Below are 288,358 nucleotides of genomic sequence, written 5' to 3' on the forward strand. Positions count from 1 at the left end.
CAATGGCAATGCGAATTTGGGTGCTGTTTTGCTGCTACAGATGACAGACGGTGGCTTTTTCGCTCAATGGGCGATTTGATGCTTTCACATTTTAAAAAATTCCAGAACACCTAAGCATTTCTTATAAGTTCTGAATGCAAAAGCATTAATGTCAAATTAATGCTAATGGAACTCTAAACGGCCCTTAGAGTTTTGTGCTGCGAGTAATGTACCATAGCGGTACACTCTGCCTGAGCCAGCAAGCAGCAGCCTGTGGCGCCAATGCGGCATGCCACTGACGCCCTGTGTGACAAGAGGCTGAGGAAGCAGCAGCAGCAACAAAGGCCGGCAGGTGCACGCAGCTGCCGAGCCCAGTCAGGGTGAGAGAGGGAGAGATACGGACCACGCACCGGCTTCCGAGAGCAAGGGTGACGTGTCGCGGCAGTGCCCTCTCACCTCGCGCAACACCTGGCGTGCTAGTGCTGCAGCTGCTGTTTCCTTTCACCAGCTCTGCTCCATCGAGGTGCGCTCATGACGTGGCGTGGTCGCGACGTGGCGTGGTCGCGACGTGGCGTCGCAGCCAATGGAAATTTGTCGAGGCTGTTAGATATGGAGCTGTTTCCTGCGATTACTTCGAGTTCCCCAGACAACATCGGATTGCAGCACAGCTAATTGAGGAATGCAGAAGCAGGAAAGCGCATTCCAGAGGAGCGGCCGAGCAAACAAGTTTAAGGCAACAAGTTCACGTGCCAACAAGTTCGTGCGCCGCCGGGATTAGCAGGTGGGCATCCAACAATGGAGCATGAGCAGCCCTCCCCTTCTCCTCGTTAGAAGTGCATTGCCAGTCTGCGAGGCAAGACCACAGAGAGCCGCCAGGTGTGACACCGCGACACGGGCGCCTACCATTGACTGAAAGTGGCGTCATCGGAGCGGACTCTCCCATTGGTCAAACATGACGTGACTTACAGTGCTCGAAGGGTTTATAAGAAGCCTTCCAGAGAGACCTGAGGATTCTGGAGCATTCCCTGATTCCCTGATTCACCTCTCTCGAACTTCTTGCTGCGGGCCGCAGCGTCCGAGTTGCTGCCGGCCCGTAATGACTGTACGACTGTTAATTGACGCTCACCTCCCTGTACATAATGTAAAATAAACCCTCCCAAGTTTTGTGGTTTTCATCCCGAAGTCCGTCCTCCAACCCCTACATCTGGTTGGCAGCGGTAGGATCGCCTCCGAATGCATCAGCTGGTGGCAGCGCTACGGATAAACCTTCGTCGAGAGCGATCCTAAGGAACCGGGAAGAGCGAAGAAGAGAGAGCCTTCGTCGAAAGAGGTCCGAAGAAACTGGGAGTAGCGAAGAAGGAGCGAGCCTTCGACCCAGGGAGTCCGGAGGAACCGGGAACAGCGGACGAATGAACCGGATGGCAGGGTGCTGTAACCGTAAGTGAGCGCGTGGTTTTTTTCCTTATGATTCGCCAGACTCAAAGGTTGTGTGTTCAATTTTGATAGTTCTGGGAATCGGGAATTGGTTGCATTGTGTGTTTGCACAAATTAATTAAGGAAAACAGTTTTAACCACCTGTCGGGGCAGCTGTCATGGATCTTAGAAGGTTGACGAGGTTAGACTTGTTGTTGGTGTGCGACGATTTGGGAGTTGAGGCGGACGAACGGATGAAAACGCCAGCTATCATAAAGGCGATTCAAGATAGTGGCAATGATGAAAAAAGCATCGAGCTTGCTTGGGAGGTGATACAGGAGCCACGGGAGCGTGTGCGTCGTGTACGTTTGCGAGAGCGTCGTGAACTTAGGAGTAAGCAGAAGCGTGAAGAACGCGAGAATGAACGGAAGCATGAGCTTCAAGAACTTACTCTTAGGTGTGAGCTTCACGATCGTGAGAATCAACGTAAGCTTGAGCGTGAGCAAAAGTATGAGAGAGAGAAGGCAGCACTGATCAAAGAGATACAGTATTGTGATCAGTTATTGGCACAGAGACAACGGCTGTCTGAGAATTCTGTAGGTAGTACAGAGCGAAAGAATGAGCAAGTGTCTAGCGGATTTTCGCCAGAAGCCGACGAAAAGAGTAGTGCCTGTGAGATTAGCTGCAGATTCATAAGTGAAGGGAAAAGGCTAGCTGCTAACGATGCCTTAGTGGCAACAGAGGCCGTTAAAGGCCGCAAGGAGAGCGACGAGGTGCTGTGCCAACAGATGACTGTAGAGACAGCTAGGCCAGCTGCGAACAAATTGGCACAGTTACCGAGCGTGTGCGTCGCTGGTAATGTTAGCGAGGTTGCTAGCGAAGAAAAGGGTACTTCTGACCCGACAGAAGCGAGCACCCATGTCAGGCCAGAGGTGCGTGCAGAAGTGAAGTGCGAGCTGGACGATGCAGTTGAGAATAGTTCTCGGGGTGGCGAGCTCCGTAGCTCACGAGAGAACAACTGCATTGTTCAGGGATCGGTGCGGCTCTCCGCCAGTCTAGATAGCCTAGAGAGGGATGGTTCAGTTAATAATCATTCTAATAATCATTCGGACTGTGCGCGTGAGACAGCGATCGATACCGACGGGCTGTGTGCCGATGCACAGCGTGCGCTGGGCAATGTAGTAGAGGGTAGTTCGCAAGAGTGCGAGTTGTCTAACTCGAGTAAAGCCTGCTGCATTGTTCCAGAGTCGGTTGGGCTGTCCGCCAGTCGAGGCAAGGTGAGAGTAGATTTAAATGTAAATCACTCAGACTGTGCGGGTAAGAGACCGATCCGGGCCGACGAAATGTGTACCGGCCAGCACGAGGCACGAGAAGGCGACATAAAAGTGAGTGCGAAGAGAAAGCTCCGTAAAAAGAAGCGCGGTAAAGACCGAAAGACGGTAATTTATGTAGCGCCGCCAAAGATGGCAAGAAACCCAAAAGGGCAGGGCGCGAGGAAAAAGATGCGGTCGTCAAGGACGATGTTGACGCATCCAGAACGTTCGAGCCACCGGTCAAAGGGGGACCGCGAAGCATGTTCTGCGCGGACGCGGACAAAGGGCACGAGGCAGTTAAACTCCTCGTCGTTCCGTAGTTCTTTTCACAGCTCAGCGTGCAGTTCGAAGAAACGCAAGGTGGCAGGACGAGACCAGGTGGGGAGTAGCGACGCGGTCAATCGAGTTTGTGTTGAAAGTGGGGCGCGAGGACACAAATTGGCAGGAGACCGTAACGTCTTGGGGGAGCTGATAGTTAGTCAGCCCTTTTGTTGTCTCTCGGCAGCCAGAGTAGCTTTCAAGCCACGACCACCGCGAGGACGGCTCAGAGTATGAGTCAGACATAAGCGTTTGGAAAGGGAGGCGAAGAGCCCTTCCGTAGAAATGGAGTGTCTTGTTTTTTTATTTTGAGCTTCGGAAAATTTTTCGCGATTTGAGACTAGGATTTCTTTCAATGTGTAAGGTTTGAGCTTTGTTTGTGTTTTCGTTTGAGAAGCTCCGTGATTTGAAAGATGAGGTTTATGTAAACATGTAGTCTCGCGAGATGCTCATTAATAAGTAGATAGGTTTTTTTTTGTGTGTGTGTGAGTAACCTGAGGGTCAAGGTTACTGTTAAAAGGCCTATGGTAAAGTGCGTGTGTTATTTAACCTTCTTTCTTTTTAAGTGTTTTTGAATTTTGCAAGGTTAAGCGCGTAGGTTTTCAGTAAGTGCGTGATTTGCACGGAGAAGCGTTTTTAGTTCCATTAGCGCGTGTCCTGTGTGGACGGAAGGAAGCAGACTTTATGACTGGGTTGCTCGTGTGTTGAGGGCAGCCGTATTCCGACTTCTATTATAAGTACGCGTGGAACGAGTTATTAAAAGACGCATCATTTTAAGGGTTCTGCGGAGTGTATAAGTCCCGCAAGTTAATTGTTCATTTACGTCACGTGTCCTGTAGGACTTTCAGGGAAGAAACGTGAGTAAGCGTAAATGAAAAGTTTGCCTACAACGCAAGTACGCGTTTTGTTTAGTGACCACAAGGCTAGTGCGCTTGTGATTACGTACTTGTGAGGTTGACCAGATTGTTCAGTGGCACCAATACGTGCGATAAGTACGCCACTGCGATAGATTGGAAACATGCTGTTCGTGTAGTTAGGCCACTTAAGTTATGGTCGGCTGTTTTCATTTGTTGTTTGCATCGTCAACGACCCTTTTGTTTTGCAACAACAATAATAGTCTGGTCTTGTGGGCAATCGGGGAGAAATGGATAGCTGTTTGGAAGGGTGGTTGGAACTGTTTTGTCAAAATTGGGGAAATAAAAGATCAGGGTTGATTTTGACTCAGTAATAGCCTGGCGAGTCAGGGGTGAAGAGCCTGCGCTTACGCGTGGTGCAGCGCTGTGTTGTTTGGTTTGTTTGACGTATGTTCTCCAGGGCCCAGGATCCCGAGGGTTGTCAAACGAGGCTCGACCCCAGTACCCTGCAGCTTCTTTCAGCGTTCCTCATGGCCAGCGAATTGAGTTCACCGGCCATTCAGAACAACCGGGGCGAGGACGAGCTGTTAGATATGGAGCTGTTTCCTGCGATTACTTCGAGTTCCCCAGACCACATCGGATTGCAGCACAGCTAATTGAGGAATGCAGAAGCAGGAAAGCGCATTCCAGAGGAGCGGCCGAGCAAACAAGTTTAAGGCAACAAGTTCACGTGCCAACAAGTTCGTGCGCCGCCGGGATTAGCAGGTGGGCATCCGACAATGGAGCATGAGCAGCCCTCCCCTTCTCCTCGTTAGAAGTGCATTGCCAGTCTGCGAGGCAAGACCACAGAGAGCCGCCAGGTGTGACACCGCGACACGGGCGCCTACCATTGGCTGAAAGTGGCGTCATCGGAGCGGACTCTCCCATTGGTCAAACATGACGTGACTTACAGTGCTCGAAGGGTTTATAAGAAGCCTTCCAGAGAGACCTGAGGATTCTGGAGCATTCCCTGATTCCCTGATTCACCTCTCTCGAACTTCTTGCCGCGGGCCGCAGCGTCCGAGTTGCTGCCGGCCCGTAATGACTGTACGACTGTTAATTGACGCTCACCTCCCTGTACGTAATGTAAAATAAACCCTCCCAAGTTTTGGGTTTTTCATCCACGAAGTCCGTCCCCCAACCCCTACAAGGCGTGCTCGTGACAAGGCGCTGAAGCCAATGGGAATTTAGGTGCTGTTTTGCTGCTACAGACTATAGATGCCAGCTTTTTCGCTCAATGGGCCTCTTGACGCTTTCACATCAAGCAGTGACTTCATCCAAGCTGGCATCCATTTTAGCTAATATGCTGGAAAAAGCAATAACACTAACATTATCAAGTAGACAGCAAAATTCTGTTACTGCAGTGTGAAAACATTTTAAGTGTCATAATTATAACCATCGACATGCACATGGTGTCTGCACCACTGCCTGCAGTAACATTGAGAATTTCACCAAAACAGTTGCTGCTACACTCTCTTGAATTCACCTAGTAATGATATTATAATGATCTGTATCCTAATGATGCATACCCGCCGTGGTTGCTCAGTGGCTATAGTGTTGGGCTGCTGAGCACGAGGTCGCGGGATCGAATCCCGGCCATGGCGGCTGCATTCCAATGGGGGCGAAATGCGAAAACACCTGTGTACTTAGACTTAGGTGCACGTTAAAGAACCCCAGGTGGTCGAAATTTCCGGAGTCCCCCACCCCACTATGGCGTGCCTCATAATCAGAAAGTGGTTCTGACACGTAAAACCCCATAATTTAATTTTTTTAATGACGCATATATAATGAAGTGTATTCTAATTCCGTACTGATTTGGTCTGACTACAAGAACTACTACAGCCATTCTTGGCATTGCGTTGCTGTTATTGGATTCTAATTCCTGTATAACATTTTTTGAAAAACTTTTTCCATGTATTCACTTTCCACCTGCTATGGTCTCATACAAGACTGGCAATATTGTAAATAATAGTAATAACAATAGTAATAATAATAATCGTATACCGCACCATAATATTGCAGACGTAACCAGGAACAGCAGGCACCTGTGGCGACATCATAGTTAAGTCTCATTCTCTAGAAAGATTTCTGTATCGTACTGCTTGTTAAAAAAATATTAATGAAATATACAGTACTAGCCTCATGAATATAGCACTCCTGACAGGTTTACAGCATACAAGTAGCGTACAGTGGTCATTGCAACAGTTCTGCATGCTTTTTTTTTTTTGAGGATATGCAATTACCAGCACTCCTGTTCCTGTTCTGTGCCTTTTGATACTGCAGCCCAGTAGGCCTCATTACACAGAAGTCATTGATACAGAAAACTGACATTCTGTTAAAAGCCAAGAAGCCCTAACGCAGTTACAGTAGTTGGAGCTATTGCAGCTCTAATGTGGGAGCTCGTACAGCAATGCCATGCCCGATGATGGCCACGTTATAATGTGTTTGATTAGTGTTTCATCCACAACCCCTCGGTCTATGTATTATTGTTTTTACACATCCTAATAGAAATGGTTCAAACAGCCACTGTAGTCAACTTTATTTTGAAACAAAAAAAGTCTTTTATGTGAGAGATATTTTGCAAGGATCCTCATCTGCCAAAATTTCTCTTCATCGCATTTTACTTCTGTCAAGGAATGTCAGGCTGTGGGTCTAGCATGTGCTCCACAAGTGATAAAGGAAAATTCTGCCAACGCCCGTGTCCAGCTGCCTTGTTTACTTCATATTCTTTTTTTTTTTTACTTGTTTACCTCACAATGCAGAAGTAGTACCAATGAACTACTACCATGTTGCAGAGTGGCGTTTACAGCACTCTTTGCCTTGCCAGATTGACTGAAGGGAAACTGTTGTCCATGCTGCGCCGAGTGGTACCGTGCAATTCCCCAAATCAAGTGTATACCAAGGAAAGAGGCAAGGATTTGCATCAGCGATACTTCTGTGCGTCTATTTGGAAGCGAGATGCGTTTTTTTTTTATGTTTTGTTGTTACAAACCTGTGCACGTGCACACATTAATATACGTTTTTTCTGGTCTTCTAGGGAAACTGCAATAAATCAGTTGCGAATGCAGCATCCGTGGTGTCCGTTCTTGTGTTCATTTTATTTGCACTAGAATGGATTCATCGAGCACCGATCAACTAGCCCAAGGACAACGTATCCCGCTTTGAGCTTTATACCAGGAAGAGTCTGGCACCCCTGAAATTTCAATAACCCGATCCCAAACGCTCGAACTACAGCAGGAACCTGCACTGCAGTACAGGCAAAGCAGCCAGGTGAATAACACAATGTTGTTTACTGCATACGTGTCTGGCACAACTATGATTCCGCTAGGCTGAAATGCTCTAATGTGATACCTCAAGTGCATCGGCATGTATGAAAACAAGTGTCGCACACCATTAGAGCTTCAAATGAGTTTATTTTAATGCGACTAGCACCAAATGCCCTTTCACAGCCTTGAGTAAGGAGGTTGTCTTGAGCATTCATTTAATATCAGTGAAACACGAAAATCTGGCCTGCCAAAGTCTAGAGGAAATATGTGCAGTCCCTTTATTCTAAACTAACAACACTCATTAGGGCCAGCTATATATGTATGTACACACAAGCATGCATGGCACATGGCTTAATGCAATAGAATGTGGCAATTCAAATGTGGGTAAAACAAGTTTGCTTGGTATTTGCCAGCAGTGTTTCCTGCATTTACAAGGGCGTGCTGAAAAGTTTCTGGCTTTGCACAGAAAGAATAGAGTCAAAGTTTCGAAAGTACACATATATTCAACATATTCCCCCCCTCTGGCTGATGCACTTGTTATATCGTTGCTTCAGCTCTTCTAACCCATTTAAGAAAAAACCTTGTGATAGGTCATCAAACACGCTCTCTGCAGCATGTTTGAAATCAACAATGTCATCAAAATGGTGACCCTTCAGTAGTTTCTTCAAATTGGGAAACAGTAAGAAGGCACCAAGTCACGTGAATAGGGGGATGGTGGAGCAATTGGAAATGCAGGGTTTTCAGTTTGGCAGGCATAACTTTGGACATGCGTGAAGGTGCATTGCCGTGCAACAAAAAGGTTCCTTTTGGTCAACTTTCTCCAGTGGATCGTCTTTACTGCCTCCTTCAACTGCTCCAGGAGGCTGGCGTAGTACCCTCTAGTTATACTAAAGCCCCGAGGCAGGTAGTCCACCAAAAGAATACCGTCTTTGTCCCAGAAAATTGACAGCATGACTTTTTTGACCGATTTCTGGGTGCGGAACTTTGTCATTCACGAGGACCCACTGTGACGCTATTCCTTTGGCTGTTCCTTGGTTCCTGGGTCATAAATGGGGAGCCAGGTTTCATCCTCGGTCACTGACCTATCCAAAAAATCCTTTGTATCATCAAAATGGGCCAAAACAGAGCTGGATGCCTCAACTCTTGCCTCTTTCTGTTCACTGTTCAAAGATTTTGGCACCCACTTCGCTGAAAGCTTGCACATGTGTAGGATATTGGTAGTAATGAAACCAACACACTCCCTGCAGGTGTCAAGTAACAAGGCTATCTTTTTGGCGGATATCCACCTATCCTCAAGAATCAGCTTATGGACATTATCGCTTGTCGCCGGTTATGTCGAGGTTGGGGGGTGCCCACTGCGGGGTTCGTCTTCAATGGTAAAATGCCCAGTCTTGAGATGAGAAACCCAGGTTTTTTACAGTGCTGTAAGAAGGACATTTCTCCCCTCATATTTCTGACATCTCAGTGTGAATGTCCTTTGCAGACTTTCTCAGAAAAAAAAACAAAGTTTATGATGCCCCATAACTCCACGGATGTGAAATTAGCTACTGCCACTGCCATCTCAGGTTCTATCTGAAATTAAAGTAGTCATGAAAATCGGACACATCTCATATTTTCACTATTGCTTAACAAGATATCAAGCTTTTATATGATACTAAGTTTATGTTTTAATTCTACATGCAAGTTGGCAAAGCCAGGAACTTTACAGCATCCCCTCATACAGGACTGATCCCACAAGTGCAGCTGAGAAAAAGGTTCAACTTCAATTCATGCTGCAACAGCCTACCTTTTTTCTCCTTAGTTCACAAGACACTACGCCACAAGAAAGAAAGGCGCCATCCAGCAAAAGTATATATATAAATATATATAGCATAAAATCACAAGATCCAGCACATGAACAGCTTAAAGAATAGAAGCATGTAGGAAAAATAACAGGACTTTACTGATGTTTCGGCTGGGGTCTGGCCTTTATCAAGAGATATACTTATATATAGTGCAAAACTACTGTATGGTCAATAGAAATGCAAACAAATTTTTTTAGGGGTTTATTGTGATTCATGATGGGACTCCCTTCTATGTATTGTACATTCTGTAACTATGTTGAAAATCAAAAAAATTCAAATTCTAAAATCATGTTAAGCAAGCTTTTTTTCAGCTGCTTGTTTTGCAAAGACAATCGCACATCAGTATGTTTTCAAACAATATGTTGTCTTTCAATTTACGCATTGTCACTTCTAAGCGCAGCTTGCAGCTAAGATGGGTGTATGTTTGTAGCGTGAATGAAATCCCATTAATTCAGTGTATAGTGACATTTAATACCCTTTTGATTCTTTTGGAAAGATTCAAACAGGCTGCCCATACATCTATGGTACAGGAAGCTCATTAAATTCCAAGATTTCAAATGTCTATTAGATGCACAAATGCACCTTATTCTTTAACCACATCTGGTGCATCTATGCGCTTATTAAGATAATGCTAACCTGTTACAAGGGCATTGTGATCTTGCAAGAACCTTCACGCACTTCAAAGCATGTACACAAACTGCTGTTAGAGACAATCTCGTATCAATGAATACTTCAATGCATATCTTGAAGGCACTGTTTATCGAATATGTGTACATATAGGATGACTAACAATATAATGTCAGGGATATTTTGTCTGAAAAAGAAATTACTGCAATGACGCATCTTTATGCCAAATACGGCAACCGCAGAAATGACACACCTGCCCAATTGTAAAACTTGTGTGTGAGCCTGTTCTGGCAGTCATCTCTGCATACCGCTTGTGAGCAGTGCAACTCGGAGAGAAACTGGGGATTTTTCTATCATGTAAGGAAGTCATTTTTAATTTATTTGAATGATCTGGCATTGTAAAGTAGTAATTCGTTCTTCATTAGAATCCACAAACAAGTCTAAGTAAAAGTAGACCTCAAAAATAGCACTGGATTGGGCAGCCTGGTGCACTCCTCCTCATAATATCGAACATAAGGTCCCCTGATAAGCTTCAAGGTCATGCCATTCCCCAGTCCCCCTTCATCTCTACACTTTCTCCTACAGGGAACGCCAATAGTGCCCCCAAAAAGTTCCAACCCTTTCAATACACATACAAAAACAAACAGATTCTAGTTTTCGCCACACTACATTTATTATCAATGCTCATTTTTCTCTGTTCTGTGGTAAAATGCAGTGTGTAGGAAGGAAGATATTGTGTTAAGTTCATAAGCTTAGTTAACTAGACACCACCAGATTTTTTTTCAAGCAGATACAAAAAGACGGCCTATCAAAGATAGTGCTGTTTTGCTTCTGCAGGTGAATTTCTGGGAGAAGCTTAAGTTAGCAGCTTGAGAAATTGCAATGTCCTGGTGGCTAAATCTTACTTTAAATTCCTATTAAATTTTAAATGCATTTTAAGTTAACTTTAAATTCCTTTTACTTTAAATTCATTTTAGGACAAATGTTGAAATTGCAAATTAAAGCCAAGCAGGAGTGAAGTCCTTCCTGCTTTGAAGAAATTGGTAAAAGTAGCATCGCTTACAAAGATATCTGTCCCCAAAATCTCTAAAAAAAATTTTAGCATGCAATTTCTTACCAAAATCTGTTTGAATAATAAAAAAAACAGTATTGCACATGTTGCATTTTTACATTGGTTGATCAGTATAGTGGTTAATGGGGTTTGACATACCTAAAATAACAATGGGGTTATGAGGGACACCATAGTGGAAGGGTTGAGATTAATGTTTTACCACATTGCAGAGTTCTACGAGTGTTTTTACATTCCGGAATCGGAATGCACTTGCCATGGCTGAGGTTCGAACCTGTGACCTAATACGCATCAGGGGGAAGCCACAGCCATTGTAACAGACATTAGAGTTTCCTACAAAAGTCACCAGAAGTAGTCCTGGCGCTACTGTCATGGGAGCTGCAAGCGTGGCGGCTCAGCCAGCATGGTTAGCACACATGGACTTGCCCTAAACTTTGTTCTTCTAGCTTCAAATTTGAGACTTTGGAAACTGATCACTTTCAACAAAGTACTGCAGTATAAATACAAAATTTCACAATAATTACACATGTGCGTAGAGTCCGAGTGCCTGCCGCGCTAACAGAAACAGGATTTCCTTGAAATTTATGCAATGAAGGTGCAGATAAAACGCAGTAAATAGAGCCATAGGAACATATGAAGGCACAAGCATAAAGACTAGACAGATCTGTGTACTAATCATTCCCATGGTAGCTGACAATCGTAGCACCAGAGTTGCATCCAGCAATTTCGGTAAGAATCTTTGGTGCACATGGAAACAGGTAATTTTTAATCTGAGAATTACAACAAGCAACGTATTCATATAAATGCAGCAATTTGAGTGTCAGGCAATGTAAATTAATATTACATGCCTTGCGAGTGCTGAATTAGTGGAAGTTAACCACATGGCCACAATGCACCCACTCTCCTTTCCCAACTTGGCATGTTAAGTGCCATACATTAAGCTATAGAATACGCCATTGCAAACTGTGGCTGTGTCTTAATTACATCTGGCAAACAGCATCAACCGACATAACACCCTTATTAAAATGGCCGTACAAATCAAGACATGTGCATTACAGTATCAGCTTCACCAAATCGGCAGCCAGCAATTGAATTCTGTATTGGTGAACACACCTACCCACAATGGTTGTGTTAAATAAAACAGTGCTCATCCATAACCTATACTAACCTAAAGAAAATGTGCTCAGAAAGTTCTGTGCATGCGTGTAAAGTATACTGTCACACCATGACCAAATATAAGAATCTGACATTTGAAAAACAGCAAGAGTTTTTTTTAGGCAAAGATGAAAAATGATACTAACCACTGCACACATTCCAGTACATATTTTATTTACATACCTACATAGACCAGCAAACTTTTCCATGAATCTACCAAACCTTCGTTAAAAGGACACTGAAACACTTTTTGAACGTAGCAAGGAAACGTTGGCAACCTGCAGAAGAGGCTCCTTTGAACATGCCAAATATTATTGCACGGCATGCAGCAGGGAATTGACAATATCGTGTCAACAAGAGTGAAAAATCACTTGCCCTTGCTTCCGCAATGTCGTCGCGCAGCAGCATCGCAAGCAGCTGGACTCGTGAACAGCTATTGGCTGATTTTGTGATCGCAAGAATATTATCATTAATACTACGATTGCAAATTTCAAGTTAAATAAATGAAACATATATGTGCCTACGGCCTCAAAAGGACAGAAGAATAATTTCATCTTTGCACTGTTGGTCTACACACGGCGTCTGCAAAGCATGGCCTCCGAGATAGCAGTGGCGTGCGTAGTCTATCGCAGCCACCGCAGGGTGTCATGACGAGCACTCTACTCGCCGAGGCATTCAACTTCTAGGCGGGGCTTTGCGCTCTTGGCTTCTCCCCTGTGTAGCCTCCAGTACTAGCAGAGAGTGGAGATGAAAAGAAAAAGAAAGCTGCGCATCGGTGCAATAACCTCGGTTATACTCGAAGGATCCTAAAAATTTGGGGGGCATGAGATTCACAAGATGGCGCCCTTTAATACCATTCTAAGATCATTCCATGACTAGTTGGGAAAGTGTTTCAGGGCCCCGGGCTCTATTTTGTAAGGATCCTTCTACTCTGATGCTATTTTGTCATCATTCGTCCGGCTGAGCGGCCAATTTTGGCAATAGCAATGTTGTCGTTTTGATTCAGGAAATGACAAAGGTCACAAACAGTACAAAAGGAATCATTACAAGATACAACCTCTGGCCTAATTCTGAGATGCATCACAAAATTTCATAAAACAAGTGATAATAAGAATGCACGTAAAATGTGAACAAAAATAGTCACTACAAAGTTTCGTTTAACTTAGTTGGACTTGAGTTTCTTTACACTGATACTGTGTGGGACGGCTACAGAATCTGAGTAAGGTTGTGCAGACTTCTTGGAAGTAGAGAAAGCCAGCTCTCTCCCTTCTCTCACCACAATAATACTGACCAAGGAAAATTCGTAGGTCAAGTGTGAAACATGACAAACATCACCACCAGATTTCAGCTGTGCTTGTGAGTTGTCAAGGTTGGGATGAAGTGTCCCAGAGTCTGTTGTAAGACCTTAGGTAATATATCTAACTAGGCGGAAACACTGAAAGCATGCACAAGTATATGATGCACTGTTGTACATATTAATATGCTGTACACCTGACCTAAAAAATCCTACATTCCAAGACGACGGCAGCATAGCAGTGCAGGAAACTTCTACCTGCCCAGAGGAAAAGTGCCTGTGTGAGAATGACAATGTATAGTGACGCACCATTGCACACACTCATTGCAATGCAGCCAAAATTGGCTGGTAGCTCTGTTGCACCTTGACCCGCAGAGACAGTCTTACTGGTTTAGGCAGCTTTTCGTTCAATGCAAAGCTTCCATACCACAGCTGCCATCCATGCCAGACCATAATTGGCACACGCACCCAGTTGACGGATGCAGACCAGGTAGGTGGCTCCTCAATCAATAATATGTCGCTTCAACATGTGCAGAGTCCAGGATGCACATAAATGACGATGCCAGCTGTTTCATATCGCAGGCACAGTGCATTCTTGCAGAAAACGAGTGGATGTATGGCAGGCAACAGCTATAGCCTCTGTTCAGCAACCAGGCATGCACGCAGTTTTGTTCACAGAAGGAATGTCTGCAACACAGTACTATGAGCACAATAAATTCCTTTGCTGTGCCTTGTACATGCTCTGCAATGTGAAAGAGCTCATTCTGGAAGGCATCTGGCAGCTGCAGGCAACGACTTAACATTTATGGTGCTCTAGGTGACACTCCACATGTCAAGGAAACATGCAACAGGTTTTGTTCATCGAAAAGAATGCGTGCGGCCCTCTAACGATATGGTTTGCCGCAGTGTCCATCTCTCTCAGTGGGCGTGGTCTATTCTAGCCTTGTCTTAGATGTACTTGGCACGTGTGTAGCAGACGCTGCAGCATTTGTGGAGCAGGAGCTACCATTGCGGCAGGGTGCTGGCTGCTCGTTTGCAGCACTAATGGCTGCCATAGTGCGGCAGTCGACAACTGACAGTGCTATCCCAAGTTGTGCTGCGTAGTACGAGAGCATAATGACATGCTGGATGTAGCTAGGCGGAGCACTCAGGTAGAAGAGGTTGAGTGCAATGAGCAGGTCGGAGGCAGCAAAGAGGATGCCGCCAAAGCAAGAGCACAGCTTGGTCCAAGTCCAGAGGTCATCGAAGAATCGCACCCGCGAGACGCCACGCCACACCATGACCATGAGCACAAAGCCGTACAGGGGCACAGCGAAGAGGTACACACCTGCACAAGAAAACGGCCACAGCGGTGTGTCATTTGTTAGAACATGCACACACTAGGTGCTCATTTGTGGATTATCACTTTAATTTGAATGTTTTAGCATTGGAACTGACTGCAGCAAATGAAATTTGTGGATGGGTGAATTTCAACTACACCAGTACAGTTCTCAACTGCACTGGCACGAAGAAAGGAGCAAGGCAGCTTCCAGGAAAATTTTGTCAAGTTAATCAATCATGTCTCCTTTCCAGATGATTACCACTGTGAAGAAAAACTGACACCTTTATTTCCACTAATCACAGTACCGTATGATGAGGTTAATTTCGACATCAGGGATACGTGGTGGGAATAATACAGCCAATCTGCATCATTTCATTGAAGCTGCAGCATGCTAGTTACAAATAGTTGTTTTTAGCTGAAATTGCAGCTATGCTGCACCAAAATGCACATGTTTAAGATCTAGCAAGAGCCACGGCCAAACACCAGACAGGACAGTTATCACTTAGACAGCATAAAGTTGCACCTTAAGCACAGCATGAACAATCAGCTGTCACAACTCTCACAGTCATTACACAATCGACACCCCATAGGTGTTCTGCAGACACCACCCCACATGCTTCTACATCTGAATAATAATAATAACAGTAAAAATACAATAAAAAAACTGCATAAATGCTGGTATGTCTTTGATAATAGACAGGAACATATTACACAGTGCTGTTATGGCAACCCACTGGTCATTGATAAAAATAAAAAGTATTTTGATGCAAACCACACAAAACACAGAATGGTTAACTAGTGTTTTAGCTAGAAATGGCAGAACTTGTAAGCATTTGCGCCATACATGACTTCAACAAGCTTGTCAATGTAAAGGACTGCTTGGAATATGAAAATTTTGCAGCGGTTGTTTACTAAATTTCCCACACAGACTGCTACTACAGTTACATTGGTGAAATGAAAGCGGTCAATTCTCAAGACGACGGAAAAGGCACAAGCGATAAGAACAACAATCTGTACAATACACGGGCACAACATGTATGCCAGTTAGTGCAACAGTGTCGTCAACTGGGACAAAGCATCAGTGATTGCCAGAGAAAGAAACGTGATGAAGATGTTATATTACCTGAACCTTTAGTGATACAGTTGGCATCCAGTACCATGCACCAGCTGGATTGTACCTTTCCCCAAATTCACTCCTGATCATTACATCCCATGCTGTGTACATAAATTGACAGAAATCTCATGTCTGTGCACTGTGAAACTGCATGGTTTTATTTTCCCAACGTCAATTAACTTTTTAGATAGGTAATAATCAGAAGCATTTTTTTTTTCGTTTCTTTTTTTCAGATATCCTTACAATATATTGGCTCAGCTTGCAACGCCCTGTTACATAACTCCTAAAATGGCTACACTGCGATAGCCACTGTGGTAACCATCATACAGCGGCAATGAGCAAGAAAGACCTGATTACCACTGCCACATTTATAAAAATTTGTCTTCTGTCAGTGCAATTATGTTTTCGCAATTGTTAAATCCCTGTCAGTGATGGTATAGTAGCATTGCTATTCCCGATTTTTAATTTCTTGTTTTTCTTTAGCACACAAAATTGCAATTCATTTAACCCTTACAAATAGATTGACCCTTGAAGTGCCATCAATCTGTGTGATATGTTCAGTTCCACATTAAGATTTTAAACATTACTACTCATGGCAATTATGATGCGAGCTCAAATTTTGCGATTCACACACTTCCAGCCGGGCAATAGTTATCGTGAAGTACTGATTGCTGTTCCAGTTGGCTTTGTTTTGCATTGTGTGAGGGAGCTTCTTTTTTGGGGAAATTATGAACTGTTATTCCAACGCACTCTTTGGCAAATTTGGAGGGCTGTCACGGTGCAGCATTATTCGATTTGGTGAAGCACCGATCAATGGGCACCAAAAGGTCGTAGGAATAGGAACCGACGAGCAAGACGGTTATTGCCGGCCATTTGGGCCAGCGGCCAAAAGAAGTCGAAGGCAGGTTGAGAGATTATTGTCTTTTTGTCGTCGGTGCGACTGTAACGTCCCGACCACTTTATGTAGGAACCCCTATGTGCTCTCTGCCCTGCGTGGGCATTGAGAAGCTTGCTAAGAAGGCAAGGGTGCGAATACTCCGAAATGTGTGTTGTCTCGGTGCAATCCTGTGCCCACGAATAGCTGACAGTGTAGGTGTGCCGAGAGCACCATATGGCCGGCTGCCCTCATTTCTCCTGTGTTTCTGAACAAACAATTGAGGTGCGCCATGGACTCAAGGGTGTGCATGTCTGGTGCGATACAAATGTGCGACCTCTAACAGCAGATGGGAATCACCTGTTCCCTCGCCCCTAATTAAAAGGGGTGCAGCCAAGACTTTGGGAGGAGCCGGGATACAATTGAGTGAACTTGATTGGATCGCCACCAATATATGCCGTTCCCCAACACAGGGAACTAGGGAAAGGAGAAGTTATTTAAATGCAGGTTTTAGACCAAGCTAAGCAGTCTAGAAGCTGAGCCTACAATCTGCAGTCATCAACCTCTATTTGCCAGTAGCCGCTGCGAAGGTCCATCGATGAGAAGTATCAGGCATGTCGAAGGCGGTCCAAGGAATCGTCGATGTGGGGAAGAGGATAAACATACTTCTTCGTAATGTTAAACTTGCGATAGTCAACACAAAAATGCATTGTACTGTCTTTCTTTTTCACCAGAGTCACAGGTGATGCCCATGGACTGGTGGAGGGCTGTATGATGTCATTGGCAAGCATTTGTTAGACTTGATTTTGGCTGGCGTCTTGCTCTTTACAAGAAACACGGTAGGCACGTTGGTGCACAGGCCTTGCATTGGGATTTGTAATAATTCTCTGTTTCGTAATAGGCGTTTGGTTGACCTTTGATGTTGAAGTGAAACAGTTTGCAAAATACTGTAAAAAGGCTTTGAATGCTAGTTTGTTGTTCACCTGATAATTTAGAATTCACATCAATTTTGCTGTTGGCTGGTACGTCACAGTTAGAATCTCCACCATTGTGTCCTACAGTTAAACAATCAGGAGAGTCACTGACTGGCTCCAAATAGGCGATGGCAGTTTGTGTGGTGAAGTTCTGGTATTTACAACTGAAAATGGTCGCTAAAATCTGAGCAGTCCATGACGACAGCTGCAAGATGCCGCGGGCTACCGCAAACCTGTTGAGCCAACAAGACTGACAGAGTGCCTTCAGCGATTCCGAGATGGGGAAAATCATCATCTGTTTCTACGGTGACCAACGTGGTACTCCATGGTGGTAAAGTAGCGCAGTCACTTGAAACGCGTAACACCGTGGACTGTGGGTGATAGTCATCCGAATGAGTTGGGTGTTCGCAGGAGAAAGTGACAAGCAACTTCCGAAGGTTTATGATTGCACCATACTCCCGAAGAAAGCCCATGCCGAGTGTGACCTGCCTAGAGCACTCTGCCAGTGTAATAAATGAACCGACAAATTGGCCTCACGAATTTGTGCCCTCGAAGTGCATTTGCCGATCGGCGTGAAAAGATGGCCGCCAGCTGTACGGAGCTTAGGGCCTGGTCACGGTGTCGTCACGTTGCGAAGTGCAGTAGCCAGTTGTCCGCTCATAACAGAATAATCGGCACCAGTATCCACAAGAGCGGTTACCAGGTGGTTATCTACAGAAAAGAGTATGTCAGTTGAAACAGGTTCACGATTTTCGAAGCAAAGTGCTGAAGGTACGCAGTCGTCGTTGTCGTCATCGTTATCGTCATCATCATCAGGGTGTCACAGTGGAGGATTTTTCGAAATGCATTGGACAGTGTCCCCACCCCCGGAGGTCGCTGTTCTTAGTTTCCCCGACTTGGGCTCGTGGGCCAGTTGCCCACAGAAACAGAGAAGATAGTGTCGCAGCTAGGTGACGCCGATCGTCGAGGTGGTGGTGATCGTGACTGGTGCCTCTGCGGAGACGGAGATCGGGTCGTTGGCAGGGACTGTTCAAACGGTGGCAACTGCGCATACGGCAATGAATGTTGACTGGCCAGATATTACTGGATTTCTCTCTGGCACTCTAGAGTCCCTCACGTGGACTACGAGCGCCGGGGTGATAGCCCTAGAGTCCTATTCTTCGGTAGTAGCAGGCACGGTACAAGTGGCCCGCTTCGCCACAGTGGAAGCAGAGTGGCTGATAGTCAGGTGTGCGCCACACGTTTAACTTTTGCGTATTGATTCGGGGGCTCGTGGACTCGTACATATTTGTATGTGAAGCTTGACCCTGGAAGTGGCACAGCGGTCCTTCAGAAGAAGGTGGATTACGGTGGTTCACGGTCTGCGCAGGTAGCCTCACTGCTTGCGCATTGTGCATAAGTCAGTATGGGGGCGGCTTCAGGTCTGGTTTGCACGAATCGCTGTGCCACCCGGCGGAGTTCTTCGCAGACAATATCTGTGAGAGATGTTACGGTCGGCTTAAAGTGTACTCCCTGTAGTCAATCGAGCTCCTCATGCACTATGCACAAGCTCTCAAAGCACAACAGCATCAAAGGACAACGAGAGAGATGCTGATCCCAGGCTGATTTGGCGATCGTAGGCCGAGGAGTGTTGCTGAAGAGCTCGCTCCGTTGTTGTCACCTCACTGAGGAACTCAGCTACTGTAGCTGGAGGCCTTCGCATCAGTCCAGCAAACAGCTGCTCTTTAACTGCATGCATCAGCAGGCGGACCTTCTTCGCTTCTGTCATGCCAGGGTCAGCACACTTGAAAAGCCGCGACATGTCCTCTACGAACATGGCTACGCTTTCATTTGGCTTTTTAACCCTACTCTGAAGGGCTTGCTCTGCTCACTCTTTTCTTGCGGGACCGCTATATGTATGGCGTATCTGCCGTTAAAATTCTTGCCAGGTGCAGATGGATGGCTCGTGGTTAGCGAACCATGTTCAGGCAGAGTCCTCTAGGGCAAAGTACACATTCCATAATTTTTTCTGTTCATCCCAATAATTGACGTCGGCCACATGACCGAAGTCATCGGGCCAGTCTTCCACATCCTCAAAAGGCTCACCATGGAATGGTCGCGGCCAGTGTGGCGTGTGGCGAACCAGCGACGCAGGCGGCTGTCCCGCACCGTGTCTCCTGTGTCTGGCTTGCGGATGTGGTCGACATCCTCGGCAGACCTTGCAGGCTGTATTCCGGAGGCAGTCTTTGAAGCCATCGGCTTTTGTGTAGGTTATCCGCTTCCAGTTCCTGGGGGTCAGAGTACATAGACGGGTACCCGGCACCTCCACCAGTTTGTCACAGACAAAACCACAAAAGACTTCGGTCGACACTATAGATCTTTTATTAAGCTGTCCTGGCCCCTTCGTCATTGTCTTCTTTAGGGGGCAACCCAACATGCCTAGCATGTTGCACCAAATTGCACCGAGTGGCTGTCAGTTGTGTCAAGGTCGTGGCAGTATTATAGTGGAAGGCTGCAGATTATTTTGACCACGTCCACGCAAGGCACTGTGAACAAGAACGAGTCTATCAAAATGCAGACTCTGGAAATGGGAGTCATACCCACAATCTTGAGTTCATCAGCAGCAGCTTAACCTACAATATTTCTCTCAAGGTTATGTGATATCATTCACAGATATGTTTTGGTTTCCACAGCTGAATAGTACCACCATCTTGAGAATGCCAGCATGTAACCATACATACTCTTGCTATTACATGGTTAAACACAGATAGGGCACTGGTGCAGTGTCAAATCAACCTGTGCAACTAGTATCTTGCTCTTTGAAATTTTACTGCAGCATCACACTAGAATATAATAATGTGACACCTAAATACCTTACATAAGATTGCCTAAAGCTATGCATATGTTGCTTAACTTTACTGTTCAAGATATTTCACGGAACAGATGTTTGCAAAGTCACATACCTATTGTAGCACTTAACCACTACTATATCAAAGAGCAATTAAATGGTTTAAGAGGTTAACATTGTCTAAAATTCAACGATAGCCATTTAATTGTTTCTTTTGCACCATCTAACAAAAGGCCAACATTGTTATGACAAAAGGCTTATCACTATGGTGGCTATACCAGGAAAGTCACATACAGTTTTCCACTGAGCAAAACAAGTTTGTGTCACAAGAGGGTTGAGAGACGGGCATGTTTGTGTGCTCTGCTGTATCGCAAAACTACGCTTGCACATGTTCGCTCATGTGTTTGCAATATGGCACCTATAGGTGTAGAGAAATGCCAGTAGGTAAAGCAACAATCTTCTCTCGTCCGCCCCTCATGGCCACATGGGGCACTCGTGGCCATCACCTGGGCTTAGATAGATAGACCTGTTTGTCACCCTGACTCAATACTTCCTTATCTTGTGTGGCCTTCTGCACACCGCAGTGTGATCATAGCCCTTGTCACAAGAGATACTGATATAATGCACATGTAAATGTACAAGCACACAAAATTGCCAAAGTGCAAGTTTCACATATTTGGAAAACTTCTACTCGTGCCGTCTTCTAGCTGCAACATAAAGATGATTAAAATATGATCAGCATTCGCTATAATGATCAAAATTGCATTTTTTAGAATTTAATTTGTCCTCCAGTACAACCAGTCTGCAGGAGTACATTTACCTAGGCCATGCAGTCAAACGGGATCTTTCTTGTGAGAATAAGTTTACAGACGAATAAAAATGGGTTAAAGTGCATACAGCTGGCACTCTCAATTAGTCATGAATGGCAGAGAGCCAACAACCTTGAAGATTCTACAGTAAGTGCATTCTACCAGTGCTAATTACAAAACTATGGAAATGGAATTGGAGAACAATGAAACTGAAGATGAAGCTAAAAAACCATGCAATGAGTGATAACACAGAAAATTATAGCTGCAATGTTATGATAAAGGAAAATGGGTGTGTGGATTTTAGAGCACACAGGGATAGCTGATATTCTAGCTGTGATTAAGATAAAGAAGTGAAGTTGCACAGGTCATGTAAATGTACAGGACAAATAATCAGTGGTCTATTATAGTAATACAAATGGAATGCCACACCTTGTGTGCAGTGTATGAAATTGAGCATACAGGATGCACAGTTGCCCCTATGGTTGGCTGACTGATCTTACTGGACCAATGTGCATATAGGACCAATAGACCGTTTAAACAAATATGGACCAATACACTTGCACAACTGAACTGCCTCTAGAACCACAACACCTGTAGGACCAATACACATATTGGTGTCAATAATCTGATATGCTATTGGTTTTTCTATGGGAAATGTTGCTATCGAATGGATACCAAGGAAAATGCAGTGGAGAACAGAAAATGATTGGACATTGTGATGAGAAAAGTTGCAGGGGCAGGATGTAGCTGGCTGACACATGAAAAAGGTAAATTGAGATCACAGGAGATCCTGAAGCATTTGAAATAGGCTGCGTGATGAAGATGATGGTGTACCATAGTCTAATACACTGGCTACTAAAAAACTGCCTGCAGGCACTAATGTAAGTCTTTCATTCTGACCAGGGCAGCTTGTTTTAATGCGACAGCATTAAGGAGCTCTTGTCGCAGAAAAGCCGGTGTCGTCGGCGTCGGCGGCGTTGGCCGTGAGCGAAAAATCTCGGGAGGCAATTCATAAATAAAAACAACTTGCAAGATGGCTTGGGTGGCAATCGAACCAGAGTCTCCGGAGTGTGAGACGGAGACGCTAAAACTCAGCATGGTGCAAATCGGGACAAAAGCGCCTCTAGTGAATGCGGTGTTGCCTTAGAAACATGCCGTAGAAAGGTATACTGCAGTGTACATCGGTAATTATGAGCATGTAAATTACAGAAGTCACAGTTAAACGAGTAGCGAAGTACGTTTCCGCTACATTTCTTATGCTCTTGGCACACACGCAGAGCCATCTTGCGGCAAACAAGAAAGACCCCCTCGTCGCAATGTACGGCGCTGCCCCGACAGGTGGCGCGTCACTCGCCCGCTTCTCCCCTTCATCTCGTCAAGAGCATGCCGAGCGAATGAGTGGGTGGTGCGAACGGGGTGCGATAACGCTATCACGTTCCACTCTTGAAGCGAAGCTTAAGCGCCCTCCATTTTTTTTTTATTATTGCCCGCCGTGAGGACAGTAACGGAGACGGGGCATAGCAACTATACTTTGGAATCTGATGCACTGCTCCCATCATACCATATTGTATGGTATGCTTATTTAGCTTGAGTGGCACAATAAGGTAATTGGGGAAATTATGTTTTAATGTGCATTTCCAGTCCCTATTGGTCCAACAGGAAATAAACAGGCAACCAACAAATCACACTTACTGGACCCTTTTGTTAACACTGATGCCAACTATTGTTCTGTGGGCAACAAACTAGCTATTGGTCCGGTAGCTCAATAGCGTTGGTGGGGAATGCCGTTCAGTGTTTTCGAGCAGCCGATGAAGCAGGCAAAATTTACTTTTGGAGCATGTACTCCGGTGTTTGGAGCAAGTGCAAGATTTCCATGAAAGCGCACACCAAGAAATAACATTTAGTTCAGTGTTTTCTTAAGTTTACATAATCATTTGCTCATAAAAACTAGGAACAACACGAGTGATCCACCACTGCACATATCAGCAGCGGCAAGCTTAGTACACTAAATTAAATGACACATGCTGCCGGCTGCTGTGTGTGAAACCGCGCAATTGTTAAGCATTAAAGGAACGCTAAAGAGAAATAATAAATCACTTTAGTCTGATAAAATCTTTCAAAAGATATTCTTGTTTTTTAGCAAGACCTAGAGGTCGTGTTTATTCTGACCAAGGCCCTTGGTTCTGTTGAGATTGGACATAAAGGTACACACACTTCCATTTTATACAGGTCTACTTATGCACATTGTTCGCACATTTTGTAACGGACTTTCTTGCACGTTGTACGCATAGACCATTCACATGAAATTATGGATCCGACAAACTTTAAATGCAATACACAGTAATACATACACTCAAATCACGAAACGCAGCTATTTTTTCCGACCAGGATAACAATTCAAGAAACATATTTACTTATAGCAAATGTAATGATTTAGAAGAAAATTTTTGTATAATGTTTAAACTGAGGTGCATAAAAATTAATTTCCTCCTCAACAATATAGCCAGGGTATCTGCATGACAGTTTTGGTATTGACGTGCATAATTTGCTCAGGTGAATGGTGTTGTTTTGCATTATTTGCGTTGTTTGCATCTCGCTGGCTGTAATGCCATGAACAGATGCGGACAATGAATGTAGAAGCAGTGCACCTTATATTGTATTGCGTGGTAACTTCCAAACTTACATACCACCGAATGTATGTCATGGTGCAACAGTGGCGTAATTTACGTAGAAAATACTTTTTGGGACAAGTAATGAATTTCGGTCGGTGCAGACTGGCACGATTGGTGCAGCATTCTCACTGGCAAAAACTAGCTGTCACCTATGGGACCCTACTGGCATGAATAATTGTCAATTGGCCCTCAGATCTTTCAAATGAGATCTTTGGGTGTCGCCACAGTGCATTTTGGCAATCTGGGAATATTGTAATCTGTGTTCCTCCCTGAATCAAAAGGCACTGCAGAGGTGACAGCAAATGTGCTTCATACTCCTGCACAACATTTTACAGACGAGGTGCTCTATCCCTCCACTGGAAAGGTCTATAAGCGATAGCAGCTGTCACCTAAAAGACCCTATTGGTGTCAATACAAATTAATTGGTCATATAGGTGACAAAAGCTGCCACCTACTGGTACTAATACAAATTATATTAGTCCTATAAACAAAAAGTAGATGTCCCCCATTGGGCCAGATTGGTACGAATAGCATTCAAATAAAACCAAGCTCCAATAAGATAGAACTCATGGCGCTGCTGTGTTGGACAAATAGAAAATTCCATTGGTATTTTTGCTAGGGATATGCCTCACGCAGAGATAGGGTGCCTTGATGCCCTTATGGAAGAGTGCATTGAGGTTTCACATGCAGACTCATGCGAACACTGCTCTTCACACTCATGGGAAAGGCTGACTGTACAGTGCTTTAACCCATTGGCTATCAAATAATATGCATGCGCAATGAACGCGCAAGTTTATTTCTTTGTCCATGGTCCATCACATGCTAATGTTTACAACATAGATTACTAGCTCGCCCTTTGTTTGTCCTGCAGTGGAGTTAGGCTGACAGCGATGTTGGCACCAGGAGCTTGAATGCGGTGAACCCATGCCAGATGTACTTACCATTAAGGTTTGGTAGCAACAAAGTGCCAGCAGCAGCAACGCAGGCAAGGCAGACAGCACCGGCCCACGGGTTGAGCGGATGCGTGCCAAAGGCCGCAATATAGAACAGATGTGCTGCTCCAAAGGCACCCATTCCTGGGAGGAACCCCCACGGCCAGACAAGCAGCGCGTCGCCAAGGCACGAGAGGCCAAGGCCAAAGAGCACACGGCGTGAGTAGCAGTGGCGTGCATCGCCCAGTGAGATGCCATGCAGAACAACGAACACCATGAGGAAGGCGACTGGAAGGCACTTGAGCAGGCAGCCCAGCCAGGATGGCTGCCACGAAATGGCCACCACGAAGTAAAGGGCAACTGTCTTCAGGAATGGCACCAGCTTGGGACCCACACATTTCACCTGCAATGCATGGTGACTGCAGTCAATTGAGTGCATCTGGTAAAAGATGTGTTCTGCATTTCAATGCAATTAGCATTCATGGGCTACTTCATGCAGTTTTTGTTCTGTAACCGTTTGGGTATATAACTGTCTTCCCTGAGCCTTTCAATAAAAAAGAAAACCTTGAAACCTTCTCCCATGATAGGAAGAATTGATCCCACATTACAGGAGTTTCTCAAGCACAGCAGCCCAATACGCTTTAATGAGCTGCACCATGATTGCATTAAGTATGTGCCCGTCTCGCATGAACCTCTTTCACGCAAACTTGGATGATTAGGTATGTACCTCTGAGCATGCGGCCAGTGAGGGAACAATTAGCTTTCACACGTATCGGCGCGCCATGCATCTCCGAGGTCACTCTCGGGCTCCTGTAGGAGTTGAGGACGGACTTCGGGATGAAAAAACTTGGGAGGTTTATTTTACATTATTTACAGTGAGGTGAGAGTCAAGTAACAGTCGTACAGTCATTACGGGCCGGCAGCAACTCAGACGCTGCGGCCCGTCGCAAGAAGTTCGAGAGAGGTGAATCCGGGAATGCTCTAGGAATTTTCTTGCTGCTCCCGGTCTCTCTTTTAAGCCCTTCGATGTCTGGAAGACGCGTCATGTTCGGCCAATGGGAGAGTCCGCTCAGATGACGCCATTTTCGGCCAATGGTAGGCGCCCGTGCGGTGGTGTCACACCCGGCGGCTCCCTGCGGTCTTGCCTTGCTGACTTGCAATGCGCTCTTCAAAGGCAGACGGGGGCGACGCTTGGGCCCAAATTGTCCGAGGGCCCCCTACTCCCGGCGGTATGGCCTCGCTGGCTTGCAAATGCCCTCTTCAAAGGCGGCCGGGGCGACGCTGCCAGGCCTTCCCGGTACATCACAGCCGTCTGGCTTCGGGACTCACGTTACCTGGAACAGTGCCGGGCTATCCCCTCGCTTTCTGGAAGAGTCAAGCAGTGAATAGCTCCACCGGCTGTGGGGCCCGCCAACTTGTTTGCACGTGTCGTGCCTCAGGAATGTGGCATCCGTGCTCCTCCATTCCTTACTTAGCAGTGGTGCGATTCGATGTGGTCTGGGGAACTCGAAGGGGTCTCAGAAAAAGGTCCCGTATCTAACACTCCTCAACAGCGCCACTACATGCCACAGCGTGTCCAGAGGGAAGCACAAGAGAGGATCTCGGCTGCGGTACACACCTCACAGATGACGTGTTTCTCACCGTTCGAACTATAGAGGCTAGAAGGTAGTTCGAACGCACCTGCATGCGTGCATCTCGGAGGTCACGCAACAGACGTTGCGGTGGTGCCGCTATGTGGCGCAGCATGTCCAGAGAGAAGTGCAAGAGAAACACCCCACTGCAATATGCGCCTCATGACGTGTTTCGGCAGTGGCAATACGTTGTGTCAATACGCATGTTGCCTTAATGCTGTCGTTACCGTTGACATCCATCGCGCGAGATGGGTTATGCGGGGCCCCCGGAGATGGCGTGATAAAAATTGTCGCAGAAGGAGCAGAAAAAAAAATTAATTAAATAAATTATGCAAATTTTTTAATATTCACTTTGGGACGAAGTGTGTTTCGTTGTGTTGTAGAGGGGGTTCAGAAATGACCAACTCAATTTTGGGGAGCAATGTACATGATGCGTGGTGACTTTTTTACACATTTAAAGAAATAAACTTAAAGAATAAACTTAAATAAACTTCAAACTACAACTTCAAAAAAATACGAAGTCCAGCTAAAGTGATAGATTAATGCTCAAGAATCTCTGAGGCATCAATATTATCGTGAACTAGGTATATGCAGGACATGATTACAGACTCCCCTGGGACATTGAAGCGCTTGCCCAATGACGAAAGCACTCCCAAGTTAAATTCTGTCACTAGTACTCAACTATACTCATTACTATAAGATGAAATAAAATTCTACTTGTCCAGTTTCATTTGATGTTTAGAAACAAACAACTCATTGAAATTTCCGTTGACAACGACGTGGGCGGTCGAAAGGTTTCATTCTCGCTTGACTCTGCGCTGCCCGCGCTTTCACGTTTCAATAATTTCCCGATCGTGTAGTGCTGCACTAGTTTTGCTGACTCGCAAGACTCGCTTAAACTGCTAGTATAGCAGAGAATAGTACACATCTGGTACACATCTGGTAAATCGGGTACATGAGCTCGGGCTGCTGGTTACCGAGGCATTCTTTACCTTAGCGAATTAAATTTTTTAGCCCACACATTCGCTCAATTATTATGCGATATTTTTATTAAAGCTGCAGCCGACAATTCTGTGGCACTACAGATCTGATACATTGGGTACATGAGCCCGGGCTGCTGCGTACCGAAGCATTCTTTACCTTAGCGAATTAAATTTTTTAGCCCACACATTCGCTCAATTATTATGCGAGATGTTAATAAAGCTGCAGCCGACAATTCTGCGGCAGTACACATATCTGGTACATCGGGTACATGAGCTCGGGCTGCTGGTTACGGGAGCATCCCTTACCATTTATGTCCAGTCAAGCTGGCGGAAAGTGGTGAGTCTTCAGACATATATGACCCCCCCCCCCCCCCCCCCCAACCGGCACCTCGCACCTACGGCCACCCAGCCTCTAACCCCTCCCCCCCCCCTCCCGTTACTATGCCACTGCTTCGCAGCTATTCCTTCCTCTCGTTTCTATGTCACACTTATTATCCGTCTCTCAAGGCCAACTGATCACATTGATAAGAAAAGCCCCTTGATAACTGGGCCGAAGCGCTGCTCTGACCACACACGAAGCGCGAAGAGCAATGCAATAGGCCTGGAATGTTCCAAATCCCGGTTCTGCTCGCATCACATCGAAAGAGTGTGCGTGGAGCTATATTTCACGCCAGGAACTTGCTACGGATCAGAGCCAAATTAAAGTGATGGTTTTATTTTTCATGAAAGTGTATATGCGCTGCAAAAACAGGTTCGTGGCAAAAAATAAAAGCGAAATAAACAGACCAGCTAGAGATCCCACGTTTAGAAAAAAGGCAAAACTGATGTGTTCAAGAAAGTAAATGTACCACTTCTAAATGATCCGAATTGGGAATCGGGACGTCTGTACAAAAAACAACAGAAAAAGAAAACATGATTTCAGTGGCCTTTATCTGTGAATTCGTAAGCGCCACTGAACACCAGCTGCTGCCTAGAGGGCGTGTGTTCGAATAGGTGTCCTTTTGCAGCTAGGTAGTACTGAGTACTGAGTCCGCTTTATCCAACCTTCAGTGGCATTTTTGATGAGTGACGCTGGAATTCGACAGCAGACATCGATCATCCTTGCCTTGACCTCATTTGACATCGTCGTCTCAATCATGTAAAAACAATCTTTCACATAACCCCAAAGAAAGAAATCAAGCGGAGGGAGGTCAGGTGACCTAGCTGGACAATTTACAGTCCCGTGCCTTCCAATCTATCATGCATGAAAAGTTGCATCCAGCCAGTTTCATGCTCGGCTGCGGCTGTGTGCTGGAGCTCCATCTTGCTGATACCAGAGAAGACGTGACAGCGGGACTTCACTGAAAAACTCATCAGCAACTCCTTCAAGGATTTCGTCCATGTAACGTTGTCCAGTCAGTGTGTGATCGAAAAAGATGAGACCAATTATAGCACCAGCGCAAATTCCGCACCACACACTGAACGACCACACGTACTGGTGCTATGTGCACTTTACCCAGTATGGGTTGGAGTCACTCGAATAGTGTGCATTATTCGAGTTTACCTGGGTGTTTCTGCAAAAACTGACTTCATCTGTTCACATGATGTTGCTGAAGAAGTTCGGTGGCTCATCGGCTTTTGTGAGTGCCCAATTCAGGATATCTAGACATACTGCAGGTCCCCGTCATCCAAGCATTGGTGCAGGTTAAGGTAGTACGGGTGAAAGACCCAAGTCATTTAGAATCCTCCAAACTGATTACTTAAAAATTGGTACCTGGCCGGCCACATCCCGCATGCTAGCATGAGAGTTTGAGACCATAAATGCTAGAACATTCGTGCGTAGGCTAGAACTCAAAGATGGAGTCATCCGCCACTGTATCTGGAAGCTACCCATTTGTCTCAGGTTTTCATAATTTCTGATGATTGTCGATGCGTTCGGTCTACTGCCACATTTCCATGACTGATATATATTTGCGGCCTTCCTTTGTTGCCATTTGCAGTTCCCAAGGCAAGGACAACCTTTGCCAATATCGCAAAGATTATTGGCACTGGGACTGGGACGAAACAAAACACACCTTTAAACATTTGCACTGACGCTGTCAATTCACTTTTGTGATGATAGGTTCTGTGGCAAAAAAAAAAAGTAACCATCCATGCACTTTACCTACGCTAAGACAACAGCTATCCCAGCTTGTTTCCAACTAACACCAAACGCGACATGTTACTTCGGCCGAGGCGCGACAGATAAGACACTAACTCAATCACAACGTTTTTCTTTATTTCCTTTATTTCGTTCTGGCTAACTCGGAGAGAGCCTGTTCGAAGGTGCTGCCTTATGATGCGGGTGGGAGGGCAGTCACATGGTATTTTTCATATTTCGCGTGGTTTATTTATCACACGGAAAAAAATTAGTACGCAATTAGTATGTCGCTGAAAATAGCGCAGTTAGATGTCCCTTGGCTGTGCCTACATATGCCTCGTTGACACTTTGATAATTACGACAGTACGTCTCGAGTCTCTTACGTCTCGTACGTCTCTCAGATATTTAATTACAATTACTTGATTAAACTTCAGTAACGAAAATAATACTGGCGGCTGCTCCACTCTACTGGAAACAATATGCAATAGGCTTTCTTCAAGTTGATTGATTGATTGATTGATTGATTGATTGATTGATTCTTTATTGGTTTATCACATATAGATGTGATGGGAGGTGAAGGGAAGAGCCATTTAAGGATAGCTTGAGGGAGTCCTTCGCCCCCATAATAGCAAGGACAACAGCAGAGGCACACACATTTCGTTCACATGGTCGTACACTTTCACAAAACCATCATATTAAGCACAACATTGTCATACACTTTGACAAAACCATAAAATTAAACACATCATTAGTTACTGTCCTACGTAGGGCATCATGCGTTTACATCACTTTACCTCAGTGTCGAATGCCAGCACAACATTTCATAACAACGTACGCATTGTAATAGCTGCATTAAAACAATACAATTAAATACAAATCATAAACAGCTCTAGAGGTCAATGTTAGGCTAGAACGAATGTGTACAAGTCAGATAATTTTACTTCGCGAATATCGATTTTTTTTAAAATGGAACTCATTTAATAGATGTGGAAGCTTGTTTTGAAGCATTTGCCGACCATAGCCAGTGTGACAATATGGAACATTCCATATATCCGTTGTTCTCGTGTTATATGATACTTCCTTCGGATGGAAATTTACTAAACCCATGAAGAAAGAATTATGACAGTCACAGTTAAGGCGATATTCACACAACAATTTGTACTCATATGTGTCTTGTGCTCTAATTTCAAGTTTTTTAAAGAGCTCCACGGTAGAATGCCGGAGTGGCAACATTAGCAATTATTCTCAAAACTGGTTTTTGCATTACTAAAAGCCGTGAGAAATTCGACTGTGTAGTAGTCCCCCCGACCAAATGACAATAGTTTAGATACGAAGCGAAGAGGGCATTATAGATCAACAATTTTATTGACTTCGAAATTAAGTAGCGATTTCGGTTCAGAACTCCCGTTATCGCACCTAACTTTTGTAATATCGCATTGATATGCTCATCCCACTGCAGCGATTCTGAAAAATGCACATCACATACTTTAATAGAGCTAACTAGTACTATCTCTGAGCAGCAAAAAACTAGGTTACCTACTAGTGAAACCTGCCTACTATAGAATGAAACATCCCAGCCTTAGTTGTTTTTTTGTATTTATCTTTAATTGGTTATTAGCTGCCCACGTGCTTAATTCCTCTAAAATGACATTACCTTTATGAAAAAGATCGGCATCCGATGAAGCTGAAACAAATATGCTAGTGTTGTCAGCATAAATTATAAGTTTACCTTCTCAAGATACATGGACTATGTCATTTATATATAAATTAAAGATCAAAGGCCCGAGAATGCTACCCTGCGGTACTCCTGAGGTTATTTGCTTTCTGTTGGATTTCATTCAACACAAACTGACGTCTTTCCGAAAGATAACTTTTCATAGCATCAGGGGAAGCCCACGTATGCCAGTAACTTTATCTGTCAAATAAAATTTTATGATTTATGTAATCAAAGGCTTGCGTAAAATCAACAAAAACACCAAGAACAAATTGTTTTTGTTCAAATTTCTCCACTATATATTCTTTCTGGACCAGAAGAGCTAGTTCTGTTTATCAATTTTTTTATAAATCCGTACTGGCATTTCGTTATCACGTGCTTGTTACAGAAAGGATATATAGTCGATTATAGATTATTCTCTCGAAACCTTTAGAAAATACAGGCAGTGTCAACACTGGTCTATAATTCGAGACGTCTTTTTTGTCTCCTTTCTTATATAAAGCCACTACACGAGCCACTTGCATTTTGGATGGAAAAACACCCGTTGAAATATATCTTGTGTGTGTGTGTGTGTGTGTGTGTGTGTGTGTGTGTGTGTGTGTGTGTGTGTGTGTGTGTGTGTGTGTGTGTGTGTGTGTGTGTGTGTGTGTGTGTGTGTGCGTGCGCGTGCGTGCGTGCGTGTGTGTGTGTGTGCGCGTGTGTGCGTTTGTGTGTGTGCTCAAGAAAACAGTGCAAACTTCATGTTCTACTGTTGCTTCTAAAAAGAATGTATTTACATTATGAGGATCAAGAGCTGTGTAGAATGCATGTGTCCAGTGTCAAAATCTTGCTGCACGAAGTAGTTGCTACACACGTTGGCCATATGGTCACCATTGAGTGTTCCCCCACCGTGTAAGACTTCTGTCACCAGTTCCTTCCTGTCGCTCCGTCCTATAACTGACATTTGGACCAGGTGGCATGCTCATAGCTTAATTAAGGCTTTACTGACGGGGAGGAGTCGTACCAATCTGCCAACGTTTTCTCATGTGCAAGTGGACACAGAGATACGCCCACATGTTTGTCATCCTGCGTACCATACATGTATCCGTCCTGTTCCCCGACACATCGGTTTTCGAATATATCATGGCCGCAGTCGGCTGGCCTGCAACTTCCACAGCTTTTGGTAGCTAAAGAACAAAGAAAACATACGAAGTCGTTTACGCGCTGAGAAGCTTGTTTCTGCTCATGCATATTGCCTAAGCCGGCTGTTGGCAAGCTGTAGACAAAACCAGCCGGCAAATGCTCCAGCGAGTGAAGCGCGCTTTCCCGCGAAGCCACCTCGGTCGCCTGGTGCAGCCTACTCGCAGCAGAGGAGAGCGGCGCGCTGTAGCAGACGACGCGGAGCACCTCCCATAGGACGACCCTGTGCGCCTGCGCCGCTTCGCTTCGATGCGCGGCCGCGCCGAACGCAGCGGCGCTCCGCGGAGCGATGCCACGCTGAGCCGTGTTCACCCTGAGTGTGGACGACCCTGTGCCCGAGCCAGCAAGCAGCAGCAGCCGCGGTGGATTGCAGCTGCTGCATGTCGACACGGTCTAGTGCTTTGGGGGCACGTTAAATAGCCCCTGGGGGACAAAATTAATCCGGAGTCCCTCACTATGGCGTGCCTTATAATCAAATCGTGGTTTTGGGACGTTGAACCCCAAAATTCAATTCAGGAATTACACTTTGGCCACCCTGCTTATCGAGGTCGTAGCCGTCGGGTCTCGCTAATATCGACTATTTTTGAACCCTAAAATAGCCTATAGTAGGATACAAATAACTTAAAAAAAAACAGCATTTGGCAAACAAAGCACACGGAACGCGCGAGTTGATGCTCTGCCAGCCAATCACAGAAGCGGACAAAATCGTCGTCATGCAACCATTTCACCATGGCGTCGTACTTTATACCTCCGGAGCGTTTGCTGTTTTTGAAGAGTCTGAATTTTTATCGGTGGAAGCGATGAGGTGTGCAACAGACATGGACAAAGTGTATGGAGTCTGAGCATTTCACTCTTCAAAAGCCCGGGGTACTGTTAATTTCACTGCTGACCCCGTTTTACTCATCAAACTCCACTGCCAACTGAAGTGGAACTTGGCAATAATAGTCGCAGCAAAGCAAGCGTTTTATTTCAGTTCAATAAAGGATTAGGCTTTCACTGTTCGACTATAATAGACGAGTGAAAATGTACAAAATTACGCGCTTATAATCTTATTTTCGTGGTTACCGCTTTATTTAGGTAACAGTGGCTGGTGGTTATGAGGGCTGGGCAGGGCTTCACTGCAGACTTGACACTTGAAACCACGTGAAACTTAAGGATTGACCACACGCACGCTTGCCAGCACGCGCCCACTCCTGGCCCCTCCTGGTTAGACGCCTTGGCCGACTTCGCTTCGAATCGAGCTATTAATAGCGCTTCAAAATGCGCAAGCTCGATGTATCCGTCGGTCAAGCTGGTGCAGGACAAAGCGGATCCGCCCCACGTAGCACGACCAGACAGGGGCGTATGAGCGCGATCACGCGTTCAAGCCCTGTCGTGCACAAAGCATGCGCACTGCACGTTGCTGCGGTCCGCTATTGGCCTCGAGCTCCACCACTGGAAAAGCTGGCGCCACCGTCGGCGTGACGTGCTAGGAGGGATCACGTGGACATAGCGGCCGCGTCGGCTGCTTCGGGCGCGCCGAAGCGAGCTGAAAACGAGCTTAAATTCCCTAGTACGCTGCGGTTTTCATTTAGTGGCGAAATTTTCCCGCTTCGAGTGTCTCCTTTACAACGCTTGAAAGCACTACAATAGGTAGTGGCTGCCTTTGAAGGCGCGCGACATGGTAGGCTACTGCTCGGTGCCGCAGGGCCGGACGTACGTAACGGAGGCCGGTGTCAGCCTTATTCGCACGTAGCCGCAGGACAAGCTGGGTGAAGCTTGGCTCGCGAAACATAAAACCGGTAAACAGTCATCGGCTACAACTCGGGTATGCAGCAAGCCAAGACGCGAGGAAGATTTCTGCTACGGCGCCCGGTTCGCGACGTTCTGAAAACGCGCACTGAGACGCTCGCGCGAGTCCGCTGCCCGACTAATGTCATGACGGTTTAGCCTATGAACTTGTGATATTATAGATACTGGCAAGTTCAGTGGAGTGGAAAGGCAGCGGTAAGAAGCACATTTAAAGAAAGCATGGCATATGGTCATGTTTGTGTTATGAATTAATGCACTGGATTACAAAAAAGGAGCAGCGGGAAATTGCGCACCGAGAACGCCGATAAACATACAGTGCGACGCAACTCAAGAAATAGCATTGAAAGGTCAAAGAATTTAGAAGAAAAAAAAGATTGAATCGTCGCGACGGCACATCACAGTCCCGTAGGCGTCAAGTCTCTACAATGAAATTATTTTTGAACAGCTTTGATAGCGCCCACGCAACAATGGTTGCTTGTATACTGTCAAATGTTCATATTCTGCGGCCTTAAGCTCATGGCACGGTGCGAAAACGCGCGCGCGGAGAAAGCGAAACAGTGCGCGGACAAGCATGCAGACGCGCAGTCGGTCGCGGCGAATCTGCGCGATCGCTGCATTGAGGCTTCATTCTATTACGCTCCATTTAGTTATACAAACACTATAAGAACATATTTCACATAGTTTGCTCTCAGCGTTTACCTACCTTTCACGCAAGAAGCCGGTTCGGGAGACTCCATCGCGGCGACCGCGCGCTGTGGCGTTCACTGTACGTATTCGGTAAAGAGATCGCGGCTGTAAACGATTGTGTGCTTTCAGTTTGCCAAAGATTATTATTTAGACAGTAAGAAACTTCTCTCGTTTCGGAAGTACTTACAGAAATGTCCGGGAGAGCTCGCGCGTGGTGTTTTCAGTGAGCGCTGACAGCAAAACCTATGAGGAGCGCGCCACGTGATCCCTCATACTACGCCAGCGAGGCGCTTCCGATAGAGGGCGACTCCGTAACTCCTCGCCGCCAATACGTAGCGTGGATACCGCGACGAGCCTGCTGGCTGAGCGCGCTGCGGCTCGCCGAGGACAACTGCGTTTGGCTCGGGTGCCTACGTTTGGCGCGTAGCAGGCGTCGAAATCGGCTTCTAGGTGAACATCTAAGATCAAACTTGAACTGCGCGCCACATTGACGTTCAGTAGGCGGAGCGTTGTGGGCACGCCCTGCTCCGCCAATAGCCTTCGCCGTGCAAATTAAACGGTCTTTTGGGAGAAATGGGGAGGGCTACGGAGCCAAAGAGGAAGGCGTGGGGAGGCCCCGCAGGTGGGTGCATCCGCTTGGCAAACTGCTCCGCCAGCGAGCGGAGGCGCGCGTCTTTCCTCGCCGCTGGAGCCCAGCCACGCACACGGGCACGCTGAATCGCAATTGAGTACCATCCGGATTAACTTTCTCAACACGCTAGAAAATAATCACTCCAACATGTTCAGCAATCACGATCGAGTTTGTTTAGCTGACAGAGCTTGAGGACGAGCGACCGGGAGTGAGCAGATTCGTACATAGCCGGTAGTCGAGTGGCCGCGTGACAGGGGAATTAAACTTAGCTAGTCCCCTTAACACTGGAAGTATATAATTTAAGCAGTTACATTGTACGCTCATTCCCTCCTTGGCGCACCTTTCAACAGCACATAAAAGGTTACCCTAGAAGGAAAAGAAAAAAAGAAACTGCGCAAAGAATAACATCGAACAGAATCAGCCGGATTTGTTGCTGCTGACGCGAGCTGAAATGCTCACGAATTGAAAAGTAGCCAGGAAAACGTATGTGCACGTGTGGAAGTTAGTCACGTACGCGGAAGTCATTTACCTGGAAAAGTCACTGAAATTCGACTGTAGAAGTCATGTCGCGCCCATCGCAGAGTAAACACGAATGAGCAGATGGAGAGAGCACTAGCCCAACAATGATGCCGGGAGCCAAATGCCAGCTCCGCGGAAATGGCAAAGCAGCTATATAGCTATGCTGACCATGCTTTGGCGAGCAGTTTAACGAGGTACAGCATTTCACAAAAGGGGCACAAGTGTATGGTCTGTGCAATCCGTAACTAAATGTTCACTATAGAGACATCGCAGAGCGTGGGGACAGCCATAGGTGTAGGGCGCAGAACATTGATATCTGGAATAGTTTTCCACACTGCAATGACAATGACAATGCTGTCCCCTGGCGCTTGCGTTTACCCGAATACCAGACTTGCGAAACGCTATTGCGGTAGCAATCCGCCAATGTAAAGTGGCGGCCGCAAACGCGCAAATCCTGGCGCCGATCAGATGGCGGCAGTACGATGCGCCGCAGCCAGTCCGCTCATCTGCTGCCTTGCAAGGGGAAACCATGTCACAACTTTATCTACTGCCAGTCGCTACGTCTGCAGCCCACAACGCAACAAAGTCGAATCATGATGCTCGCGAAAAGGCTGAGAACGACTCTGACCATGGAGCTCTCATGAAGCGCGTTGTAACAGAAGCAGACAACGCTTGCATTGTGCCGGAAGCGCTCAAGTGTTCTTGTGCATTCTCTTTCTGTTAATTTCTTTTTATAGAAACAAATTAACGAATATTCCAACTATTACGAACAACATTTGTTTACCATAAAGTTGGAAAAATTATTGATGTCGCGCCCTGGGCAGCCAATCGGATACCTCGCCCTACTAACGTTGTTGGGGTAAATGACGTCAAATGGGTAAGGGCGGCCTAAAATTCAGCCGAGCGATGTGCTGCGATCGGCAGCGATGTACATTTTTAAAACCTTACAATAAGTTACACGCTTTACACGGAGCACTTCGATGCGTCAATTAATGATCAGAAGGACTTACTCTAACGACTCGGTACGTTTGTACAAAATCGTCAAAATCGTTTCAGTGTCCCTTTAAGTTGTATCCTACTATAGGTGACGCACTGAAAAAAAGAAAACAAAAACTGTACAAACGAATAAGATCGCACAGAATCATCCGAACTCCTTGCTGCTGAGGCAAGCTACAATGTTCACGAATTGAAAAGCAGCAGACATTAATAGAAAATGGGAGAAACAGCACCTAACAAGCGCGTTCTGATAACGCAACAGGCGACCGCATGCAAGAATGATAATACCCCTAAATTTTCCCAAAGTAGCGCCATTCTTAGATCTTTCCGCACACCCCGATCTCCCTGACGTTTCCTCCTCCACGCCTTCTGTCTCCCCATGCCTCCTCTGCTCCCCCATTGGCCAATCTGTGCCACGTGGAAGCAGGCGCCGCGCTTTTTTTTTTCAGCGCGCTCCGATCGCCATTGTTGGCCCTGCGCGACGAAAGTACGCGCAAACGGACCGATCGAGTGCGTTAGCGGAACAAATCGAGTGTATTAGGGACGAGAACTTAATTGTGCTGTCGTGCTGCTGCGCCTTCGGTTGCCGCAACCGACACAGCGACGGCAAAATACTTCTTTCTTTACCATCCGGCGAGCGCAACGCACAAAGAATAAATGTGTGGATACTCAGGATCGGGCCCGCTGACTTCCAGGAACTGGCAAGAAACGCACGGCTTTGTGAAGTGCCACGGTTCCTCGCAACCTCTTCTTTTGAGCCTAGTTCACGCCTGCCGCTTCGGAAAACGGTACGTGTTCATGCTGTGCGCTTGAGTTTAACTTTTTTTCGAATATGCTCTTTGTTTCGTGTAGTTTCGTCTTGCGGCGAAAGTGTAAGCATCTGCAGCTGGCCTATGAGATAAGAGCGACTTTATTCGTGCTATGTTTTGAGCTCCACCAGAAGTTAGCACATCCTCGACGCTTTTGCGAGGCTCACGATGACGTACGGTTGCAGTCGTTTAGCTTCGACTGTACGCCCGCACGTATTGTTTCGGTTTGTCGTGATTAACGGTTTTAACGTCCCGAAGCGACTAAAGCTATGAGGGAGGTCGTAGTGGATGGCTCCGTATAACTTTATTTAGGTCGTCTGGGTAGCTTAACGGGCACTTTGATCGTAGTTGTACGTGGGCCAGTAAATTCCTCGTTGGCGTTTCGTAATTCTCGCGTGGGCGCGGTAGCACTGCGCCAGAAGCTGGCGCCTCGGCGTGATTGTATTTCTTTATTAGATGTTGTTTACTAGTAACAGCGCGTCATTATTTCGTATTATTGACGGCGCCTCCAGGGCACCGAAGCCGCAGCGGGAACACTTGTAATGTCACCTGCTCTCCACAGGCCTCTGTTAGCCGTTACATGTGCCCTCCTGAAACAGTAATTGTAAAAAAAAAGAACAATCTATCGTCGCAATTACCAAAGCACCCCGCAACGAAAAAAGCGCTCGCGACTGCTGCAACATACCGCGCCCGTGCGAGGAGAATTACGGAACACCAACGAGAAGTATCTCCACAGGCCTCCTGCATTTCGCCTCTATCCCGGCTGCTGCCGGACGCGTCCTCAACTTTGGAGGCATGAGCAGCGGCTACTCGCACGTTTTGTGTGCAGGATTATAATGGTCGAGAACAGCCGCAAATGATAAGGTTTACCATTTTTACTGCTTAACGTTAACATTTTTATGCGTCCGATTAAGTAAACGGGTATCGCATGCGTGGTAGGCACTGTATGTGAACATACGAAACCACGTACACATACTTTCACGATGTCAAAACCTGAAACTGGTAATTACGCTCGTGTTTGAGCACACCGCGTGCATGCGTCGTGTTTCAGCAACACGAACTCTCAACGTGCGCGTGTTTTACGCCTTAAATAATGGTCCTTTTCGCTATTTTTTCCGCCATTCCAACACGACATTCTTGAGGCCAGTAACCGACTGACGAAGCAAGATTTCGATTAAAGAAACTGCTCCGCAGGGCTCGAACAAACCTTTCCGCGGATTTCCTCCGGTAGCGTATTAGCCGTCGTCTGCTACGGCAGAGCCAGCGTGGGCGGGGCCACCGTCGAGGCCGCGCCGAGCGGAGGAGGAGGGAAGTGGTTGGCGCTACTTCCGGAGATTGAGGGGTTTTAGAGAGTGAAGAGAGTGAGCGATTGCAGCGCCGCCGCTCCCGTTCGCCCCTGGCGGCGTCAAGTGGCCCTATGCATCGCTGCCACGGTGTAATACCCCTGACACGCAGCAAATCTAATATCATTTCCAACAAATGACATTTGTTGCAAGTAATGTCATTATCCCAGCGCGCTGTCACATGGCGAAAATTAATGCCATTTGAAAATGGTGAAAATGAAGATAGTAACGAAAAAAAACGTAAAAATTGCCTCCAACCCCCTTTTCTCCAATAATTATTTTCCAATATGCCAAATTCCACTGGAATATGTGATCGTCCCTTTCACACCGCAGTGTTCAATCACTAACTTATCGACATTTCCAAGGAAGTCGAGTCAAGCCAAGCCAAAGATAAGGCAAACGGCATGGCAAAAAGCACAATGGGCGCATCCGCTGCATCTGCTAAAGTGGAACGAGAATGGCAGTTGCATGTCATCGCCGTTCTGGTGTGCATGCGGGCGCCTAATATCCTCATTCTTGGAGCGTCCCACAGGAAAGCACGTGCATACGTTTACGTCAAGTCAATCGAAGTGGCCGCAGCCCATGCTCCGTTGCGAACCAACACCACTGCTGCAACGAAAGCTAAAGACGGCTGTCTAGTCACTGTATTGGGAGTAGCTTTCTGTAATTAACCACGTGATTGACTTCAATGTCGTTAAAGTAATAATTGGGTAATGAAATTGATAGAATAGTAGTTATTTTTGTTAAACAAATAAGGAGCATGTACTGTTTGCGAAACACCGGTACGCTCGTGGTGTCGAGAATACATATTCGGTTCCAAAACGAATGCGAATGAGTTTGGCGAACTCATTCGTTTGCAACTGTCATTTTCGACGAATGACATTACGTTTTACCATGTGACAGCAAACAAATGGCATTATCAGCGAATGTCATTCGTTGTAAATGACGTTGGATTTGCCGTGTGACAGGGGTACAAGTCGTTGCCTCCACACGCTGCACTCGATGCCAATGCGCTCGACACAAAAGAAATCGGGAATTATCTTTAATGAAGAGACGAGCAATTAGAGTGCAGGGTGTCATTTCAAGAACAGGTCATACCCGTAGTCAAGCAATATAAATACCTCGGCGTATACATAAACGAAGGAAAGACTTACTAAAGCACCCAATAATGAAACACAGAGCACAGGCCACAAGCACGAGGTAATATGCGTGGAATCTGGGAAGGTGTAATGGTACCAGTGCCAACATTCGTAAATGCCATTGCATGCTGTTAGGAATGGCCTGCCGAGGTGCCAAAATGCAAGGTTTCTCAGCCAGCTGCAGCAGCAGGGTTGACGTTTTCTGGGAAGCCACCGTCATCCTCTAGCCAAACGGCGCCACTAATGACTCGAACGTTTCCCTCACCTAGTGAACTAGAGAGCACGGAGTGTTTATAAGCAGCTGTTTGTCGGCAGCTAGAAGGCGCTCGTCAATGTGCTTGTGAGCCGTGTGCTCGTGCTCGAGAAGCGGTGTGTTTGGAGCTTCGTATTCGTATGCTGTATGCTTCATCTTGCGTGCTCCATTTGGGAGCCACGCTCGACTGTCGAATGTATCCCCAGTTTGAATGTAAATATCTGTAAATAAATCCTGCTCACCTAGTCCTGTGCTCCGAAGTTCCTCCCTACGACCTACAACCCTTACAACTGGTGGCAGCGGCGAGATCGTCCGAGAACTCTTACAACTGAATGGCAGCGGTGAGATCGGCCTACGGCTCGTAGACAGCAACGGCAGCTCACGGACTTTGGGACATGATGACCGACCGGTATCCCAATCAAGTTGGAGGCGACTTGGGATTGACCACCTCTTGCAACGGACTGGATACGGCGGAGAAGGACTGGTGATACGGTGCTCCAGTGGGTAAGCGTTTGGTTTTGGCTGTAAGATTTACCAGGCTTCAATTTCTCTGTGTTTGTAGATTTGGTTCGCTGTGGATCTTGTGGGGTTTCTGGCTCTCGCGGAGTTTTTCGGGCTCTCGCGGTGGTTGTGTGGAGCCATTGCGTTGTGTTGCCGGGGGCTCCGTGTCCCTCTCCTCTTTGCCTGGATGGGGTGGCAGCGGGTCATAAAACACTGTCACTCTGCTGTCATCCCGCCCACGGGAAGGTCAACAGGCTTTCCCTATTGGCCGACATTTTGGCGGGATTCGGGCCCTGCTTGCGTGCACTCCGGGTAAGCGCGCGCAAGACGGGCGCCCGAGGAGACCACATCGGGGCGTCTGAAGGTGCGTACGTGTTCCTCTCTGCCGGCGGCGGCACCGTTTGTCCGCCGCCGGCCGATGGTTACTTCGGCTCGTCGGGGTCCCGGCCTCGGCGGGCGCGCGCACTCTTCCGTCGTCTCGATGTCCTAAGGCAGCGTCTGCCGATCGTGCCCCCGTCTGTTCGTCTGTCGTTTCTTTCTATTTCCCTTTTCTCTGCTGTGGGGTGCGCGATGGCAGGCGCTGACCGAAGGATAGGCAACTTCTTACTGCTGGGGTTCTTTGTTCCTCGTTTCTTTGTTCTCTCCCTGTCGGGGTTTAGCGGCCACCGGCGACCATTCGGCCATTTTTTGTGTAATTAGATTCAGATTCGGACGTGATGTTAAAACGTGTGTCTTTATTGAGTCCAACCTTAATAAATGTTCTTTGCTACTTCTCGAGAGACTTGCCTAGGGTCTCCCTTGCTGCGCGCGCGGTCTCGCCTTCCCCTAAGCTGTGGGGCCGGCGGGGCGCGTACGCGCGCAGCTGCGCGTCGGCACACGGAGCGGGCCGGAGCAGGCGCGGACGCGCGGTGCCCTGCACACGTGGCGGCTCGGAGTGCTCGAACCCGCGGTGGTCGTCCGGCGCGCGCGGAATCGGAGCGTGCGCGCCGCGAGCGTAGCGGGTGAAGACCACAATCTTTTATCTGTATTCTGATTTGCGTGGGTATCGCAGCAAGTATTGTGTGACAGCAGAGCCAAAGCTTAAAATAGCAACCATGGTCCTATTGTGTTTGACGAGAGCTGACCTGTTGCGGTTGTGTGAAGAGCTCGAGGTAAACGCAGAGGAGGACTTGACGGAAGCAGTAATTCGTAAAACCATTTTGCAAAGTGGCAATGATTTGAAACTTATCGAAAAACTGGGCAAACGAAATCTAAGTAAAAAAACGGTAACAGGAGGCAATTAGGCAAGAACGGGATTAATTTAAGCAAAAACAGGAAAAAGCTAGGCAGAAACTGAAAGGGATTTCGCAGGAAGAAGGCCTAAGAGAAGTAACGAGGCAGTACGCTGCTGCATTGAACAAAGACATTCAAGGTTTAGAGCAGGAAATCGAACAAAGTCGACAGCGGCTTGAGAAATCTGTAGGCTGGACCCAGCGGAAGTGGGAGGAAGTAGATAGCAGATTTTAATCGAAAGCCCAGCGGAGCAGCACCTGCGAGATTAGTAGCACCTTCATAAGTGAACTCGAAGTGTTAGCAGCTAACGATGCCTTAGTGGCAGCAGAGGCCGTTAAAGGCCGTAGTGAGAGCGACGAGGTGCTGTGCCAACAGAGCACTGTATAGACAGCTAGGCCAGCTGTGAATGAGTTGGCACAGTCGCCGCGCGTGTGCGTCGCATGTAATGCTAACGAGGTCGTTAACGAAGTAGAGAGTACTGCTGACCCGACAGACACGAGCACCCATGTCGAGGCAGATCTGCGTGCCGAAGTGCAGTGCCAGCTGGACGATGCAGTTGAGGGCAGTTCGCAGGATTGCGAGCTCCGTAGCTCAAGGGAAGACCACTGCATTGTTCAGGGATCGGTGCAACTATCCGCCAGTCTAGGTAGCCACGAGAGCGATGATTTAGTTAGGAATCAGTCGGACTGTGCGGGTGAGACAGCGATCGAGACCGACGAGCTGTGTGCCGATGCACAGCGTGAGCTGGGCAATGTAGCAGAGGGCAGTTCGCAAGAGTGCGAGTTGCATAGCTCGAGTAAAGAATGCTGCATTGTTCAAGAGTCGGTTGAGCTGTCCGCCAGTCGAGGCAGAGAGTAGATTTAAATGAAAATCACTCAGACTTTGCGGGTAGGATGCCGATCCGGGCCGACGAGATGTGTACCGGCCAGCACGAGGCGCCAGAGGACGGCATGAAAGGGAATTCAAAGAGAAAGCGCCGTAGAAAGAAGCGCCGTAAAGAACCGGAATGCGGTGGCTAATGTAGCGCAGCCAAAGACGGCGACAGCCGCAAGAAGGCCGGGCGCGAGGAAAAGGTGCGGTCGTCGCTGACGATGTTGGCGCATCAAACGCGTTCGAGCCACCGGTCAAAAAGAGACCGATAAGCATGTTCTGCACGGACGCGGACAAAGGGCACGGGGCAGTTATGTTCCTCGTCGTTCCGTCGTTCTTTTCGGAGTGCAGCATGTAGTGCGAAGGAGCGCAAGGTGGCAGGACGAGACGAGGTGGTAGGGAGTCGTGACGCGGTCAGTCGAGTTCGTGATGAAAGCGTGGCGCCAGGACGCAAATTGGATGGAGACTATAACGCCTTGAAGGAGCTGATAGTGTTTCAGCACTTTTGTTGTTCCTCGGTAGCCAGAGTACCTTTCGAACCGCGACCACCTCGAGTACGGCTCAAAAGTATGAGTCAGACGTAAACGTTTGGAACGGGAGGCCAAGACAACTTCCGAAGAAGTGAAACATGTTCTTTAGATTTTATTTTTGAACATTTTGAAAATTTTCACGATGTCAGGCTAGAATTTTTTTCAGTAAGTAAGGTATGAGCTTTATGTTTTGTTTGAGAAGCTCCGAGATTTGAAAGATGCGTTTTAGGTAAAACTTGAGTTTCGCGAGGTGTTCATTAACGAGTAAATAGGCTTTCTTTTTTTTTGTGAGTGTGTGTGAGTAACTTGAAGGTCAAGGTTGTCGTTGAGAGGCCTATGGTAACGCGCGTGTGTATTAGTTAAACCTCTTTTTTTTATAAGTGTTTTTTGGCTTTTCTAAGGTTAAGCGCGTAGGTTTTCAGCATAAGTGGGTAATTTGCACTGAAAAGCGTTCTTAGTTCCATTAGCGCGTGTCCTGCGCGGAAGGAAGGAAGAAGAAGGTTTATGACTGGGTTGCTCGTGTGTGTTTAGGGCGGCCGTGTTCTGACTTCTCTATGGTACGCGTGCGTAGAACTAGTTATTTGAAGACACATTTTTTTAATGGCTCTGCGGAGTGCGTAAGTTACGCAAAGGTAGTTGTTCGTTTAAGGAACGTGTCCTGTATGGACTAGAGCAAAAAATGAAAGTAAGCGTGATGAAACGTTTGCGTAAGACGCAAGTACGTGTTCAGAATAGGTACCCAAAACTAGCGCGATTGTGATTACGTACCTGTGGAGTTGACCAGACTGTTCAGTGGCACCAGTACGTGCGATAAGTGCGCCACTGCGATGTAGTAAGAACAGGCTGTTCGTGAACTTAGGCTGCTTAAGTTATGTTCGAGTATTGGTGGTTGAGAGCCTTCGGTTTAGTTCTGCGTAAACCTTTATTCTTGTGCAGCGCGACGGTCAGGTTTGGTCGAACTCAGGGGGAACGTGAACGCTCGCTTTGGCGGCACGAAATTTTTGGGCAAGATTAGGGGTTCCCAGTTGAGCAGCTTACATGGAAATTTTGATAGGAAGCCTGGTGGGTTAACAGCTGATTCCGGGCGCTTGCATGCTGAGCGGTATGGTGTTGCCGGGATCGACTCTTCTGTGCCGGTTGTTGTGAGATGGTTGCAGCATTCCAAGTGCGCAGGGGTTGCAGAGAGCAAAGCCATATTCTTGCTCGCCAGCCATTCTCTTCCTGCCCAGCGGCTGTCAGCACTGACCAGTCGAGATTTTCCGGGCCTGTAGGAGCTGTTAGGAATGGCCTGCCGAGTTGCTGACATGCAAAGTTCCTCAGCCAGCTGCAGCAGCAGGGTTGGCATATTCTGGGAAGCCACTGTCATTCTCCAGTCGAACGGCGCCAAGTCTACTGTGTGCGGAGGACAATACGCCGCGTCAGCGACTCTCCGTCACGGGAAGGCCGAGATGAGTTCGACGAACCAGGCATGTTACTGAACCCGCCACCGCCGACCTGGTCTGCCGTGAGCGGGGGAGTTCCCGAAGGAATTTATCTGGCGGCAACGTCCCACGCGCCTTTCAGGACGCAAGACAATGGAGAACCGGCGGCCACGCTACAGGGGTCAGCTTGGGGAATAAGAGGCGCCTCCTTTCGTCAAGACGTAAGCCCCGTGTTCTGCGAAGCCCGTCTGGCCTCGGTGGGGGCAGTGAAAGCTGCGCGTACGTGTGTGTGTAAGTCTTCCTACTCAAAGGCGGCTCGGCTACGGTGACTCGAACGTTTCCCTCACCTAGGGACCTAGGGAGCACGGAGTGTTTATAAGCAGCTGTTTGTCGGCTGCTAGAAGGTGCTCGTCAGTGCGCTCGGGCTCGAGAAGCGGTGTGTTTGGAGCTTCGTGTTCGTACGCTGTATGCTTCGTCTTGCGTGCTCCATTTGGGAGCCACGCTCGACTGTCGAATGTATCCCCTGTTTGAATGTAAATATCTGTGAATAAATCCTGCTCACCTAGTCCCGTCCTCCGAAGTTCCTCCCTACGACCTACAACCCTCACGACTGGTGGCAGCGGCGAGATCGTCCGACAGCTCTTACAATGCTTATAATCGGATATCCTGTCGGAGTTAGAAGTTAAACCAAACATAGGTAGGCCGGTTAGCTTTGGGGGCCCACGGTAAAACCACAAATGAGGCAGTGCAGGGTGACTGAGGCCTCTTCTGAAGACAGAGAAACACAAAGCAAAATTTGTTTTGAAGAAAGACTCAGGAACGTGTATGAAAATAAATGGGTAGCTAAAGTACACAAGTATCACTACTTGAAAAGCGTGTACACAGAATGCAGGAAGAGGTCAAGAAAGTTGGCAACCAAGTACAGGGTGACTGAAGCTAAATAGACAACCAGTAGTGATCATAAAGTGAGAGAAACAGAGACAGTTAAGTGGATGCAAAGAATTGAGACAAAAAGTGCCATGGAGATTTACAAGAATGAGAAGAAATTAGTAGGAAAAACCTGTACGATAAAACAAATGGCAGTGCCTTGCTATTTGAGGCTCGAGCCGGTTGCCTAAGGACAATAACATGTCGAAGTAAATATTCGGAACTAGACGAGGCATATGTATGCTGCAGCAAAAATTCGGAGACTACTCAACACATCCTTATGGAATGCGAAGGGATTCATTCAATGAGAATCGCAAGTACATGCACCTTACAGAAGCGCTTCGGCTTAAAGTGGACGGAAGGCGTCAACCGGTCAGCAGTCGAGATAAGCAAGAGACGTTTAGAGTATTGTTGCGGGAAAAAAAAAGCAGGGAAAAGATTGATACGATCTGATCTCTTACAGTCAAAGTTAGCGATACGAGATGGATTGTGAAGGAGAAAAAAAGGCTAAGGAGATGTACACAAAAATGCTAGACAAAAAACATGCATAGCATACCTGATTAAATCAAGCAGGCTTGGTGACTATTTGTCACCGCCCCGTTTCAAAGGGGGTGCCATTAAATCATCATCAGGGAAGCAGCACTGGCCCTTTCTATGTAGTTCCCTGTAGCCGAATCGTAGCATCGAGGCATGCTGCGCGACCACCGCACGCGTGACACTCCTGTTCAACCGCTGGGGCGGAACGGGTGTAGGCGAGCGGGAGCTGTTCCGACTGTCTATTAAAGAAGGAGCGGAAACGCCGCGAACGGCATGTTTTGATTGCCGATAACTCCGCTTCTGCTGGGTGCATCGAAGTACTTTGGGGGGCAAAGTATTACTGAAATAGTCTATTTTAACTTCAAATGTATTTCTCGACTTCGATCGAAAGTAGTTGCGCGCCCCTTTACCAATACCAACTTGCCCGCTGACGCAGTGGTGCCTGTTCTGTTCTGTTCTGTTCGATGTTTCTATTATCTTTGAACTTACTGGAATTATTCATTTCATCCTCATCACGTGGCACTGACAGCATTATTCCAAAGTTTCTGAAGCGGGCATGCACACCTCTCCTCGCACACTTTTTCAGCAGCCGCCTGATCGACTGGGAATCTTGCCAAGCTGGGTTGAGCAATCGGGAAAGTGGTCCCAATACACAATTCCGGTAACTAACATACCGCTCTCAACTATCGACCCATTTTGCTAACAAGCATTCTTTGCAAACTCATGAAGTGTATATTGCATTCGCGCTTAGTTAATTTTTTAGAACCCGCTACAGTTTCGTTTTAGATGGACGTCCGTTGAGTGGCGGCACTTGCGCCACCCTGTCAAGGCGAAGAAAATAACGAAACACGGGGTCAATATTCAAGTGCGATTCGGTCGCGCTGTGGTACGCGTCGTCGGTTCCTGCAACCGTTGACGGCGACCGCAGAGTCGGTCCGCCTCTCGGAACTGCTCGGCCACACACGTAACAAGTGGCGGCGAGGGATCCAAGTTTCTCATCCAAGTTTCTCCAAGTGCGTCGTCCTTCCACGCCCACTTTTGCGCACGTGTTCGTCGATCGGCTATGAAGTCGACGCAGCAGAAGTTCGTCGTTCCAACGTTCGGCAACCTCGAAGCAATCGATGGAGGAGAGGGAGATGCGTAGCCCTGCTACGTTGGACGCCTTGAATCTTACTTCCTTTCCAATGTCATTGCAAGAGAAAGAAAAAGAAGTCAGTCTTCTTTAGTTGCTTGGGGCAGATTTAAGATTCATTTACTTCTCCAAGAGAAAAAGGCCCGGGACAAAAAGCTGCCCTGGAGCAGCTTGACGCGTGGTCCAGGGCCCATTCACAAAATGGCATCAGTGGAGGGAAAAAAATACAATTTCACATAGATCATGAATCAAGGAACCATACACAATGCAGAATCACAATTAAACTTAATCTAAGACAAAAGTGAAATTCAAATATACAATGCACTGAGAAGCAAAAGAAAGCATATAACAACGGCATAGCAGCAACAGGAGGTTTAAAACATAATTGCAATTCAACACTACGATATAGTAAATTAAGTTCCAACACAATACTAGCAGTATTTTTCTTTTTATATCATGGCAAAAAAATGTGACAAGAATACCCTAATTTGGGTTTGAGCCCACCACATGCTCAAAAAATTGCTGAACAAATGTTTTTTTTTAGGTTCATATTTTCTGTGTACCATTTGTTTGTGTTAAGGGTGTTCGGAAACAGGAAATGCAACATTTGGGAGCCATACATTGTGCGAAATCGGAGTAGATGCCATTTCTCTTTGAATGTGGTGCTTGTATGAGTGTGCGTTTGTGTCACCGATGAAAGTTGGATTATGAACTTAGCCCGAGGTAAGCTCAAGTTATTCAAAAAAAGGTGCGAAGTATGGTAAATGACATTAGATGATGGATGGGAGATATTCTATGTTTAATAAACAATGGTCCGGTATGAGCTAGGTAATCTGAGCCAGAAACTATGCGAATAGCTTTCATTTTGCAGAAGTAGTAGTTGGCTTAGATGCACGCGAGTCGCAGTTCCCCACAGAAAATGACAGTAGCTTATTTGAGAATGAAATAGTGAATGATATATTATTTGTTTAACTTTCACGGGAAACAAGTCGCGACCTCGTGAAAGAGCTCCTACAGATTTTGACAAGTTTAAAGAAAGATAAGGGAAGTGATCAGCCCATTCAAGATGTTAGTCAAATATTACGCCAAGGGATTTATATTTACTTACGATTTCTATAGCGTAGTCTCCAATAAGCAGTGGGGTTGATATCGTAACTTTCCCATTTATCGAACGAAAAATAACCGCCTTTGTTTTATTATAATTAATCTTTAAGCTGTTTACACATGACCATTTATGGAGGCTTTCAAATATGACGTTCGCTTCAAGCAGCACGCTCATTCGATGAGTTTCCGGATAAAAATAAACTAGTGTCGTCGGCATATGTTATAAATTTAGCTTTCTTGGAGATATGGACAAGATCATTTATATACACGTTAAAAAGGAACGGACCTAAGATACTGCCCTGCGGTACTCCGCATTTTATATATTCAAACTGGAGCTACAACCATCGACACGTACAGATTGCTGCCGTTTTTGAAGGTATGACCTTATCAGCTTAAGCGGATTGCCTCTTATACCGCATGCATAAAGTTAATCTAAAAGAATGTTATGCTTAACACAGTCAAATGCTTTGCTGAAATCAATAAACATGCCTAGTGTTGGAAGTTTATTTTCAATATTTTGCAAAATTAGTTCTTTTTGTTTAAGCAGCGCAGATTCTGTAGATAAGCCTTGTCTAAAACCAAATTGGGAATCTGTGAACAGACGATTATCATTAAAGTAAGTTTCCAAACACTTGAGCAAATTTTTTTCTACTGGTTTCGAGAAAATTGGCAGAATCGATATTCGTCGATAGTTGCCCATGTCTTGCGTCGTCCCAGATTTATGGATAACAATCACTTTGGCTAGCTTTAGTCTGTCTGAGAAAGCAGAAAGGGATATCGATAGGTTAAATATATACGATAAGTGAGGCGCAAGAAGGTCAGCTACAAATTTAATTCGTTTTACTGACAGACCCTCTGCGTCAAGGCTGAAGCTATTCTTCCAAGGCCATTAGCGTAGCAAGAACTCCGAATGGGTGGGTAGGGTAAAGAAAAAAAGGAGTCAGGTGTCTGTACAGAAATTAGGCAGGTATCATCTTTGTTGTAGTCTGTTTTAGGGAAATCAATAACGTGTTTATTTACGCTATCCGCTAGTTCAGTATCTATCTAGGTTACACCGTTTATTATAAGACCTCCTATAGAATGGGAGGGCTTGGGCATGTTAATGACTGCGTTTGTTGTTTTCCAAACTAATTTCGCATCACAGCGGCCGTCTTTTTCAAATATATTCTTATAAAATTCCTCACGCGCCTTACGCAACTCACTGTTTAATTTATTTCTGGACTGTTTGAAGGCAGTCAGGCAGGCCAAATCTCGGCTGGATAAAACAAAAGAAGACGTATGCTCTTCTGCGGGATATCGTTAAGCCCGTCCAGCCGCAAGACAAGACCTTGCAAGAAACTCTTTCCGCATTGGGTGACCACCCAAGCCATCTGCTGTTCGGTGTTTTTGGTTCGACACGTGCGTTCGCGCGGAGGGCGCCAGTAACTTCGTGGCGTCACTCAAAAGTACCCCGAAATATTGCAACTTCGGCACTGCGCTTAGCAATATGTTGAGGGACCGTATCGTGTGCGGCATCAACGACACAGCCGTGCAGACGAGGCTACTCGAGAAAGAAGACCTTACCTACGAAGACGCCGTGAAAACTTCGCTTGCCATGGAAGCTGCGGAGAAAGATGCCGGCGAGATAGGCAGTTCTAGCAGAAGTTCGCTTCCTACGCATAAGGTTGTGGCATCAAAAGGGGCGTGTTTCATGCTACTGCTGCGGAGAGCAACATCTCGTGACCGAGTGCAAGCACACATATACGTGCAACTACTCTCGGAAGCAGGGACACATTGCTCGACTGTGATAATCGATTAAAAAACACGCTTCATCGCGGAAGGGCATGTCCATAAAACTGCGCGGTTCCGCGCCTCCAGCTCGCAAAACTAAGTGAAACGCACCAAGACAACACTGTTGACAACGCACTTGCCGATGCGGCCAGTCGACACCGACGCGCCTTCGCCGCCCTTTACCATGACCGCCAGTGTTTGCGGCCAGCCGCTCCGTATGGCGCTGGACACTGGTGCGAGCGTTTCTGTCATAGCAAAAAAATAAATAAATAAATAAAAACGTCTGCAGGAGCTACTAACATCGGTGACTGTCACGTCGTCTGATGTGCTCCTACGAAGCTACTCAGGCGGGCTCACACAAGTACAAGACAAAGCAGATGTCGCAGTACAGTTCCGCGACAGAAAAGCTGTCCTACCTTTGTTCCTGACTGGGGAACGTTCACCAACACTGCTAGGTCACAACTGGATTCGAGAACTGTGCATTAAATTGTTGTGCGGGAAGCAGATGTTCATGCTGTTTCTGATGTTCAGGACGTTATTCAAGCATAATCTGAAGTATTTGAACAGAGCCTTCGAACTTTCAAGGGCCCAAAAGCCACAATCCGTGCTCCCAAAGATGCGGTACCCAAGTTTTTCAAGCCATGTCTCTTGCCATTTTCCCTGAAAGATGGAGTGTTACAAGAGCTTCAGCTCCTGCAGAGGAAGGGCATTCTGGAGCCAGTTGCCTCTTCAGCTTGGGCTGTGCCCATTGTTCCAGTGGCTAAGAAGGCTGGACACATAAGAATATATGGGCAGATTTCAAAGTTACTGTTGATCCAATGGAAAAGTACCCAATTCCGAGAATTGAGGACCTTTGCACTATGCTGTCAGGGGGTGAAAAGTTAACCAAACTGGATTTGAGGGATGTCTACCAGCTAACGGTTCTTGATGTAGACTCTAGGAAGTATATTGCTATTTCCACACATATAGGGCTATTTCAGAATACACGTCTTCCTTTTGGCGCTTCATCGGCACCAGCCTTGTTCCAAAAAGAAACGAAGAACCTTCTTCGAGGACTGCCGCATGTTACAGTTATAATATGCGGTCTTCCGAAAAGTCGGCCTCCAACTGAACTCCACGAAGTGCCAATTCGGGCGCCGTTAGATTACCGTGTTGGGACACCTCGTTGACGCATCCGGTGTCCAACCGGATCTGGAAGAAGTTCGCGCCGCACCAGTTTCCCCGTGCCACGTTCTGCTTCTGACGTGCGCTGCTTCGTCGGCCTGTGTTCTTACTTTCGTCATTTCGTCCAAAACTTCGCCGACGTTGCTCGGCTTTGACAGATCTTCTCAAGAAGAACACGCCATTCTCATGGGGCCCGGAGCAGGCTCACGCGTTCGCCGTTCTCATCGGGTTTCTGACCACTCCTCCCATACTTGCCCACTTTGATCCATCTGCATCGACGGAAGTCCACACTGACGCAAGCGGCCACGGCATCGGCGCTGTTCTCCCCCAAAAGCAGAATGGTACCGAGTGCGTGATAGCTTACGCCGGCCGCCTGCTGTCACCTGCCGAGAGAAATTACTCCATCACCGAGCGGGAGTGCTTGGCTTTAGTTTGGGCTGTCGCCAAGTTCCGGCCATATTTGTACGGCTGCACGTTTTCGGTTGTTACAGACCACCACGCCCTCTGCTGGCTGTCTTCCCTCCGGGACCCCACAGGACGGCTTGGTCACTGGGCTTTGCGGCTACAGGAATTTTCATTTGTTGTCAACTTTAAGTCTGGACGTCTGCACAAGGACGCCGACTGCCTCTCTCGTCACTCCGTGAATCCTCCCGATCCTGTTGCGCATTATCCGGTGACCTGCGTGATGGCTTTGACTGACATGACCGACATGCACGCTGAACAACAACACGACGCATCCTTACAGTCCATCATCGCCGGAGTGCAATCTGGCAGCACCGACGGCACGTGCAGCATGTTCGTGCTGCATGACGGCATCCTCTACCGCCGCAATGACAAGCCTGACGGCCCTGAGTTGCTCCGTGTCCTCCCTCGTCGTCTGCGATCCGTCGTTCTCGAACGACTTCACAATGCACCGACGGCGGGACACCTTGGAGTTTTGCGTACATACGACCGCGTACGACGCCGGTTCTGCTGGACGGGTCTCTACCGCTCTGTGCGTCGTTATGTCGCAACTTGCGAATTGTGTCAGCTGTTAGGATCGGCTTTCAGGCTATTTCATCCCGCAGCACGTGTTCCAATCCAACCGGGACGGGGCGCACTTCAGAGAACTGCGGATAACCGGCAGCCACGTGGCGCGGGGTCAGCCCAGGGGAGTTCTCGAGGGGAGGTAATTGGCGGAACCTCCCCATGAGCTTTTCGAGACACCAGACAATGTGCTACCCGGCCGCGCCACCCGGGACGGCTCTGAGTTCTACGAAGCCCCTCTGACGTCGGCTCCGGACCATTACACCTGTGTGTGTGTGCGGAACGTGTATGTGAGCCCTCCTCTTCCTCCAAAAGGGCGGGTCATCTTCAATGACGTCGAACTATGACGTCGAGTAGAGTACTTATAAGCAGCGATTGTCGGCTGCTAGAGTGTGCTCGTTGTCGTGCTAGAAATGTACTCGTGAGCTGCGTGCTCGTTGTCGTGCTTGAAATGTACTCGTGAGCTGCGTGCTCGTAAGCTGTTTGCTGTATGTTAGTCTTGCGGGCTCCATTTGGGAGTCACGCTAGACTGTCGATGTATGTCTTGTCTAAGATGTAAATAATGTAAATAATTCCTGCTCGCCTAGTCCTGTCGCCCCAAGGTCCTCCCTACGACTACGACCCCTCCAATCCTAATACAGCGCCGGAAGACACCTCCCCTGCCACCTGTCGGCCGACTCCATCCAAATGAAGTTCCCTCTGAACCTTTCTTTCGCGTAGGCCTTGACCTGCTTGGCCCTTTTCAGACGACGACCAGGGGGAATAAGTGGATCACCATCGCTACTGATTACGCGCACACTACGCGATAACAAAGGCGTTGCCAATTAGTTCCGCAACAGACGTCGCCGATTTTCTCCTTCACGACGTCATTCTCCAGCACGGTGCACCTGGACAGTTAGACTGCGGCCGCTCGTTCTTGTCTCGAGTTGTCGAAGACCTCCTCCGCTCTTTCGCCACTGAGCACAAGCTGTCCACCGCCTATACATCCACAAACGAACGGTCTTACAGAATGTTTCAACCGAACACTCACAGAGATGCTGTCGATGCACGTTTACAACGATCACCGAGACTGGGACGCCACGCTGGCCTACTGACATTCGCGTATAACTCGTCCCGACATGACACCGCAGGATATTCACCCTTTTATCTTTTGTATGCTTTGCCTTTTGCCCTTTGACACCTTTTACACTTTGCTCTTTGACACCATCCTACCTTCTGTGTCCCGTGTTGCCACTGAGTACGCTCGCGAAGTCATCGATCGCGCTCACATGGCGCGTCAAATCGCCCGATCTCGCTTATTAGGCTCGCAGCATCTGCATAAAGAGCGTTACGACCGGTGCCATCGCGATGTTCAGCTTCACCCGAGGTGCTTGGGTGCTGCTTTGGTCACCATGTCGTCAGGTCGGCCTCTCCCAGAAGCTTCTCTCTCGCTACACAGGGCCTTATGAAGTCATACGTCAAGTTAACGACGTCAATTACGAGATCGCGCCGTTACAGTTTCATCCATCCTCAAGTCCGCGCCTGTTGACGTCGTGCACGTTTCGCGGCTGAAGTCATACTTCGCTCGCAGTTCTTCGCCTACCATGCGCCGAGACGGCGCTTGACAACCCGGGGGTCCTGTTACGGAAGGATGAAAGAAGAGAGAGAGGAAGAAGATCGAGAGACGCCGGCTGGTGCGTGTTGTTACTAGTCAGCCATTTTAACCCCTGTTTGTATATACATTGTAAATACAGTCTTATACTCCCAACATCCCCGTAAAGATATGATGACATTCTTGTCACTGGCCTGAATGATTCAGAGCACTTCCGCAACCTCAATGCTGCTTTGTCTCGACTTCGTGACGGACTCAAGTTGAAGTTCGACAAGTGTCACCTTTTTGTGCCACAGGTGGAGTACCTAGGGCACATCATAAGCAGAGAAGGTCTATTACCAAGCATAAGCACGATATCTGCAGTGCTTCACGTACCTGCACCCCGTGACGTCAAGGAAATCCAAAGCTTTCTGGCGCTCGTGAACTTCTACAGGCGTTTTCTCCCAAACATTTCTGGACGTCACTCCGATCCAGAGAAACCGTTGTTTCAGTTCTGATGCATCTCCGTATGGGATCGGCGCAGTTTTGGCTCATCGAGAAGCTGATGGTCGAGAACTGCCCATTGCCTTTTCCATAAGAAGTTTGTCTCATGTAGATCAAAACTAGAGCCAAATTGACAAGAGGCATTAGCCCTCGTATTCGGTGTTGAAAAGTTCCACCTGTACTTTTGGAGAATTCCTTTCACTGCTAACGGATCATAAACTACTACTAGGATTGTTGAGTGCTCCCGTTCCTGTTCAAGCTCCACCACGACTAGTCAGATGGGCCCTGAAAAACATTTTGCTTACAAGTACAAGCTCGCGCACAAGGCTAGCCTGGGCTTAGGTCATGCTGATGCCCTCAGTAGATTGCTGCTGCCAACAGTGTTGATCTGCATACACCTGCTGAAGTTTTTATGCTTGAACAAGCATACCCAGGACCCTTGTCACCAGATTTTGTAGCACAAGCTACAAGAAATGATTCACTCCTGAGTCACGTAATTCTTGCTCTCCTGCGAGGAGAAGGGTTTCCTGTTGGACCAGAGGAAAATCCATTCACAGAGAGCAGTCAACTCAGCCTCCATGAAGGCTGCTTGCTGTGGGGTTCCAGCGTTACTATCCCAAAATCTCTGTAAGGCAAAGTCCTGACTAATTCTTCATGCTGGGTATCCTGGCATTGATAAAAACAAGTCGATTTTCAGATGTCTGGTGGCCGGGAATTGATGGTGACATCGCTAAGGGTGTAAAGGGTTGTGCTACATGCCAAGCTTATCAGTGTACACCTCATCGCATTCAGCACACACCCTGGCCATTTCAACAACGACCTTGGTCAAGACTTCACGTTGACTTTGGGGGCCCGTTCTTGGGACATACATTCCCTCATCATTGTTGACGCATATTCAAAATGGGTCGAAGTCTGTCCAGTGGGATCAAAGTCGGCGGATGCTGTCATCGCAGCATCGCAGATAGCATTTGCGCAGCTTGGCCTGCTGGATCTCATCGTGTCCGATAATGGACCCTCCTTTGCAAGTGGGCAATACTTGAAATTTTTGACAGGGGGTGGATACGTCGCATGCCTGTGCCGCCCTACCATCCAGCTTCAAACGGTGTGGCGTAGCGTGTCGCATAGACTGCCAAGAACAAGATCAGGAAGAGCGGCTGTGGATCCTTTCAAACCGAGATTTCAAGGTTCTTATTTCGTCAAAGAACCACACCACATGAAGTCACTGGCAGGCACCATGCGAAATGTTCACGGCAAGGATGTTCACGCCTTTGGATGTTCTTCGCCCAAATTTACACACTACAGTGCTGCTGAAACCACCTAAGCAGAAGCTGCATGCCGACAGGGGGTGCCGTTCTCCACTGCCGGATGCGGGAGGCAACGTACTTGCAAGGAACTTCCACCAAGGCCAACTGTGGGTACCTGCACGTGTCGCGAGCATCACCGGTAAGTCAACAGCTACAGTATGTCTCAGTGATGGCGCTTTCTGGAATAGGCACGGCGACCATCTACTTCCTCAACGCGCAGCAGTCTCCGCGTCAACTACTGGGTCACTGGAGCCTGAACCTACATCAGGTGTTGATAACCGTCCAACAAACTGTGTGCGATACTCATCCTGCTGCTTCTGCAAACTCGACGCCCGCCACGAATGTGACTGCTGGTACAGAAGAGACTGCTGTGAACTGTCCCAACTGAATGTGCAGCACGCCTCGGTTGCGAAGAAGCACCAGAAGCTGCAAGCCAGTACAGCGCTACTCCCCATATACTTTTGTTGAACGATCTAAGGGGGGAGCAGTGTTACAGTTTCGTTTTAGATGGCCGTCCTTTGCGTGGCGCCACTTGCGCCATGCTGTAAAGGCGGTCAAAATAAATAAATACGAGATAAATTTTCAAGTGCGATACCGAGTGTACGGTCATGCTGTAGTACACGTCGTTGGTTCGTGTTCCTTGGACATAAGCGTTCACGGCGACCGCAGACTGCAGCGCGACTGGACGCTCCAGGCACTTTGGCTGTATTAACTGTTTCTTTCACGCTCGGAAAAACGCTTTTATGTCGCCCGTATTAAGCAATAGAAAGCTGTATCGGGAGTTTTTCGTGTTGCTTTACAATTTTCTCATTGACACTTTTCATCCAATTATAATATTTTACAAGTTGATTAATTAATACAGGCTAAATATGTAATTAGGCGGAATGCAAAAAAAAATGCTCCGAGTATCTACAAGCGACGGCAAACAACATTACATTGGTTCTTTCCAGCTACGTGGGATTTGCATTTTCTTAAATCTTGGTGCATGATATATAGTTGGGACACACTGTATATACAGCGTTAAGTCTATGGTGAACCTCGTTCGCCTTGCACGCGTTAATGCTTGTACCGCAGTGTTGCTGCAAGTAGTGTTCCTGTATATGCTCCCGCAGGGAGCAGAGTTGCGCATACCTTTTCCGGCGCCGCTCGCACCGCTATTGGCCGAGAGCGAAAAATGACGTCAAATGATCCGCGTCGCTGCGAAGCCAACTTTACGGGCGCATCGCCGACTCATGCGAACTCGTCGTTTCCGTCATTGCCATCGTCATTGCCATCGCCATTGCAATCAGCGGACCGTCGATCGTGCGTTGAGAGGAGCAGCTGCGGGTTTCAGGTACCGTATTCGACGATGTGAAGTCAAGGACCTTGGTGAAGTGATACGAAACACATCGTACTGGCACTTCTATTCCAGTGTGACGGGGTGCAGCGCACCACACTGCACAAAGCGCACGGAAGTCAGCCATAGGAGTAAATGCTTCAGCCAAGCAAACTAGCTGGAGACACACTGATACTATAGTGAGAGTGTTGTTGCTAACAAGTCTGGGCTTCTTGACTTTGAATGTACCCTTCAGAGTTTAAAATTGAAATGAATAATATGTACCTCTCTCGTCAACCGCAATTTCTGAAGAGCTAGGACATCTTTGCAGAAAGCAGACAAATGAACAAGTTTAAAACGGGTGCTAAGTTGGCATATGCATAGTTAGCTCTCGAGCTGTGATAATTGTAATATATTCCTTCTCCGTGTGAAGTTTTGAGAACAGTCAAATTGATTCTAGTCAATTTATTGTCTTGAAGTGCACAGGCTTATTTATTTTGTTAACTAATTGCTGCCATAGAAGCTAAGCCGCAATTGTATGTGTGCTAGCTTGTGAGCATCACGTATCAGCCAGTGGAACAAAAACTTGTCGTTCATTTATACACGCTAGAAATCTACGTTGTGCTTTGGTGAATGCTGTTTCCTGTGGGCGGGAGTGGAGTGAATGCACTGTTGAATGACGTAAAATTTCCTTGCCTCTGATGTGATAGGTCACAAAGCTTTGTAACCTGGCTTTTTGGCCAAAACCTGCTTCAGTGATTTGATTGATTTGATACAGTGTCTTCAACTACTGGCTTTTCTCCGAGTGGTAAGAGATCAGGAAATATGTGTTGTCAGATTACAGTATGCACTGTGTGAATAATTACTCTGCAAGTTTGCCATCTTGATGTGATTAGTGCAATAAAAATAACCTGTTGTTACTCTTATTAGCTTGTTGCCTTTCCAGTTTCTTTGAATTCTGCCCCCAAGGTTCCAAGAACCAGCACACTTGGCCTGCTGCCAGCAGCCGTTCATGCATTCCCTTGTATGAAATAAATTTGATCTAGAAGCTCTTGTATGTTGAATATTTTTCTACTTGCAGATTTGCTGCTACTATATAGCTGATTAGTCTGCGGTATGAATGAATCGTAAAAGTAAGCTTTGCTTAAAATGTGCGCATGTGAACATTTGAAATGCGCTTAAATCTGTGTCTGCACCGCATGTATCGAAAACTTGCAGCTGTTGTGAACGATGGTTAGTGATAGATGACGCTGTGTTAACGGTCACTGACATAACTGCAGGCACGATAGCTCTCTTGGCGACGGTCATTAATCGGCTGGTTTCGGCAGCCAAAATGCGCTAAGTGTCCACCTTACGTGTGTGAAGTTTTAAACACTTTAAAACATTTCTTGCTTTCTGACAGTGATAAGACAACTTCATATGCATGCTGAAAACCATTGCACCGCGTTTTGTGGCAACGTACTGCGCGTTTGCGAGCAAACTTTGGAGCTGTTCGAGCCACGGGAATATTTTATTTTGGGGAATCGAAGGCGGTGCTACCCCCTATTTGTACGTTCATGTGTGTGTTTGTATATGCGTGTTTACATAGGTACATACAAAGTTTCGGTTGGTTGGAAGCCCACCCCCTCCGACTGCACGAATGACTCGTTCGAGTGTAGCCTGTATTAAGAAGTGCCCTTTGCTAAGCGCCTGCGAAAAATTGGCGCTTGTAGCTCGCGACCACTAGAGAAAAAGGCGGAACACTGCGCGGGATTTGGCTCCTGCGCGCACGAGGAGTGGCTTCGCTGCAGAGCTGGATCACGACGGTGGACCTATGCGCAACTCTGCTCCCTGTGGGAGCACATACAGGAACACTAGCTGCAAGCAGACGGGAGCGCCACTTGTTGGGAGCGCATGTCGATCGGTGGCTGTGCGGCTATGGTGTGACGTTGCGGGTGTCCGGCCGTCCGCTGGATGTGGCAGTCCATGCAGTCGACATGTGCGGGACATAAGGAAGAGGAGGAGGAATAAACTTTTATTGTACAACCAGCACTTTATGATGGCCGGGCCTAAGCCTCCCACGAAGGGACGTCGAGGGCTTGCCTCGCCGCCGCCTCGCGGGCGTGCTGGGTCGCCCAGGTTTGGTCGTCGAGGGCGGAGCTCCGCAGAGTCGCTAAATTAAGCGGGGCGCATCTGCCTTCCCACAGCACTGAGCCCGGTCAGTCAACTACGTCTGCAAGACGGCAGACGACGCCGAAACACGCCTGTGCGAGCCGAGTCGTCAGGCGGCGCGCTCCCTCGCGCGTTGTCGGAGCGCCCTCCCCCCAACGCTCAATCACACGTGACTCTGCATTGACCGCAGTGTGCGCTGTCGCAGGGCCCGTCGGTTCTGAGCTGGCGGGGAAGGCCGCGGCCCGGGTGCACACACAAAACGTCGGACTGGTTACGGAATAGCGCTGCATGTATCCGTCACGTGCAAAACGAAATTGTTTCAGTGAAAACAACCTATTGATTTGTATAGTGCCACCGATCGCTTGCGCGTCGTCGACGCTCACCGTTCTTTCGTTGTATAGTTTGATGGATGTCGTTGGCACGCTCCAAGGCCTTCACTAAAAATTCATTTGCGAACAAGAAAAAGGTTCACAGGGAGATCGAGGCTCGAAGTGGTTAACAGTGGTCGGACAAGGAATGTCGCTGAAGCCAAAGATTTCGATAAAGGGGGCTTCGTCCGGGCAGTAGCTGCTTCTTTCCGTTTGCGTATGTCTCACTCTCTCTGCCCAGTCCCGAAGGAAAGCGGTTGTTACCCTGACGAAGACATTGTCGAAGTGTTGGCTACGGAGACATTCCTTGCTCGACCACCGTTGAGATGATGCGCATTTGCGGCTATTTGTTCTTCAAGGTGAGGGTGGGGGCGAAGCGCGGAATGCTTGCAACAGCGAGAAAACGTTTCTGCGTCTCCTAAACCATACTGCTTCTATACTAAAGGCAGCACCGCTACCCTGAACGACTTGTACACACGAAACTGCTAGCGCTGACGCGCCTGCGTCAGCAACAACCACGCTGACCAGCAGATATTTCTGTGTGTGTGTATATATATATATATATATATATATATATATATATATATATATATATATATATATATATATATATATATAAACGAGAAGAAAGGGGGTTAACCGAGGGACCCGATAATTATTAGTCATATAATGAGAAGCCAACAAACACTGACAAAAAGTACAACATAGGGGAAATTGCATGTGCTTAATAAATGAAATAAAGTAATGATAAATTAATGGAAATTAAAGTGGATGAAAAAACAACTTGCCGCAGGTGGGAACCGAACCCACACGCGACAAGTTGTTTTTTCATCCACTTTAATTTCCATTAATTTATCATTACTTTATTTCATTTATTAAGCACATGCAATTTCCCCTATGTTGTACTTGGTGTCAGTGTTTGTTGGCTTCTCATTATATGACTATATATATATATATATATATATATATATATATATATATATATATATATATATATATATATATATATATATATATATATATATATATATATTGTTACAAGCACGGGGAAAAGGCGTTTATTTAGGCGTGCGAGAGCAGGAATGGCCGCTGCACAGTCTTCGTTCTCCTCTTCCCTTCTCTTCTTGATCCCCGCGTCCCCTTTACGCGCTTGGACGTCACATATACCTCTCCTTGCAGACAAAGCCCACTGGGCGAGTCAACTAGCTTGTCGTGGCGTGCATGATTTCAACAATGCGACATGCGCGACTTGTGTCCTAGCAGAACGTCTACCAGTGTTCGTGAGGCGCGCAAGACTATAGTTCACTGCGCTGACTTTGTCGATGACAGCATACGGTCCATCGTAGTTTCCCAGCAGCTTTTGGCACAAGCCGCGTTTCCTTGTAGGAGTCCAAAGCCAAACGAGATCACCAGGGTGATATGTAACAGGCCGATGTCGTGCGTCGTAGCGGGCTTTGCAGTTTTCTTGTGACGCCAAAGTCCGCAGTCGCGCAAGTCTCCGAGCCTCTTCAGCGAGGCATAGCGTATCGGCGACCGTAGGATTGTCGTGGTGGTAAAAAGGGAGGACAGTGTCGTGCGGCCGAGCATATAGAAGGAAGAAGGGGCTGTAGCCGGTTGTCTCGTGGTTGGCGGTGTTGTAGGCGTAAGTAATAAACGGTAGAACTTCATCCCAATTCTTGTGATCGGACGCAACATACATGGAAAGCATATTTGTGATTGGTCGATTAGTGCGCTCAGTGAGGCCGTTCGTTTGCGGATGATAAGGCGTCGAGTGCCTGAGGTGCGAGTTACATAAACGCACAAGCTCTTCCACGATACCCACCGTGAATTGACGTCCCCGGTCGCTTATGATAACACCAGGCGGTCCATGTCGCAGAACAATAGCGTGAAGTAAGAAGAGCGATACTTCGGTGGCGGTGGCTGATGGTATAGCCGCCGTCTCGCAATAGCGCGTGAAATAGTCGGCGCAGGCAATTGTCCAGCGGTTCCCCTTAGATGACATTGGAAAAGGGCCTAACAGATCAATTGCAACTTGCCGAAAGGGTGAGCTGGGAGGCGGCACAGGTTGAAGGAAACCAGATGGGGCAGTGGTTGGGCGTTTCCGACGTTTCCGACTAAGAGAACAGCTCTCAGGAGAAGAACGCAAACGACAATCACTTCAGAAACAAGTGTCAGTGTTAGAGGCGCGCTTCAATAGCACAATACCACAGCAGGAAATGCCGCGTCAATCTGAAGAAATAGCCAAAGCGAAAGCAGCGGCAGATATAAACTCCGTCTCCGCACAGTCTCCGACAACCCAAATCTCAAAAAACGCGCAGATAACGGCAGCGCAGATCCAGACAATGATCGCGGAAAACTTGAAAATATTTATGCATGAAATGATGGCATTAATTACCCAAAGGTTAACGGAATTTCAACAACAGTGCATGAAGGACTTCGAGAAACACAAGGGGTTCGTGGCGGAACAGCTTAGGGCAGTCTCGAAGGCTGTTCCCACCAAAAAACGCGCAATTGCGATAGGAGCGGGTTCGGCAAAAACTAAAATAAGCCACTGCGTAACAGAATCCGACGGCTCGGACACGGAAACGTCACGGGCTTAAAATAAGAGTGGGCAACATGGCTAATCACGCTAAGAAATCGCAACGAATACAAAATTCAGACCAATTAGAGATATGGCAATGGAACTGCCGCTCCTTCTCCAGGAAAGCGGCAGTGTTCCACCAGTTTATCAAAAACTCCGGAATCGCTCCGGACGTGATATGTCTGCAGGAGGTCGGGGCCAAGCCGGCCAAATTGCAGGGATACTACACTCTGAGCGATCCTCAAAATCCGAAGGTCGCCACGCTGGTGAGCAAGTCGATAAACGCTCAATTATTAACACTTCCGCCAACTGAGGGAGAGACTAATTCCATAGTTATCAGTGTGATGCCAAAGAAACGAAGTAAGGCACACACACTAATCACAAATCTGTACAGTCCTCCCAAAAGCAAAGGGAACGACCTACCCCACATTCTCTCAGCAACAAAAGATTTAGCGGGCACCAGGGATAAGGCGGTGATAGTGGGTGACTTTAATGCACCCCACATACTATGGGGATACGCGAAAACGTCGCCCAAAGGGTTCCTACTCGAGCGCACCGCAACGGCCTTGGGCTTACGGGCAATCAATCAGATCGGCAAACCGACGCGCACGGGTAACAGCGTCAGTAGAGACACGGCGCCCGACCGTGCCTTTACAATAAACATCAGAGACGCACAATGGGTTTCCTTTGATGAAAATTTGGGAAGCGATCACGACATAATCCGAGTAGCGCTCTCCACGCCCAACATACGGAGAACAATAGGAAAGACTAAATTAACTGACTGGCCTCGTTATAGAAAACTCCAGAGAGCTCTGGAGGAGTCGGATACAGCCCCGACCAACATGCGAGAATGGACCGAATTCCTTCGACGAGCACACGGGGACACCACTAAAGCCATTGAGCGTACAGCGGAGGTGCCGGTTATAGACTCTCACCTGGTCAGCCTATGGGAAGAGAGGCGGAAACTGGCCAAGAGGTGGAAAAGGCAACGTCTAAACAAACACCTGAGACAACGCATCACTCTCTTGGCAGAGCAAGCCCAAGGCCATGCCAACGAGCTCGCTAAAAACGAGTGGGCGACGTTCTGTGGAACCCTGTCAGGAACTCTGGGAACGAGCAGTACGTGGCGAATACTACGAAGCATGCTAGACCCGATGAGCACGCGTAATGAGAACAACAAGAAGCTCCAAATTATAGCAGACAACTTCGAGGGTACAGACCAAGATCTCGTCCACGCGCTTCAGAAAAAGTACATAGGACCCTCACCTGCCACGGAATCGTCGTACGCGAGGAGACAATACGCGGGGGAGGCGAACCCTAAATTAGACGAAGAAATAACGTACGCGGAAGTGTATGAGGCGGCACAATCCGCAGTAAAAGCTCGGCACCGGGCCCAGACTCGATCACAAATGCAATGATTCGAAACATGGATTCGGCAGCCCTAGCGAAAATCACAAAGATATTTAATAGCGAGTGCTGGGCCAAGGGAGACTTGCCCCAAGAGTGGAAATTGGCTAAAATAATCATGATCCCCAAACCAAAAAAGAATCCCTCGAGTGATACACTACGGCCGGTGTCGCTCACGTCCTGCCTAGGTAAGCCCTATGAAAGGGTTATCCATAGCAGATTGCAGCGATACCTGGAAGAGCGGAGCTGGTTCCCGGACTCCATGATAGGATTTCGCACGGGTTTATCTTGCCAGGACGCGTTCCTCCTACTTAGAGATGAAATTCTAACTAATATACCGTACGGCGACGAGAGACTAGTCCTAGCACTAGACCTTAAAGGCGCATTCGACAACGTCTCTCACGCCGCAATATTGGAAGAACTCGAACTCACGGGTTGTGGTGAGCGCACATACAATTACTTAAGAGCGTTTCTTTCCAACCGCGAGGCGAGCATCAGTATTGGCCAAATCACTTCGGATTTATTTAAAATGCCTGACAAAGGAACACCTCAAGCAGCTATATTATCTCCTCTTCTCTTCAACATTGCGATGTGTCGACTCGCGCGCGATCTGGATCGGATACCCGACCTAGGTTACACGCTCTACGCAGACGACATCGCGCTGTGGACGAGCAGAGGTTCACTAGGGGATAAGGAATATACGCTCCAAAGTGCAGTATTAGCGGTGGAGAAATTTTCTAGATGGAGTGGCCTGAAGTGCGCACCCGAAAAATCTGAGGTTATCCGGATACACGCGAAAGGCTACAAATCCAGAGGATCGATTAACATCGTGGTTGAGGGCCAATCCGTGCGAGAGGTACCCACGATGCGAGTCCTGGGTTTGTGGCTTCAGAGCGACGGGAGAGCACTACAGACACTCAAGACCCTCAAATCCACAGCCAACAACATAGCCCAAATGATACGTCGCGTGACGTATCGAAAAGCGGGAATGCGAGAAGACGATACCCTAAGGCTCGTACATGCCTTAGTGGTTAGTCGAATAACCTATAGCTTACCGTACCAAATCCTGAACAGGGAGGAGGAAAAGCAGGCTGACACAATAATCCGAACCGCTTTCAAAGCTGCTCTGGGCCTGCCTAAATGTACTTCAACGGAGCGCATGTTAGCTTTGGGAGTGCACAATACTTTCGACGAACTGAGGCAAGCCACCCTGATGCGACAGAGGGAGCGCCTCAGCTTCACAAAAACTGGTAGGGCAATATTGGCTAGACTCAATATCCCAGCATACCCCATTTATCTCACAGAGCAGGCCGTACCTCTCCCTCCTTCGATGAGATCCAAAATTACAGTAGCCCCAATTCCAAAGAATATGCATCCAGAGTACAACAAAGAAAGGCGCAAAGCACGTGCACAACACATTCAATCAGCCTACTCTAACAACCATAGGTACAACACGTACTACACGGACGCAGCTCTGTATGCAGAGACGACCGGGCAGCGCTACCAAAGGAGGTACGCCCTGGCAGTCGTGAACGCTGTCAGCCAACAGCAAATTACCGCGTCGGCCACGGCGGGATCCCCAACCTCGGCTGAAATATTAGCAGTGGCGATCGCACTCGCTCACGCGGAGCGTTCGCAAAGGGACTCGGTCGTGGTCACGGACTCCCAGGAGACATGTCGCATGTTTCTCAAGGGGCACGTGACTGCGGCTAGCCTCGCGATAATCCCGAAATCCTTCAACCACCATCATCGCCTACTCTGGTGCCCGGGCCACGCGGGGGTACAGGGGAACGAAAAGGCTAACGCGTTAGCTCGAGGGTTCACTAACCGAGCGACAGCGTCCTCTTCTAACCCCAACCACCCGCACTACCCATCACAAAATTCCACCAATTTAAATGCCAAAGACATCCTTGCTCATCAGCGTGGAGTCCGAAGAAAATACCCGCCGCCTCACCCACAACTTAACGGGGAAGAGGCCGCCGATTGGCGTAAAATACAGACCGGGGTGTTCCCCCATTTAAAATTGCTAAACGCCATGTATCCCACTCGTTATAGGGCCAACTGTCCTTGGTGCGGTGGCATACCTACCCTAATGCACATAACCTTGGAGTGCACTAAGCACCCTCATAGGCCAAACACCAATAGGACAATGGAGCAGTGGGAGGCACAGCTCGCCCGCTCCGATCTGGCAGGACAAAAGTCCTTAATTAGCCAGGTCAGGCAGGCGGCAGAGGCCAGTGGGGCCCTGGACTGAGAGGCTCCGACCACCCCTCCTTCAAATCTTTACAATCACAATAAAGTTTCTCTCTCTCTCTCTCCGACGTTGCCACTGTATGCAGCTGGCGACATACAACTCAACCGAATGTCGCATCCGGGGCCAGTAAAAGCGTTCTTGAATGCGATAAAGGGAGGGCACAGTGCCTAAGTGACCGGAGGTAGGGTCATCGTGCATAGCCTGAAGGATTGCTGGCCGGAGACGCTCCGGCACCACTAGAAGGAAGCGTGCACCCGTGCTTGAGTAGTTCCTTTTGTACAGGAGCCCGTCACGTAGACAGTAGCTGCTTGTTGCACTTGAATGGGCAGAAGTGAAGAGTGGCTCCAATTTCGTGTCTGTCCGTTGTTCTGCTTTGAACGCATCGGTATCTGGAAAAGCGGATGTCACAGAAGCGACGAGATGATCAAAATTGCCTGCGTCGCAGTCCGTCGAGGTAAGCGGCATACGGGAAAGGCAGTCTGCGTCAGCGTGTTTTCGGCCACGCTTGTAGGCAACAGTGAAGTTATATTCCTGCAACCTCAAAGCCCAGCGCGCAAGGCAACCACAAGGGTCGCGAAGGTTCACGAGCCAGCACAGGGATTGGTGGTCTGTGACGACTTATGGTCGTCCGTACAAGTACGAGCGAAATCACTGAACTTCAAAGATTACAGCGAGGCATTCTTGCTCTGTCACCGTGTAATTTCGTTCAGGTTTGCTTAATGAGCGACTTGCATAAGCAATCACGTGCTGACGGTCATCATAACGTTGGACCAAGACGGCACCCAGACAGACGCCACTAGCATCTGTGTGGATTTCTGTCGGCGCAGTAGGATTGAAGTGGCAAAGGATAGGTCGGGAGGTCAGCAGGAACTTCAACTGACGAAATGCAGACTCGCACTCGGGTGTCCACTCAAACCGTGCGTCTTTATGTAGCAGATTTGTCAGAGGATAAGCGACGTCAGCAAAACCAGGAATAAATCGGCGAAAGTAAGAGCAAAGACCCAGAAAACTACGAAGTTGCTTCACTGACTGCGGTGCACTGAATGCCTCAACAGCTGCCGTCTTGAGGGGATCAGGCCGGATACCGTCTTTGTCAACAAGATGACCCAGCACAAGGGTTTGACGGTCCCCAAAGTTACATTTCTTGGACTTCAGAACCAGGCCGGCGTTTTTGGTGCAGTCGAGGACAATATCCAGGTGCGTATTGTGCTCATTGAATGTGCGCCCGAATATAACAACGTCGTCAAGATAGCACATACAGGTGTTCCATTTTAACCTACGCAGAATGGTGTCCATGAACCTTTCAAAGGTTGCTGGAGCGTTGCACAACCCAAATGGCATCACATTGAATTCGAGTAACCCATCCGGGGTTATGAAGGCTGTTTTCTCCTTGTCTGCCGGGTGTATCGGGATTTGCCAATATCCTGAGCGCAGGTCCACTGAAGAAAAATAAGAGGCCGAATGAAGGCAATCAGTTGCATCATCAATCCGGGGCAGCGGGTAGACATCCTTCTTAGTCACGGCGTTTAATCTTCGATAATCGACGCAAAATCTCCAGTTACCGTCTTTCTTTCTGACGAGTATATGACCGGAGCTGCCCAAGGACTCGAGGACTCTTGTATTATTCCATTTTTCATCATGTCACTCACTCGTTCCCCGATTATCTTGCGCTCGTTAGGCGACACCCGATAAGGCTTCTGCCTGATCGGGCGCGCAGATCCCGTATCGATAGTATGGCGCGTTCGCGACTAGGGCATCGAGAACGCTTTGCACGGCTGCGCAAAGTCAGACACTGACAGATGCTTAAAAAGCGTATCCACCAAGGTATGGCGCTCCCTTGTGCTTTGTATAATCGCCAGGCCTTCCTTCGGATTGAGGGCGAGGAATACGGCCCTTACATGATGGGAACACGGGGTACCCCTCAGGGAGCGGTGTTATCACTGCTCCTGTTCAACATAGCTATGACGCTCCTCCCAAGCCAATTGGCCCGGGTGGAAGGCATTCAACACGCGTTATATGCAGATGACATTACAATTTGGACCACTGAAGGGAGCCTGGGGGACATGGAGGCCCGCCTTCAGCAGGCCGCTTCCATAGTCGATGCGTATGCTATGGACTGTGGGCTCCAATGTGCTCCAGCGAAATCAGAGCTTCTGCATGTCAGAGCGAACCCAAAGGATAGGACAGCAATTCACATCTCTCTGTCAAGAGGTCCTATTAGAGAGGTGGAGGAGCTCCGTATTCTGGGCCTTTTCATTCACCACAGACTCAGACCGGACTCCACTATTGTGAAACTCAAGAGAGTAGGCGAACAGGTAGGGCGTATGATCCGCCGCGTTTCCAACAAGCGGGGCGGTCTGCGGGGCAGGGACGCGCTTCGGCTCGTCTATGCCTTCGTGACTAGCCGGATCCTCTACGCCGTGCCATATCTCCGCACTACTTAGCAAGACGAGGCGCGAATAGACGCCATCATCCGCAAGGCAACTAAGCGAGCCCTGGATCTCCCGGTGGCTACCTCTAATGCCAAACTGAAGGCATTGGGGGTGCTAAACTCCTACCAGGACTTGCGGGAGGCCCACCTCGTGAACCAATACACGCGGCTCATTCAGACGGCCCCTGGGCGCCGCCTGCTAAACCGCTTACACATCCAACACGACTGCACTCCAGAGGAGACGGAGCGTATCCCAGTACTGTGGCGCCATATATGCTCTGGGTCTCCCCGCTCCCCCGTAACATGGACACTGACATGCACGAAAACAGACGACAAGCGCGGGCTCGGGCTCTTGAGAGACAACACGGCTCCCGACCCGGTGTATATTATGTAGACGTAGCAGGGCCGTCGCCCACGGGATTTTACACGGCCGCTGTTGCTCACCAGGAAATGCACGTCGATGGACTCTCTTTTCGAGCCCCGAATTCAATGCGAGCCGAGGAAGTAGCGATAGCGCTTGCTGCCGCCCACGCCAATTCGAGAATCATCATTACGGACTCCCGAAAAGCATGTGATCATTACTTGTCTGGGGAGATCTCCCCCTTAGCTGCTTGCATTCTAAGACGGACTGCCACTGATCCAACACCGAAAAGAATCATTTGGGCTCCTGGCCATCAGGGCGTACGAGGTAATGAGGCCGCTGACGCGGCTGCCCGAGCGCTTATTTACCGGGCTCCTCATCCCAGCTCTTCTGGCTCGGAGACTAACCAGCCGCTGCTGCGATTCAGGGAAATCATAACGCATTATAGCGACAACCACCGCCTTTTCCCGGCCCCTGCCAAGGGGGCTGAGTAAGACGGAGGAGCGAACTTTAAGGCGCCTGCGGACAGGTACTCTGCTCTGTCCTGCAATCTTAAAGCATTACGATCCTAACACGGATGGGCGATGCCCGCACTGTGGGGAGACCTGTGATATCTTCCACATGGTGTGGGCATGTACTCAAAATCCCCACCTCCCCCCTTCCCCTACCCCTTCCAGAGAGGCATGGGAGACTGCCCTCCTCAACTGCTCCTCGCTTGAGTCCCAAAGGGCTCTGGTGAAACGGGCGAGAGACGGGGCATTGTCATGCGATGTCCCGGACTAGGGACGCCGACCATGTAGCGGGGCCACTCTGTGGCTCCCAAACTCTCTTGCAGCCATTAAAAGTTTCCACCACCACCACCCTTGTGCTGAGCGACTTGTTTATCATAGACAGAAGCTGTTTGTCTAAGACGTGGCGAAGGTCAGCAGTTTCACACGGCGGGTCAGTTAGTACGGCTACGGACGAAGACGTGTATTCTGTAAAGTAGGCGAGTTTCAAGCCGTCTATATCTAGATTTATATCTAGAAACTGGTGTCGTCCTGAGAATTCCTTACAAGTGAAACCGCCTTGCGAAGTCCATTGCTAGAATTCGTAAATTGCAATATGGACCATAAGATAATTATATATATATATATATATATATATATATATATATATATATATATATATATATATATATATATAAACGAGAAGAAAGGGGGTTAACCGAGGGACCCGATAATTATTAGTCATATAATGAGAAGCCAACAAACACTGACACCAAGCCTTGGTATCAGTGTTTGTTGGCTTCTCATTATATGACTATATATATATATATATATATATATATATATATATATATATATATATATATATATATATATATATATTATGAAGTAGTGGAGGTATTATAAAGTGGTGGAGGTACGTCAAGATCTCGACGTCCTCTCGCGTTTCCGTCCTCCCTGGAGCTCCGTTCCGGTCGCCGCCTGCACCCAGCTACCTCTACAACAATGGACACTGCCAACCCCGGGCCTTCCGGCGCCTCTAACCCTACTACACAGACGGCCCCACCTGCGGCGCCCGCTTGGACTGTGACGAGCCCTCAGCGCGATCCCCGTCTTCGCGGGACTCCGCGGTGATGACGTAGACGATTGGATCGACCACTACGACCGCGTGAGTTTTTGCAACAAGTGGAACGACACCCAGAAATTGAGGCACGTCGCCTTCTACTTGACCGGTGTTGCAAAGACGTGGTATTTCAACCACGAATCCGACATCGCGGATTGGTCCACGTTTACCTCGAAGCTGCGGCAAATCTTCGCTTCCTCGTCTGGCCGTGCAGAAGTCGCCAAACAGAAGCTGGGAACGCGGCGCCAACTTCCCCAAGAGTCTTACACCTCATACATAGAGGATGTCTTGGCTCTGTGCCGCCGTGCGAATCCTAGCATGACGGAAGCCGAACGCGTTCGCCACATCTTAAAAGGCACTGGGCCTGTCGCGTTCAACGCCTTAATCGTGCAAAATCCGGCTTCTGTCCAAGACATCACTTCAACGTGTCAACGCCTCGACGAGCTGCAGTCTATTCGTCTTCCACATGACAGCAGCGATCCTCCGGTTCCCCATTCTCCAGATCTACGTGCTCTTATCCGCACCATCATCCGCGAAGAGCTTCAACTACAAGACCTCAGGCGTCCACCTGCTGCCTGCGCCCCAACCTCCGCCTTCGACTTGCGCGAGGTCGTAAAGCAAGAGTTGACAGCGATGACTACACCCACGACGCATCTTGCTCCGGTAGCGCGCTCCACACCTACCTACGCGGATGTTGTTTCGCTACCCACCCCTACCGTGCCTTCCGTGCCTACTGGCGTTTCCTATGACCATGTGGCTTCGATGGGAACCAGAGCACTTGCTGCGCCATCGTACCCTCAGTGGCGTCCACCTCGTCCAGTTTGTTTTTACTGCGGTATACGCGGCCATATATCACGCTTCTGCCGCCGGCGCCAGCAGGATGAAAGGCGAGGCTATGCTGAGCACGAAAGAGACCGCACTCGCCGATCAGACGACTACTATCCCGGACCGTACTCATCCCCGCAACAGCGTTCTCCGTCTCCACCAGCTGCTAGCTCCCAATCTGCCTCATAGTTCCCGTTCGGCCAGACGTCGTTCTCCATCCCCTTACCGGCGCTCTACATCACCGCTTCGCCCCACTTCCCATTTTGTCGACCAGCACTCGGAAAACTAACTGTTGCAGTTTTTGGAGGGGAAACTGCTTCTTATCGGTCTTCAAAAATTCCTCCTGTTCGCCCGGCCAACATGCTTTCTGTGACTGTCGAAGGTGTTCCCGCGTCAGCTCTCATCGATACCGGTGCCGCCGTTTCTGTTCTTCGGAGTGATCTGTGTTCCCGGCTCCGTAAAGTAAAAACGCCTTATCTTGGACCTATTTTGCGTGGTGCTAATAATGCGTTCATTCACCCTGACGGACAGTGTACTGCTCGTGTTCTCATCGACGGCATACGCCACCACATCGAGTTTATCATCCTTCCAACGTGTATCCATGAACTTATACTTGGTTGGGACTTCCTGCATTCTGCTTCAGCCGTCATTTCCTGTAGAGAGGAAGTTGTCCACATCACGGATACAGAGCTTGAACCTGTTGCGGACTCTTCACTTTCATGCGTGAACTTGACCATCGCTGCCGACTACGTCCTGCGTCCTGGTCACGAAGACGTTGTAGCCGTCACATCCAGTCAGATCGCCGACGGAGACGCCCTAGTCGCCCCTTCTTCCCGCTGTACTTCTCGCGGAATTCTCATTGCCACCTGTCTCGTCCGGTTTTCACGCGGCCGCGCCCTTCTGTCTGCTTGCAACACGACCCCAGATCCTGTGATGCTGCCCAAAGGGATGACTGTGGCAACCCTCGCCGACACTCAACCTATCTCTCTAGTCGCGCTTTGCCCTTCTTCATCGCCAGCCCCAGCCTCAGGTTTGGATGATCCTTTCCCTCCTCCAGCCGTTCTTGGTTCTGACCTAACAGCCGCACAGTCCGAAGCCCTAATGGTGGTCTTGGCAAAACACAAAGCCTGTTTCGACAGCTGTTCCCCTGTGTTGAGCCAAACTCCTGCGGCTACACACCGCATCGAAACCGATGGTTCCGCTATTATACGACGACGCCCCTATCGTGTATCGCCGTCCGAACGAAAGGTCATTGAACAACAGGTTGCTGACATGCTTGCGCGGAAGATAATACGACCTTCATCTAGCCCATGGGCGTCTCCCGTGGTCCTGGTAAAGAAAAAAGATGGCTCAGTTCGCTTTTGCGTGGATTATCGAGCGCTCAATAAGATCACACGCAAGGACGTATATCCAATACCTCGAATTGACGACGCTTTGGACACACTACAAGGGGCGGAGTATTTCTCCAGCCTTGATCTTCGATCAGGATATTGGCAAATTCCGATGAACGAGACTGACAAAGAAAAGACCGCATTCGCTACACCGGATGGCCTTTATGAATTCAACGTGATGCCTTTTGGCCTTTGTAATGCTCCCGCCACATTTGAGCGCATGATAGACAACGTCCTTCGTGGTCTAAAATGGAAGACATGCCTCTGTTATCTGGACGATATTGTCATCTTTTCGTCTGACTTCAGCCAACATCTTCATCGATTAGACGAAGTACGTTAATAGTGCTTACAATATATATATATATATATATATATATATATATATATATATATATATATATATATATATATATACGTACAACCAGTGAAGCGGTGAATCACAGATCCTGGCAGTGAAACTGGTGAAAGAATAGAAGCGCGTAGGAAAATTACTAGCATTTTACGTTTCGGCATGGGATTGGCTTTCATTCACTCCGGCCACATCGTTTACACATAGGGTGTTCACACCCTATGTGTGAACACCTCCAGAGCATGTCGAATAGGTGCCGCAGTTGACCTGCCGAGGAGGGGCCGAGCCCCTCTATATAATATGGAGAGGGGGGGCACCCAGTGGCGTAGCTAGGTCGTCTGGCACCCGGGGCCCATAGGTCTTCTTTCAACCCCCCCCCCCCCCCCCCCCCCGTGATGTGGTCGAGGAAGGCGAGGATATCGACAATTTCCGGGTTTCAGCTCCAGTACAGCCGCCTGGGATACCGCGTACGTTCCCCGTGTCCCCCTCTCCTTCGCTTTCTTTCCCAGAGATCGCGAATGCAGCAAATATACACGCCGTTTTTCCTGCTCCAAATAACACAGCGTGCTGCACTGATAACGTGTGATAAGCCTATGTGCACATCTGTCACACTGTAAGGCTTGGCAGCCAATACAAATGTGGCATCGTGGAAAATATGACTCACGTACAAGTAACAAAAATATCTTTATAATAAAGCTTTAATTACCAATTTTAGCGACAATATTGCATTTGAAAAATTGAAGCTTGACATTCATATCTTGCCCAACAACAACTTCACAAAAATCGTCGTAAGTACTATGGCACGCAGCCCTGAACGGAAACGAAAATTAAATTGTCAGTGACGCTGACATTCCCACCCTATTAGAAAACGCTACCTGCCTCCCCGCTGCGCGGGCGCCAATGCTATGACAATTACGAGTTCTCTTCATTCTGATCAATAAAGCCTTTATTTTTCATTTGCTGCTTTTTATTTATTTTATTTATTTATACAAGTACCTGCAGCGCCACAAGGGCATTATTGCAGGGGGGGACAATTTGAAGAAAAGTGAGCATGTGACAAAAACTTGATACAGCAGAGCACAGGTGGTAAAAGTAACAAAATACGTAACATAGATGAGTCATCTCGACGGCAAAACGGTCTTGTGAAATGCGGTGCAAATTTGCAAGACAAAAATGGAAAGGGTACACTATCGCATGAAGTGCAATGCCAGCCAAATGATATAAAGAAAACAGGATAATATACTACGACAGACTGCGTGACAATAAAGACAGAAACTCTGAACACGTTTTACATTCTCGACATTTTACATTCTCGCTATACGGACAAACGTGATTATCCGAGCTGCGGCACCACCGGGAGATTGGGAACAGAATAGAGCACGCTTCGCGTCGATTCTTGGCGTCACCATAAAAAAAAAGAAAGAAAAGGCCGCGATGAAGCCCGTGCCAGCGAAAGTTTGCACTACTGTTGGTTTGCACTCGCAAAGGAGAGGATTAAGGGATCAACGTCACTGGTCCACTATTTCATATTTCTTTCGCTGCTGCCATATACTGGGCGCCGCCCGCAGTGCCGAAGTACTGTAGGTTGTAGCACCCAACACGATTTTGTTTAAGAAGCTTTTGTTGAGTTAATAATATGACTTTGAGTCCTGAATTCTTGAATTGAAGTGCTTCCTCTATAAGTACTAATTACGGGATTATTAAGGATATGGTTATTACTTATCTGCCATATTTTTCGCGCTACCGAGTTCCTAGTAGTCACAAAAAGACAACTTCATAGAATCTCGATCGGGAAATATCCTTACAAAATTCACCTTTTCTTTAAATAAAATTCTGTGCAGCTGATACAGACACTGTACTTGTGACATGAAGTCACACAACAACAACAGTTTTCTGAAACTTTCGAAGGTAAGAAGGAGAGCGTGAAACATAACGGCAGGCTTCGCAGCGGCTTCTCGGAGCGAGCGGGAGAGGGGAAAGCGAGCCGGACATCGCGGCGGGTCCGCGACTACAGCCTGTCGAGTCATACGCCGCCAAACTCTTCGGCCGAACCGAGTCTGAAGACGATCCAGAGAATCCCATTCGCGACTTTTGACGGCCCCACTTATGCAACGTCGCTCTCAACGAACGCTTCGCCGTAAACGCGAGCGCCGGGCGCGCTGGTTGAACGCCCTCTTGCTGCTGTCTTTGTTCGTCTTCACTGCGCGTTCTGAACGGAAGAGCAACCCAAGAGCCCCAACGACTTACAACGCCTCACTGTATGTTTAGCGACTCCTGCTCCTAGCATGAACGCACAGCACGAGCGCACCCCACAGAAACGTTCCGCTAAAGCGAGTAGTTTAGGGACCATTTCCCGAATTACATTTCTCAGCCCGCACATTCGTGCAATTATTCCGTGGGGTGTTGATAGAGCTGCAGCCGACAATTTTGCGGCGCAACGCATCGGGTGCATGAGCTCGGGCTACAGGATACCGGAACATTCTTTGCAATTTGCGCCCAGTCAAGCCGGCGTAAAGAGGGGTGACTTCAGGCGTATACCACACCCCCCCACTGGCCCCTTGCACCCGGGGCCCAGGCCCCCCGCACCCCCCCATGTTGCTACGCCACTGCCCCCCCCCCCACCACCCCGCTGGGTCCTCCCTTGCTTGCGGAAGGTTCGCGCCATGACATTCTTATTTAATTCTGATTGTTCCTGTGAATCATATACCGTGTGACCCGGGTGACGTTAGTCAAGCTTATTGAACGACAAAAAGACATTGACGAGAAGCGGTGCACAATGCAGTGGTAAAACCTTCCGTGCTCAGTCGCGAGAGGTGTGACGACTGAGCACAGCAGGTTTTGTCACTGCATTTTCCACGGTTTTCCGTCAATTTCTTTCTTCTTTTCGTCCAGCAGCTTGGCTAACGTTAGCTGGGACACCCTATGCGTAAGCGGCCCGCACGGCAACTATACAAAAGCCCACTCTTCACCATTGACGCAGCCTGCGCCTTAACATTCTTCCGTCCTTGACGGTTGGCTGCGCGCCGAGTGTTAAACGAGCACTACTTTCTCGATGGCCCGGTGCTGCTGGTCGTTGTACAGCGTCACGGCAATGGTTTCTTTTTTCCGTATAGATTGATGCGCTTGTCCTGCGACCATTTAAAAACTAAATTCTGGGGTTTTACGAGCCGAAACCAGGATATGATTACGAGGCACGCCCGAGCGGGCACCACGGGTTATTGCTGACCACCTGGAGTTCATTTCCTCAACGCGAACCCACGTCGCGGTACACGGGCGTTCTTGCCTTTCGTTCTCGTCGAATCGCGGTCGGGAATAGAACCCGCGATCTCGTGCTTACATATAGCTGCTAAGTAATCGCGGCGTGTTATACAGTGTGCATTATGTGCATGTACTATTGCAGTCTGTGCAGTAAGATGGGGTGCCCGATGTTTCACAGCCTTTTATTGTTCCACATCCATAAAAGACACACTGGTGCTGCCTGTATATGAATGAATGAATGAACCAACGAATTAATTCCAAATTTTCTTTTCACCTGGAAGATCTCATATGAAGGGCAACAACAAAACCTTTATTATTCTCACCAACAATTCTATTATACTGGTTTAAGATTGGTGTGTCTAGGAAACCACGATCGTGCAAGCTCTTGCGTACAGTGTCCTGTGATATGGCATTACATTATTCGCTGTTTGTTCTTTGCTATGGTGGCGTCGTATTTACAGTACGTTAAAAAGTATGGTGAAATCTATCACGTGCAATTGTTCATCAAGTGGCAGCGAAAATTTGTTAGGGAAAGAGAACAAATTTGCACTGCCATTTGATGAAGATTTCCAGACAATAGATTTCGACACACTTTTCAACGTGCTATCAATACGACGTCTCTCGCCGTGCTTCACCGTATTGCAAAACGAGATTCAGTGAAGCCAGGTCTGTGTCCCATCGATTTTCAACGAGCTCCAAGTGTGGGCGCGCGCGCGCACGCACAACGGGTACACGCACATCCTTTGCAATGGTTTTTCTGCAAGCACCAAACGCAGCTTCAGAAGTATGTTGCAGTCATTATCAATGTGCATATTACCACTGGTTCTCGCCGCTTATCGGATTTGACAGGCCTGGTTTCAATGAATTGCAGTGTAAAGATGACAATAAATAGCATTAATTATCTATTTATTCATTTATTTATTAATTTACATACCCGCAAGCGCATAGGCATTGTAGAGCAGAGTAGAATACATGCGTACAGCAATAACAATTGAGATTACGTATTATAAGGTTACGCAATACTGCGACATTTGCGCTCAACATATGGCAAGATGGCCTATAATGAGAGAGAAAAAATACAGAAGCAAGCGACAGGAAAAGAAAGATTAATTAGAGTTCAGCTACAGATACAATAAAGAAGCAAGATTTCAGGCGACGTGCTATTAAGTGTCACACGGCGAAAAAGAGATGCAATAAAGTTGGGCCGAAAATTCCACAATAATATATTCGACTGACGCGATATGAGCGCGGGTTTTATTGTACTCCACGGTCGTCTTGGTGGGTGAGAGTTGCGAGCATAGCAGCTATCGAGAGAAGCGCGTCTTTGGAAGCACACGGGATTCGCGTTCGGAGATGAGCTGATCGAAACGGAGACGAGGAGAGCGGCAGTGGCTGGCCCCACAGGAGAGCTTCTTTATTTAAATTAGGCCAGTCTCGTGGATGCAGCAGCTGCTGGTTTTCCCCTACAAAAGGGTGACGTGCATGCATGCACGGCCGAAGTTCGCTGCTCGCATTTTTTTCCCCCCCGATCCGAACGTTCTGCATTCGCCCGCGGCTGCAGCTGACCGTGGGGGATCCGACGCGTGCCAGCAGGCATACGGAGCGCAGTGAGACTCCCCCAAGGGTGTTTTTTTTTTCCTTTTCCCCCAGCCCGACTTATCTGCAAGATCGCGGTTGCGAGGAGCGTCCCCGTCCAGCAACACTCCCCCCCCCCCCCCCCCCGCCCCGCGCCTTTCCTCGTACGATGCATCGCCGACGGTGACGCCAATAAATATCGCTCGCGTCACGGGCTTTTTTTACACGCGCTACGCACGGCCAGCTCGAAGGGCTCTCTTGGCACTCCGCGTTCAAGGAAGAACGGGTTGAAAGCGTTAATATGTTCCGTCTTCACTGCACGTGACTTGAAATAAAAAAAATAAAGCGATAGAGAAGTAGGTCCTATCGTTAGCATTCTATTTTACTGCTGCATATGCTTAATTAAGGGAAGAGACGACAGAAGAACACGTATGACAAGCGTTGAGTTTTAGATAATACTTTCCGGAGTCATTAGAAAATGTCCTTGAAGTCGTGTTGGCGTTGTAGGATTTCCACATTTGCCAACTCGTGAACGAACATTAACATTCGCGAATATTCCGCGGACACAGCACAATAACCATTTTTTGTGGGTACATACGCACATTATTAACGATAATTTACCTTTGCCACAAAACGCAAACTTGGTTTATATAGAAAACTTGTACAGGTTACCGAAAACAGAAAAAGGTAACCAATTACAGTGAGCAATTATTGCAACACGAATGTTAATGTACAATTACTAAAATGCATAACCCAATACTTTTACGTTATGCTGTCCTCCCGGTACGGAAAACGGAACGAGCCGGTCTCGCTCTTTCACTGCGTCCTCCGGAGCCCTCCACGCGCTGTTTGTCTTCAACTGCTCTCGAAGATTTACGTCGGCCGTGTTGATTGGTTCTTCACGCGAAGACAAGACGCTGTAGACATGTAAAAGGAGAATTCGTTTTTCTAGGCAACCACTGCACCAAATTTGACGAGGTTTGCTGAATTTAAAGGAAAAACTTAAAATCTAGTGACTGTTGGTTTCGAATTTTCGATTTAGGTCGTCAATTTTTTATAAAAATTTGGCAAAAATCGCAAATTTTCAGAAAACGAAACTATCAAGCTTACAACTCCGTAACTCAGCAAGAAAAAATGATATCGCAATTCTGTGAATTGTACCTGATAGCACATCTAAAGCGGACAAAATTGATATGTTACACATGAATATAAAAAAATTTAATTATAGGGAAATACAACTTTTGCAAAACCGTTGTAACCAACGCAACAGATTCACGTAAGATGTAAAATGACATATTGAATTTGTCCGCTTTGAATGATCTAATGGATGCCGTTTACAGAACCGCGATATCAGTTCTTGATGCAGAGCTATGAATTTGTAAACATTGTGCTTCTATTTTTTTCAAACGGTCAAATATTTAAAAATCGATTTAAGAAAATTGAAGCCCTAAATCGAAATTCCGCTTCCAACAGTCACTATAATTTAACTTTCTCTCTCAAATGCAACAAATTTCGTTAATATCGGTGCACGGGTTATCTCAGAAAAACGTTTTTGCGTTTTTACATGTACTGTTGTACATGTACATGTACAACAGTACATGTTGTACATGTACATGTACTGCGTTACATGTACTGCGTTTTACTGTTGGAAGCGGAATTTCGATTTAGGGCTTCAATTTTCTTAAATCGATTTTTAAATATTTGACCGTTTGAAAAAAATAGAAGCACAATGTTTACAAATTCATAGCTCTGCATCAAGAACTGATATCGCGGTTCTGTAAACGGCATCCATTAGATCATTCAAAGCGGACAAATTCAATATGTCATTTTACATCTTACGTGAATCTGTTGCGTTGGTTACAACGGTTTTGCAAAAGTTGTATTTCCCTATAATTAATTTTTTTTATATTCATGTGTAACATATCAATTTTGTCCGCTTTAGATGTACTATTAGATGCAATTCAGAGAATTGTGTTATCACTTTTAGTCGTCGAGTTACAGAGTTGTAAGCTTGATAGTTTCGTTTTCCGAAAATTTTTGATTTTTGCCAATTTTTAATAATACATTGACGGCTTAACTCGAAAATTCGAAACCAACAGTCACTAGATTTTAAGTTTGTCTTTTAAACGCAACAAGCCTCGTCAAATTTGGTGCAGTGGTTGCCGCGAAAAACGAATTCTCCTTTTACATGTATTTATATAGATAGGAGCACTCGAGCTAAAGCTTCCTCTTAAGCGCCGACGCCGGGAAGCGTCTGCTCCGTGGCGTCCGAAGTGGCCACAGCGGCGCCACTTCTCGTCGCCGGTGGGAACGTCACGCTGACGCCCCGTCGTAGGTGCGTTCAGCTCCTGCCAAATTTAAACGCTCGAAGCTGCGCCGCCTGTTACGGCTCGTCCCGTCAATGGGGTTGCATGCAATTGGTTACCGGAAAAAATCATTTACCTACTGTGCGCGTCATAGAGTAAAATGAAAATAATAATGTCATCGATCAATTACCACAGTACAAAAAAGTAATTGATTACTTGTAGCCCAATAACGTATAATTAGTCACGCACGAGTCTGGTTTATACGCAGCAAATTTGCAACACCACAAACTGACAAGAAACACAGTTTTTAGATTCTGCAGCTTCCAGTGCCGCTGCCGACATGTTCAGGAAATTGTCTAAATAAACTTGCTCGAAGCAGCCACTCGTCTCTGTCATTTCAAAATCATTCCGCGGGTATGGCCAGATATCAACGAGCGGAAGGTTTGAATTGAGATCCAGGTTTTATTGATGCGAAATATATATATTGACACGTGTACTTATCTTTATCGGGCGACCAAGTTTCGCCCCCTAACAAATGTTGTCGCACAGCGCGGGACGCGCCTACATGTATCCGAAGTTTCTGGAAATTTATCGATGCTTCTATCCGCAGTGTGTTGTCGCCGAACCTTGTGTTATCTGATTTATTCGCCTGTCGCGAATGGTGTAGAACTTTGTAGAAGGCACGCGGGTCCGAACGATTAGTCTGGAACATTCGACGACTGCTCTATAAAAGCCGACGCGCTTGACCCGCTGATCAGATTTTCGACGATCGCCGACCGTGTTCGCCGCTATAGTTGTGCTATAAGTGTAGCCTGTTTTGTGGGCACAGGTTCGCCCAATAAAAGCTAGTTTTGTCTATCACAGTATTGCTACTGTGTTCTTAACGTCACCACCACGTGACAATATATATATATATATATATATATATATATATATATATATATATATATATATATATATATATATATATATATATATATATATATATATATATATATATATATCATTCTGATGAAGGCCGGAGCCCGGCCGAATCGCCAATAAACCGCTTCACATGCGCGTCTACATCACTGTGAATATTTACCCGGACCAAGAACTGCTTTTCTTCTGGTATATGTATGTATGTATATATATATATATATATATATATATATATATATATATATATATATATATATATATATATATATATGTAGACGAGAGAAGAAGGGGAACCGAGGGGCTCAATTTTTTTTAATCGTGACCACTTAAAGACAACAGACAAGGAAAGCATAACGGGAATTGTTAGCACGGAAGTGTGGTTCAAATTGTTATGTCGAAAATAACGAAGGAAGGGAAAACGAAAGTGGACCAGACGATAACTCGTCGCCGGCGGGAGCCCACGACCTCCGCGCATTACGCGTGCGTTGCACTGGGTATAATATTGCACTAGGCTACAATTCGTACATTGCAATATGTGCCCTAAAGTGATCCATTAAAAAGTACTTTATTACTTTAATTAGTTGAATATGTGTTTCCACTTCTCATGCAAGTAACGTCCGCGCCTCTCCGAATAACCCCGTTCAAGGACTAGAATTCTGTTTGAAACTTAACATGATATATATATATATATATATATATATATATATATATATATATATATATATATATATGCGTAGTTGGGTAAACATCCTCTCGACGAGCATGTGTGGCCGCTGTGTCAATTCGCCCCCCATCGCACCACCACCGTTCACACTAATATGTAGCGTGCGGAAAATGCGATGCAATGCGTTGTCGTCGTATTGAAACGCGGCTACACTGCAAAAGCAACAGGCTTTCGTTCGCCCGATGCCGGCAGGCGCTGATGTTTCTACGTATGCCGGTTTTTGCTTAAGTGCTAAACGAAAACGTTATATACATGCTACAACTTCACCATTATTTCTTAATACAATGTATATGTGCAGCGTACATTAGTATTGAAAGACCTGCATTAGCCTTTACGAAAGGGCACAGTTCGGGGATAAATCGGGTCAACCCGATCTTGTAAATGTTGTTCGAGATGCAAAAACAAGGAATCATCGGGTAGACGAAGGACGGCCACTTCAGAACTTTACGAATGTGCGCGTCGTTGAGAGGCAGCAAATGATGAAGATGCGTGTAACACCGAGCTCAGCATGACACCTGACGAAAGTATGTAGTGATGAGTGTGCGTTTGTTTATTTTGCCGATAGCGGCAGAACAATACAGCTAACAAAAAGCGGCGCGCAAACTGCGTGCGCACGATTCTTGGACGCATCCTTGTAGGCGCTGCAAGTGGAATACGAGGGCTGCGGGTCCACTTCCCCGCTGCGGGCCACACAGGGGCGAAGTAAATGCGCAGAGACATTCGAGCTCTGACGCACGCACAATCCGTGTTGCCAATTAGTGAGACAATGGCGAATATGGCGCGCAGTCTTGCGAGGGCGCGAACGTAAACAATCGGCAAGACAACGCTATCCACTTATTTTGTCGTAATTTAGGAACGACGCAAAAAGCGGCTAAGGTTACTGTTTCTTTCGCCGTCTCGCTCACGGTGAACTCAATTATTATTATTTATTTTTTTTTGCAAGCGTTCCTTTTTTTTCTTCTTCTTTTCTGCGAATATGTGTGTAGCGGAGACACCTTGGGCAAGCGTGCGGCGAACTAAAAAAAAACGCGATATGATACGTACGAGAAAGAACATAAAAAACGCGTATCACATACAAAAGCGAATTCGGCAGCCCAATGGCTGCGGCAAGTCACTGCAAATAAGAAAATTGAACGCAAAAGGCCGCGATCGAGCAAAACCGAAAGAGCGCGCGGCAGTCGCACAGGGCCGTGTATGTAAATACTGGCTTTTCTATTGAATCTAGTATTTTTCATTCTTCATTCCTATACTGAAACTCGCGTCGCTTGCGGGCCGCTGCGCAGGAACTCCAATGATCACGCGAATGTGTGTTGATGTCTCCGAGCGACCACTGCGCCTCGGCGCTGGTGCAACGCCTTCTGCGCCTGCGAATCGCGCAGGTCGCGTGAACAGCTGAGAGCGAGCTACTGGTGCCGTAGTGGTCATTTGGCGCAACGCGTCAAGGCGACACATGTCATATTGAATGACCGCGATCTGAGCAATTATCTAGGCCAACGCAGGCGGTCAAAGCATTAGATTACAGATTGCAACCTTACCACAACTTTAGGACTGGTCCAGTAGTCGGAGAGCTCGTCATCGATGCCCTCGTCGGTAGACATCATCGCGCCGCCGTTGACCGGAAAAGTCTGTCCCGAAGAGAAACTGCGCTGGCGATCACGAGTTGTGTTGCGGCGCATGCAACAGCAGCGTTGGAGAGCCGAGCATCATCTGTTCGAGGAACAGTGACAACGGTCCTGCACAACTTAGCGTGCCTCCAGCTGCAGTATCGGGTATTTCATTCCCAGCTGAACAGCGGCACCCGCCGATGCGCGCTAGGCCCCATGACGATGTCTGCTGCTGCTCGTTGCGAAGTGCGCGCTACCGAGGTCGTTTAGGTTGAAGCTGGACAGCAAGCTCTTCCTGTTTCCCAAGACAGATGGCAGCACGTGTCAAGCACCGCTCCTTGCCATGGTTGGAGCAGAGTGTACTAGACTAGGGTCGAGTGCATAGAGTGTCCTGCAATAATTGTTGTATGAAATTCTATGGTTGAGTGGGCCTAACAGCGCTCTTTCACTGGGCGCCGCGTGTGCAAAAATTTTGCGAGGACGCTGCGAGTAAACTGAATTGGGCTGAACACGCTCTTCGCGGCACATTCAACGTAATTTCGCTGCGGGCCCTGAGACCGATTTCGCGCTTAAGCTCTTATAATGGTGCTTTATTTCCACTGTAAATGTTTATTAACACCGTTTTACTACGTATGTATATTTCAGGCATACGTTATACAACACGACGTCTTCAATTTAGCTGCCGTTGTCAAGTGCGTCGTCTGCTAGCGAGCGCGCGTTCGTTGCGCGGACGCTGGCGGACGCCCAGTTTTTCTTCCAAAAAGTCTGTGCGTTAAGATTTTTTATGGTTTTACTTGCATTGGTGCACCCGCGACTATTGTGGGTCGGTACTGATTGTAGTTCTAGTCAGGTGAACTGCTATTTTTAACATAGTTTTCTAAATGCAACACGTAATCTCAAAGGCCATGCTTTTCCATACTGCAAAGCAGACGACCGGGTGAGCGGGAGAGCGAAACGTAGCAAAGACCTGCTCCCACACAATCTTCTTCTCAAGCCGTCATGACATAAGAAAACCGAAATAAAAAAAACTGTAGAAAAACGTGTGCCTTTTTTTTTTTTTTGTGCCTCTGAGCGGCAAAAACAAATCTCGAAGGCTATGCTTTTGCGGGCTGATTGTGCCAAGCCCGAAACATGTCTTGGCCGCCACGTTTAAGATATAATTTATTTAGGCGCTCTGGTGGTTGCGACTTTTCTTAGAAAGTTTAATGTCAGAAAAATAGGACGAAAAAAGATTTCGTGCTTACCGCGGCTTTGTTCTTGTTTGAATTTCGCCTCAAAATCGCATTTTATGGCCCGGATCATTCAATGAAGAATTTTGCGCTGTTACTAATATAGTATTGGAAAAAAGATACTGCTAATTTGCTTAGCCTACCCCTCTCAATTGTATCATCGTGCAAATATTGAAACTCAATCTCGGAGGCCGTGCTTTACAGTTCTCCAAATGTAGGAAAAGACATAGCCGCCTTGTTTTAATCATTATTCACTGAGGGAGGCCCAGGCAGAGGACAACTTGCAGTTTTATTTACTGGTAAACCAGGCAAATAACTGTACTAAGAAGTGTTATAGCGAACAATCTGAAGCGTAAAATGCGACCTCGCGGCAAGGTTTGAGGATGGGCATAGCAGCGGTAAGCGCTCACCTTTTTTCTATGGTTTCAAAGCACGCTCTTACCAAAATTTTTGTGGCAAATTTTATGCGAGCGGTCGTGTCTACAGCATGGCGACGATTACGTGTTTTAATCAAGGATTTTCTTGTTTTCAATCACGCAACTAAGGGTACAAATTACAGATTTTGAAGGCTATGCTCTTGCCAGCGGCATGCGGGGAAAGCGATTGCGAGAGCCGAAAACACCGTTGGAAAACACATCATCCCGTGAGGTTTTGGACACCACCTATTATATTAGCTAAAAACACGTCATGGTCATCGTATTTTGAACATTAAAGGTAATAGAATTTCCTATAATGGCTTTTTGAACTACATGTCATAGGTGGTGTCCAAAACCGTAGGTCCATGACGTGTTTTAAGCTGTCGCAATCGCTTCCGCCGTAGGCAGGAAAAAAAAAAAAAAACATTACCTTTGAGATCTGTATTTAGTCTGTCAATCAGTTGTGGATTGAGTCAGCACCGCCCTTTTTGGTTTTTGAGGCTCTTGTAATGCACAAAAGCGTGGTCATTGAAATTATCTCGTTACCGGAAGGAAGCCGGCGATAAGGGTGCGTTTTGTACCCCACAGCAACCACAGCATCAGATTTAATCTGTTGTGGTACACACAAATGTACTCCTCTAACATCTAAAATAATGTGGTCAACATAAAGGTCAATATCATTATAAATAATTTTTACTTGTATGCTTTAGTCATCATAACTTGGAAACACAACGGTTTGTACTGTTTCACAAACGTGGTTAGAAACAAAAACTAAAACTGGCGCACAAACTTTATGCAATCAGTCCAATCCAAAGCAATCCAGCTTGCGGAGGGATATGAAACGTACGTCACAAAGTGCATTGTTTACAGGCGTGCGGTAATGTAGAGCTATTGCATGAGCATTTTAAACTACATATCGTGCTGTGTGTAGTGTTATTTGCGTCACTAGAAGTGATCTGTGAGTACAGGCTGTACTTTGGTGGCGTTTTCCTAGGGAACTATTTCGTTAGCGGTGGTCACTGAGAAAGTTGCGGACGGACCGGAGGACGCCGTCGGTTGAGCAGCCCTCGCTGGTGTCTCCGAACGTTTGTGTGGTGCCTGTCAGCTTCAATAGTGCCCGAGAAAGCTGTGCCAAATGCTTGATGCCGTCGTATGTGTCTCCTGAAGCCTGGCTCTGGGCGCTATCGGATACCTAATCACAGGACAGGTGAGTGTGACGGGTTCCTGCCCCCAGAACGGGCCACTCTATCATACGGATTGGGGGAACAGGTGATGGGTCGTCGATGGTTGCGTGCGCGCGTGCAATTTCCTTTTTATTTTTTTTTATTTCTTTCACGTTTTTCTTTACTCCTCCGCTGTTACCACCCGTTCAATGAGCGGGGAACTCTGCATCGAAGAGAGCTTGCGAAGAGCACCGAAACAGCCTCGTTTTCGACCGTGCTTGGGTCGTGGCGTTAACCGGTTTGTGTTTGACCATCGCGCACCGCTTGTCCGTTTGACGTCCGCTGCCCGTGGGTTCGGCAGGGATCGCAAAGAATACGGCGCGTAAACCAGTCAAGCGAGCGCTGGAAACCAGAGGCCGTGGTCTATCGGCCCTCAGACGTGCAGCGAAAGTGGCAGGGGACCATCTGCGGAGCAGCATTTCCTCTTCGATTCTTCGTGTCCGAAGGCTGCCAGGAAAAGGTTCTTTTTCGCTTGGGCATGCAGTGGCGCGCTTTGAAGTGAACGAGCGAGACAGAAAACGCGCCGCTGCATTCAGTCTTGGCAATTCATTCCGGAAATCTTGATCGAAAGAAACGTTCGCGCGAGAAGCTTTGATTGATGCTCGGACGCACCGACAACGCGGCTAGGCAAAATGGAACGATAACCCTGAGTAGTGGCTATCGTCGACGTCTTGTCATCGCGGTTCGTGGCGGAGCTGGGCCGCTGTGCTCTGTCAGGGAAAAATATGTGGAACGCACGAGGTGACAGTCGACGCTGATTGGGACCGCTTGACCTCGCGGGACAATGAGGCGTTCTGTATACGAACTCGATGCCGGCGATCGCGCGAGCGGTAGGCGGGCTGTGTCTGTTTTGCATCAACAGAAAATCAGTGCGTCGTTGCGATGCTGCCTGACGGCCACTGCAGTTGCCTCTAGTGTCCCAAGTGATTGTGCACTCATTTCTCAAAGCTCACTTTTCGCTGTTCACTCGACCTGCTGACTGCATTTCGTGCTGCTCCTTTCTTGCGAATTTCTGCAACGATGGCTAGCTTAACTTTTCGGCGGTGTGTGGATTTTCTGGGGACCTCTTTGCGTGTCCAGCTGCGTAGCTCAGTCGGGGAGGGCATTAAGTACGAGTGTACAAATTGGGAGTACAACTGTCTCGTAAATATAAAGGGCGAACGAGTGGCTCCCACGAGCGCCCCATATCTCGTTGGTAGGTATGTATGTACTACATACAACAACCACCGCTCAAGGCGGCCTCGGCGGTCGCTGGGCTCCTCTGCTGCCCGTGTGATGACTGCCGCCACAAGCAAAAATGCACATGAATGTTGACCATATGAGCGTACGTAAGCTCCACATTGCGTTGGCACACAATAACGGTGTTCGAGGTGTTGAGGCTCCCTGGTAAGCCAGGCGCATCGCATCGCTGGAACGCGTGCACCAACGAAAGCGGAATGCACCTCGCTGATGATCTCTCAATTTGTGGACCGTGCCATGTTATTCGACGCAACACGCGATTTTCTAGGCTGCGCAAGTATTTGCAGTTCAGCAAAAAGCGCCGCTTGTTGGTCTTTGCGTCGAGCAGGCGCAGACTCTCAGGTACCTTATGCCGCAACTCGTATACGACGACTTCAGTGTTAGCAAGAGGCGCAGACCTTGAAGACGACCACAGACGAGACGGAGGCCAGACGCAAACTCGCTACGAAGTTTTACATTGAAGGGACACGCACAAGAAGACGGGAGGTGCGCGCAATCGGGTTAAAGGACACAGCTCATCAGGTAGTCACGAGGACGCGACCATGTTGTATCATTTGTGGGCCTGTCATTTTGAGCCTGTTGGATAAAGGCTTAAAATTCTGCGATTAAGGCTATGGCGCTTGAAATGGCGAGACTCTTCTGTCACTTGCATTCATCGTGCACGCGGCTTTAGCGTGTCTGTGCTGGAAATGAAATATCATGATATTTAGGGCCTGCCTTGTACTGGTTGAAGCCTGCACTTCTTCAAGTGAGCAGGTACTTCTGCAAAGCGCATTTCTGTCACCTTTTAGACTGCGTATATTCATGCAATGCCTCCTTTACTATATGCCTGCCGCGTCGCTAGTCTTCCCATTGGAGCGGAGGTTCCCATAGTTCAGGGTAGTCGCAGAGAGACGGCGCTCGCAGCCGACCCACTTCCTGTTGCGGAGGAAATGACGATTACTAGGCTGGCGCGCGCTCGACCAATCGCTTGACGAGAGATTGTGGGTCCTGCCTCCGGGATCGCAACAGACGCCGTTGAAATCTCGGAGGCTGGGCTACATGATTTAGGTTTCCAGCGGCCACCGCAGCTAGCGCTCGCAGCCGACCCGGGTTAACCCGGGTGGGGAAGAGTAAAGAGGAGAGGGGCAGGGACCAGCTTCTCGGGTCACGCGGCAGGCATCTAGTAAAGGAGGCATTGATTCATGTGTCCGTGAGGTCGGCCTTGCAGTTCACACAGGTGGCACTGCTCTAGTAATCTCGCTCTAGACTGACCCTTGGCACCAGAGCGCGCAGCAGTGGGCTAGACTGTCACGTTTTTAACATTGGTAGGACCATAGAGTTTCTCACTAAATTACCTAGAGGGTAATCTGGCGCTGCTGCGCTGTGGTATGCATGGGAATGCCGGTATTGGTATTGGGACTTCGGATTGGCATCGCTCTAGAGATAGGACACCTTGAAGACGCTCCTGGCAAGCACCATTCCGTCTGTCACAACGATTCATTTTCTGCTAAAACAGCACGTAAAAAGCTGTTTGAGCTTTATTATTACACAAAAAAAACATGTTTTGTTGAACTATCAGAACTTGTTATTGCATGTACAATTATATGCAACATGAAAAGTATCAGCGGGTCGCTGAAGTTTGAGGACAGACGACGAGATTTGCGCTCGCTTTGGAACAGTTGGTCGTCTGTTCTTGCTTCCTTGCGGTTGGTTATGCATTGTAGGTGAGTAAACTTCATCCGACGATGTAATATGCGTGAGCGAAAACCTTTTATGAAGGTTTTACTTTAAGAACGCGTTATTTGTGTAGCCATATACACGTTTTATACGAAGCATTTTACAACACCAGCCATACAGTTTCTCACCATATTACCTAGAGGGAAGTCTGGCGCTGCTGCGCTGTGGTATGCATGGGAATACCGGTATATTGTGACTTCGGATTGGCATCGTTCTCGGAGAGCCAGGCAATCACCGTTCCGTCTGTCACAATGATTAATTTTCTACTAAAATGATTAATTTTAAATTAAATGATTGATTTTCTACTAAAACATCACGTAAAAAGCTGTTTTAGCTTTATTATTACGCAAAAACATGTTTTGTTTAACTATGAGAACTTGTTATTACATGTACAATTATATGATACGTACGAAGTATCAGCGGGCCGCTAAAGTTGAGGACAGACAAGATTCGCGCTCGCTTTGAAACAGTTTGTCGTCTGTTGCCTTTCTTCACTTGGTCATGAATTGTACGTGAGTAAAGGTGTAATGTGCATGAATGGAAACATTTTATGAAGATGTTACTGTAAGAACGCGTTATTTCCGTAGCCATATCCACGTTTTAGACGAAGCCTCTTACACCAGCCAACACAAGCCTCTCAGTACAGTGTTCTAGAACACTGTACCTCTCAGGCACATACCGTCGTTACGATGTCGGCACAGCACCCCTTTTAGGAAACTCCCATAGACGGTGGCGCCAGAGTTCCCTCTAGGTGTTGTAGTGAGAAACTCTATGGGTAAGACATTAGGCAATAAAATAACAATAGCTTGGTGGCGCAACCCACCGCCCCGTTCCAGAAGGGACGCTCATAACATCCATGTTGTCCTTGGTGCCAGTGTTTGTTGGCTTCTTATGATATGACATAAAAAACGGGCCCCTCGGTTAACCCGCTTTCTTCTCGGTTATCCATCCGTGTTGCCACTTTACGGGTAGGAGTACTGACATAAATTTTGTACGGGTTGTCAGGATTGGGGGCTCAATCCCATCGTCCGTGGTCCTTTGCCAAGATTGGAGTACGGCATGAATTCGAAGGTAGCTGGCCCATGCCGTCGTCCAACTTATTACGCTGAGATCGTTGATGAAATGAAGAACTGTTTCTCATCGAGAACGAGGAAAAGGGTTTATTTACAGAAATTAAATCAGTCTAACATGACTGCTTGAGAAAAAGAGTAACAGTCCAACATGACTGCATGAGAGAAGTGACTCAGTCTAACATGACTGCTCAAGAGAAGTGTCCTCAGCATTCGCACAACCACAGTTTTTATACACTCGATCCGCCGGTCATACGACGCGGCGACTGTTCGTTTACTCATCACCAACTCGCCGCTGCTCTGCAGATCAGTTTACGTACACAAAGGCAACCGCACTCTGAGGCCCGACGACGGCGTTGGCGGGGTGCCGTTCCGGGAACTATCGGCGCCGATCGAGGGTCGCTCGTTGTTCCGTGCCACGCCGAAGCGTGAGACGCACCAAAATACGTCGTCCCCACGGCAGCTTGTCCATGCGTGTCAAATCAGCTCCGCGTTGGGGAACTCCGGAATCATTGTTCACACACGCCGAACTAGTTCCGTCACAATGTCGATGGGGCGGGTGGAAGGCGGCGGATTCCAGCGCAAAGGCCGCTTCCTTGAACGCCTCCCAGCTGCAGCGACGGAGAGGGAGAGGTGCGCGTCGTGTCGCCCTGTCGTAACTGTGTGGCAATCTTGTTTCGCAGCTCGCCATTCTTGACAGGGTGCATACTTGCTCGTCGGAGTTGCTTTCATCCAATTGCCGAGCCTTCGTTGCCCCAAGCAGATTGTTTAATGCTTCTGAGCTTAAGCGATGTAGTTTTGTAATGATTAAGAATAAGGAGATGGAGAGAAAAGCTCTTTATTAGAATGCAAAGATTGTCGCAGCCTTCTGATAGCTCGGTTTTTTACCAGCGAATGGATCAGGTAAGTTAGGAGATCTTGAGCACGCATTTCACCCATTTCGTTTGCAGATATTTACGGACGACCTGTGTCCGCACGTTTTAGCAGTTATTGTTCATTTTGTGCATTATTTTTGCTTACCACCATAGGCTCTCATGAACCACGCATCCTGTTGTTTCCGGGATCGGCCACTCGCTATAGTGGATGATGCGAAATGAAACAGTCCGCATACAGAATAGTGCATAATTAGTCCAGAAGAATTGTCCCAACATTTATATGCTCTCCGCTCGTGGTCTCGGCCCGTGTGAGTAGCTCGGCAAGATGGCGGGGTCCACTGGTGGCACCTGTTACGGCTTGCCGTCTTCTTGGCTTTCCTTTGTCGCCACGGCATTGTGTGTGTGTGTGCAGTTTCGTGGCGAGAAATGCATTAGGAATACGACGGCTCGGTCCTTGCACGCGAAAAGCCGTCGGAGTTGTGCGCACGAGCGCGTCCCCCGGGTTCCAGTTGCCACCGCTTGCGACGATGTAAGGTGCGCAAAGTGAAAAAAAAAAGAAAAGAAAAGATTAGAATATATGCGTTTACCGCCGTGGGTCATTTTGCTTAGTATTGGTTCCGGGCGGCCTAGAATAGGAACACTATATGCTCACCACTCGTAGGGAACACGAAAGGACTTCCTGAAAATGTAGCAGTGATTTTCAGGGCACAAAGTGATGTGATAATGAGTGGTGGCTACCACTGCCCGATCAGTTCCGAACAGCCGTCGTTCGCTGTATCTGAGGTACGAACGTGGTCGGAGTTTGCTGCGGGAGCCACACTACTTCCACACCAGTTTTGGCCCGAAGTCGTCGCGCGCTGGCTGTTGCTAGCAGCTCGCTGTTCGTGCCTGCGGTGACGCACACCGGTGGCCGACGCGGCCCTTGCGCGGAAGTCCAGCCGGTCGGCAGCCGCGTGACGCTCCCTCCGCGCTGGCCGCTGCTGGTCAAGCGTCGACGAGGAAGTGCTTCGCGCCAGCAAAGACGCGGTCAGTTCGTCGACTTCTGGCGCTGGGGCGTTGCACGCTCCTTCCTTGGGAGGCTGCCCGCGGGAATGTCGGCCCGGGAAGCAGTGGGCACGGGTTCGAACCCATCTGCGCGTGCGTCGCGTTCGAAAGCGATGTCGCCGAAATAGCGCACAACATGAAGAGCCGCCGAAGTACCTGCGCTAAATGGCTTTTACGGCAACTTGATTGACTCGCTGTTGTCACCTTTGTCGTGGCTAGGACTACTTCGCGGCCGACTTCGCTATACCGCGAAGTCGGCCGGAGGCGACGGGCGCCCCCTTTGTTTGGTGTTTTTTCTTCAAACTTGCCGTCCGCGCTCTTAGCTGCCTTGGAGTCATACGTTGACGCCCCTTAGGACTTTATTAATTTATTATTATCTTTATTTTTTACGGTGATGCTGATTACTATTAGAGACGCGGCTGACCCAGCCTTACGGCAACGGCCATTATATATACTACCCGTCAACACCAGCAACCGCATTCTCCGTGTTTCCGTGAGGTTACACTCTTCAGGGCAGACTACTTTCGTACTTTTTTTTTTTTAGACCCGCCGTGGTTGCTCAGTGGCTATATATGGTGTTAGGCTGCTGAGCACGAGGTCGCGGGATCGAATCCCGTCCACGGCGGCCGCATTTCTATGGGTGCGATATGCGAAAACACCCGTGTGCTTAGATTTAGGTGCACGTTAAAGAACCCCAGGTGGTCGAAATTCCCGGAGTCCTCCACTACGGCGTGCCTCATAATCAGAAAGTGGTTTTGGCACGTAAAACCCCTTCGTTTTTTAAACTTTTTTCTGTTGTCAGCGGACTTACTTCCGCAAGGCATGTGCACAAAACGACAACCAAAGGCGTCAAATAAATGCACGCAACTCTGTTCGATGTGTGCGCACTGCGGCACTGGATTCGCGCACCCTCGTCGCCGTCTCGTTGGTGCCGCGCGTCTCCCGAGAGAGCCTCGTAGTGCGATCCAATGGCTACGTATAATTTATAATGCCGAGGATAATTATTTATTTCACGACAGTCGCGGTACGCTGCCGTAATACACCTTGCTAAAGGATAATCATTTGACGTCGCACTTTTGTTGCGACCTTCGCGGTGCGATCCATCTGCTTCACGTTAGCGACAGGACTTGAGAAAGACGGACGAATTCCAAGACATCAGATACTGGACGGCTATGGTGCGTGATGTCGTCATCATCACCAGCCTATATTTATGTCCACTGGCAGGACGAAGGCATCTCCCAGCGATCTTCCCCCGTCTTGCGCTAGCTGATTCCAACTTGCGCCTGCAAATTTCGAAATTTCATCACCCCACCTCATTTTCTGCCGCCCTTGACTGCGCTTCCCTTCCCCACACAGGGCGTTTCACGCAACTTAACCAAGGCTTTAAAAAAAAAAGAAGAACTGCTTAACCGCAGCTGAATGAAACCACGACTTATGGTTCGCCGTCATGTGAGGCTCTGTAGAATATTTTTGATATTCCACTTAATTAGTTAAGTAAGATGAATTATGCAAAATTTTTACTATTCACTTCAGGGCCAAGTGCGTTTCGTTGCGTTGTAGAAGGGATTCAGAAACGGCCGATCCAATTTTTTGTGGCACTGTACATGCTGCGTGGTGATTTCTTTCGGTGTTTAATGAAAGCCCGCGAAATATGAAAGGAAGATGGAGAACGCTTAAGCTTCGCCTTTAAGAGTGGAGCGCGATAGCATTCAAAGATCTCTGGCAGATTCTTACGCTTCCCGGCAACTGGAGCGTATGTAGCGGCAATGTTCAGCGGGAAACGCTGGCCGCGAACTTTATGCGTGGGCCGCGATGTGGCGGAGGCGAGCTCCAGCTGGAGGTATTGGCCTCGAGATCGAACAGAGTCGGCTCCTAGCGGCGAGGTGACGAAGCTCCTAAGTGTGGGCAGGCACTGGTGTGGGTGCCGGTGGCCCGTCGTCGCTGCAGCAGCAGTGTGCAGCGATCGTAGTTCGCGAAATCACGATGGATGTTGACGAGGACGGTTTGTTCGATGGTTAGTAACCTCTCAACCTGTTATTCTTTCATTTTTGTAACGGAAATTCGTAAAGTAAATCGCTGTACGTTTTTAGTGTACTGATGCGAAACGCATTTGCTTAACGCGACCACACCATGTGCGCTCGTCTCCTTTCAACTTGTTGTGAGGTTAACATGCGTTCTTTTTCCGTTTTACAGCACCCTTGCCTCTAAGCACAATTCTCAACCGTGTTAGGAACGGTGTCAGGTGTCTCGTCGAAGGCGACCAAGTCGTTGCGGCGGGCCACATCATTGAGTGTAGTGCCTTCGCTTCCACCTGTTGCTCTGACGGTCCTGTGCACGTTATCGCATTCGTGCTGCAGTCGTCCGCGCTTAGTAAAGACCCACACCGAGTCGACCTGAATTTGACCGACGAGACAAAAATAGCAGAATTGAACTGCACATGCCCTGCTGGGTAAAGTATTGCCTCAAGTTGTTCGGATGTAGTTGGGCGCGGCGCGTTTCGCGATTTGTTTACATTACATCACACTAAGCTGACTCGCTGATTTGCGATGTGTTTACGTTATGCGATAAATTTAGAGCACTTATGTTGCTTTATCAATTTTTGTTTTTAGCCAGGCCTACGAAATCGCGAGTTAGTTTCAGAGTGTTACTACCATTGCAAAATGTTTTCGAGTCGCTTTATAACCAGTTGCAACCGTTACACGAAGCTCAAATAAAGCATGCAACGTATAATATATGTTGTATCATAATCATTAGATCCCTTTAATTACTTTCGCATGCAGGCACTTGAATTTGCAGTGGTGCTTGAATGCAGTGCATCGGGCTTCAATTTTTTCCGCCCCCCTATAAAAGAGAGAAAAAATATATCAATGTGAGCAGTAGCAATAAATTCGCTCGCGCATGTTCGTTCATCGCTTAATGGGCCATCCGCTGTTGGCTCGCGAAACTACACTGTTTAATCTGTACGAGATCATGCGTACACACTTGCCGTGTTTCGGTGCTCGTATTTACACTTCTGAACACAGAGAACAGTTCCCGTGGCTGAGGAAAGACAACAGAAAACGTGACAACTAGTCACGCTCGGTGACGGTCGTTTAAACGGACTTGCAGCTGAGCGCGAACCTTGAATTCACTGCGCAGGCGGCGCATGAAGTTTTTAAAATAAATTGCATGCGTGGACACATGGTTAATTTACTTGCAAAAGTATATGAAAGCACAGGCAACTCATTACTGGCATCCCAGGCCACACCGACACGAACTTTCGCGGACTACAACGATCATCACACGCACAGCAACTACACAGCAACTACGCATGCAGCAAACATTAATGCCCAGATTGCCGATTAGGATTCCCAAACGTGACATCATATTGGACTACTCGCCATCCTTTTTCTTCAGCGAACGCTTGAACGCACCATCGTCGAAGTGCTTACTGCACACCATCGCATACTTGGAAGGCGCCTTGCCGTTCCGAAGCCTGACGAGCCATTCTCGGCGACGTGCCGCGTCAACGGGATAGTAGTGAAAGCTTATCCCTGGCTCTGTGCAATATGTGCTGCATTGCGGAACCGAACAAAATCTCACGATGGTAAATGAAGCGTTTTCTGCGGGCACGGAGCACAGAATCGCGAAATGAAAACAGTAGCTCCCTACACTTCCACACACCGCACGGGCGACGGTGCTGCCACCTATAGGTCGACCTCGCGGAGGAATCGGTCGCGCCGCTCCGTGGCACTCGAGATACTCACGCGCCAGCGCGCACACCGTGGCCGCTCTGTGAATGGTAGAAACGCTGGAAAATGGGTTTCTTTGAGTTTTCGCGTAACAGGATTATCCTTTCACGTGTAGTCAAATTACAATCCGACGCCATCATGCCTCTAGGTTGTATGTAAGTCGTACCTTGCGATTTTTCTACGTATATCTTGAGAAATAGCTTCCTTGAGCCAGATGGAGGGCCTGGGGATGAGTGGTTAGAAAATGTTTTTGCCGAAACGACGTCCGACGCTGAGCGCCGCCGATACACGATTTTCTGCGACCCGCAACGCTGTCGCGTTAAAGAAACCACGTGACGGCGTTGTTGCGCTATCGTATTGCAGCGCTCTCAACCATGCTTCGTGCGAAAGAGCCGTGCGTGCGGACCGTGGCGAAGTGTGGGGCCGCGGCTCTAGGCATCGGGTTCGCAGTGCGTCAGCATCTTTGGCGGTGCCACACGGCAAGGAAACGCCGTCATCCCTGATGAGCCATAGGCTCGACGCACGGTTGAGAGCGCTGCAGTACGATAGCGCACGAGCGCAATCACGTGGTTTCTCTTTTCATATTTCGCGGGCTGTCATTAAACGCCGAAAAAGAACGCCACACGGCATGTACGTTGCCACACAAAACTGGATAATTTGTTTCTGAACCCCCTCTGCAATGAAATTAAATGCACTTGGCTTTAAAGTGAGTACTAAATATTTTGCATAATTCATCTTCGTTAGTTAACTAATAAGCAGAATATAAAAAATACTTTAAGAAGTGCCACATGACGGCAAGCCACATGCCATTGGTTTCATTCGGCTGTGGCTAACCACTTCCTTTAAATTCTTGGTTCAAGTTGCCTGAAACACCCTGTATATAGAATGGCAATGCAAGCCATAAAATTAGAGCTGTGGAAAAGAGTGGGAAAGAACAATACACTGGGGAAACTACGGAATGGTTTCAGGCCAGGCAGATGCTAAGAGGATAATAATTTTTGTACTAACTCGGTGTGTAGAGATTTCAGTAGACCAGAAGAGACGTTTGCGCATAGCATTTTGAGATAATAAGGGTGCTTACTCCAACATTATACAGGGTATTAGTCTACTTAATTGATCTTATTTATTAACTAATTAACTGGAATATACAAAATACCTTAAAAAGTGCCACATGATGGCAAACTATATGCCATTGGTTTCATTCAGCTATTGTTAACCGCTTTTTTAAAGTCCTATGTTCAAGTTACATGAAACACCCTGTATAATCCTAATGATCCACCAGTTATCTGCCCTACTCATTATGTGGCCTGCCCAGCTGCAATTTCTTTCTCTTAATGTCAACTAGAATATTGGCTATCCCCATATGCTGTCTGATCCACACTGCTCTCTTCCTATCTGTTAATGTTATGCCTAGCATTTTTCGTTCCATTGCTCTTTGCACAGTTCTGAAATTGTTCTCGAGCTTCCTTGTCAACATCCAAGTTCCTGCCCCATATGTTATCACCCTAGAAGGCAATGATTGTACACCTTTCCTTTCAATGACTGATAAGCTCCCAGTCAGGATTTAGAAATGCCTGCCATATGCACTTAACCCATTTTTATTCTGTAAATTTCCTTTTCATGGTCAGGGTCCCCTGTGAGTAATTGACCTAGGTAAACGTAATCCTGTACAGACTGTAGTGGCTGACTGGCAATCCCGAATTCTTGTTCCCTTGCAAGACTACTGAACATTGTCTTTAGCATATTAATCTTCAATGCCACTCTTACGCTTTCTTGGTTAAGGTCCTCAATCGTCTGTTGCAATTCATCCCATGTGTGTCTGAATAGGAGGACATTGCCATCTGCAAACCGAAGATTGTTTAGATATTCGCCATTGATACTCACTCCTATGCCTTTCCAGTCTAATGGCTTGAATACGTCTTCTAAGCATGCAGTGAATAGCATTCGAAAGATTGTGTTTCCTTGGCTGAACCCTTTCATAATAGCTAATGTTATACTATTCTTGTGGAGATTCAAGGTAGCTGTGGAATCTTTGTAGATAATTTCCAAGACATTTCCTATACTCCTTCATTATGCGCAGTGTAAATACAGGTAAATGACAGTGCATTGCAGACAAGGAATGACTACAGAAGCGACGCACACATAGCAAGGCTCTGCGTGGGCCATTTCTGCAGTCATCCGTCGCCCACACCTTATGCAAAGCCAACTAACCCAAATTTCTGCTTGAGTCAGGCGTGCGGTAGCAAGAAATTCGACATTAAACCGCATGCCGCTACGCATGTGCCACGGACCATAGGCTGAGAGTAACACTGACATTGATACTTTCCTGTTTGTTATGCTTTCACGGCTTGTGCGCTCGGCAGAAACTTAATTAATTACTCTTGTAAGTCTTAAGCGCAAATGAAGACGGGACAACAAGCAGTGCAGACAAGTGCTTGTCTGTGTTTCTTGTTGTACCGTCTTTGCGCTTCAAGGGTCCCAGAGAACTGGAAGAATGTCAACATTATGCTAACCCACATGAAGGGACATGTTAAAGAATTGAAAAATTTTAGGTCCATTAGTTTGCTTTTCGTATTGTATAAAATATTTGCCAAGATAATTTCCAATAGAACAAGGGTAACAGTGGACTTCAGTGAACCAGGAGAACAGGCTGGCTTTAGGAAGGGATACTCTACAGTGGATCACGCCCATGTCATTAATCAGGTGTTGGAGAAATTCACAGAGTATAATCAGCCTCTCTATATGGCTTTCATAGATTACGAAAAGGCATTTGATTCAGTAGAGATACCAGCAGACATAGAGGCATTACTTAATCAAGGAGTACAGGAGCTTACGTAAATATCTTGGAAAATATCTACAGAGGCTCCGCAGCTACCTTAATTCTCCACAAGAAAAGTAGAAAGATGCCTATAAAGGGGCCAGACAAGAACACACCATCTCTCCAATGCTATTCATTGCATGCTTGGAAGAAATATTCAAGCTGTTAAATTGGGAACGCGTAAGAGGGACGATCAATGGTGAATATCCCAGCAACCTTCGGTTTGCAGATGACACTGTCCTGTTCAGCAACACTCGGGACGAGTTGCAACAAATTATTGAGGTCCTTAACAGAGAAAGTGTAAGAGTGGGGTCTAAGTTCAATATGCAGATGGCGAAGGTAATGCTCAATAACCTGGCAAGGGAACAAGAGTTCAGGATCGCCAGTCAGCCTCTAGAGTCTATGAAGAAGTATGTTTACCTAGGTCAATTACTCACAGAGGACCTTGATCATGAGAAGGAAATTTACAGAAGAATAAAAATGTGTTGGAGCACATACGACAGGCATTGTCAGATCTTGACTGTAAACTTACCATTATCTGTAAAAAGAAAGGTGTACAATCAATGCACTCTACAGGTGCTGACATAAAAGGCAGAAGCTTGGAAACTAACAAAGAAGCTCGAAAACAAGTTAAAGACTGCGCAAAGAGCAATCGAACGAAGAATGCTAGGTGCAACGTTAAGAGGCAGGAAGAGAGCGGGGTGGATCAATGAGCAAATGGGGATAGCCGACGTTCTAATTGACCTGACGAGAAAGAAATGGAGCTGGGCAGGCCATGTAATGCCTAGGTTAGATCACTGGTGGACCATTAGGGTTACAGAATAGATTCCAGGAGAAGGGGAGCGCACTTAAGGATGGTAGAAGACTACATGGGACGTTGAAATAAGGAAATTCGCAGGCGCTAGTTGAATCGGTTGGTGTAGGACATAGGTATTTGGAGATCACAGGGACAGGCCTTCATGCAGTAGACATAAAATAGGCTGATGATGCCAACTAGTCCAAACTGCCACGCTTCTAACTTAATTTGTCTGTTGTTTTACACACTAAAACAGCGATATGATTTTGAGGCATGCTGTATTGGGGCACTGCAGCGTGGATTTACTGAGTACATGCAAAATGAAATGTCTAGTATGAAATATGGTGTGCATGTCTTTTCTTTCGTTTTTATTACTGTTGTTTCTTTCTTTCTTCAGTGGTCACAAATATTCAAAATTTCTAACATTATTTGACTAGCCTATGGTCTTACATCTGTACTCAATTTGATAATTCACTATTCAAAGTTCTCTAGTGTATGTTTCTTTTCTAATGCAAGAGATAATTATACTTACGGAATTTTACTTGGAAAAAGACTGAAATGGTGCCTGATGCAGATGATTCTTTTGCAGGTGAGCCATGTTTGCTGCACAGGTGCACCAGTTTCTGATAAAGTGCATGAAGTTGCTAAACTATTTCTAGTCGCCTAATGATTATGCCTCGACTTTAAGCCGCTTACGAATTTACTGTCTTGGATTAGGTAAAACACTTTATTTGGAAACTCTCATTTAAAACTATGGGCAGTGCTGTGTTGTATTGCGCTTTGCTCCGTTTATGCACACAGCCCTGTGTATGCATGCGGTGACTTCCTGTACCTGCGTTTTATTACTGTCATTGCGGTGGTTCGCCAGTTACGATCATGTCAGTTGTTTCTCACAATTTCTTCACTTGACAGGACGTCCAGTTCTTAACTGCATTACATGCATCAAATGATGTATATAAGCTTTTTTTTGGTTTACCAAACAGTATGCACACAAAGTTTGTATTTCACTTTGGTTAGAAATGGAGAGATATTCGACAATAGTTTCAATATTTGAAGGTCGTTTTCTGTAATATTTCTATTCGATTTGGAAATTTTGCTATTCGACCGTGCCTGTTTTTAAAATAGCTGCGACTGGAAATTTAAAACAGTGTATCCCCATTACTACGAGAACATCGCTAGACAGTAAATTGTTAATTTGAGCAGAATGTAAATACAGGTTGTGTGAAGCTAGAAAGGTCATCTATGTGCTGGACAGTGACACTTACAGTGGCACTTGCATCCCTCGTGTCCCTGCAAATGGTTTGACGGACATTTAAATGGTGGCTGGTAGTGAGGACAACATATAGCACGTACAAAAGAGCAAACTGGTGGGTTAGTTGATACTGCATAACTTTGAGGTATAACGCAAACTGCGTGTTCTCGTCCCCTCTGCTGCCCGGTGTGCCCTTTTGCCCCTGTACCCTTATAGCATGTTTGCCGACAATGAGTTGCCCACGACGACGACGGGCCTTTTTCGGCAGCTCGAGAGCCATAAGTATGTTTGCGAGGAACTCTGGTGGGATAATATGGATAGCACCGATGACATTAAAGTAAAGCTATAGGTGTGTACGTTGGTGTTTTGAAATAGCGAATAAATTGCTCTCAATAAATGCAGGTAGGTAGCAGCACTCTTAGGTTTCGTATTATAGGAGAATTAGATTATCAGATTATTCATGGGACATCACAGATTGCCTCATCTATATACTGCCACAGGCCACAATTTATTGCTTAACGTTGAAATGTAGATGCTTGTTGGAACTGTACTATGAAAAAACCCAAAATGAAGGATCATGCAAACACACCACCTGCTTGTCTACGCTATATAAACTGCTAAATCTATGACGTGACATATCGACACTGCAAGAAGGAACGCCAGCTAACACTTCGGTATTCCTTTGGATGCACGGACGTCTCGTTCCACTGTAACGAACAAGGTGTTCGTATAGGTATACTGAAACTTGGGCGACGGTGTAGTGCACGGGATGGAGGACAGACTAGTGACATAACACGCCCACACAGTGATGTACGTGTGCGCCCACTGTTAGATACGCTTTGGGTGAGCTGTTTATAGCTTAGCCCTTCAGTATCAAGGAGCCGAACGTGCAACCGTACTCCGCTCTCGTCCACTTTCCTTTGGTGGAAAGCTTTTGTTCGCACCTCCTATCACACGGCGTGTTTGACTGGCCTACGCCGGTCCTTCTGGGTGCGACTGCCAGGCCGGAACAGTAGGGAGGCAGGTGACGCGACAAGCCTTCGCTCCAGTGTCGGGCGTGGCCGAGCTTACCTCGGGAAGTGACACGACCAGACTGACCGCGTTCGGGTTTGCGGTGCTTTTGCGCCAGCCGGAGGCGTTTATTATTTCCGCGTGTCCGAGCGCTGCGAGATGTTCGGGCGTGCACTGGCGGCACGTTCGCCGTAGCTCCACGCTGCCTGTTCGTGGGCCTGTTTCTGGAAAAAGCGCGCCGACAGCGTCTTTGTTTTTGCTCCTCCCTGCGCGGCCCTCCATTGTTGGCGGCGCACAATGGAGGCAGCAAATGAAGCGGCGTACGCCAGCCGCGCCGTAAGCGGAAAGAGTGCGGCGGCGCAGCGCCCAGCGGCGAGGGCGTCGGCCCCGGCCCTGCTCGTGACCGTGCGCGGGAGGTCAACGGGGCTATCTGGTCAGGTGCCCTCCGCCGCTGTTGTTGCGCTCGCTGTTCTCCCCAGCTGGTACGACGTCCAGCTCGCCAGCCGCGCCGGACCACTTGCCGATCGGTGTGCCAGCTCGCGCGTTTCTCCCGAGTCGGAAGCGGCGCCCTGCTCGCGCGTTGACCCGTGCCTCGAGCTCTGAGCGACAGCTCTCCTTCGGGTGGGATCCGAACCGTGGAAATACGGTCCGTGGAACTATTCGAGGACGGCGAAGAAGAAACCCGGAAGAAAGTGCCTCGGTTGTGTAAGCCCGAGATGGCTGCTTGATGACGAGAACGTACAGCGGCAAATATTTGCTACATGACGAGTAATGAGTCTGCCGAAGAAAAAACAAATTGTGCAGCAACCATTGACGATGACTGCCAACGCAAGCGAATAGCCAAACGCTTCTAGAAAGCGATTATTGAAGAAATGATGAGCTTGCGAGCGCACATTTCTGGCAGTGGGGAATTTGGGTAGCGTTTGTGGTTTTGTTTCGTAATTTCGTCGAGAGCAGAGCCTTTGACCAGCCCACTTGTAGCGCTAGTATAGGTGGCGTATGAGCCGACGACTGAGCCCGTTGTAATGATGCATCCAACCTTGAACCGTGTACAGGGCACGTCCACCTTTCTAGAAGCGCCGTGGTTCGGCGCTGACGGGCGCGTTAACTGGTCAGCAAGCGGCGACCAGAGTCTTGGTGGGAAAGGAAAAAAAAATCACCCGTGATTACGATACTCATTCGCGATATATTGTGGCAAGGAATTTGATTCTGAACGGCAGAGTCCCCTCGGCGGCGGCGCTGAACCTCTTTGCTGGTGCAGCTATAGTTTAGCAGCGGCGGCAGGCGAAGCACTTCCACCGGTTACGTCGCTCATTGTCCAGAAAATAACTTGCTGACACTATTTTGTATTATGATTATACTGCCACGTGGTAGCGATACTGAATAACGATACAGTGTCGAATCTGTGAGTTACAAATTTAACTATTTATTCGGCGAACTTGTGCCCAGCAAAACAAGTAACGCTCAAACACAACGATAGCCGTCAGCATAGTCAGCGATCGTCGGAAATCTGATGTGCGGGTCAAGCGCGTCGGCTTTTATACGTGACTCGTCGAAGGTTCCAGTGTAATTGCTGGTGCCCAGGGGGCGCAGCCGGGGAGGGGGGGGGGTGGTGCTTATGGGGCTTCAGCCCACCCCCTTCAAATTTTTTCGGGCTATCATGCACCGCCGACCAAAACAGCCCCCGGCGCCGGAAATCATTCTGGATTTTGTCTAGAGTGTCTTTTTCACGCTCAAAAAGACATTTCAGCGCTAACATTGCAAACTCGGGCTGGATTTCGCGACAGCGCCCATGCACCAGAAGTCGCATAACGCAAAGAGCCCCATCCGAGCAGAAAGTTTCAAAGGCGTATTGATGACAAGCGGGCTCGTCGCGGCATCTCGCAGAGCCCGCGTAGTATACGGAGCGCATGGATTTTAATTTCGAAAATTTATTTGTGTAAAGTTCTAATAAACTTTTGATGTGACAGGTGCCTTGATATTTCTAAAGTCGTGCTTTAGATTTTCAATTCCGGAACTTTATGGGTTGAATGTTGTTGTCAACACTTGACGCCAAAGGTGCATTAACTTTTCTAAAGTCGTATATAGGATCATACAAAGAAGCAAGCCAAATAAACACACTATCGGACAAGTTCACAAAGCACGCAGCGAGGTATGATGAGACGAAGGGTTGTGGTGGTTCATTTGTGCCGTCCTGTCGCAGAAAAGAATATCAAAAATTTTTTCACCTGCGCCAAAGCATCCATGTCAAGACACTAAAGCCAACAAAGGTAATTACGTTGTTATTTAGTTTTCTGCTTTGAAATTTATTCGCGAGGGCACATTGAGCTTCCAATTTTCTTGTGCTCGCTACCTGCGGGCTGCCGGAGCCAACCAGAGCGCATACGTCTTTCTCGTGTTGCCACGACCACCGCGCGGCGCACATCGGTCCGCGTTCGTTTTTGGGTGAGCCGACGATGGTGGCTCAGTCTTCTGTGCGCAAGGGAGGAAAGCGGGGAGGAAGCGCGCCGCCTTCCGCCGCGCGCGATACATCGGGAGGAGTGGAGGGAGGGGGGGGGGGTGATCTCTGATTGCCGAACATATTTGTTTGCCTTGTTCGATGCATTATATACAGTGACTTTTTTTTAGATATGTATATTTATTGGAGACTTTATACGTATATTTAAATATCTTGTTGCGAGGTTTTGTGTATACGTGCAGTGAACTTTCTTTCCAGTGACATTTTTTTGCCCTTTATCAAGCTGTATCTTCGCATTTTTAATTTACGAAGGCGAGTCAAATGAAAGTGAAACAACCCACCCGCGCAATAATGGTTCTGTTCATTATCTGCGAGACATGCGCGTAGCACATAGGCATCTCTCATTTACAAAAGTGACACGTAGGTGTGAGGATCAAGTATCTTTAATGCTCTCATACACTGGGGTGGACATGGTTGGGGGACATAATGGACACTCCAACCGTTGAACAGCGTGGTGGCCAAGTTTTTCACAGCTGGAGGTGTTTCCCAAGAAGAAATTAGTCACCTTATGGCTGCCATGTAGGTTGAACATTGCATTTCATTGGCGACTGTGAAGCGTTGGAGCAAACGGTTCAAAGGACGTGAAAGTGGCAAAGACGATCGCAAGACCGGGCCGAAGCCACCGTGCAATCAGCCCCAACGCAATTGCAAAGGTTAATGAGCTGATTAGACAAGAGCGGAGGATAAGCATCGATGATATGGCAGAGCGTGTGAACATCTGTCATGGTTCGGGTCACAGCATAATTCATGAAAACCTTGGTTATCGGCTCTTGTGTGCGCAATGGTTGCTCAAGATTTTGAATCACCGCCAGAAGACGGAGAGGTTCGGCGCTGCTGCCTTGACTCATCTGATCCGGTATCACAATGAGGGTGACGACTTCTTGTCTGCAATTGTCACCGGGACGAATAATGGTGCTACTATTACGAGCCTGAAACGCGATGGCAATGCTCACAGCAGAAACATTAGAATTCACCACCCCCAAAGAAAGCAAAGGCCGTCATTTCCGCCGGTAAGGTGTTGTTGACTTTTTGTTCCCGATCGTCAGGGACCATTACTGACCGAATTTGCTAAACCTGGAGAAACTATCAATCGTTTCCGATATTGTGAAACGCCGGATCGGCTGCGTGTCGCACTCAAGAACAAACGACGTCGAAAATTGACGTATAGGGTCATCTGGCTCCTCGACAAATCCCGTCCCCACGTCGTTGATGTGGTTAACACAAAACTGGCAAAGTTCAATTGGGAAACACTGCAACATCCGCTATACAGCCCAAACATGTCGCCTTGCGACTTCCACAATCCGGGGAAATTGAAAAAGACAGCTCAAGGGAACCTGATTCGTGTCGGACGATAACGTGAAGGAGTCTGTTACAAACTTCTTGAGGCAGCAACCCAAGGAGATTTATGAAACGGGAATCACGCGACTCGTTATTCAGTGGGACAAATGTCTAAATGCTTATGGAGGCTACTTTTAAATAATGTGGCCCGTTTGTCATATATTCGCATTGGCTGACTTTCATTTGACTCGCTCTAGTATATTTTGCAGAACTCCTGGCTTTTCTATGGGCTCTCTGTTGCGACTATAATTTCGGTGCAGTTACAACACACGACCGGTGACAGCCCCTTCTGCGCAATACATTGAAACGAAGGACAGCGTCGTTGCATATGTACAAAAATGTAAACAACGTTCTTGAATGACCAAGTTTCATTCAATTATTTGTCCTGAACTTCTTCATTTCACGGCCTTTATATTATTCATATCAGCGGCATACACTGCTTTGCTGTTTTCGAACTAATATAGTTCTAAAGTTCGTGTGATATTTTCTTTACTTATTAAATAGCAAAAAAACAGGGAAGTATTGATATGAATTATTTCGGGCACAATTCTTGAGACGTACCAGTATATTATTTTATGAAAATATACTTATTTTACTTGCCTTGACAGTGCGTAGCGTTCAAAAATTGACTGGTACCATCTTTGGTAATTGCAATGCAGTTACTGATGTAGTTGATCCCTAGACAAATTCTATAAGGAGGATGCCTAGCTGCAACGTGAGAGACCCCCGAAGGAAATTTCTGGCTGCGCCACTGCTCGTGCTGGGTGGCTTCCATAAAGTACTAAACAATTTGCGTTGCGCAGACAATCAGATTGCAAAAATCGCAAACCACGACAATCAAGCGCGAACGATAGCAAACCGAACAAGCGAGAGCAGACGCGAGAAGACGAGACGAGCGGCAGGGCGCGTCCGCATGACACGTTTCCCGCGCGCACGTCATCGAAGGGCCGCACTCGGTCGCGTCTTTCCTCTCCCGCTCCGTGTTCGTTCTTTCCGGTTTCGCTCTGCTCGTACGCTCGGTTACGCCGCCGACACCGACGCTCGCCGCAGGAACGGGCGCCAGGGAAGAGATGGCGACGGGGTCGTCACAGGCATATAGGTAACGCTGCAAAATAATGTAGACGCGTGTCGAGTGCTCGCTTGCAATAGGTCTAGTAAAACCTAAACGGCTCGCGCAGGCCAGTCGCTTCCCCGACGGGATGCCATTAACCATCCGCAGCTATAGACATTGGCGCCTCATCAACTGAACCCGGGAGGCATCGCCGCGCTATACCCGCTGGACGCGGAGGTTATACGCACCGCCGTCGAGGAGGGGCGAGCAGCGCGTAGGCTCTTCCCACGCGGCCGCGCTACTCATTTCACAGCGGCCGTTTGTGGGTCATGCGATTGTGTCCGCGTCTGCCGGGCGGCCCCGCCTTTTGCTGACCGCTGCTGCTCGGTCGGCCGCGCGGGAACGGCGGCAGCCTCCGTCGTGGCCGCCGCTCTGGTGCGCGTGCTTGCGTGTGCGAAGTTTTGAAGTCGCTCGCTGCGAGGTCCGTTGCTGGGCTCTTATAGCGCGCCCGGCGTTGCGTGGCAAAGGGCGTGTGTGGAGGAGGAACACTTGTTTCCCTCATCTCTCTATGACGAAGAGAGTCTTAAAGGCCTGCTTCAACGAAAATTTTGGACCGCGTAACATGCACGGCTTCAGATGCGGTAGATATGGAGCGCACCCTCCGGGCAAAATTGCACGTTTGAAATACGAGTGGATGCGTCAAGAACAGTTTGCAAAATTCACATCTTTAATACGAAAACTGAGAAAAAAAGAAAACTTAAAGGAAAAAAAAGTTACAGTGACATTTCACTTCGTGAACGCGGGTGAGAGCAAGCGTATGGGTGATTAGCGCACACGACGCTATCGGCCCTCGGTGTACTTTGATACACTGTCCGCATCGCAGATCGTATTCAAGACAGTGCTCGCGTGGCCGCGCCATACGAAGAAGCCGCCGTGGTAGAACGCCCTTTGTAAACATTCGCTTACTAACTAAATTAACTAGCATGGTGTCAGCGCACACTGGCAAACATGAACACATCACACTCGATGACCGCGGACGCTCGCTGTCAAAACGCTAGCGTGATGAATCGCGGCAGCAGCAGCGAGCGAAGTGACCTTCGTGCTGTCTATTCGGCCCGCCTAGACTGTGCCGCCAAGGCGGATTCGCTTTCAAGACGAAGCCCGCGCGACCGCGAGTCGCCGAAGTAAAACGCCACCCTCCCTCCCCCGGTGCCGTGCGCGCGACGGAAGACGGCGCGCTTCCTCCACCTTTCCTCGCTTGCGCGCGCGAGATTGAGGCGCCATCGCCGGCTCACAGTCGCAGGCTTTCGCTCGCACACGGCATGCGGCGTGCGAAGACGATGTTATCACGAGACAAACGCGTTACATCTGTATGGCAAACAAAACCTGTAGCAACTGCCAGAGGAGGTCAACTCAGCTGGCTTCCGCCTACCTTCCTCCTCTGCGACGCTTCCCTTTGTTTCTCCTTCCCCATTTCGCTCAACGTCGCCTAGACTTTCCTCTAGGTGGCCATGCTTTGCCGCTTTTTTTTTTATCATAGGTAGGACATTAGGCAATATAAAAATTGTGCGGATGCCACGCACTGTGAGAATCGACGTAAGCGAAGCGTTCTTTGCTGTTTGCGTTCATTGAAGATTATTAGCGGTGGTGTTGACAGGGAAGGTTTAATTTCTTCAACGTTTAGTCCAACACGCGAGTGGTTAGTTGATGTTGAACGTTACCTTGCGTGCACGACTGCTGTTTGTCTGCGTAGTGCAGGGAACACACAGGGGAAGGTGTTTGCTTGAGGCATTTTTGTGCGCCATACTTCATAACCTCTGAGAGGGTTTACTATTGTCATTGCCTCAAATGGCACATCGCATCGTGGCATAAGTATTAAACTTTAATTGAATTATGGCGCTGTACGCGTGCCAAAACGACAATCGGATTATGAGGCACGCCGTAGTGACAGACATCGGATTAATTTTGACACCCTGGCGTTCTTTAATGTGTCCATAAGTCTAGGTGCACGAGCGCATTTTTTTTCTTTCTTTGTTCGCCCTCGTCGAAATGCAGCTGCTGCCGTCGGGGTCAAACCTGCGACATCCATCCTCTGCGGTCCCCTTCGTACTTTCCCCGGCACGCTGTTCTCTTCCCCTCCAGACACCTTTCTCCTCCGCTTCCTACGCTGCTTGTTGTTTTCTCGCATATTCAAATCGCAGTCCGGTGTTATCGTGTCTGTAGGTTATGTGTAAGTAGTACTTTGCGTGTCTAACTTACGACCTAGCTTCGCTGTATGCATCCACTCCCACAGGATGGAATGGAGGCGGAATTTTTTTTCTTTTTCGATAATTTCTGATTCCGTGCTCGTCTGTTCCTTTTCTTGCTTTGTGCGCCATCTTGTCGCGCAGCTTGCACCGTAGAAGTTTCTCCGGCACGCGCGCAGCGTTCGACATCCAGCGACGGCGATGCCAGCATTTGGCACAGCAGCAGGGTCGCGGTGGATCCCGGCAGCTGAGCAGAGGTGGGCCCGAAAGGATCGGCGACGGGCGTGCGCGCGGCAGGAACAGAGGACAGTTTCGGGACCGCTGCCAAAGCGAGGGCGAGGAGCGCGCTCGGGCGCGCGACCCGCCCCGCTGTCGTACCGCTACGTAAAACGGCGCTGGACGCGATCCAAGCCGCCGTAGCGGAGGCCACCGTTGGCGGAAGAGACCGATGCCCCCGTGCCGCCACGGTGACGCTTCCAGGCGACGACGGGGTCGGCTTCGATGCCTGCGCCGAGTGGATCACGGGGAGGATGCCGGGGGCCAACGTTGCGCACACATACTTCGAGGACTGCAGCGGTGCAGTGTAGACTACTCGGGGCAGCTCAGGCTGGCGGACAAAATTCGAAGAGAGCTGCATCTGTGCCTCCTCCTAACGTGGCTGCAACATAGTGCGTGTGAATATAACGCTGTAGACGGAAGGATGTCCGCTAGCGTCAGCGTATGCGAAACTACTCGCGCGAACAATCGTGGGGCGATGTCGAAGGGAAAAGCTACGAACTGGACGCAGTTATCGTGCACGCTTCGTGTTCCAGGCATCCGATATACGAGGGACGTTCCGAAAGCGAGTTTCGTCGTTTATTTTCACGCGGTCACTTTGTTGCCAAAAAGAAAGAAAAGAATACACCGTAGCATCACGAACTGTACACCTCGCACTGTGTTTCGACGGTCGCCGCGGACATTGAGGCATTTTTCATACCGTGCAATGAGTTCGAAGAAACCACTCCGGTAAAGCTCGGTGCCCTGCGATGCAAGGAATTGTCGCAAAGCCTGCTCCACCTCGGCATTGTCTTGAAAGCGAGGTCTCGAGAGTGCGGCTTTCACTACAGCGAATAGGTTCCCATTCATACCGAGTAACAGCACGCACTTCGACTGGCGACCACGTTGTCAGCACACGTCTGTCTGCCGTCGTCATTTGCACTCGAATAACCTCGGGCACCGCCGGCCTGCTGCTGCTCTCTCATCTTCGGCGCCCTGCGCATGCGTCGTTCCTCCTCCTTTGCTGACTCTCCTTCCGTCGTTGAACCAGCAACGGGCGTGGATCCTTGTGGTGATTGTTTGTTTCACCTGGCATACCGTCTTCTCCTCCTTCAAAACGAATAAAACAATAAAAACGAAACGTACTTTCCAAGCGCTCTCTCGCATTATGCGACCACGTCGTTTCTTCAAGACGATGGTGGCGACCGCCCTCCCTGACCTACTCCTTATTTCGTTTCTCGGCACGCGTCTGAAGCTGTAGCCGTGGTGCACATGTTGGTTGTATGGCACGCCTTTGTTGGACGCCGACATCCTGTACGTATAGTCGCATAATTGTGAAATTGGGACTTCATTTGCGTAACAACTGCGATGACTTGGAGGCACTCTGAAGTGAAAGCGACTGGCTCGCGCGATCACCGAAAAGCCACTGCGCTGATCGCTGTAAGCGGCTTCAACTACAAGGCTGGAACGAAGTCGCCGTCTTCTGCGCTGTTCTAATTACGGAATCTGGGCTGTAGGCGTTCTTTATTGCAGTTTCAAGCGCGCTACTTTTGGCGTTGCTGGCTAGGTCGTCGGCTCAGCACGCCTCATTCTGTGGGTACTTACGCCCGGAGAAGAGCCTCCGCACTAGAAGAGCACGGCATACTTCTTCTGCACTTCGTAGTTATCGCAATCATCAGACTATATCGTGTCCACTGCAGGATATAAAGGTCTCCCCTGTCGAGCTCCCGTCTTGTACCAGCCTACTTTGTATTATGCATTGAAATTTCCTAATCTCATCACACCACTTAATCTCCCTCCACTGCGTTTTCCGTTCATTAACTAACTGTACTGTAACTGTACTGTAATATAACTGTACGTCAGACCTCCGGTTATCTGGTCTGCGCACGTGACCTGGCCAACTCCGCTTGTGCTAGATTTTAACCTTAACTGGAAGATGTGCTACATGTGTGGCTGCTTCGTACCACCGTCTGTTAACGTTCCGCCCGTCATTTTTCTCTCCATCGCTCGTTGTGCAGTCCTTACCTTTGCCTCTCGTTTCTTATCATTTCAGCCCCGTAAGCACCGATACATGGTATGGTGCAGTGATTATGTGCTCTTCAAGGATAACGACGAACTAGCTACCGTTCTTTATTTGAGAATGCAGTTCTGAGTTACTTACTGAGTTAATGTGAGTTACTTACCTATTCGTCAGAGAATTTCTTGATCGTGATCCCCGTTTTCCCATGACTAAATGACCTTGACAGTTTTGCTCTTGCATAGGTTCAACGCGGTGACTACCTTCCACGCGCCAGGCTAGTCACCATTACCTTAGTGTTTCGTACTGAATCCACAAACCTATCTTTTCAAGTCCTCATTCATTTTATGCGAGTCGTCTCCAACGTTGTCGGATAGATCAACGTCGTCCGCTGGTTGCCCAGATATTTCCCGTCGATGCTTGCTGCTAATATTTTCCGAATCTAGCCTTTCTAACCTTGCAAGCATGCATGGGAGCACTTGGTTGTATTGCGCCGAAATGGGCACGGGGAGACCCCCCCCCGCCACATCATGTACGCGTCGATCGAGAGGAAGGCAAGGAGGGTCGGACGAGCCGCGCGCCCGGGACCTTTGCACGTGACCTCGCCTACAGGGTGGCCACATGCGACCAACCCGACGACCGGATGGCCGCCCCAAAACACGCTCGTGGAAGCGGTGCCCGAAAATAGCGAGCGGGCCCATCCGAGCCTTACTCACTCCAGTGCTTTATGGGCGCTGATGCATCTCGCGGCCTTACACACGCCGAAATGATAAAACAGTGCCGCGCGAATACCCCCTTTCCCGGCCTCTTTTTGCTGTAGGGCCGAGTTTGAACGCCAGAGCGCCGACACTGCGTCTTCGTCCGACGCTTCGATTGCTGCGTTCAATCTTGTGCACTTTGTACTCGGCCCGTTCCTGGTCCCCGGCTAAATACGACTCCGATGTATGTAGAGCTCAGCTCACGCTCCAGTTGCACATTGCCGAATGTGCAACAGTGGGAAAGATTTACTCTGCTTCGCCGTAAGGTGAAACTGATGGCTAGACGAATAGCGACGACGACTACGGCCGCCGGCGTATATGCAGGAAAGAACGGACTCGGTGCGAAGTTCTTAGCCAACCTGCGGCAGCCATCGGCGGCTGCCACTCGGTCGGTGAGTGAGTGAAATGATTCGTTTGGATTATAAAGGAGATTTATTACACGATGGACCGATGACGGGCAGAGCGCTTCACCGAGCACAGTCTCTAAGCTCGAGCATCTGCGGCACGCGATGCTGCTGGCAGTCCTGCTGCTTACGTCCATGCGTTCTTCTTCATTACAATGGCCCCAGGGGAGGAAGGAGCCATTCTGACGATTTAATCTGAAGATGAGGCCACAGAATCGTGATAGGGCTTGAGCCGCTGGACGTGGACGACTTCGCGGGTACGACGACGCATGTCAGACGGCGGTGTGAGTGGCTCTATGAGGTAGTGGACGGGAGAAGTTCGCCGCAGAACGCGGTGCGGTCCATCGTATTTAGGACGAAGTTTTGAAGCGAGTCATGGTGTGCGGGTCGGTACGGACAACCAAACGAGGGTACCCGGTAGAAAATATGTGAGTCGAGTTGGGAGCATCGTGTTTTCATTTTTGGTGATTGTGATCGTCCGAAGTGAAGCGGCGGGCCAACTGACAACATTCTTGAGCTTGTCTTGCGGCGTCCAAGATTGGCACGCATTCTGATAGGTCTTGGTGGTAGGGCAGAATGGTATCAATAGTATGAGACGGATGACGGCCATAAAGAAGATAGAAGGGGAGAAACGGGTAGTAACTTGCATTGCGGTATTGTAGACGTAGGTGACAAACGGAAGAACTAGGTACCAATTGAAGTGGTCAGATGCGATGTACATAGCGAGCATGTCACCAAGGTTGCGATTAAAGCGTTCCGTGGCACCATTGGTTTGCGGGTGATAGGCGGTGCATGTGCGACGAACAATAGTGCATTCAGCTAGCAATTTTTCAACGACTTCAGACAAGAAGGCGCGGCCTCGGTCGCTGAGGAGTTCACGAGGGCCTCCATGACGAAGCACAAAACGGCGCAGTATAAAAGTGGCTATTTCCTGCGCTGTAGCGGCTGGGAGGGCAGTAGTCTCTGCATAGCGTGTTAAGTGGTCGACGGCAACTATAATCCACCGGTTGCCGGACGTAGACAAAGGAAGTGGACCCTATAAATCGACACCGACACGATCAAAAGGTTGAGATGGGCATGGCAAGGGTTGGAATTCACAGGCTGGGAGGTGCGGCGGAGCTTTCCGTTGCTGACATTCCCGGCAAGAGCGGACGAAGTTCTGAACCAAGGCGTACATCCCCCGCCAGTAGTAGCGACGTCGAAGTCGCTCATACGTCTTAAAAACGCCGGCGTGGCCACACTGAGGGTCCGAGTGGAAAGAGGAACAGAACTCAGATCTGAAGCCTCTCGGGATGACGAGCAACCACGTACGCCCCTCTGGTGCACAGTTGCGTCGGTACAGGGGCTGATCACGGATCGCATAATGAGGGACTTGGTGCCGCAGTGTTCGAGAGGCTGGAACTGTGGAGGTATCAGAGAGAACGCCGAAAAGGGATGCAATCCAGAGCTCATTGCGTTATCTAGCAGAAGCGATGTGCCTACCACCAGCTTCGAGGCGTATAACTCTTCAAAATCTGTGGCGAAATGCAATGACACTGTGGGAAGTGGAGTGCTGCATAAGTGTTAACTGGAGCATCGATACATTTCGCCACAGGTGGTACGTGACATAATTGAAAACTGTCGCAGCGGATTTTTCATCTTCGTTGCCATTAAAACTGAAAACCAGGCGTGCATTATAGCGCACCCAGGTTTATGTGCCTCGGGTGAAATGCAAAACTTAGGAACAAATTATGACGGCGGCTTTTAAGAGAACACACGTACACGCACGCACGCGCACGCACGCACACGCACACGCACACACACACACACACACACACACACACACACACACACACACACACACACACATAATAATTCCGCCTAATTAGGCAACTAATAATTAGTGTATCAATCACATAATTAGATTACACGTGTCAATGAGAAAATTGTAGACTGACATGAATGGAACCCTGGGACCCTGTCCCAATACAGCTTTCTGCTGCTGAATACTTGCTTCACACAGGTGTTTTTCCGAGTGTGAAAGAAGCCCGCGGTACACGCAATGTGACTCGAGTGGCCAGTCGCGCGGTAATCTTGCCTTTGCCGGCTACTTTCACGTTCGGAAAAACACGTATTGAGCAATGGAAAGCTGTATCGGTAGTTTTTTCATGTAGCTCTACAATTTTCTCATTGTACTTTTCATCTACTTATAATATTTGAAGAGTTGATTAATCAAGACACTGTCTAATTAGACGGAATAAAAAAGAAATTTGAGTATTTCCGAGAGACAGCAAACAACGTTACCTTGGTTCTGTACAGCTGCGTGGCATTTGCATATTTTTAAACTCTGGTTAATGATAGGTGGGACACCCTGTATACATCTGGTGTCGCGGTAGTAGTACACCGGTAACACGTAACGGAATAATTACCTGCGCACCGAGTTAAAAGTTATTTGGGGGGGTCGCCATTCTTTTACCGGGGGGCGAAAGGTCATGTCGTAGTTTCTCGCCGTCCTAGCAGCGTTGTCACCTTTCGTGTACTCCATCGGTGACGCCCTGTCGCTGTGTTCTTTGGGTCTCGTTTTGTTTCCTCCTGCACAATGTTCGATAGAAGAGTCGTGCGCGCAGTTCACCCTCTTGCTGGTTGTGCGAGATGCGGGGGTGCACACAGACGCGCACGCGGACACACACACGTACGCAAGCATGAATGTGATCGCCGAGGGGTTCGCACAGCTACGCGTGTCTTTTCCTTCGAAGGAAAAGTCGGCAGAGCTGAGCTTAGCCGAGTTCATATATGTTGCAGGTGTTCGCAACCGGGTAAGACAGTAAATCTTCATGCTGTACTATATAGTAAAAATATACGTTTAGTGGCGTTATAAAACACGCAGTAACACAGCGGTGCTGAAAGAAACGCAAAGGTAGCACGGAAACGAACGTATCCATATATAATGCAAAAAGGGGTAAGGCGCGCACACACGGACACAAGAGAAGTGGACAACACGAACGCCGACTATCAATCGAAGGACGCACTGAGGCGAAAAAAAGAAAGAAGACACAAAACTTGTGGAAGAAACCGTCGAACAGGCTTCTTTATTTCGCCTCAGTGCGTCCTTCGATTGATAGTCGGCGTTCGTGTTGTCCACTTCTCTCGTGTCCGTGTGTGCACGCCTTCTTTGCATCATGAACCCTTGGCAACTAGCTCAGCTTTCTGTCGTTCTAAGTGTCCCTATATGCTATATAGTGCACGGTTTACACAATCGTTCCGAAGGAATATTTCGACCATGCAGTGGCCGCCCCCGAGTGCCGCGCAATCGCGAGCTGCCTTGCGTCGCTCGGCGAAGCGCTCGGGTGTCGAATCACGGCGTGACCCACTTTCTCGTGGCTGCCGCGTGCGTTTGATGGTGGTGGTAGCGCGTGCTCCCCTCCCCGCGTTCGACGAGCTTCCTCGGATTACTCAACGGATGCATGCCTTGGTGGTGGGTAACACCGGCTGCATTGTTTGAAGAGGTGCACAGTGTGCGGAAGCACATTGACGTTAGCGATATTTTACTAATTTCGCGCTTCCTTACTTTACGAAGCACACTTCCCGATTGCGGAATTGATCCGGAGCAGTAATGAAGTGAGATCTATCTAGCAGAAGCGATGTGCTTACCACCAGCTTCGAGGCGTATAACTCTTCAAAATCTGTGGCAAAATGCAATGACACTGTGGAAAGTGAAGTGCTGCATAAGTGTTAACTGGAGCATCAATACATTTCGCCGCAGGTGGTACGTGACATAATTGAAAACTGTCGCAGCGGATTTTTCACCTTCGTTTCCATTAAAACACAAAACCAGGCGTACATTAGCGCACCCAGGTTTATGTGCCTCGGGTGAAATGCAAAACTTTAGCAAGAAATTATGATGGCGGCTTTTAAGAGATTATATATTGTCACCCAGCTATTACAACTAAAACAGTTTGGCAAAATACAGATTGGGAAAAAAACGTCTGCCTTTAGCGATGGCTGGTCCTCGGAGAGCTCGCGCGCAACCACGAACTTCGTCGTTCTCGCCTTAAGGGTCCCGTGTCATCACGTGCAAACTTATTTCGCGTCATCGCTCCCCTCTCGAAAGCGACCGCTAATAGTAAATTAGCGGACAGCTATACAAAGTAAGGACAGTATAGCTTTATGGGGCGTATAAACTTGGAAACGTATAGGCATACTAACTAAATTAACGAGCACGGTGTCACGCGCGCACAAGCAACCATGAACACATCTCACTCGATCGAAACGCTGTAGCGAAGAAACGCGGCAGCAGCAGCGAGCTAATCGACCTTCGTGCAGCCGCTCGCGTCAACTAGGTCGCGGAAACGCAGCGCAGCGCGGGCTCTTCTCCAGCGGCGGCTGCGCCTGGGCGAGGTGCCTCGAGTACACGCCAAGTGCCTCGAGCGACCAGTCGCGCGGCATTTTTGCACGCATTCGCGGGATTCTTTTAAGGCTCGGAAAAACGCTTTCATGTAGCACGTATTGCGCAACAGAAACTTCTGTCGGGAGTTTTTCATGTTGGTCTTCAACTTTATCATTGACACTTATCATCTATTTATAATACTCGAGAAGTTGATTAAAAGGCTACGTAATTAGGCGGAACGTAAAAAGAAATAATAATAATCTGAGTACCTACAAGCGACGCCAAACAACATTACCTTGGTTCTGGTCAGCTGCGGCATTTGCATGTGTTTAAATCTCGGTGCATGGGGACACCCTGCACACGTTCACCGGCGGAGGACGGACGTTTGAACGGAGGATGGTCGAAAAAGCGTTCTCCTCGTCGCGCACAGGGAAAAGGAGAGGTGCCGGATGACGCAGTAGGCAATGGCCTATACACGTACACAGCAGCGTCCAGCGCGCGCTGTGCGTACGGTACTCGGCCGTGCACGCTACAGCGTGTCGCCCTTCGTCGGCGTCACCGCAGGCGCGCTGCCTGGGACGAGCACCACCACCGCCGCGCTTCTCCCCAGCCGCGCGGACACGAGTCGAGCGACCGCCCTTGTATGGCGGCTAGCCACCATAGCCCTTGCGTGGTGCGGAGGGCGCCATTAGGAGGAAGCTTTTTAGCTCGGGCGCTCCTATCTAAATACATGTAAAAGGCGGATTCGTTCTTCTTGGCAACCACTGCACCAAATTTGACGAGGTTTGTTGCACTTAAAAGAAAAACTTAAAATATTGTGACTAGGCAAAAATTTAAAAAAATTCAAATAATGAAACTATAATGTTCACAACTCTGTAACTCAGTAACAAAACAAGGTGATACAATTCTCTGAGTTGCATCTGGTAGTACATCTAAAGCGGACAAAATTTATTTGTTACAAATTAATCTAAAAAAATTTTGTAATATGGAAGTACAGCTTTTGCAGAACCCTGGTAAACAACGTAACAAATTCACGTAAGATATAAAATGACGCATCGAATTTGTTTCCTTGAAGTGATCTAGTGGATGCCCTTTACAGAACCGCTATATGTCTGCTCTTGATGCAGAACTATGAATTCGTACACTTTGTGCTTCTATTTTTTTTCAAACTTTGGAATTTTTGAAAATTTTTTTGACAGAAGTCAAGCCTTAAATCGAAATTCCGCTTCCAACGGTCACTAGAATTTAACTTTCTCTCTAAAATTCAACTAATTTCATTAAAATCGGCCCAGGGGTTATCTCACAAAAACGTTTTTGCGTTTTACATGTTTTTGAATAGGCGGCGTCAAAGTTGAGCCCGGGCTAAAGCTTCCTCTTCAGCGCGCGATTATATCGGACGGCGGTAATGCGCGATCTAACAGCATGCAGCCTCACGTGACCGTGGTCCTCAGAACCTTGCCGCCAAGTTGCGCGAGCGGCGCACCCTACGTACGTGTGCATGTGCCACGTAAACCGCGAGCAATCTTTGTCAACCATGCAAAGCGATAGTACAGTGCGCTCACTCGATCGCCCTTACATCGCGCAGCTAGCGTGGCACGTGACGTGTTGGAAAGTCCTGCTAGTAACAGCGCAAAATATAGACAAGGGACGAGACAAGAAGACACCACAAGCGCTGTTTTTGTAGACCTGTCGATGACGCGCAACGTATCCCGCCATTGCCGGGTGCAGCTGGAGAGACGTAGGCGTAAACAGTCCCTGTACAGACGGGCCTGGCGGTGCCATTCAGATTTTAGAATCTTCAAGCATCTTCGCCCGTGGCTATCAGAGGGTGCATGTCCTCCAAAGAGGGCAATTACTTCCGGCGGAAGAATCTTCATACGTGCGCAGAACGACATGGTTCTCGCTCGGCAGACAGCGTTGACAATGAGGGCAATGAGTGCTGGGAAGTCGAGAGTGAAACATTGAAAAGGGCCCGAGGTACTAGAAATGTATTTCGCTAGAATAGCAGCGCTTGTGGTGTCTTCTTGTCTCGTCCCTTGTCTATATTTTGCGCTGTTACTAGCAGGATGGAAAACCAACAAGGCCAAGCTGCTATTCTAGTGTTGGAAAGTGCCGTTTAGTCACGCCTCTTTGCAAAACGAAGCGGTGTACGCACTCGCCCACTCAAGTTTTGCCTAAGCAGTGTGTATAGCAAGCGAAACACACTGACAGCCGAGCGAATTGGTATGAATTCATAGCGGGAAAGTAGGCCAGCGCTCACAACCGCGAACTCCACGTCATCGCGTACCTAAATTACGAGGGCTTAGACGTCGTCTTGACAGCTGCGCGCGTCACGGACGACCTTGCACACCCTGACTTATTAGGGCGGCGTTTCTATATACCTCGTACCTATGTCGCGATTTCGCGCGCACTGTGACGTGATCGCTCCACGTACCTCGAGTTTCCTTCCTGTTCAGTCAATTCTGCTCGTGAGGCCATACGGAACCGATGGTGTGATCGTACCTCTTCCAGCACAGCAGCGCAATGCTCTTAACCACAAAGCCACTGTCGCGCGCACGCTTCTCTCGTTCAAATTCAGTTCATTACCTTAAAGGTCCCCCGTAGGGGCATTACATAAGGGGTGGGTTTTTATAAGATAGCAAAACATCGTCAGAAATAATTATTTAACAAAATGGTCGGTTACAAGTTCTGTGAACGAAGATGGACAAGTCGTATTAGCGATGTTGGCGGGAAGGCGCGGAAAGGAGGCTGCGAAGGTGGTTGTCCGTGCACGTGGGCGTGCCACATGAAGTGGGTGGCTGGTGCGATGAGATATGCGTGCTGCTGCTGTGATGTAAGGCTCTTGATTAAGGGAAGAAAAGAAGAACTTGTGGTACAGGGAAAGACTGGAAACGCGACGTCGACATGAAAGTATTGACAAGCCGTATTCTGATTTCAGTGATGAAACGCTGGCGTCGTATGAATATGAGGTACGAATGAATCTAACAGCACGATTTTGAACTGATTCTAATGCGTCGGTGAGATATGCTGTATGCGGGTTCCAGATAGCTGACGCGTATTTCAGTTTCGGCCTGACAAGTGACTTATATGCTAGTAATTTTAAATCTGATGGGACCTGCCGTAGGTTCCGTTTTAGAAAACCTAAGGTTTTGTTATCTGCAGAGATAATGCTAGTGACATGTGCGCGCCAAGACAATCGTGAGACAGAGTAACACCTAGATTTTTATAGGATTGTACTGATTCTAATGGTGTGGCATTAATTTCATATGGGAAGAAGGAAGGGTTGCGACGGCGGGAGAAGGACGCGAATTTACATTTCTTGGCGTTCGACAATGTTGCCCTTTGAAACGCCAGGCGCGTGCGGATCACGTGCCAGTTTCTCGCATTCTTCTCTCGCGACAGCCTTGATAGGCTGTGTCAGACTGCACTGGCCCCCATCTTGATGCGAAAGCGTCAAAGGCCCACTGAGCGAGAAAGCTTGCGTCTGTCGTCTGCGAAGCTGCACCTATACGCTAGCGTTGCCGAGCTACACTCGCCTCGACAGAGTTCCCATTGGCTGCGACGTCACGTCACGAGCCTCGGCGGAGCAGAGCGGGGGAGCGGCTGCTGCTTCGCTGGCGCTCCGGGTGTTGCGTGAGGGGAGAGGGCATCGCCGCAACGCCACGTCACCCTCGCTTTCGGCACGAGCGCTCCTCGATGAGCGGGGCGGAAGGGAACGCCTGTTGCGGCGGTAGCCAAATAGATAGCGCAGTGTGCCGGTGCACTTCGATCCGTGACGTCGTGCTACCTTGTCCGACTGCCATAGAATGTAATCGGGACGCTCCCGAGTAAGCCGCGGTAATTTTGACGTCACCGCTTTCGTCACGCGGGCTCGGAAATGAAATTTCGGTCCGAGTAGCATGGCGTCATAAAGCAGAGTGCACGGGCGTGCTATCTGTTGGAGGCGTAGCATTAGCGCGCCAGGTGTTGCGCGAGGGGAGAGGTTATCGCCGCGTCGGTGGCATACGGCGTGCACTGCAGGCTGGCTCGGGCAGCACGTGGTGCATTGCTCGGAGCGCGTAGCTCGAAGGACCGCTCGGCGCCCTTCAAGTGGACATTATGATGCTCTTGCATTCACAATTCATAAGTGCTTATGTGCCCTCGGATTTTTGTTTGACAAGAAACCGGTAAAGTGTGTGTGCGAGATGCGCCTTTTCGTGGCGTATTTTGTGCTATGGCATTCAGTACTGCGCGAAAATGAAGACGCGGACATCAGAAGAGATTGAACGACACAATCGGCTATCGCCTGATTTATTGAAGGTTGCCGCCGTTTCTTTGGGTGAAACATGTTTTATCATTCGGGTAACGCATGTGTCAGCCACGCTTTTGTCATCCTTAGTGACGAATTTTCTTTTCTCGACAGATTGCCATAACGTTGTAATAACGTTGTCTTTTGCAGGCGCACGACACGATATGCACTTATGATGGCTGGCTTTCACAGGCGCTTGAGCAATTGTCCCACGTGTTTTCTATGCCCCTTGCATTTCTTCAATAAATCCGTTGATTGTCAGCGTTTGTGGCTTTCAACCTGTAGTGTCCTAGGACAATTTTCGCGTTGGTTTTACCACCGTAAGTGTATAAAAAACGATTTGCTTACAGCCTCGCGCCCGCCGTGAATTTTCCGTGGACATTGTGCGCGCGAATGTGGGGCTCGTAATTGAGTGGGCGGCCTGCTTTCTTCGCCGCTTCAAAGAGCGGCGCCTAATTATAGATGCGTGGTCGGTAGCAATTATGTCCGGCCGACGCGAAATGCCCGATACAGGGCTTGTGCAGTCGTCTACAGTTCCTGAGGTGCGCCTAATTCGCGGGACAGGTATATGCACTGGGCTGTCGTGGTCTATGATTTGGGTGTGCGAATACTCGAGACTTCCCAATAGCCATTCGAATATTGTCCTGTTACGTTCGGTCCTCGAATCGAAGGCGCTATTCGTAATTGGGAATATTTATCGAATATTTTTAACTACGTCACATCGTCACCCGTGCACGAAACAGATGCAACTGATAACACATCAGACTCCTGCAAGAAATGCGACAAATCATTGCGATGGGAATCGGAGGCCGCGCTCGCTCCGTCGGTGCCGCCGTCGTGCGGTCCTGGTATGGACGGCGCATGCGCAGCCCGCCCGTGGAGAGTGGGGAGGCCTTCGTAGAGGCGCTGTGCGTTTGGCTGTGCACCAACACGAAGCGGACGGCGCCGCATGTACCGGCTCTGCCGGATGCAACGAATTCTTGCGCCGCAGCCGCTCTTCTGTGGACCTGCGTTCGTCCGTTCTCGTCGTCGGGAGGTTGGAGCCAAGGCGCCCGTGCCGAGTGCTTTGCGGGGCGCGTTCGCTGCCTGATCGCGCCACCTGTGGTGGCACTCGCACTGCAGAGATGTGCCGGTTAGCGGCTCTCTTCTCTACGGAATTGCGCAGTATGGAGCAACAAATACTATAACTAAATTTTATCTCTGCGATAAACACAGACCGCCAAGTGCGCCGTTCCTCTATTCAAGCGACCCGCCGTGGTTGCTCAGTGGCTATGGTGTTGGGCTGCTGAGCACGAGGTCGCGGGATCGAATCCCGGCCACGGCGGCCGCATTTCGATGGGGGCGAAATGCGAAAACACCCGTGTACTTAGATTTAGGTGCACGTTAAAGAACCCCAGGTGGTCGAAATTTCCGGAGTCCTCCACTACGGCGTGCCTCATAATCAGAAAGTGGTTTTGGCGTGTAAAACCCCATAATTTAATTTTTTTTTCTATTGAAGCGAGTATATTTCTCGAAGCTTCCGGCTCTTCGCTCACAATAGTCGTGGATGGTTTCGGCGCTCTCGCGTCGTGCACCATCGAGCTGTGACGCCGCTGCCGGCTTTCCTCGTCGCGCCGTGCAGCGTAATTGTGGCACGCCTGCAGGGCGCTGTTTCTGCTGCACGGCTGTGTCTGCATGTGCAGCCTTCGCGTGCAGAACACCGCCGCGGGCACGTCGAGCGCCAACCAGAGCGTGCTTCGTCTTCGGGTAGCACTGACAGTTTCTTTTATCCCGCGGTGGGGACGAAATGCGGTGTCGGTGCGCGTGAAAAAAAAAAAAAAAAAACACGTTTTCGAGATTAGTTCGGGGCCCGGCACCTCGTTCCCGATAACCCACTGGGCGGTTCGGCGACGCGTTAAACCACACGGTGTAGTTTAAATGTTGTCCAGGCCATAGCGGAAGCAAATGACACGTTATAGAGCACGCTGCCTCGTTCAGGAAATCGGCCTTTTTTGGTAAACTGCGGCAATTCACACTCAAAGCTGTGCCTTTGTGTGTGCTCAGGACTAATGTTTACTACACTTCGTTGCAACATTATTCAATGCAATGTGGCATTTTCTGCCGCGACCACTCATCATCAGCCTATTTTTATGTCCACTGCAAGACGAATGCCTCTCCCAGCGACCTTCAATTATGCATTATAATTTCAACTACAATGTAGGCTATCGCTGTTTGCTCTCTGATCCAGCCGCTCTATTCCTGTCTCTTAAAGTTACGCCTAGCATTTTTAGTTCCATCGCTTTTTGCGCGGTCCTTGTGCTCGAGCTTCTTTGTTAACTTCGAAGTCTCTGCCCCATGTCTTATCATCGGCAGAATGCAGTGATTGCACTCTTCTCTTCCACTACGGAGTATTTGTTCCGCTCTGCCACTGCATTCCATGCTGTCCACGTGCATTTCCGATTTAGTCTGCTGACGGGCTCGCAAATAAGTGCTTCTTGCCTGGTAAAATTTCATTCCGATAATTCATGACCACGTATGGTTTGCCGAATGTTCCGTGCGCGAACACGCTTATTTTTTCGCAATTATGAATTAGTGCATTTCATTAAACGTGCTTCATAATATGTACAATGTATGTATAAAGTATATACTGACAAACTTTCTAACTTTGCTAATTTGCACATTTACATTAACGGTGAAAGAAATTACAACCATTCCACTCTGCGAAGAAGGAATGTCAACGAAACCTGCCGGCAGTCCAAGCTCTCAAACGAAAAGCAAAGTGCTTCACGTTGCCATTCCATCTTCACAGAGGGGAATGGTTGCCCGGGCTCGTGATTGTCGTTTTCTTTCAGCATCGCGGGAACGTTTTTCGTCGGTGGTCGTTTCGCGCCGACGCCGTTTGCATTCTCGTTGCTGTTCCGTCCGGCGCTCCTAGTACGCATGTTGTTCTTCGGGTGCACGAACTATGCGTATCCGGCCCATCGATATTAGCGCCGGTACCTCTCCAGCTTATATACAGCGATAACCTTGACGTCACGCTATTTTTCACGGCGAGCGTTCTAATCTGTACCGCATTTCGACATCTGCGTCGCAGCACTGCACTCGTACGTGGTCACACTCAACGAAAACAATGAAATTTATTGTGTGTAGGCTTGTTAGAAATCGCTAAGTCCGTTTCTGTTGCCGGATGCCGAAAACATTGCGGAAGGTTAGTCATATACAGCTTTCGCTGTAGAAGGTTGTTCAATAATCGAAAAGTATTCGATTCGGGTAGGTTCTCGCACTGTTCGATTCGATCTCAGAGTTTACCGTTCGCCACATCCACAGTAGATAGTGCCACTGCCGCGTTGATGTCCAGTCATCAACACGTGCGGTAGCGAAGCACCTTGCCCGAATGGCTGTCTCTCGCAGAGGCAGCACGGCCACCACCACCACTGCGGATGCGGCGAGGCGGAGGTACGTGAAGCCGCGTCCGTGCCCGCGGTACGGTATACCGCTGCGAGGCGCAGTGGGATTACGGCGCCTGCCTTTTCGACACAGCGAAAGCAGTAAGGACATTTATTCCTCGCCCCCTCTCAGTGTGACAATGAGTAACTTTCGAAAACCTATATTCTCGTGTGTTCAACCCATTCTTCGGCAGTCTACGTCCCGTTCAAGTCCGCGCCCCAGCGACTGTTGCCTCAGGGAAAACAGATCTCGAAGGCTGTGCTTTTGTAGGCTCCGAAAGTGATCGCGGAGCCTCAGACACGTCGTGGACACCGCGCTCGAGTACAGCCCAAAGAGCTGTGCCACGCGTTCTCGCGTCGTGAGCGTCGGCCGTCCTCGCCGCGAATCTGGCGTCACGCACCGCCCGGCGGAAGTGGCGCATCGTGGCCTTGGCATTGCACGGCGAGCACGAAGGCTTTTGCTTCCGAGTCTGCGACGACCAGGGTCGCGGTGACGTAACCGTTGTTGCGAACGTAGGCAGCGCCTTCTGGCATACGATGCGAAAGCTCGGATAGCCGGACGAGTCGGATCAGTGATACGAATACACTGCATATTTCTTCTTTTCTGCTAGTGAGAGCACATACTTTAAATAACTTCGTGTATGACTCTTTTATGTGATCAAGTTGCTTGACACGTGTTGCTTTCTTGACACGTTGCTTCAGTGCGCAAAAGAACTCACTCACATATGTACAAGCGCGCTCTCGCGCACAAACGCCCCGAGAAAGGGGATGTTTTACCCCCTTTCTACCCCCTGATATCCTCCCCACACTCCTTTTTCCACGCAGTGAAAAGAAGGGGCTTCCTTTCTTGTAATTTACTAAGATTACTAAGCAACTTGCTAAGATAAATTGTGAGGTAGCCCAGTTTCAAGTTGTCCTAATTTGTGTCGGTCTGCTAGGCTTCGTCTTGCTTCTTTTTTTACTTTATTTATTTATTCAGTTCTTAGTACATGCAGAAGTACAGCAAGGATACCTTTTGTTAAATAAATCTAATTGAAATTGAGACAGTGTGACTTAATCGCCCATAGTCGTCGGCGAGATCACACCAGTCGACACTATCGTCCAGCCCGGCTGAGGTGACCAAACTAAAAGAGGCAGAAAGTACTTGATTTTATTTGTCTGCTCTCAGTACATTCGGCCTTACAGGCGGGAGAGAGTAGGCGGAAAACCAAGGGAAACGTAGGTCTTCGCATAGCGACGATGTGAAGAGTCAGGGATCGATGCAGACGATGCAGGACGGAAGCTGGCTCCATTCCGAGCTGCCTCTTTGCACGAACGAAGTGCGCCATACGTCCTCAGCATTTCGGTTTCACTTACCTCTAACCGGTGGTGTCGAGATGAAGCTGGGGCAACAACTCGTTTTGGGCTCGTGTCGCCTGGCCCACAGTACATCAGCAGCGAGTGCCTTGGCATTGTTTTTATGGGCTTGGTGCGTCAGTACCATGGACGGTGTCCCCGCGCGATTGCCATAGAGTTCTAGCACTTGTTCATTACCGTACGCTAAGTACGGTAATGGTACGGTACGGTATTAGGGTTCCGCACTAACCTACCGCGATGACCGAAGACGTTTTAGCTGCGTGTGCCGCTCAATGCATACGGTAATGTCATAATGATGGTAGTGACTGACATTGAGGCTCTGCGGGATCCAATAAACGTGTGGTGAGCGCGAAATATTCATTTAGGCGAATACTAGAAAGCATTAGCTTGTCCATACACGCATTATTTTTTACGGAAAACGGCAAACGTAGACGCCAGTCACAAGGCCGGTAGCGACATCTTGTGACTCTTCGTCCTGCAACACGGGAAACCTTTTGTTGCATAGGTGTTCTTATTTAATGAATACATAAAAAAAGGTTTGTTTGTTGTAAATTGCACCGGTGCGCACACTTTACACCAGCAGATAAGTAGAATATAGTTAGTTACTGCAATAAAACGTCTGCCGCCCTTCTACGTAAACTCTGCGTCACTAGACGGCGCCACCAACTTGAAGTGTCTTTTTTCTTGCCGCTTTTTATTTTCTTTGTTTTCGTTCAGATGATTTTCGCTTTTTCAGTACTTCTTTTGTTTCTCATTCGGCCTGAGTATTTTACTCGCCTGTTACGAAGGATACGGCCACAAGTTCAGTTCAGCTCAAGTTTGCCTCCCGGTTACAAGGGATGTCATACTTGCTGCCACTTCGTCGCGCCGCATAAAGTGAATTAAAGGGTCTGTTTGATTCGCCTGTACCACTTGAACTAGTTCACGGCGGTTCACGAGAAGTTCAGAAATTGTGCGGCTCGATTTCTGAGATGCAGGCCCAGAGAGACACTCGAAACTAATGCAAAGGTGCAGACGCGGTGCAGGCGTTATGTTATGGGTACATTCGATTCGCCTGCACCATCTGAACCAGTTTACGAGGTGCTGCACCCTGCCATTCGTTTCAGCGGTCGAGCAATGGCGCCCGCTGAACCGCGCCGTTCGTTTCAAAAGGTGCAGGAAAGGTGGAGGGCCGGTTCATGATTATGTTGCACCCACTCCACAGTCGGTGCCGACTTGGTGCAGGCGTACAGGTACGAAGCGGCAGCGCAGCAGACGACGCAGCACACGGGCGCCTTTAAAACCCCCGCTTACGCACGTCTGATGTGCATACGCAAGTGGCGGTTGGTGTGTGTTTACACCCCAGAAGCCGATCATACCTGCAGTTCAGGACTGCAGATCAAACTTACACACTCCGTGCACATTTTAGTCTGACATAGGGCCTGTTCGATTCGCTTGCACCACTGTGAACTTGTTCACGGCGGTTCACGGGAAGTTCAAAACGGAGAGCGAAACGGAGCGCTCGCCCAAGCCAGCATGCCGACTGCCCATAGATGGCGCCACTGCGTAGCAATATTGTGGCGCCCATGAAAAGACGGTCGTTTAGACACTTTCATCGGGCGAGGAGGAAAGGTGGCGCGGCGAGCCTTTCCTCTTCTCTAGCTTGTGCGATCCGGCGCGGCACTGCATGTGCTGCGGAACTAGGGTGCCTCGATGCGCGCGCATCGAGGCACCCTATGCGGAACGATTTCGAGAGGCTTTGGCTCGTGCTTGGTGAAATTTACGCAATGTTCGTTCACCCAAGGTCGTCGGGGAACCAGCGTGTAGCCTTTCGATGCATCGGTAACTATACAGTATGCGGAAATATCTCTTGGGGTCGCAAAGATGTGGCGCGCATCGTCAGCCGCGGTGGGTGCACGGGTTGTTAACTAATTTGGATGTATCGGTTTCAATTCGACGAAGAGAACCGGCGTCTGTGTATTGCCAGGAAATTAAAAATCTACTCACTATCTGATCGCTTGTCGTAGGAACTAAAGCATACGAGCGCATGCTCGTGTACGGTCAACTTAAGGCAACCCCGAAACATCTAAGCGTCAGGCGCTATCAAACATTTGTGATACACCGTTCTCAAGCATCCCTAGTCTAGTAGACGTGAAATCACTATGATATATCTACGCTATCCTCCTGTATGAGGCCGATGACGCTGCTCAAAACAGCGATTACTGCGGTTGGTGAACCAGCATGATACATATATAAGCTATGTGCTTCAGTATTGCAATTTTTGCCCTGTAAAGCCGCAATATCCGAAAGGGACTACACAAAAAGAATGCCACGGCTGTCTGGGAGGACAAAATGTCCCGGATGCGTGCGCCGTAGAGAACGAGATGAACAAAGCCGAAAAGAAAATTCGTTATCGTCCTCTTTCTTGAAAAAAAAAAAGGAAACAAAACGGGCAAACGCCGCAATAAGGCCTCGCGTGGTCATGCCGCACAACGTTTATAGATCTATAAACGTTGATGTCGCGTGTTTTGACCATGCGCTATATGGAGCAAAGATATCTACAATCCAACATCTACCACTGCTTCGGACGCTCGCGCAGTTAGTAAACTGTCGCTTTCCTGGACAAGTGTAATTCGCACTGTTAAGTAAGCTGTCATTACTAACCAAAACTGTTTTATTAATGGGCGGAAACCACGTCCACCGAACCAAGTACTCACACAATGTAATCTACAGCGAACAGTTTGAACTAAACCGCAGCTTAAAACTAACGGAGAATACTGCTAGACGGTCACATTAGTGAATGGAATTTTCAGAAATACACAACTGATCTCCGAGGCTGAGCACGTGCGCACACATCACGCTGCGTGCTCCACCCCCCTCAGCGCCAGTAGAAAGTGCGCAGAAAGTAGCGCAGTGAGACTTTAAATGTGGCAATGGGAATTGCCTGCGTCCTAAATAGTAATGTTTGGTAATGTCATTGGATGCTATTAAATGATCTCTAGATTCCCTGGCTTGATGGTGAACAGCTCGGTTGTGACTGTCGCGGTTAGCAAGTCCTCGCGCCAAGTGATGAGCAACATCATTGAGGTTTACCCGAGTCTCGTCCACTTTTCCCATGCATATGCGCAGGAAACCATCAGCATCGGATTTCAGTTCTCGTACTCACAATGTTTTCAAAAAGTTTAGGTGCAACTCCAGCTATGTAGCCTTTATCAAAACACTTTACAGCGGATTTCGAATCACTGTGAATGCAGGCCCACGTATTACGCCTGATAGCTGGAGCAATTGCCGCTTGTTCCGCCACCATGGGGTCCTTGGTAAAAATAGTGAGAGCGTCTTGCACCTTCCCTTGATAATTTGATACAATGGCCGTATATGCTTCTTTACCTTTCACCCAGGCAGCATCAACTATAGCTGCCAGTTGGTTCTGCTGCTCTATTTTCTGCAAGAGTGCTTTAGCTCTTGACTTTCGCCTTTTGACATTATATTCTGGATGCATGCTTCTGGGGAGAGGGTTGGTTCTGACCTTGTTCCTAACTTCGGTCCTTAATTCTACTTCAGCCTCTATTGGGCTCCTTGATGTATTCAGTTCTGCACCTATTGCATGTAATATGTTCCTGCCAACTCGTGATTGTGTCAGTCTTTCGTGTTGCGCTAGCCTCCGCGATTTCTACCATTGTGTTGTGCACCCCTAGACTCATGAGTTTGTCGGTTGCAGCGTTACTGGGTATCCCTAGGGCTACTTTAACGAGCTTCCTGAGCATCACATTAAGTTTGTTAAGTTCTGTCTGCTTCCATTTGAATAATCCAGCCACATAAGTGAAGTGACAGAGAGCAAAGGCGTGTATTAGCCTCAAAGCGCTGTCTTCTCCTAAGCCACTGGGTCTATTGGTAATTCTCCTTAGTAACCTAATGACTTCATCTGTTTTATTCGATATATGTTGTATTGTTCTATAGTTAGCATTGTTTCCTCCTATGTGATACCCAAGAACCTTGATTTTTTCAACTAGCCTGATTGCGGATCCTTCACGAGTGTAAAAGCACACTCTTGGCTCATCTTCCGGAATGTAACATCTTGGTTTACGACCTTTTCTGCGATGTTTAATACCAAGAGTTCTGATTTGGCTGTCGAGCATTTCAACCCCATGTCTTTCAGTGTGTTCTCTACAACACATAAACCTTCCTGTAACTGGTCTCTGTCTGTCCTACATTACCCTTGGCACTCCATATGGTTATGTCGTCGGCATATAGTACATCTTTTTTTGAACACGCGCAACCAAATATTCAGGACCCTGTATGTCGAGTTCCGGCTTCGCGCTATTCTCTAGTCGCTCATAGCATTTCCGGACGACGAGCGATGAATTATAGATTTCCAGAACCGAGCGACAAGACCGAGTGATCTGTTCAAGCGACGGCTCGTTTCGTCGCTCGTCGCGCACAAAATCGCTCTCATGGGCCTTTACTGGCTCCACCCAGGCAGTAACAAATATGGGGTAAAATCAGTCGTCGCTTAGTCTTCTCACGCTGAGGAAGAAGCATTAGGTATGTTTTGTCGTTATGATCAAGATCAGCTCTTTGTTTTGACGCTTCTTTAGGACTGGAGAGGCATTGCCGAGCAGTAAAAGTTTTTTTTCTTTTTTCCATGAGCAGATGGCGCCACAGCATTAGCGCTGGCGATGCATTGACGATGGGGAACGGTACGAAGGCCGAATTGCTCACGGCATCATTAATTCACTACTCCGCTCTGGCATAGTGTCGGTGGCGGCGAGCTAACGCCAAATAAACGCCGAGAATACGATGCGGCGCGTGTGAACATTTATCAGCGAACATTTACTAAAAGCGAGCATTTATTTCGCTGCTGCTAAAACTGGCTAAGGTGGCTGCAATGAACTGCTGTGAAAGCGTATCGATCAAGCGAAGCCCTGCTGTGTCATTCATGGAAACGAATTCTACGGTTACAACACAAATACATTTGTTGCGTCATTCCACCAACCGTTGAGAATGTATTCATGGGATGGCAAGCAGACGCTGAGCAGACGACGCGGCGCGGTTGAACACATCTTGAGGGGCATCCAACCTTCCTGTTGGCTAGGGAGCCCTGCTAATTCCGCAGTGCTGCTAGAAACTAGTGAGGCGGAGTATAGATATGAATTTTAACCGCTGCGCATAAAAAGAAGCATCTGCTGTATGATCGAATTTTTCTTAAAAATAAACAGTTGATAGTTTGCTCTTGGTGTCTTGCATGTTTATGTATACTTCAGTCTGGTTCTTTCGTTTTCGCGCACAAATTTAAGTTGGCAAGAGTTGTGGGTGACTTCGAAGCGCTACCGGTTTCTGCTGAAATCATGGCATGAATAAGTTCCATGTTTCCAGGGTCGAAACGTTGGAAGCTTCAAAGTTGCAAGATGTTGGGAGTTCCGCGAAGCAAGACGTTCTGAAAGTGCCGGTTTGCCCATGCTAAAGCTGAATAGCCTTTCGTGACTGCTTACTCACCGACGATAATTAGGCAGATAAAATGTCCTTTCAGACACCTTTTCTATTTCATACTTTGCTTTTTGTTTGTGCGGTTCTACGAAATTGCGTACATAGAAGGATAGCGCTGCATCGGTGTGACCTTTTCTGCGCGCTATGGGCGTTACATATTACATGGCTACAGAGGCCGAGCACACTGTGTTCATTGGTGTGTTGATCTGCGTTTGCGCCACTAAACGCTACTACGCAAAGGCCGTGATGATAAGCGAGTCTTCGCACCGGTGTTGTCGGACGCAAGGACGCCTGCCTCGTGCGAGATTGATGTGGCTTCTCTTTCGTTTCCCCGGAATGCCGCGTGAAAGCTGGAAGTGGCTGCGACGGGACAGCTGGCAGGTTCAATCTCCGCGCGCGCGCGCGATGAATAATCAGCAGCGTCCTTGTCCGCGAGGACTTCGCACCTTCGCGGCCGAGAGCAGACGAAAAAGAGCGGCTGCACGGCGACGGTGGCGTCGCGCTGTGGTAGCTCTGGGCGTCGCCATGGCGACGGCCGACCGAAACGTGATCTGCGAAGGTGTGTGTGTCCCGTGCGCGTTTGTGTTCCGGGGCCTTCTTCGCGACGACCGGTGATGAAGGTTTTCGCGATGCTTGAGGGCCGAAATCAGGTAACGCTGAAGACGTCTCACGTGCATGTAGCCTTGTTTACCGCGCGCCGTCAGCGCCGGTAGAGGCTTGTCTCCGCTTGCGATCCGCAGCCGACGGGTACCGTGCGCACCCCGATAGCGGTAGTGAGTACTCGTCCACAGCTGGTGCGTGCGTGTTGTTTATGTATGTATGTGCGTGTTGAGAAAGTTGTGCTCGCCGCGTGGTGCGGCGGCACTGCGTGCTAGTGCTTTGCGCAGACGGCCACGGCGGTGCCGTGCTTCGCTTTGTCGTCTGCTCGCGCCATGAAGTCGTCTGCCCTAAACAACCTTGCCGCGACCAGCTGTGCTCGCTCCGCAGAGAGGAGCGTTGCGTGCTTCGTTCTTCTCGCGGTTGTGCTACGGTACACTGTTTATGAACGGCACTGCAAACCGCGCTTGCATGGTAGTCGCGTCGTCGTGCACTCTCATTTCCTCGGTTTCCTCTCCTCCCGCACCTCGTTCACCGGAGCGTTTTCTTTTGCCTCGTCGTGCGATGTCTGAGTGGCTCTTATAAATAACACGGAGCCCTAGTGCAGTGCCTATCGGGAGGCCGCTACGGTGGCTCGCTTGAGCGCGCCTCTGCCAGCGAACGCCGCCCCTTCTTGACGCGTACCGTTCGTCGCTCGCGTCGATATGTGCGCACGATGGCAACCATCTTCACTTTTCTTTTTTTTCATCGTGTGTACGTGCCCCGTTTTGACTTCTCGATACTTTTCCACTGCCTTCATTTTTTGTTCTCCACGCACCGACTACCGCGAGTCGGCGCTTGCAACCAATGCCGCTCGGCATGCGGTGTTTTCCGCTTGGGAAAACTCGAAAAGAACGAACGCACCGGCACAGCAGCAACGTGCGTGTGCTGCAACAACGCCCTCTTTGCATAGCACGCGTTCACCCGTGGTGACTGACAAGTGCGAGGAAAGGACCTTCCTAACCAGTTTCCTGTTGTCTATTTCTTTTGCTGTGCGTTATCATTCCCCGTATCCAACCATGGGAGACGCGTCTGCGCGAGGCACGTGACACGATTGCCGCGGCATTATTCGTGTCTGCGCATGTGTCGCGCTAAAGTCCGTGCGACAGCGACGCGTGATGTATGCAGTGACGTCTCTGCAGCGCCGAAACTCGCGCGGTAGCTGCGGCGATGATTTGCCCTATCGAAGGCACGGGAACAGAGACGGCTGGCGCGAAATGTTTATTCGGGACAACGATGAGTGAGCTGAAAGATGAGACGACAGGTTCCGGTACAATCCATCCACGATGAATGTCCAATGCTATATAGCATTGAAGCAATATGCGCTGACACACCGTAATGCCGAATTCATTTCTGTGTCGTGTTAAATTTTCTGTTGCCGACCTCACGTGTTGCAGCTTGTCCTGCTTGTCTACCCAGTGGCTCATTCTGGAGCATTAGCCGAAGACGTTCACTTGTAGTGTCACTTGGCCATTTGCACATACCCCGTGAAAGAGGTTAAATACGGAGAAACATAGCAAAGAGTGCATCAAACGCCCAGACAGTGCCGACCGCATTAAAAGATGATGCGTTAAAGGTTTAATGACGCGATGCTTTTAAAGCTTTTTAACGGAAGAGGTCTCAAGTCGGAATTTTGGCCGGATGGAATCCACGTGGAGTCGTCGGCATCGCGGTTTTGGCGCGAGTGGGAGGAGGGCCAGCTCGTCTTTCAATCGCCAGTTTTACTCCCTCACCTCTCCAACAGGTTGTCGGCATCGTCATTATAACTACGACAATAATCCGAGTGTACCAGATCCTTCCGTGGGCTTGTAGAATTGCGGCAGTCGGCACAATTTCTCCATAAAGCTTGGTACATCTTAACGGACGTGTTCACTCTCAAGTACGCGAATAATAATAATAATAATAATAATAATAAATGTAATTGCAATAACAATCTGAACGCACCTCTTCAGACAGTATCTTCACTGCTTCATCGTCTGGGGTTGGACAAGGCGTGAATTCTATAGCAAAGTTTGTTCCAGGAAAGATAACTTCCAGGAACTCGGTAGTGGCAGGCTGACAGTGCCCGGGAGGCAGGTTGATTTTACAGTGTTATAGGTGTTATCTCAATGTCAATGAGTATCGTGTCAGTTGACGTTATGATATCTCGCCCGATAAAATTGACCAGATCGGGAGCCGCGAAGCACGCTACGCTACACTGCTGTCGAGTTCGTGGGACTGCCGACCGCTGGCGAGAGGATATGTGTAGCGCGTCGAGGCACGGGGAGCACGCATCGTATTAGGATCACAGTTCGTCCCGTACATATGTCGATTCGACGTCTTTACAGGAGCTCGGAGGTACACACTGCACGTAGAAGGTCCGTTACAAACACGCATGCGACTGTTTCTGGCCGCTTCGGGTCCCCCCTCCCCCCCCCCCTTTTTTTTTTGCTTTGATGCGAAACCATTACCAGCACTCTGCGGTCGGCAAATAGGGTCCCGAGTCTCCGCATTTCGGGCTTCTTCAACAAAAGCCCTTCTCACGCTTCCCGGCAACTGCAGCTTATGTAACCGTAATCTTTGCAGAGAAACGCTGGCGGTCAACGCCATGCACGAAGGCGAGCTTCAAGGTTGTTCGCCTGCGCGCGCCGCTGTCGCCGATGCGCGCAGGCAAGCGCCATCTGGATGGTGTTGCTGCGAGCAACCGGGTGGGGGCGCGCCGGTTCCTGGGCTCGGCCTGTAGGGTGGGCAACACAGCAATAAAGAAGGTGAAGCGGAAAGTCAGAGAGGCTGAAATAATCTCATGGGTGGTGGCAGTGGAAAAGAAGCCTGCCATGGGTAACTGCTGAAGAGGAAAAAGCGAAATCAGGAAAGAAACCATTTCAGATAACTCAGAGGGAAGCTCATCACTTTTCGTAGCGAGATCGGGATGCCTTAGAACACGCACCGATAAAGCGAGATATAAGAAGGAAGAAGAAGCATGTGCTTGCTGCGGTAAAGCTAGGGAATCGACGGAGCATGTTTTATTAGAATGTGAAGACGCGTCTACCCAGCGGCCGATTTGGGCACCACTGGCCTTCTGGAAGCCCTTGGGTCCAGCGGGAGCAGTGGTAACGCAAACATGTCCGCAATAGGCATTAGTAAGAGACGGTTGGAGGATTGGTGGAAGAAAAGTAGGGAAACGACAAAACACGGAGACGTAAAAAAGCACAGTTCGCAATAGGGGATCAGAAAATTGGGCGTGGTAGTTCATAGTGTCTTTTTTTTTCATTGTTTAACCTAGGTGGGATATTAGGCAGTATAATAGCAAGAGGTTGGTGGCGCAACCCACCGCCCCGTTCCAAAGGGGACGCTCATAACATCCATCCATCCATCCGTACAGGGTTCTGAATATTTGGATGCGCTTGTTCAAAAAAAGATTTTGCGCTCACCGCTGCACTGTTCTCGCTCAAATTTTGCAGAACAATCGCATTTTGGCGTTGACTTCTTTAGTAAAACACTTGGCACGATCAGTCGCCTGTTTTATAAGACAGAAATGAGAAACTGTGTTCGTCTACGGGGAAAATGGCGTCTCAAACGCCGGCCCTGGCGCAGATTTCTGTCGCCACCAGTTGTCCCCTGCAGAAAGCAGCGTTTCAGGGAGGGCTGTCGCGTGTTGCCCACTCCTGGAACAGACGACTGCCCTCCCTGAAACGCTGCTTTCTGCAGATGACGACAGGTGGCGACACAAGTTTATGCTTGCGCCACCGCAGCAGCAGCTCGCATCCCCATAAGCTAAGCAAATTTCCACTTTTTGCTTAGAAACCAGGCAGTTAACTGTGCCAAGTGCTATACTAAACGAAGTAACCAAATATTCAAGACCCTGTACACATGTGCTGTGTGCATGTGTACACATGTAACATGTGCTTGTACCGCATGAATGGTAGAAACGCTGTAAAAATGGGTTTGTGTTTGAGTTACCGCGTAACAAAATTGCGTTTTCTCGTATACTCAAATTACAGTCCGACGGTATCATGTCTGTAGGTTGTGTCTAAGTCGTACTTTACGGTTTTCCTGACGCATTTGACGTTGAGATATCCAATTAGTTCAGTAATGCCTCTGCGCCACGCGTAGGGCCTGCGTGGTTCGGAATGATATTTCGCTCACAAGACGGGCGGCGCCAGACGGTTTGAGACGATTTGCTTACGCGAGTTGAAGCGTGAGCAGCTCTGTGCCGTTTGTCTCGAAGCTCGCTACGCCGCCGTCGTTACACAGGCGCTTGCGTCGCACACAGTTTCCCGCTTTACACAGCGCCTTGCACGGAAACGTTGTCTCCCAAAACATTGCGCAACCCCACACGAGGCTCGCAAAATGCTTCCCGTGACACTGCGCGGGGTGCGCCCATGTGTAGCGGGTAAAAAAGGAGGGCTTCGCGTGCCAAGTCGTTGCACGGGCTCGACCGTCGCTGTTGTTTGTTGTGAAGTCGCAATGTGCGGCTACAGGTATTCCTGCCGGATGTGCTTGACTAGTCCATTCGATACTTACTATTCGTATTCGAAAACCTTTATAGTCGCCCACCTCTACTAATTACGTTACGGCACAGCGATTTACGAATTGTAGCCGGTGAGATATCGCAAGGCGTATCAAATTGGAAACAATAATCAGCATGAAGTCTGTTTCGAAATATTCGTTCCCAAACTGGGTGACTAAATGCATGGGCGTTTCATTTACTTTTGTGCTTCAGTGCATAAAAAGCGGTTTGTAACAAAAAAAAAAAAGTGGAACAGCAGTGGGTCTTTCCCGCAAGTTTCACGGTGCATATCTGGAAACCCGTGCGATCTTCGCAAGTAGTGGATGTGCCCTACAATCTCACCCGCTACAATTCGTAAATTACGGTGTGTGCCATCAAGTAGTTCATTCAAGAGGTAATTGGTGAATTTCGATTTTTCGTGCGAGCAATCTCCGTGTTTAGACTGACCCAGCTCAAGAATACAATTACGCTATCTGCCACAGGCGATTCTTTAAAATTCGGTGTGACATAAAAAGAGGCCGTTTAGTGGAGCCAACGCAAGCTGAGGGGAAATCATTTGTTGTTTTAATTGAAATGTAGCAATGATAATGTGTACGGGAAATGAAAGGATAATGTGTACTGGAAATGAAAGTGGACAAAAGAAAAATACTTGCCGACATTCCTTGCGCGTCATATGGGAGGGTCCACCACCCGAAGGAGAAATCCCGCCTGCAACCTTTTTCTGCATCGAAGTTGCGCGTTGGTGTCGGAAGCATGTATTTAATACTTTTCCACAGGTACTCGCATAATATATATATATATATATATATATATATATATATATATATATATATATATATATATTGTCACGGTACCACGAGAGAGACAAAGATGGCGATCACTAACTAGACGATAGAGACTACGTAGTGGGGCTAACCTTACGTTCGGCCATACTGGTTGTGCCGGCCATATCTTCTGCAGAGTAAACACGGTCCCATTTAACCTTATATCTGTGGCCGTGTGGCTGAGGTGCGGGGTATTGCAGAAGACGGAGCTCTGCAGCGGGCTTGTCCTCGGCCGTCCTACCATGCTGACAGACATACCAGGCCGCTGGCTTAAGCACGGCGTCAGCATCCGCGACACCGCAACCGTCAGTCGTCTTGACCCATCCGCGCGACCCCGCCACCTTGTCTGGTAACGGCGCCGAAAGAGTCGACATCGAAGAATGGCTTGGCATATACGAACGCGTCGTTCCGCGCAACCGATCAGCACGCACCTGGTGTGACACACACGAAGAAGTGTTGACAAGCTGGGACGCATGCAAGCAAAAACTTCGCTCGGCAAGCTGTCTGGTCGCAAGTGCGCCGTTGCGAAATACCTATCCTGTCGGGCTCAGACAGCTACCGGGTAGTACGTTATGCATCCTTGATGTTCTAGGTGTTTGCCGCCGCGTCGATGCCAGTATGCCTGTGGCTGACAAAGTGAGGCACATTTTGACTGCTCGACGGTAGACAAAATTATCCGTGAGTGCAGACGTTTCGAAGACGCAACGAGCCGTCGCATTGCTGGACATCGCATTGCGCGGCTTCCCAACACTGCCGCTGCGTCGTCGTGCGAAGACGCTCATTCGGCTCTTAAATCGTCCACTACAGGTAGCGTTGTCCGATTTGTGCGGCGCGAAATCGAGACCGCGTCGCCATCTTCTTCCGCGCGCCCTTCTGAGGATACGCAAGCGACAATTTCCCTCATCCGTGAAGTTGTCCGCGAATAACTGGCCAACAGAGGCATTCAGCCCGGGTGCTCCACAACACGCCCTCAGGTTAGCCCTGCCCCTCTTCATCGATGTCCACCGACGTTTCGACGCTATCGAGATCCGGCCCTATGGCGAACCGTCGTTTTCCCGCTGCATGTTCAACTACCGCCGCAATGATAACCAGCGCGAGCAATTTCGTGCTCCAAATGACCCGACATACCATGACCGCGGCCCTTCTGCGTCCATCCAACGCTCCAGCCGTCGCCGCACGATCGTCGGTCCCGCTCGTTATATATACGGCACCTTTCCGCCGACCAAGAAAGCGGCGGTGGCGCGTAGATGCAGGGGCTTTAGTCTTGACGTCGTACCGTGTACGTCCACCGGAAAGGGCAGAGACGACTTCTCTAATAGTCATTGGCGCTTTTGGATGCACCGTAGTCCCGTGCGGCTGTGTTCGAAGAGGAAAGCGATGTATAGCCGTATAACCAGTATAACTAGGCCTCCCGAATAATCTGCGCATGGTTGTCGCGGCGATTTCGCGCTGATTATCGATGGATGGATGGATGGATAGATGGCGGCTACACCCTTTGTAACGGGCAGCGGCTGGCGCCACCTAGCCTTTTGCTCCCCATCCTATTTTTTTCTTTTTATCCCCTCCTCCTTAAACTAGTTTTCACTCCCCTCCTACCTCAAAATAAATAGTACATACGACTTCTCCCGGGCCCAATGTTGCCCGGATGTCACGAAACTGCCGTCTGCTCAGCCGCCGCATGCTTCCCGCTGGCGAAAGGCAAGCGTGTATGGCCTGCTGGCACCGTCGTGGTTTCTCCAGTTCGAGAGGTCCATACGATCACGAAGTCGCAGTGTTGAATGGAAAATAAAAAGCGTAGTCGGTAGGTGTCGCCGTGGGCACGGTCCTAATCATAGCCTCCTGTATAAAAGTATAGGAGGCTATGTCCTAATCCTCGGTGATTGGCCCCGAACTGCAGCCGCCACGGCCCACCGACAACGCGTTGGCTGCGCGGTGAACCGTCGGTTTGTGTGGATTTGTCGCGGCTGCTTGCAGGTGTCTCCTCTGCGGGTGCACGATGGCCCGCGCTGGGACAGGAATTTGTGTCCGAACGTAAGCGTAAGGAGTGCACAGAGAAAGCTAACTGGTGCCGCGGTGCCGTGTTCGCATGCCGCGCAAGAAAGCCGTCCGATGCCGCATCCAACGCGTTTCCAGCCGATGCCACCAGGTATATAGCCGGAGCGTGCTCGTTCGGACGTGTCGTCCGACGGATGTGGGCTTCACGTGCGTGCGTCTCGAGTTCTGCCCGTTGGCCACCCCCCCTCCCCCCCCCCCCTTCGGTAGCGCACGCGAATCGAACGCACGGCTGCTGCCCGTTGTGCTTTTGCGTTAAATCGACGCGCACCTTGTTGCGCGGTAGTTCCTCCGTAGTGCAGCCTAGCTCTGCAATGAAGGCACTCGTAAAACACGACGCCTAGCTGCTGCGCAGGCACATCGAGGCCGGAACCAGCGGGAGTGGCCGCCGCTGTGTGCGGCATGTGGCGGATGCGTTCCCAGCTTGCCGGAGGAAGGTGGCCGGATGCGCCCGACTCCCCGGCGCCGCTTCCAGCCGGAGCGCTGGCAAGGCCGTCGCGGGGGAAACGTGCTGCACCGGTGGTGCGCGCGCTAGCGCCACGGGGGGGTTGGACATCGCCTCGGAAGCGGGCTGCGAGGCACGCTCGGGGCTGGATCGGCTGGACGGTGCAGCGCGAGATGTACGACGCCGGTTCGATTACTGTCCGCGTTGCGGGGGAAGCGGAATGCAAGAACGCCCCTTCACTTAAGAGAGTGAGGTGCGCGCTGAATTTTGCCCGAACACTCCGAGCGAGCACTGAAAGGAGCCCTGCGACGCCGTTTACCGGCTGCCATATTTGCTCTAGGTCGATTCTCAGCATGTCATAGAACACAGAGCGAAAAGACTTCTGAAAACTGACTTACATAAACCCTAGTTATCGGTCAGAGAAAATTCAAAAAAAAAAAAGTTACCCACCTCGAATTCTTATGGCTTTAAGGTGCACATTTCACTCTCCCACGACATCAAATGGTTCCACCCAATAGCAGCTGAGCTATAGCGGAAGTTGACACGCAACAGTTGCCGAGCCTGTTGATGGCGTTCCACAATCGGGTGGTCTGTGGTCCAATGTCTGAGGCCGTGGCATGTCAATTTTGTAGGTTGCCAAGGTGCTCGGCATGTGATGCATCACTTGTACAGTTGCAACATCTCGCCCGTGGTTTCCTAATATGTAGCGTCACTCTTTCTCATCGCTTCCTATTTATGAAGTACAAATAATCGCATCATGGCAATACCATCAGTGCTTGTCAACAAGCTTTCCCTAGCGTGTTGCAGGGCCGCTTTAACTGTACTTGTATGCTAGGTCGGACCAGTTTCACGCCATTTGTAATGCCAGAAGAAAACTTATGAGCTTGCTATGAGAATATGAAAAGTGCATCTACTGTGAGAGAATACCATAATTTCCAAATGCACTGTTTGCTTCGCATTTTGGGGCAAAAACTGTGGACAGTCTTGAGTGTCATATACGTCTGAAGACACCCTGAAATTGTTGATATCCTCGCCTTCCTCGACTACACCTGTCACAAGGGGGGTGACAGAAGACCTCTGGGCCCCGGGTGCCAGACGACCTAGATATGTCACTGCCTGCAATAACCATTAAACCCACGAGCAATACGACTGTCACTCGTTAACTCGTCTGGTTTTTCCCTAATTGTGCAGCACTTTTCGTGCAAAATTGGTAGCTGGAAACAAGAGTTGCAAGAAGTTGAGAAAAGTTCTGAGGCAACAGCCAAACGGGAAGGAAAAGAAAAAAATTAACAAATTTAACTGTTGTTTGTGAAAGTATTTATAGATCAACATCTTTGTATTTAAAAAAGAAGTAGAGAAAGCACTGCCAGAAGCACGGAATGGTTCCACGTGTTTTGAATGGCACTTCTACAGTTATCAGTCTAGCCACCTGATGTAGCTACTTCTCTGCTGTGCTTACGTGAATGTTTTTCTAACCACAGCATTCTGCGCTCTGTGTGGTTGTATGGGACTGGCGATCATGCATCGTTACGTAACTTCCTAAATAATAATACGAGTTGGTTTAGGTGCTTGGTAGAGCAGTAAACGAGGGATCCAGAACTGTGATTGTTCTGCAAATATATATTTCTCTATAATTATTCCAGAGCTAATTCAAAAAACGCTGCTAGAAATCTTTATTTTACACTTTCTCTTGTTTACTTGTTCTTGGCTGTGTTCTTCCTGTGCTTCTTTCCTGCGTGAGTACATTTGATGTGGTTCTTTGTTTGTCAAGTAAAGAAGAGGGGTATCTCACAGGTGTACCTGTGAGATACACCTTATTTCATTTCTGTTTTGCCGGTATACGCATCTTTATGGCGAACAGTGGGCATTATTCACATTTGTAGTAGTCAAGGTACCTCCCCCCCTCATTTGCATAGAAAAATTACTTTGGTTTGCTCCCCCTCCCACCCCCCCTCTAAAAGTACTGAGTACGTGCCTGGCATCATAAAAAACAGCCAGAAGAGGTTAAATATATGTATTTAACCTCTTTTAGCTGGTTAACATGATTTTGTCACATACCATATAGTTCTCAAACAGAAACGAGATGTTTAAGAAAACTGGCCTTTGGCATTGTGTGTTGCTGTCCAACAAAAATATGTTGGCTTGTGACTGCATTGCCTCTTAGAAAACAGTACTTCCAATGAGGCTGAACAGACCAAGAAACTTCTGCAGTCAACAGTAAGCAGTTAACATAACCCTGGCATGCCCCACTACAGAAGTATTCATAGCTCATAGTGAACATATGTCGTATAAAATTCCATGAATTAAAAATAATTAAACAAATTAGTACTCTCCACTCCATGCAGCCACGTTTCGCATTCCCAACAAATTTGCGTTTCAGATTGATACCACTAGGTGCCGCAGCATGCGGATTCTGCAAGCCTTTTTTTTTTTTGTGCAAATACAGAAAAAAAAAGCAAACACACGGTTCACCTTGTTCTTGCTTTAGTCTTTTTACTCCCATAAGTTTTGTGCTTTCTTGTTGTTAGCTCAAGATTCTCTTTCCTGTTTCCTTAAACAAGAGCTCATGTACGTGCCGATTCTGTTTTTATACGATTCCTTTGTTGGCCTTTTGCTGGCCTTTTTGAAGTCCTTCGCTGTCCTTCCTGTCCTGCGGATGCATCACTGTTTCACTTTGTGCTGCTTTGTTTGACAAGTGGCTTGTTGTTTGTAAAGCTGCCTTCTCTTGTGTCCCACGTGGTTGACAACAAGCATTGCCCTGTCATGGTTTTAGCAGCAGTCCTCCAAAATGCAGTCGTGTTTAAAAAAAAAAATTTTAAATATAAATAATGCGAACAAGAGAGAAAAAAGGAACAAACAAGGACACAACACAAATGCAGGTGACTCTGCTGTTTTGGGGAATACAGGGGGAAGGCGGGAGATGGAAATGCAAGATGATGAGCAAAACGAAAACAAGGTGAAAGCAGGAGCCAACGTTTCGACAAGTGGACTTCCTCAAGGCGACATATGCTTTCCTCGCCGCAGTATATATAGGTGGGGTTCCTCTAAAGGGGAGAGAGCGTAAGGCGAATAGGTGCAGCAACGAGTGAAGGTGTGTTAGCGGCGAGGGTGTCGGATTAAGAATAAAGGAGTGCTGTGCACGAGGCCAGGGACACAGCCGTCTGTCAATCATGTGGCAACGGCTGTGTGTCAGTCAGCATGTCTGGTTGTCGTGGGCTATCGTGTCTCTGAAAGAGATAGTAGGAGTGGCAAAACAGGTGCTCTTAAAAAGAAAAAGAAAATGAAATGAAATAAGTAAATAAAAGAAAAAAGAAAGAAAAAGAACATTAAGCAACCAAACTAAGTGATGTTGCCTATAGCTTGAAATTTAGCATAGCGAGTAGATTCTAAAGCTTCCTTTGAAACATCTATGCCTATTGGTTTCAATGTCTTGAACTTATGGATAAGGTATGATTCTCTGTATTTTCTTTGTTCAGAACGGAAATTTGACTCTAAGATGTAGAGTTTAAGGTCGTCGAAGTTGTGACCTGGTTGGTTGAAATGCTTGGTGACGGCTTTGTCAAGCTTTTTAGCTGCGTCCGCGTGATGTCAGTTTAATCTGACGTTCATTGATTGTCCCGTTTCACCAATATATTATTTCTTACAGAAGGAACATTCAAGCCACCCCTACCTTTAGGATAGATAAAAGAAAAAAGAGAAACGATAACCTTCATGCACATCATGTAAGAGCAAGCAAGGGACAATATAACAAAGCAAGTTTGTTCACTTCAAACTTGTGCCAGAGAGACATTAAGGGGGTATACAAGGCTGAAAGGTCAACTCTTCAACTGACATGTTAATTTTAACAAAATTCAGCACGAGGCTTTGTCTTCTTGGCTTAAGAACATGTAGCAAATTTGATTACCCTACAACAAAAAAATTATGCATGTCCCATAGATCAAATGTCACCTTGGAAAAACTATCATTTTAAAAATTATAATGTTGGATAAATTCTCTTTTTGAATAAATATCTTCTGGATGCCCTATATTACAAGATAGAAGCAGCGTCTTGCAATTTTATGCCTTGTTCTGTAGGAACTACATCAGCTCAAAACAGTTTTTAGTTGTTACAGTGATCAAGAAATCTCAACTTTTTTTTTATAGAGGTAATTTAGAAATTCAAAATGTCCAGTCTTCTTCCTCACAAATTGTCAGCCTAGAAACAATCTTACAGACAGTTTTCAGCTTAGCAATTTCAAAACAATAGTATTCCTAAAAGTGTGAATTGGCGAAAAAATGGAAACTGAGGAAAATTAATTAAAACATCTGAAAACTGGTCAGCACACATGGCACGTAAAAAAAAAGCTCATCCTTCTTCTCTTGTATTAGGCGTATAAAAACCAAACTTGGCAAGGGATTTCTTTATATGCTTAGAAATCCAAAATAGACAAAATTAGAAAATGTGTGTTTCTGTTGAAAATTGTAATTTTAGCCCCTTAATCAAATCTTGGTCGCAATAAAAAAAAAGGAAAATGTTACAGCAGCAGGCACATACTGGCTAATTCCCAGAACTTGTGGAAGAGTTGTCATAGAAGATCTTATAGTAAACTGCAGTAATAAATGTACAGTGAGTGAACCTGCTGTTGCAATGACTTTTAGAAAGTACCTTGACGTACCTTGGATTTTTAGCACAAAGTTAATTTATTCATAAAGCTTAATGAGACAGATTTTGGGGTGCAACATTGAAAACAACTCGGAAGAATTTTAGCAGATGTAGAAGTTGCAACTTCAGACACAGAAGTAAATCTGAATTGTAATTTAACAGAAGCATTTACAGAAGAAACACAATTTTTTGCACTGGAGCTAGTTTTTTAATGTCTGGATATAGTCCAAAGAAGTATTTTTGTATTTCTGTCAAGGTATGGCAAAAGTTAGTATGTAATCCCTTATTTGAAAGCTTTTGCAAATCAGCTTAACATTCAACTTGGTTTAGAATGAGAGAGAAATTACATATGAAAGGCAGGGAAGTTAACCAGAATTTAATAAGGTTTGCTACTCTACACAGGAGGAAGGGTAAGGGGACACAGAAAGGTGGCAAGGAAAATGGAGGAGGGGAGCAGACTCACAGAAAGAGAAAACACACACACATGGAGACAGGAGTGCTAAAGTCATAACTTGGGTCAGAGAACTACAACAGTGCCTGTGAGATCTGGGCACGGTACACTAAAGAGGCTAGCCATTCTAAGCAGTCTCTTTGATAATTTTTTTTGTTCCCTCGCCTTCCGGCTCTAGTCTCAGTGGAGGGCTGACGTTGGGTTCAAGGGCTGCCCTATTTCTCCCACATTGCTCTTGCTCTGCTGAGCTCTTGCCACACGATGGCGCTTCCTGCAAGCTTGCAGCACGTAGTTGTGTTAAGAGGGAGCGACAAGAGGTGGGGGAGGGAGGGCTTGCTAGCTCATGCTCGCACCAGCCGTCATCGACAATGGGGAAGGTGACAGATGGCAGTGTAGTTGTCATGCCCCCCCCCCCCCGCACTCCACACACATGGCGACCAGCTGCCTGTTGAAAAAGGGAAAGGAGGTTAGATGGGAGAGAGTGGCGACAGGAGGGAGAATCGTGCATCAGGTTCACGTGGCAGGTGTTTCGCAAGGTACTCGACAATGCAGCTCTCTCTTTCCATGCCCGTATGCTGCACACTGTCACCTCTGCTACAAAACACATCCATGCTTGCCGAGTGAGAGGCGAATGGGTGCGTGTCGTGAGCGCTCACAGCCTGGGGGGCGACAATGGATTGCTGGCACTGCCTGCGCTACTCTCGTCAGAAGGCTGGCTGCCTGGGATATGCCGCATTCGCGTCGACAACGCCGCCGGCCTGCCTTGTGAGGAACAGCGGAGTCTTTCGTCTCTAACTTTGGACTTGCTATTGCGCAGGGTGTTTTCTTTTTGTGTGTGGTGTTGCTGTGCGTGCTCTCGCATTGCTTAGGTGTGTGCATGTGAGACAACGTGCTCCTCATTCTCCTTGCCATGTTCTTCGGCAGGCAGCTGAGCAGCGTAGGTGCCTTCACTGTTTTTCCAATGTTTCTTGTAGATTCATACTTGCACTTGATGGGGCACTAGTGAAAGGGACATGCATAACAAGCTGAGTGCTGACTTAGAACTGATGTTTATTGAAATTGTACAGAATATGTGCTTATAATGTGGGAAGAAAAATTACTTCTAGTTGGGAACCAAAACGAAAGTAGATAATCTTGTCTTCGGGCAGCCAAAGCATTTGTATGAAGATACAAAACTTTTATGAGATAAAGTGAAGGGCCGAGTATTGATGCACTTGTTTCCCTCACAAGTGCTTTGACCGCCATAAGCCAAGGTTATCTAGCTCTGTTCTGCTTGTTTCTTTGTCGTACATTGTTTTCTTCAGTATATGTGCATATCTTGTTAATATTTCAATAAACATCAGATGAAAGTCAGAACCATATTTGTTGTGTGTTCCTTTTGCTACTGTCCTGTGCTAAGTGCTAAGTTTTAGACATGCATGAGTGCATGTCTAAAAGTAAGAATTACTGACTCGCCTAGATAGTCGTCCTATTTCCTATTCTCTTGGATGCCTAGGTTTTAACGAATATTGGGGTGATGCCTCCTATGGTGGTGCATGAAAAGGTGCTCATTATTGCCAGCAAGGCAGTGTGTGCTAAGAGCTGGTGCATTAATCAATATATGCATAACTGTCCATACCACTACGGCTGATCCTAGTCATCATTTGGCCATCCTACTTTTTTGCATAATGATTGATTGGGGGGACATTCATCAACCATAAATAGGGCACATAATGATAATGCAGGAGTTTAGATTTTAGTGCATCAGTGCCACGTGGACACGTACTTAAACACAGAAAGAAGTAAAGCTGAGGCCTCTTTCCAGGTGGATAGAGTTTTTTTTTTTAAATGTGTGTGCATGTATGGGGCATACCAGATAAACATGTCCCATTGTTTCAGTGACTGTCCTATGGCAGACATCCATGTTGCTTGTCACGCTTTGACGCAACACACTTGTCCTGTCTCAGTCTCTATCCTTTATTTGCGCTTACATACCATAAATATCTACAAAGTATCCCACCTTTCAACTGTTACAGCCACCAGACTTGGCTAAGGAAACCTTTTTTTCTCATGTGGTCTCTGAAAAATATGCAACATCACTGTTATATAGCGAGCTCAGAGCTGTTGACATTGCAGTAGTTTGTCATGTGGCACTCAACTCTATTATAGCACCTCACATTGTGAATGGAGCGATGCAAACAAGGCAACACTGCTGCAGCATGGATGACTTAATCATGTGAATCTTGTTTATTGTTATTTAGGACATGCTGTTTTGCACTATAAATTGGCACTAATAGTTATGATACAATACAGATGAAGCATGTGTTTGTATTTAGGAATTCAGGTTAGTTGGCTTATGGCTAGCTAGGAAACAGTGCAGAGAACACTGACATTAAAACATAACCTGCACAAGCAGTTCTTTTTTTTTTCTTTTACAAACTGTTATCCCTCTTTGTCCTATCATTTATCTGTTTACTAGCTTTTCTAAGCACATGTTCTCAGGCTGACCTTGTGACCTCTTGTGTCCCCTCACAGTTATTGCTTTACTTCGATCTTCTTTAGCTTTCTGCTGGTCTAGGGACAAATCACCATGCCTCAATGCTGCGCCTCACCAATTCTTGAACCTTGGCTGCAATGAATTGTCCCTTATATGTTGTACTCGTCATGAATGGCATCTTTTCTGATCGCCTTGCACATCCATCTTGTCATCCTTATTTCAACCACTCATAACGTTTAGCATTTAGGCATCTTATGGAGTCTTTCAGTTTCGCATTGTAAGGGATGGCACATAGAGGGACCATGTTGGATTTAGCCAAAAAATATAAAGTGGCTTGGAATCTTGCAGGCTGAAAATGATTGTTTAGTTGATGGGTGCAAAATACAGGTTGTAGCTTTTCAATGACATGATGTTCAAATTGTGCCATTGTTTTTTTCAGAAACTTTGTACCAACAAATGCTGTGGTCATTTGGAACAGTCATTTATTCTGACGTGCACATTTCTTTTAGTGCTGCTTGTGTGCACCAACTACTTCGCTGTGGCTGTACTAAATGTTAATAGTAAAAAAAACAACAGGGGAGCTACATTAAGATAGGTCACATGTGTCTAGTGGGCTATAGTATGGCACGGTCTCAAGCATTGCCATGCAATATTGCTGGTTTGTACCATTCTCTTGCAGGCTGACCTTTAAATTGAAGTAGCATTTTCAGCATGCAGTGTCTATTGGTGGCATAGAGCTTCTTGCAGTTCGTTCTACCTATAGGGAAATGTGGAACCAAGTCTTTATGCAAGTTTCATGAAAGATGTTGTGACACCATGGTGATTCTGGGATGTATAAGTCTTCGCTCGTCCATAATACAGCACAAAGAGAAGCACATGATTGAGATAGACAGACACAGTGAGTGCAGATCTCTCAGCACAATGGGCAATGCTGACAAGTGCATAGAAAATGTTCAGGTTGTGTCTACAGTTCAGCATGGTTGATGATGCGGCTTTCTTACAAGCTGTGCCATCAACTTCAAACTCATTACACACATTACACATATAGCTACTTCACGGTGGATCATCAGAGAGATAAGTGCTTACTGTTGGCACACCACATGCCTGCCAGTTTTTGTCAGTGCATAAGATTTTCTTTACATCCTAAGCTTCTTAGCACAAATAAATAAAGATAGTCTTGGACAACTTTGGCACATTTAAGTAGTTTATTCTGCGATGCTGTTAAACGAGTATAATTATTTTTCCTATTTTGTCATTTCCTTCAAATACAGGCGAAATGTGCTTGCTCGCTAGTGCTCTCAGGCACTTCACGGGGCCTTCAAGTAGCTCATTTTCACTAATTATGTTTTAATTGCATCATTATCTTGAAACTTTCCTAATCTCATCTTCATTTCTACCTATGTTGCCTTCATATGTCCTTAGTTTGCTAATGACAAGGATTTAAGTTGTGCACTTTAAATGTTACACGACAGTGTGACATTATGCAACGTGTCCCTGCTAATGTTAGCCAAGCTGCCTAAAGAAAAAAAAAAGAAAGAAAACAGTGCAAAATACAATTATGAGAACTACTGTGTTCGGTCGTCAGACCTCTGGTGGCCAGACACCGTAGGTCTTAAGATGATATCTTGCACTGGGTATTCTTTTACATAATTCTTTTTTCATAGGACAGTTTGTATAATGTTAACTGGGACACCCTATATAGGTCTTCCTTCTTATTTTGATCCAGGTGCCAGTTGAAATAATCTGAGTGCCAGACTGTGTAACCCAATTTCCAAACATATAATACTAGCAACAAAGTATTTAACCCCACCACTAGCACGAATAAGCCGCACAGGCCAGCAAACTTAATACAAATACCAAGGTTTTTTAATCCAAGCCTCAGAAGCTTTAATCCAAGTGCTAGCCAATTTAATTCATGCAAGAAAAAACAGCAAGATTGCAAATTAAAATGGCTGAAATGCTGAAATACAGCTACTGGAAGATGAGAGTGCTAAGTTTTGTGTTTGCTGCTAATATTTGTCAAATGAATGACTGGTATTTCGCATGAAAATAAATGTCACATAATTGCCAGACCTTTTGGTGTAAGACATTAAGATTAAAATAAAAAAGTGGTTAACACACATCTTTAAAAACTTGAGTGAAGGCTCTGCTTTGCATTTTATTGAACAAATAAGCACTCGTCAGTTTAATTATTCATAGAGATCGCATCCAGGTACAAATTTATTTTCATTTACTAGCAGGCAGTTTTCATACTGCTTTTTTGCAGATGAGTCAAAAGTCATCTGCTGGGCCGGAAAAGCACGAAGCTGACAGCAGTGTCTTACAGACAAAATTCACTCGTGCTTCACATTGATGAAGAATAATGTAAAATTACTGACTAAAAAATTCCTTGTTCTTATTTTGCATTAATTACAAAGAAAGTATACAAAAAACCACCCCTTCCATTCACATGTTGCTGAAAAGACACACCTTTACGCATAACGCTCTTCATCCAACAAACTTAGCAGTGCATTTTTTAAACTGAATCGCGAGCGTGATATCTTTGATGCAATCGAATTTTATCATGAATATTGTTTTTATTGACGTATAAGTGCTCCATGCACATCTATTGGCCCGAAGTAATATACCGCAGTCATTCATGTGACAAATGTTAGCAGCGAACACAAAAAATTTGTGTTGTCGTTTTCCAGTAACAGTATTTCAGCATTTCGGCTATTGGGATTTGCAATCTTGTTGTTTTTCTTGCGTGGAATAAAGTGACTAGCACTTGGATTCAAGCTGCTGGCTTTTGGATTAAACACGGTAGTTCGATTAAATTGGATTAGATGGCTTGGCGCTTAGCTTATATCCGTGGCACTTATATTATTTCAGCCGGCACTTGGACTAAATTGAGCAGGAAAACCTGTAGATGGCTGAAATTGGTTTCATAGAACATTACTGTTTTGTGAAATAAAAGCTGTCTAGCTGTGAAATTTCTGTGCCTTTAGCATGAGACGTAAACATACAAGACCTTTTGAATAAAGTAGTCTACTGCAGTAGTGATGGCAGATGTGTTTGGTAGCCATGGTCACTGTTGCATCTTTCACTATTATGGAACAATCTTGTCTCTGTAAATGCACCTGGCAGTCATAGGAACTGTTCTACAGATTTAAATAATTAACAGTGGTGATGAAGATGTTGCAAAGGGAAAAATTGTCATTCATCTGTTAGCAGAATGATGCTAGATTTTGTTGGGCTTTTGAATGGGTGGCAATGTTTTGATTTTACGAAACTTCCCCTAAAGCTGGTCTGCGTAAGGAAGATGGTGTTTAGCATCCCAGTGCTACACTTCAGATTTGAGAGATGCTATAGTCGAAAATGGCAGCTTAATATTCACGATTTGGGATGACTTCTGAGGCCATATTTTGAAATGATCCTTCTAATTTTCTGATGTTCCTTTCCCGTCATCATTGTCTGACATCTCTGTTGCTGTCACCATTATTGGCCACTTCGTGTGACACATGATAAAGGACTGTGTTGGAAAGGAATAGTAATAAAAGGTGTATTGTTTTCAAAGTGGTTTCCAGAACATACCCTCTACGAGTATTCTTTTAGACCTGTTTACTCCTAAAGTCAAAATGAATGACGTTACCTGCAGACTTCACATTTGGTCAGTTCCAACGTGACCAGCTGTGCTAATTATAAGCAGTTGGGGGTTCAGTGCTTTGGGCAAGTTGCTTGTTAAATTCTTCATTTGCTTGTTCATTTCCTCTTACGAGCACATTTGAACAATTGTATCTCAGATTGTATGAATAGGAGAGAGCATTTATTGACATCCGTAACTCTCACATGAAAAATTATAGGTAACACAAAGACTGTCAGTTTCGTTGTTCAATGCCATGTAGCATTGTATTTAAGGTAACGGCAAGTTTGAATATGTTCATTGCATAGAAGCTCTTATCTTATAACCCTGGCTGGTCCTTTAGTTTTCTGCACTGTAGATGCAGTGCATGTTTGTGTATATCTGTCCATCATCCATGTCATTCACCCGTGAGCCGCGAAAGGAAGTGCACGCATGTGTTGGACGCAGGTGTTCTGGGCAGGCATTTTAGTGCTATTCACTGAGGTCAACCACATGTAATAGCTGGGAAGTTAACAAGGGCCGTATTTCTTCTGCGTGTGTGTTTGTGGCTGGCTGTCACTCGTTTGGGACTGCACGCAGGGGCTGGCCAATGGTACTTGTGTCACAGTGTTAGATGGCGTCAGCAGCAAGAGACATGGGGTATAACAGCAAGCGGCTGTGATTTTGTGCCCTCAGAGATTAGGTATCATCATGCCATGTATTTGTGCGCTCAAAGTTAGTCTTTCAAAAGTTTTAATTGATTGGTTGGGTTTAGCATACTGTAGCAACATAAGAGACTGTGGAACACACCGTAGTGGAGGGTTCCATAATATTTAGACAACCTAGGTTTCTTTAAGGTGCAGCCAGTGCTCTATTACGTGATTGTATTTGCATTCTTCCCCCGTCGTAATGCAGCTGCCATGGCTGGGAACAGAACCCCCCAATGCCGGGCCTAGCAGCAGAAGGCCATAGCCACGTAGTCGGTGTAGTGGATAGGCTAGAGATTATCTTTGTGTAGCTGCAGTGTCAGGAGACTCTGCTGAAGGGTTGCTTTTCACAAACTTTGCATTGCCATTCTACTGAAAGTTGTTTGGTCAGAAGTTGCCTATTATCTGTTGGAACAGGTGTCTTGATAGTGAGTCATTGTACTTCTGTATTTAGCGTATTTTGGATAAAAGAAACAGTCACCGCAGCTTTATCACAAGTAAATTTCATTCCTGTCCTGCAGAAGTGTAACATGAGTGTACTGTTGCTCTTTGCCGAGAATCACACGTTAACGAAACTAGTGCAGAATTAGAATTTTCAAGAGCCAGTGGCTGCTCTGGACTTGGTTATAATATCAGGATTTAGTTAGTTTTCAAATATTACCAGGTGCAGATTTTTTTCTTTTTTTTTCTGATCAAGGTTGTCTCGGCATGCTTGAGTCATGTGTTTCTATGTGGCTCATTACACTTTAATTGCCATCCCTGTCATGTGTTCAAGGTGGTGTTTGCTTGAATTTAAACAAGCTTCTATGTGTGGAGTATCCACTCACAACAATGAGAATGGCAGCTCTATGCATGTACAGTGAAATTGAGCTCATTGCTCCCTAGCCACAACAGAAACAGAGTAAAAAGAATGTGTCTCAGGTGCTAATTAATTTGATTTCTGCAGTTCTGCCACTTTTCGAAATGCTAGAAATGTTGGCATATTCCTGTTTGTACCATTATTGCTCTGCTTTTATTGCCTGCATCTGATGTTTAAACTAGCATTTCTTTGGTTATCCAATCATTATTCTAGACGTGCTTCAGAGAGCATCAAGGGAGGCCAGACGCAGAGCTAACAAGAAAAGCTGGATAAGTTGTGCACTACATAAACCTGTTACGTATGCACTATGCAGCAGATGAAAGAAAACCATCATGTATTGTGGCAAGTCATAAATGTATAGGCGCAGGTCAGTTAGCACAAAATGTAATACAGTGCATCACATAGGAAAACAAGAATGAGGCACAGGCACGAATGGCTACTTAGCCATATCTGCATCAGTTACAAACAGTGTAGAAGGCATTTTTTTAAAGGTCTTTCTTTCCCAACCATGGCCTGTTTCATTTTTCTTCTTACGTTAAGGCAGAGCCAGATGGCAGAGCGAGAAAAGAAAAAAAAGAAGGGTAACATAGGAAAACTGTTCCTCGCCGGCTGCTATGACAACGTGCTGCTTGTGGCACAGCTGTTCGCACACTTGCATCGTACGAGCGCGTGACTCACGGTGATAGTGGGCGTTCTGGGTCTCCTGTGACCCAACATGTGCTTCCACATCTTGCCTCAGTGAGTCACACAAAGACTTTGTTCTGCCACATCACGAATGATATCGTCATCGTCATCAGCCTAATTTATGTACACTGCAAGACGAAGGCCTCTCCCATTACCCACCTTCCGACAGTCGACTCAAACCTACGCCTGTAAATTTCCTAATCCAGTCACACAACCTTATCTTCTTCCGTCCTTTACTGCATTTCTCCTGCTCAGAACCAATTGAGTTGTTTCCATAAGTAATGCGTTCTATGCATTACATGACCTGTTCCAGACTCACTTCTTGCTTGTAATCCCAATTAGAATATTAGCTATGCCGATTTGCTATCTTCTGATAGGCTTGTCTCTTAATGTAATGCCTATAATTTCCTGCTCCATCACTCAGTGAGCACAATTTGGCCTCTTCTCACGTTTCCTTGTTATCCTCGAAGTTTCAGCCCTGTAAGTCTGTAGTGGTAAAACATTCTGATGTTATAATTTTCTTTTCAAGAAAAAGTTGCCATTCATGATCTGAGAGTGGCTGCCATGCATTCTCCAACCAATTCTTGTACGTTTCGAAATGTCCTCCTCAGTGTTCAGGTTTCCTGTGAACATGCCAGGTAAATGCACTTTTGCACAGCTTCAGGAGGTTGAGTACCAGTAAAACCTTCGTTCCCTTGTTTTGTTCAGCAATATTTTAGGAGCCTTTCTGTATGAAAGAACTTCAGCTACGACATGTTGCTGGGGCTGGTTGTTGCATCTCGTTCAGCGTTGACCTTGGGTAGCAAATTCTTTTACGATGAATGAAAAAAGGTCATCCTAGTAGCAATGCATGTTATGATTTTTTTTTGTTTGCGAGACCTCGAGACACTTTTTTTGCATTATCCATTTTATTTTATAGCATCTTTTTTTTTCCCACATAGTATGAGATGTATTGAGCAGCTAGCTAAGCCACTTTCTTTTTTCTTTATTCTTTAGTTTAGACCAGTGCTAAGATTGTTGTGATGCTATCATACTGACAAGTAATAGATGTTTTCAAGTTTGCCCCTGAAAGACTGACTGCTGTCCAAAACATGTTCTGAGATTGGGGTGCTGATAGAAGTCAAAATGGGGCATCTCACTTGAACAACTTCAGTACTTTGAGAGGCCAGTTGTATCAGCGTGATCATTTACAGCAACAGCAGTGGTACTCTGGGAATTGCTAGCTTCAGCTAGCACTTATGAGTCTCGTGGTCATTGCAGCTTTTAAATTATTCATCTTATGAAAAGCTGCTGCTTGTTGGCATTATTTTTCTATTGGATTCTGTAGCAAAGCGCCCTACTTAGGAAAAATAAACATTCTGTGCATTTGTTTGTTGTTTTTTTTTTCTGCATTGACACAGCCATGTCATGCTGAGTTTTTTTTATGTCAGTCCGGCCATGACTATCGTAATGTGGTGGGTGCCAAGCATGAGGCCATAGGTTCAATTCATGACTGCAATATGGACAAATATGTGCTGGTGCTTCGCTTTGGGCCTGGCTAAAGAAGCCAAAGTGGTTGAAGTAATATGGACTCCACCACTAGAAAGTCAATTGCAGCCCCTGTGTTTATTTAGGATGTCGAATTTAGGATGTCACACTGTTGGGAACATTTGGGCTGAATGTTACATTCTGCACACATGCCAAATGAGAGACATTTTGAATATTCAAATATCGGCTATCCTTGATTAGGTGTTGATGTGAACCGGTGCGAAAATTCCTGTTGGTTAGATTTGTGTAATAGTTGTGAACAGGTGGAGTGGTAGAAGCAGCAGGTATAAAATCCGAAATGGCTAAAAAAAAAAAAGAAAGAGAAGAGAGAGCGAAATTACCCTCGAGGCATGTAGAGTTGCGACTCTAACAACGATGCAACTAGACCAGATATTTGTGTTTGTTTAAAAAAAAAGTAACTTTGGAAGAAGCACATGTTGTAGGTTGAAATCTTGCCCTCATGTACTGAGAACTGGAACCTCTACCATGCTAGGTGCAACAGAAAGAAAAAGAAAACTCCCTCAGCATTTATTTTTATGCGAAGCATATTACGAGGGCTCAACCCAGCTCCTCAGGCGCGGCGGTGACCATGAAATCACGTGACACCGTGACGTCACGACAGAGGAGAAGTGGCTTTGGCTCAACTCTTGCAAGACGGGCTGGGTGGGAATCGAACCAGGGTCTCCGGAGTGTGGGACGGAGACGCTACCACTGAGCCACGAGTACAACGCTTCAAAGCGGTACAAAAGCGCCTCTAGTGAATGCGGTGTTGCCTTAGAAACGCGCTGTTTCTAAGGCGTGCGTCTCTTGCTCAGGCGCACATTTCGTTGCCGCGCCGAACGCTGCTTTGCTCGACGCTCACCGCGTCCAATGCGGGGCGCGTAGTCGCTGCCCTGTAGCCCATTGTCTTACACCCCTTGGCGGGTCGACGGGAACGCTGTCGCGTTCCACTCTTGAAGGCGAAGAAGTAATGCATGAGTTGTTTCTTCGTCTAGCCGAACCAAATATAGCCAAGCAACAGCAGTTCACCAGGCTAAACAGTGGTTCAACAACTAAAATAAAGGCTAGTATGCTTCGCATCCTGGGCTTAACCTTACCTAAGCCACAGCCATTTTTTTATTCCACAGTTCCTATGAACAACTCCCTTTATTGTAGGTTTTGTAATTTGGCTGGACTCGAAATCATCATTCACAAGATATGATTTACTGAGAAAAAGTATTGCAGATAAAGCACATGTTATGAACATATGCATAGTACCAGTGGCCATTCTTTGCCAATAGAAACTAGTGTCGCCATGTTGTGTGCTGCATTGCTGCTGTGTTTTCCACTCTAAAAGGCAAAATGTAATTCATTGTTGCTAGGACTTCGCATGCGTGTAGCCGCCGCCTGCCTTCCTTCCTTCTTTTTTTTTCCCACATTGGCGCATCCATGTCTTGCTGAATTTTCTCGTTAGGTATTCTGCCACCAAAGTATGGTGCTGCAGTCTGTGATCCATGTCTCAAACTGATAGGGACAGCCCTATTCATTTGAGAGCCTTAGAAACCAAGCACAATATTATGAACTATGCTCATCCAAAGCAGTCACAAGCAAAATTTTGTTTTGGAAAATACCTTCTGTCACACCTACACAGGATTGGGAACATTTTGCGTGGAAGGTCAGACCAATGTTACCACATGCACTGTAATCACTGTAGAAGGCAATGGTAAGGCTTGACAGCTTTGAAAGTGCATCTCTGTGCCGATATCCGTTGCCATTGGTAACCCGATGCTCAAGGGCTTGAAGGTCTGCGACATGCTTGAAAGTACCCTTATCTGGCCACAGCTGTACAGGGAAGTTGTTGGGAGAAAACTGCTCTTTGACAGACTTTATCTTGTTGATACACTCTCTCCTCATGCGCAGAAGCAGGTGTGCATTGAAGTCTTATGTGTGCGCACCTGTCGACAATAGTATGCTTCCTCAATTCATGGGGATAAGGAAGCGTGAAGAATTACTCTTGGCCAAGCTCATTCATTTCTCTCCCATCAGATGTGGCCTGTAAGTAGGTATTTCTGAAGTGATTCTTTGCTGCCATGTGGCAGTGTTAATTATTGATGAGAGTCACTAAGTTATAAATGGGGACAGAGAGATGAACGAAAAGTGCAGAAATGTCAGTCTCTGCACTTCATATTCCCAAATTGTAGCTACCTTTGAGTAAATTTTTTTGTCTTGTGGAGCTTTCAATGCACATGCCACTATTTTCATGCTTATGTTGGCATTGAATTAGATAAACTATTGCCTACTGCAAGTTTGTGGAGCTTATCTAGTCACATATATTATGTTGAGTGCCACTGTTTTGGTACACGTGGCTTAGTGCAATTATTTTACAGCTTGTCACTCGTATCATTAGTTGCAATGTTTAAACTGTGGCACTTTGCCAGAGGCACTGCTCCTAAAGTGCAAGAACTGCCTTCGCAAGAGAACCTTCTAGTTGCACTTGGATTATTTATTTGACCCTGCTACCTCATATTGCTATTCTACAGGTGTTATATTTATTCTCGCCACTTTGTTCGGTGTTTCTACTATTGAGCACTTCAAATTTATATTAATCCATAGGTATTATTGATATCAGCATTCTCTGCCTAATTCAGACACTTTGAATCTTATCTATCTAGCATCTTACGCCGACGCAGTGGCCCAAGTTGTCTGCTAGCTTGGGCCACTAGGTATGCAGTCATGGTTGTGTAGGTATTGTGGTCATTCCATTGTCGTCCTTCCAACTTCATCATACCGTCGACGTCATTCCTTCGTCATCATTGCATCATAATCATGCTGTCGTCATTCATTGTCATGCTATCATCATCATTGCGTCATTGCCATGCATTTGTAGTCGTACCGTCGGCGTTATGCCATCGTTATTGTTTTCAGGGTGGTAACTTGGGCAAGTTGGTGGTAGTTCAGGTCATTGTTTCAGAATCATCCTCCCATTGTCGCCATGCCATCAATATCATACCACCTTCAGTGTTTCGTTAACGTCATTCCTTCTTTATCATTTCATTGTTCTTCCTGCATCATCGTCGTGCCATCATGGCCATAGCAGATCAGGGAGGCAGTGTGTGTTGCATATAGCCAAAGCAGTGGAAATCCCAGAATGACTACTACAAATTCTAAATAAAGGTGATTTCAGCAATACAGTGTTTTGCTACATTGCTTAAATGATAATAGCATTAACATTGGCAGGCACGGTGAGATGGGTCTTGCCGGCTTTTTTTTTCTTTTTACACTTGCTGTTAATGAAATGTGTACTGTTGGCTGCAATTTACACATTTTCTGAACTCTCCTTTTGCTTGCTTATCTAAATTTGTGCCTTCAGAAATGAGTAAATTATTTTGGTATTTGACCAAATAAACAGAACCTCTCAACACAACATACAACTGCATCCTTCATTTTAATCTAGTCTGCATCGATAGAATATGTGTGAGGAAAAGTAATAATCAGTTATATTTAGTTTGCTGGTTTATTGGATAGTTTTGTTGTGAGATGACAGCTTGGGATATATTTTTGAGATGTTTTCACCCAGCTCTTGCACCTTACACTGAAAAAAAAAAAAGTTTGTCTTCCACTTCAGTTAAAAAATAAATTATTTGTAGTAAAAATGCCAGTCAAGGTACCCTAGGCAAGTAGTAGTAGTAGTAGTAGTAGTAGTAGTAGTAGTAGTAGTAGTAGTAGTAGTAGTAGCATTATTATTATTATTATTATTATTATTATTATTATTATTATTGTTGTTGTTGTTGTTGTTGTTGTTTATTGCATTTTTGTTGCAATTTGTACCACTGTTGTTTGAGATGTTCCGTTTTGTTTTTTGGTTTTATGTTCTTTATGTAACACAAGTGCACCAATATTAAGGCTTAAAGCTTTTCTTGGGCACTTTAAGAAAATGAGAAAATAAATAAATAATAAATAAACAAAATAAATGGAGTTGCGAGTTCGGCAAAAGATTAATAGAGCACGAACTGTCTGTATGAAGTGGAACTGGCTCTGATTTACGATATCACTGCATAAGAAGCCAACAAGCAAAGCCACCAAGCACAACACAGGGGAAATTACTTGTACTTACTTATTGAATCAGCTACATTCTTCAGAAATGGCAAATTAATGGAGTTGAAAGCAGATGAGAAAAACAACTTGCCACAGGTGGGGAACAATCCCACGTCTTCACATTACATATGCAATGCTCTAACAATTTAGCTACCGCGGTGCCATGGGACGACTTTCAACTTCATTAATTTATCATTTCTTTAGTTCAATTAGTAAGTGGGAGTAATTTCTCCTGTGTTGTCCTTGGTGTCTGTCTGTTGGCTTCTTATGCATGATTAATAAAAATTGGGCCCCTCGGTTAACCCCCTTTCTTCTCATCACTGCAAGCAGTGCATGCACAATCCTCTTCTCAAAGAAGTAAGGAATCTTGAAAAAGAGCTCCGATACAACAGCACACGAGTTAGCCGAAGCACTTTTTATCAAATGCGGTGATGAGTACATCAGTACTCCGTCAATACTTTTGTATCAAAGTAAAGCTGTTTTTCTGTATTCATTTTGCTGATGATGAACTCCCATTTAGCGTCCTTAGGTGCTGTGGTGCGCATGTTACATATGTACCAGCTTTTCTGGTGAAGCTTCAGTTGAGAGTGTAGTGCTCTGCTCCATTGCCCTCCTTTGTTTATCGCATCACTTTAATTCCCTAATGACACATCTAGGAGATATTACACAAGGGGTGGCATTACATAATTGCAAAATAATGTCATTCATTCAAAAATGTTATCAGCTACATTCTTCAGAAAACTTGATGGACATGTGATTGACGCAACTTTATGGGAAGACTGTTCCATTCTGATGGTGTGTGTGGGAAAAATGACGAGGAAGAAACAATACAAGCACCTGGGCATGGCACTTGAAGTTGACAGTTGATGCGATGAAATATGCATGCCAGGGGTGAGCTATATTAGTGGGCGAATGAGAGAGCTGTAAAAGAACTTGTGGAACAGAGACAGTGTGGCAGTTCGACCAGGGAGGGGGGGCAGGAAGAGAAAGACTTGATAAACCCGATTCTGCTTTAATGATGACAGGCAAACATGGTATTAATAAGTGGAATGGATGAATCTAGTGACGCACTTCTGTACTGCTTCTAGAGTGCTGGTGAGGTGACACTGGCTTGGGCTCCGAATGGCGGATGCGTACTGAAGCTTCACTCTAATCAGTGATTTGTAAGTGAGAAGGTTTACATATTTGGGGGCATGGCCATCTAGGTTGCTTTTGAATAAACCTGGCGTTTTATTGATAGATGAGATGATGTTAGTAATATGTGAACGATGAGATATAAGTTGCTACACAACTTGACACCCAGTTATTTTGAATGAATTTTCTAATTTTTCATGCTAATTTTCTTCATGTCCAAATTTGCATCTTGCGCATTATGCGTGTGAGGCTGCACCATTGAATTACTGAGGTGGCCAGCCTGCCATGAACTTTGTATTGTATAGCTGTGTATGCATGCAAGATTACCCCTGAACATGCATGCATGCATTTGTAATCCACAGTGTCACTTCTGTGCTCTGGCTTAGTAGCTAGTCAAGCCCTTGTGGTGCTTTTCCTCACAGTTCCCTCACCATCTCAAAGTGAAATGCAGAGGCTTTTCTCCCCGTCATTTGTGCAGAGACAGCCCAGCTCGGGGCCACAGTCGCGGCAGCAGCGGGGCGGTGGCATGGCTGCAGCCACCGCGGACGGAGGTGCAGCAGGCATCCGGCTGAGTGGCCACACGCTGGACAAGGCCACCAAGGCCAAGGTGCACCTGGAGAACTACTACTCCAACCTGGTCACCCAGCACCTGGAGCGCAAGGGCCGCCACGAGCGCCTCGAGGAGACCATGCGCGAGGAAGGGCTCTCCGAGGAGCAGGTGCGATTCCACAGTGGACAGGAGGGCTGGCTCATAGGCTTTGCCACTAACCTGCCTGCTGTCTTTGACCACTTGCTGCATTGTAGTTGAGCCAGTAAGGGGAAGTGTGTCGAAGTTCTATTTGTTGTATCTGTGGGGACTAAAAGTAAGAACGCTGTAGGAACAAATGCGTCACAGCACCAGTCCTCTCAAACAGCACACTGATCAGTGGCTTTATGTGGAACTCACTGTTGATGTTCTTAAGATTAAAGGAGTACTGGCGCACAGCTTCAAAGTTGTAAGAACATGTAAAAGGCAACTACGGCACTTGGCAACTAGGAAGGTTGGGTATTTTATACTAAAGTTGGTCTCGAAATGCTGGACCTGCTGTCAAAATTCAAATTAATTAAGAATTAATTATATTCTGGTGTTGTACATGCCAAAACATGCCTATCTTGGAATCTTCATATTGATAATGTTTGTTCATCCACCTTCTGCAAGCTTTGTGTCCTTAAACATAAACTTAAAACTGCTCCCACTAATGTTAAGCTGCTCTGCTATACTGCTCTTGCGTGGCCAAGATTGGAATATGCGTGCATTATGTGGGATCCTCATACTAAGCGCTACATTGATTGTCTTGAACGTATTCAGAGAAAGGCCATAAGGTTTATTTTTAGTAAATTTTCAGCATTAGACTCCCCTTATAATTTAATGCAAGCAAATGGCATTCCCCTATTACAGGCACGAAGGCAAAAATTTAGATTAGAATTTCTTTCCCAACTCTTGGAAAAGAAACTTGTGCTAGGTGCATCAACATATTTGTCACCCTTAACTAGCAGGCCGACCCGACACCACAATGAAAACGCCCTAACCCCATATTTTGCTTGCACAGACCTATTTAAGTTTTCTTACTTCCCAAGAACCATTAGTGGATGGCACTGCCTTATCAGAGCAAGTGATTAAACTGTGAAGCAACCTTTCTGAGCCTGTATTATTGTTGCTTTTTTTCGTTGCTGTTTCTTTGTACTTTTGTATTTGTATCGACCACCCTGCTTGGACCATGAGTCTGCAGTATTGTATAAATAAGAAAAAAAAAACACAACGGGATTATGAGGCACGTTTTAGTGGGAGGCTCAGAGTTAACTTTGACCACATGTGTTTTTCGATGTGCGGTGAAATATAAGTGCATGAGAATTTTTGCATTCTGCCCCTATCGTAACGTGGCTGCCACGGCCTGCATTGAATTTGTGACCTCGAGCTTAGCAGCGCAATGCCATAGCCATTAAGCTCCTGCGGGGGGTCTGACCTGGTGTCTTTGACATTATTATGATGTCATGACATTTTCCAAAACTTGCTGTGTAATAGAGCAATAAAGCTGGGTATGACAGCATTGCTCATAGCATTGCTCAGCGAGTGTTCACAAGTGGGAGCGGCAGTGATTGCAGGAATGAAACGTGCAAGTGTGAAACTTAAATTGATTCATAGAAACAAAGTATTCATTCATTTAGGACTTGCCAGTATTTCTTCATAGACTTGTAGAGGGCTTGTAACTTCCATTTAAAGAGGCACTAACGGCAAATACAAGGTCGATGTGGACTGTTTAAATACCATTCCAGAGATTTCGCAACACTTAATTCATGCCAACAAAAAAATTGGTTTACGAGAAAATTGCATCTGCAAAGGGTCCGAGTATCTTTATCGCAATTAAAATTTCCCACCACCTAACCGGGGACTCATGACGTGTGCGCCATCACGGCCCTTGTCTGCCGTGGTTGTGTAAAACGGTGCCCGACAGACGGTGGTACAGTTTCTTGCACAAAGCGCAAATCTGCGGCCATTTAGAAACTGCGCCAAGACAGAGCGATGGGTTTGCTGCCTGCAGCTGCTTTTGGTCAAGTGGGGTGGATCGTTCGGGCATCCCACAGAATCACATGGAAGTGGAATTCTCTGCTACTTGCAGTTTGTGCGGGTTTCATGAGTCAGCAAAGCCAACGCAGTACTTTGCAATAACGAAACTACTGAAACGCGAAAGCACGGGTGGTGCAGAGTCGAGTGAAAATGAAGCCTTTCGACTGCCCACGTTGTCAAGGGTAATGTCAAGGAGTTCTTTTTTCTGGAGATGAAGTGGAACTGGACAAGTAGCATTTTCTTTTGTCTTATAATGCTATACAATGATGTTTTTATAACGAGTGGCTGAGTACTAGTGACAGAATTTAAATTAGGAGTGCTTTCGTCATTGCGCATATACTTCAATGACTCGGAGGAAGTCTCTAATCAGATCCTGCATTTACCTCAATTTCTCGATTATTAGGACTCTGTTCGCAATAATAGTGACACTTTAAAGATTCTCGAACACTAATCTATCATTTTAGCTTGACTTAATATTTGTCGGTTGTGTCCCTTTAACACAAAAAGATTATAGCTTGAAAATATGTTACAAGTACTTCTTTAAGAGGAAGAAATTTAAATAAACATGCCATGTAACGCATCGAGCAGGTTTCTATTGGAATATTGTAAGATCCCGAGAGATGCCCCACCCCCGAAAGTAACCCACCCCTGTTTTGGCATGATTTTCTAGTTTTTCAAAAACAGATAGATAAACCGCACATGACAATACCATTCCCGGAATTCATAATCCTCAAAGAGCCCACAAGCCGAATCCATCTGAAGATGTTTGCCCTCAGCATTCGTGATTTTTTAAACTGCGATACCCTTCATACAAGCACTTTTTATTTTTGTAATTTACAGACTGAGAAAATATTTAGCTCGCTCGCTATTTCGATTCTTAGTTTTCGCGGTATTCTGCTTTTTCTTTTTCTTGTTTGCGATCCGTGTTTGGCGGGTACTGTGCTTGTGGCATACAAGTTAGGCCTAGCAGCATACTTGGCCATATAGTGTCTCTTCTGAGCTCGAGCACTCATGTTTCTATCTTATCAGCTCTAATATTATGAATGAATTCAGTGCTAATAAACATGGGTTCATTCTTTGGCTGCTATACATTTTTCAACTTCTTTTTTACTGCACCTTGAAAGTTATCCCACCTCATATTCTTACTTGATTTTCTCTCGATTTTAGATGGGCTATCTCTCGGGATTTTATGGTAAGCAACTTGGTGCCAAGGGAAGTGCAGTTGAGGACAGCAGAGGACTGTGTGTTTTGATAAAATCAGGAGATTTGAAGGCATAGAATGGTATCAGCTGACACAGGATAATGTTAACTGGCAATCAGTGGTGGAGACCTTCGTCCTGCAGTGGGCATGAAATAGGCTGATAATGTGGGTCACCGGTGTGTTTGCGCATGACTCGTGAGATTAACGCTTCTCCACTTGCCTTCGAATGCAGAAGAAAGAGAAGCGCATGCAGCACTCGCTGAAGGAGACAGAGTTCCTGCGGCTGAAGCGTTCACGACTAGGCGTAGAAGATTTTGAGCCACTTAAGGTGATTGGCCGAGGAGCCTTTGGCGAGGTCCGGCTGGTCCAAAAGCGCGACACAGGCCACGTCTATGCCATGAAGATCCTTCGTAAGGCTGACATGCTCGAGAAGGAACAGGTGAGCAGGCTTACCACTTTATGCTGGATTAGATAGGTCTTCTTAAGCTGTGTTTAAAGTCTTTCCAGAAGTAGCCAACATATGGTTAGTGGGAGTTACAAAATTTTGTGTAAAATTGTATTCGTGAATACTGATTCTCCGTTTGTTTCGCTAGCTTAAATGACCACTGATAATTTTTGTTTCAGAGCTTGCAACAGGACGCACTATGTTCGTGCGATTTATCTAGCATGGTATATAAAGCCTTGATGTATTATTCGAAATGAGATGGTTCTTGTCAAGCTAGGTGTTCAAAATTACTCTGTTGGATTCAGTGGCATACCGCTCTCTTATATTTCTTGTGGTGTAACTGGAATGGGTAGAGCCCAGAATGGCTGACAAAATGCCCTCTTAGATTGTTAAATTTTGACCACCTTGTTCTGCTCTCTTACCTTCCCTTTGATCACAAACTTGATCTTTAATAGAACGAATTACAGTCGACTTTCATTAATTCTACCCTGACAGGACTGGTGAAATTGGTTAAGCTATCCGGCAGGTTGAAATGTGGAAAAAACAACAGAACACACCGCTGATTCATTTGGCAGCATTTGCCTTATCCTAATGCGTCACTGACTCAAATGTGCGCCTTCTCTTTATGTGTCTAGAGTAGAAAGCTGAGGCGTAAATGACATCTAAGCTCTTAAACAATGTATAAATCCAACGTGCACCCAATTTTTTCGCAAGAAAAATGGGCAAGGTGTTGCAGAATGACAGCTGGCTTCCTAAAGTCAGCTTGTCCACAATACACTGGGTTATGTGGTAAAGCACATGAAAGCCCTGAAGGCTTTTTTTTTTTGGTTTCGTATCCACCTGCGTCATGCAGACCATATTTTATTGAGGAAAAAAAAAAAGCACGCATTAGGATCGGGTAAATGCCATAATTGGACAATAGTGAGCTGTGGTTTTTGCTTGAAAATCTTCTTAGGGCTGGCCAAAAAGAGATGTTTTCGATGGGGAATAACATGTCCCACGCATTCACTGTCTCCTACTAAGCTGTGCCGAGACAGACGTTGCCACTCAAGGGGTTGCTATTGGGATCACCATAGAGGTCTGGCATGTGCATGCTGACTGGTCGAGTTCGAATTACCCAGCAAAGGCCAATTTTAGGATGGAAATAATGAAAATTTTGGGCCTGCAGAAATGCATAGGAACCGACCAGAACCTTTGGCTGAGATTGAATTAACTGAAAAATCAAATTAACGGGGGTTGAATCAGCGGAAGCCTACCCTACACAGAGCTTAGGGGTCTTATTAACTACTCCCGTGTATCTGTTAACTGTTTGATTGCGTGTGCCACAGTTTCCTATAACACGACCTAAAGGGAAACTAGGTGCCACTATCTATGCAAGTTTCTTAATTGGTGCCATGACAACAGCGGTACGCCGAAGCAGAGATGGTTTAGCTGGTTTTGACCATGGCTTGGCCCAAAATATTTTAGAGCGCGGCTCTTGGGCGTCTGCTTGCATGTTTGAGCGTTGGCATCCCTCGGTGTAACTGAGCGAACGAGCACAGCAAAGGATGAAAGAGGAAGCGCACAGTGCAGCAGTGCCCTTTCGTATTGAAGGAACGTTAGCGCGTGATAGAACACGATGACGATGGTGATCCTCACACCATCAAAAGTATTGCGTGAACTTTTGCACATTGAAAGCCGTGTTGCCGGCGGGTTAAGGCATACTTACTTGGCGTCAGCAAGGCGGTGATCACGAAGAATGCCCCTGTGGCACTTGCGACTTACGATACATGCTACACAGCGGTGACGAGGCACGTCCACCGACACCATACATGGAAACAAAGCGCTGGCGTGGGTCTTCGGACCCACTGCATGTGCGCTACTTCGCCTACGCCGCTGCCACTGCTAGGGAATGCACTCCAAGTGCGAACACACATTCCCATGTTCATGCTTTCTCTCTGAACTCAACATTGAGCGATGGAACCGGTGGAGATGCTTCGTCTGCTGTTGCTGCTAAACGAGCTGCCCGAGCAGAGGCTCGGTGCTGCCGCCGGGAGCACCCTGTCATTCAGAATCGCTCTTTGCCACAATATGTTGTGAATTCAAAACACCCAAACAGCTGTGCTCGAAATTCACATTAGGAAGTATCGTAATCGTCGGTGATTTTTTTTAATGATTGACCACAATGAGGCTTTCATACAGGATTAAATCTTCACAAGAACTGTTGGTTCTCCTGTAGTGCAAGTAGCATGATGTTTTTATTGGTCTCCACTTAAACCATCTGCTAAGAGTCGGCACAGAAAAAAAAAGGAAAACATAGAAATAAGCTTCAAAATTTTTAATTCGATGACACGACTAATGAACATCCCAAAAACTTAACTTCAAACGTCTGAGAACAGCGGCTGACCTGAGATACGTACACGAGATACATGCATGATAGCATGAGATACATGCCATCAATGAAGGCCACCACATGACCCAGCCTGATGGTAGATAATAAAGTTTGCAAAATATACCGTATTTACTTGCATAATGATCGCTCTTTTTTGTCCAAAAAAATTGATGCAAATTCAGGGGTGCGATCATTACGTGGGTTAAATTTCCCGCAAAAAGAAAGAAAAAATTTTTCATCTCGCATTTGTTGCGGGATGACAACAGGTCAACAAATAGGTGCCTGCCGCTGTATTTAGTGCGGGACACACACACACAAAAAAAAAAACACGGCGGTCGGCAGAGCAAGCTGAAAGCGATTTATTTTTTCTTTTCATGAGTACATTACGTGCATTGAAACAGTTTCTTCCATATCAGTAATGAATAATATCATTCATATCGGCAAGTTTGCGGCAATAACGTAGCCATGTCCACTTTGAGGGGACAGAAACAGATGGGCGCACTTAGCTGCGAGTGACATTGGAACACATGGCGGGCATGCTGCATAAACTACGGCATTTGTCTTCGCTACTATCCTAATACGGCAGGTTTCCGCTAAGGGTCGGCGAATATCTTAGCTGTGTTACAAGCGTCTGCGTATGAATAGGGTACACTTCTAACATATCAGTGTAAACGTGGCTGCTATCGTTGCCGCTCGCAATTTGTTGCGTGCCCACGAGTGCAGACGAGAAGAATCAAAAAGCGCCTTTTTTGTTGTTGTTGTTGATCACAACCATTATAAAGCCTACACATAATACAGGGAAGTTTGGTTGTAGCTTTTTTTTTTGTCATGGAAATGCAGAAAGTGATGAAAGGAATGAAATCTGCTTAAGATTGTTTGGTGCGTGCAGACCACTTGGTTTGTCTTCAAGAGTCGTTCGCATAGCATTCGACAGATGGTAAGCGCATTCATTATTAGCTAGACTTGGCACACGACATATCGCTGCGGCAAGTTTGGGGTGCGATCATTACACGGGAAATAAAAAAAAAATCAAATTTTGACGACAAAATTTAGGGGTGTGATCATTACGCAAGTGCGATCATTATGTGAGTAAATACGGTATTTACTTTTCATTGCTTTAGTGTTGCTCCAAAATTAGACCAGAAAAGCAGACACCCCAAGTTCTCTTGAAACATCAAGAGAGTCAGCAGGGACCTGGATTTTCACTGATGACGTGTTTCACAACTTGGCATATGCATGCTTGGCTATAGTAAATATCAAAGAATATCGCTGCGAAATTGGAAAACACTGCTGCAAGTGCAAATTTTATTTTCACGCCTTTTCAAAGGTGGAATATACATACAATCTGAAAAGCTTTATTTTTCACTAAGTCACATTAAAATCTTTCTTTTTTTTTTTTGGTACAATGCCATGTACCAGAAAAATAAGCTTGGTTTTGATGTATGTAGACATTTGGTAGGTTATACAGGTAAACCTCAATATACCGAAGTAGGTGAAATTGAGTAGGACATTCTGGCAGGCTAGTTGGTTCATAGCTTTAGACGTTTCTTATAACTGCGCGAAAACGCGAGGACACAATGCCCCCATCCTTCGCCTTTACACTGGTTATTTGTTAAGTGCCATATCCGTTTCTTTCACATACTTGGGGTCTCTTCCTGCTTTTCTTCCTTTTTAAAAATTTATCTCTCCCTCTTTTATGATGCTGTAAGAATGGCTCATGGTTATTTTGGGGATCGCTTGTCACAATCTTGGATACACTGTTAACCAGCAGATAATCTTTGACGTCTTTATGTTTATCGGCACATCTGAGAGTGACAGTGCGGACACGTGCACATGTTCCCGAATGAAATATGTGTATGTTGCTTGCTTTCAAAAAATAAACACTTGGCAGTCTGCACTTGTGGTGTGGTGTGTGTTTCTTTCTTGTGTCCTCGTTCTTTTGTGCAGTGATAAGAAATGTCTAAATAAATCGGTGAAATTGGCAATTTGCTTCGTTATATCGAAAATTTGTTGCAATGAAATTCAACCTTTTATGCAAATAAGTACAGCTGCTGATCGCTTTTTCTTACACACAAAGGGGCCGCAGAATTTTACGAATTATCAGGGAATAAAAAAAAGCAAATTTTAATGAGAAAAACTATTCATTTTGATAAATTTGGGAGTCCGCGATGAATGATACAGTTTCATGCCTTATCAATGATATATTCACATTGGCGGTACGAATTAAGCGAAGCCAGAGACACTTCCGCGTGCACTCTGCCCTCACAGCTGATAGCATCACCCGCACTGGGACGACGCTATCAGATAAAGCGCCGCCAACGGGTAGCGAATGCTCCATCTGTCCCTCGCTCTAACGGGTTACCGAAACTCAAGATTACGCAACCTTCAATACTAAACGGGCTGGAAGGCAGATTACATGATGCCACACCGTCTTGGCAAGCCCACTGTTTGCATACACGACAGATTACCTCTAAAGCAGGGTGCACCACTGTGTATGTGCTCAGCCGCTCTTACAGCCATACGCAGCCACGGTTGAGACCCGCCAGAAATCGTGACACGTGTTAATTTACCCCCCCCCCCCCCCGCTTCTTGCATGCGCTTGCTTGCGTTATCCTGAGTTCACTCCCCTCCTTCTCTTTTCCTTTGCTGCCACAGAAAGGTGGCACTTCTGAAGCCACCATATTGCTTGTCTCACCCTCGCACACTTTCACTCGCACCTGTAGCACAGAGGGGTGCAATGGGACATTATCGCACTTGGAATTTATTTGGAACATGATGCGGTTCCACTTTGGTGGTTGCTCTTGTTGCGCGGTGTGCAATTTTAGAGGTGCGTTTGCAAGCAGTCGTTTGTAACCATCTGCATCTGCAGAAGTTTCCATTTAATGTGTGGGCATTCTGTTGTGGCGAAAGCAAATTTCATTATATTGAAATCGCATACAAGTACACTTCATTATATTGAGGTTTTAAATACATCATGTTCTATGACTAAAGGTTATGAAAAGTTAATACTTCATTATAATGAGAATTTCGTTACATTGAAGTTGGTTATATTGAGGTTTAACCATATAAAAGGTCTCTTTAAATAAAGTAAAATACTTGAAAACTCCTTGCAACAGTCTCAATTTGAACGGGACTGTTGCAGCGTATTCAAGTGTGAAGGCCCTCCCCATGGCAGCGTAGTCAAGTGTGAAGAACTTCAAGTGAATGACTCGTGGTAGCAGGGAGCCTGCCATCTTTCTTTTTGGATGTGTTGCATGTGTGTGTGTGTTCTCCTATCTCACAGGTGGCGCATGTTCGTGCTGAGCGTGATGTGTTGGTGGAGGCTGACCACCAATGGGTGGTGAAGATGTACTACAGTTTCCAAGACGCCATAAACCTCTACCTCATCATGGAGTTTCTTCCTGGCGGTGAGTGACACTTCTCTCTTGCCTGGGTGGGACCACAGGACTGATCGCAGAGGCCGCAGAGTTTCCTATCGAAATTACCAGAATAGATGGGAATGATGGTCAGTCCATGAATTTGGCTGGCAGACGTTCTTGTGGGCTTATCTTTAAATTACTTCTTTTTTAAGTGATCCTATGCAATTGATGGTGTCCAAATTCACGTCTCAATGAAGGCTCCATCCTAGTAACAAAACAAGCAATCTCTGAGGCCATGCTTCTGCTGACTGCATGTGCCGGAAATGCGTGCAGAGCTGGAAACATGCCATGAACACCACGTTTTAAATGCCACCCATAAGACACTGCAAACATGCACAATTGCTGTGAGTTTTTGATTTATGCTGCAATATTTTGTTGGAAATGATCAGTTTGCTAAGTCACAAAGCTGTTCAAAGCCAGAAGGACAAAGTTTAAGCAGCACCATGTATTAACCATCTTTCCCAGGCCGTTTGAAGGGCCACGCTTGCAGATGCTGTAGGCACTAGTGCCACAGTGCCCTCCAGTAACTTTTGTAGGGAACTCTATGCACGTGACCAAGTTAGTAGTAGCAAATAGTCATTTTGGTCAAACAGCAACCATTTTTGTGTCAGTCAGTCACTCGCTGCCAGATTTCTCAGCTCCACAACTCGAAAATCTGCTCGATGAATCAGTGGCACAGGATGTTGGAATGCGATGGTGGTTATTCTACGTGGTGATGGCGGTCCAAGCAGACGTGAGTGGCACCAGTCATGAGACATTTCGATGCGGTGGTGTCAAAGTCGCGCCTGCTGGCACAAACAGTAGTCACTGTTAGTTACCAGTTGCAGTTGGTCAGATGACCTCTGTGAATTGCTGGGCACAATGCTGCCTTATTGTTAAGGACTGCTTTTCTCATATCTCGTAATCTTGTAGGCATAGGGACGCAACATTAGGAAGATTTGGAGTGTAGTACTGTGTCCACAAGGCATGCCACAGATACCTTGACACAATTTTTTAGCACTCTTTGCACGGGACAATGAATATAAATGAATGAATGCTTGAAAGTGTCTTTTCATCTTAAACATAATGAAAAGTTATACTGCAACAGCAGTCAAGAGCTTGCAACTGGCTTTGCTCTGTCCATATGTCTCCCTGTCCCTTTTGTTATGCATTCTGACCTTTATCCTCGCCATATGTGTAACAGAGCTTTGGTACTGGGGCTTGCACTCTTGCCCCTTTTGCAATGTGTGATTTGGGGCCGGGTGCAGAAGCATGCGATATTGTGAAGGCTCAATGCACAACCCTTTCAGGCGCTAACTGATTCTGTTGCTTACCTCAACCATACTTCTGACGTTTTGAGAATCATAAAAAGTGTACGGCTGCGAAATAGATGAACAATCTTCAGTACAACTAGTTCGTGTCTGGCAGCCCTGAAAAGCCCCTTTCCAGTCACTTGAAGATTGTTCCTGCTGCAACAAATTGTGAAAAAACAATGAAAGAAGTGAACCTGCTGCATGTGACAACATACTCACACCAAGTAAAGAATACTCAGCCGTCTACATTTCCACTGGTGTTATTGAACCGCCTTGCACATGCTATTTAAACTTGCAACACAATTCCAGTCGGAGGTGTTTTAAGATGTATGTGACACATTTTAAATGTTACTTTGATCAGTGCCTTCGCTGTTGACGCTCAACCTTTCCATACGCAATTTCGTGCACAGCACCTCCAAGGTTTCATTACTTGTGTGGGTTTTGCACGCCGTACGGACTCTGAGTGCAGTGGCACCTGTGAATTTGTTTCGGAAGCAGGCGATGCTATGGTGGCCCAAGGCAATATTGTGTGCATCGGAAATAAAAAGTCGTTCTTGAGAAGATGGCAGTATCTGCTGTGGTACCCAGCTACTCTCACAGTAAACGATTTCAGAAATTGCTAAAGACTGCCAGTTTCTTTTGTTCAGTGCAGCTGCCCTTGCCCTTGCTTGCAGATGTGATACACCTGAGCTGGGCTTCATTTGGGGCCTATCGTTTGTAGTATGACCATCTTCACAGTGTGTATAGGAGCTTCCACATTGGCAAGCTACACTGGGCCAGCATTCTCCGATTCTCGTATGGCTCACTCACAGAATTCCACGTTATTGGGGTTGGATCATTCATCTTGTCACTCAGCATTGATTGGAGATGAAAAGTCAGGGCTGGTAAGACTCCCTGCCCCTAGATGGCACTACCATAACATTCTAAGAGATAGCCCACCTAAAGATTGAGAGAAAATATGAGGTAGAATAACTTTCAGGGTGCAGTAAAAAAAAAAAGAAGAGTTTAAAATGTGTAGATCAGCCAAAGAATGAATGCGTGTTTATTAGCACTGAATTCATTCGTCGTCAGAACCACCAAACGAGTAATCGCTGTCACTTTCAAACAAAAGATGGCAACATCCTCATGCACGGTGTTCGATGTGGTTGGCAGGGCAGTGAAACGGGGTACCGCTGAAGCAAGCCACTCATGAAGCTCTCCGTGTTCTCATCTGTAATATAAGAAATCTTAGAGCTGATAGGATACAAACGTGAGTGCTCGAGCACAGAAGTGACACTATCGCGCCAAGTATGCTGCTAGGCCTAACTTGTATGCCACAAGTGCTGTAGCCAAAAAACATAGAAAAGAAACAATAAAAACGAAGAGCGAGAATACCGCAAAAAACAAGAACCGTAATAGTGAGCGAGCTAAATATTTTCTGTTTGTAAATTACAAAAATAAAGAAGTGTTTCGATGAAGGGTATTGCAATTTAAAAATCACTTAAATCGTGATTTGATCACTTAAAAACGTAGAGGGCGAACAACACTTTCGGAGGGATCCGGCCATTCGGCTCTTTGAGGATTATGAATGCCGGGAATGCTATAGTCGGGAGGGTAATCTATCGTCGTTTTTGAAAAACTAGAAAATTGGCCCAAAAACAGGGGTGGGTTATCTTTCGGGGGGTGGGGCATCTCTTGGATTTGTAAGGTGCCACCTTATTAACGCACATTATGTTCAGGGCATAGAAAGATGACTGGAGAACAGTGAATCAGGGTTTCATTTATCATACAGGCATTATGGACAAATGATTGCAACAGAAGGTCCCCGGGCTAATGTATGTGGATGACATAGTACTAATAGCGCTCAATGTAAGATATACAGACACTTGCCAATATGTGTGGCAATGCAATGACAAACCTAGGCCTTAAGTTTAACACAAATAAATTATTATGGCCTTTATATAAAGAAGCAAGTAATTAAGTGGTATCAATTCAACGGCAATTTATACCAATAGTCAAGCACTATAAGTACCTCGGTGTGTACATAAACGAAGGAAAAACTTACTCAGGCACCCACCAAGAGAATCTGAACATAAAAAGCAAGCGGAATGCATCAATAATTAAATGTAGAGCAGTTTGGGGCCACAATAAATACGAGGTGGTGCATGGAACCTAGAAAGGAATAATGGTGCCAGTGTTGACGTTCGCAAATGTCATTCTGGGCTTAAAATCGGGTATGTTGTGGTGACTGGCAGTTAACCAGAGATCGGTGGGCCGATTGGCTTTGGGAGCCCACGGCAAAACCACAAATGGGGCAGTGCAGGGTGACATGGAGAAGGATTCGTTTGAAGCCCGAGAAGCAGAGAGAAAAATTAGTTTTCCAGAAAGACTCGGGAACATGAATCTAAATAAATGGGCGGCTACAGTGCACAAGTATTTGTACGTAAATAGTGGGGACACAGAATGGAGGAAGAGGTCAAGGAAGTTGTAAATCAAGTACAGGGTTTTAATAAAAGTGTAAATAGCCTACCAAGAGTCGCCATAAAGAAAGTGAGAGAAACAGAGACAGCATATTGTATGCAAAAAAATGGAAATAAAAAAGGCCATGGAGATTTACGAGAATGAGATGAAAAAAATTAGCAGAGAAAATCTGTACGATAACGCAAAGGGCAGTGCCTTGCTATTTGAGGCTTGAGCCTCAGGACAAAAACATAACGAAACAAACATTAAGAGGTAGCCTAGGCACGGGTAGGCTGCAGCAAAAATTTGGAGACCGTTCAGCACATCCAAGTGCAGTGCGAAGGGATTCACCCAATGAGAACCGTAGGTAATGTGCACCTTCCAGAAGCACTTGGACTTAAAGTGGACGGAAGCATCGACCGACCAGCAGTTGAGACAAGCAAGAGACGTTTAGAGTACTGGTGGAAAAAAGGCAGGGGAGAGACTGATATGACGGGATCCATTACGAGCATAGGTAGCGGTACAAGGTACAGTCAGGTACAACTTTGGAAAAGAGGGGCATTTACTCCTCCAGGGTGGATGCACAGGAGCCTCCACCAATGGGCGCGCACTCTAGACTGACGTTATGAGCTGGACGGCAGGTGACCGAGCCGATGGAGAAGATGGCTGCCTGCACTTCGAACTGGGCTGAATAGTGTCAGTCGTGTGTGTCTGCCCCTTCTCAGAGTAAATTTCCAAACTATTTGTGGTGGTCTATCACGCAGGAAATATTACTGTGAGCTTACGATGCGCCATTTGTGCCACGTGCATTTATTGTGAGCCGTGATCGATCCGCCGATGAAAGATTGCAGCGAACATCGCTGACGCTATGCTATGCGAACTAGTAAGACTGCAGGTTTGCAAAAAAAAAAAAGAATGTGCAAAGGAAAAAAAAAACCCATCACATTCTTGAAAATAAGTTTGTGAAAACTCAAAACAAAAAATATGTAAATCTTATGCTATTTGAAACCAAGTGTATTCATTTAAAACTATGGATGAAGCATTTTTGCACCTTTCCTACTTCAATCGTCTTCTCGCCCAGGTTTGTAATGGTTTTGATAAATGCATTGTTTTTTTAAGTACTCGTTAAATAGTGACTGATTCATTTTGAGCTCAAAAAACACGTAGTAGATGTGCCGTGTACGTGTGAACCAGCGTGAAAGCCATGCAGCGCTGCTCTTTCTTCTTTTGTCCCTTGCAATGAAGCACATGCTCACTGCTGTACGCTCCTGGCTATATACCTTGGCAGAAAACCCTTCGTATTGAGCTATTAACAGCGCTTCAAAATGTGCGATTTAGGTGTGGCTACTACAGTAGAACCTCGTTGACATGGTCCCGTTACGTACAATTTCCTGGCACCAATAATCCCGATCGAGAACACAAAAAATGACCCAATAGAGCTACACTAATTTTTTACCCATTCACATATTCCCAGAAAACACAATCTTTCAGCACCAACTTTCAGTACATTGCTAAACTGGGATCGCATGATGCGTTTTCCGGCTGCTAGATCCCATGTAAACAAGAAAATGCGCAAGGTGTGTGCGATCGGGAACAATAACCGCCCGCCGCGGCAGCTACACTCTAATACTCGCCCGCTCATCTCGCATGAAAACGCTGTTGCGCACTCTATGTCTTTTTCTGGTACCAGCAAATCTTCTCCTGGGTCATTGCACATTGCCGCATTCAGATCTATCGCTCTTTTGCGATAAGCATCTTCACCCCTCTGTGTTACTGCGCATAGGGCGTAGTGACACTGGAAATGTACTGCACGCTTTTAGTAGGCGATGACATAAACATGCTGGTGTTCCCTGCAGCAGGCAGCCCAATGCGAGTATGATATGACGTTTGGCTCTGGCAGCATCCTGTGTCACCCACTAGCTCGATTTTGTTTTCGTTTCCCGTCGCTGTCTTAAAACACTATGCAATTGAAAAACAACAAAATGTGTCTGGGGCTACCAGATCCCTACCAGCTTGACGCATGTCAGCTTTTGGTCCGTGGGCTTTCCGCACCTCGTGCCGCAGCTATATGCTCAATGGTTCGCATTGCATTATGTCAATTACAGCTGAGTCTGTCACATTTTTTAGTTACTTCAGATCATACATTTTGTCGGTTAGTACATTTTTCTTGTGTTTTTCCCCAAAACGTGTGAATGAGGTTCTACTGTATTTGTCAGTCAAGCTGGTGAAGGACAAAGCCGGTCTGCACCACGTAGCCAGGCAAGACTGTAGCACAAGAGTGTGACTAAGCACTCCAACCCTGTTGTGCATGAAGCAAGCATTACAGTTGGCCACTGCAGTTGTGCATAGCTGCATCTGCTGCGTAGCGAAGATACAGCGGCTGCCACGGGGTGCTGTAACAAGTCTGCTCACTGAGCTTGCTACGACCCATTGAGGACAACTGCGTTCTCTGAGTGGTCTCTGTGGGTGACATGGCTCCAGGCACGTAGCGAGCTGCCACAAGTACCAACATCCGACTGGAACAGGTGGTCTGCTTCGCGAGTTCTGCACCTTCACCATCATGGTTGAAGCTCATTAAGTTAGGAATCCTTTCAACGGGAGTCGACAGTACGATGTGCATCGCTTACCCGAAGTGGGCATTGCTGACGTACTCACATGAGCGAACATAAAGACAGTGTTTCATTCGACCCTCTTGAATTGTGTGGTTGCCGTAGAGATAAAGTGCAAAAGAAAATATGCTACTTGCCACTTGGTGCGAGAGACCACAGCCACCTGTAGCTATTGGAACTGGTACACTGTAGGACAGCAAAGGGATGAGACACCGTGAACTAAACCATAATTTGAGGAATAGCCTTCAAATTCGGCACATCCTAGGCATCAGAATTGGAAGTAGTGCCGTCTACGTGAACATCCAAGATCAAATTTTAACTACATGTCGTGGTTACCTTAGTAGGCAGAGTGTTGTGGGCACCACCCTTTTGTGTCGTGGCCTTTGCAGTGCAAGGCAGTGCAAGGCATTGAAGAAGGAGTGGAAGGAGTGAGAAGGCGACCACAGGGGATCTTTGATTGCCAATAACTCTGCTTCTACTGAACGCATTGAAGTACTTTTTGTCTAGAAACACTTGAGAAGAGATTAATACTAAAGTAGAAATCACTCTTCATGATGCCTGCAACTAGAAATGGTGTGAGCAACAATACTGGATCTAAGGCATGCACGCTCCTGACTTGACAATTGAGGACTCTGTATGCTGCTGGCAAACTGTGGTGCTCCCTAATAACTGCTAGGTGGCAGCACTTTATCTGATGGCTCACGGACAGGTTGCCTCTGTGGTTTGCACGAGAGAGGACGTAGTCTCCACACGGAAAAAATAATTGGTAAAATATGATTGCTTGAATTTGTTGTTGAATTGTTCAAACATTGTACACTGTATAATTGGGGAAGTTCACTGAATGATAATTTTCCGCTGTAAATTGAAGTCAAAGTATAGTTTGTGAAACATGCAAATGGCGATCCTTTCTTCACCAATAAAAACTGTAATTGTCATTATCCTGCAGAGAAGGTGTAATGTAGCGGTGTAATGTAGTGTGGGAGGCATCTGAGAGATGCCTGAACTGGAGTAGTGCTTTTCTGGGGACTGTATAATAGTTCTTGTGTTCAGGGCAGAATCTGCTAGTCCATCCTGGCTTGATGTGCCCAAGAAAGATACTATGCTCCAGCCATCTATGCAAATGCAAACTTGCATTTGTTCGAGTGTGGTTTGTAAAGGTTGGTGCTTTCTTGCATCTGCAGGGGACATGATGACACTGCTGATGAAGAAGGACACCCTGTCGGAAGAGTGCACCCAGTTCTACATAGCAGAGACGGCACTGGCCATTGACTCCATCCACAAGTTGGGCTTCATCCACCGCGACATCAAGCCTGACAACCTGCTGCTGGATGCAAGGGTGAGGAGGGGATCCAAGGGCGGCCACGTTTGTGCTCTTGCCGTGCACCTCGCGGGCAGAGGCGAATGAGGCGGTCGTTCGGTGCAATTTCTTGCAATTATGTCGAGACCAGCAGCGCTTCGGCGCTGTTGCACGAGCGGAAGTGCTGCGAAATGTGGGCTTCAGGTAAGCAACGTTCACTCAGAGCCACGACAGCGTGAAAACACCTATGGCGATAACTATTCCGTCTGTAAAAATGGCTTAACCTGTACCTGAACAATCTGTGAGATACTGTTCTTGCTGCATTTTTGTGTCAAAATTTGTTTTTAAAAGCACGAGCACTTGCACTGGGATGTACATATATATTTGAAATGTCAAGAGCACCACTGGGAAGTCGCCAAATTCAGGCAATGAATTAGGGAGTTCCCAGACACTGTGCATTGGTTTCAATTTATTAGGTCGCTGTCTTGTTTGCTTGTCATAATTTAAACCTGCAAACATTGAGCACCTTGTATTGTGGGATGACCAAGACCTGTCGTGCACACTTGTTTCAAAGAAAGCTCGATATTTGGATCACCACAACCATGTTTTAGAACAAAAGACATTCATGACAGGCCAAGCCTTTCATAGCCTGCCATTCGACTGTGTCATAGCACCCGTTAGGAAACTTGCATAGACAGTCTTTTTTTTTTCTTTTTTTGACTGGGTGCTATGGTGCAAGTCTCAGTGCCAAAGTCACTGTACATGTTAAAAGGTCAAGAACTTGGTTTGCTGAAGTGCTTTATCTCCTTGAGGAGTGTTGGATGATTTCTTCTTTGGTGGAAAACAAAGTGCTACAATGTTCGCTGTTGGTGGGAGACCTCCTCGTGTGTTGTGCAGTGTGGCCTGTGAACGACATCAGTGGCTGTCCTCATTTTCATAGTTTTATACCGAGAGTTCTAGAGGCGCAGCTGACAATTCGTCTATGTTCACCACCAGTTTGGCTGTTCGTCGGCACGGAAATGATGGGCACCATGTAAATTTCCCAAAACGTTGTCCTTCCTTTATTTAAATATTTTTTAGGCTCCTTTAAGCATTAGGTTGTTGTATAGCAACAGTTTGATGACTTTCAGAACGTTGTACAGAATAATTATTGTCTAGAATACAAATATAGTTACTCGGGGTGACTGTTGTTCACTGATACTCACGTAAACTCATTGAGATGTGTGCGTGAATGGGTTGCTATTTAGTGAAGCTGCAATTGCGGGGGTTAGTTGGTTATGTGTTCATTGTCGTGGGTATATGTGCTGCTTTAAAAAAAAAAAAAGAAGAAGAAGAAGGACTTGGAAGTGTGACCCCAAGATGATGTGGCGTGTGTCCCATCTTGTTTTGAAGTTTTGTGCAAATCGGCCCTTTTATGCAAAACAGTGTCAGGATCTGCTTACAGACTGGAAGCTATGTCGTGAAATATGTTTATTGGGAATGTGCAACACTTTAAACCATTGGCTACCAAGTATTCCGCATGCCACATTGCACCTCCATTCTGGTTATTCGTGCCCCAAACATGCACTACGCGAACTTCCGTTGTTGAATTCGTTATATAATGTTCTCCCACACTAGGCATTAAAACTGTGAACAAAGAAGTTTGGTTTGCTATATGAAGCACCACTTTTCTGTTCAGAGCAGTAACTGCCAGACACGGGTTCATTTTCATGTAGAGAAGCCTGAAACACTCAGGCATATGAAGAGCAGCATTGCACTTTTCATGTGCACCATCATCTGGTGTTGGCTGTATTTTTTCCATTTAGCACTGCAGACTTTGCATTGCCATGATGGATTGTGTTGGCAAAAGTTAAGCAAAAGTTATAGTGGGAGATGTTGCAAGATGTGAATAGGTGTCTGGAATGTGTACGCAGTGGTGGAACAGCTGCGCCAAACTGCGCAAGAGCAGGCCTTTGCACCATCCTGCTCCAAAAAAGCATTTTAGTGGAAAGTTGTGTCGAGCCTGCGCTAAGGCATGCATAAGAACAAAGCCCTCCTTCTGTCAATGCTTTGCAGCTAGCAAAACTGAAATTAAAACCAACAGCACGCTACGTCATCTTCATTGAAAGAAGTACAGGCTCATCCATAGAGCTTCTTGTATAGTGAGGATGTCATATTCTAGGATTAAAGGTAAGTTTTTTTTATGTTTTTTAGGTGGTAGCGCGGCTTTGCAAAATAGCTGCTGTGATCAGAATCACACATGGTGCATGGTTAAGAATGGAATTTGGAAAACGAGGTCAAAAGCGGTACACAATGAGAACCGCCACTTCGACGGGTTCCGCCATGTTCGATGATGTCAAACCATTGCGTCGAGTTTGGGTCACTGTGCTGTTTCGGCAAAGTAGCGTTGCCGACGCAAACGCTAAATGTTATTAGCGTCTCGCACAGTTGCAGTGGTGCTGGCATTTTTCTTTTTTTGTTATTTTTTCCCTGGCCACAAAACCTTTGCAGATCCTATTTGAAAACTTCCTAGTGTGCATGGCATGACATGAGTATATTGCATTATGTCATGTTTAGTGCAGACATGTGTACTTAATTGGTCTTGCGGTGAGGCTCAGCCCACGAGCCATGACTGTCGCACTGTGTTGAATCCTGGGTTAACAAACACGTGTTTGTTGATGATCTGCCTCTGCGCCATATCGATGAACCCGGCTGTAGCACCCTTTGTGCGTCACAGTGTGGATGGGCGTCGCATCCTTTCCTGACTGTGCTGAAGGGTAAGCCTCGCGCAAACCCAACTCCACAACATATTGACTATGTCAGTTAGAATTGGCGTGGTATATGGTAAGCACACGAGCATTGGACTCTGCGCCGAATTGGCTCTTTGCCTATGCCAATACCTGCACCGAAAGGTGAAATGGCTGTTCCATCGCTGTGTATCCAAACATTCTACAAATATCAACTAAAAACAAAAAGTCCGACTACTCATGAAGTGGCCATGTACTAGCAACTTTTCTAAACTTGTCCAGCCTATATTCACCTCTGCACAATCTAAGATTAGTTTTTAAACAAACAATAATTCTTTTTTTGGCAGTGTGAGCCCTGTTCTTACACTCGGCGGTTCACCGGCTTTGGCAGTCAGTGTGTTAATTGTTCTAAAGAAACATCGTCAGGCATTTGAGCCACAGAGAAATAAGGCATAAGCTACAGGGTGCCCTCTTACAGTACCCGCAAGCTTCAGCCTCGGGCTCACCAGCCATCAACATCATGGCCGCTAAGGCACTGCCATGCTCTCAATCATAACGTGTCTGTCACAGGCACCGCCAGCAGATAGTTTATTCTAACTGCTAAGGAACTGATGTGAAACTCATGATATGATAAACTCCAACAACCTCTGGTGTGGCTCACTTCCTGTGCTAACACAAGCTTTTGGCATAAATGAGCAGGGGCATGCATATGCATGTGCTTGAGTGCCTGGCTGAATGGATCCTTGCTTTCATTTTTCTTTGCATTTGTATGTACATTATCAAATGCTTGTTAGTTGTGAGAAGTGTTTCCACATTTATGCCGCCTCCTGTCGTGTGCGCATATCAAACATGTGCGTTCAGTGCAACTTGGCATTAGTGTCATTTGGAGGTTGCCACAAGAGGAAGTGCAGTGACATTCAAGAACTGTCTTGCGTCCCTGCCAATGCTCAGTTTTCACAGAAAGCTGCTATTGTATTTGTATGTTGCACAGCAACTGCAGTGGGTTCTGCAATGGTATTGTTGTGCAAGCAGTTTCTGTGAACGCCATTCAAGATGCATTTCTTTAATGACAAAAAAAAGCAACATTTAATGCTTTAATAAGCATTCGGGGGAACCACTCAGTCTCACTCAGTGAAGCGAAGGGGCCAAAAGACAATGATGCCAAGCAACTACCTATGTGAAAGTATTGTGTTTGATTCATATGTAGGAGTGATAAGGCAAAGGGAAGTGCAAGGGGAAAAGACAAGCAACTACTGTTGGGAGTTGAACCTGCAACCTCTGCATGACATGTGCGCTGCTCTACCACTTGAGCTACAGTTGTGGCTGTCCTCTCGCACACTTTCTTGAGTATTAGTGTGTGTGTGTGTGCTGGATTTAGCCCTTGGTGTGTTAGCCAGTGCCACTAACGGTGGTAGCGGTAGATGTGGAACATCCTTTCAACCATTGTTTCAGCTCTCATTAGTGGCAGGTTCTTTTCCTCTAATTTCATTTCCTTTATCTTATTTCATTTATTTGCTGATGTGCTCCTGCTACCTTGGGGCACCATTCTCTGATGGACAATTTACTGCTCCGCTTTGGGGTGCATGCAAGGCCCATGCGGGTGTCTAATTTAGAACAGTGATCGTACTCTTGGCTGGGACTTTGATGCTCTTGAATTGGCATTGGCTTTGTCCTGTTCGTGATGCTGTGTTTACTTACTCCTTTCTCGTGTGCATTTCAGGGGCACATAAAGCTTTCGGACTTTGGCCTGTGTACGGGTCTGAAGAAGTCCCACCGGACAGAATTCTACAGGGATCTTTCGCAGGCTAAGCCGTCGGATTTCAGTGAGTGCCTTGCATAGCTGTTTTTGGGGTGAAAACATCGGTGCTTATCAAACAGTCTTAGAAATAGTGTTCACCGCCTTAGGTATGCCAAATGCAAGCACCTTTTGAGATGCTACACTGTACTTCCCTTGAAGATACTTTGTTTAACATAGGAGAGTGCAAACGTAAAGAAAGCTTTAGTGGACAGTGCACCGCCTGGTGTCTTCTGTCAAACCTGTCCAAGCCAAGCGAGACAATCCATCGGCGGCGCGCCCCCGGCCATTTCTATGTTAAGATATATTTACACCAGACTCATAGGATGATCTCAGAAATTGGGTGTTAAGGCCACTCATAACTTGTGATTCAGTGAAGTTGAGAGGTAGCAAATGTTTAATTCATCACTTGTTGGTGATGTACAATAGCATGAGTGCAGTCATCAGTACACTTTGCACCAAAGTGGGAGCCATAGGTGCGAGCCTCTTTGACAACAGTATTTATTACCCTGCTTTACATAGGCTAATACATTATGCACGTTAAACTTTACAAGTAACGTACGTTAACATAGTGTATTAACAGTAGAACCTTGCTCATACGTTCTTAAAAAAAAATAAAAAAAAACATGCTAACCAGGAAAACATAAAATCTAAAGTCACGAAAAAAAATTTAGCACACTTGACAGTCTTGAACACCTACATAATGCGAAGCATTACGGTAATTGTTGCAGCATGAGACGCCGCTGCACCTTGCTGGTGGGACTTGAGGGGCCCCGAGACGGGTGTTGTTTTTGTGGCTTCAGCAAGCTTAAGTTTATGCTCCTGGAATTCTCCCTGGGTCATCAGCTTCTTTGGACAGGGCATTACGGCAGGAATATTTAAGATGGCACGAGGAAACAAAACTGAGCTGGCGGGCGACGTGAGAATATGGTGCCACCAGAGTGAAACACAATGCTCACTTTGCGCTGCCTCACAGCATGGATTGCAACAAATTGTAGCATGGATTCATTTTACTTTGTAGGACTACGCTTGCTTTCGGTTTCCCTCCTCTGTTCGTCTGTTGGCAGCAACAATTTGTTAACTAACCTCTTAAGCCATAATTTCATTTTCTGCATAGGCACATTTTAGTTGCACTTAAAAGTACTTATAAGTGTGGGTGGAACACCCATAATTGGTGGACGTGAGGACTCGCTGCGAAAAACTGAAATGTGCATTCATTGTAGAAGAATGCCTTTGAATCTGCCTAGCATTTTCTCACTATAGCTCTTTTTCCTCCGAAGGCAAACACTCTTGCATCTTTAAGGCAGCTGGTGCTACAAAGATTAGGATTGCAGTTTGTGCTATGGATACAGCTGTGCGAATTTCTCTAGTCCTGGGCTTTGCTCGAAATGGTATTGGGAGTGTTGGCTTGAAAGTGAGGGATGGTGACACGGGCAGGGCTTTGTTGTACACCTACATGTGATATCGCGATTCAGCTTTCTGTTGCTCGAGTGTCTCATTCGCATTTTGAGCACAGAAACATTATGTCACAAAATTGCAACAACTGGCTAGAAGTTAAAGCCCGGCTGGCACCCCTGCTGCGCAGTGTAAGAACAAGAGAGGATTCATTTGCTCTTAGTCAGGTATTTCTAATGCTTGGCCTGTTTCTGATGCAGCTTATGTGCACTAGAATTGCTCCCAGCAAATATGTAAGTCCAGTTGTCAAATGTGCTTCATTGTTGACTCTGTTTGCAGCATCAAACCCGATGGACTCCAAACGGCGAGCTGAGAGTTGGAAGAAGAACCGACGGCAACTGGTGCGTTTGTGTGTTGCCCCAGGGCCAGGCTGTGTCGCTGTGTTGCCAGGAAAGCAGGGCGCATGTTTAAACAGAAATTCGTGTAATTGGAGGTAGTCAAGCATTAAGGTAGCCAACATTGCATTCTGACAAGATCACCTTCCATTCTGTTGACAGGCACCATGGTTCCACAGTAATGAAAGACAAATGCATCTGCAAACTTACGTGTCACTTTGCATATGTAAGCAATCCTGAATAGTATTGAAAGCATGGCATCCTTAAAGGTCCCCTCACCAGATCTGGCCATATTGAGCTGACAAGCGCAAAGCATACAATGCGCGCTAGTGATCGTGTCTGCAAAGTGTTACATCGCTACGCACCACAGAAAGGTCTGAAATTACAATCCGAACGCCGTTTTCCCTTTCCCTCGTGGCGACCGCACTCCAAGCTGGGCGGTGACGTACTTGCTTCCCCAGTGTGACGTCACTTGTGGTGACATGTGACTTCAAGCATTATTCAAGTCAACATCTGTTATTTGTGTTATCTGTTGCTTTAATTGACGAATTGAAGTTTAGAGAAATAATACAACACTCAAATGGAATGTCTGCATGTTTTTTTGTTTTACTTTGTACCGAAGCAAGAGAGATGTACTTCCGCTTTGTCTGCTTGTTCCCACGTCATGCAGTCATGTGCGCAGACAACGAAACTATGCCATTTTCTACTGTGTTCCAGTGCGTGATCATGCTCTGCAATCTTCTTGTTCTGCCTCGGTATTCGTGTAGCATTGAATTAATACCACTAGTCATGTGTCCTTGTGCACAGCATGCAAAATCATGCACTGCACAAAACCAGACAATCAGAATAGCTCACACACAACACCATGAAGCACAAGTGCACAAGCACAAGCACAAGTGCACAGCAAAAAAAAAAAAAAAAGAATGCAAGGAAAAAAAAAATGAAAAGGCGGTGCTCGTGGCATATGCGTCACGCAATCTTTGAGGTCTGGTATTTCGCTTGCAGAGGCTAGACAGGGCAAGTGGAGAGAGTGTCTTGCTTGGCAGTGGAGCTCGCCTCCTGAAATCATGGGTTCGCGGCACTAAAATCTCTATATCTCGGCTATTAATGAGCTGATTTGAAAATTTTTTTGCGGCAGAGCACTCCCTAGAGGACACAGAACAACTTTCAATGTATAACCAAAATTTGCTTTGGGGCCTGGTGAGGGGCTCTTTAAGCTTCTCCTTAGGGCTAACTAAGACTTACCTGTAGTATGCGGTAGGCTAGCAAGAAGGCTGTTCGTCTTATCAGAAGTTCCTCTTAATCAATGTTATCTACGAAATTCAATAGCCTGGTGCACCCAAAATTTCCAGGACGCTACCAAAATATTGTCACGGTGCCACGAGAGGGACAAAGACGACGATCACTAACAAGACGAAAGAGATGGTGTAGTGGGGCTAACCTAACGTTCGGCCATACTGGTTGTACCGACCATATCTTCTGCAGAGTAAGCACGGTCCCATATAACCTTATATCTCTGCCCGTTTCAATATCGAGGACATAAAACAATAAATGAAGCAGCAATAAAACCAAAAGAAAGGTGTGAGAAGAGACATTTATTGTACAGTTGCCAATCAATTTTCTGGACCTCGCGGGGACCGAAAAATAGGCTGAAAAATCGAACAGGCCTAAAAACTCGTTCACCGAAAAATATCAAATTTATTAGGCTTTGACTGGCTTAAAAAAATCTCTAATGGTGCCCTGCCTCATACTATGCTTGGCGGCGATCAGATTTGCTTGGATTTGTGCAAGAGTGGTGTTGTCTCCGTATACAGTCGACATAAGCGTCACTGCGTTGACGATGTCCGTTGGTGGATATCGCCATGGAGATCGAAGAAACGAGCCATGTTATTTGACACCACTTGGCTCTTGCAAAGGCAAAGGAGTTGGCACCAATGACACAAACGTGAAGCTGCACACACAGGCGCGCGCGCGCACACACACACACACACACACACACACACACACACACACACACACACACACGCACACACATACACACACACACATGCACGCACGCACGCGCACACACACAGATGTGACAGCATCTCCAAGACACAGCAATAGCAAGCAAAACTTAAAATCAACATAATAATAATAATAATTAAAAATTCAAAAACTGATCCCATGTTATGTGGTTATGATGATGCTGACTAAAAAAAGAAAAATGCTGTCCCCTAGAGTGTTTTGTCAGCTAGGGAAGAGCAGGCATGGCCTCCGAGACGAAAGGATGGAGCGCAATCTTTATTGATTATATTTATAGCCTCCCAACCTTGGAGGCTATAGAGCGGGCCACGGGAAGTCAAGCCTGTGGAAAACACAACATGCAGCCTCCAAGATCACGTAGTGTGCCTCGGAATGAACGATTTTGTCCGGAAAATCAAACTTTGGGGCCTAAATTCGTCCAAAAAATTGGTAGCAAAAATGCATTAGCTTTATGGGAACCTTGACGCTGCATTTATATAGTCCGAAATATCCATCAAGTGTGAATACTATTTGGAGTCTGAAAAATCATTCAGCTATTGTATTTGCATGATTAAAGTACCGTGTTTCTCGGTGTATGACACGCAGTGTTGTTCAAATATTTTTCTTAGTGCAAGTTGCACATACCGAATGTTTTAGCAAACACTTTAAAAATTTTTTTAAATTGCCTGTGGCAGATAGCAAAATTCTAGTCAATCAGCTGGTCTGCTTGAAAAGGTGGACATTACCTGTGCGACAAATTGATATGCATAGACAACTCATTAACAACAGATATCTATGTTAACTAATTACCTTAGGCACTATTGCAATTTGCAATCTAGTTGGGATGTTCGCAAGGCGATGGACCCACCTGGAGTGAGTTCTCAGGATGACACTAGTTTCGAAAAATTGATTCTCGTACTTTGCGGAGACATGCATTTTCATTCCAGTTAATTTTGTGCTTCAATGCATCTTCGAGTAGACCAGCTCGTGGACTAGAATTGTGCTATCTGCCACAGGCAGTTTTAAAGAATTTTTGAAAGTGTGCGCTGGCACACCCAACATGCAAGCTTTTTTTGTGTGCATGGACAAGGAACCTTGTGTAGCAGCACTATGAGAGAAATCAAATTTTGTCCTGAAAGTGGAGCGATCACGGTGACCGGCGTCAGCTTGTAGGTCTTGCCGGTTCGGCGTAGCACCAGTGAAGGCCACTTTCTGGCCTCCATGATAGGTGCGTCCATGTGCATGCAGTGGCAATGGCAGCAACATTGGTATGGAACATTGCAGGCATACTCCACGGTGGGCACCCCCGACTACATTGCACCTGAGGTGTTCCTGCAGACAGGCTACAGCAGCTCCTGCGATTGGTGGTCCCTGGGCGTCATCATGTACGAGATGCTCATAGGTAGGTCACTCATGGCCTTTGTGCTCGCAGGTCACTGGAATCGAAGAAGGCATCGAGGAACTGCCCATCTAGTTGGGAAGTGCGCTCGCTACCACGCTTGTCTGTGGGATTTTCCCACGGAAGCCACATTATAACTGGTATTTTGTCTCGCGCGGCTACGCTATAAGTGGCATGCATGTACGTGGAGTTCTGTGGGGTGGTAAATGGCAGTCAAAAGAGGCCACGCTAAGGCCAGTTCTGCTCTCTAAGGCCAGTTCTGCACTCTAAGGCCAGTTCTGCACTCTACGCAGCTATGTTATAAGTTGCCTAAGCTGTACAAGCATTACTGCACTACAACCAAAACAACATTCTTCAGAGGCCTGTATGTGCAAACAATGTAGATCAAGCAGCCGCATGTGTCCAAGAATCAAAGCATACGACTGGAATGTTCTCCCACTTTGGTTAGCGAGGCAGCTTCTCTGTTTTTCCAAGTGCCATACAGTCACTGCGAAGCACTTCATTGACTCTACACCCAACCGCAACTTTCGCCACCGACTCCCGATGAGACGGCACTGGTTAGGCCTAGCAGGTGAGGGTGTCGGGTGGCAATGCTGTCATAGAAAGCTCAGGCCCAAACAATAAAACGCTCCTTTCCTTCGAGCGCTTCCTAACCTTACGTGAGGCCTTCTTACAGCGAAGGACCGATGGAGGAAGCAAGCATACTCTGAAAGCTCCCTTCACCCGTCCTCACGTAAGGAGCGCTTGCCGCCATGCCTGGTTTCGAGATTATCTCTTAAAAGCTTTAGGCGAACACCAGAACACCACTATTCAAAAAAAAAGGTTGCATTGTCGCACAATCTTTACAGGGTGTCTACCAACCGGGAAAACCGGGAAAACCGGGAATTCTCAGGGAATTTGAACAGTCTGGAAAAACTCAGGGAAAACTCAGGGAATTTGTGCTTCTATCAGGGAAAATAAGCTGTAACTTTATTGAAAGGGAACGGAAGTCGTGTTAATGCTGGTTCCAGTAACAGAGGAATCGCAACGAATCGTCATTGACGCCGTGTCATCGGCACGATGTATTGCCAGAGTAGTTAACGACCGATTTTCTAGATGCCCGATTTTTCGGACATGCCCAATAATTTGCACGGTTTTGCGGCACCATCACGTACTCCATATAGTCAATGTATATTGCCCTGACTGCAGGTCTGAAATGGCATTAATCAAAGCCGCCACCACCGCTATTTTGATTATCTCGCCGCCTCGAACCGGCACTCTCGCAGGCAGATCCGCTGGCAGCCGTAACCACCACCGCGGTAACATTAGGTCTAGCTGCTTCTATGCTCGCTATTAAGCTTCTTGCCGTGCAGTGCCGTGCTTTTCATTGAAATAATTCGCCGCTATCACCAATGGCACCGACCCCGCCTTTGTAATCCTCGCAATTGGCTTTGAAGCTCGCAGAGCACATCGCATTGCGTAATGCCAGTCTCCGAAAGTTAGCTTCGCCTCAATACAGTAGTGTTAGGCAGTGAAGCATAATTAGCGTGGGAAGGGGGCAATTGTCACGGGACACAGTATGTATTCCTTAATTACACATGCGTGCACCCCGTCTCCTGTCACAGTACAAGCCCTAATATGCCTAATAAGCGTACTGGCAGGCCTTCAGAGCTTTTTCAGACGTGCCTGTGGTAATTTTAGCCCTTAAAGGCAGTTAAAGACATGCATTAATTTTTTTCAGACTGCCCTTTTTTTTCAACTGTTTTTGCGGCCCATCAGAAGTCCGAAAAATCAAATGTTGATTGTACAACTGACCAAGAGGATGCTTCAGATGATCCATGTGTTGAAAGCGTGGTAGAAGGAGGATGAGAACAGAAAGGACCGACGCACTGAGGAATTAACGGGAAAGGAAGGGTGCCGCCGCCTTTTTGAAGGAGCTTGAGCTAAAAAAAACTAGGTGTTGGCTGACGCTGAGACGCAGGTGTCCCTCATCCAAACCAAAATAAATTGTTTAAGCAGTGAAACCCAACACTGAGATGTTGTGTACGGGCTGAGAGTATGTCAGGACAGTTGAGGTTGACTTCCCAGCTGCTGAGAGAGAACCTTAGTTGTGACAAAGTTCAGGACCTCATACAGATGAGCTTGCTATCAGTTGATAGAAATAGCTGATATTAAAAAATATTTACTTATGTATGCATCTCCTTTTCATTCGTATTTGAAAATGTTCGACTCAATTTGGAATGGGCTTTATCATTTCTTTCGCTGTGCATTTTACTAACACCTTCCTTCTGTTTTCTTTTTAAATAAAATAGATATTACTCCTTACTATTCAAACTGGATTAAGTCATTTTTTTTTTGTTTCAGCATGCTTACTAGAGAGTGACAGCATCGGGCAACGTGGTGTCAGCCTGTCTTGACATAAAACAAAGTTCTGGCTCATTCAGGGAATTTCGCAAAGGTGCTCAAGGAAAACCTGGAAAACTCAGGGAATTTGGAAATGTCAACTTGGTAGACACCCTGCTTTAAGTTGATGAGCTAATATAGAGAAGCGTGGACGCTTTTTTCTAGTTTTGTTTACTAAACCTAAAGAAGTAGCGCATTACAGTGCGAAACTTGATGTGCTCCAGCAACGCTGGCACGCCGGCGTCGTGCAACGCCTAGCAACGCCTAGCAACGCTTCCATGTCACACGCGCGACTGAAACGAACGTGCCCGGCAAAACGTACCGTGCTTGCGCTTCTCCGAAGGTGGGCGACAGCGCGCATGCGCAAGCAAACGTCACGTGGTTAAGCAGTAAGGCAAAGCGCTCGTTCAGGGCCAGGAGCGGCGTAAGGACGCATGAAGGTAGCTTGGCCCAAACAATAAAACGTTCCTTTCCTTCCAGCGCTTCCTAACCTTACGTGAGGCCTCCTTACAGCGAAGGACCGACGGATGAAGCAAGCGTACTCTGAAAACTCCCTTCACCCGTCCTCACCTAAGGAGCGGTTGCCGCGTGCCTGGGTTCGAGATTATCTCTTCAAATCCTTCCGCGAACACCATTATCCTATTAAAAATGTTGTATCGTCGCACAATCTTTAAATTGCATAGCTAATATAGAGAAGCGTGGACGCTTTCTTCTAGTTTTGTTTAATAAAGTTAAAAAAAAGTTGCGCATTACAGTGCAAAACTTGATGTGCTCCAGCAACGCTGGTACGCCGGCGTCTTGCAACGCCTAGCAACGCCTAGCAATGCTTTCATGCCGCGCGCGTGACTGAAACGAACATGCCTGGCAAGACGTACCGTGCTCGCGCTTCTTTGCAGGTGGGCGACAGTGCGCATGCGCAAGCGAATGACACGTGGTTAAGCAGTGACGTGAAGCGCTCGTTCAGGGCCAGGAGCGGCGTAAGGATGCATGAAGGTAGCTTTGGAGCTACCTTATGCTGAGGAAGCACCAAGGAAGCCTTCACCGAGGGCCCCTCAGTAAGGAAGCTTTCAGAGTGACATAAGGTAGCCTCACTGCAATGAAGGCTTCCTTACTGAGGAAAGGAGGGTTTCATTGTTTGGCCCTCAGTCTTGATATACTATGTTTGTAGACATAGATGGAATACATTTTGATTTGGTGCGGGATTTTGCGCATAGGCTACATTAACGGCAATGCACGTGAAGTGGGCTTTGCGGGCGATTAGCAGGGGAATACTGCAGACACATATAGCAGAATATGGTACATACGTGCGTGTACTGGTAGGAACAGGGAATGTTTGCATGTTAACAACGTTCCAAACTGATGAACTGAAAGCGTTGTGTAGATGAGGTCTCAGGTGTAATGTGTGCACTTTGCAACGACGCACATCGTGCCGGCTTAATGCCAAATGCACTTGTGGCTTTGACCAATTTTCTTGCAGTGCCAGAGTTGTCAAAAACAACAAATTGATTTTACTACTGTTGAAATTAGTTTTTTTGGCCTGCCCAAAGTACAAGACATTATTGCGACCCCGTCCGTGTCCACAAAAAAAAAAAAAAAAAAGTCGGCGACAGTGTTTACTTTCTGCACACTAATTGCAGTGTTGGAGTGACAGTGTGCATGCGTTCGATGCAGACTGCATGCGGCTGACAGGCATATGGAGCAAAAGGCTTCTCCATCGCCGCTAAGTAACCTTCTACATACCTGCTAAGCCAGCACGCTGCCGCCACGTTTTTGTTTCTTCCTCCATTCCTTATTCATTCGCTTCAGCCAGTGCACCTTATAAAGAAGTGCGCTCACTGCCTCACAGACAACTGCGGGATTTTTCGGCAACTGCATTATAATAAGTATTTTGTATCACGCAGCTGCAGTATAAGCAGTATGCATTTACAGGATAAACAGGAGCCAGAAAACACTGTATTATATCCGGTCGTGCAATATCAGTAGTTATGTTTAAGTAGTTGTGTGCAAATATTTGATTCGAATATTTGATTCGAATATGTTAGTATTCTATTTGATTCGGAGGGCACTTTTAGTATTCGAATTTCCGAACCCCCCAAAATTGGTGTTAAAATTTAAGTCAGCTTCGCCACAGTAAAGCCGTGTTATCCGGCCAAGCATGCGGCATGTATTGCGGTGAAGCATATTTACCATGCAGTGAAACATATCAAAGTATGAAGGGCTGCTGCTGATGCATATGGCCACCAGACACTATCAGCTCAAGTACCCACACTGTGCTGCCTATTCGTGCATCTGGACAACAGCAGCCACGAGGTGGAAACCTCTGTGCCTGCTACTAATCTGTCTAAGTGCCTAAAATACAAGGTTTCCACACAACAAATTTGACCAAGTGATCAGCTTGGCAGTGTTTTTTTACCCTCATTCTTATGTAGTTGAGTACCATCTGCAAACTGGACTAAAGATCTGGCTTTAGAGGAAGTAAGAAAAATTTCAGCACCACAGAACCCAGATATGCCCTTAGCAACTAAAGCTTTTGAAGAGGCTCCTTCCATGTCGGCACTGTGCAGAGACTTTGATACACTCATCAGGAACAGTAATTTTTGCCCGCTTTTGGAAGCATATTTCACTGCCACAAGCACAGGTTCAAATGTACACGTGCATGATGAAATTTTGGGCCAAAAATAAGATCTCTGTTAGTGGTGGTGTAAGCATGGTGTCCACGCGTCTTGTGAGGAGGTACCTCCCGATCGCAGGCACTAGTGTGTCTGTCCACTGAGCAGCTCTCTTCAGTGTCTGAAGGAATTGTGACATGCAGGAGGGTGTTGCTGCTCCTCGAACATGTCGAATAGCTATCCTTTCTTTACGACAGCATTGAATAACTGCAGTTGTGACACCGTGGAGCAGAAGTGTTGTACTAGACAGATTTGTGGACCACAAAGCATCATTTTTCTGTGAGTTATTTGCTGTTCAGAAAACTTATTTTTTTTAATCTGTTGCTTAATGAAAAATGTTGTATTTTTGCAAAACCAATAGTATTCATGTTCGAAAAATATTCTATTTGGTTTGCACTTGGTTTTGGTTATTCAAGTGTGCTTAGGAACTTAAAATTTGATATTTGCACACCCCTAATTCTTACACACTAGTTTGGATTTAAATCTAAGCGGTAGTGTAATTACACTTGGAAATAATTACATCACTGTTGAAAAATAAATCCAATTTGCCTTGTAAGTTGCATATACATTGCACTGTACCAGTTTGTAATCGTACATGTAAACCGCCATGATAACATTATATTTTAGGGAACACATACTCCCTTGCATGTGCATGAAATGAAGTCTCTTTGATTGGCCAAATTATTCCTTTTTGAAATCTGGAGATGGGTCGTGACCCACGAACTTGCAAGTTCCCCCACGAACTCGCTGTAATGACACCTGTGACATTTTGTTGCTGACAAGTCGGTCACATGCTCGAAAAAGCACCCGTTCTCCTTCTTCCCCTTTACTTTGGGAAAATGCGCTTCGTGGGTACTCAAACAGTAATTAAATTGAGTGCAGTCATCGCAAGAAGGTAGAAAGAAAGTGAATTTGGAACACAGCAAGGTAAAAAGGATGAAGGGTGTATGTATATCTAATGCAACACAACCAAGCATTTGCACATAAGATATAAAACAAAACAATCCGGTGTGTCATTTTAGCAATTTCATAAAGTATATACAAATTGATAGACGATAACGCCAGTTATGTCAAGTAAAATTAGCTGAATCTCAATTTAACAAACATGGACATAGTGAATTATCAAGTATAGTTGAGTAAATCTGAAATGTTTCTTGCCAATATAAGGTGTGACAAATACAGTAGAACCTCGTTCACACGTAAAAAAAGAAACTGCAAGAAAAAACGTACTAACCAGGAAAACGTACGATCGCAAGTTACTAAAAAAATGTGACATCTTCGCGTCGCGTGGATCGTTGCAGCACGAAAAGCCGACGTGCGTCAAGCAGGTGGTGCTCCGGCGGCCCGGGATACGTTTTGTTGTTTCCCTATAGCGCATTATTTTAAGAGGGCGATGGGAAACCAAAATAAGATCGACCACGTGGGCGACTCCGGAGGTCGCCAAAGTGAAACGTGATGCCCACATCGTGCCGCCTGCAGCAGGGAACGGCAGTGCATTTGGATTGTCACCTACTAAAAGCCTGCAGTACGCAATCAATGGCAATAGGTTTGGTGGCGATAGCTGTGAATCCGGCATGCGATGACCCGGGTGGAGATTTGCTGGTACCACGTTTTCCTGTGAGACAGGCGGCTATATACTGTTCTCGATCGTGCACGCCTCTCGCCTTTTTTTGTTCACATCTGATCTAGCCACCGCAAAACGTATACGATTGCAGTCTGTAGCGGGGAACGGCGGCGCATTTGGATTATCGCCTAATAAAATGTGCACTACGCTTTCGACGGTGCCAAGGGCTGTGAAACATAAAGGCAAAGGTGCCTATCGCAAGAGGATTGGCGGTGCAAGTTGTCAATGCCGTGTGCGACGACCCCGGAGAACATATACTGGTACCAAAATGAGAAACTGAGTGCGCGCCGGTGTTTTCACGCGAGACAGTTAGGCGAGCATCGCAGTGAAGCTGCCGTGGTGGGCAGCTGTATACTGTTCCTGATCGCGCGCGCTTTGCGCATTTTCTTTCTAGTGGCCGGAAGACGTATCATACAATCGCAGTTTGGCAATGTACTGAACGTTGGTACCAAGAAATGTGTTTTCCGGTAACGTATGAACCGAAAAAAATTAGTATAGCTCTTTCGGGTAATTTTTTGTGTTCTCTATTGCAAACGTTGGCACTGGGAAAACGTACGTAACGGGAATGTATTGACGAAGGTTCTACTGCGTATGCTCATGACTAATATTCGAGATAACAAAGGTGCTCATTATTTTTGTGTCAGGTGCAACTTTGTTTAACAAGGTTCAACTGTCAGTACTTACACAACAGATGAATTTTAAAGATGGGGCGTTCCTGTTTTGTGATTATTGCAAGGTGTGTGTCTGGGTGGCTGGTGCTTGCTGTGCAGCATTTCGTTCCTGTCGCTCTTCTCGCAAGTTTCACTGCCTCGCCCTCTATTGCGCAGGCTACCCGCCCTTCTGCTCCGAGACTCCCCAGGAGACGTACCGCAAGGTGATGTCATGGCGCGAAACGCTGGTGTTCCCGGCCGAGGTGCCCATCTCGGAGGATGCGCGGGCGCTCATCCAGGGCTTCTGCTCGGAGGCTGAGCGCCGCGTCGGTGCCCACAGTGGCTTGGCGCAGATCCAGGCGCAGGCCTTCTTCCGTGGCGTGGACTGGGAGCACATCCGCGAGCGACCCGCAGCCATCCCCATGGAGGTCAAGAGCATCGATGACACCTCCAACTTCGACGAGTTCCCTGACGTTGACCTCAAGATCCGTGAGTTGCATCTCACACTTGGTGCATTTATTTCTGCGCCGGTATAATGTAAAACTATTACAATCTGTTTTTATTCGAAATCGGCCGTTAGCCCTCCACGATAGGTAGGAACGGTTCGGGTCCAGCCCATGTGGGCGGGCACCACGCCCATGTCGGTAGGGCCCAAGCCGTTTTGACCTATCACGCAGGGCTAGTGGCCAATTTGGAATAAAAACAGATCGGAACCGTTTTATGTTACACCGGCCCTGTACTTGGTGGCCAACCTAAGAATTAAATACAAGTTCCACCCACAGAGTCACACTGTATCATTTTTGTACCTCTGCATTGCACAAAGCATAATTCAAGGGAAGTGCTAATATGTTTACTTATGGTAACATATCTCGCACTAGGGAGTTTTCTTGTATCTTAAAATGCTTCCAATTGTATTAGCAGGCAACACAACGCTAACACTGTTGTATGCTGCCGAGCTAGACCTTTAGAATAACAGAAACGAGCAGAAGACTAACATTGTTGCAAGCAATTCCGACGCCTTGTAAAAGTTAACAAAATAAAAGTTCACCTAATGGAGTAAGGCGTGATTTGGGTGAGATAACCTAATGCACACCATATGTCAACCAAGCCCAATGCTGCATCTATACTATCCTCGCAGCACCAGCTGCACTTTGCTTTTCTGGAAGTGATGACAATGACAATAAAATTTAGGCTGTGGCATCGTCTATTGCACAAGCAAACATTTGTAGTTTATCACCTCTGAGGTCTGGCAGTGCGCGCGCATTGCGCATCACGGAAACATTGTCTAGTTGTCACTAATACTTTGCTGTTGAAGCATCATGACACAAATGTAAAACAAATGTAGTCAAACCTCGTTAATTCAGAGTCTGCCAGACGCAAAAAATCGTCGAATTAAGCTGATCTTTATTTTATTTATTTTATTTCAGAATTACTGCCAATCATCACAGAAGGCCTTAGGTAGGAGTGGGAAGTATATGGCAAAAGAGCAAAATTGTATAACAGGAAAGAGAACCAGCTTAACAATACATGAATGAAGTAAAAGGATACATTACATAATTACACGAAAAGAACAAACTACCCACGGAAAGAAAGGAAAACGTATGCGACACAAGCATATCCCATATATTTTGTGTGTAGCAAGGCTACTCAAAGCAATCACTGATGCGGGATTGCTTGGTACTGTAGTTCGCTGCACCAAGGGTCATGGGGCGGTATTCTTGGGTGATCACTTTCATAAGAATCGGCGCTGAAAGGATTTTAGCTTTGAATCACGGCTTCGTGCTCTGCAGGTCTTAGTAGTTTGATACCTTTCTAAAGGCTCTTGAGGCTCAATGATTGTGTGATGCATGCATGAGCGTTGTTTGGTGTTTTGGGTGGCTTACGATAATCTTTAGCCAATAATTAGCTTATAGGCCAACTTCCGGAGGGCAACAGGACAAATGGAGGGTGTGTCCCGTTGACTACTGCTCTGTCGTAACGAGCACGGTCGTCGCCTCTTTGTGCAGCCTGTGCCCCTCCTGTGACGCCAAGCAAGGAGCACGCAGAGGCCGGCTACAAGGACTGGGTCTTCATCAACTACACCTTCAAGCGCTTTGAAGGGCTCACGCAGCGGGGTGTCAAGCCTCCAAAGAAGTGCTGACTGGCATGGCTGCACGACGACAGATTAAGCAAAGTGCGCATGGACACTCGGCGCCCAGTGCGACAACTCGTGGACTCTGTGGCGTGCAAGTTTCTATGGCTGGTGCGTCACAGCTGCATCGTTTTTCTCGATGCTGGTGATACCCTTTGCCCGATCCTTCTACCCCGGAGGATTAGTTTGGTGGGACATGGACTGTGTGTGTGCGTGGGTGTGTGCCACGTGTGCGTGCACTTCCTGTGAGAGGGCAACGGTCAGCGTGACATGGAACGTGTTTGTGCGAGTGGTTGTTTACATGTGCATCCAGTCTGGGAAGGTGGTTGTTGTTGAGAGACTTCCGAAGACGTGTGGGAAGATAGGCTGCTGGCTGTGTCTGCTGCACTGGCATGGCCGGATGTTGCAGGTTTCAACAGCTGATTTGAGGCACGAGTAAGCAAGGCCAAGTAGAAGGGAACGCATCGTGGTAACATTAGACAGAGTGGCGACAAATTTTGACCACTGAACAGGAAAGGGCGGAGATAGGATGCAGCGAGTCATTGCAGGGCCATTCTGCATTCTGGCATGGGTACGGATGTGGCAGAAGTACACGATTTCCTGACTTGGCTAGAATGTAGAACACACGCATGTGCATTCGTCTTCATTTTGAGCATTGCAAGGGGCAGTGTTGAGGATGCTAGTAGTAAGTGCCAGCAGTTTCTGGAGTGAGCTGTTAGTGTTACCAGTGGTTCAATTCTGTTCACTTCTGCGTACACCCTCCTGTTGTAGGAATAAGCTAGCAGTAGCAGGTCAGCAGTGCAAGACAGCTGCTGGACCTGTGGATTTCACCGATTTTATCTGGCAGGCGTTCCATGTGTGCACTGCCAAAGCGCACGTGCTGTGCCCATTATGAAGTGCAATAAGCTGTTACAACGGTTACAACAGCCTCGTGATTGGATCAGACCGATTGGAATTTGTGGCTTTCCACTTGCTCAGTTGGAGAGCAGCTGCTTGCATGACAGTGTACTCGGATAATGTGGAATGAAAGGTGGCGATGAACTTCAGCTCAGCATTAGGGTCACATTCCTTGCTGAGTGCTTTGTTGTAGTCTGCGGCCAACCTTTATTCAATAGCAAAGATTGCAAATTGTCAGTGGTGGTAACAGTATCATCACAGTAGCAGCGTGTCTTGCCATGTCTCAGCTTTTCTTTTTCAGCCGAGACACTCACCGGTGCTGTCAGGTATTTGTCAGGTATTGTCACTGTCTGCTAGCATTTGCCCTTTGAGTTGAATTAGTAACCGGCCATTAGTGAGGCAACGGATTCTTGCACCATATTTTGTGTACAAGTGCAATTTAGACCAAAGTGGGATTCAATCACCTGCATCAGCTTAGCTAAGGGCACTCAATGGCTTTCCAGGTGGTTAGCAAGAGGGGAGAAAACTAGCAGCTATGTTGAAGAGGTTATTCACTGAAACAATCTGTATGGCTCCAATGGCACTTGGCCTGATTTTGTGAAGTGGCATGGAAGCTTGCAAGTGTTTGGGAAAGACATAGCTGGTTAGATTCAGCATTGCTTATTATGCATTGTGCCTGCCCAAAATAATATCCATTGTACTCTCTTGCATTTTTCAGATTGCGACAAAAGTACACATAATTTTGTGCACCTTGCTAAGCTGCCCACAGCTAGTGTTTCATCCAAAGGTACCATTATCATTATGAGTGATGGGGGCTCCTTTGCTATGTAGTCATTGCAGTTTTTGTCAGTTTGTATGGCTGCTTATTGGTTGCGCAGGATACGCATAGCAGTGGCAAGTGGGAGTCAGTCTGCACTTGGCTTTTTCTGCCATTGGCACAGTGCTTTTGTGGTCAGGGCTCTCTGCTGGAGAACTGGTTTCCAGAGTGAACTTGAGGAGAGTATTTTAAACCTGCACCTTTCACAAGCAGAGGCCTAAATCTGTAGTTTGAGAAGCCTGTTTTTCGCAGCTTCAATTGCAAAGGCATCAAGTCTCGTAGTAATTGCATGCATTGTGGCATTTATTTCTCATGGCATTGCAACTGACGTTTTGCCTTCCAAAATTTTGCACGTCGTAGGCATGTAGTTTTTTTTTTCACTTTGTTGAAATGCAAGCGAAGTTACATTGCAGGTTTGTGCCCATTGTGTTGTTAACATGCAGCTTTTTATTGCAACGGATGTTGTTTAAAACACATTGTCAAACTGTCCAACTTCGGCCTTTATCAGGCATTTCTAGACGTTTCTTGCACGTACTTTTTCTGAACATTCTTACTTGCTCACTGACAGCTCTACTTGGTGAGTTTTGCTGTGATTTCAAATGCAAAGTACGGGGCATGTTCTAAAGCGTAATGACTCATCATATCCTGCAGCACTGCGCTCCATTTCATACTTGGCCAGCAATTCTGTGGAAGCAATGCCAGTGCTGCAGTCGTCTCAGTCTGCCACTCCGGACATATGCTGATGAACAGGTTTTGATCAGGGAGGCCTTCCATGAACTTTCCTCACATAAATATCATAAATAGAGTTGCTCCAATTGTGTCTAACGTAAATGTATACTGTTTTGCTTTCAATATGCGCTTCCAATGCAGGCAGTGCACCTAGGTGACCTCACAGCAAGGGCTGTTGCACAAACGTATCACTGCACGCATTTCATAGTGGACAGGGCAGGATGATGTAATAACTTTAATTCTGGCTCTTTTCCCTCTGTCGCTTCTTCAGTTTTATTGCTTGATTGTTTAATTGTGAGTCGTGGATGGTGAGCAAGGAATAGAATTTAGCTAAAAAAGAATCCTTACAATATAGCTGCCTAAGTTTAGGTAGAGTACTGCATTTTCCACCTAAAAGTATATCCATGTAGTAAAACTGCAACAAATCACAGCAATGTTGAATCAGGTTTCGTATTGATTCATACGTTCTGCTTGCCACATTTAGTGCACTAGCTTTTGTTGCGAGCGGTGGGGGTGTGAAAGGGTGTCCTAGCGTCCGCAGTAATGCATACATAGTGTGAAATGGACTACTATATGCAATACTTCTGCACCAACAAGAGAAAAAGTCAAAAAGCTAAAGTTGTGCAGGTTGTTCTTGTAAGGTGTTTCAACCAGCTATTTCTTGCCTACGCTCTGGAACTTGTAGCAAGCCTTAAACTGCTTCCTCACGAGTTCTGCAAAATATAGAGACAAGGTTGTCTGGATTCTTATGAAACAAGGGAAAGCTTAGCATGGTTGCATTCCTTATTTGGCAGCCTTGGAGCAATGTTGTAGATTTATGAGCAACCGTGCTTAGTCACATCAGCCATTTGGTCACAGTGTTGTTATTAGAGATATTTTACTGGGTCTTTCTTTTAAACTTTTAAGCAAGCTGGCAGGGTAATCAGTGAACTTGGCTGTTGTTTTGTCAAGTCTTAAAATATTGTCTTGTTCTGTGTTTTCTTTATAGGCCTGCTACATTCACAGTTTAAGGTATTCATGCTGGAAGTGGGCATATTGGCTTGTACATTTAGCTTTGCTTACCTGCAGCACATTCCTGGCATCCATCTCCCACTTAACTGCTCCCTAGAAGACTAGTAGCCATTAGCCTTTGCAAAAGATAGATTCTGCCTAGCATTGAGGAGCTGCTTTTCGTATCGAGGCTCATAGTCAAAGAAAAAGAAAAGTACTACTAGACTGTCTTTATAAACATGTGAACATGACCACGCATGTGCGCAGTGCATGTGTGCACGCTTACAGCACGATTGAGAGCTTTGCTAATTTATTAGTGTAGAGAAAAAAAAAATTATGCCATACTTGCTGTGTGAACAGAACGGGGTAATAGGCCTAGGCTTGTAAAAGTGCCCCGAGAAGGCTTTCGTGGCAGTATCAACACCTTAACAAAGCTGCTGCCTTGTGTCTCAGTGAATGGCAAGTGGTCCAATATCTGATAATTCAAGCTTCCTCGATTGCCGTAATGTTGCATTGACAATTGAACGACAGTTGTGTAGTAATCAATTGTGTCACCCTTCTGAATGCTGTTAGCTGTTCAGAGAGTGCAGAATGCCTGTTGCTGCGGTTTGCTGCTGTGAAGCAGGGGGATCTCGTTAGAGCTGCTTGCTGGAAATGTACTGAATGCCGCAGAAGTAAGAGTACGCAGGTACACTCAGCTCTGGCTAAGCAATTGCCTTGTTCGAGATCAAAATTGGAACAGAGAGGGGCCATTTCATGGTGAACGCAACACCATAATTGGATTCACTATGTGTCTGCTTCATCCAGAATAAATTGAAAGTGTGTGCTTACCTACAGTGGCTGCAGGCCAAAAAATAAATGTGAATGCAGGCTCTTACAGAAATCTTGCTCTGTAACACCAAAGTATGGCATGCTCTGTATTTCACTCTGCCAACACAAGACACAACCACTCCATTGCAGGGAAAATGTTTTGAATCTGGTTACTGCAGCTGACCCTTGCAATTTATTATAGAGAAAGAAGTCAAGTAAGGCACCAAACCTAGAATTAAACTGTATACACTACAAAATGCTATTTTGTTACGAAATTGGGTCACAAAAAAAAAGAGAAAGAGAGAGAGAATAAACATTTTTATTGATTGAATGCAGCTTTGGAGAGGTGTCACAGAAAAGAGAGCAGTTTAGGCAAGAGGAGTTGTGTATACCTGGTCCATCTTATTTATATGGCACTCAGTCCATTTCAGGGTGCATTTAATAGACAGGTCTTGAAGTTCCCAGGTTTGGGCCAAGGAAGATTGGTGGTTGGCAGCTGTTTTGAATTCTGATGCCCTGGCCATTGTCGAATATTCCTCCGCTTAACCAAAGTTTTGAAGTGTTGAAAGACTGCCGCTCTACCTGTAAGAGAACTGTACATATGTTCTTGTTTTTCCTTCTTTCTTTCTTTTCTTGTCTCTCGGCTGCAATGCTTGGTGGTTGTGGTCGCCATGTGTGTTTTTTCTCTGTGGTGGAATTATTTATTAATTGCCCTCTCGTTGGTCACTTTTCTGATTCGCTCTTCATTCTTTCCTTCCAGATGGCGTATTTGAATTTGGCACATTACATTTAGGTATACCTTGCAGATACGCGTATATTTTTGTTTGTTTCAATTGTTTTTAATATGTTTAATGCTGCTTCCTGCTGCACCCAGATGTTCTTAGTGAACAATGTTGCACAGTACTGCATAACCGATTAGCTCGCTTCTGCCTGGTTTACTCTTAGAGCATTTAAGAGGCATGGAAATTGATGCCCAATGTGCCTGTTGAGCATGCATTTCCACTGAAGTTAATCATAACATTAGCCATTGTTATGGTTACTCAGCTGTCCTGCTGGAAGACTCGTGACCCCCAGTTATCTGAAGCCTCTGGTGAAAATGCAGGAGTACACTCTCGTTGTAAGCAAAGAAGTTTCCTTAGATTCTGCACAGTGAAGTCATAAAACTATATAGCTGAGCAGGGTCCTGCTGGATGTAGGGTTCTCGTACCAATGTGTCTTGTCGTATTTTAGATAGCGCAGCATGCAGTACTTGCTGCATTGTTCATTATGGACTTTAAGGTGCGCTAGATTGAACAGCATTGGGTGTCTGAGTGTGTAAATGTTTCCTTTGGCTGTGCCGAGTTGTGCGAGTTTTAGCGCGTTCTAGCGTTCAAGTTGTTTCTTGTGGCTGAAAAGTTCAGCTGCACTGTTCTTTTTGGTGTTATGAATTTTGAATGGCACATAAATTGTCTCCCTTGTTCCCCATTTTTAAACTATGATATGTGAGATGTGTCTTTTGCTTCTCTCTTGTTCTTTATTTCAGTCTGTAGCTCCATGTACAGTACTCAACCCTCTAGGAGATGTTTTTTTTTCCTTGTGCTTTCTGTCATCCAAACCACAATTTTGTGCGACTGGTTTGCTGGATACCATGTTTTCCTGCAAGTCTCTGTTGCTTAGGTTGCAACTCTTTGGTTGCAATTGTGTACTTTTTTTCTATGATGTCAGTTGCCTTCTAAACGACAAGTATAGTTGATTTTTAAAAGCCATTATAATTGCAACATAGTGTTCCAATCTAGGATAAAAAAACAAACAATAAAGAGTCCTCAAATGAGTCATGTGTTTCATTCTTACTTTCAAGTAAAATATATTTCCTGTTTCAAAGCTGTTCAAGGGGTTGAGCCTTGCAGATATATTTTGCAACCATTCGTATTTTGTAGAACCCAGGAATGCAAAGGAATTATTTTTTAGCACTGTTTTCACACTACAGTCGACTTCCATTAATTTTACCTTGATGGGACCGGTGGAATTGAACTGTCCATACAGTGGGTTAAATAAAAAAAGCAGAAAGTTTTCATCAATCTAGGACAGCTTTTTATGGCTACATCTGATATTCCACATTTCTTGAAGGACTCCTCTGCAATCGCAAATGGGATGGTATGACAGGCCTTACTGGATAGCTCTGTTGCAACACGTGCAACTCTTCAGAATGTCGAAAATGCATGTCAAAATTCTCTTGCGGCTAGCTTAGTTCGTGAAATTACATATTCATCGTCACCTTAGCCAAAAACTTGTTCTGCCGCCATGTCGTGCGAGGACGCTAGCTCTGATGGTAAGTTGCTACTCGGACCAATTTTCTTAGCTCGCCTCAGGAGTCTGGTAAATATATGGCAATCATTGATTGATGTTAGGCAAATCAGCTGTCCCTGTGCTTCGAGTTGTCAATTAATTTGGCCTCTCTGTGCAATCTGCTAGCCTCCTGCCCAACAAACCACTTATCTCCTGGAAATGCTGCAGAAATATTTTGATTGGAGATTTTGGACCTCCAAAGGAGATGAACCAAAAAAAAAACACATTCCAGGAATGTTTTGATTGCGTACACTTTCCAACAAAATGTTCCTCCCAGGGACCTGTGCTCATTACTGTACCTGTACTCATTACGAACCTGTACTCATTAATTTCTCAGCATCGGTAGAGTATAGTTAACCGCTTCGCTGACTGTAACATTTGGACATGTAAAAGCACATGTTAGCCAAATTTTGTGCACTTACAACCATTGCTAGTGGCACTTGTGTTGCCTGTATAATAGCATGTAGAGACATGTGATTGTGGTCATTGTGTTTGTTGTTTCCTGTGCATATGCAGGTGCCATGCGCAATAAAAGGCAACCGATCTGCTGATTTCAACAGCCTCGTTGCTTATCCTGTCTGTCGCATGGTGTATCGTACATGCGATGACTGCGTATACTGATATATGCAGTCATCATATATATTATCATCTGCAGAGACACATGCAAGTGGCAAGGCTGATGGAGTCAGCAGCTCGATTGCATTTGATGTTGCATGACATCTGCATATGAGCAGGAAGCGATAAATACAGTGACCACAATCAGCTATGTCTCTACATGCCATTATACAGGCAATGCGAGTGCCTCTCGCAATGGTTGCAGGTGCACAAAATTTCTCGCACGTACATTGCACAATACTGTGTTTTTACAGCAAAGATGCATACTTCAAAAAGCTGCTCCACATAAGGCACTTTTTCCTTGTAAAAATACATTTATTAACAAAGTGTGAGTTGTATAGCAACATCACAATGAATACATGCTTCCTTCGTTATTAGAGTAGAAAAGTTAAAAGAATGAATAAAGTTACATGGAAGCATCATCTGTGTCTGGCCTTCAAATTTTCGAAATAAATTGACAGTCTTTACATTAAGAGGAAGCTTTAGCTCAGGGGTTCCTATCTAAATGCATATTGTTACAGAAGGATGAAAGAAGGGAGAGGAAGAAAAAGATCAGAGATGCTGGCTGCTGTGCAGGTTGATCTTTACACGTTGACGTTGCGGCAGTATTGGGAAGTCTGGTGAATGGTTGCAAAACGCGTCGGCTTTTGGCCTGCTTGAATTGTCGGCACTGTTTAATGATTGCGTCAACTGTAGAGCAGCTCTTGCACATGAGCAGATTCAACGCGTCGTCAGCAATGCCCTTAAGCATGTGCCCAACCTTGTCAGCTTCTGTCATGTCGTGATCGGCTTTACGACAAAGTGCCATCACGTCCTGAATGTACGAGACATAGGACTCGGTGGGGGATTGGGCACGGGAGGTCAGTTCCTGCTTTGCGGCAATTTTACGGCCTGCTGGTTTGCCAAACAACTCTGTCAATTTCTCTTTGTATTGGTCCCAGCTGGTTAGCTCCTCTTCGTGGTTCTCGTACCACACCTTTGCCGTGCCTTTTAGGTAGAACAACAGGTTAGCTAGCATAAGCGTAGGGTCCCATCTATCGATTCCACTCACGTGCTCGTACCTGGACACCCACTCTTCAACGTCGGCGCCAACGGTCCCGCAGAAAGTTGCGGGATCCTTGGGTTGCACAACGACAACCAAAGGTGACAGCGACGTAGCTGGCGACGGTGACGTAGGAGGCGGCAATGACGTTGATCCCGCGTGCTCACCCTCATTCATGGTGCGGACGGTGACGCGATGTCCAACGCGGAGCTCCATTTCCAGCCGTGGTACCCCGCACCTCTCACCAATACGTTACGGGGATGTTGCGAGCATAGAAAAACTATATTTACAATATATATACAGGATGAGTCGGAATAGTTAAGATGGCTGACCATGCACCAACAACACACAGCAGCCAGCGTCTCCGATCTTCTTCCTCTCCCTTCTTTTATCCTTCTGTAACATCCCCATAACAATATGAAAGCGAAAGCTTTTTCTCAGCAACCACTGCACCACCAGAGTATTTGTTTCATGAATTCTGTAGGAAAGCACATGTCTTGTGAATTTCAGATCCGGCCACTCGGCAGGAACGCTCTAGCCCTTATTGTCCTTGCTGTGCTTGAACTCCTGAAAAGTGAGTAAAGCACAGCAAGACAAAATAAATTCAATATGGTTTAGAAGAACTTTCCGTGGGCCTAACTGGTGCATATTATTCAAACATTCTTCAAGTGCAAACAAGAGACATGGCACAAAAGGAAGGTCATGCGCCTGTCCTGTGCATGATCTTACTTTTGTGCCATGTCTCTAGTGTTTGAGATTTAAACATATTTGTATAATAAATGCACCTACAGCTTTCTTAAGTTTCCACACAGCTTTGTATAATGTAGCCACAGCACTCGTACACTAATCACTACTGCTTAAACCAAACTGCATGCACAGTGATTATACCATTGCTTAAGTACAAATAACTTAAAGTGGGTTGAAGCACTATTGCTTGATAGAAATCTTTGCAACAAACTTCTCAGCCATGTACCACTGTCTAGTCATTCTAAGGGAAACAGCTCTTGGTCGACTTTGTTGGGTAAGATCTAGCAAAAATCTTTTTACTTAACTCCGCACAGTTCAAACATAAAATTTTTTATATGTTGTTTGATACATCACATAGCTGATTTGAGCATGGAAAACTTAGCATAAAGCCCACAGTAGCTTTTCTGACATGCTGTAGCGAAGTTTCAGGTGTGGATAGCTCAGCAAAGCAATTACTAGTTAGTTAATTAGAGTACCAATTTTCAAATCAAGCAATATTTTATTATTTTTCCTACGAATGTACTCTCCATTGCCGCAAATGCAGGTGATCAAGTAGATCTACTTCTCCTTAGTGTGGCTTTCTGGGCGTGAATATGGTTCTTGAAGACCACATGAAAGTAAGCGCAATGTTTACGTACATGCCTTGTCCAATGAAATTTGGCTTGCACATTTGAAAAGCTTTTTTTTTTAAAAAATGTACTTCAACATCTTTTAGTAAATGTACACTGCCACGAAAATATTCTGTGGCATGGCCTGGGATGAATTATTTTGTATAAAAAATCTTAAACTTGGCCCTTGGATTGTTATTCTGCAGAGCTTGTCTGCTTTTGTCCCGAAAAATGATAAAAGATGGATTTTATTGCATCCCACATTAAGTAGAAACTGAGTAAAATGTATAATGCGCAATTATCACTTGCGAGTGCTAGAAGCATAAAATAATGATAATCGAAAACTTCAGCCTTGGACAAAAAGCATTATAATCAAAAACACACCTCATATGGTTAGCTCAGATGGTAGCCCGGCCCGGTTAGAACACTTTGTCCATAGTAGATCCCAATCATGTCCCAAAGTACATGTATAACTTCGTATGCAAATGGGACATCCACTAAACATAGTTTCGGATATCATACCATGGATGTCCCAAGGTTATCCCACATGGACTTTTTATTGCGAGAGCAATTATAGCTCCAGGCGCACTTCTACTGTCGCCGTTGCCGTGATGTTCTGTATAATGCCGGTCGTGACTGCGGTGGCCGCTTTTCGACGGGGGGCGATATGCTAAAACACCCATGCATGTACTGTGCAATTTGTGCACGTTAATAAAGAGCACCACGTGGTCAAAATCATTCAATTTTTTTTATTAGTCTAAGAAGGGAACGTCAAACTGAAAAGTTTTCAGGTCTATACTTCTGCATATTTTCCGGTTCAGTTCAGCATCAGCTCTGGAGAGAAAATCAAGCGTTTTGAACTGCTGCATACGGATTCATAGCCGTTCGGAATTAAGTAGAAGGAAAACTGTCTATAAACCATTTTTCATCCTCACCTGTGAACTTATTTGAACGAAAGATTTCATTTCTACCATTACGTGTTGCGCGCCGATGTATCCCTAGTGTATTAATATTATGCAAGAAATAGAATACACTGTGAATGGGGACACGCAGGTGTACTGTGATTTGTTTTCGAAGGCAAAGGTGCTCACTGCATGCAATGCGTCCCATAAGTTCTGCCTGCCTCGCACCTGCATATAAGGTGTCTCGACACAAAGCCTGGCGTCGTGTCGGCAGTGCTGCTATCGACAGCATCACTGCGGCGCTGCTATCAAGGCACCCTGCATACACCTTCCAGAAGCACTTGGATTTAAAGTGGACGGAAGCATCGAGCGGTCATGATAAGCAAGGGACGTTTAGAATATTGATGGAAGAGAAAAAGACAGCAGGAGATTGATACGACCGGATGCGTTACAGGCAGTGGTAGCGGTAGAAGGATATAGATAAGTTTTGATGAAGAGAAAAAGAGATAAAGGAGATGTATACAAAAATTGTAGAATGAAAAACATGTATAGCATACCTGATTAACTGAAGCAGGCTTGTCAGCCCCCCATTTCAAAGGATATGCCAATAAATCATCATCCTTACGTTCCTGCGTGCATCTCACACGTTGAGGAATTCGGCATTGATGGAAACCTGCGTGACAGGCGTTGCTCTTACAAAGGATGTTCTGATCTGTACAGCATGCATGTGAGTTCTGACGACACACCTATGCAAGTTTCGTTATTTCAAAAAATTGAAACTTAAACATAATGTGTTTTTTGTGCAAGTGTCAATTAATGCACCTATCCCTAACGTATCTATTTTGGCCTGTTGGTATGTGATACGTATGTACAGAGTTGCACATAAAGGACACGGACACAAGAAAGAATGCTGGAACACACAAGGCACAACGTTACAAAAGCCTATCACATAACTGGGCTTTTGTGTCATTCTATAGTTTGCTGTATAATTGATGGATAACAGTTATTTCTTGGCCACGCGGCACTGCGTTCAGAAAGCAGCTATTGGCCTCGAGCTCCACCATTGGAAAAGTTGGCGCCACCGTCGGCGTGACGTGCTATTAGGGATCACGTGTACATAGCGGCCGCGTCGGCTGCTTCGGGAGCACCGAAGCGAGCTGAAAAGGAAAGTTTAAGTTCCCTCGTACGCTGCGGTCCTCATTTATTGGCGAGATTTTCTCGCTTCGAGTGTCTCCTTTACAACGATTGAAAGCACTAGAATAGGTAGTGGGTGCCTTGAAGGTACGCAACATGGTAGGCTACTGCTCGGTGCCGCAGTGCCGGACGTACGCAATGGAACCCGGTGTCAGCCTTATTCATACGTAGTCGCAGGACAAGAAGTTGAGTGAAGCTTGGCTCGCGAAACATAAAACCGGCAAACAGTCATCGGCTACAACTCGGGTATGCAGCAAGCACAGACGAGAGGAAGATTTCTGCTTCAGCGCCGGGTCTGCAATGTTCGAAAAACGCGCAATGAGACGCTCGCCCGAGCCCGCTGCCCGACTAATGTCATGACGGTTTGGTCTATGAACTTGTCGATGCTATAGATACTGGCAAGTTCACTGGAGTGGACAGGGAGCGGTAAGAAGCACATAAAAAAAAGCATGGCATATGGTCATGTTTGTGTTATGAATTAATGCACTGGATTACAAAAAAAAATTGGAGGACGCTTAAGCTTCACCTTCAAGAGTGGAACGCGACAGCGTTCCCGTCGACCCGCCAAGGGGTGTAAGACAGTGGGCTACGGCGCAGCGACTACGCGCCCCGTATCGGACGCGGTGAGCGTCGAGCAGCGCCGCGTTCGGCGCGGCAACGAAATGTGCGCCTGAGCAAGCGACGCACGCCTGAGCCTTAGAAACAGCTCGTTTCTAAGGCAACACCGCATTCACTAGAGACGCTTTTGTACCGCTTCGAAGCATTGAACTCGTGGCTGAGTAATAAAGACAAAAAAAAACTCGTGGCTGAGTGGTAGAGTCTCCGTCTCACACTCCGGAGACCCTGGTTCGATTCCCACCCAGCCCATGTTGCAAGTTGTTTTTTATTCATGTAGTGCCTGCTGGGATTTATTGCTCACGGCCAACGCCGCCGACACCGACGCCGCCGACACCGGCTTTTCTGCGACACGAGCTCCTTAACGCTGTCGCGTTAAAAGAAGCAGCGGGAAATCGCACGCTGAGAACACCGATAAACATATAGTGTGACGCAACTCGAGAAATAATATTGAAACGTCCAAGAATTTAGAAAAAAAAAGAAGATTGAATCGTCGCGACGTACGGCACATCAGTCCCCGTAGGCGTCGAAGTCTCTACAATGAAATTATTTTTGAACAGCTCTGATAATGCCCACGCAACAATGGTTGCTTGTATACTGTCAAATGCTCATATTCTGCGGCCTAAAGCTCGTGGCACGGTGCGAAAACGCGCACGCGGCGAAAGCGAAACAGTGCGCGGACAAGCATGCAGACGCGCAGTCGGTCGCTGCGAAGCTGTGCGATCGCTGCATTGAGGCTTCATTCTATTACGCTCCATTTAGATATACAAACACTATAAGAACATATTTCACATAGTTTGGTCTCGGCGTTTGCCTACGTCCCTAGTAAAAATTCTAATAGAAGTTTGTATTAGTCTAATACAGTTTTGTATTAGTTGTACAAGTTTTGTATTAGACCAATAGAAATTTCTATTAGTTGTACTGATTGACCTATAAGACCAATAGAGCCTATGTATTAGGCGTATTAGTCTTATACAAACAGTGTTGCATGTCTGCTAGTTTCGTTATTAGACTGATACGTCCTATTGACTTTATACAGATTGTTGCTGGTCTGTTATGCAACATGCATTGTTGAATTCTGTTGCCCCTTTTTGCTGCTTGTTTAATGCGAGGCTGAAAGTTTATGAAAAATTATGTCTGTATTGGGGACCATTTGCAGAGAGGTCTCTGATTATTCGCTGAATAATTAAGGATTTTGCTGTACAAAATGTGCAGCACAGAGCATTCGCACGTTTGTTTTAGTTTCATCGCACTAAGCTTATCTCTCAGCGATATACACGACAGCAATGGGCGCGCGCCTACATGGTCTTGCCAATTTTGTTTCACTGGCGACGTCTCATAACTAGGCCTCTGTTGAGCCTCGTCGCGATGAGTCGTGAGGAAACAGCTAGTGTTTACAACACAGCAAATACTTCGCCACGAAAAAAAAAAGCACAGCGAACAACCAGCCGTGACCTACAAGGCAGAGTCGCGATGCCCGGTGGGTTTACGAACGATGGTGCAATCGCAGCAGCCATAGTTGTTTGCCACTGAAGTTTCGTTAGTCCCGTATCTTCTGTTGAAGTGCGCATAAAGCAGTGTTAAACTTGTAACCTAAATTGATAACTTAATACCGCATATAAAAGGCCGTAATATTTATTGACATCAATGAGCAGTATCGCAGAGAAGGGAACACGGCAGGCGGGAAGATCGCAAAAGTACAGCCGTAGTCAGCCGTAGTTGCGCACAGCACGTGTGCATTGGCAGCTGCCATGTTGCAGTGTACTGTAGCCATGTCAAGGCGAGGTGTGCGCGATTTTTAGTGAATGAACGATGTGTTTTTAAGGAACCCGAGGTGCTGGCGTCTGTGCACTCTTATTCCTGCAGTATAATACTTGGATATGAGTGTTGTGTGACTTCAAAACAACGGAAGGCAACTGTTTTTACCCCTGTGCTTCGTGGAACTGTCAGCGTGCATCGATGTGATGTGTTTTCGCCGGCGCCAATTCCTTTCCATTTGGAGGTAACTATTGTACTTATTTATGCTTCTATAGTATAGTATAAAGTTGTTTCTTTTTATCCCAATGGTGTATGCACTTCAGTACAGTGTGATTGGGCCGATTGTTGTGCGCATAGCAGCAGTGACATGCATGTTTCCGACAATGCTGTGCAAGATTTCTGTCTAGAGTTGTTCCTTATCTGCCTACAGTTTCGATGTAACACACAGAACATCTTTGGTGCATTTTATGTGCTGTCTAATTGTTCTTTTCTATCAGATGGCGTCATTTTTCTTTATGATAAACATGTCGAACTGAGCATATCACACTTTGTCCTAAAGTTAGTTTGGAAATTACGGGGCCATATTATTCCAATTTAGAAGCAAATATTGCCTGCTTAAAGATTTAGTGGTAGCACAAGCACTATGCTTTTAAATGTTTCTATATGTGTGTATGTTTCTACCCAGGTTTTTTTGACTACCCCAAAAGGACTTTCTCTGGTCGAAGTGGTGGAGTAAAAGCTCTGGCAATCAAGATTGCTGACCTGACGAAGATCTCGAAAGAGAAATCTGTAAAAATATCTGTGTGCTAATAAATGCTCCTAGCAATTATGCCTGTTTTTCATTCTGTAACTGGTGCATTGAAACCTGTTCTTTCACACCAATAGACCTATTAGACTAATACGCCGATATACCTATTAGACTAATACGCCGATATACCTATTAGACTAACACACCAATAGACCTATCAGACTAATAGGCCAATACACCAATAGATCTATTAGACTAATACACTAATAGACATAATAGACTGTATTATGGCGTTTTTCACTGGTCGATCTGGAGCGGCCGCCGAAATCCTCGAGCGAGCGCTCGGGTTTCGCGAATCCGAATCGGCCAGCGGAGCGCAAGAATGCTCCGTGGGGGATCACACAGGAAGTCTGCGTGCACGTTGCACAAACCGGTTCCGGAACCTATGCCCGACTTCTGCTCTGTACGTTTCCATGGCAACCAAACTCACCGTCCCCCGTGCGTAATTTGACCACGGCAATCGCAGAGTCCGTCATTTCCATGTCGCGCCCGCAAGGATTATGCATGGACAACGTGCATATAAGGCTTCGTACAGTACCTGCGTCACCTAGTAATCGCTGTCGTCCGAGCTCTCATCGCTAAACGCGAGCTCTGCAGCAGCAACGAACGCAGCCATTTTGCGAAGCAACACAGTGTTGTGCGTACCAACCGGTACCGATTTCGCTTGAAGACGGAAGTGACGCGAGCTATTTCCGCCCGAATCCGCGCCTCGGCGGCGGAGCAAGTGAGAGCGATCCGGCGCGGAGCGAGTTGATCCGAAACGACCAGTGGAACGCGCGAACCCGCTCCAGATCGACCAGTGAAATTCGGATTCGTTGCCCCGGAGCAAGAAATCCTGCTCCGAATCGACCAGTGAAAAACGCCATTAGTGTCAATAACCTCATAGGCTATTAGTTTTTGTATAAGAATTTTTGCTATTAGAATTATTGCTTTTTGTCAGCCTCCCGAACCGGCTTCTTGCGTGAAAGGTCCTTTCACGCAAGAAGCCGGTTCGGGAGGCTAAATCGCGGCGACCGCGCACAGTGGCGTTCACTGTACGTATTCGGTAAAGAGATAGCGTCTGTAAACGATTCTGTGCTTTCAGTTTGCCCAAGATTATTATTTAGACAGTAAAAAACTTCTCTCGTTTCGAAAGTACTTACAGTAATTTCCGGGAGAGCTCGCGCGTGGTGTTTTCAGTGAGCACTGACAGCAAAACCTGTGAGGAGCGCGCCGCGTGATCCGTCATACTACGCCAGCGAGGCGCTTCCGATAGATGGCGACTCCGTAACTCCTCGCCGCCAATACTGAGGTTGCACCTCTCGTATACTTGTCTTATTTCGCAAAGTTACTTCAACCTACCCCAATGACCTGGTATCGCTTCTGTAGCACGATACAACTCAAAGAAACAGCAGCTGGCAAACAAGGTACACGGACCGTGCGGGGTTATTACTCCGCCAGCCAATCACAGGAGCAAACGAAATCGTCGTCATGCGACCATTTCATTATGGCGTCGTACTTGATATCTCCAGAGTGTATGTTCTTCTTGAAAAGTCTTTTCATGGGTGGAAGCGATGAGGTGCGACAGACATCGGACAATGTAAATGACGGTCTAAGCATTTCACTCTTCAAAAGTCTGCGGTACAATTCATTTCACTGCTGGCCCCATTTTGCTCATTAAATTTCACTGCCAGCTGAAGTGAAACTCGACAATAAATAGTTGCAGCAAAGAATGAGTTTTATTTCACTTCGATAAAGAATTAGGCTTTCATCGTTCCACTCTAATAGATGAGTGAAAACGTCCAAAATTACGCGCTTATAATTTTATTTTTGTGGTTACCGCCTTGTTTAGTTAGCAGGAAAGGTTTGAAGTATGAATTGCAGCCTCATGGAGGAACAGTGGCTGGCAGTTATGAGGGCGTGGGCGGGGCTTCACTGCAGACTTGAGTTGCATCCGACTATAGTACCTGTACCAATTGGTACAGAGAGCAAACGCAATTTGCCACACTGAAAATTCCTTCTGGCTTTGAAATAAAAATATTTACTGCTTAATCACGTATATACATACGTACCATGGTCTGTAGAATAAGACCTAGCTGTAACCGCCATCGTCACATCAGACGTGAGTTCAAGCAGAACCGGACATGAGTTTCAACGCTATAGACTTCTTATGAGTAGCTGGGTTACAGTTGCAGCCCATCCCAGCGCTTACAGCATTGAAACAGAACAGGAATAACTTGAACATAGTTGTTCTGGTCCTTCTGCTGCAGCCCGCATTTTCCATCCTATAATGGGCACACTTGGTTGCACAAAAGTTGCAACATAAGGAGTGTCGCAACTAAGTTGTGGTTATCTGAAGTTATTTGAGCGTCGTTCGTAGCTTGGGGAATTGTTTTCCGGCTACGGCAGGCCTTGAGCTTTTGCTCAACGTTTTGTCTCTGACGTTCCCTAGCTGCTATTAGCCACGAGGACGACCTACAGGGGCGCTGCGAGCGCCGCTCGCGTGACGTCGGGGCAAGGACTCGCTCCTGTCGTTTGCTACAGTTCGGGTGGTGCGGATTTTTCATGCGCGGATCGACGACCGCAAAAACATAGCATATAAGAATTCAGTTACCATACTTGCCGCGGTGCAACAGATATGTCACAAACGCTGGCTATATGACTTCTACAACAGTTACCTTGATTTTAGTCCGCTTAAACGAGTAGTTCATGGTATAACAGAATTTTTGCATTTCTTCACAGAAACGCTTGGCAGTAACACAAGGACTTAACACTGCAGTTTAGATTTTACGAGCACCACTTGTATCTTTCACAGCTTCTCAAAGTTGTGTGGTTCTTCACGTGTTTACTTGAAGTGTCCGTAATTTGAAGTAAAGGTAATTGAGACTTACATATCTGTTTGCAGCATGCGGAAAGGAATGTACAAATATCTATTCCATTTTCCGTGCTAGACGTTCAACTCACTTGAGCAATTTATTGGCGTTTGTTGCTTGAGGAATATATACGTGCCGAATCTGGTTGGCGAACTGACACAGGCTGCTCGGACCAAATTTTTTAGTGAAATATGCCTTTTGGACCATATGGCTGCAGCTCGAAAGAAGCCGAAGCGTCATTCATTAGTAGCATGGGACATATTCAAGATATCACATAGATTCCCCGGTGGAGGGTTAAAAATCAAGTGAAATATGCAAGGCTTGTGGTGTCTTCCTGATGCCGGTTTGCGAGGTTCTCTTTTATGCACGGACGAAGCGAATAGTTCTCCGTTTGTATAATTAAACAAGGCTAGATCGAGACATGGTGAGGCAGAAGGTGCTTGAATTTTCATTTTCTAGGCACCCTAAGCTGCGCTGCAGTACCTCGACTATGCTTTGAGCATTGCAATTGACACTGTAAACAAACTGTTTCATGGTTTCAATTCGAAGTTGTAGTGAACTGATGTGTTTCGCAAACAATGCGTGCCTCGCCATAATGACAGTCGGTTGGTACCGTTGCGTGAGCGGTGTGTCATATACTGTCGATAAAGGCTACTGAGGGCCACCGTGAAGGATTTCATCATTTGGAATTGACTGGCTCTCGATCTTAACCACGTACGAAACTTTTCTCTGAGGTGATTGCTACTATGGTATTTGTGAATTACCTATGTAAATATTCTACATGACGCGCCGTCGTGTTAGCAGCCATGAGCAATTCGTTTTATGGTGGCGTGTTAAAGAGAGCGGTGAAAGTAGCAGCAAAATTTTTTGATACGAAATGCGCGCCTATCTCTTTGTTTTACGCATTAACAAAGTGGCCATTTATGACTAGAACAACTCACTAGAGTAATAAGAAACAAGATGGCGGCTTCGCTTCGCAGTGTCTTTCTAGCACAGATACCATGTTGACACCAAACACCAAGTTTTTTTCTTCCATTTATTGCCTGTCATTGCTCAGTACTAAGGGAATGTTAAGTGTTTAGCGAAGCATCATACACAACTTCGCGTGTTGAATTCGCAGTCACTCTTTTTAGGCAAAATTTATGGGCAGACACGGCGCATATATGCATAGCAAAGCCAGTAGACCCCTTCAACGCTACTAGCTTGCGATATCCATGCCGATAATTTTTTCGACTCACGCGCTTTTGAAGAAGGAACTGTGGTTCAGGCATGGTTCAGGTAAGAAGCCGACATACCCTTCAAAAAGTAGGGCTCGAGCCACCCATTCCCCAAGCATACACGAAGGGAACGAACGCGCGCGGCAGCTGAGCGAGCCGCGTACTGGCCGTGACGTCACTCGCGAGAGGGCGTCACTCCTAGTTCTCGCCGCTTCGGCTACGGTTCGAGATTTTGTGGCGAATGAACGTGCTTTTCGGGGCTCCGTGGCGGCGACGAAATCATCAGTTTTTGTGCATGCTTTGAGCTTGCTTCTGTTTTTGATTTGCCGGTTCTTTTTCCTTTAAATAGTAATTGGGTGGTTTTCTTTTTTCCTTTTTTTTGTCTCGTATTTCGTGTGCGCGGGTGTGTTTCGTGTACATTTGGTTTTGCAGGATGGTTAGAGCGCCCTTTCGCGCCACGTGCTTCAACACGTGCAGCCACGTGGGACGTGGGTTATTAGAGATACTAATGGCTATTAGTAATAGTCGAGACTACTAATAGTTGAGTTGACTACTAATAGACTACTGATAGTTTACTAAAGTTGAGACTAATAGCTATTAGTGGGGGGTTTCACTGTGCGTGTTTTGGTAGGAAAGTGAGAGCCTGGCCGCGTGGTTGAACGCGTGCGAGAGCGTGTCATATCTTGGGTCTCCGCAGCATTAATTGCTTTTCAAACAGTGGTGAGAGTTACTTTGCGACATTTTGAGAATTTGGATCCTGTGCGTATCGGCTTTTGCTAAAGGGCACGTGCTCTGCATTATTATATTAATATAGTATTTGCATCAGAAAAAGCCGCGCAATACATGGCAAGAAAGCCGGGAAAGCAGGCAATGCGCGGGGGGTCCCTCAAGGCAGATGAGGGGACGGATGAGAATGGAGAGGGAATCGAGTCAACCGGCACATACTGTGATGTCGATACTAGGCTGCAGAAAATGGAGGCCTTCCAGGAAGAGCTTGTCAAACAGGTGGAACAGCTCAAAAATGAGCTAAACATGGAGCGTGATGCACGAAAGGTAGTTGAAAAAAAGACTTGAAGCAGCCGAGAAAAAGCTGAAAAGGGCCGCCATTGTGAACGAGAATGTGCGTGACAATAAAACGCAGTCCCCCGACGTGACAGGAGAGGGGGTGCTAGCAAAGTATGTGGAATGCATCCAACGTATTGAAGGGTTAGCTGGAAAGAGCGGCACCTATCTTGAGGCCGCAACGCGGAAAAAGCAGGAGCGCAGGGGACAATGCCCTTTGCCGAGTCCGAATCATGCGAAAATGACAAAGGGAAGCAGGGAGAGGTACGAGAGAGTGAAAGGGTGATTATCGCCGGTGACTCAAACCTGGCTGAGTGCTCAGAAGCAATTGTGGAGAGGGGGAAAGGTGATAAAAAGTGGTGGTAGGGACATTTCCAGGGCGGACACTGGGTTCTGTCATAGAGCGAGCAAAAGAAAAGCTCGCGAAAAATGCCCACGTGCGCAACCTCGTCATAGTAGCAGGTGGGCTAAATGACACCCTAAGCAGGAAATACACAGGACTAGTCCAGCGCTTGGCGAAGGGGGTGGACGACTTATGTGAGCGATCCGCTCACGTGCAGATCGTGGTGTGCATGGTGGCGGAGGTGCCTGTACGTGACAGTCATGTACAAAGAGCCGTAGTGGCTGCTAATGAGGCGATAAGGAAAAAGAGCCGAGAGAAAGGTTTCGAGGTTGTCGAAGTAAACCGGGAAGTGAGAAGGAGTAGCGGTTTTAAACGAGACGGGATCCACTTCAATTATAGGCTGGCACGAGAGGTGGGCTGGCAACTTGGTGGTCGCGCTGTTGCTTTTTTAGGGGGCCCATGGGCGCTCAGGAGGCCAGAGTAGGTAGTAATGAAGAAGGTCCCCTAAGGGAACCTCAGAAGAGCATCGCCGTCGATAACAGAAAAAGAAGAAAAGCAAGAAAGAGAGCTCGCCATGCAATAGGCTACATAAACATGCAGCGCGGTAGAAGAAAGGAAAAGTGGGCAGAGATTGAGGAGCAGTTACACAGAGAAGAAATAGGGGTGTATGCGGTTACAGAAACGCACCTTAGAGATTCGGAAGAGCGGCCAGTGATTGAGAATTATGTTTGGGAAGGCTGCAACAGAACTAAGTTGTAAAGAAAGGGAGGGGTAGTCAGAATGCTCATCCATTAGGGAGCCAAATGGAAAAGAGTAAATTCAAAATGTCAAGGGCATCTTTGCTTATCAGGTACAATTAGTGGGTAAAAAAACTTGGCTGTGCGTTACGTATTTGTGGACCGGAAATACTTGCACAGAGAAGAATAAAGAGTTAGTGGAATGCATAAGCGCTGATATTAATGGTTTCGAGAATGGTGCTGAAATTATCCTACTAGGTGACATGAATGCCCACATACAGGATTTAGATGGTTGTACCTACAACAACGGGAAGTCAATGCTAGGCCTGTGTGAGCAACATAACCTCGTTATCGTGAATACAGGGCCTAAGTGGGAAGGGCAGATCACGTGGGAAGTGGGAAACCGGCAATCAACAATTCTTCTGTTCATGACAGAAGGAATTCAGGATAAGTTGAGAGAAATGGTCATTGAAGAGGAAGGGTATAGCAGCATAGGGAGTGACCATAAACGCATCATTTTGAAAATGGGATATGTAGGTGGGAAAGAGAGCAAGGAGTGCAAAATGACCAGTCCAAATTTGAACGCTGAAGAAATAACAAATATAGTCACCATTGTTAGATATGGAGCTGGTTCCTGCGATTACTTCGAGTTCCCCAGACCACGTCGGATTGCAGCGCAGCTAATTGAGGAATGCAGAAGCAGGAAAGCGCATTCCAGAGAAGCGGCCTAGCAAACAAGTTTAAGGCATCAAGTTCACGTGCCAACAAGTTCGTGCACCGCCGGGATTTGCAGATGGGCGTCGGACAATGGAGCAGGTGCAGCCCTCCCCTTCTCCTTGTTCGAAGTGTATTGCCAGTCTGCGATGCAAGACCGCAGCAAGCCGCCAGGTGTGACACCACGACACGGGCGCCTACCATTGGCTGAAAGTGGCGTCATCGGAGTGGACTCTCCCATTGGTCAAACATGACGTGACTTACAGTGCTCAGAGGGTTTATAAGAAGCCTTCCAGAGAGACCTGGGGATTCTGGGACATTCCCTGATTCCCTGTTTCACCTCTCTCGAACTTCTTGCCGCGGGCCGCAGCGTCCGAGTTGCTGCCGGCCCGTAATGCTCTGCACGAATGTTAATTGACGCTCACCTCTTGTAAATAATGTAGAATAAATCCCTCCCAAGTTTGGGTTTTTCATCCGCGAAGTCCGTCCCCCAACCCCTACATCTGGTTGGCAGCGGTAGGATCGCCTCCGAACGCATCAGCTGGTGGCAGCGCTACGGATCAACCTTCGTCGAGAGAGATCATAAGGAACCGGGAAGAGCGAAGAAGAGAGAGCCTTCGTCGAAAAAGGTCCGAAGAAACTGGGAGTAGCGAAGAAGGAGCGAGCCTTCGACCCAGGGAGTCCGGAGGAACCGGAGGAACAGCGGACAAATGAACCGGATGGCAGGGTGCTGCAACCGTAAGTGAGCGCGTGGTTTTTTTCCTTATGATTCGCCAGACTCAAAGGTTGTGTGTTCAATTTTGATAGTTCTGGGAATCGGGAGTTTGTTGCATTGTGTGTTTGCACAAATTAATTAAGGAAAACAGTTTTAACCACCTGTCGGGGCAGCTGCCATGGATCTTAGAAGGTTGACGAGGTTGGATTTGTTGTTGGTGTGCGACGATTTGGGAGTTGAGGCGGACGAGCGGATGGAAACGCCAGCTATCATAAAGGCGATTAATGATAGTGGCAATGATGACAAAAGCATTGAGCTTGCTTGGGAAGTGATACAGGAGCCACGGGAGCGTGTGCGTCGTGTACGTTTGCGAGAGCGTCGTGAGCTTAGGAGTGAGCGTCAGCGTGAAGAACGCGAGAATGAACGGAAGCAGGAGCTTCAAGAACTTACTCTTAGGTGTCAGCGTCACGAACGTGAGAAGGCACGCGAACGTGAGCGAGAGGAAAAGTATGAGAGAGAGAAGGCAGCACTGATCAAAGAGATACAGTATTGTGATCAGTTATTGGCACAGAGACAACGGCTGTCTGAGAATTCTGTAGATAGTACAGAGCGAAAAAATGAAGTGTCTAGCGGACTTTCGCCAGAAGCCGACGAGAAGAGTAGTGCCTGTGAGATTAGCTGCAGATTTATAAGTGAAGGGAAAAGGCTAGCCGCTAACGATGCCTTAGTGGCAACAGAGGCCGTTAAAGGCCGTAGTAAGAGCGACGAGGTGCTGTGCCAACAGATGACTGTGGAGACAGCTAGGCCAGCTGCGAACAAATTGGCACAGTTACCGAGCGTGTGCGTCGCTGGTAATGTTAGCGAGGTTGCTAGCGAAGAAAAGGGTACTGTTGACCCGACAGAAGCGAGCACCCATGTCAGGTCAGATCTGCGTGCAGAAGTGAAGTGCGAACTGAGCGATGCAGTTGAGAGTAGTTCTCGGGATGGCGAGCTCCGTAGTCCACGAGAGAACAACTGCATTGTCCAGGGATCGGTGCGGCTCTCCGCCAGTCTAGATAGCCTAGAGAGGGATGATTCAGTCGTTAATCATTCGGACTGTGCGCGTGAGACAGCGAGCGATACCGACGGGCTGTGTGCCGATTCACAGCGTGAGCTGGGCAATGTAGTAGAGGGCAGTTCGCAAGAGTGCGAGTTGTCTTACTCGAGTAAAGCCTACTGCATTGTGCCAGAGTCGGTTGAGCTGTCCGCCAGTCGAGGCAAAGTGAGAGTAGATTTAAATGTAAATCACTCAGACTGTGCGGGTAAGAGGCCGATCCGGGCCGACGAAATGTGTACCGGCCAGCACGAGGCACGAGAAGGCGACATGAAGGCTAGTGCAAAGAGAAAGCGCCTTAAAAAGAAGCGCGGTAAAAACCGAAAGTCGGTAATTAATGTAGCGCCGCCAAAGATGGCGAGAAACCCAAAAGGGCAGGGCGCGAGGAAGAAGGTGCGGTCGTCTAGGACGATGTTGACGCATCCAAAATGGTCGAGCCACCGGTCAAAGGGGGACCGCGAAGAATGTTCTGCGCGGACGCGGACAAAGGGCACGGGGCAGTTAAGCTCCTCGTCGTTCCGTAGTTCTTTTTATAGCTCAGCGTGCAGTTCGAAGAAACGCAAGGTGGCAGGACGAGACCAGGTGGGGAGTAGCGACGCGGTCAATCGAGTTTGTGTTGAAAGCGGGGCGCGGGGACGCAAATTGGCAGGAGACCGTAACGTCTTGGGGGAGCTGATAGTGAATCAGCCCTTTTGTTGTCTCTCGGCAGCCAGAGTAGCTTTCAGACCACGTCCACCCCGGGTTAGACTCAAAGTATGAGTCAGACATAAGCGTTTGGAAAGGGAGGCCAAGAGAGCTTCCGTAGTAAAACGTGTTATTTTGTTTGTTATTTTGAGCATCGGAAAGTTTTCGCGATTTGAGGCTAGGATTTCTTTCAATATGTAAAGGTTTGAGCTTTGTTTGTTTTCGTTTGAGAAGCTCGAGATTTGAAAGATGAGGTTTGTGTAAACATGTAGTCTCGCGAGATGTTCATTAATAAGTAGATAGGCTTTTTTTTTTTGTTTGTGAGTAACCTAAAGGTCAAGGTTATCGTCGAAAGGCCTATGGTAAAGCGCGTGTGTTATTTAACCTTCTTTCTTTTTAAGTGTTTTTGAATTTTGCAAGGTTAAGCGCGTAGATTTTCAGTGAGTGCCTGATTTGCACGGAGAAGCGTTCTTAGTTCCATTAGCGCGTGTCCTGTGTGGACGGAAGGATGCAGACTTTATGACTGGGTTGCTAGTGTGTGTGGAGGGCAGCCGTATTCTGACTTCTTTAGTGAGCGTGCGTGGAAAGAGTTAGTAGAAGACGCATTATTTTAAGAGTTCTGCGGAGTGTGTAAGTCCCGCAAGTTTAATTGTTCGTTTATGTCACGTGTCCTGTAGGACTTTCAGGAAAGAAACGTGAGTAAGCGTGAATGAAAAGTTTGCCTACAACGCAAGTACGCGTTTTGTTTAGTGACCACAAGGCTAGTGCGCTTGTGATTACGTACTTGTGAGGTTGACCAGATTGTTCAGTGGCACCAATACGTGTGATAAGTACGCCACTGCGATAGATTGGAAACATGCTGTTCGTGTAGTTAGGCCACTTATGTTATGTTCGGCTGTTTTCATTTGTTGTTTGCATCCTCGACGACCCTTTTGTTTTGCAACAACAATAGTGCTCTGGTCTTGTCGGCATTCGGGGAGAAATGGATAGCGGTTTGGAAGGGTGGTTGGAACTGTTTTGTCGAAATTGGGGAAATAAAAGATCAGGGTTGATTTTGACTCAGTAATAGTCTGGCGAGTCAGGGGTGAAGAGCCTGCGCTTACGCGTGGTGCAGCGCTGTGCTGTTTTGTTTGTTTGACGTTTGTTCTCCAGGGCCCAGGATCCCGAAGTTCGTCAAACGTGGCTCGACCCCAGTACCCTGCAGCTTCTATCAGCGTTCCTCATGGCCAGCGAATTGATTTCACCGGCCATTCAGAACAACCGGGGCGAGGACGAGCTGTTAGATATGGAGCTGGTTCCTGCGATTACTTCGAGTTCCCCAGACCACGTCGGATTGCAGCGCAGCTAATTGAGGAATGCAGAAGCAGGAAAGCGCATTCCAGAGAAGCGGCCTAGCAAACAAGTTTAAGGCATCAAGTTCACGTGCCAACAAGTTCGTGCACCGCCGGGATTTGCAGGTGGGCGTCGGACAATGGAGCAGGTGCAGCCCTCCCCTTCTCCTTGTTCGAAGTGTATTGCCAGTCTGCGATGCAAGACCGCAGCAAGCCGCCAGGTGTGACACCACGACACGGGCGCCTACCATTGGCTGAAAGTGGCGTCATCGGAGTGGACTCTCCCATTGGTCAAACATGACGTGACTTACAGTGCTCAGAGGGTTTATAAGAAGCCTTCCAGAGAGACCTGGGGATTCTGGGACATTCCCTGATTCCCTGTTTCACCTCTCTCGAACTTCTTGCCGCGGGCCGCAGCGTCCGAGTTGCTGCTGGCCCGTAATGTCTGTACGACTGATACTTGACTCTCACCTCCCTGTATATAATATGTAAATAAATCCCTCCCAAGTTGTGGTTTTCATCCCGAACTCCGTCCTCCAACCCCTACACCATAGAGTCGAGGAAAAACTTAGCAAATGGCCAAATGAAGAGTGGGAATATAGTGAGTTTCTAAGTGTAATAAGGACAAAAATACGGAAAAAGAAACAACATGTTCGTTGGAAAGGAAAAATGAAACCGAAAAAGCTGGTGGAACAGGGAGATACGAGAAGCGATCGCCGAACGACAGAAAGCATCTCGAGAGCACAGGCAGGCAAAGAAGGCGCAGTTGCCGCAGGGTGAAGTAACCAGTAAATGTGAAATATACCGGGAGAAAAAAAGTCTATGGTTCAAATACTGGTGCAAGCAAAATTAAAAGGTGAAAGTGAACGTTGGTTGTCAGAAATATGTGGGATAAAGAAGGCCGCATCTAGAATATTTCGGAACCAGATAAAATTATGAGGCAGGAAGTCAACAACAATACAACATATCCTAGATGAAGATGAAAACAGACTGGAAGGAGAAGCAGCAATAAATTACATCCAAAAAGTAACAGCCGAATCTTTCCAAGGCAAGGACGAGGTTGTATTTGAAGAAAAAAAGAGCATGAAAGAGACCCAAGGGGGAAAGGAGCTAGTGCTTACAAATTTAAACTGGAAGAAAGCGGAAGAGAAAATTCCTAAGCGCACAGCCACAGGGCTAGACGAGGTTCCCGTTAGGCTGATTAATGAACTAGGACCAAAAAGTAAGGAAGCTCTGGTGAAAGCAGTGGGAAAAACTTTAAAAGATAGACGAGTACCAGACGGTTGGCCACAAAGTAGAATGAATTTAATTTATAAAGGTAAGGGGGAGAAAGAATTCACTCGTATAGTGGACCATTGACCATCGGTAATATACAGGCTAGCAATGCAGGTAATCAAATTAAAGGTTCAAGCATGGGCAGAGAATAATGGTATTTTGGGAGAACTTCAGAATGGCTTCAGAATAAGCAGGCGTTTAGACGATAACTTATTGGTTCTTACTCAATGTATTGAAATATGAAAAGTAGAAAGCAAGCCGTTATATGTGGCCTTTTTAGAAATTACAGGAGCCTATGACAACGTAGACCGCAACATTGTGTAGGGTATTCTGGAAGGGGAAGGCTTAGGTGACGATTGTCTACAGCTTTTGAGAGAGGTTTACCTAGAAAACAACGCTTTCGTTGAATGGGAAGGGATGAGGAGCGAGTAGAAAGTTCATATCAAGGAACTGAGGCAGGGGTGCCCTTTATCCCCACTGCTGTTTATGATGTACAGGCGCCCAAATCTTTAACTGGCGTGCGGGAGCGGCGACTTTTCCGGGCGTCAGCTCCGTATGACGCGGCGAGGCTGGAAACAGCCTAGTAGACGATGGGCCTAGCTGAGCGCGCTTTGTCCGCGTGCGCTTAGCCTCAGACTGTTTCCAGCCTGAGTTTACAGTCTTGGTCAAAAAACTTGAACCCGCCGTGAACGGCCGGGGAGCAGCGGCGCTCCGGTATCGCGGCGCTGCCACCGCCGGCGCTCGCCGCTGATCGCTTGCGCCGAGGATGAAGAGGGCGAGGGAAGCGTCGTTTGATAACAGCGCGCTCGTGAAAAACTAGCGCGGCGAGCGCGGTGCGAATGCGACGGTGGCGAAGCGGAAGCCACCCGACCGGCTAGCATGCCGCTTGCAGCGTGTGCAAGGTAAATATACTTGGTAGCGAAGCTTCCATAGGAGCCCATACGTTCAATACATGGCGGTCCATCGCCGGTTCATGGGGCTTAGCGACATCTGTATGTGGTGGGAACACTTCCGGCGGAAGAAAAAATAACGTGACGCCATGTCCGTTAAAAACAGAAGTGACGTCATTTTGTTTTCGAAGGCGCAAAATTTGTTTTGTTGTTCTTCCTTTGGAGCTATATATTCAAATGCCCCGCCATTCGACTTGATGGGCGTTTCGAGCTTTCAGCGTGGAAAGCGATGCAGGAAAAGGCCAGCCGTACGGTTGTCGAAATCGCATCCCTGCGCAGAACATACTTTCTTTGGAGGCAGAAAAAAGCTTTAGGTGTAGAGTGCCGATCCTATTGTCGGATGCCAAGTCCATCGGCCAGCGCAGTCGCACGGAAACAACTACACAATTATCTGGTGGTCGTAACTCTACTTTTGACTGAACAGATTAAGAAGCAATGAAGCTACCCGCACCACCAAATTCAGACAAACTTCGACAAGCAAGAAATCACAAATTGTGAGGGGGGCGTATTTCAACAGGTGATACGAGTGCGCCTTCCTGCCCATTTCAAGACGTGCATTGCACTGCGAGTGATAGTGGCGTCAACGCCCCCTGTAGCGATGGGCGCTGAAAAGAAATCCATTTACTAATAACAAATAAATTAAACGTATTTATTTAACTCATCACGAATATATAAAATTGACTAGGAATTTTATTTTCGTTGAATGAATCTAACTGTGTCTCGTTTGAATTAAAAAACGCGTTCTTCTTTCCCAATGTTTGTTCCCTCCAAACATAGTCGCGCTTCGATCGCTGCTCCCATAACCCCCCATGCTGATGTCGTTGACAATCTGTACTGAACCGGTTTTCGCCCAAAGCTTCGCGACCTATTTGAATCGACCTTGGCGTGTGCTCGTTGAGCAGGCGGGGGTCTCTGGCGACCGCTGTCAAACGCGACACGCTCAAATTTCGCAATTCCGAGTATCGCAATCATCCGTTAATGTTTTTCGGGAGCAAATTAAAGGAACAACGCTATGAATAGTCCTGCGCATGTTCGAACACGGGCACTTTGCGAGGATCGTGGCTAGGCTTTGACTTAGCAGCTGAATTTTATATTCAATAATGTGCCACAATGCCATCTCGTGTTAGTCACCATGGATGTCACAAAAAGCAAATTAATTAAGAAAGCATAAGCGTCAGGGTTGCACCTGCCTCTCTCAACGAAATCAGAGGAGGGGGAGGGGGGGGGAGCATGCCTTCAAGGCATTGATTGTGGTTGGACTGTGGTTGCCTCGAACAACTGCAGTTTGCTCATGTGTTTGACTGTAAACTAGCCAAGATGTCTGGTTGAAAGGACGCTACATATAACCAAATTTTATAAAACTACATCTGAAGCGCTTTCTCGTGGAGACGAACAATACCTGAGAAATCTATATCTAAAATACTTCTTCCAGTGAACCAGTGACAGCGACAGCACCGCCGGCATGACGCCTTCACTGTGCGAGATTCCTATAATCTCGTGGCCGTGGTCTACTTTACGCGATTCAAACGTATGATGCCCAAAGTAAACGGGATGAACTTATACTGGCCTCATATGTGCTTGAAAGTGGGCCCTAACGAAAATGAGGCAGTATGCACGAAGATATAAACAAGGCGAGGTAGTGGGCACTTTCCGAAATGCCGAGAGAATGGGTCTAACTAAATCTGCTACTCAGGCAGGGCAAACGTCTTCTAGCCCCGAAGAGTTTTCATAATCTCACCGCGGGTTCAGTTAACGAACTTCAATGCCAAACGCAATCGTGTGGTCGTTCCTTAGTGGAGAAGTGCGGTCAACGTATTCGAAATATTACTGCTTCTGGTCTTTTCTAAACTAACGATGAGTGACTTGCTCGCATATTACAATAAAACCTGAAACAACGCTAGACAGCACTGAGAGATGTCAGTTTATATTTTATCTTTTGTTTTCATCGCACTCAGGAACGCATTCAAAACGTTTATCTAAAAGCATAATGTGAAGGCCATCGCCTTTGAATGGGTAGAATGAAATTGTAATAAGTAATTTCGATGATTAGGACAATCTTTATAGAACAAGGCGCTGCACGGAAGCCGGGAAGTTTTGCCCAGGCGAGCGCATTTACTCCCACGAAGCGCCGTACCACGGCGGCCGCAAGACGACCTCCCAGCTAGCCGAGCCAACGTTGCACTAGTTTTGCACGAGCGCTGTCATCAAAGGATACTTGAGAGTAAGAAGGTTGCTTCCCTCGCCCTCTTTTTCCTCGGCGCAAGCGAGAAGCGGCGCGCGCCGGCGGCGGCAGATGGTGGAGCGCAGCCACTCCCAGGCCGTTCACAGAGGGTTCAAGTTTTTTGACCACGACTGTACATGGTGAGGATGGAGAGGGCGCTAGAAGAAAGTAATATCGGCTTTAATCTCTCATACAAACAGGCGGGTACAGTAGTAGAGCCGCAGCTTCCAGGTTTATTTTATGCGGACGACATTGCGTTGCTAGCTAACATGCAAAGTGATTTGCAACGTCTGGCTAATATCTGTGGACAGGAAGGCAACAATTTAGGTTTGAAATTTAGTGTTAGAAAATCAGGCGTTATGGTATTCAATGAAAGCAGTGAACAGACAGTGGCGATACAGGGCCAGGAAGTACCTCGGGTAACAGAATATAAATACCTTGGTATATGGATAAACGAAGGCAATGGATATACGGAAACACAGGAAAAAACCATAACAGTAAAGGGGAAGAGAAATGCAGCCATAATGAAAGACAGAGCGCTATGGGGATACAATAGGTACGATCGTTCCTCCGAGGTATGTGGAAAGGTGTATAATGGTTCGAGGACTTACTTTTGGCAATGCGGTTGTTTGCTATAAATCAGGGGTACAGTCAGGACTCGATGGGAACCAAAGGTCAGTGGGTCGGCTCGCATTGGACGCTCACGGGAAGTCTACAAATGAAGCTATGCAGGATGATATGGCTGGACTAGTTTTGAAGTGAGGGAAGCTCGCAGTAAAATTGAGTATGAAGAACGACTGAGGAATATAGAAGAAAGTAAATGGGCTGGGAGGGTGTTCAGGTATCTGTACAGGAAAAACATTTATTCACAGTGGAGGAAAAGAACTTGGAAGCTTACCAGCAAGTATGCGGCCTGTAGGGTGGGCAACACAGCAATAAATAACGTCGAGCGGAAAGTCAGAGAGGCTGAAATAATCTCATGGGTGGTGGCAATGGAAAAGAAACCTGCCATGAGTAACTACTTAAGAGGAAAAAAGGAAATTGGGAAAGAAACAATTTATGATAACTCGAAGGGAAGCTCATTACTTTTCGAAGCGAGATCGGGATGTCTTAGAACAGGCACCTATAAAGCGAGATATAAGAATGAAGAAGAATCATGTGCTTGCTGCGGTAAAGCTAGGGAAACTATGGAGCATGTTTTATTAGAATGTGAAGAAGTCTACCCAGCGGTCGATTTAGGCACCACTGGCCTCCTTGAAGCCCTTGGGTTCAGTAAGAACAGTGGAAAAGTAAACATGTCCGCAGTGGGGATTAGTAAGCGGCGATTGGAGGACTGGTGGAAGAAAAGTAGAGACGACAAAAAACGGATACGTACAAAAGCATAGTTCGGAATAGGGGATCATAAAATTTGGTTGTGGGAGTTTATAACGTTTTTTTCTCTTTTCATTGTTTAACTATAGGTAGGACATTAGGCAGTATAATAGCAAGTGCTTGGTGGCGCAACCCACCGCCCCGTTCCAAAGGGGACGCTCATAAAATCCATCCATCCACCGAAGCCGGGTAGTTTCCCTTCGCGGATATAGTCGGCTAGCAAAGTTGGCCCTAACAAGCAGTTCACGATTTTTTTGTGCTCGCTACATATGGAGTGCTGGCAGCGCATTCCTGGTGCGTGCATCGTGGAATCTCCTGGTAGCAGACGACATAGCGCTGCGCTCGTCCAACTCATTTACGCTTGCGATACCGCCTTTCGGCTGAGAAGGAAGAAGAATGACATTAATAAATTACTTCAAGCATTGCGCAAACGCCCGGAACCGCACGTTTGTACTTTAGAACTTGCCGTATAACATTTAATTTATATCTTATATATAATCAGCAAGCATGAACATCTTGAAGTTCGTCGAATAGCTCGTCATATGATGACGTACGCTTAAGAGGCGGCGCCCTCTTGTCTATTGGTCGTGTCCTCCCGTCTTCCACCTCCGGCTTGGGAGTGGCCCATTTAGTGATGTAAGCGGCGAAGTGCACGGCTAGTTTTCCGAACCATTTTCCGCCCCTGGACAGCCGATTGGTGTTACGCTTCCACCATTTGAGCACATTAAAAATAAAACGCATTCCTTTCGATGACCGCTATTATAAGATGATCTGTAGCTTCCGGTTCTACGCGGCGCTATTATCTGACACCCACGCGATGGCTTTGATTGGATAGGTGTAACCGCTGCTGGCATTCCTCGAAGTTAAACATGCCTTCAATTTCTTCGAGTATGTGACCAAGCTGATTTCCCTCAAGCTCACGGGCCCCACACGCTGTGTGAAGATCGCTAATGTTCATCGCCATTGATGTTCCTGGCTTGTCGCACATACTTATCCTTGATCTTTTAACGGCAGTATGATAGGTAGACTGATATTTGATGACGCTTCCCGGGGAGTCCACTTCTTTTTCGGGGATGTCAAGGATGCTCGAGACAGAACGAAGATGCAAGCAACATTCTCTGTACGCAGTCCAGCTTTTCTTCGGTTGGTCCAGGATTACCTCGCCTCTAAGCTCACCGCAGTATTTATTCCGTCTCATCATGTTGCTCCTGAAGTGCTTCTCGCAGACGTAATTTCTCAATGTGAGCTGACGGCCTTCACCAGGAATCGCCGCAGGCCATGCTTGCAGTTGTTCAGGATCATTCAGAGCCTTGAAGATGCTCACCTTTTGCCTACAAGCCTTGTATCCACTTTTCCACTTTTCAGTGAAGCACCTGCGTCCCATCTTAGGCTAGCAAATTCCTAAGAAGGGCATTTGCGCGTAGCAGCGCTGTTAGTATTACGGCCATATAACAGACACCGACAGGAACTGTTGCTGTTTGACTTAAAGGTACACTAAAGGCTGATACTAAGTCGATGTGAACTGTTTAAATACAATTCCAGAAACCTCGCAACGCTTGTTTCATGCCAACAAAAGACTTCGTTTGCGAGAAAATTGCATATGAAGGGTTCGAATACCTTTATCGAAATTCAAATCTCCCGCCACGCAATCGGGGGAGTGGTGACGTTGCGTACGCCATCATCGCTCTTTGCAGTAGGGTGCCGTCGGTAAGTAAAACGGCACCCGACAGACGGCGATACTGAGCCAAGACAGAGCGGTGGATTCGCCGCTACAGCTGATTTTTGGTCAAGTGGCGTAGACCGTTCGGGCATCTGGCGACATCACATGGAAGTTGAATTCTCTGCTACTTGCAGTTTGTGCGAGTTTCGCGAGCCGTAAAAACCAGTCCCGCACTACGCGATAACGAAGCCACTGAAACGCGAAAGCGTGGGCGGCGCGGAGTCGAGCGAAAGCGAAACCTTTCGACCACCCGCGTCGTTGTCAAGAGTAATTTCAATGAATTCTTTTTTTTATAACAGAAATAGAACTGGACAAGTAGCCTTTTACATCGTCTTATAACACAATATACGGATGTTTTTTCAACCAGTGGTTGACTACTAGTCCCATAATTTAACTGAAAAGTGCTTTTTTCATTGAGAACAAGTACTTGAATGTTCTGGAGGAAACTCTAATCATGTCCTGCATTTACCTCAATTTCTCGATGATTAAGGCTGTTAGCGATAATATTTATGCCTTAGAGATTCTCGAGCACTAATACGTCACTTTATCTTGACTTAATATTTGCTTTTAGTGTCTCTTTAAGGGCGCACAAACACAACGTTACAGCGTGCCCGCAGAAGCAAACGTCCGTGTCGTCTGACTGTCGTCTGCTTTGAGCGGAAGACAAATGGCGGTATGGTGTCTAGATGGGTAGCTGTGCCGACCGGCGCATCTGGAACCTAGTTCACTGCTTCTCCGCATTATGACGCAAGGTTGGTGCTGCGGTCGGTATAACGGCAATGCCCCGATATAACGGTTCCGCAGCTCGCGTCGTCTGTTACAGGGGGCAGACGATGCGCGAAAAATAAAGCCCGTATAGGAATAGTTGTATGTCGCGTGTCCGTGTCAGTTTAAAGGTGAAGAGCTCCGAGTCTCTCTTACTGTTTGAAAGTTCCTAAGATATGTGCAATGTTCCAGGTCGGAAAAGTGACCGAGGAAATTAGCGGCGGTATTGCTCCACCAAAGAAGACCACCAAGGACACTTACTGCTTCGCTCTGAACTGCAAGTAGGGTTATAAATCTGTCAAAAAGAGGGCTAGGATAGCCTTGTTTTCGGTGACAAAAGACCATGACTTTTTTAGGAAAGTGGAACTGGGCCTTCATCGAAAGGACAAACAACTGCAGCTGGCTTCGGTTGTGTGCGAGCGACACTTTGTGCGAGCGACATGTGGTCAACGGCAAAATTGTTCTGATTTCGAGGGAGCGTCCACGTATTTTTATAATTTCTCTGATGAAGTTCGACGCGGCCACTTCATGTATCGTGAAGAAATTCAGCAATGGCATGGCTAAGCCACCGCAACAGATGTTTTCACCAAACGGTTCCAAGAGCTAATCCCTAGCATGACGTCACGGTTTCCAGCAGCTGCACTGCGTGCACACTCGAAGAATGCACAGCGAGTATCTGAATCCCTCGACTACTTAGGTGAGCGGGAGCGCACGTATGAGAAAAAAATGGCTTTATCAGCGCGCGCACGGCTGAAGACCTTCGAGTAACTCTGTCCAGCCCACTCAGTCTCTTGGAGTAAGTGACATCCAAACTCTGCTGCAAATTTGTACAGCGAGCACCATGGCGTCGAAGCACAAACTGAAAGGGCACGAACGTAGTCACGGATGCGGCATTGATCTCGACGGTGTGACGCCTGTTGAGCCACAGGGAAAGAACAAGTGCTAGACATGCAAAAAAAAAAAAAACGCTGCAAGCATGTACGGCGAGCGCCACGGCGTCGAAGCACACAAACTGAAAGTGCGCGAACGTGGTCGCGGATGCTATATGGATCTCGACGGTGCGACACCTGAATGCAGGGCAACAAATTGCGGTGTTATTGCGTCTGAGAATTGCAGACGCTGCTTCCGGAAGCCGTGAGGTACAAGAGTGAGGTGAGTAAATATTGCTCCTCTAGCGCTTGCATTGGCGTGTGGTGTTCGCTGCATGTATTGTATGACGTGTGATAATTTCTTTTACAGCGAAGCTTTTAAGGGCTAGTTCCTCATGATCGTGCCCGTGCTGTGCAGACACGAAACACCCCATACGTGGACCGATCTGGAAGATAGTACAATGCTGGGCCGACCCGCGGTGGAGGTGAAGCATGCGTTAAGCACTGCCCATACTTGACCCGATCCCGAAGATAGTGCAATACCGGGCCAACCCGCGGCGGAGGTAAAGCAGGCATTAACCACTCCCCATACGTGGGCCGATCCCGAAGATAGTGGAAGAGCGGGCCGACCTGTGGTGGAGGTGCAGTTCGCCATTATGGGGCCCACATACGCAGCTTCGGTGGTCATCCTTCTCCAGAGAGTTGGGAGACACTGAATTTTTTAGGAAGGGCAACCAAAGAATTATTCATAACATCCGAGGACAAACATTGAAACGTAGTGGATCAAGAGTTGTCAAGGCCCTGAGCACCTTTGATTCGAGCTCCGCCACGACAGAACAATAGTTTCGTCAGAGTGATCGCAACGACGGTAATACTTCCTCGATCAGGCGTCGCTGTACTGTCGGGTATAAGCTCTGAGAAAGAAGCTGCCGCAAAGGTAAATGTGAGAAGCGACTTTAACCCTTTTGCATTAACGGTATAAAAATGTAAAACTTGTAAATGTAAATGGGGCATTTTGTGTCTGAACAGCACGGACACGATCATGAGGAACTAGCCCTTAAAAGCTTCGCTGTAAAAGAAATTATCACACGTCGTACAATACATGCAGCGAACACCACACGCCAATGCAAGCGCTACAGGAGCAATATTTACTCACCTCACTCTTGTACCTCACGGCTTCCGGAAGCAGCGTCCGCAATTCTGTATGAAATGTATAAATGCACGAAAATCGAAGTCAGCATTTCATGCGGCTGCTTAGACAAAATGTCTGCTTCTAACTTTCTTGCTTTGTTGTGGACCGGCGAACACGAAGACCGGGAAACGAAGACAAAATGTCAGGGCACAATTTTAATGAGCCAGAAATATATTATTGCTGCCTCAATATAGAGTGACAATAGTAATATTGCAGAAAATCCAAAGCCTGCAATTGTGAACGAATACAATAACATACCAAGGCCTTGTCACTGAGCTTCGGTAAATAAATTAATTTGGACTTTTTTTTAAAACAGAACCATGAGGCGCAAATGGTGAGCCTGCGGCAGCTGGTACAACAAGTGTGCAGCTTGCGGGACGTCCAGCAGCAGCCCCACGAGACAAATAAACGCCTCCTTCAGCAGCTGGTGGCCGCTCTTGCTCATGGTGCCAGCCAAGCCCTTTGCCCCTCTAGGCTTCCTCATGAGAAGTAAAGAAGCGTGGGCAAGGAATTTTTCTTCACAATTTATTATTCGCTTTAAATAATTTGCTGATGTAGTAATGATGATATGAAGCCCCACTATTGCTGGTTTGCACAAATAATTGCTAATGTCATCCTTTAATGCAACCACAAATAGCATAGCAGATGCAGCTTAACTTTGTGCTTGAAGTGAGACTGCAGCAATAGGAGTGTCCACACCATCAGCTCACCTGCACAAGTGCCAGTAAGCGTAGGGGTGCGGACATTTTGACTGTGGCACTGACATTTACAGGCGCCTCATTGTTGTCATGTCAATTTAAGCTCAAGGCCACATTGCTACTGTTCTAATATCTTATCCGGTTTCATCAAATGGCGACAATGAATTGTTGAGTGGCGTGGGAATTCGACGCCTAATATAACATCGAAAGCAACCTATGAACACACACAAAAAAGTGATGAAAATTCCTTTCCTGTTCTTTAATTTCATTTCTATTGTGTATTTATTGTTTCTTTTTCATTCTCATAATTTTTTATGACGGCACCAGAGCTTCATCGTCTACTTTTCTCGTGCAACCCTTTCATTGCCACACATTTTGTTTTCATTGCGACGTTTGACAGGTTGTGATGCATTGTATGATTATTCCTTGTGGTGCAGGTTGTGCGAAATATTTATGCAGTAGTATTTCTTTGTGAACATCAAAGTATGATGTTATGGCTCCTTTTTTCTCTATGGAACTCCACGACAGCACGTTTCTTTCCCATGTAGTGATGCACCTCTACATTTGTCTGTGATAAATATCGTTCGGTTGGTGCGTGATGGCTTATGCACATGCACATTTTCTTACTGGTACAGTTTAAAGCAGATTCTATTTCTGCGTAACTATGGAGTAGAAAATAGTCTCGTTAAACAGCACGTGCCGTTACCTGTGATATTTATGAGACATTTATCTGTTTTTTTAGATGCAATCACAACGTGATATAGTTTGCAACGTGCCTGTGATACGTTACATATGTCTCTACTACTGCAGCACCTATGATGAATATCCACTTTACTGTAGGGGGCGTTGCACGTCATGTGTACATAAGCACATTTTACTTTAGGAAATGACTGTGTGTTGAAGGTTGACATTATAAAGAAAGCTAGAGTTTCGTTTAATGCTTTTATTTACATGCCAATACTACATTTGCTGTGATAGCTTGCACTGTAAAAACATTACTGTGTAACATTCCAGTTACGCAGTTCTACTATATTTAATTGAGGACACTTTGTTGAAAGCTATCAATTGCTCATGCGTGAACACACTTTACGGGAGACACAGCGGTTGACATGTTGGACGAGCAGTTGGACGGCATTTTCGTCGCTAGGAAGATACATTGCGGTTGTTGTGAGGCAAAATGGTGGAGGAACTAGAAGGTGTGCGCGTAGCAGCACGTTTGATGGAGCGGAAACTCTGACGTGCACTGTGCATTCTGGCTTTTGCGAGCTTCTCTGCCCGAGTAGAAAGCGAAGAGACAGGCGCGAATGTGCATCATTGCACAAGGGGACCAGAGAACTATCAGCGATACCAGTAAAAATAAAAGTTACAAAAGAAAACTGTAGGCGACATCCAATGCACACAGAGCATCCAGAAGACGGCTGCTGCTGCAGTACCATATACACACAGGGTGTTTCAGCCAACTTTAGCCAGAGTTTGAAAATATGCCAATGCACTTTAAGGCGACGCGAACAAATGCATGTTGCTCACGTTTGTATGTACTGTGTCACGCTATATTTTGCATCTTGCTTAATTCGATAATTAGTCATGATTATTGAACCAACTTTTGAAGCAATGAAGTTCGGCAAAAAAATTCAATTAGGAAGTTGTAGCGTGCTTCGAAAAACGACCGATTAGACAGTTTCTAACTTTCTATCCATTAAGTATTACTGTATTTCAGATTACTGCGGATGCCCGCGAAATACAAAAATATACCACTTGACATGCCTGCTTGCGCGCCGTGATTTCAGCGTTTCCAAACTGTCCGCGATCAAACGAACATAGCATCTAGCAGGGCATGCTGCCGCTTAAATGTCGACAGGGCAGTGACGAAGGCATTGGCTGTGCGATTTACGCCCCTAATGTGCTTCCCTCGCCGCGTATCATGATAGCGATAAGCAGACGCAACGGCAGCACATCTGACCAAATGCTGTTTGTGCGCGGAACCCTTGGGAGCAGTCCAATCACGGTATATATATATATATATATATATATATATATATATATATATACATAGAGAGAGAGAGAGAGAGAGAGAGAGAGATATGCTTTGTTCGAAGGCCGTGGTGCATCAAGAATGTCTGCCGTCTTGGCCGGTGTGGGGTGGATTCCTTCGGCATCGACTCGGAAACCCGAAGTAGCGAACATTTTTCTTTGTTTACCTTAAGACTTGTATCCTGGAATCACTGGAGGAGCTCTCGAAGCAGACTAAGCAATTCTTGGTGCCAGGCTTCCGAAATGAGGACCTCATCAATATATGAAATGATGCCCGGTAGCCGGTGCAGGAGGTTTTTCATTAAACTACGGAAGACACAAGGTGCTACGCTGATCCCGAATTGTAGTCGGCGGACGCGGTAAGCACCTCGATGAGTCACAAGGGTCTGTGCTTCTGCAGATTCATCAGTCACTGGCAGCTGCTGGTAGGCTTGTGGCAAGTCTAGCTTTGCAAAAACAGCTCCGCCAGAGCGGGATGCCAGCAGGTGGCTGACCACTGGCATCGGATACGAGTGCCGCTGCAAGGCTTCGCTGATCATGTATTTGTTGTTTGCACAGATGCGGACGTGCCCATTTGCCTTCAGTGGTGCCACAATAGGGGTTTCTCGAGTGTTATCAACCGGATCCAGGGTACCTTGTTGTACCAGTTCGTCTGACTCGGCGCCGATTTTCGGTGGAAGCGCGAAAGGAACCCTTCTTGCTTTCAGGCGGATAGGCATAACCTTAGGGTCAATTGCAAACTGCAGGGGTGGTTACTTGTAAGGTATTTGTATAGCGCAACAAAATAAAGAAACGAGAAGAACCGAAGACGAAGACAAGCGCTTTCAATGACGTCGCGCTAACAAGCCCATATCGACACCCTCGTCGGTTCCTTGTAGCAGCCCAGTGTTCAATGGAACACAGAGGCAAAGTCCCGGAATACGTTATCAAGTGGTCGATATTTTCTACTCCAGTGATATCGATACAGAGCACCGGAAACCGATCTAGCCCGAGAAGGCTTGGACGCTGGACCTTAACAATGAGAAGGCGCCGTGGGCCGTCAAAATCTTTAACTGCATTCGGACGGCACCAATCCTACGTGCAGCGATACGGCTGGCTTGATAGTCCCTCATGATGGTGTCAAGTGGCTGCAGCTTTGGGAAAACACCCCTTTGGGAAAATACGTCGGGCTGCGGCGTCGGAGATGATCGAAAAAGTTGATCGCGAGTCCCCCTCCATCCGGTGCTAGCTGTGCGCCTTAGATTCTCAGTCCCACATGTATCTTCTTGTTTGCGGGTAGAGACACAACGTAGATAGCAGTAACCGCCAAGTCGTCTAAGTACGAGATGCTTGTGCGAGGAGTGGTATTGAAACGGTGCGCCTGTCCTTCGGCTTGAGAATTTTGACGTGGGTCAGGCTGCTTCCAGGACCGGCAGGCCTCAGCTGTGTGCCTGGTTTTTCTACATCTCCGGCAGTGGGCGTGATAGAACCGACACAAGCGGCGTTCGTGTGGGCCTTCACAGCTGGCGCAGGAGCCGTTCATCAGTCTCTCCGTGTCCCGCCGTTGACCGGGGCTCGCAGGCAAAGCAAACGTCACGTAGCTAAGCAGTGCGGTCAAGAGCTCGTTCAGGGCCAGGAGCGGCGTGACGACGCATGAAGGTAGTTTCGGAGCAACCTTACGCTTAGGAAGCGCGAAGGAAGCCTTCACTGAGGGTCCCTCAGTGAGGAAGCTTTCAGAGTCATAAGATGGCGTCATCACAATGAAGGCTTCCTTACTAAGGTAAGGAAGATTTCATTGTTTGGCCCTAAGCCGTGCAGCTCCAGGAGGTGACGCTGCATCAATGACCAGGTATGGATGGATGGATGGATGGATGGATGAATAACTTTCTTGAGATCCGTCGGTGCGTGCAATTAGTACGCAGCGGGCCGCTCCCACGTCGGGACAGAGAGGCCATGCCCCTCCGCCGCGTCGCGGGCCCGATGGACAGCACAGAGCTGTACTTCAAGGTCCGAGCTGCGTAGAGCTCGGTCCCACTCTTCCTTGGTGGTCCTGGCCACCGGCGCCAGGGGGCAACCCCAGAGCATGTGAGCAAGGCTAGCTATATCCTTACAGTAGCGACACGCATTGTGAGGGTGCGCGTCCGGAAAGATTTTGTGCAGGAAGGCCGGGCATCGGTAGGTGCCCGTCTGAAGCCGCCGATACGTGACTTCTTGTGCTTTATTGAGCGCTTTGTGCGGTAGCGGCATGGTTCTCTTAGCCAACTTTTAATGCTGGGTGAGATCGCTGTGACGAGGGGGTCGCGCTCGCTCGCCCATCCTGCCGAGAGGGAGTCCGGGCTCTCACGGTGACTTAGGTCTCGTGCGACCTCGGGTGCCGTCTCGTTGAGGTTAGGGAGCGGCCCCTCCAATGGTCCCATGTGTGCAGGAAACCAATTGATGTAGTGTGGGGTGAGGTGATGAGTACCAAACAGGTACGTACCCAAGGGGGGCCCGCCCCCCCCCCCCCCCCCCGCGAAACTAAGCGGCATGACCCCCCCCCCCCCCCCGGCCACACCACCAACCCTCACACACATTCCTAGACCGCCGCCAAATCAATGTTGAGATTCCACAGCTATTTCGCGGTCAACATTTCGCTGCCTTTTTCACTCCTTTTGGATGACGGTAGTTATCGGCATCTCCTGGGGCGTGAAGGCCAGTTTTCTCGCAGATTCGGCGCCAGCGCGATTAACACGAGATGCGTTTAGTAGTCACCACCTATTCAATGGTCACGCGCATTGCCGTTGCTTCGTTAGTTCAACCTTCTTTGTTTAGACAGATCCAGGGACCAGGAAAACGATTACGTTCGTTTTCAGCTGGTCTGTATGCGCGAGAAACGAGTTGCGGCCTGACAACACGCCAGTTGCGTTTAACTTGTCCTTTTGCTTCATTATTTCCTCGAGGGACGGCTCGCCGCGACGGTGGCAGATCCTCGGAACCATACAGCCGCGATATGGGTTAGATAAGGTGAAAAACAAAAGAATGCGAAACAGCGTCCATTTACAAACCCTGCAATAACCCTTAAGAGGAAGCTTTAGCTCGGGCCCAACTCCGATGCGGCCTATTCAAACAGATGTAAAACGCGAAAACGCGTTTCTGAAATAACCACTGCACCGATTTTAATGAAATTTGTTGCATTTGATAGAGAAGGTAAATTCTAGTGACTGTTGGACGCGGAATTTAGATTTATGGGGTGAATTTTGTGCAAAAGATATTCAGAAATTCGAAAAAAATAGACGCACGAAGTTTATAAATTAATACTTCTGCATCAAAAAGAGATACCGCGGTTCTGTAAACGGCATCCATTAGATCATTCAAAGCGGGCAAACTCGATACGTCAATTTATATATTACGTTATTTTGTTATATTGTGTACAAGGGTTTTGCAAGAGCTGTATTTCTATATTACAGATTTTTTTTAGATTCATGTGTAACATATTGATGTTGTGCCCTTTAGATGTAACATCAGGTGCAATTCACAGAATTGCCATATTATTTTTCCTTGCTGAATTAGAGAGTTGTAAACGTGATAGTATGGTTTTCTGAAAATGTTTGATATTTTGCCAATTTTTCAGTAAAAAATTGCCAATCTAAATCAAGCATTGGAAATCAACAATCACTAAATTTTAAGCTTCTCTTTTAAATGCAACAAAGCTCGTCAAATTTGGTGCAGTGTTTGCCGAGAAAAACGAATTCTCCTTTTACTGTGTTTATATAGGAGCACCCGAGCTAAGGCTTCCTCTTAAACCCATAAACAATATGACTGCCACCCGTTACCTCGTCTGGTTTTTCCCTAATTGTACAGCACTTTTCGTGCAAACTTTGCAACTGGAAACAAGAGTCGCAAGAGAGAGAGAAAGCAAGGGGAGGGAAGGCAGGGAGGTCAACCAGAACAGCATCCGGTTTGCTACCCTACACTGGGGGTGGGGGAAAGGGGAATAGAAAGGGGAAGAAAGGGAGAGAGTCAGCACTGAGTACATGTGGGAGGGACACCTTACACAATGACACTATAAGCGGTCTTTTAAGCCCGTGCAATTCAAGTACCGCACTAGTGCACGAATCGCTTTTCGAGCCAGTGACGGTTGTGGCCACGGTCCGAGTATCTTTGACTCGGTGAACGGTCTCGAGTCTAGTCTGTGTAAAGTTGCCCGCAGAGAGAGGCGTTGAACATCGTAGCGAGGGCAGGTACACAATAGGTGCTCGATGGACTCCTCGCACCCACAGGAGTCGCACATCGGGCTCTCGGCCATTCCCATACGGTAGGAGTATGCGTTCGTGAACGCCACTCCCAACCACAAGCGACACAACAAGGTTGCTTCGCCGCGGGAAAGGCTAGATGGCAGTTGTAGCCGTAGCATGGGGTCCAGTTTACGTAATCTGCAATTGAAGCCACTTGATGTCCAGAGATCTTGGGACTTCTTGCGCGCAAGTAGGCGAAGTTCTCTGGCAGCGTCCGACCTCGCCAAAGGTGTTGGACGCGTCTTTGTATCTTCGTGGGCACACCGGGCAGCCTTGTCAGCTAGGTTGTTGCCGACGATGCCACAGTGAGCCGGAATCCACTGAAAGACAATGTGGTGTCCCCTTTCCAGAGCATGGTGGTGCAGTTCCCTGATTTCAGATGTCATTTGCTCGTAAGTTCTTTGACGTAACGCGGACTTGATGCTGTGAAGGGCTGCCTTAGAGTCACAAAATACGACCCATTTCTCTGATGGCTCTTCGGTGATGTACATCATAGCGGCATGGAGAGCTGAAAGTTCTACCGATGTAGATGTAGTCGTGTGCGACAGTTTGAATTTAACTGTAACGTAAGAGTCGCAAGGAGTTGAGAAGTTAAGGGACCTACTAAGGGAGAGAGCCAAGGCAACAGCCAAACAGGAAGAAAAAGCGAATATTAACATATTTAACCGCTGTTTATGAAAATCTTTATGGATCAACATCTTTTTATTTAAAAAGGAAGTAGAGAAAACGCCGCTGGAAGTGGAGAACATTTCCGTGTGTTTTGAATGACGCCTCTGCAGTTATCAGTCAAGCCACCTGACGCAGCCACTTCTCTGCTGTGCTTATGTATAGGTGTTTTTCTAACCTTCCGCGGTGGGCTCAGTGCGTCTACAAACACAGCGTTCTGCGCTCTACACGGTTGTACGGGACTAGCGGCCATGCATCGTTGCGCAACTTCCCAAATAACAATACGAGTCGGTTGTGGCACTTGGTAGATACGTAAACGAGGGATCCAAAAGAACTGTGATCATTCCACAAATGTATATTCCTCTATAATTCTTCCAGAGCTAATTAAAAAAAAGCTGTTTTAATCGGATACAACTCAAGTCTGCAGTGAAGCCCTGCACACGCCCTCATAACCGCCAGACACTGTTCCTCCGCGAGGCTGAAAATAATTCGTACTTCAAATTTTGCCTGTTACCCAAATCAGGCGGTAACCACAAAAATAAATTGATTAGTGCGTAAATTTACATGTTTTCCCTCGCCTATTATAGTGGAATGACGAATGCCTAATTCTATATTGAACTGAAATAAAATCCTTGCTTCGCTGCAACTATGCAGTTTATTGTCAAGTTGCACTTCATTTGGCAGTGAAATTTCATGAGTAAAACGGGCTCAGCAGTGAAATGTACCGCACGCTTTTGAAAATTTAATTAATTATGGAGTTTTACGGGTGCCGAAACCATGAGGCATGTCGTAGTGGGAGACTCCGGCAATTCGTACTACCTGGGGTTTTTTAACGTGCACCTAAACCTAAGTACATGCGTGTTTTCGCATTTCGCCCCAATCGAAAATGCGGCCACCGTGACCGGGATTCGATCCCGCGAACTCGTGCTTCGCAGCCCAATATCGTATGCACTAAGCAACTATGACAGGTGGACTTTTCAAGAGTGAAATGCTAAGACTCCCTACACTTTGTCCATGTCTGTTGCATAGCTCATTGCTACCGTCGATGAAAAGACTCCTCAAGAACAGAAGACGCTCCGGAGGTATCAAGTACGACGCCACATTGAAAAGGCCGCATGACGACGAGTTTGTTTCTTTCTGTGATTGGCTGGCAGAGTAACACCACCCCGCGTGGGCCGTGTGCCTTGTTTGTCAACTGCTGTTTTTTTTTAAAAGTTGTATGCTACCACAGAAATCTTTATTTTACACTTTCGCTTTTTTAATTTGTTCTTGGCAATGTTCTTTCTGCGCTTCTTCCCTGCGCGAGTTCATTTGATGTGGTTTCTTGCTTGCCTAGTAAAGGAGAGGTGTTTCTCACAGGCGTACCTGTGAGATACACCTTATTTCATTTCTCTTTTGCGGGTTTACGTGTCTTTACGGTGAATGGCGGGCATTGTTAACATTTGTACTAGTAAAGGTACCCCCCCCCCCTCATTTGCATAGAAAAGTTACCTTGGGTTGCCCCCCTCCCATCCCTAAAAAAATTCTGGGTACGTGCCTGGTACCAAGTATTCTGCCAACGGTCGGGGATATGCTCCCTGTTATAGTTGAACAAAATTCTGGGTCTGATAGTACACGAATCGGGAACCGGAACTGCTTGGCTCTCCAGCGCTAAAAAGCAGGCAATTCAGACGATGGGTCTGATTAGGCGCATTGCTCCTAAGATGGGCGGCGCCCGTTCATATGTTGCGCGACAATTGGTGAAGGCGGTAGTGCAACCACGCCTTATTTATCAAGCCCAATTCCAGCATTTGACGAGGGCACAATGGGATCGCCTTGAGGCTGTTAATCGCGAGGCGATGAGGGTCATCACTTGCCTTCCCCACATCACCCCGATCGTGGCTCTCCAAGAAAATGCACAGCTCAACACACTAGATGAGCTGGTGCAGCAGCGACGTGATGCTCGCAAGCTTAAGACCAGCCTTTCACACGCACCGTGTGCTCTCAGGGCTTACGCTTTCTCGAACTCACTTCTACCACCACCATCACCAGTTCTTCCTCCCTGGAGTTTTGTACAGCTGAGTGATAACAAGCCAACTGATATACATCGCCCGACATCAACTCACGCGGCGGCGTCGCTTCGTGACCGAATTGTAGCTCAAGATGCCCACCTGCCGCTTGGCTCCATCGTCCTTTACGTTGATGCAAGCATTAAGGGCTGTGAAACAACCACTGCAATTTATTGCCCATGCGTACCTGCCCTTAATAAGACGACCCGGTTTCAAGTCCAAGAACCTCCTTCCTCCTTTTGTGCTGAGCTCCTTGCTGTCCGAGAAGCGTTGTGCTCTGTGGCCGCCTTTCCCATGGTCCCCACGGCCCGCATCGTCATCCGCACTGATGCGCTCCAGGCGACGCGGCTTCTGCGACGCGTCAGTCGCAGCCCTGACATATGCCAACAGATCCATCTTCTGGCGGCACGCCTCCCGCAGCCAATATCTGTCGAGTGGATCCCACGTGACCTTCTAAGCTTGCAAAGCCGTGCGGATTCTGCGACCCGTCTAGCGACCTCTCCATCGTCACTGCCTCAACTCTTTCACCTAGATGATGCCACCCTCCTTTTAACAAGAAAGGAGCACCTCCGGCGCCGCACACGTGCTCTCATACCTCCGTGTGCGGTAAACCTCCCCCGCGGTCTTACCCGGGAAGAGGAGGTTGCGCTTCGGAGGATCCGGGTCGGGGTAGCCCTCACTCCTGCCGTGACTAGGAAGTGGCCGCACTTTCGCCCGCTATATCCTCATCCTAAGTACCCACTCTGCAAGTCGCGAAATGTTGAAGCCGACATCCACCACCTGCTGTGGGTTTGCCCTGCACTGAAACCGACGAGGCTCCGGCACCTCGCAGCAGCAGCGGGACTCTCGCCGCATAATCTGAGCCATTACACTGCTTGGACGCAGGGACCGCATTATCGATCCCTCTTGGACTTCATTAAGTCAGCAAATCTTTTTTCATTCATTTAATCATCCTTCTTCACCCCCATGCCATACCCTTGTATGCCCTGAGGCATTTATCCTCGCGTTAAAAAAAAATATGCTCCCTGTTCCGAAGGAAAGAATCGCCCTCTTCGAGTCGCAGTATACCAAGCTTTTATCGTCTTCTAGGAGTGCAAGGCTGATGGCAGCCTGCTCGGCCACCTCAGGACTATCAGTGCGGACCATACCCGTGTTGATGACCGTGTCATCTTCGTCGACCACTGCTGCTACATAGGCTCGTCTGCCAGGATATTTGGCTGCGTCCGTAAAGCAGCATCCATTCCAGGAGGCCGCTGCCTGTCGGAGGAGTGCTTTGGCTCGAACAAGTCTTCTGTCAATGTTGTGCTCTGGGTTCATATTCCTGGGCAGAGGGGCTGCACTGATCTTTTTCCTCTGGTCGCCTGTTAGCCCGTGGCTGTTACACTCGATATCCCGAGGCGCGACGCCGATTTCTCGTAGGATTCACCTGCCCGCAGGTGTGCCGGAAAGCCTGTGATCTGTACCCGTTCCTGTGCCTCCGCAATCTCGCTCAGCGTGTTGCACATGCCTAATGCATCTAGTGCCTCCGTGCTCGTGTGCATGGGTAGACCCATGGCTTTCTTGGCGACCTTACGCAAGAGCGTTTCAAGCTTGTCTCTCTCCACTTTGGACCAATTGTGCATGGCCGCGATGTACACGAAGTGACTGATTACGAAGGCCTGTGCCAGTCTAAGCAGGTTGTCCTCCTTGAGCCCGTGATGCCGGTTGGCCACTCGTCTCAGTAGGCGTGTGACGCTCTCGGCCTTCGTGGCGAGCTCGTGGTGAACTGCGATGGTGTTCGAGCCGTTCGCCTCTATTATCATGCCCACCGACCACCGGAATCGTGTTGCCTTCAGCGGTGTACAGGCGGACGCATGGGTCGGCACCTGTGTCCCATCCCTTCGGTTTGGGCCCTCGTCTCTTGGGTCTATATAGCAGCAGCTCAGACTTGCTCAGCACCGCAGGCCTGTTGGTTTGAGGCACTCTTCAGTGGTTCGGATCGCATTTTGTAAAGTGTGCTCGACTTGTCCTTCGCTCCCTTTTGCCACCCACATGGTCACGTCATCTGCATAGATGGTATGTTGGAGGTTCTCGATTCGAGTCAGTTGCCTGGACAGTCCTATCATGGCCAGGTTGAAGAGGGTAGGGTACATTACCGAGCCCTGCGGGGTACCCCTATCACCCAGTACGACTGGCTCCGACTGCAGGGACCCGCCTCGTAGCGACGCTTGCCTTCCTCTCAGGAAGTCATGGATGTAGTCACGGAGGCGTTGACCAAGTCCGAGTCTTGAGGTTTGTTTTAAAATGAAGGAGTGCCTTATGTTATCAAAGGTCTTTTCTAGGTCTAGGACTAGAATGGCCTTGACGCCTCTTGTTGTGCTGTCTAGTATTTGGCTTTGGAACCGCTTCCTAGCGTCTTGCGTCGCCAGCCCCTGACGAAAGCCAATGATGTTGCGAGGATATATCTCGTTCTCTTCCAGGTAAGGCTTCATACGGTTAAAGGGACACTAAAGGTTACTATGAAGTCAAGTTAAAGTGATAAAGCAATGCCCTAGAACGTCTAAGGCGTCAATATAATCGCGAACAGAGCTTTAGTAAACGAGAAATTGAGGTAAATGCATGACACGATTTGAGACCCCGCAGCGACATTCCGGTACTAGCCCGATGACGAAGGCGCTCCTCATCATAATTTATGTCACTAGTACTCAACTACTCACATTAAAAAGATAATTTCATTAGGTTAAAAGAAGGGAGAAAATGCTGCTTGTCTACTTCTGTTCGATTCTAAGAAAAAACATTTTGACGTTACCGTTCAGTAGTATGGGTGGTCGAAAGCTTTCGTTTTCGCTCGACTCTGCGCCGCGCGCGCTTTGGAGTTTCAGTTGTTTCGTTATCGCGTCGTGCTGCGCTGGTTCTGCTGGCTCGCGAAACTTGCATCTGGAACAAGCAGCGAGAATTCCACGTCCATGTGATGTCGTGCGATGCGCGAACGGTCCGCGGAACTTGGCCAAGGGCAGTTGCAGCGGCGAATCCGACGTTACTTATCGCTGTGTGCCAACGAGTGAACCTCTCCGTTCGAAGTGGTTACGTGCCGTACCTATGCCACATCGCGCTGGCAAAGAGGCGAAAAATGACGTAGTGTGCTCGCAGCGCTTTCGTCCACAGGGTTATGAGTTCTACGCCCACTTACTGAAGTCGTGTGGTGTGCCTTTCAAAGCAGGCCGCCCTCGTAGTAGCACGCAACGACGCCGGCAGCGCGAGCCCTCAGCAGCAGGTCGCGTTCATCAGCGCTTAAATAGCTGAAGTCGAGCCCAGCATCGCGAGCCAATGTGTCGTTGTCAGGGTCGTTCATTGCGACGAGCGTCGAAGTTGGCGTCATAAAATAAAGAACCAGCTTATCATAGCGCGCTTTCCCTTCCGCTAGCCACCATAGTCCCGCTTTCGCACTGCTGTCGGCCCTGTCTTGGCTCTGTTTCTTGCCGCGCGTTTGAGTTTTGCACAAAAAAGCCGGAGCGCCGTCTGCGGGCGCCGTTTTACTCACCGACGGCGCAACGTCACTATGAGCATAGAGTTTCCTACAAAAATTTTTTGTAGGAAACTCTATGACTATGAGACTATGACGTCACCACTCCTCGATCGGAGGGCGGGTGATTTGAACTGCGCTAGAGGTACGCGGACGCTTCAGAACACATTTTCTTTTAAAATAAGTATCTTTTTCGCACGAAACAAGCGTTTCGAGGTTTCTGGGATGGTATTTCAACAGTCCACGTTGGCTTAATACTAACCTTAAGTGTCCCTATAAGTATCACACGCCCCAGGGTCTTTACCCACGCACGACGTAAGCTATATTGGGCGCAGATTGTGCATGCTGAGAGGTTTGCCGGGTTTCGGTATTAAGACCAGGTATAAAAATCTTCTATTTACTGTACCTAGACGCCGAAACCTTCTGGGCGTTCAAGGGGACCATTACTGTTACGGCCTTTATGGACACCGGAGCACAGATTTCAGTAATAAGCGCTGCTCACTGTACTCAGCTCCGCAAAATTAGTACGCCTGCCATTCACCGCACTGTACGGGTCGCTGATGGCAGCACGACAGCCGTTCTTGGAATGTGCACTGCCCAAGTATGCATTGCCGGCTATCAGACCACTTTTTTGTTTGCCGTGGTTGCGCAGTGTCCTCACGACATGATCCTCGGTCTCGACTTTCTCTGGACGCACTCAGCCTTATCGACTGCTCGGCAGGTAACCTTCGACTGGAACTCCCTTTCGATGCCCACATAATATCCTACACTACCAGTCGCTTATGTTCTGTAGGCTTCCTCCATCTGTCACCGCACGCCACAACGTAGTATTTTTAAGTACCTCTCCTCTTGTGTGCGATGGTTAATACGTTGTTTTCCCTGTTCTCCACGTGGTCTTGACGCAGTCGGTGGTCATGCCTCACACTGTGGTCACCGTACACGATAAGAAAACCAGCCTGCCTCTTTTGAACTTTGGACTATATGCCTACATGCTACTTGCCACTATCACGCTTGTCAACAAGTTCTCATTGCAGGAATGCGATATTTCTGTGATGGCCGTCGACGGGCCTCGGAGTGAATCAGGCTCTTTCACAGCCCTCACGTTGCCATATACCGATTTCGACAAAATGATAGCTGGAGAGCTCCCGATTATGCAACCAGAAGATCTTTGTCGGGTCTTGATGTCCTATGCCGATATCTTCGGCCTCAAAAATCGCCCATTAGGCGAGACTCCAGTTGTTAACCAAGCATCTACACCGGCGATGCAAAACCGATTCACCGACGCCCTAATCGCGTTTCCGCCACGGAACGCGACATAATCTAAATAGAAGTCGAGAAAATGCTGGCCAAAGACATTATCGAACCATACTCCAGTCCACAGGCTACCCTTGTGTTCGTCAAGAAAAAGGACAACACCTGGCGATTTTGTGTTGATTATCGACCGCTCAACAAGATAACGAAGAAAGACGTTTATCCCTTGCCCCATATAGATGACGTACTCGGCTTCACGGCGCCCATTATTTCTCGTGTATTCACGTTCGTTCTGGTTATTGACAGATTGCTGTTGATCCACTGGACAGCGAAAAAACCGCATTTATAACTACGAATGTCCTTTATTATTTTAAAGTTATGCCTTTGGGTCTTTGCAATGCATCCGTGGATTTCCCTGACGTAATCGAGCAAGACACCTACGCCTGCGTCTTGTATATCTTGGACTTTCTTAATATAGGTGCGAACAACGCCGCCACTCGGCTTCACGTTCTGTCATCGATAACATAGCTATGCCACACCCTGCCCTTCACTCCACTTGTTCTGTCTTCGTGACGGCCCCTTATACCGCCACAATGCGCATCCCGACTGGCCTGAACGCCTTCTCATCGTGCCTGCCCATCTGCGGTCAGCTGTCCTCCAGAAGCTTCACGATGAGCCCACCACTGGTCACTTTGGTGTCACCTGCACTTATGGTTGCGTCAAGCGCCGTTTCTTCTGTCGTGTTCTCTACCGCTCCGCGCAATGATATGTTGCTAGCCGCGACCAATGGCAACGCCGCAAGCGGCCAGCTATGCTTCCACCCAGCCTGCTTCATTCTATCGACATTCCTGCTGAACCGTTCTTTTGTGTTAGGCTCGACCTCGACCGATTTTCCAACCTCCACATCGGGTAACGCGCGGGTCGCCATGGGGATCGACTACGCGACGCGATGCACCTTTACTCGCGCCTTTCAAACCAGCTGCGCTACGGATGTCGCCGACGTTCTTCTTTATGACATCATCTTGCATCATGGTTCGACAGCTTCGGACCAGCCAAGGCCGGTAGATTTTGGCTCACGTCATCGAGGACATCCTTTTTTCATGCTCCCGTCACAAGCTCGCGACCGCCTATCACCCACAAACGAATGGACTCACAGAGCGCCTGAACCAAACTCTGACCGATATGCCTTCCATGTACGTTTTCGCCGACCGCCGCGATTGGGACGCTACTTTGCCGTATGTTACTTTCGCCTACAACTCGTGCAGGCATGACACCCAGTGGCTACGTACGGTTTCGTTTTCCTTATGAACCGAACCTCCTCTCGATACTTACCACAGCTCTTAGTTTCCACTACGTACATTGGCGATGCTATAGCGGCCCCCGATACAGCTCGACATATCGCTAGTGCACGGATCACAGTGTCCCAGGCTTCCCAAAACGCCCTGTATGACCGTCGCCACAGATAAGTTTGTTACTCCCCGGGTTCCTTCGTGCTACTGTGGGTCCCCTTCCCGCCGTATCGGTCTCTACGAATAGCTATTATCCTGCTACGACGGTCCTTACAGAGTGTTACGTCAAGTCACCGACATTACATACGATCTTGAACCAGTCGTCGAGCCAGCGCCGTCATCGCGACCACCCTCTGCTAACGCACACGTTGTGAGACTTCAGCCGTACGTGACGAACCCCTTTGGTCTGTCCTAACCATCGCTGGGTAGGCACTCTCGCCCGGGGCTTAGTGCCACGAGAGAGCGAAGGGGCTGCTATAATCGCTCGGACGACTGCGACGAAGGGGTCAGAGGCACGCGATGGTCTTACATCCGTCGCCGCTGCTTGTGGCTGTTGTAACCTTGTCTATAGCAATAATTTTTATGTGGAGGTTATTCCCATAACAAAATATATACTTCTATGACACGGAAATGCAGCTCCTTATATTGAAGGTCCACCGACCATGCTCAGTTTATCCGCTGAGCTGAGTGGCCAGGTTGAGTACACAGCAGTAAGGAATATGGTTATATATTATCCCGAATGCTCGCACTGAGAACAAAAGATATCAGACTAGAACATATTTTTGATACTCGTGTAAAAATATCTTTTTGTGATGCAGTAATTTTGCACGTAGGAGTTATTCGGAAAAAAACTGGTTAGAATTATATTATGTACCTATAATAAAGGCTTCAGAATACAGCTTTCAATGTGCAACAATGGACAATTTTGAGTCTTGATAATTTGAGTCTTTGAATCTTGATGACTAGCAAGAACAAAAAAATTCACTAGCCATAGCGTCCCCGCGAAAGTGGATGTCAAGCGAAGCTGTTGAGAACCACCACAACTGCTGAGGGGGAGGGATATGCAGTGCTTCATTGCTTTAGTGTATTGGTAGTAATGGTGTTATAACCCGCGTCCATTAGCAATGATGTGGGCGGATCCCGGTGGCAGTGCAGGCCAGGAGCCATGGTGTGTACCTCCGTAAGGCAGAGGCTTCAAGCACTCAGCAAAGGGAAGTAACAGTTCATATATTCTTTGGAATCACACGTTCCCCATGCAGAATAGCATACGTTTCAGTGGAGAACCAGCACAAAACAAGCATCCGAACCACATAACTGATGATAAGGTGCTCCTGTTAACAGTGCGAAGCACGTGGTGCTACCCGCATACGTTTCCCAGTTCTTTTATATAAGAAAGGCTAGTGACGACGGCAGCTTGCGACGTGGGGAGTGTCGTCGCTAGCCTTTCCTATATAAAGGAACCAGCCTAGTAAATGACTTCAATATTGGTGAAGCATGGCTATGGGCGGCGGTGTGCTGTCAAAATTACCGTTACTCGCATTATTAGAATTACTCTGACTTACCATTACTACCATCTCTCTAAAGCAATAAAGCATTGCATACGCTTCCTCCGCCTTTCAGCAGTTGTTGTGACGGTTTTCAACACCTTCGCTTGACATCCACTTTCGCAGGGACAGGACGGCGAGTGAATTTTTTTGTTCTTTCTAGTCATATTAAGACTCAAAGTGGTCCATTGTTGCTCATTGACAAGCTGTATTCTGAAGCCTTTACTATGGGTCAATAATATAATTCCAACCAGTGTTTTTCCGAATAATTTTTTTTTTCTACTGTGGCACTCCAATCTTTTTCACTCGTCTTGCGGAGAGTGATAACTTTCTAACAGCGGTTAGCCCTTGAAAGGTGGTTACCGGAAACCCATAAAAAACGCACACATGTTACTACACAGTTTAAAGTCCCAGGACACATCGACCGCACAGTTTACGCAAAGATTTGGGCACCACCTGTTTTGCAAAATAACTTACGCTATTTCACTTGATCAACGAACGAAGCATGCGTCATCGACAGCGGACCCGCTAAATGCCCTTTCAGGAAACCAGCAGAACATTAAAATAAAGCACGCGCTGCTCGACTTCTAATATTCCGCATACTCGTAAAAGATGTGAAATGCGCAATGTGTCTCCATTTGTGTCCCTGCTGCCAAAGCAATAATACGAGGACTGTTATTATGTACGCATAGCAAGGTTAGTGTACGTACTGACGTGCAAAAACGGCTTGAACGTGAAACCGATTTTTCAAGGAAGCCCAATAAATGGGCTCCCTTGCTATCAACAACTACTGCGTTCTCCTCACTATAGAAAACTTTCCACGTGGCTGCTATTGTTGAAATACGGAGTGATTGCAGTCATAATTTCCAGAATAGCTTTCCCATCAAAGAATGCGATCAGCATATGTTTCAGTTTTGTTTTGGAGTGCCTTGATTTCTTCGGTCTTGGCGACGTCGCAGACTTTCAATGAGAGCTCTGATCATTAAAAACAGGACCATACTTAAAAAAGAAATCAGTTTCTCATAACTAATGATGACTCTTCTAAAGAAGTAACTTCCATTTGAATACGTACGATTAGCAACAAATATTTAACAAATAAAATTATTATTAGTTAATTATAGTAATTAACTCCAATAATAATTATCGACCAACACTCATAGCTTCAACAGTTCGCTTAATGCTTGAGCACATAGTTCATAGTCATATCAAGTTTTTGGATACGCATAAAGCATTTTCCGACTCTCAAGAAGGATTTAGGAAAGGATATTCCACACGATAGTTGAAACTATCCACGACTTTTCATTAGCAATAAGCGATGGTGCCTAAACAGATGCAATATTCATGTATTTTTTGAAGTCATTTGACAAAATGTCACAAGGAAATTAAATTTTTAGGTACACCAGTTGCTTAAAAAGTCACTGTTAACAAACTGATTACAGCCTACGTAACTAACAGACAGCAATTTGGTTTATTTGGGGAACAATGCTCCGATAAGAAACGAGGTAGCTGTGCAATCTTTGTAGACATTTCCGAGGGTATTCACATAAGTCTCCTGCACTCATTGTTTGCCGTTGAAGGTTAATATGCAGAAGACAAAGATAATGTTCGATAGCCTGGCAAGGAAACTAGAATTAAGGATCGCCAGTCAGCCTCTACAGTCTGCACAGGAGTGCACTTAACTAGATCAATTACTAACAGGCGTCCTGATTATGAAAAGGAAATTTATAGTAGAGTAAAAATGGGTTGGAGTGCATACGGCAGGCATCGTCAAATCCTGACTACGAGCTTACCGCTATCGTTGAAGACAAAAGTGTGCAATAATTGCATTCTGCTGGTGGTAACATATGGTAACAGAGCAAACGGGGATAGCCAATATTGCAATTGACATTAAGATGAAGAAATGGAGATGGGCAGGCCATGTAGTGATGCATAGGGTAGATAACCGATGGACCATCAGGGTTACAGAATGGGCGCCAAGGAAAGGGAAACGCAGTCGAGGACAGCAGAAAACGAGGTCGGATGAAGAAATTAGTAAATTTGCAGGCGGTAGTTGCATTCAGCTAGCACAGAACAGGGGTAATTGGAGATAGCAGAAAAACGCCTTCGTTCCGCAGTGGACACAAAAATAGGCTGATGATGATGATGATGTTCCGAGAATGTTTCTGTAAATTGTGGCGTCCTCCAGGGATGGGTGCTTGTACTTTTATTTATTAAGTTAATAATAACATTGCACATGGCTATGTGTTAAACAAATTGCATGCAGATGACTGCGATAGGTATTCTCAAGTGAAAAGCTCAAATGACCAAGTCTGGTTAAACAATGCATACCAAAAAGTAATCACTTGGTGTGACGCTTGCCAATAATGCGTATCAACTTGGACAATACCTTATTCATAAAAATTGCACATACAAAGGGGCCACTAAAGTTACAGCACTTTTCAAACAATAATTTCCCCTTCGAAGTACAGGCTTATAAGTATGCCTAGGTCTCTGATTTACCGACAGTCTTTGTTGGAATAAGCCGTTTCATTGATTACGTCACAAGCAGTGCTAATACAAAACATCTTTTTAGAAGGACCCTCAAGGTTTTTACTCCCAGTAATATGTTTCAAGAGAGCTGTTTCTTGGACTTGATGATATCCACTGAAGGTATTTGCTAATGTTGGTGTTTGCGGAATGTTCCTCTCCCAGTGTTCGTTTACTTGCCTACAAATTTTTGTAATGCCATTACTTGACAACGCTGTCATTCCTTCGGATGCATTCACATCAGCCAAGGAAAGTAAGAATGAAAGTGTACAAAAGAGGGCAGCTCGTTTCATCTACAATAATTTTGGGTGGACATCAGTAGCCGCTGTCATAGCGAGAGCAAGCTTACTTGCTTTGTGTGAAAGAAATAGAGTTTATCGTCTTAAATTTTTATATCAGGTAATTAAATAGGCACTGCAAGGTAGCTCTTGCTAATTTCTTATATGTTTCTCGCGTTTGCGCAACAAGACAATGGCACGATAACATGATATAGCTATAACAGCCTTTCGAACATGCAACAACTACTTTAAGTCTCGTTTTTTTCCCAAAGGACCGTAAGGGAGTGGAACAAACTAAGAACTGACATTGTTTTGCAGCCATCTCTCGATATGGTTGCCGTACGTATCTAACGATTCCCTTTACCTGCATGCGGAGGTACCTTGGTCAGAATTCAGCAGCCGTTGAACCATTAGTGCACAAACTATTTACATACCGAAGCGTTCGATAATTTTCCAAACACTGTCATTTTGCATGTCGAGATAGCTGGCGATCGTTCGGAAAGTACGATAATCAGGTGACGAGAGTTCACAAAACGACGCAATGACCTTGTTTAAACACCTTCAACACCGGCAAGTCACGTGACGTCACATATTTTAAGATAGTTTCTCTTATGGGGGCCGTTGGGACACTGTAAAAGCTCTTAAACTTGTTCAGCGCAGTCTTTGGCTCCTTTAGAATGCAATGTCATCTATTTTTTTTTTACCAATTTAAATGAATTATAGGCGCAAGCAGAAGCCGTCAAATTCCTAATGTCACCGCGAGATGGTGTGGAAAATTCAAAGAGGCGTGGACAACTGTCTTTCGTTTTCATGCTTCTTCTAACTTATCAGCCCTCCTCTCACAGTGGGAGTGGATGTTTTGGGAATATAGAAGTACATATCATTTCTCACTGCAGTGTCCTTTCATGTTCTCGAGGAGTTGAAGGCATTTAAACCGGGGACTGCAGTAAACTGGATGCAAGCAACTTCGCTGCCAAATTACCCTTCCTTAGCTTCACTGGTTAAGCATCACGCGCGTCCTCAGCTGGCAATGTGTGAAGATGATCTCATGAGAACAATCCCTTGTAAGGAAGCATGCGCTTGCTTTTGTCAGCAAATATGTCGCAAATGTATTAGGACTTTCCCAGAATCTTACAGAGGTATCAAACAATTGCTCGGAGGAATCTCCCGCAAATCTCGCAGATGCGAGAATTTGTGTAAATGGCCGCAAAAAGTACCAGTGCAGTAAGCATAATCACGTTATGCGAGGCGTTACGCAGACCCAACTTGCCCTCGCAACTGCAAGTTTGCTAACTTCGTAGCGCGGTTTCAAAACGCAAATCACGAACAACTCGGAAAGTTCATGACGTCAGCCCAACACCAAGAAACAACTGCGTGCGTGGACGTCCCCGTGGCGCGTAACCCATCTGCTGTTACTTCTCTGGCACGCTTTCGGGGCTGGTATCTTCGGTTAGAGTGGACTTTTGAAGATGCAATAAAATGCGCAACCGAAATTCAGCCTTGCTCCTTGCTTTGCACATCTGATGAAACTCGCTTCCCAGGCCATAGATAGCTTCTCTTCTTAAGTATGGCTATCCATCCAGCGAATACAAGACGTTTCGACTCGCGTACGCCACTTAGTTGCGTCCTCTTCAATATCTTATGTGCTCAGACACTGAAAACTGGCGTTACACCGGCAGTCCATAAACCTAGCTGGTTCAAGGCATTGCAGCCTATCGGACACGTAGAAAGGCGCTGCAACTCTAGGGTAGAGCCATACTCAGGCCAGCGGTTGGCTGATAACCGGCTTCACTGAGCTGCGGAGAATTCGCACTTGACGCCAACACTCCGCACGAACCGGCCGACCAAACGAAATTGACATTGGCACTGTTATTATTCTTGTTGCTTGTTCCTCGATGCAGCTGGTGGGAAGATACGCGTTCTCAGGTGTTATCGCGGTTAAATTTCGCAATCACTGTCACACGACGCACTGACAGCTCTTGCAGTGGGACGAGGTGTACAAAACAAGTTTCTTTTCTTTTTAATCTAAGCACGGCGCTGCAGAAGTTTCCCAATTCGATGTACCCACGTGAACTTTACTCCCATAATAAGCGCGTAACGCATGCAGTCGTAGTCAGCGCACGTGTCAGCTGCATATGAGACCCATAACATGCTTAGCTTGTCCGTGACGTGTAAAACACGACAAGGATGCGTTGTCATTGTTAGAATCCCCATAGTAATGCAGGGGTCATCGCAAACAATGTGTGAGTGCATGCAATTCCTCGCGTCATTCACCTGAATCGTGCTTAGCCTCCTCACTTTACACACAAGAAATGTTGGACGCAACAACTGTGTTTCTTGAATACGCGTATTCACGTCGTCGGCTATCGCAAGCCGTGGGCACATGCATGCCTAATATGAATTCTAACTAATCTTTATATTCGACGCTTTGCATAGAAATTGAAAAGGCTCACAGACGTTGCCACCATGCGCATTAAATAATCAGGTGCGTAAGCGTACAATCCAGGCCTCTAATAATGAGGTGACGGATCGACTTTTACTCGCAAAATAATAAAAATGAGAAGAGAGTGAGGAAAAATTAAAAAAAAAAAAGCCTTGCTGGTATTGCTGCGTTAGCGCGGCTCCTACGCGTACGGGCAGTAGCTTTCCCGCGCAACTTCGGAGCCCAAGGTGGTGTACCTTTGCGCAACTCTGGCTCTCTAAGACTCTCTAAGGCTCTCTAAGGGGAGCCTATACAGTAATTCTGATTGAAACATCCTGGGGTTCTTTGAGGTGCACATAAAGCAGTACACGTGAGCGCTTTCGCATTCCGCCCCGAACGGAAATGCGGCCGCCGTGACTAGTAATTGATCCTGCTTCGTCGTGCTCAACTCTGAAACGCCATAGTCATGATTAGAAGACCCTAGCTATAGCCGTAGCCCCAACCAAAATGACATAGCTGCGCAGACGGGTGTTGTAAATGTGTAATTGATGTCGGAAAGAAATCAGACCGCGTAACAGGGCTATAGGAAGTCTGCTAGCGTAAGATTGTAGTAGTTGCTTAGGAACAGGTGTAATTGAAGACAAAGAATGGCGGGGCGTGAGAAAACATGTAAAACGAATAAAATAACGATAGCCGGCAAGGTGACGTTAACAATGACGATGATGAGAAAATGCTTGCACTCTTCGGGTATTACGGACATTCAAGTACGCATTCTAGTGGCCGGCAGCGTCTTCTACCGTAACTTTATGACCAGAACACCACCGATGGATGCTACCGCTGTCGCTTCTAAAGAGGCAAGAGCACGTAACAGCTATCGCTACGCAAAAGCGAGTCGTTTTGTTCTTGCACTCGTTTTCTCAGTTTTCTTCCCACCCGAGCTCCTTGTTCCGACTTGGAAACTTCACCGTGCCATGAACGACAGCTATTTAGACGACAGCGAGGGACTTTTGGAGAAGTTGCCGAAGTAGGCACATTAGGGAGAGGCACGTAGGGCCCGGCCTGCGAAAACAAAACAAAAGAAAGAAAGCCGGAAAGAGCTAGAAACGACGATGGAAGGTGCACTAAAGCGAGAGCATTGAGAGAACTGAATGGAACGCAAAGTAGGGCGCGCCCCGGCGAGACTGCCACCACGCCTTCGGGCGGGCCGATGCTGCGCACGGTTTTCTTGCACCGAAGGGCGCAGTCGTGGAAGGAGAGAGGGAATGCATTGGCAATGAAAAAGAGAACGGAGACCGGGAGAAGGGCACCGAGGGCTCCTCTATAAAGCGATAAAGGCCAAGCCGGTGGCCAGTAACCCGCAGTAGCTAGAGAAAAGCGAACGGCAAACAAACGGTCAGCGACACGTCACCCAACATGTTGTTCCCCGTTTGTGCTCGTGGTTTTCTGGCGAACACTTGGCCCTTTTTCGGCGTGCTGCAGAAATGCGATCGACGCAGCGCAGACACCAAGGGACGGGAGAATGTGAGAGAGGGGGAGGACGAAAGAGTGTGAAGGAGAGGGTAACGAACACGCTCGCGCGCACCCTTGGCCCCCAGCTCGGGCTGACCTAGATCTGGTGACATTTTTTATGCGACCGTGTAGTAGACGCGAGTCGCCGTGTCTGCGCATCGGTCCGCCCCCGATGCCGCGTTGAGCATTTCGTGCCGGGAAGTCCCGCGTGGCGCCGGGGGTTCGGGCCGCCGGCACGCGAGGTCGCGATGCCTGGCGGCCTCCATGTTTGCCGCTTGGCGTCGCTTGCGGTTCACTTGGTCCACGCTTGTATTTTTCCGCGCACCCAACCTGATCGAAGCACGGTTGCCTTGGGAGCATCACACAAGGTCGAAGGGTGGTCAACTGCGAGAAGGAATTCAGCGCTAGTGCTGCACACACGCCAATGGCTCTGTTATGTGAAACTATTCCAACCTGTTTTTATTACAATCGCCTGACGTCAAATTTGCGTAACCGCCGACGCAAGTATCGCGTGGGGACCGGGTGCAGTGTTTGAACCATCCGATCAAATGCCCGCTTCATTTATTGGAGGCCACTTTTGCTTGCTTTCAAATGGAATTTCAATGCCTAAATTGGCTGGTTTTTATTATCTGATGGGCTGACTAGAGGCGAGGAGCCCGCAGAAGGGGAGAGGGCTTTGGGGGGCCGAGCTAGCGCAATGAAAGTAGATAACTGGATGAGGAGGGCGGTGCCGATCGCGGCGATTGGTCTGCTTTCCCTGGATAAGCTTGCGCTGGCTGGTCGAAAATTGCAGCAACGTACAACGGCAGGTTGAATATACCGCTCAAACGGATCCTCAGCGAAAATTAGTTGACAGGGCGACGCCGCATACGTGGCCGAAAAGGCTTGATAACATTACTCTGCCACGCAAGAATTTTTATTATGCGCAAATAAATATGTTGTCCCCGGCGTCTCGGAGTAGCCACTGCCAGAGCTATCGGCGTGCAGCCACCTTCCATTCTCCTGCTATTCCGGAAGAAATTCACTTTGCTTCGGCATATGAATACATCTTTAACGCATACACGACACTTTGAAGCCGTAAGTTTCTGCCGTTTCGTGACGTTGCGTAACAGACAGGCGAAGCGGGCGCAGCCTGGAAAGAAGCTTGAGCAATGGGCTAATGGCGGAAAAGGCGTAGAATTGGAAATAATTATTTTTATTTTGTTCAGTCTAATCATACGTAATCAGCGCGTAGACATCATGTAACATGGGGAATTCGCACTGTTTTTATGATGTGGGGCAACCCCCTCGGGCGAAGTTGCGATGGCCCAAAAACGTTTGACAAATCGTGGAGGGCTGATTGCAGAAATGGAGTAGAAAAGTTTGGAATAGTTTACGTTATAGCGCCCCAGGGTCAGCCACAGTCAACCACTGTGAAAGAAGAAAATTATGTGGATGCCACGCACTGTGAGAATCGATGGGCGCGAAGCTTCTATCACGTGCATGCGTTGCTGCTGGCTGGCCCCATCGTCAACGACAATCGTCTTGGTGCCTGCTATAAAGCTGGCACCCCGATCCACATCGCGCTGTGGGCTTGGTGGCTGTGCCACAAACGAGTCGTCTAGCCCTCTGCATTTCGCCATGCAGGCCAATTTTCGAACTGCCCCACTGCTGACGCTTCTTCCTGGCTTGATTGCAGTGTCATCATGCGCAGTGCCTTCTCAGGCGCCGTCACTCTGTGCTGATGGGGTTCCTACAATAGGCCTGTGGAAGCTGCCTACAGCCAATCTTGCTGCAGATCTACCGTTGCCACATCCGCAACCACTGGTCCTCATCCCACCCTAGCTGGCCCCATCGTCAACGACCATCGTCTTGATGCCTGCTGGCGCCCCGATCCGCATGGCCCTGTGGCCTTGGTGGCTGTGCCACAAACGAGTAATCTAACCCTCTGAGTTTCGCCTTGCAGGTTGGTTCATCGTACAGTTTACACGCGACAAAAACCAGTCATTACGCGTTGGTACAGCTGCCAAGCCCGCAGTGTTTGATTTGTATTTGTTGCGAGTGTGTCACGGTCGCCCGTGACACACTCGTGATATTGAGGCTAACCCCGGTCGCGAAATGGCATTCTATTCTTGCAGAGCTCAAGAAATTGGCCGTTGGTCAGTCTAAACTACTAACAGAGGTACAAGACATGAAAGCTCAACTTCTCGTAACCAGCAACACTATCTCTGAACTCAGTACACGGCTGACTATAGTGTCGAGACCAACTTTCGGCGTATTGAACCTATGCGACGGCAGCTGGAAACGTTACAGACAGACACACTAAATACTGCTAATCGAACAGTGAAACTGGAAAGCCGTTTTGATAATGCTGAGAAATAGTCCAGACGCGATAACTTGTTCTACTCGGTTCCCGATACTAACCCAAAAGAATCATTCGCGAGTTCCGAAGAAATGGTCATTCGCCATTGCTCTGAGTACCTGAACTTCACATTAGATCCCCAGTTAATTGAACGCGCACATCCACTGGGCAGACACACCCAAGGTCGAAGCCGTCGAATTATTGTTAAACTCAATTCCTTCAAAACTAAAGAAGCGATTTTATCTAATCGTTGTAAATTAAAAGGTACTCCTTACGGCATTAGCGAAGATTACTCCCACCAGATCCAAAATGCGCGGAGGCATCTTATCGCCTTTGCAAGAAACAAATCTATGCCTTATTCACTTCATTACAAGACATTGCACATAAACTCCAAGCGATATGTTTTTGACGAGTCATCTCAAAGCGTTCAAGAAATAACATAGCTATCACGCCGTCAAAAACTGCCTGACTGTGCTACACCTGCCGCTCGTTCCATTCCGTCATTTTCAGTTATCTACGCTAACATACGAAGCATCCTTACAAAACGTGGTACTATATCAAATCTTGAGCAAAACGTGAACAAGGTTTAATGCAAGGTGAATATCAAATCTTGTCTTACCACCTGAAGGCAACCTGCTCATACTAACCGAAACATGGCTCTCAGATTCTCACGCTCTCACGTTCCTGATACTGAAATATTAGAAGACCTGCCTAACTTTCAACTAATCCGCAAAGATTGGCAAGGACGCAGATGAGGAGGCGTCCTTACAGCCATTAAAGAACTATCGTTTTCCGTTGAATCTCTTAATCAAGGAGTTTGGCAGGATCAGCATAGAGGAGTATATTTATGCCCAGGTTGGCCGCTGAGTGCCATTGAAAGGACGGAAGAGGGAGTAGCGTAACACTGCTCGTCTCAACGCAAGGAGTTAATATTAGCACCATTCACATGGGCTCGGACTTGGAAATTTTATGGATCCTCTGTCGTGCCAAACCTGAACTTGTAGGTGTGTGCTACCCCCCTCCCCCCTCCCCCCTCCCCTGCAGTTCTGTAGATTTTCCTAGAAAACTGAATAACATCCTAAGGCAAGTAGTTAAAAAATACACTAACGTGCACATTCTGCTATTCGGGAACTTCAATTATCCAAACATTGATTGGTCTAGCCCTCAAATAACTACCGGTAGCACTGAATCCAAAGAGTTCGTTGATGTCTGTCTGAATAACCTTTCACAATTGGTAATTGAACCAACGCCTGTCACACATAATAATGACAACATTCTAGACCTAGTACTGTCTTCGAATCCTGAAACACTATCATCTCTTACTTACTGTAACGAAATAAGTGACCACAAAGTAATTCATGCTAGATTCACCTTATTCCCGACCCCGCGCCATATACTTGTAAAGAAACAATCCGCATTTACGATAAAGGCAATTACCCGGAAATAAATAATGAATTAGAAGAATTCTACGAAGAATTCAAAACGGCCTTTCAACCCCAATCTGTTCAAGAAAATGGGTCTCTTTTTCAGAAAAAAATGGCACTCTTAACTGAAAAATACATACCTACATTATCGATTCAAGCTAACCGCCGTAAACCATGGTTCACAAAAAATGTGAAAACACTCGAGAATAAGAAAAAGTGCCTATTTCGAGAAGCTAAGCGAAAACCGAACGATCACTCGTCGAACAAGTACTGCGAAGCAGAACGCATTTATCTATCAGCAATCCGCTCACGCAAATACACTTTCTTTCATTTCGACCTGGCTAACATGATAACTGAAAATCGAAAGAAATTTTAGAAAATCATTAACCCGCTGTCATCACGCACTATCTCCATGCCGAATGAGCAGGGTGAAATCTTATCAGACTCGGACATTGTTAACACATTTAATACAGCCTTTTCTTCAGTGTTCACTAAAGAACCAGGCACTCCCTTACCTACGTTTCTTGCGTCGTCTCTTCCTATAATGCCGACTATCACTTTCTTGATACATGGAGTTTCAAATACAATATATAATATTAAACTTTCGCCATCCGCAGGTCTCGATGAAATCACATCCAAGTTTAAAAAAAACACTAAGTCGATCTCTGCAGCATGCCTAACATTGTTGTTTTCACAGTCATTGTCTTCTGGAAACCTCCCAAAAGTGTGGAACATGAGCAAGGTCGTTCCAGTCTACAAATCGGGCAATAAAAGTTTGCCTTTGAACTACCGGCCCCATTTCCATCGCGTCGGTGCCCTGTAAGATCATGGAACATGTTATATACACCCATATAATTAACTTCTTTGATATTCACAGTTTCTTTGACAAATCCCAGCACGGATTCCGCAAGGAACTAACTTGCGAAAGACAATTGGCTATTTTTCTTCACGATCTACACTCAAATATCGATATTAACATACAAACTGACGCAATTTTCCTCGACTTCACAAAAGCATTCGACAAAGTAGCTCACCAAGGACTGCTCCTAAAACTTTCACGGTTAAACCTACATTCCGCAGTTTTAACATGGCTAGAACAATTCCTCACTAATCACATGCAGTCGGTGTACGTCAATAACATTACCTCTGAGCCCCTATCTGTAACGTCAGGCGTCCCTGACGGCTCTGTACTAAGCCCCCACCTATTTTTAATATACGTTAATGATATACCATTACACGTGTCGTGCAAAATCTGCATGTACGCTGATGATTGTGTTATTTACCGCTCAGTTACTAGCGATAATGATCAAATCGCCCTTCGTGAAGACTTAAACAATATTCAAAATTGGTGCCAATGTTGGTTAATGGTCCTAAATCCTACTAAATGTAAAACAATGTCATTCTTTCACCGTTCTAACCCCTTGGTATTTCAATGCGAAATCACTAACGAACAAATTCAGTGTGTAAACAATTATAAGTACCTGGGTGTTACCGTCTCAAATGATCTGGACTGCTGTGTGCATGTGACTAACGTTATCTCTTCAGCTAACACTCTCTTTGCTAAATTTCACTTGGGTTCCTACGACGTCACTTAAAAAACGCACCGCAGCATGTGGAAATATTAGCTTATAAGACACTAATATGACCCAAGCTATAATACGCATCAGCCATTTGGAGCCCTCGCCAGACTTTCCTCATTACCGCCCTTGAGGCATTTCGGAATCGGGCCATCCGATTCATTCACTCCGCTTTTTCATACGATGTCAGCACAGCTTCGTTAAAAGCGGAATCTGGCGTACAAACCCTTTCCCACTGCCGTTTAACTGCCAGCTTATCATTATTTCACAAATTCTACCGCAGCATACACAATCGTGCACCATGTGTCTTGCCACTGTCACGCGTATATCCCATCGCACAGGACATTCCTTAAACGTAGCATGTCCACACACACGTGCTATCAATTTTGCATCTTCTTTTTTCCCTCGAACAGCCCAAGACTGGAATGGCCTTTCGCACAACATCGTTTCTATACCCAGATCATCTGCATTCATTGAAGAAATTGCCTCGCATTATGCCTTGTAACATTTTGATATTCTTCGTTTCTCATATTCTTTGTAACCCACCTCTTACGAAATACCCCAAAGAGGGGTATTTAAGGAAATAAAGGGAAAGTGAAAGTTTACGTTGGGGGAGGGGGGGGGGTGCGATGTTACAGTTATAGTTACATTTACAGAAAATAATATGTTATGGTGCGTAGATGCCATATTTGCAATATGTACATACTATGTACATCCCTATCCCTATTCTTATCCGCTTATCCCTATTTCATAAAATTTTCCACCATTCCTCACTTCGTGATGATTTCTTTCAGTCACCGCCAATTATTTTTCCTCGCCGCGATCACCCTAACAAAGTCAAACGCATTTTGTGTCGGTCATTAACTTTCGCTCAATCCTTCGTACCACGCACTATCATCCATTGGAACGATTTACCCTCATACATAGCCATGGAAACTGACACAGCCAAATTTAAGGAAACAATTTGCACTACTGTGAGAACCTGTTAAAATGTTGTGTTTCCTTATTAAGTGTGTTTCCCTGATAATTTTTTATGCTTTGTGATTTGTTGCTTGCTCCTGACGTTTTTATGTAACGTTTTTTTTGGTTCCTTATGATGACTACACTGACTCGTTGAAACAAAAAACATATGTCTTGTAAATGTTTTTCTTTTTTTGTATGCTGTACCTGAATGTACACTTGCTTTTATTGTAGCCCCCCCCCCCCCCCCCCCTATGTAATACCCTCCTTCGAGGGCCTTTAGGGGTATTGTAAATAAATAAACCGGACAGGCCGCCATTGGAATATGAACCTGGCAACGTTTAACGCTAGAACGTTATCTAGTGAGGCGAGTCTAGCAGTGCTATTGGAGGAATTAGAGGGCAGTAAATGGGATATAATGGGGCTCAGCGAAGTTAGGAGGCCAAAAGAAGCATATACAGTGCTAAAAAGCGGTCACGTCCTGTGCTACCGGGGCTTAGCAGAGAGAAGGGAACTAGGCGTCGGATTCCTGATTAATAAGAATATAGCTGGTAACATACAGGAATTCTATAGCATTAACGAGAGGGTGGCAGGTCTTGTTGTGAAACTTAATAAGAGGTACAAAATGAAGATTGTACAGGTCTACGCCCCTATATCCAGTCATGATGACCAGGAAGTCGAAAGCTTCTATGAAGACGTGGAATCGGCGATGGGTAGAGTGAAAACTAAATACACTATACTAATGGGTGACTTTAATGCCAAGGTAGGCAAAAAGGAGGCTGGAGACAAGGCAGTGGGGGACTATGGCATAGGCACTAGGAATATCAGGGGGGAGTTATTGGTAGAGTTTGCGGAACAGAATAATATGAGGATAATGAATACCTTCTTCCGCAAACGGGATAGCCGAAAGTGGACGTGGAGGGGCCCGAACGGTGAGACTAGAAATGAAATAGACTTCATACTCTGCGCTAACCCTGGCATCATAAAAGATGTGGACGTGCTCGGCAAGGTGCGCTGCAGTGACCACAGGATGGTAAGAACTCGAATTAGCCTAGACCTGAGAAAAGAAACTGGTACATAAGAAGCCGATCAATGAGTTAGCGGTAAGAGGGAAAATAGAGCAATTTCAGATCAAGCTACAGAACAGGTATTCGGCTTTAACTCAGGAAGAGGACTTTAGTGTTGAAGCAATGAACGACAATCTTGTGGACATCATTAAGGAGTGTGCAATGGGACTCGGTGGTAACGCCGTTAGGCAGGATACCAGTAAACTATCGCAGGAGACGAAAGATCTGATCAAGAAACGCCACTGTATGAAAGCCTCTAACCCTACAGCTAGAATAGAACTGGCAGAACTTTCGAAGTTAATCAACAAGCGTAAGACAGCTGACATAAGGAAGTATAATATGGATTGAATTGAACATGCTCTCAGGAACGGAGGAAGCCTAAAAACAGTGAAGAAGAAACTAGGAATTGGCAAGAATCAGATGTATGCGTTGAGAGACAAAGCCGGCAATATCATCACTAATATGGATGAGATAGTACAAGTGGCTGAGGAGTTCTATAGAGATTTGTACAGTACCAGTGCCACCCACGAGGATAATGGAAGAGAAAGTAGTCTAGAGGAATTCGAAATCCCACAGGTAACGCCGGAAGAAGTAAAGAAAGCCTTGGGAGATATGCAAAGGGGGATCGCAGCTGGGGAGGATCAGGTAACAGCAGATTTGTTGAAGGATGGTGGGCAGATTGTTCTAGAGAAACTGGCCACCCTGTATACGCAATGCCTCATAACGTCGAGCGTGCCGGAATCTTGGAAAAACGCTAACATAATCCTAATCCATAAGAAAGGGGACGCCAAAGACTTGAAAAATTATAGACCAATCAGCTTACTGTCCGTTGCCTACAAACTATTTACTAAGGTAATCGCAAATAGAATCAGGAACACCTTAGACTTCTGTCAAGCAAAGGACCAGGCAGGATTCCGTAAAGGCTACTCAACAATAGATCATATTCACACTATCAATCAGGTGATAGAGAAATGTGCGGAATATAACCAACCCTTATATATAGCTTTCATTGATTACGAGAAAGCATTTGATTCTGTCGAAACCTCAGCAGTCATGGAGGCATTACGGAATCAGGGTGTAGACGAGCCATATGTAAAAATACTGAAAAATATCTATAGCGGCTCCACAGCCACCATAGTCCTCCATAAAGAAAGCAACAAAATCCCAATAAAGAAAGGCGTCAGGCAGGGAGATACGATCTCTCCAATACTATTCACAGCGTGTTTACAGGAGGTATTCAGAGACCTGGATTGGGAAGAAATGGGGATAAAAGTAAATGGACAATACCTTAGTAACTTGCGATTCGCTGATGATATTGCCTTGCTTAGTAACTCAGGGGACCAACTGCAATGGATGCTCACTGACCTGGAGAGGCAAAGTAGAAGAGTGGGTCTAAAAATTAATCTGCAGAAAACTAAAGTAATGTTTAACAGTCTCGGAAGAGAACAGCAGTTTACAATAGGCAGCGAGGCACTGGAAGTCGTAAGGGAATACATCTACTTAGGGCAGGTAGTGACTGCGGATCCGGATCATGAGACAGAAATAATCAGAAGAATAAGAATGGGCTGGGGTGCGTTTGGCAGGCATTCTCAGATCATGAACAGCAGGTTGCCATTATCCCTCAAGAGAAAAGTGTATAATAGCTGTGTCTTACCAGTACTCACCTACGGGGCAGAAACCTAGAGGCTTACGAAAAGGGTTCTACTCAAATTGAGGACGACGCAACGAGCTATGGAAAGAAGAATGATAGGTGTAACGTTAAGGGATAAGAAAAGAGCAGATTGGGTGAGGGAACAAACGCGAGGTAATGACATCTTAGTTGAAATCAAGAAAAAGAAATGGGCATGGGCAGGACATGTAATGAGGAGGGAAGATAACCGATGGCCATTAAGGGTTACGGACTGGATTCCAAGGGAAGGGAAGCGTAGCAGGGGACGGCAGAAAGTTAGGTGGGCGGATGAGATTAAGAAGTTTGCAGGGACGGCATGGCCACAATTAGTACATGACCGGGGTTGTTGGAGAAATATGGGAGAGGCCTTTGCCCTGCAGTGGGCGTAACCAGGCTGATGATGATGATGATGATGGTGAAATAAATAAAATAAATAAATATGTGGATGTCATACATGCGATGACATTGCTTGTGTTAAAGCAGCTCACGAATTAATTAGGTTAATTGTTGATGAAGCTCATTACTGGCCTTGCTCGGCTATCGCATTCTCAATAATGCGATGCTACTGGGCTCACCGTACAGGCATAATTGTAAGTAGGAGTGTATGCACAGACGGACGGACGGACGGACGGACGGACGGACGGACGGACGGACGGACGGACGGACGGACGGACGGACGGACGGACGGACGGACGGACAGACAGACAGACAGACAGACAGACAGACAGACAGACAGACAGACAGACAGACAGACAGACAGACAGACAGACAGACAGACAGACAGACAGACAGACAGACAGACAGACAACCGTTCCTCGCCGCAGTCTGGGCAGCGGGGATCCACACCCGGAGTGTAGTGGCTCAGCCTTGAGCAAGACGGAAAGGAGCCCGTCTGCAGCATTCTCAGCACCGAGGCCTGGAGTCTGCCTAGCTTCGGGTGAGAAGCCGGAAACTGCCTGCGTCCCAGCTGGTAGTGAGCAGTTATCTCGTGGAAAGTAAGCAGCGGGTCCGTCGTTTGGTCGATCCCCTGCGAAGCCGGGCCCCTCGGACCGGCGCGGTTGATGAGACCTCGCGCCTGGTCGTGGGCCAGCTCATTCGTGTTGATCGAGCCGGAGGAGACGTTCCGGCCCATGTGAGCCGGGAACCAAGTGATGACGTAACGGGCCGTGCCTGTCTTGCGGGTCCTCAGCACTGTCGCAGCGTCGGCCGAGACCGAGCCGGCGAGAAAGGCCATCAGCGCCGACCTGGAGTCCATGAAGATCTGCGTGCGCCCGGGTTCGCACAGAGGCAGCGCCACTGCGACTTGCTCTGCGACGGACGCCGCCGAGCGTTGGATAGACGCCGCATTCAGGATCTTGCCCTGGGGGTCAACCACCGTGGCAACGTAGGAGTTTGATCCGGGATACCGTGCCGCGTTGACAAAGGACGTGAGCTCTGGGTTCTGCAGGGCAGTCTTGATGAGTGCTCGGGCTCTGGCTGCGCGCCGGGCCTCATTGTATTGTGGATGAACGTTCCTCGGGAAGGGGGAGACTCGAAAGGCGTCCCTTTCACCCTCGCAGAGCGGGACTGCGCACGACTCCTCGGCCATGGCTGCCAGACCAGCCATCTCGAGTATTCGACGGCCGGCCTTGGTGGTAGAGAGGCGAACGATCTGTGCCGTTTTCTGTGCTTCGATCACTTCGCTCAGGGTGTTGTGGACCCCGAGTTGCATCAACTTCTCCGTGCTGGTCGTCATGGGGATGCCGAGGACTCGTTTAATGCTCTTCCTCATGAGTGCGTCGATCTTGTTCTCCTCGGACCGCGACCAGCTTAGCGCAGAAGCCACGTAGTTGATATGGCTCATGAGGAAGGCGTGGTAGATCGTTATGAGGTTGGCTTCGCTGATGCCCCCCTTCCTGCTCGTCACTCGCGAAACGAGTCTGAGCATGTTCTCCGTCTTCGCGCTCAGGCGCGCGATCGTCTGCGCGTTGCTGCCCTTTGCATTGAGGACCAGTCCGAGCACCCTGAAGTTGATCAGTGAAATTGTATCAAGGAAGTACGTAATACGCTATCGAGGAATTCCGAATTGTCGTCATACTGCCTTCGTCGCTCCATTGACGTCATTGCTTTTTCGTCATTCTGTGGTAACCACGCTGTCGTCATTCAGTCGTGGTTATGCCACCGTTCTAATGCCAATGTCGACAATGCGCCGTCGTCAAACGGTCTCCCTTATGCATCCATTGTCATACCGTCATGATCATGCCATCGTCGTTAGCCTAGATTTGTCATCCGGCGGGCGTCACTCCGTCACCGTCACGCTATCATCGTCATACGCACGTTGTCATCCCATTGTCCTCATGCCGTTGTCGTCACGCTGTCACCGTTCTACCATGGTTTTCATTTGAGAATTGTCAGCTCATTATTTCCAGGTGATCAAAATTAATCTGCAGTCCCCCATTACGGCGTACCTCATAATCACATCGTGGTTTTGGCACGTGAAACTCCATAATATAATTTAATTTTAATCTCATTATCAACATGCCATAGTCGTCATTACACATTTTTCATTCCAGCGATATCATTTCTTCGTCACTATGCTTTCATTAATGTAGTCGTGATAAGCCCCAGTGCAAGCGATTGCGACTTTGGCAAGCGATTGCCATAGCAAATTGCGCCGATACCAGAAACAGTGTAGGTCGCGTGTAGCCGAGGCTGGCCGAGTTACCGTGACTTCTGCAATTACTGTGTGTGTCGCTAAATTGCTCGAATGCTTATCGCATGACCGCCGGCAGTCAACGCGAGATGAGATCTGCCGTCAGTTTTTGTTGTTTTGTTCTACACACTACAGTTTGTGAGTTGCTTAGAGTTTCCGTGAATTTAACGTATGTGTTTGATTTACGAAAACCAATCTCTACTCACAAGTTACATAATTATGACAACTGCAATGCAATCCACAAGATTTCAATAAAAAACCAGCGTCCAAAAAGCCCGCGTTTTTTTTTTTACTGCAATCATAACAACACAGCATCCTGCGTTCCTGCTGTCCCTCCTGAACATTGACAAGTTATTTGAACTGATACTTCTCCGTAGGTCACATCATATGACTGTAACGTGTCTGTTCCAAGCATATATCAGTTAAATTGTATTCAATAAAAGTGATCTCGTTGATGATCTTGTAGGGCTTCTAAGATGTGTTATCAACAAATACATTGCTTCTTTCTTGGCAACTGTAGACTTATCAGCACTTGTAGATGCCTCCTCTCTAAAAATATGCACTACTTCAGGAGAGCACGTTGTTGGGCGAGTCGGTCGTACATACTTAAAGAAGGGAATTGCGCTAAAAAAGACACGGACGAGTAAGGACATTGCGCCCGTCCATGTCCTTACTCGTCCGTGTCTTTTTTAGCGCAATTCCCTTCTTTAAGTATGGACTACTTGATTATTGGAATATCAACCGTAATTTCTTTAAATCATAAGTTCATCAAAATGTAGCTAGGACTTCAAAGTAATTGTGTAAAACTATTTGTGTGATTATGAAAATCAATAACATATTGTGTTTCCAACCGAAGAAGGGCCCTCGTGCCAACATACAAAGGCGAAGTTCTCAAATTCTATGAAATCAGTTAGAAAGGAGCGTGGTGTAAGCCTCAGGATTTCAACGTTTCGTATACGTGCCGGAAACTGCTATGGGGTAATTTAGTAACGTCCTTAAGGACCGGCCCTATGCGCCCTCAAAAGTGAACGTTGGCGTTACAAGAAGCTATACAGACCAACTACGGTGGGGCGTTCAAGCGAAAGGTGTAATGCCGATGGCCCGTAAAGAATATATTTGCTCAGACAATAACTGATCTGTTGCCCGGAAGCAACGGCCAACGGATCGAACACGGGCGGCCTCGAAGGACGCGGGCTGCTCTCCTGCGAGAAACGTGCGTCGGCCAACTTGTGCGCCCCGTTCGCGTGTGACCGCCTGCGATCCAGACTCGCATCTTACTTCTGTTGGCACAGGAAGAGGGGGCACTTTCCGAACGAATGCAACTCTTCCCTCCCAGTTTAAACGTCGGCAGCTCGAGAGTTTCCCCTGTTGCCGAAAAATGCCCCACCCTTGTGCAATCCGAGCAGAAGGAAACGCACACACCCGCACACCCATGCAAACACACGAACAAAATAGACAACAAAGAAAACAGCAGTCAGGCCCCAAGTTCGTTTCTGCAGTTTTCAGTGTTTACGTTTTGACGCGTGGCCCTGCGCACGAGCGCTATTTATGTGCCAAATCCTTAGGACGGATTCGGCCCACTCCATCGCTTCCCGCAGTTGGAGTATAAATAGACAGGCTTGGGTATAGTACGATAAGGCTTTCCGCGCTTTCCCCCTCTCCATGTGCACAGGTGCGCGGGTGCATGCACTTACATGAGCCGCTGCCAAGTAGTGTCATTTGTTCCTACTCCGCTGCCACCAGGCGGTTTTCCATCCTGTATCATCGTCTACGGGTGCCACACGCTTTCTTTCTGTGTTTTCTTCTGTGTCTTCTTTGCCGGAGATGCCATAAGAATGGTGGCGGGCTTTGATTCCAACGAAGGTTTTAGTTGCCTTAAGCGATGGTATTGCGACAAATGTGGGCGCTTGACTTATTATTAGACCGCTGCTCATTTTAATGCTATTAGCATTGTTTGCCTACTTTAGACACTTTGAATCTGTCTGTCTGCCTGCCGGTCTGTCGTTCTGGGGCTCTGCATTAATTTCTAGAGTGCCTTACAACCCGCTGTGCAGCCTGAGGACGGACGCTAAACAGCGCACACATTTGGAGGACATCGTTTCAAAGCGCCAGGGGCAATAACGAGGGAAGCATGAGTGAAACTGGCGCGCGTGCTCTTTTACAAGTGACGCTGCTGCTATGCGACGTGACGCACGTGAGCGACAGTGGTAACAGTGACAATTGTTCGCACGTTTCATCATCTAGACTTAGCCTATAATCTTAACCTGCCAGCGTGGAATTGCTCTCGCTCTTTAAAGCAAATCGTTGGTAAACAACGCGACGCACGCGACAAACGTCTCGAAGCGCTAGTGGACGCTTACACGAGAGACGCATCCACGCGTACGTGGCCTCAATCCACTTCAGGCGTTTCAGTAGACAAGACGTGCTGGAGTGGCTCGCTCTCTATGGGGGGCGCAAAGGGCTGGTTGTGCGCCCGTCTTCGGGCTACTACTGCCCAGTTTGCCGACAGCTGAACCTCTTCTGTTTTATGCGAAGCATACTAGCCGCGCAACCACGCTCTTCCTTGCTGCGCCGCGCGCGGCCGCGTAGCTACCATTGAGGGTATGAGCCATTGTTCATTGCTGCGTGTCTCATATGTGGGTCTATTCTCTTTTAAGTTTGCTATGTTTGTTATTAAGTTGCTTCTATTATGTGAAGCATACTAGCCGCACAACCACGCGGCCGCGTAGCTACCATATGACGTCATAACAGCTGCAAAAGCGGAGGCTCAACTCGTGCGCTCGCTTGCGGCCGCGTAGCTACATAGCCGGGTCTCAGCTCGTGCGCTCGCCTGCATGAGTTGTTTCTTCGTCTAGCCGAGGAAGACGAAGAAGTTCCGGCAGAGCACGCTCATTCACATGGACTACGCCGACTATCGACGTTTTAGCCGAAAACTCGTCAACTGCACCAGACTCGACTATCCCATCGGGTTCCACTCGACAAACGCTCCGTTTCAAGACCAAGTTCAAGTCCGTGAGTGAAGTTTTCGTCATTCCACGCGACTTTCAAAATTCGAAGCGGCGGAAGCCCCGTTAGGCCTCGATAGGCTTAGCGCGTGAGCGACCGCCTCACCACTTAATAACCGGATCGCTTCTGCCGAGCGTACGAGATGGCTACATCAGAGGACATGGACCTCCAAATAACACCCTCGCATCCGGTTAACAACGCGGACGAAAACGGGGACACAAGAATAATTTCCGAAGCAAGGACTAGCAAAAGCCAAGAGATCGCCGCCCACAACCAGGCGATGGACGGCTGGCAGTAAGTTCTATCGCGGCGACAGCGAGAGGCTGTCAAGCGCAACGACAGGGAAACGGCTCCCTACAAGAATAGCATAAACGGACAGCCATCAGCAGGCGGCGCGAAAGGAGACGGGCAAATCGGTCGTCGCAACATGCGCCCGAGGAAGGGGAAGCCTCTGCCACCATTACCGAAGAATGACATCAAGATAATACTGAAGCCACACAAAGGACTAATGCTCAAGGAATATCTGAGAACAGAAATACCACAAGCGATTATTCGGGCTACCGGGACGATAATCACAGGAAATGGACCGAACCAGCGAAAAATCACTGGAGAGGATTTCATACTGCGAATCCGAGAGGGAACAAATATCATCATCGTCTCCACACCTTCACTGGAAGTGGCGGACGTCATTCGTCGAATAACGTGCATAAAGCTTCGAGGCAAGCAACACCCCTTCAACGTGTACGTAGCGGATCCAGATGATAGCTACTAAAGGGTGGTGCACGGATTCCCAGCACACACCGAATCAGCAGATCTCCAGCAACACCTGCGCGTCAGGACCCAAGGAGTCACCATCGAAAGGGCCTGAATGCTAGGAAGCTCTAATACCGCTCTCCTCACCTTCTCGGGAGGCACGCGCCCCAAATGCGTGTACTACATGGGAGTAGAGATGCGGTGCACGGAGTACAGGCCAACAATCCAAATGTGCTTTGGAGTGCATGCAAGAGGGACACCGCTCGGACGTTTGTCCGAACCCCAAGAACATATGCCGTGGCTGCGGACTCGAAAATCCACCCCCCCAAGGACACGAATGTGAAGTGAAGTGCGCCATGTGCAGGGCGGCGGGGCACGAGACACGTCGGTGCCCGAACAAACTGATTGCCGCCAAGCGCGTGAAGACGACTCGCCAGTCTCGATCGCGGGAGCGGTCGGGACAGAACACCAAAAAGGCACCGGGGCGCTGTTTCGAGTCCATGGAAGAGGAGGACTTCTGCCGGCACCGATCGCGATCCAGATCTCCACACGGAAGCAGAGCGAAGAGCAATACCCCGTCGAGGGACCCCTCCAGCTCCAGGGCTTCGCAGCGGTCAAATTCGCCACTGCCTAAAAAACAGCAGGTGAGCTGGGCGAGGGTTGTTTCTCCCACTGCTCCAAAACAGAATACTGGTGAAAATGATAAACGCATTCAAAAATTGGAAAAGGAAAATGCGCGACTAAGAGAACAGCTCTCAGGAGAAGAACGCAAACGACAATCACTTGAGAAACAAGTGTCAGCGTTAGAGGCGCGCTTCAATAGCACAATACCACAGCAGGAAATGCCGCGTCAATCTGAAGAAATAGCCAAAGCGAAAGCGGCGGCAGATATAAACTCCGTCTCCACGCGGTCTCCGACAACCCAAATCTCAAAAAACGCGCAGATAACGGCAGCGCAGATCCAGACAATGATCGCGGAATCTTGAAAATATTTATGCATGAAATGATGACATTAATTACCCAAAGGTTAACGGAATTTCAACAACAGTGCACGAAGGACTTCGAGAAACACAAGGGGTTCGTGGCGGAACAGCTTAGGGCAGTCTCGAAGGCTGTTCCCACCAAAAAACGCGCAATTGTGATAGGAGCGGGTTCGGCAAAAACTAAAATAAGCCACTGCGTAACAGAATCCGACGGCTCGGACACGGAAACGTCACGGGCTTAAAATAAGAGTGGGCAACATGGCCAATCACGCTAAGAAATCACAACGAATACAAAATTCAGACCAATCAGAGATATGGCAATGGAACTGCCGCTCCTTCTCCAGGAAAGCGGCAGTGTTCCACCAGTTTGTCAAAAACTCCGGAAACGCTCCGGACGTGATATGTCTGCAGGAGGTCGGGGCCAAGCCGGCCAAACTGCAGGTATACTACACTCTGAGCGATCCTCAAAATTCGAAGGTCGCCACGCTGGTGAGCAAGTCCATAAACGCTCAATTATTAACACTTCCGCCAATGGAGGGAGAGACTAATTCCATAGTTATCAGTGTGATGCCAAAGAAACGAAGTAAGGCACACACACTAATCACAAATCTGTACAGTCCTCCCAAAAGCAAAGGGAACGACCTACCCCACATTCTCTCAGCAACAAAAGATTTAGCAGGCACCAGGGATAAGGCGGTGATAGTGGGTGACTTTAATGCACCCCACATACTATGGGGATACGCGAAAACCTCGCCCAAAGGGTTCCTACTCGAGCGCACCGCAACGGCCTTGCGCTTACGGGCAATCAATCAGATCGGCAAACCGACGCGCACGGGTAACAGCGTCAGTAGAGACACGGCGCCCGACCGTGCCTTTACAATAAACATCAGAGACGCACAATGGGTTTCCTTCGATGAAAATTTGGGAAGCGATCACGACATAAACCGAGTAGCGCTCTCCACGCCCAACATACGGAGAACAATAGGAAAGACTAAATTAACTGACTGGCCTCGTTATAGAAAACTCCAGAGAGCTCTGGAGGAGTCGGATACAACCCCGACCAACATGCGAGAATGGACCGAATTCCTTCGACGAGCACACGGGGACACCACTAAAGCCATTGAGCGTACAGCGGAGGTGCCGGTGATAGACTCTCACCTGGTCAGCCTATGGGAAGAGAGGCGGAAACTGGCCAAGAGGTGGAAAAGGCAACGCCTAAACAAACACCTGAGACAACGCATCGTTCTCTTGGCAGAGCAAGCCCAAGGCCATGCCAACGAGCTCGCTAAAAACGAGTGGGCGACGTTCTGTGGAACCCTGTCAGGAACTCCGGGAACGAGCAGTACGTGGCGAATACTACGAAGCATGCTAGACCCGATGAGCACGCGTACTGAGAATAACAAGAAGCTCCAAATTATAGCAGACAACTTCGAGGGTACAGACCAAGATCTCGTTCATGCGCTTCAGAAAAAGTACATAGGACCCTCACCTGCCACGGGATCGTCGTACGCGAGGAGACAATACGCGGGGGAGGCGAACCCTAAATTAGACGAAGATATAACGTACGCGGAAGTGTATGAGGTGGCACAATCCCCAGTTAAAAACTCGGCACCGGGCCCAGACTCGATCACAAATGCAATGATTCGAAACATGGATTCGGTAGCCCTAGCGAAAATCACAAAGATATTTAATAGCGAGTGCTGGGCCAAGGAAGACTTGCCCCAAGAGTGGAAATTGGCTAAAATAATCATGATCCCCAAACCAAAAAAGAATCCCTCGATTGATACACAACGGCCGGTGTCGCTCACGTCCTGCCTAGGTAAGCTCTAAGAAAGGGTTATCCATAGCAGATTGCAGCGATACCTGGAAGAGCGGAGCTGGTTACCGGACTCCATGATAGGATTTCGCACGGGTTTATCTTGCCAGGACGCGTTCCTCCTACTTAGAGACGAAATTCTAACTAATATACCGTACGGCGACGAGAGACTAGTCCTAGCACTAGACCTTAAAGGAGCCTTCGACAACGTCTCTCACGCCGCAATATTGGAGGAACTCGAACTCGCGGGTTGTGGTGAGCGCACATAAAATTACTTAAGTGCGTTTCTTTCCAACCGCGAGGCGAGCATCAGTATTGGCCAAATCACTTCGGATTTATTTAAAATGCCTGACAAAGGAACACCTTAAGGAGCTATATTATCTCCTCTTCAACATTGCGATGTGTCACCTCGCGCGCGATCTGGATCGGATACCCTACCTAGGTTACACGCTCTACGCAGACGACATCACGCTGTGGACGAGCAGAGGTTCACTAGGGGATAAGGAATATACGCTCCAGAGCGCAGTATTAGCGGTGAAGAAATTCTCTAGATGGAGTGGCCTGAAGTGCGCACCCGAAAAATCTGAGGTTATCCGGATACACGCGAAAGGCTACAAATACAGAGGATCGATTAACATCGTGGTTGAGGGCCAATCAGTCCGAGAGGTAGCCACGATGCGAGTCCTGGGTTTGTGGCTTCAGAGCGACGGGAGAGCACTGCAGACACTCAAGATACTCAAATCCACAGCCAACAACATAGCCCAAATGATACGTCGCGTGACGCATCGAAAAGCGGGAATGCGAGACGACGATACCCTAAGGCTCGTACAGGCCTTAGTGGTTAGTCGAATAACGTATGGCTTACCGTACCAAATCCTGAACAGGGAGGAGGAAAAGCAGGCTGACACAATAATCCGAACCGCTTTCAAAGCTGCTCTGGGCCTGCCTAAATGTACTTCAACGGAGCGCATGTTAGCTTTGGGAGTGCACAATACTTTCGACGAACTGAGGCAAGCCACCCTGATGCGACAGAGGGAGCGCCTCAGCTTCACAAAAACTGGTAGGGCAATATTGGCTAGACTCAATATCCCAGCATACCCCATTTATCTCACAGAGCAGGCCGTACCTCTCCCTCCTTCGATGAGATCCAAAATTACAGTAGCCCCAATTCCAAAGAATATGCATCCAGAGTACAACAAAGAAAGGCGCAGAGCACGTGCACAACACATTCAATCAGCGTACTCTAACAACCATACGTACAACACGTACTACACGGACGTAGCTATGTATGCAGAGGCGACCGGGCAGCGCTACCAAAGGAGGTATGCCCTGGCAGTCGTGAACGTTGTGAGCCAACAGCAAATTACCGCGTCGGCCACGGCGGGATCCCCAACCTCGGCTGAAATATTAGCAGTGGCGATCGCACTCGCTCACGCGGAGTGTTCGCAAAGGGACTCGGTCGTGGTCGCGGACTCCCAGGAGACATGTCGCATGTTTCTCAAGGGGCACGTGACTGCGGCTAGCCTCGCGATAATCCCCAAATCCTTCAACCACCATCATCGCCTACTCTGGTGCCCGGGCCACGCGGGGGTACAGGGGAACGAAAAGGCTAACACGTTAGCTCGAGGGTTCACTAACCGAGCGACGGCGTCCTCTTCTAACCCCAACCACCCGCACTACCCCTCACAAAATTCCACCAATTTAAATGCCAAAGACATCCTTGCTCATCAGCGTGGAGTCCGAAGAAAATACCCGCCGCCTCACCCACAACTTAACGGGGAAGAGGCCGCCGATTGGCGTAAAATACAGACCGGGGTGTTCCCCCATTTAAAATTGCTAAACGCCATGTATCTCACTCATTATAGGGCCAACTGTCCTTGGTGCGGTGGCATACCTACCCTAATACACATAACCTGGGAGTGCACTAAGCACCCTCATAGTCCAAACACCAGTAGGACAATGGAGCAGTGGGAGGCACACCTCGGCCACTCCGACCTGGCAGGACAAAAGTCCTTAATTAGCCAGGTCAGGCAGGCGGCAGAGGCTAGTGGGGCCCTGGACTGAGAGGCTCCGACCACCCCTCCTTCAAATCTTTAGAATTACAATAAAGTTTCTCTCTCTCTCGTCTAGCCGAACCAAATATAGCCAAGCAACAGCAGTTCACCAGGCTAAACAGCGGTTCAACAACTAAAATAAAGGCTGGTATGCTTCACATCCTGGGCTTAACCTTAGCTAAGCCACAGCCATTTTTTTTCTCCACGATGATCCCTCGAAGCGTCCCTATCGAATCGATGATTTTCGAGAACTTCTGAAGGAAGCTGGGGTGGTATTCTGTAAGAATCCACCTAGTGGACTGTCCATTTCGGCCGCTGCTCATTGGGTGCAGCTGTACGAGCGAGGGGTATACGAGCGGCCCTAGCCAATCAGGAACGGCCGAAATGGACAGTCGAGTAAGTGGACTCTTACAGAATACCTCCCCTGGAGTGCTCAAGGTTCAAGGCATTCAACATGAGCCATCCGCACGCAAGAGGTGAAGAACAGTGTGCTGATGAAAGGAGACCTGCGATTGAAAGGAAGACATTGTGTCGGCACCGATCTTGCGACTCGTAGTAACGTTCAGGCCAGGCATGCCTCAGGTACAGGGATGAGTTAATGCGGGAGTAGGACCGAAAGAAAGATGATTATCTCACACTATTTACACAGGCTCCAGATATGGAAGCCTACCCCACGTAGGAGCACCTTAAATGTCTGAGCTCACTACATGCCCGAGCACACATCAGAACACGTCAGGACACACATGTCAGCAGGCGTCAGGACACACCACTGCACCAAAGATGTCCACCTTTAAATCAGTTCATTTCTCTAGGTGACAACACTAAAGAATCTGATGATTGTGCCCTGTCAATTCCAATCATCGAATCGTACGCAAAATCCCACCCATGACGTCGCACCGTCCCGCCGGCCTCCGCCTCCTACGTTGCACCATCGCCCCGCATACATCGCAATCGCGTGGCAATCCGGGACACCGAAGTCGACGCAGTTCCACGGAAGTCCTCGACACTGTCCCCGTTCATCACAATTAGTGACCTCTCCATGACGGTCCGCTTGTCAGGGCCGGGTAGAGTGGTCTTCGTGGCAGCTACCGCTTCCACGCAGGGCGGCGGTCATTGTAGCTTCGAAGTGAGCTCCCTTGCGTGTCAAAGGCTGTAGCCTAGAAGAAAGGGGGTTAACCGAGGGGCCCGATTTTTATTAGTCATGTCATATGAAGCCAACAAACACTGACACCAAGGACAACTTAGGGGAAATTACTTGTGCTTAATAAATGAAATACAGAAACGATAAATTAATGGAAATTAAAGTGGACGAAAAAACAACTTGCCGCAGGTGGGAACCGAACCCACAACTTTCGCATTTCGCGTGCGATGCTCTACCAATTGAGCTACTACGGCGCCGTTTCCCCATCCACTTTTTGGGTATTCATGTGCCCTAGTAGAACCCTGGGAGCGTTAGCCAGCGCCACCACTCACAAACCTTGTTGCTGGACGTGGGACGTCCTTTTTGCCGCAGGCGTCACGAGAACGCGATCTTTTCGGGTGAAGGCAACTGGTCAATAAACCCACACATGCTACCTGAAGGCATCAACGTTGCCGGATTCGAGACCCTCGTTATGTAATAAACGACAAGAAAGGGGGTTAACCCAGGGGCCCGATTTTTATTAGTCATATCATAAGAAGCCAACAAACACTGACACCAAGGGCAACATAGGGGTAATTACTTGTGCTTAATAAGTGAAATACAGAAACGATAAACTAATAGAAATTAAAGTGGATGAAAAAAACAACTTGCCGTAGGTGGGAACCGAACCCACAACCTTCGCATTTCGCGTGCGATGCTCTACCAATTGAGCTACAGTGGCGCCGTTTCCACATCCACTTTCTTGAGTATTTATGTGCCTTAGAACCCTGGGAGTGTTAGCCAGTGCCACCACTCACAAACCTTGGCGGCTGACGTGGAGCGTCCTTTTTGCCGCAAGCGTCACGAGAACGTGATCTTTTTGTGTGAAGGCAACTGGTCAATAAACCCACGCATGCTACCTGAAGGCATCAATGTTGCCGGATTCGAGACCCTCGTTATGTAATAAGCGAAATGACCAAGGGGCCCGATCTTTATTAGTCATCTCATAAAAAGCCAACAAACAGTCAGTCTGTTTCACATGATGCGATTTTCGTCGCACCGGAAGTGCGATTTCCGTTTGCGACGAAAATCCCAGTGCCGACCCCCCGATTTGCGGCTGCGACCAACCGGTTGGTCGCACAGTCGTACTATCGCAGCGATCGCTGCGATTTTACGTCGAAATTGCGCGGACAGCTATTTTGCCGGTTTCTTTTGGGAAACGGTGTCTCGCTCAACAAGTGCATTGCGCAATGTGGATTGCCGAAATCGGTACGTACGCAAAGGGAGAATAAAAAAACTTCTACCGCAGATTCCATTCTACCATTTCTATGCGTTATGCGTTCGTTGACACACTACAGAGCAAATGAAGTGCATTTTCACGTTTGCTTCGTACACCTTTGCGAGTTGTTAATGCTGCGAGATGTTCGATTCCCACAAGACGACATGGCCTTTTGGGGTCGTCACAAGTTTCTTTTGTTGAGTAGCGCACAAAAGTCGCGCGTACGGAGCAGCTTACATAATTTCAACCCCGGCAAGGTCAAATGACAAGAAAGCAAAGTACCCGAAGTTTCAACGTTGTGATGAACGCAATACCATTCAGTTGCATTTTATTGTTGGTTTTCAAGCGTGAATTTCCAGATGCATCTTGAAAGGTTATCTTCTTGTTCATGAAGAAGAATCGTAATGAATTTTCTACGATAGCATTTGCCCCGTCGCTTGAATTAAAAGCGTCGTTAATTTGTTTTCGAATATTTCATGTACGCTAAGTAGTATTTCTTCTCTGGAGAATTTGTTTCTCTTGCACAGAAACTAATAAACATTAAATATGTTTCGAACTTTGTATCATTACTGCACCTGTATTAGCATTTGCTTTGAATGGTAATTAACTCTACAAATAGTAAATTAATTAAATTATTCGCCTCCTATAGTGGCACAGCGGCAACGTACCCTCCTGCAGCGCCATGTAAAACTCGGGCAACAATGCGAAAAGCAGGCAAAGAGTCTGTTCTTGTGGAGATGAAGTAGTAGAAGACGACACATTAAAGAAAAGTAAATCAAAACTGTGCAGTGAAGTCAGCCAGTTGCATCCCTTCCTGTGAATCTTTGAATCTTTTAAGTACAAACAGTTCTTGCACGTTCACAGCGATCGAGTGTGCAGAAACATTCGCGCCTTACATGTTTATAATAACAGCTTCTAATAAGTTCGTGATCGCATATATGAGGGTGTAAACCATATGACGATATCCGCTGTGATTACTACCTTTAAGGTAATGAAATACCATGCTACTTGCAAGAACATATATCCCTGTGATTTTAAACGAAATTTCTCCATTTTAACTGTACACAATATGCGGTTTATTCAATAAAGGACCACAAACTGCTCTTTTTGCAATAAAAAACTTGTTCCAAGTTTTACTTACATACAGGCAAGAAAAATAAAACAAATCTGTAGACAACAAGATTGTTGTTAAATTTATTCACCTGACACTGTGGCTATAGCATTCTGCTGCTAACATAAGGCAGGGGTGTTGAATTGCCAGAAAGGCAGTCGCATTCCGATGAGAGTCATAGGTAAAAAAAAGCTCTTGCACGCAGATTTAGTTCATCATTTATTGAACCCTTAAACTTCCGAATACTATTGCTTAGGGGGGCATCCTTGTGCAAAAGCTAGCACCAATCTAAAGAAAAGGGCACGAAGGGCACAAGGGCACAAAACAACCATCTTTCGTGATACTTCGAGCGTGTAAACATTCATTGTATCAATATGTATTGTTCAACAGCACTACGCAAATAAGCATGATCAGGCGTAGCAAGTAATCTGTCAGGAAGCTGATTCTACAGATGTATATATGTCGAGACACAAATGCTCATACTACATCGGGCACATCGCACGAAGAAAATCGTTTTCAAGCGTTGTCCGTTCTGGCAGATATGAGTGGGCCACAAGCAGCAGAGACCGCGTCGCCGGTGGACCACAAGAGTTCGTGGCAGGAAACCGCTGCCGGCCCTTTGGCCGCTGGGCGAGACCTCTCCTTATGGAATATACAGTGCGAGGGCAGGAGATACCCCCCGACGATTTTCTCGAGGATTCCGGCTAGCAATTAGCTGGCCGAACACATCATTGGACAAAATCGTCGAAAGACAGGCTCGGCAATGGAGCCAGGTCTAACGCGGTGCCCGGGCACAACGATCGTGGCAGGACCGGAGCTGGTGTCAAGAGCCGCATTATTCGTCGTGGAAGAATGCCGCCGCTTCCCAGGGAGGACATCAAAATTGGGGTCAGAGTGAGGGGTGGCCTGAATATATCCAGGGTAGGCTCGAGTGTGCTGGCTGATGCAATCAACACCGCTGCTTGCATCGAAGATTCGAAGCGTGAAGCCGACACGATCTGTCCTAACTATCAACAGAATATCGTCGTGACCAGTACCCCCGAGGAGGAGAACGCAACCAAATATGTTCGAATCAAGAATATTTTGGTGGCGGGTTGTCTGCACGAGGTAGCGGCATACCGCACGATACCACATGCTACGTGCTAAGGTGTAAGACGAGACGTTGCCCGTTATGACGGGCCAGAGGTATTGCAGCGCAAAATTGTTAATGCAAGAAACCCCCTGGCGCTGGCAGCCAAGAGGATCAAGGACACCGGGACCGTCATCGTTGCCTTTGACGGATACCGGGTACCCAACTACGTCAGGTATGACAATGCACTGGTCAGATGTACTTTATGTCGTAAGCAGATCGACATCTGCTACGTTTGCGGAAGGCTTGGCCATCGTGCCGACGTATGTCCGACACCCAGCGAAGCAGTATGCAGAGGATGTGGAGCCTCGAACCCAGACGAGCAGCATCAGTGCATGTCTAAATGCAAGTTGTGCGGCGAAGGTCATCTCACGGCAGGAAAGGAATGCAGACAGCGCTTTAAAACCTGCCATGGTTGCTCAGTGGCTATGGTATTGGGCTGCTGAGCATGAGGTCGCGGGATCGAATCCCGGCCTCGGCGGCCGCATTAGGATGGGGGCGAAATGCAAAAACACCCATGTACTTATATTTAGGTCACGTTAAAGAACCCCAGGTGGTCGAAGTTTCCGGAGTCCTCCACTACGGCGTGCCTCATAATCAGAAAGTGGTTTTGGCACGTAAAACCCCATAATTAAAAAAAACGCTTTAAAATCCCATTCATTGTTCGACGTCGTCGAAGAGAACGAGCCAGAGCCGAAAGGAGCCGGATGAGAAGCCCTACCCCGGATTACCGCGGTGCCGAGCTCCTGTTCCCGGAGCTCGACCAGCATCGGTCCCAGCATACAGCCCCCGAAGGAGGTCGCCGTCGCTCCAGATCGCAGTCTAGGGGTCGCGACTGTTCCAGGAGTTTATCCGGGAGCCATTTCCGTGGTCGCTCCAGGGTACGATCTGCTTCCATGGTTCGCTTCGAGCCCAGAAGCCGGTCTAGGTCAAGATTCAGAGCCCGGGGACATGATCATCAGCATCAGGTGGTCCACAAGGAGGGCCGCCCCACTTGGGCAGATAGGCTCCGTGGAAGACCATCGGAGGTGATGTCGAGGTCGCTGCCAGAGCATGATGATAGTTTGGAAAGAAATAATGAGATTAGAGCGCGAGAACGCGGCCATGAGAGAGAACATTAATAGGCTAATGGCTGAGATAGCAGAAATTAAGGGCGCTAGGAACTCGCAACCCACCGCTACTGTCAACGCGGAAATTATGGAAGTCCCGATGGCCGAGGGTAGCAACGGGTCACGACCACCGAAGAAGAGGGCAATAGCTTCTGATCAGGAGAACGTGTCATGCAAAGCTAAATCAGAGGTGCGCGAGATGTTAACCGCTGTCAGCGAAAGTATGAAACAGTTAGGTGATAGGATCATTGAGATGCAAAGAAAGATGACGACCTTAGAAGCAAACACGAAGCAACGGTTGGCCAAAATGGAATCCTTTCTCGAGTTTGTTGTGGGCCTGGTAACGCCACCAAACCCACCGATACGTCTTTCTGACCCAACATCTAGCAACGTAGCCCCGATTCTAGCCCCACCTAGGGTCGGTGTTCAGCTCGTAAGAGATGGGTCCGCCCCTTGAGACATTCCGAATTTGGCAATGGAACTGTAGGGGCTTCTCTTGGAAGAAGGCTCCCCTGCAGCAATATCTACGCAATCGTGAAAAGATGCCCCTGGTTATCTTATTACAGGAAGCCCTCTCGCCTGGCATCTCGATGACTGGGTTTTGCTCGGTCGCCATGCAGTCGGGGGGAGGGGGGTAGGTACTCTCGTTAGTAAGAAACTCACTCATGTGACACATGATCTCGAATTGGCTAGTAGTAATATTGAGTATGTTATGGTAGAGATCATACCTGGTCGGGTCAACCGAGGCAGCATATATGTTCTTAACATATATAGTAGTTCCAACGAAAAAAGGCAACGATTTAAGAGATCTGCTCCGCAAGGCCGTAGACATGGCAGGCTCAAGCCCTCTTATTGTCGCAGGAGAACTTATTGCTCCGCTTCATGTCTGGAGTTATAAATATGAGAACAATAAGGGTAAGCATATCTGGCAGAATGCCATGGATCTGGACCTAACGCTGATCACTGACCCTAACTTTCCAACCCGAATCGGTACATCCACGTGTGGAGACTCTACCCCTGATCTCATCTTCGTCAAGAACATGACTGAGGCCAAATGGAATAACTTGGCTGAGAACCTTGGTAGCGACCACTATCTTTGTGAGGCCCAGCTTCCTATCGTGGGTAAAAAACAGCGTGAATTCTCGTACACGGACTGGGATAAATTCTGCAAGCTTCGGGAGGAGAGGCCTCCCTCAGATTCCCAAGCTACCATAGAGCAATGGATGGTTCACGTCCAAGAGGACGTTCGGCGTCCAACCTCTAAGGTCTGCACCAACCTTCCTGTTGAGAAAATGGATAGTAGGTTAGCCCATCTGTTAGAGGCCAAGCAGTCCATTCTCAACAGATGGAAGTGTCAACGACTTCATCGTAGGCTACGCAAAAAGATATCTGAGATTAACAAACACATTGAGGAGCATTGTGTAACCCTCTCTAAACAGCAGTTGGACAAGGTTTGCAATTCGATAGACGGCCAAATGAGCAATAGTAAAACTTGGAGCTTGCTTAAGCATCTGCTTGACGAGACCAATACTAAGTCTAATCAGAGGCATATCATTGGTAGAACCATACATGCATGAGGCCGCACGAATGACCTCTGAGGACGAATTGATCCGCACGCTTGCTAACAAATATCTCCCAGTCGGCTCAGGGCGGTCTCCTGTACGTCTCGATGACCAGGGCCAGGCCAATTCCTACCTGGATGCAAAGTTTGGTGTTGAGGAGATTCGTAGGGTTCTACATGGACTCAATGGTAGATCCGCACCAGGGCCGGATGGCATCTCCAACAAGGCGTTGCGAAATCTGCATGAAAAATCGATCGCATACCTCGCAGAGGACATTAATGAAATTTGGAGGAATGGAACCGTTCCATTACCTTGGAAGACTGCTCTCGCAGTACTCATCCCCAAACTTGGCAAAACACCTAGCGTTGACAACTTGAGGCTCATCTCGCTTACATCCTCTGTGGGTAAGGTAGCGGAGCATGCGGTCCTGAATCGACTCTCCCGGTTCCTGGAGAATAACGACATTTACCCCCACAGTATGATATTATTCAGACCACGCCTATCCACACAAGATACCATGAAACTGATTAAGCATCAACTCATAGACAACGACTCTAGCGACACTCGAGCGGTTTTAGGACTTGATCTTGAGAAGGCCTTCGACAGCGTTCTACATTCGCATATCCTAGCCTCGATATCTCGGCTCAATCTGGGTGAGATATTTTATAACTACGTTAGGTCGTTCTTCTCGGATACGAAGGCTACCCTCCGGGTGGCCAATCTCAAATGACAACTGCTGGAACTTGGCGAGAGGGGCACCCCACAGGGGTCAGTCATTTCCCCCTGTTTATTGATTATAGGCATGGTCGACCTAAGCAGAAAGCTTCTCGAGATTGAAGGCATCAAACACACTATGTATGCTAACGATATAACTATATGGTGCACAGGAGGCAATGACGGTCACGTTGAGGGAGCCTTACAGGAGGCAATAGACACTATTTAAACCTATCTCGAACCACCGGTCTCAGATGCTCCCCCTTGAAGTCGGAACTTTTGCTGTATAGTTCCAAAAAACCCGGTCCAATGCCCAAGGCATGGACATCGTTAGAAAACAGAGACATTAACCTATATACAAGAAACGGTTACCGTATACCCAGAGTCGATTCACTCAAGGTCTTGGACATGATCGTTGAGTCAGGGGATACAAATGACAAGTATATACGCAAGCTAATTGCTAAAAATGAAAGTGCTGTTCGTTTAGTTCGGAGGGTATCAAATCGGCATCATGGACTCAAGGACGATAACCTCATTCGACTAATGCATGCCTTCGTTCTGTGCCACTTTAGATGCGTGGCAGCCATGCATCGATGGAAACGGGCAGAGCGGTAAAAATTGAATGCACAGTTCAGGAAGATTACCAAGCGGGTTTTCGGGTTACCCGTATACACTTGTACAGAGCGCTTAATGCAGCTTGGCATTCATGACACTCTTGAAGAGATTGCAGAGGCTCAGGAGCGCGCACAGCTAACTCGCCTCACAACAATGAAGGCAGGGAGATCCATCTTGCAGGAACTCGGATATCACCCTGATAGAGTAGCAGAGGAGTTCTCTCACATTCCTCCGTCGATTCGTGAGAACATTATGGTCGCGCCAATACCTAGGAACATGCACCCCGATAATAATCGCGGCAGGAAGAGGGCAAGGGTGGCCAACCTCCTTAGGCCAATACACAGTGATCAGCGACAGGTCAGCTTTGTGGATGCCGCTTCCTGTAAGGGACGTCGGTCCTTCACTGTCATCTCTGTTGGTGGTCGGCAAGGAATCACCAATGCTGCCTCGGTTCGGACGAGGGACTCCGAAATAGCATAACAAATAGCTATTGCACTAGCCCTGCTGGATAGCTGGCGGGATGTCATCTATAGTGATTCAAGATCTGCAGTCAGAGCATTTGAAAAACTCACCGTTTCCAAACAGGCCCTCAGACTTATTGGGGGCAGGGCAATCACGCACCACTTCATTTATTGGTTTCCCGCACATCAGGGTCAGATAAAGGGTGCTCCTCCCAACCTCAACGAGTCGGCTCACGGGGCTGCGCGCGAACTTGCCCACCGCGCTACTTTTGACCAATCGGAAGCCGACTCCCCAGAGAACAGGGACACCCCCTCCACCTACAACGAGATTACTAAACACTACTATCTGAGCCGTAGGACCTACTTTGCTCCTCATCCGCACCTCAATAGAGCTCAAGCGTTAACGCTCCGTCTACTGCAAACGAATACCTATCCGAATCCGTCGCTCTTACATAAAATCTATCCGTATACTTACACCAATGCTACCTGCCACGAGTGTGGAGAAATAGCCACGTTAGACCATATGCTCTGGCGGTGTGCCCGGTTACGCTCTTTCATCGCTAACAGCTCGGCCAGATAGGAGGCGGTTCCCCGCAGCCCTCTTCTGGCTGACCAACTCTGGGCTGTCAGCAGGCCCACGATGCGGCCAAGAGGCTCAGCCTTCCGGTTCCCACGTGAGAGCGGCCAGCTTTGTGAAGACTCACGATCTGCAGAACTTCATTAAAATTTTACTATACCATACCATACAAGCAGCAGAAGCTTAATTACAGAGCATTGTGTAATAACGCTTATGAAAGAATGACAGAGTAAAGAGGCATTTAACAGCTGTAGCTCATGCTACTCTAATAAGAGGAACGATGAGCAAGAAAATTTCTGGTAGAGCACTTAAGTTCAACAGTAACTTTTTGAAAGACAGAAAATTCCAGGTGAGAGTTGGAGGTACATCTGGCTCACTGACACCAACACAGGCATACATCAAGAAGTATTACAGTCTGTGTTGTACTACAGTCTATGGGAAAGAAATCAAGAATGATGCAACAAGCTCTCGACAAGACGGCAGACTTTCTTGGCCAGTCTGGCCTCTCGCTTTCTATTAAGTCAGCTTACATTGACGTAGGAAAAAAGACTAGAATCAAGAACTACCCGAAATTGCATATTGTGCTCCACATAGCTGGACAAATATACCCATAAGTAGACATCCACAAATCCTCAGCTAGTGTAAGACCATGACAGCCGAGCCAGCACGTGGGTGAAACAATTATGCCATGCCTGGACGCAAATTCTTACCTGGTGAAAAGAATAATCTCGAAATCATGGGGGGTGGACGAGTGGATACTGTAGAAAGTAGCAGATGCTGTACTTGTGTCCAGGTACGGCATTAATTACCAGCAGCGCACAAAAATAAAGACAACTCATCGAATACAGGCATCGGGTAATGACAGGTTTTTCCAACTTTACCATGCTCAAAAACCTATATGAGGAAGAGCAAACGAACACGCACCTAGACAGAGTAGAGTTGCAGCATGCAGCACAAATTCTTTGCCTCAAGAGCGCAGAAACTGGCCCCAAGGTAGTATGCCAGCTAGCATATGAGATGCAAAGATGTCTACCCCTCCCTTCAGAAGCACAACCTCAGGAGCACCGGAACTTGAAACATAACGGGCCCATACTGAGCAAAATGGGGGCAGATAATTAGGCCAGGAGACTATATCCAACTGCCAAACACACAGAGGAGGTTGATAATCATGAAAATGCAAGCAAACACCAGGCACATACAGGGTGTCCCAGCTAACTTGGACCAAGATTTTAAGAATACCCAGGAGTTCTAGAGAAATTGTACCGACTGCATAGTAGCTGTAGTCGTATGTACTTATGACCAGTATTTTTTTTCATCACTAAGTATTACTTAACTAATTACTTTTAATTAGTGAACTTTTAATTTATTGCTTGAATCGCAAACAAATCAAGTACAAAGTTGCAGGGCACCTCAAATAACCTCTCCATCAGGCATTTGTTGAGTGC

The 288,358-nt window shown here is 47.1% G+C and overlaps 2 protein-coding genes and 1 pseudogene across 11 annotated transcripts; 2 read left to right on the plus strand and 1 right to left on the minus strand.

Moving 5' to 3' along the window:
* Positions 1-7,309: 7,309 nt before the first annotated feature.
* On the minus strand, positions 7,310-83,806 carry LOC135902120 (lysoplasmalogenase TMEM86A). Its single transcript, XM_065432048.1, has 3 exons — positions 83,484-83,806; positions 24,704-25,097; positions 7,310-14,498 (listed from the first exon to the last, which is right to left on the minus strand). The coding sequence occupies exons 1-3, from the start codon at positions 83,622-83,624 to the stop codon at positions 14,104-14,106; spliced, it is 930 nt and encodes a 309-aa protein (XP_065288120.1). The 5' UTR covers positions 83,625-83,806; the 3' UTR covers positions 7,310-14,103.
* LOC135902142 (uncharacterized) lies at positions 68,158-69,771 on the plus strand (annotated as a pseudogene).
* A 2,243-nt stretch (positions 83,807-86,049) lies between the features above and the next one.
* Positions 86,050-202,962, plus strand: trc (Serine/threonine-protein kinase tricornered). Of its 10 annotated transcripts, XM_065432044.2 has the most exons (11): positions 86,050-86,404; positions 124,607-124,743; positions 160,540-160,779; positions 164,100-164,306; positions 169,967-170,090; positions 177,624-177,778; positions 182,186-182,288; positions 183,995-184,056; positions 187,339-187,456; positions 194,956-195,267; positions 196,785-202,962. In XM_065432044.2, the coding sequence occupies exons 3-11, from the start codon at positions 160,588-160,590 to the stop codon at positions 196,916-196,918; spliced, it is 1,407 nt and encodes a 468-aa protein (XP_065288116.1). In that variant the 5' UTR covers positions 86,050-86,404; positions 124,607-124,743; positions 160,540-160,587; the 3' UTR covers positions 196,919-202,962. The 10 variants fall into 10 exon arrangements, with proteins under 10 accessions (XP_065288116.1, XP_065288115.1, XP_065288111.1 ...); XM_065432043.2 differs by lacking the exon at positions 124,607-124,743 and having other exon boundaries at positions 86,051-86,404; XM_065432039.2 differs by lacking the exons at positions 86,050-86,404; positions 124,607-124,743 and adding an exon at positions 131,974-132,110.
* Positions 202,963-288,358: the final 85,396 nt, after the last annotated feature.

The sequence above is a fragment of the Dermacentor albipictus genome, chromosome 3 (genome assembly GCF_038994185.2).
Source record: "Dermacentor albipictus isolate Rhodes 1998 colony chromosome 3, USDA_Dalb.pri_finalv2, whole genome shotgun sequence".
NCBI classification, from domain to species: Eukaryota; Metazoa; Arthropoda; class Arachnida; order Ixodida; family Ixodidae; genus Dermacentor; species Dermacentor albipictus.

Coding starts and splice junctions, on each gene's coding strand:
- trc (XM_065432037.1), top strand. CDS start 145,672: ATGGATTGCTGGCACTGCCTGCGCTACTCTCGTCAGAAGGCTGGCTGC. Junction 145,765..160,539: donor CAACGCCGCCGGCCTGCCTT/GTGAGGAACAGC, acceptor TCATTTGTGCAG/AGACAGCCCAGCTCGGGGCC. Junction 195,268..196,784: donor TGACGTTGACCTCAAGATCC/GTGAGTTGCATC, acceptor CTCTTTGTGCAG/CCTGTGCCCCTCCTGTGACG.
- LOC135902120 (XM_065432048.1), bottom strand. CDS start 83,624: ATGCGCCGCAACACAACTCGTGATCGCCAGCGCAGTTTCTCTTCGGGA. Junction 25,098..83,483: donor GGACCAGTCCTAAAGTTGTG/GTAAGGTTGCAA, acceptor CATGCATTGCAG/GTGAAATGTGTGGGTCCCAA. Junction 14,499..24,703: donor GTTGCTACCAAACCTTAATG/GTAAGTACATCT, acceptor TTTCTTGTGCAG/GTGTGTACCTCTTCGCTGTG.